Source organism: Neolamprologus multifasciatus, chromosome 8 (assembly GCF_963576455.1).
Source record: "Neolamprologus multifasciatus chromosome 8, fNeoMul1.2, whole genome shotgun sequence".
Taxonomy (NCBI): domain Eukaryota; kingdom Metazoa; phylum Chordata; class Actinopteri; order Cichliformes; family Cichlidae; genus Neolamprologus; species Neolamprologus multifasciatus.
The window spans coordinates 9874231-10125561 of NC_140446.1; the positions used below are offsets into that span (position 1 = coordinate 9874231).

The 251331-nt window shown below is 40.6% G+C and overlaps 13 protein-coding genes, 1 long non-coding RNA gene and 2 pseudogenes across 21 annotated transcripts; 7 read left to right on the top strand and 9 right to left on the bottom strand.

Annotated features, from left to right (window-relative positions):
- Positions 1-2972: 2972 nt before the first annotated feature.
- On the bottom strand, positions 2973-6863 carry pigf (phosphatidylinositol glycan anchor biosynthesis, class F). Of its 2 annotated transcripts, none has more exons than XM_085170932.1 (5): positions 6477-6860; positions 5744-5835; positions 5326-5442; positions 5111-5219; positions 2973-3320 (listed from the first exon to the last, which is right to left on the bottom strand). In XM_085170932.1, the coding sequence occupies exons 1-5, from the start codon at positions 6702-6704 to the stop codon at positions 3207-3209; spliced, it is 660 nt and encodes a 219-aa protein (XP_085027058.1). In that variant the 5' UTR covers positions 6705-6860; the 3' UTR covers positions 2973-3206. The 2 variants fall into 2 exon arrangements, with proteins under 2 accessions (XP_085027058.1, XP_085027059.1); XM_085170933.1 differs by lacking the exon at positions 2973-3320 and adding an exon at positions 3328-5023 and having other exon boundaries at positions 5067-5219; positions 6477-6863.
- A 1533-nt stretch (positions 6864-8396) lies between these two features.
- cript (cysteine-rich PDZ-binding protein) lies at positions 8397-79946 on the top strand. The gene is made up of 6 exons (XM_085170936.1): positions 8397-8546; positions 8795-8860; positions 15676-15730; positions 15884-15987; positions 17405-20542; positions 79158-79946. The coding sequence occupies exons 1-5, from the start codon at positions 8531-8533 to the stop codon at positions 17467-17469; spliced, it is 306 nt and encodes a 101-aa protein (XP_085027062.1). The 5' UTR covers positions 8397-8530; the 3' UTR covers positions 17470-20542; positions 79158-79946.
- Positions 20549-25403, top strand: LOC146512504 (uncharacterized; annotated as a pseudogene). The gene is made up of 5 exons (XR_014875791.1): positions 20549-22133; positions 22260-22383; positions 22501-22760; positions 22852-23034; positions 23194-25403. The product of XR_014875791.1 is annotated as an uncharacterized LOC146512504 (transcript).
- Positions 40090-41687, top strand: LOC146512505 (uncharacterized). Its single transcript, XR_014875819.1, has 2 exons — positions 40090-40894; positions 41455-41687. It is a non-coding gene; the product is annotated as an uncharacterized LOC146512505 (long non-coding RNA).
- Positions 42172-45092, bottom strand: LOC146512506 (uncharacterized). Its single transcript, XM_085171106.1, has 4 exons — positions 43859-45092; positions 43466-43717; positions 42800-42889; positions 42172-42629 (listed from the first exon to the last, which is right to left on the bottom strand). The coding sequence occupies exons 1-4, from the start codon at positions 43986-43988 to the stop codon at positions 42370-42372; spliced, it is 732 nt and encodes a 243-aa protein (XP_085027232.1). The 5' UTR covers positions 43989-45092; the 3' UTR covers positions 42172-42369.
- Positions 49081-53622, top strand: LOC146512507 (uncharacterized). The gene is made up of 2 exons (XM_085170671.1): positions 49081-50148; positions 51801-53622. The coding sequence occupies exons 1-2, from the start codon at positions 49312-49314 to the stop codon at positions 52125-52127; spliced, it is 1164 nt and encodes a 387-aa protein (XP_085026797.1). The 5' UTR covers positions 49081-49311; the 3' UTR covers positions 52128-53622.
- On the bottom strand, positions 53701-60002 carry LOC146512508 (uncharacterized). The gene is made up of 4 exons (XM_085170672.1): positions 59842-60002; positions 57062-57790; positions 56294-56686; positions 53701-55473 (listed from the first exon to the last, which is right to left on the bottom strand). Exons 1-4 carry the CDS (start codon positions 59917-59919, stop codon positions 54397-54399), a joined length of 2277 nt encoding a protein of 758 aa, XP_085026798.1. The 5' UTR covers positions 59920-60002; the 3' UTR covers positions 53701-54396.
- On the bottom strand, positions 63585-66484 carry LOC146512509 (uncharacterized). Its single transcript, XM_085170670.1, has 2 exons — positions 64181-66484; positions 63585-63700 (listed from the first exon to the last, which is right to left on the bottom strand). The coding sequence occupies exon 1, from the start codon at positions 65823-65825 to the stop codon at positions 64563-64565; it is 1263 nt and encodes a 420-aa protein (XP_085026796.1). The 5' UTR covers positions 65826-66484; the 3' UTR covers positions 63585-63700; positions 64181-64562.
- LOC146512510 (paraneoplastic antigen Ma3 homolog) lies at positions 69066-72057 on the bottom strand. The gene is made up of 2 exons (XM_085170673.1): positions 72031-72057; positions 69066-71551 (listed from the first exon to the last, which is right to left on the bottom strand). Exon 2 carries the CDS (start codon positions 70660-70662, stop codon positions 69271-69273), a length of 1392 nt encoding a protein of 463 aa, XP_085026799.1. The 5' UTR covers positions 70663-71551; positions 72031-72057; the 3' UTR covers positions 69066-69270.
- On the top strand, positions 72260-75117 carry LOC146512511 (uncharacterized; annotated as a pseudogene).
- Positions 76821-79419, bottom strand: gch2 (GTP cyclohydrolase 2). Its single transcript, XM_085170931.1, has 6 exons — positions 79167-79419; positions 78752-78861; positions 78517-78572; positions 77953-77984; positions 77769-77853; positions 76821-77581 (listed from the first exon to the last, which is right to left on the bottom strand). Exons 1-6 carry the CDS (start codon positions 79417-79419, stop codon positions 77452-77454), a joined length of 666 nt encoding a protein of 221 aa, XP_085027057.1. The 3' UTR covers positions 76821-77451.
- Positions 79947-81325: 1379 nt separating the features above from the next.
- On the top strand, positions 81326-101069 carry msh2 (mutS homolog 2 (E. coli)). The gene is made up of 16 exons (XM_085170938.1): positions 81326-81581; positions 82609-82757; positions 82846-83130; positions 83321-83467; positions 83709-83858; positions 87556-87689; positions 88170-88369; positions 92046-92155; positions 92239-92362; positions 92774-92924; positions 93032-93129; positions 93466-93717; positions 93900-94104; positions 94195-94442; positions 94567-94742; positions 97551-101069. The coding sequence occupies exons 1-16, from the start codon at positions 81374-81376 to the stop codon at positions 97725-97727; spliced, it is 2814 nt and encodes a 937-aa protein (XP_085027064.1). The 5' UTR covers positions 81326-81373; the 3' UTR covers positions 97728-101069.
- Positions 100954-116508, bottom strand: fbxo11b (F-box protein 11b). Of its 4 annotated transcripts, none has more exons than XM_085170942.1 (22): positions 116148-116508; positions 114742-114902; positions 114494-114554; positions 114141-114282; positions 113922-114051; positions 112689-112772; positions 112432-112564; positions 109375-109481; positions 108467-108578; positions 107488-107594; positions 107248-107385; positions 106946-107163; positions 106675-106855; positions 106457-106579; positions 105322-105407; positions 104517-104593; positions 104287-104430; positions 104011-104121; positions 103829-103936; positions 103640-103748; positions 102135-102233; positions 100954-101977 (listed from the first exon to the last, which is right to left on the bottom strand). In XM_085170942.1, exons 1-22 carry the CDS (start codon positions 116233-116235, stop codon positions 101848-101850), a joined length of 2649 nt encoding a protein of 882 aa, XP_085027068.1. In that variant the 5' UTR covers positions 116236-116508; the 3' UTR covers positions 100954-101847. The 4 variants fall into 4 exon arrangements, with proteins under 4 accessions (XP_085027068.1, XP_085027067.1, XP_085027066.1 ...); XM_085170941.1 differs by having other exon boundaries at positions 114141-114285; XM_085170940.1 differs by having other exon boundaries at positions 114473-114554.
- A 4213-nt stretch (positions 116509-120721) lies between these two features.
- fshr (follicle stimulating hormone receptor) lies at positions 120722-137473 on the bottom strand. Of its 3 annotated transcripts, none has more exons than XM_085170944.1 (14): positions 136696-137473; positions 134296-134367; positions 133399-133473; positions 133084-133158; positions 132910-132984; positions 130349-130420; positions 130078-130158; positions 126652-126720; positions 126486-126560; positions 123901-124086; positions 123082-123302; positions 121959-122140; positions 121680-121871; positions 120722-121531 (listed from the first exon to the last, which is right to left on the bottom strand). In XM_085170944.1, exons 1-14 carry the CDS (start codon positions 136884-136886, stop codon positions 120995-120997), a joined length of 2103 nt encoding a protein of 700 aa, XP_085027070.1. In that variant the 5' UTR covers positions 136887-137473; the 3' UTR covers positions 120722-120994. The 3 variants fall into 3 exon arrangements, with proteins under 3 accessions (XP_085027070.1, XP_085027069.1, XP_085027071.1); XM_085170945.1 differs by lacking the exon at positions 136696-137473 and having other exon boundaries at positions 121007-121146; positions 121242-121531; positions 134296-136692; XM_085170943.1 differs by lacking the exon at positions 136696-137473 and having other exon boundaries at positions 134296-136692.
- Positions 137474-144433: 6960 nt separating this feature from the next.
- On the bottom strand, positions 144434-214193 carry nrxn1a (neurexin 1a). The gene is given in 26 exon segments (XM_085170937.1): positions 144434-147154; positions 147968-148046; positions 155137-155447; positions 156495-156584; positions 157510-157681; positions 160060-160187; positions 160190-160240; positions 161097-161216; positions 162437-162610; positions 163603-163793; positions 164161-164542; positions 164866-164988; positions 167913-167939; positions 169408-169611; positions 172990-173242; positions 175234-175364; positions 177612-177759; positions 180432-180656; positions 180935-181006; positions 182717-182878; positions 184756-184779; positions 185987-186288; positions 201759-201788; positions 202538-202555; positions 211229-212680; positions 213774-214193. Coding segments are annotated over 25 exon segments (4452 nt in total). The 5' UTR covers positions 211962-212680; positions 213774-214193; the 3' UTR covers positions 144434-146852.
- A 30055-nt stretch (positions 214194-244248) lies between these two features.
- chac2 (ChaC, cation transport regulator homolog 2 (E. coli)) lies at positions 244249-248619 on the top strand. Its single transcript, XM_085170955.1, has 3 exons — positions 244249-244618; positions 245931-245966; positions 248139-248619. The coding sequence occupies exons 1-3, from the start codon at positions 244484-244486 to the stop codon at positions 248535-248537; spliced, it is 570 nt and encodes a 189-aa protein (XP_085027081.1). The 5' UTR covers positions 244249-244483; the 3' UTR covers positions 248538-248619.
- The last annotated feature ends 2712 nt before the right edge of the window (positions 248620-251331 follow it).

Here is a 251331-nt window from a genome sequence, read left to right on the forward strand (position 1 = left end):
CTTTGAAGGAGCTGTTTACATGTGGAACTTGACTATCATGTCATGCTATCTTTTTATTTTATCAGGAGTTAAGTAGGCATAAAATTCTCTGTGATTATTAAGCCTTTTTTTTTTCTTCTGACGGGATATATTTCAAATCAACAATCCGCCAGCCTACTTTAAACCAAGCCATCAATCACAGCAGAGCATCCCTGCGGCTGATCCAGTCTAGAACTGATCCATTATTACCTCTCAAGAGCTGCATAGCCAGGATGGATAAAATCAATTTTCTTTTAAATAAAGGTAAATAATTTCTACTGCATGAGAAAGAAAACACTAGCCTTTTTATTATTTACTTGCATTACTTGTCTTACTACCGTGTTTGTAAATTCCCGGCACATCAGGCAGCAACACTCAGCTGGTACACTTTGCCAGTACTGGGTTTGTACCCCCTTTGCCTTCAGATCTACCTTAACTCTTTGTGGCACTGATTCAACAAGGTGCTGAAAACATTCCTTGGATGTTTTGGTCCATATTGGGATGATACTATCAAACAGACCAGGCAACATTTTTTGGTGAGCCAGCGTGAATTATTGCGTCAGTTTCCTGTTCTTAGCTAACAGAAGTGGCACCTGCCGTGGTTTCCTGCTTCTAGTTTCAATGTGTTATGCATTCAGAGATGCTTTTCTGTGTACCTTGTTTGTAACAAGTGGTTGTTATGTGAGTTACTGTGGCCTTCCTGTCAGGTTGAAGTAGTCTGGGCATTCTCCTCTGATCTCTCAATATGGCATTTTTACCCAGATACCTGTCACTCGCTGGATATTTGCTCTTTTTGGAATATTTGTGTAAAATCGTGAGGTGGGTGTGTGGGAAAATCCCAGTAAACAGCCACTAACATGGCAGTAACAACCATACCACATTCAAACGCTTAAATCACGTCTTGTCTAGATGCCTAAATGCAGTGAGTTTCTGCCATGCGACTAGTTTATTAAATATTTATAATAATGAGAAGTTAATACACATTCATAAATTTGGTATAATTCATGAATCCAATATTCATATGAGAAAAATCTCCCTGTCATTAATAAGGTGTTTGACTTTCTTGCTGAAGCAGGTGAAAAAGAGACAAATTGAGGGGCACTTTAAGAGCAATCTCCTCTTTAAAGGCCAGTGGCTTACTTCACAATTTTAAACACGGTGATCCAGATCAGCACCCAAATTTAATGTATTCTTCCTTAGCCTGTGCAAGAGTCATCTCAGCTCCTACCTTGGCAGAGAGTTATGAGGCACAGCCTTACATTTAATGTTCAGGCTGTCAAACCAAGATGATCTAAAAAAAAAATGTTCAAAGGCTGCACAGAACGGCATGTAGAGATGTGTTTTAATTCAGTGTGCTGTCAGCAGCATGAGGAATCTTAAAAATACTACCCTTAAAAATACTCATTCTGGCAGGCTGGATTTGGGGTAACACCAGAGAGAGAGAGCAGAGGACCCGGCTGGTTTCAGTCTGCTACTCTCTTTAAACAAAGCAGAAACATAACAGTTCTGCAAATACATGCATACCACAGCCGCCCTGCAGAAAAAGGCTGAGGAGAGAGGACGGGCAGGGAGTGACAAATTACCTCTCCTCACAATGCCCCGCTACAATAGAGCTGCCGGAGAACAAATAATGAATAAATAAAGTTCTCTGAGATTGAATGTGGGGAACAATTTGTGAAGCAGCAGCTTTTGTGTGTGTGTGGGTGAATGAAGGGCTTTGTGCTTGTCTCACAGATTGAAAAGGCCACAGGTGACTGAGCACACAAACAAAGCAACTTCAACCAGATTTTAGTCCTCAGAGTAAATAGACTACACCTGCAAAAGAACCCTCGAAGGACTCAAAAACATATCTAATCTTAGCTTTTTTAAAAGACTTACCTCTTTAATACAATGCACAAGGTCAGCGTGATACCTGTTTGATCATACCTTATGCTCTTCCAAAGCCCTCCTCTCCAACTCCCCTGCTCTCCACATGTAATGATGCATCAGAAGTGAAGTGTAAAATTTAAAAAGAAGAAAAGAATAGAAAAGCATGGAGCACAAAGGGTAATAGAGTTAACAGCATGAGGTCGGATTGAGTTTTATCAAAGAAAGCATATGTAGACTTTCAAAGACTTTCCTCTGCTCCATCTTTCATCTGTTTCCTTCAGGCTGTTTTTTCCCTGGCAACAAGGAAGGAGTTCAAGCACAAGGCGATTGGGCAGCTTTACTTCTGATTTTGTACTGAAACTTTCCACCACAAAATGCTCAAACAGCAAAGATAACCAACAATTTCTTCCTCTTTTTTTAAAATTTTAAATCTTGGCCATAATTACTTGTGTATACCAATCGTTCAGACGATCTGCAAGGAACATCACTCATTTACCTTTCAATTTCACATTCCGGTCTGGAAAATGTACATTTCATTGCGGTGACTGGGTGCAAGGGAGGACTAAGAAATGTGGTGCGGCGTGAAAGGAGGAAAATTAATGTCCTCGAAATGAAAGTGAATCAATATGGTTGCCCAAGGATGTGAAAAGGGTGGAATGGGAGCTGGGGAGGCGGAGAGGGTGTTGAAATAGAGTTGGAGCGAGATTAATGGTCATTTAAAAAGGAACAGTATTCATCAGCAGTTGGCTTCAGGTGCAGAATAGCGTCTGTGTGTGTGTGTGTGTGTGTGTGTGTGTGTGTGTGAGAGAGAGAAGCCAACTCTGCAGCAGGTTTACATTTTCTCTTTAATTTTCTAACTTCCTCTCATGACTCTCTCAACAAATGGCCATTCTACCATAATACTGATTACTTTGCATTTCACTGCAAATGAGCCTCAGTCTGTTGCTTTCATTAAAACTCTCCTCAACTTCACATAAACACACGCACACAGGTGGCGAACCAACAGCACCACCTGCAGGTTTTTCAGAAACACACATACTGACGTGAAGGAGCTTTAATCGCCCAATTTCACAAGTAAATACACATTGTTAACGAAGAAAATATTTTATTACGTTTAAAAATGTTCCGTTTCAGCCATCACATGTACAAAATAATACCTCTGAGCTTTTACAAAACTGCCTCACAACCCCACAGGCTGCAAAGGGGGTGAATGCTCCCAAATAAATAATAAAAAGTGAGAGAAATTCAGCAGAATCAGGAGTCACGCCATCGTGGATACATTCGCACAAGCACAGGCATAATACACGTGTGTCAGACTATCACTTGCACTTGTATGTGAGCTGTTTGCGGTGATAATGGATCCACGCTGGAGCTGCAACCAGCCCGGTCAGGTAGCCGAACAAAGAGCCAAAACTGCAGGAAACAGGCCAGACCTACAAAAAAAAAGAAGTAGTAGAGAAGTGAGCATGATTGTTGACTAAAAGCTTGACACTGGTCCGATACATCAAAGAGAAGCTGAACTATTAGTCTGTCAATTTGAGTTACACCCCAATTACCTCTGCATTTTCCTTCAGTCATTTTACACAGAATTCCCTGTGCAATTATAACTTTAATGTGTTCCATTTTCCATTAAACAAAACAAAACAATCTAATTCATTATTCATTGGCTGATTACTCTGTCCAGTGCTTTAAAAAAATCATCGTGATGGAGAATTTGGAAGTTAAGAACTTAAATTAGCTACAAAAAAAATGTGTAATTTACACCAGTTTTTTTCACTCTGACAGCTACCACACCAGCTTCATGCAGGTTAGTGCCCAGTATCATCCTCTGGCACACTTGTGTTGTATATCACCATAGCAACCTATCACTTCATTCGTGCTTTTGAAAGACAATCTTTACTTCTGTCACTACAGAGCATCAGCCTGATGTTGCTGCTATTAATACATGTGTATTCCATTTTTTTCCTGTTGTTTTCTCTTCCTTGTTTCCCTTCTACAACACTTTTGCTACTCACCAACTAACAAAGCAGAAAAGTACCCATTTAAGGTCATTTTAAAGGTATTTTTAATGGAATAATGAAATCACAAGGACATCCACCTCCTCCATTCATCAAAATGAAACCAGTAATTTACAAGTCTGTGCAGTTAAGAGGCCTTTGTGAATCCAGTAGTAATTTGAGAAAACCTCAAAAAAAATCTAAGAGAGGCTTCGTGGGTAATATGCTTTAAATGGTCGTGTTAGTTCCCTGGTCTTAAGAGCAAAAACTGCACTGTGGATAGAGAACATTTCCACATACAGTAGATTAGAGGTTTAGTCAGACTCTCTCTTCCAAAGCAAGAAATATTCATGTTATTTGCAAAAAAAAATTAAATTGACATTTGATTCTCCGTGCTGTAGTGGTTAACAAATTAAACCAGGGATGGAAAAGATCCCTGGTTTCAGACCAGAAGACACAAACCCAACCTCAGGGTCACAAGCTCAGATAAATGTGAAGGTTGTGTCAAAATCTGTGCCAAATTAAACACGTAGATCCATCTGCTGTGTCGACACTTGGGGAAAGAAAAAGTACTGAATGTACCTTCATTGCCAGCCAATTTGCTTACGAAGTGCCACAGCCAGACTACTGACTCAGCCACTTCTTGTGTTATTTTGATCTAAATGTGTGTAGAGGAAATATCAGGAACCCTTTTATTAAACTGTAGCATGTAATTTAATGAAAAACAAGCCTAAACATAAAAAAGTCACATGCTACAGGTCATATTTAATTGATATGGGTGCTGACTGAGGCTCCCAAGCAATGTCTGATTATGGCAAAATGCCTTGCCTCCTTTCTCTTAGTGCCTCTTCTTTGTTTCCTACACTGATATCTCTGGTTGGAGAGACAAGAACATACAAACTGACAAAGGACCAGTGAGATATAAAATACTCTTCGGAGTAAGGGTAACCAATTAAAGTCTCTCTTTTGGTATCTTTCATAAAAGTTATAAAAGCACACAAACGTGCATTTGCTATAAAATCGAAGCAGTGTTCAAGCAATGTCAGAAGGCAATGTCAGCACAACTTCTAATTGTTCAAGAATTTTTGAACCAGGTTTAAACGTGGACTATAAGCCAACCGATTACTCAAAGTCAAAATGTTTGCTAGGTTAAGTCACAGACTGTATAAGACCTAATGTAAGGATACAAATCCATGAGTATACGCTTTGTCCATGCATAGAATTACCTGCCAGGGCCTATCCCAGTCCAGAGGTATGGGGAATGCTCCAACCCAGGCTCCAACAAGTGTGCAGGCCACAGTGATCTGCAGACAGGTGTCCCACACAGACATAGCTCTGGAGCCGGAGACAAAGAAAAAGCAAGAACAGTTACTGTCTTCGACACAGAGACATGTGAAAAGCCAGGAGGAAAGAAAAGGAAGGAAAATGATTTCAGCCTTACCCGTGGCGACTGAAGACTCGTATCCAGGCCTGGACGTTGGGGCCGAGGACACAGAGACACCTCAGCGTGGTTAACGAAGTCAGCAACACAGCAAGGGAGAATGTTTCTAAGGCAGATCTGTAAGAAATGATAGGTTCAAGGTATCAACGGCAACTACAATAAGAGAGTTATTGACAGTTTTGTAGAAAAATAATTTTAAAAAAGCACATAAAAAGCAAGCAGAGACAAAGTAAAACACTTGACTTTGTATAAGTGACAGAATCCTTTCAGGGTTTGAAGATTTCTGCAGTTGCCAGCTGTTTTCATTCATTTATGTGTGATCCTTCCATGGATCCTCAGTTTATTGTGTATTACTGTCGTGATCTCTACTCTCTGCGTCTCTCTTTATCAACCTCTGTTTCACAAAACAATAACTCACTCGATCAGTGGAGCTCCGTATAAAACGACAACAGTGTGGAAGAACAGGCACGACAGGAAGAAGTACAGGCAGGAGCGAAGCAACCTCGACAGCTGCAGAAAAAAAAAAAACAGCGAGAAAACAGTCAAACCTTTAAGATCCAAATATAAAAAGATCACTTCCTGGAGAAAAAAATATCTTGGTTTGATGAACATGCAAGAGTCAAGTATTCACATTAATTTATATACAAATAAGTCAAGATGTTTTTCTTTGTTTTGGAAAGGCAACTTCAATTTTACTTGCCATACCCTGTCCTGATTACTGCCAGACCTGTTGAATTAAAATATCACTTGAACAGAGCCTGTCTGACAAAGTGAAGTAGTCTAAGAGCAACACATTACACCATAATCCACAAACCACACACAAAGACTGGGCAAAAATGGCATCCATGGAAGAGATCCGAGGACAAAACCACTGCTAACCAATTTTATAACAAAGGCTGGTCTCATATTTGCCAAACAGCATCTTATTCATCCCCTAAGAATTTTGGGGAAATATTATGTGGACTAGCAAGACAAAATTTGAATGGGGCAATTAGTGTTTCACACAGTGCCAGGTCGGTTTGGAAAGCTTTTCCCCCTTAACAAATGAAACCCTCATTTAAAAACTGCACTTATTATACTTTTTTAAAAAATAAAACAGCCCATGTGGCACTGCGCGCATTAATCCATCGTTATTAAAGCGTTATCAGCACCTTGTATCCCAGCGTGTGCTTCTTGGCGGGCGGTGTGATCCCGAGCAGCCAGAACACGGCCACGCTGACCGCGGTGACCGCAGCGGACACCGAGTAGAGCCACAGCAGGTGTGTGCCGTACACCGAGAAGCCCGGTAGGAGCACAGCAGGTAGCACCGTCGCCATGAACACCGAAGCGGCGATGATAGCGTGAGTGGACGCCATGGCTCTGATTTCATGGTCCCACATTGTGAAGGCTGTACCGAACTACAACAGGACACCGACAAATTGAACACAAAACACTTTAAACCTCAACGTCACGCTGGAATTGTAGCACAGGTAACATCCATAGATGAATCGCTTGACCTTGTTTCCGTAAACATGGAACCAAGCACACTTCCGCTTTCATTTCAAAATAAAAGTGCAATACTTCTTCCTTGTAGATGAGGCAAGACAAAGTTCAATAAATGTAAATTATAGTTTTAATAACTTTAAATATATTACAGACAGTCATGCATTTAGTATACATTTGTTGCTGCCACAGTGAAACGAGAAAGCTTCCATCCAATACCATGGTACTACATATAACAGTAAATCAACACAGGACTAATTAAAGTGCAAGTGTGCAAAAATGGCAAAAAACAGTGGAACACTAGATAGAGCAGAACCATACAGAAACAAGATGGTGCAATAATGACATTGTGTTGTGCAAAAAGACTTTAGCATTGTGCAACAAGTACTTGAGGTAATGGAATGTATAAAGGTGTGTGTGTGTGTGCCAGTCTAGTCTCTGAGTTTTCAGGAGTCTGACAGCTTGGAGGAAGAAACTGTTTCGCAGTCTGGCAGTGAGGGCGTGAATGCTCCGGTGTCTCTTGCCAGAAAGTAGGATGGTGAAGAGTGTGTGTGAGAGGTGTGTGGAGTCCTCTACAATGCTGGTGGGTTTGTGGATGTAGTAGGTTCAATAAGTGTCTGTGATGGAGGGAAGAGAGGCTCCAATGAGCTTTTCTCACTTTGTGCTGTATAGTCTTGCGATCTAACACGGTGCAGTTTCCATACCAGACAGTGATGCAGCTGCTCAGGATGCTCTCGATACTTCCTCTGTAGTAGGTGGTGAGAATGGCTGGTGGGAGATGGGCTTTTCTCATCTTTCACATGTGAGACCTGTGCCAATGCAATCGGTCCAGTGTAATTCAATTCAAAGTGACAAAGTAGTCATTGAGACTTGTATTTTTATATTTGTGTAGAACATTTTCTTATCCATTTTCAGATCTCTCAGCTGCTCCCTTTATGGGTCTGTGGATCATCTGCCTCCATCTCATCCTACCACTACCCTGCTCATCTGTCACACCAACCCTCTCCATATCCTCCTTTACTACATCCATAAATCACCGTTCATTTTATTATTATTGTGGATTTTGTTTTAAGCCCCTTTTACCTCAGATTTATTTTGGTTGAAAACAAATTGTATGTTTGTGGTATACTTGTTTGAACACAATCCTTTATTTAATCAGTTTCCCCATTTAATCAGAACATGTGAACACTGTCACATGTAGCTAGATGTGAACCATTATTTATCAGTGAGGGCCATTCTTTTTCTACTTTCACTGCTATAACGTTATTCTGACAGCAAATAGGAAAACGAGATTCTTCAGTGTTCTTTAAACTGTCTCTGCCTGACTGCTACAGTCGCCTACTCTTTGTAAGCTTTAAAAGGTTTTTTATTATTATTATTTATTGGATTTAATTATTTCATACGTTATATATCACACGTTATATTCACACGTGTGAAATAACGCAGCAGCAAACTTTTCATTTTTAAAAAAAACTTAGAGGTTTTCGTCCACTTTACAGATGAACAAGGGAAACTGCAACCAATTACAGAACGGGTTACTTGGACCCTCGCCGAAGGGCAGTACAACTAACCAATGGCATCTGAGATTTGAAATCTAGGCTTTGACCAATCAATCGCTTGCGAGCTGCAAGGAAACGGAAGTACCGACCGGAAGTTTACATTAACAGAGAAAGCTAAACGCAGCTAACGCTTCTGCTTCTATTTTAACAAACAAAAAAGGACAATGGTTTGTGAAAAGTGTAGGTATCTCGTCATTCTTCTATCACTTAATTTATTTTAGATCTTCAATTCTAATGTCTTTTTTCCCGTTAAGAGAAGCTCGATGATCCTTAGAAAGCTGGCTAACGCTATGTGATGCTAACTGTTGTTATTACTGACCTCACTGTTGTTTTGGTTGAGGAAAACATACCTTCACCTTCTAGGCTTATTTCCTTTAAATCCACTGCGCTGTTTTTGTTACATACGCTGGGTTGCTTTTTATCTCCAGGTGAGAAGAAGCTCGGTAAGGTCATCACTCCTGACACCTGGAAGGATGGAGCCCGGAATACAACAGGTGAACAGAGTAAAATCTGGATTTGTTTCAGTTCAATGGCATAATGTCACCAGTGTGCAAGGGCTGCTGGAAATTTTTGAAGATTAAATAGAAAGATCACAATTAAAAACAACAGAAAATATATAGATAATACAACGGGGAGGTGATAATTAAGCTTTTAAACCAAAATCTGAAATAGCGTTCAGTTAGTGTGTGATTTCTCTTGGTTTTTTTGTACATTCTTAGGAGCAATGTTCCCTCTAATTTTTCATGTGTCTGAGCGAACACACAAACTCCCTGAGCGGTCCCTTGGACCACTGTGAGCAACAGTAGACGTGTACACTGTGGTCACGCCAGCATCGAATCCATCCAAGTTACTTGGTTTATTAAAATAATCAAATTGTAGCATTTACATTTATGTTAGACTACTTTTAATTAACTGCTTTACCCCACTTAGAATGAAATTTTAAAAAAATCTTGTTCATGACCTGTGTAGTATGTTAACACTATTGGAAGTATATATATATATACATATATATAACTGCACGAGATTTGCGCTAAACGTCGCAAATCTCTCACATCTCAAAACACCGCCGTCACTCCTAAAACTTCCCTCCTTCCTAAACAACTGGTCATGACCATATTGCCATATCATTTTTTGATTGGTCGACATGGTACATTTTTCCACCAATAGGAAAGGCTGGGTGTTTTTGGTTTTGTTTTTGCTCACAGGCGGAGAGCGCTTTCGAGCGTTTTCCTTATAAAACGCCGTTTTTACCGTTTCTTCCCGCAGTAAATATAAACAACGATAGAATTCAGGAAGAAAACCAAACATTAACACATAAGGACGCTGTCATAGCCTGTCAATGACGTTGATTAGCTGCGTATATACGAATGTGAATCGCATTATTGGCTGGACTATGGGATAAGGTGGCATCGTTCTAATCCCATACGGGAGCAGCCAGTCACTTACTGACTAACACTGCAAAACAAAATTGTTAAAGTATTCATTTTAATTTCAATTCAGGTTAGATTTTTTTTGTGCGCAACGCAGATTTTCTGTGCGCAGAGGCCGTGCCAGCAGTGCGCAATTGCGCACGTGCGCAGCTTAGAGGGAACATTGCTTAGGAGCATTGACTTAAAATATTAAAAATAAATCATTATATACTAAGTGACTCAAGGAAAGTAGTTTAAATACGTTCATGAACATGAATTTGGGGCTTTTAATGATTTCTTTAACCTTGTTGCTTTTATAGGGTGGAATAATTGTACAGCACAAATCTTGAATGACTTAAAACAAACAAAAGAAAAACAACAATATGGTTTGTGGCATAATTCTGGCTGCTTATTTGATTCCATCCACTTTATGCAATCTACCAGTATCACTGGCAGCATGATGCTACCACCAGTCATTTGCACTATAAAAGTCACTTCACCGTGGAAATGAACAATGGTTTTCGAAAAGTTTCTAGTTCATGACTAATCTTGTGCCTTGGTGATTCCTCGTTTCCATCCTCATTCAAACCTTGGCAAAATGCTAGCACATGTAAGTAGTTTGTATTTACATAGAGTTGTTTGAACTGACAATTTTGGAGTCCACAGTTGTTTAAAATTGCTCCAAGAAAAGTACCTAATTTGTGTAAATCTACAGTTCTGCTTTTTAGATCTTCACAAAGTTCCTTTGACTTTCCCATTGTTCTGAGTATTGATGACTCCAATGAGTGCTGTAAAACAAATTATTTTTGTGTTAGCAAAGCGATACTACCAGTTGTAGTCAATCATGATCACTAAGGAGAAGTTAAGAGGTTTTGGCCTTGTCAGGTTAAAATACACCATAGAACATTCAGCACCATTTATTGAAAAACTTATGTTAGTGTGTATATTTTTGATCCTGTATGTATACTTTTGACCCCGTGTGGATTAGAGAAAATCCAAACCTGTGCACCCAATTGTTTTTTTGTTTTTGTTTTTTAAAGTCATTCAAGATGTGTTCTGTACAATTATACCCTTGGAAAAGCAACAGTTGAAAGAAATAATTTGAAGTCCAAACTTACTATTACTATTATTCAGAATGTACATACATTTACTTTGGGGATGATCTGATATCCTCTTTTCTTTTCTTTTCTTTTCTTTTCTTTTCTTTTCTTTTCTTTTCTTTTCTTTTCTTTTCTTTTAAACCAGTGATAGTAACTCAAGATTATAAACCTACAATCATCTCTGACTTGCATATCTACAGGGCTTTTATCTGCAGTTTATGGACGACATGGAGTGTAACATAACATACCAGCAGACCAAATCACAAACGTCCATACAAGATTGCCGAACAACCAAGGCATTTATTTACAATCAATTTACAATAATAAAGTAAACAGAAAAACCCCCCACTTATTTTTATTGCTAAAAAAAAGAAAAGAAGCACTAAGTTACATGTCAAAGCCTACGCAAAGACAAAGCCTACACTCCCTGTCTGGCCACAAAAGCTTCTGCTAACATACAGACGAATTTAACCAAACGCAACAGAACAGAGCAGGTCCCACAGGTTTGCCACAGTTCAACTCCCAAGATCACTATAAGTAATCCTGAATCAACATGCATCTCTTAGCTCGGTGACTAAATGGAAAGGGGCACTTGCTGCTGGAGCTAATTACATGGAATTTTGCAAACAAGCATAATCCCGTTCAGCTCTGGCGTGAGGTGTGAGAGAACTGCAACAAAGACAGGCAAGAGCAGCTGTCTTTCATGAAGTGGCCAAACGAGCGGAGGGCGTAGCAGACACATAGAGAACTCCACTGATGTATCATGAGATTAGAAAGTAAATTTCTTTTAAATGGTTGAATATGTTTTAAACATTTATACACGTTATAATGTGACTTTGAACTTTAAAGGTTCTCATTTTAGTCCAATTTTTAGAATTTTACTTTTAAAGTTAACCTTTACTAAATTCTTACCACTAGATGACACTCTTTAACCATTAATTGTTTATGTAAGTGCTGCTGAAGTGAGAAACAAGGAAATACCAGGTTTGCCCTGAGATTAGTGTGGTACAATGGTTAGCAGTGTCACCGTAGTACAAGAAGGTTCTGGGTTCAAACTTCTTCTGGGAGCTGATGTGTCTTCCACAGTATGATAACATGCTTGTTAGGTTGACTATAAATCAGTTGTAGATGTGGAATTGAGAGTGAAAAACTGTCTCTCTCTGGTGGCTGTGTCTGCTGTACCGTGTCTGTCATGCTATGACAGTTGGATAAGTGGTTAAGAAAACACTGATAGATGGCCTGAGATCTGCCAGTTATGACGTGCTAATCACACAGAGCAAATGTGTTGTTATTGTAAGGTGAACTGAGCCTAAGCACTGAGGACTCGATGAAGGCTATAACTTTTGTTTGGGGTTTTTTTGCAAATATTTTTATTGAAAAAATGAAAACAACACAGTACTTGCAGTTACTGAAATACAATTAACCTTTCTTCATTTTCCTAAGTATATTTACTTAGGAAAATGAAGAAAGGTTAATAAATATATATATATATATATATATATATATATATATATAAAAAATATATAAGGGATTGGATTTATATAGCGCTTTTCAAGGCACCCAAAGCGCTTTACAATGCCACTATTCATTCACTCTTGCATTCACACACTGGTGGAGGCAAGCTACGGTTGTAGCCACAGCTGCCCTGGGGCAGACTGACAGAAGCGAGGCTGCCATATCGCGCCATGGGCCCCTCTGGCCAACACCAGTAGGCGGTAGGGTAAAGTGTATTGACCAAGGACACAACGACCAGGACAGAGACCGGGGATCGAACCGGCAACCTTCCGGTTACAGATACACTTCCCAACCCCCCTGAGGCACGGTCGCCCATATATATATATATATATATATATATATATATATATATATATATATATATATATATATATATAAACAAAAACACACTCTAAAACAAAGACCCCCCCCCTTCCCCCAAAGTCCCACATGGATCAACACAACTATCAAACATATTACAGGAATATAACAGTATAATAAAGGGTTGCCACTTGTGGAAAAATTTGGCTGTGCAACCTCTCAACGTATATTTAATTTTTTCAAGTTTAAAAAAAAACATGACATCTTTAAGCCACCGGGAAATAGTAGGATACTTAACAGACTTCCAATGCAACAGTATAAGGGCGTCTCGCTAATAGGGATGTGAAGGCTATAATATCCTTTTGTGTAGAATCAAGTGTAAGTGAGCAATCAGGAATCCCGAATACAGCAATCAGAGGACAAGGATGAAGAGTTACCCCAAGAACAGTTGACATAATAGCAAAGTACCCTGTTCAGAAACCTTCCAGCTCAGGACCCAGAAAAAAACATGCGGCTAAGGTGACAAGGAGAGCCATGGCATTTATCACATTTATTTTCCACTTCTGGATACAATTCAGAAAGTCTAGACTTAGAGAAATGCACCCTGTGTATGACCTTAAATTGAATAAGTCCAAGACGAGCACAGGAGGTGGAAGACCGTACCCTCGCTATAGCCTGTTCACAAGACTCCTCATGTATTTGAATTCCTAGTTCTCCTTCCCATGTACATTTAAGCTTAACATTAGAGTGGTTACTAAAAGACAGGATAGTATCATAGAGTTTCGAAATGGTTCCTCTGTGATGAGGAATAAATGATAACGTATTTTCTCACTGCTGTTCTGGAGGTAAAGAGGGGAAATTTGGGAAACACTTGGCAACAAAATTTCGAATTTGAAAATAACAAAACAAATGGGTAATAGGGAGATTGTAACGAGAAGACAAATTGGGAAAACTATCGAAAACACCATCCACATATAAATGTATAAATGTTTGAACTGTTTTATACCCTTGTCACACCACACTGAGAATGTCGAGTCCAAGAGTGAAGGGGGAATAAATGGTTGTCGCTTAGAGGACCCGAGGAAGATGGCATTACAAAATTAAAGTGCCGTCTAAACTGAAACCAGATTTTGAGTGTGTTAAGAACCACCTGATTATCAGTATACAGAGAGGGTTTTACGGGTAAAGAGGAATAGAGCAAAAGCTGGTATAGAAGAGCCCTTACATGATGATAGTTCCAATTTACACCACGAGGAACCAGAAGATTTTAGCCAGTAGCAAAGTTTATGGATGTAAGCAGCCCAGTAGTAGTTTAGAAAATTAGGTAATGCAAGTCCTCCACTAAATCTGCATCGCTGCAGTAAAGTTTTAGAAACCCTAGGTAGCTTCCCTCCCCAAATGAAAGAACCAATAATCTTGTCCAGTGAAACAAAGGCTATAACTTTAAATGTAAAGCTACTCTCAAGAACACATCTTATTAGCATCTGTTACTGGTGATTACAGAAAAAACATGAAAGGAGAGAATAAAGATTTTTACCACTTGGCTGATATCAATCATTGCTCTATGAGAACGGTTAACTGAGATCCAGTGCTTCCTGGTTTGTATAACCTTTCTCTTCATATTTGAAGTGGGCAATAAACTCCCCAAACAGCTACCTAAACAGTATCTGGCACAGAGCATCAGAGACTGGATCACAGTACATTAATCAATCACTGTCCCTGTTGCACGGGCTAGACATTTTTTTTTTTTTGGCCAGACACCATGCACTATAAGTAACATTAGGCAGTTAGCACATGGCAGACATTACCAATGACCTAGCTCATCTTTCCAGTGCAAAAGCACAGAAGCACAAAGAAAAATGTCACTTCAGCATAATTTATTCCTTTACTATAATCCTGCTGTCCTGTAAAAAACTAACACCCTTACTGTAGGAATTAAGAGGGTAGGTAGCATTCAGGGACTGATAATCAAATCCATTTAGTTTTGGTTTGATCATCAGCAAGTGTGAGCATCTCTATAAAAGCATAGGTTTGAGCAGTTTGCTAGTCTGGAGCATTCAGGTGTATTTTAACATGATGCCAAGGAAGAAAGATGTCAGCAATGATCTTAGAGAAGCATTTGTTGCTGTTCATCAGTCTGTTTATAGTTTGATCATTCTACAGTGATTAAAAATTATTATAAAGTGGAAAACTTTCAATCTTCCCAGGAATGAATGTGCCTGCAAATTCACACAAGACCAGAAGAAAGCCTCTTTTCTCTAACACAAACATGGCAGCACCGCTTAGGTTTTCCAAGTTGCATCTGAACAAACCAAAGACTTTTGGAGCAAGGTTCTTTGCACAGAAGAGATCAGAATAGCCATAATGCGTAACACTGTGCATGGAGAAAACCAAACGCAACATGTCAGCACAAACACGATGGGGAAGGAGTCATGATCTGGGGTTGTTTTGCAGCCACAGAACCTGGTCACCTCGCAGTCACTGAGTTGATCATAAACTTATCTGTGAGGCCCTCTGTCCAACAGTTAAAATCTCGCTGATGCAACAGGACAATGATTCCAAGAGCAGCAGCGAATCTACAGCTGAATGTCTGAAAAGTAAAACAATCAAGGTTTTGCAATGGCCCAGTCAAAGTCCAGACCTCTACCTAATGGAAATGTCACTATGCATAAACACATGCCTGAATCATGTTGTTCACTTAGGTTTTTATACACAATTTATCCATTTCTGTTTAGTTTTTGTTCAAGGAAACAATCGCACGGTGTAAGATGTGTTGTTGTTCATCTGATGTTGTTTTTGAAGTTTTTATTTATGTCCTGATCTGCAAAAGCTTAGAACTGATAGAAGGGGCACTTTCTTTTCACAAGTGTAGGCTGAGCGGTGATACAGGACTACCGGCCTGCACAGAAGCTTTTTTTGTGGTTTTAATGTGATGTTACTTTAATGATGCTGCTTGATTGGATCCTTTCTGCTTTTTCCAATCAGAGAGTGGTGGGCGCAAACTAAATGAGAATAAGATGTTGACTTCTAAGAAAGCCAGGTGAGCGCCATCAGGGTCTCTATTTTCACATACAAGACGTACATACTTTCTCGCGTAAAAATCACCATTTTAACTTGCTAATTCATTACAGCCATGGCGCTAACTTTACTGCATCTGTAGTTATGTGTCTATAATTCTTTTTATAATTCGCAGGTTCGACCCTTACAGCAAGTCCGGCTTTGCTATCTGCAGGATCTGCAAGAGCTCAGTTCATCAGGCTGGATCACACTACTGCCAGGGCTGTGCATACAAGAAAGGTACAAAGTCGCACTGCTTACCATGCAGGAATGCTACTGTGGGTCCAAAACTGGAATGTATTTATCGCTTTCAGCAGATTCTAACAAAACTGCCTCTCTGCATGATACACAGATCAATACACAGATGTTCTTTGTAAACATTATACTTGTAGTCCTGCTTTTCTTCACAGCTTTAAGCTCTGAAAACCGTTAAGCAACTGCTTCTGACACATCTACTTATTTTTCTTTTTTTGTCTTTAAATTGAGGCAAAAATGCTCAGATTAGGATGTGGCAATAGCTGGGAATGTGAGAGGACTCTGACCTGCCGGTGGGCTTTTCCCCCTCTTTAATCTATTTTATGTCTACTAAAGGTCTTAGACTAGATCTTTGTTGCTGAGTCAGTCAGATCAATGAACAGTCCCTCTTCCGTAGTGCTGAAGTCAGCATTTGCCCGAGTGGTCTAAGATTTAATCTTTCAAGAAGATTAGTTAAACAGGTCAAAGGTAGCATGGCTGACAGTGCTAGCTGTTTACATTAGATAATAGAAATGACACAACATCTCAAAAGGTATAGATATGTTGATCTTCATGTTACTTACATATTCCTGTATGACTACAGGTTATCAGGCCAGATAAAGAAGAAAGGAGCAAATATAATAACAAATACAAAGGATGAGTAGCGCAAAGTACAGTGCATGACAGCCTTATTCCCCCGTGATTCGGCAAATACGAATTCAACAACAGGGTTACAAAAGAACAGCCTGCTTGAGGCTTGGTTTTGGAAACTTTAACATGAAAGTGAGGTCAAATCAGTTATGTATTCTTATATAACTAACTATTCAACTAAGAAGTTAGTTGGGCCACATTTTCAAACCTGGCCCAACTAACTTCTTGGGCCAGGAATTTATCTGGGCCAGATACTTTTTTGCAGCCAGTAAGCAGCAGATCATGATCAATTTCAAACCCACACAGACTTCTCACAAATGCACACCAAAAGTTCCATTTAAAAAAAAAGGGAGCAATTTTAGGTCTCTACTGTCATTTCTTATTTTCCTGCCCTTTGTGCTTTTTCTGTCATTGAACAGGGAAAATTAGAGAAAAACATGCTTTCGACAGGACAGTAAGAACTCGCTGGAGAAACAATAATGTTCCCAGATTTTCCACCAGATGCCTTTTGGAGTCTGGAACCCTGAGCTGGGGCTTATTGCAGATAAAAGGACCTCTGGTCTTCCTCAGGAATTGATGTGATCAAAAAGCATAGTTACAGGAGAGTTAATATTTAACTTAAACTCATCAGTTTGATAGACAGAGCTGATGCTGCTGTTTTCTGTTCACAGTTCAGTTCTGCTGCCCCAAAGAGGCCAAAAAACTCTGATAAAATAATGATGCTTGCTTAAACCATTTTTGCATTGTTCTTTTCTCTCTCTGTTGTGTCCAGGAATCTGTGCAATGTGTGGAAAGAAGGTTTTGGACACCAAGAACTACAAACAGACGTCTGTGTAACTGCATGCTGATCAGGGAGAAGCTCCACGCGTGAATAACGGACTGAAAGAGAGGTGGCTTTGTTTGCTGGAGCTGTTACAGTGGCCATACGCAGGCCATCTCTAAATACACCACCTGTTATCGCCTGTTTCTGCAGTCAACATTCCCAGACTTTTCCTGTATTTTAAATTCAGTGCTTTCCTTTTCAAAATGTTAATTTCTGTATGTAATATATGCCGTGTTGCTTTTGTTATGTGAAATAAAGCTTCCACTATGAGGACATCTGACCGGGTCGTTTTGTCTCCTTGCCTTCAGACATAAAGAGTTTAAATTTAGCCCGTGACGCACATTTGTCTCATATGCCTGAAATAATCAGTTTATTCTGACATAATCATATTTGGAAACGGTCAGGTGTGACCCCTCTGCCACCCCCCCCCCCCCCCATCCCCTCAACTGCTTTCAGAAAAAGAGGTTAGAGTTCACAAGCTCATCAGTTGATATTTAAAGGGCTCGCTCTCCCCCAGGCCTTTAGCAACATGTGCACATTTTTTTTAACGTGTCCTTATTGATTTATACTGCCGGTCAACAAGATACAAACGGCCTTAGTTTCTGGGTAATCTACAGCAGGTAACTCTCAGATATGACTGATGTAAATGAGTCAGCTGTTCATGGCTATGTTTAGCAGAGCTTTAAAATACAAAAAACATTATCAAGAGACAGTTATATAATTCTGGACAGGGGAAATGTTCTAACAAATCCATGTTATTCGTTTAACTAAACCCAGGCTAAATGTATATATTCATAAGATTAAGTTAAATAAGACATTAATATTAGTAAATCATGCCCATGACAAAAGAAATATTTAAAAATAGAAAACTGAACCTAATAACTAAACCTAAATATTGAAAACTGAAATAAAATGACCCTAAACTAAATTGAACTGAAAAAAAAATCAGTCATGAAATAAAATACAAACTAATTAAAACTATATTATCTCTGTGTCCATTATTCCCACTAACAGGAAATCTGAGTCACATATTTGTACCTGGGTGATTTGGTGTGCCACTTTGTGTCTCCATACTGAGACATAAAGTGGCTCTAGCTTTAAAAAGTCTGGATGCATTCATATTTTAACCCAGAGGTGATTACCAGACAAAACAACCGCTAAAAAGGAGAATATGTGAATGAGCAAGACTGCTGTTCCTCCTGGCACAACGTTCCCATTTATCTGGGCTTGTGATGCCCTGAGGGTGGATTTGTATCCGATCCTACTCTCAAACCAGGGAGCTTTCATGTGTAAGATGAAACCGTTAACCACTACACAAAGCACCCACATACAGTACATGCTATTTACTACTGCAAAATGAAAAAACAGTGTCCTGTCCATGCACATATTTTTTAAATATATGAACAAACTGGAACTGCCAATTACACTTTAAAAAGAGAAGATTTCCCTTGTTTTATTGTGTTCGAGGCCTTGCTGGATGTGGCTCATTATCATTTATCATATGTTGACATTCAAAGAGGAAACAAGAGAGAATATGGAAACATACCAACTGTTAGGGACTTTAGCAGCATGGCTGTAGTGGCAGAGCATCAGTCATTGGGTCACCGTCAGAGCAGAACCGAGGACTTCTGGTTCACCTCACTTTACTGTCTCAGGGAGAGTAGCACAATCACAAAGTCACTTATGTGCACCGATTTGCTTACACTAGTACACACGGTGTCCACAAAACTGAGATTATGAACTAGGATACGCAATCAGAAACCTGTTAAACTCCTATTTAAAACTATACTTTAATATCAGCCATACACCTATAAACAGGCCCAAGTTTAGAGTCTATACAATACAATCAAAGCCAAAAAGCCTGCTTTAAACTACATCAGGAACCGCCCTGGGGAATGACAATGATCACAGACAAGCCTATGAACTATGAGTTTGAGGCAGACTGTAAGACCATGGGTAATGAACTCTCTTCCACAGATGCTACTGTGTATTTAAGAAAGGGAAAAAGCTTCATAACACAGTAATAATTGAAGAGCATTTATAAGTCCAAATCAGCTGAGTTGCTCACAAATATCTCTCATTCATATATTAATAAGAAAATATGTTTATACTAGACGAGAATTTATTTAACTTTGGCAACTTATAGCACAACTAAAAATATTTTCAGTGTTTCTAGGCTACTTGTTGCCATTTCTTTACTTGGGAACATGCAAATAAATATGGTATATGCTGCAAATACTGCATTTGGACGCCTTAACGCCCACTCACATCCTGGGCCATCTGACCTCAAGAATTCGCATGATAAGGTGGGGCCAGGTTTCACAATGAACTCACTAGAAACTCTGGCTGATTGGGACCCACACCCAGTTTCACACCTTGGCTCAGGCGATTAGAGGATCATCAGGGGGTCCTTTTGTCCCTCTGTGGGGGGACACTCCCACTAGGTTTATATCTGGGACTCTCCACCATTTGACCTTAGAACTGAAGAAGCTTCTCGGATGAGAGGTGAAACGTCTTCAAGTAACTTAAAGAAGTCCAGACGCTTTCCTTTGCAAGCTCCTTTGACTGCATTTAATATATACCAACCTTAAGGCCGCCTATGTTATCCTGGCATTATTCTTTCATGCTAATAAAAAACTGACTTTAACTACAAATGATGACATATAGGCCATGATAATTAACATCCATCTACAATAATACTGATAAAAAAAATACAATAAATGTGCCGACTTTATATTCAGCTTTAGCTTAGCTTTAGCTTAGCAACAGGGTCAAATTCTGACAAGCCACCTATCTAAGGTTAAAAAAAAACCTAAATAAGCCCTGATCAATCCTCTCTACATATTAATGAAGCAGCCAATGGTCTACCTTGTGCATAATTATGGGTGGATGACTGGATATGTAAAGCACTTTGGGGTCCTTAGGGACTAGAAAAAGCGCTATATAAATACAGGCCATTTACCATAATTACGCACCCCTTTCCTGTTGGTGACGCAGGAACTATCGATCCTGAAGCTGCCTATTTAACATGGGCGAGCAGCTGGAAGCATCGGACACGACCTGGGCTCCTGAAGGTTGAAGTCACCGGTGAGTCTTGCTTACTTAAGATAAGATAAAATACCATAAGATAAGATAAGATTACTCTTTATTGTCATTGCACAGTCATACATAGTACCATAGCTGGACTGGCCATCGGGCATTTGCATAGTAAAAAAAAACAAACATAGTATTTTTAGCCTCGGGGTTGTCGCACAGTGAGTGCCATCCCGATCTAGTACACAACAATACACACAAAGTGGACAACACAGGGAGTGAACAAAGTAAATGAGTTTTGTTTCAGCAACTGTTTGAGCTGTTGACTCAGTGACATTTAACCACACAGTAAATTTCCCAGTGTTAAATCAGCAGTGTTAAAGTGTATTTACTCTAATAGAGTCATAATGACAGCTGGAGCAAAACGCCTCCCAGTGTGGGTGATAATTCGCGGAGTTAAAACACGCAGTGTCAATGTTACTCTAGAAAGCTCCTCCCACCACAGACTGCTTTTCAAACCGAGAAGATTTTTCAGGGCGCCATTTTCTTAACATCAGTTACACGTTAAGTTGTTCATATTCACTTATTAAACCAACAATTTGACATTTTAAACACAAGTAGCATGTTAAAATCAGGTTACATTCCTTTTGTCCATGGTTATTATATATTTCATTTTGTACCTGAAGCAAATGTGACACTGTCTGTATGCTAACGTAAGGTTGTTAATTAGTGTTGGCTAAGACTGTAAGGATTGTTAATTTATTTCAGTGTGTAGTGGTGATTGTGTTGTGTTCTAGCATGTTTGAAATTCCATTAAATTAAACCCTCCATGTGTTGGGAGCTACATATTAACATTAGCTAGCTAACTAGATTTTGGCCAACCTTGGGGCAATTCGCTTATTATTGTTACATTTTAAATTGTGTAAGGCAAGCATTAACTAATTAAAATCTTACACTAATGTTACATCTTTCACTTCTTTTTGGATACCTAGCTATAGAGGTCGTTTTCAGTAAGGTTATTGTCTTATTTCAATTCTGCTGTCTTTAGCGATTTTACAGTTACAGTGATTACAACCAGCAGGCAGTATAAACTTGATAAAATATCCAAAATATCCAGGATTCAGTTTGTAATGTTTTCTTTTAGTAGTTTGAACTTAAGATGGTAGTGTTTGTATTTGTAGTGAGTTAACTTGATGTTAACTAATGATAGTATTGACACAAGTTACCTTTTTCCATTTTGGTTAGCAGACTATTCAGTATGTTAAACTAAAGATGAACAAAATACTGACTCCCTAGTGCTAAGTTAGATCAGACAAACGGTAAAAGTACTAGTAATTATTTTAGTTTTGTATTGAGGAATATATTTCATGTAGGTGAAATACTCATTTAGTACAGGGCTTAAAAACTACAGCCAAAGGGCTGAAACACCTTGTTACACTGAAATAAAGTAACATACAGTGTAAGAAATAACAATGCAAGGCTGTTTTACTGGTATTTATGGGACTGTTTTAATATTCGCATTTTCTGTTTACAGTAGTTCGATGAAGAGCACTGACTATAAGAAATTACTGTCTACAGGAAGCATGCCAGAGGAATTGTAACCTTTTTCCCTTACCTCAGTGGCCTGTACTCCAAAAATGGCTATGTAAGTAGCTCATAGTAATAACTGATACAACCCAAATCGCGTTTAAACATTTTAAATCCTGCTAAAATGTATGTCCTTATCAACTGTTCATTGTTACATAACTTATTTTGTTTATTCATTTATCAGTGTCTGTACATGTCACTCTCCAAGGAACATTATTATGATGGCGAGGGTGGCACTGGGTCCTTGGCCTGGAAGATTAAAGCCATACAGAGACGCACTGCTAAAGGGAGGCGATTATCATCTGGAGGTAACATTTATAATTCAGTGGAAATACATAATACAGTTCCACATTGTGGTTCTTTATTAATAATGGTTATTAAATGTTGTTATTAGTTTTGATAAAGCTGTATTTCATATTGTCTAGCACCAGGAGATGGATCATCGAGTGAAGACCAGTGTGGCGGACCAACTGTCAGATGAGAGTTGCATTTTGTTACAGAGAAGGTGCTGAGTGAGGATGAGTGCAAGGATACAATCTCTCTGATGAAACATTCAGCTGATGAAGACACAGTCAAGAAGAAGATGAAGTTGATATTTGTTTATCGACACAGTATGGTCCTTGACTTCCTGCTGTCAAGCAACATACTGTCTGTTTCTCCACGTTTCAAAGATATCAAAGGCTTGGTGAATATTTGCAATTACTTTGACAATGTAAACACACTTTAATATTTTGTAGATAGCAGAAATAATTCTCTATTCTCTATCCCTGTTACAGATCGAACAGGATTTTGTACTGATGTAAGGATGATGATCACTTGGTGAGGATGTATCAGGCAGGTTGCTGGAGAGGTGGCCAACAACATTCAAAAGAAAGATTATCCAACAAGGCAGAAAGCTTCCTTCTACCAGTGACCTGAAAGAACTCTTGCTGGCAGCTGACTCACCTGGTGAGATATTGGTGAGCTGTTGTTTCTTTGATTAGCACATTCATAGCATATATAATGTTTGTCACAGAACAGTTATCCCTTTTGTCTTTTGGGTCTACTCAAACATTTTATCAATGCATTGAAATATATTGTTGATGATGATTCAACTTTATTAAAAACAATTTTTTCAGGCTGGGACAGTGACCTCTCAGCGATTCTATTGCTATTACATCTGATTCCACCATCTGGTCTATGGAACGCCAGGACTGCCATAATGAATTAATTAAATACACCATTAAATAATTAATTAAATGTCGCAATAATTAATTAAAATCGGAAATAATTAATTAGATAAATATTTATGACACATGTAATTAATTAATTATTGACACATTTAATTAATTATTGACACATTTAATTAATTATTTCTTTATTTCACATTTTAATTAATTATTGACACATTTAATTAATTATTTCTTTATTTCACATTTTAATTAATTATTGCACAGTTGACTCCTTCAGGTCTCACCATGAAATAATTTTATCTGTCAACCTCACCCATCAAACTCAGGGGGCAGGGCTAACGCTGATCGAGTCAAAACCATTGCTTTTGCCTGGTGGCCATTGTTTTTAGCACACAACAACCAGCATGTGGAAACTAACAGAACTGAACTTTGAAAAACCCTGTTTGTGTGTCACCAAATACCGTTTTAATGTTTTTTTAGCCGAGAATGTAGTGGTTTAATCTTCAGATGTCTGGTCGGTTTGTCAAGATAGAGCCTCTTTGCAAAAGTGCTTCGAGGATTTCGGAGATGTTTGCCCAGTCTCACGGCAAAGCGTGGGATAGACCCGTTCGCCTTGCAAGCAATCGAGCTGTTATTACCACCGACAAAGCGCAGGCCCCGGTACACAGCTGTAATAACCCCCGCTTCTTTTCCTGAGGTTATATTTATCTGGGTTTTATTTCCTGATGTTCTTATGTGTCCTACGTGTTTCAGTCGCCAATTCTGAATTATAACTAAAATTAAAAACATGTTTAAGGAGGAGAGAGAACAAATAAATTCGATTAACAGCTCATCTTTCGGTTTTTTTTCAGTAATCAGCGTGACCTGCGTATAAACGCATAAAAGAAATAACGTTGGTGTTTCCGTCATGTAGTAACTGCTGGCTTTAACTGTGCAAAGGTTGTTCGACACTATGAAACACATACAGACTTCATGATGTTTGGCTAATATTTTTATTGTGAATATTAATCATGAGGGTAAACAGACCTGTACACCACAGAGCGAGGTCAGCATATCCACGATATCTTCAGCTCTATGAGTTAACACAGAGTTTCCCAGCTGACTAATCTAACGGTCATCTACGAATATGTCACGGGTCATATCAATATGATTTTACAGAAAATCATCCTTATTACTGCCAACTATTCCAGAGACGTGAAAATCTACAGCATAAAGAACAAAACATCCAGAAGTCTGCACGATGTGTTTCATAGTTTGTAACAAGCCTTTGACAGTTAAACATAACATGACCAAAAAAGAAAAAAAAAGAGAAAAAGATCTTAAGAAAAAAAATGTTAACCTCATTTATTTTTATTTAAGTAAACTAGAAAAATTCTAACAGACAGCTGGTGCTTAGAATACAGTTGATTAACTATTAAAAAACAGATGATATAATATTTCTGTCCAGGTTGCAGTCTTCATGATGAGCACGCTGTTGCAAACTCTGCTCCTCTTGGTGGAAATGCGCCTACTCTTCTCTTTCTTTAAAACATTTTATAAGTCAGTTTACTCTCAAGCTTCACTGTTAAATCCAAAACACACCAGATAAAGAAAAGCAAATGGTTCAGTCGAACACATGTGCCAGTGAACCATTAAACGTCTGTAAAACTGTGCAGTTATGAAACGTTACTTTAACCTCAGCCAAACCGATTTGCTCAGTTGTAAATAAAACAGCGAAGTAAACGTAACCCGACAGACAAAACCTGAGTGAATTAAGTCCAGTGTTTAACACTGAGAGCTAAAACTCAGGTGAGGTTTCAAAGCTATGTGCCGGTGATTGGACATCAGCCGCTGATAAAGTAGGTTCACCTATAAAGTGCTCTGTTGGGAAACAAGCTCCAGCAGCTCTGCGCTCGGGAAAAACTATATTTACTTATCTTGTGCAGAAAAATGTGCTGACATTGCGTTATATTGTGCACCGGCTGCCCAGTTAAACTGTGACTATCACCAGGTAACGTGGATGTGTTTCTTGAAAAAGCAGCAGGTGTTACACAACCGCTGACAGGTGAGGAGGAGGATGCATGCAGGTAAACTGAGGGCCTGTTGAGCTGATCGCTGGTGTCGTGAGAAACACGTCAGCTCGTTCTTTATGTTACAGAAGCACAGAGACACAAGAACAGGCGGAAAGAGACGATCGTTCGGTGAAAATGAGAATCTGCAAATGCAACATGTGGAACACAGAGAGTGGAATATCTAAACAAACTGGTTAACGTAGCCCCCACCCCTCCAAAACAAACAAATACACACAAAATAAACAGTTAAGCTGGAACACCGGGGCTGTGAGCTCGGTGCACTCTGTCAGCTGACTGTTAGCAGAGCTAGTGAAATGTCTGAAAACATCTGAGCACTTTTGCAAACATGTTCTATGTTGACAACCTGACCAGACATTCGCAGCTAAAACACTATTATTAAAACTACACCATTGCTGCCTGTGACTTGAAACGCATTCTGGGATACCAAGTCGACACAAGCAATCGATTATCTAGGATTGACCTGTCTTGCCTTACTTTGCACGGCAACCAATCAAATGTTAGAGAAGCTGCATGGCAGCGTTAACCCCGCCCCCTGAGTTTGATGGGTGAGGCTGACAGAAAAAATAATTTCATGGTGAGACCTGAAGGAGTCAACTGTGCAATAATTAATTAAAATGTGAAATAAAGAAATAATTAATTAAATGTGTCAATAATTAATTAAAATGTGAAATAAAGAAATAATTAATTAAATGTGTCAATAATTAATTAAAATGTGAAATAAAGAAATAATTAATTAATTACATGTGTTATAAATATTTATGTAATTAATTATTTCTGATTTTAATTAATTATTGCCACATTTAATTAATTATTTAATGGTGTATTTAATTAATTCATTATGGCAGTCCTGGCGTTCCATACTGGTCAGGGTCGGAAGAGACCAGGAAAGGTGTCAGCTTCTCAAGCAGAAAGGGGTCTTGTGGTCTTCAAGAAGGTTTGTGTTTTTCTATTTTTATGGTATGAATTACCAGTTTAAGAAAATTTGATTCTTATTGCCTGTCTGTATTTGTCTTTTCAGACTGGAACAAATATCCAAGAGCACGTTAATGCCATCACTGCCATCACTACCAGCACTCAACCGTGTGACCGTGGCTCAGGGGGTTGGGAAGCGAATCTGTAACCGGTTCGATCCCCGGGCTCTCTGTCCTGGTCATTGTGTCCTTGACCTGCGTATAAACGCATAAAAGAAATAACGTTGGTGTTTCCGTCATGTAGTAACTGCTGGCTTTAACTGTGCAAAGGTTGTTCGACACTATGAAACACATACAGACTTCATGATGTTTGGCTAATATTTTTATTGTGAATATTAATCATGAGGGTAAACAGACCTGTACACCACAGAGCGAGGTCAGCATATCCACGATATCTTCAGCTCTATGAGTTAACACAGAGTTTCCCAGCTGACTAATCTAACGGTCATCTACGAATATGTCACGGGTCATATCAATATGATTTTACAGAAAATCATCCTTATTACTGCCAACTATTCCAGAGACGTGAAAATCTACAGCATAAAGAACAAAACATCCAGAAGTCTGCACGATGTGTTTCATAGTTTGTAACAAGCCTTTGACAGTTAAACATAACATGACCGAAAAAGAAAAAAAAAGAGAAAAAAATCTTAAGAAAAAAATGTTAACCTCATTTATTTTTATTTAAGTAAACTAGAAAAATTCTAACAGACAGCTGGTGCTTAGAATACAGTTGATTAACTATTAAAAAACAGATGATATAATATTTCTGTCCAGGTTGCAGTCTTCATGATGAGCACGCTGTTGCAAACTCTGCTCCTCTTGGTGGAAATGCGCCTACTCTTCTCTTTCTTTAAAACATTTTATAAGTCAGTTTACTCTCAAGCTTCACTGTTAAATCCAAAACACACCAGATAAAGAAAAGCGAATGGTTCAGTCGAACACATGTGCCAGTGAACCATTAAACGTCTGTAAAACTGTGCAGTTATGAAACGTTACTTTAACCTCAGCCAAACCGATTTGCTCAGTTGTAAATAAAACAGCGAAGTAAACGTGACCCGACAGACAAAACCTGAGTGAATTAAGTCCAGCGTTTAACACTGAGAGCTAAAACTCAGGTGAGGTTTCAAAGCTATGTGCCGGTGATTGGACATCAGCCGCTGATAAAGTAGGTTCACCTATAAAGTGCTCTGTTGGGAAACAAGCTCCAGCAGCTCTGCGCTCGGGAAAAACTATATTTACTTATCTTGTGCAGAAAAATGTGCTGACATTGCGTTATATTGTGCACCGGCTGCCCAGTTAAACTGTGACTATCACCAGGTAACGTGGATGTGTTTCTTGAAAAAGCAGCAGGTGTTACACAACCGCTGACAGGTGAGGAGGAGGATGCATGCAGGTAAACTGAGGGCCTGTTGAGCTGATCGCTGGTGTCGTGAGAAACACGTCAGCTCGTTCTTTATGTTACAGAAGCACAGAGACACAAGAACAGGCGGAAAGAGACGATCGTTCGGTGAAAATGAGAATCTGCAAATGCAACATGTGGAACACAGAGAGTGGAATATCTAAACAAACTGGTTAACGTAGCCCCCACCCCTCCAAAACAAACAAATACACACAAAATAAACAGTTAAGCTGGAACACCGGGGCTGTGAGCTCGGTGCACTCTGTCAGCTGACTGTTAGCAGAGCTAGTGAAATGTCTGAAAACATCTGAGCACTTTTGCAAACATGTTCTATGTTGACAACCTGACCAGACATTCGCAGCTAAAACACTATTATTAAAACTACACCATTGCTGCCTGTGACTTGAAACGCATTCTGGGATACCAAGTCGACACAAGCAATCGATTATCTAGGATTGACCTGTCTTGCCTTACTTTGCATGGCAACCAATCAAATGTTAGAGAAGCTGCATGGCAGCGTTAACCCCGCCCCCTGAGTTTGATGGGTGAGGCTGACAGAAAAAATTATTTCATGGTGAGACCTGAAGGAGTCAACTGTGCAATAATTAATTAAAATGTGAAATAAAGAAATAATTAATTAAATGTGTCAATAATTAATTAAAATGTGAAATAAAGAAATAATTAATTAATTACATGTGTTATAAATATTTATGTAATTAATTATTTCTGATTTTAATTAATTATTGCCACATTTAATTAATTATTTAATGGTGTATTTAATTAATTCATTATGGCAGTCCTGGCGTTCCATACTGGTCAGGGTCGGAAGAGACCAGGAAAGGTGTCAGCTTCTCAAGCAGAAAGGGGTCTTGTGGTCTTCAAGAAGGTTTGTGTTTTTCTATTTTTATGGTATGAATTACCAGTTTAAGAAAATTTGATTCTTATTGCCTGTCTGTATTTGTCTTTTCAGACTGGAACAAATATCCAAGAGCACCTTGATGCCATCACTGCCATCACTACCAGCACTCAACCGTGCGACCGTGGCTCAGGGGGTTGGGAAGCGAATCTGTAACCGGTTCGATCCCCGGGCTCTCTGTCCTGGTCATTGTGTCCTTGACCTGCGTATAAACGCATAAAAGAAATAACGTTGGTGTTTCCGTCATGTAGTAACTGCTGGCTTTAACTGTGCAAAGGTTGTTCGACACTATGAAACACATACAGACTTCATGATGTTTGGCTAATATTTTTATTGTGAATATTAATCATGAGGGTAAACAGACCTGTACACCACAGAGCGAGGTCAGCATATCCACGATATCTTCAGCTCTATGAGTTAACACAGAGTTTCCCAGCTGACTAATCTAACGGTCATCTACGAATATGTCACGGGTCATATCAATATGATTTTACAGAAAATCATCCTTATTACTGCCAACTATTCCAGAGACGTGAAAATCTACAGCATAAAGAACAAAACATCCAGAAGTCTGCACGATGTGTTTCATAGTTTGTAACAAGCCTTTGACAGTTAAACATAACATGACCGAAAAAGAAAAAAAAAAGAGAAAAAAATCTTAAGAAAAAAAATGTTAACCTCATTTATTTTTATTTAAGTAAACTAGAAAAATTCTAACAGACAGCTGGTGCTTAGAATACAGTTGATTAACTATTAAAAAACAGATGATATAATATTTCTGTCCAGGTTGCAGTCTTCATGATGAGCACGCTGTTGCAAACTCTGCTCCTCTTGGTGGAAATGCGCCTACTCTTCTCTTTCTTTAAAACATTTTATAAGTCAGTTTACTCTCAAGCTTCACTGTTAAATCCAAAACACACCAGATAAAGAAAAGCGAATGGTTCAGTCGAACACATGTGCCAGTGAACCATTAAACGTCTGTAAAACTGTGCAGTTATGAAACGTTACTTTAACCTCAGCCAAACCGATTTGCTCAGTTGTAAATAAAACAGCGAAGTAAACGTGACCCGACAGACAAAACCTGAGTGAATTAAGTCCAGCGTTTAACACTGAGAGCTAAAACTCAGGTGAGGTTTCAAAGCTATGTGCCGGTGATTGGACATCAGCCGCTGATAAAGTAGGTTCACCTATAAAGTGCTCTGTTGGGAAACAAGCTCCAGCAGCTCTGCGCTCGGGAAAAACTATATTTACTTATCTTGTGCAGAAAAATGTGCTGACATTGCGTTATATTGTGCACCGGCTGCCCAGTTAAACTGTGACTATCACCAGGTAACGTGGATGTGTTTCTTGAAAAAGCAGCAGGTGTTACACAACCGCTGACAGGTGAGGAGGAGGATGCATGCAGGTAAACTGAGGGCCTGTTGAGCTGATCGCTGGTGTCGTGAGAAACACGTCAGCTCGTTCTTTATGTTACAGAAGCACAGAGACACAAGAACAGGCGGAAAGAGACGATCGTTCGGTGAAAATGAGAATCTGCAAATGCAACATGTGGAACACAGAGAGTGGAATATCTAAACAAACTGGTTAACGTAGCCCCACCCCTCCAAAACAAACAAATACACACAAAATAAACAGTTAAGCTGGAACACCGGGGCTGTGAGCTCGGTGCACTCTGTCAGCTGACTGTTAGCAGAGCTAGTGAAATGTCTGAAAACATCTGAGCACTTTTGCAAACATGTTCTATGTTGACAACCTGACCAGACATTCGCAGCTAAAACACTATTATTAAAACTACACCATTGCTGCCTGTGACTTGAAACGCATTCTGGGATACCAAGTCGACACAAGCAATCGATTATCTAGGATTGACCTGTCTTGCCTTACTTTGCACGGCAACCAATCAAATGTTAGAGAAGCTGCATGGCAGCGTTAACCCCGCCCCCTGAGTTTGATGGGTGAGGCTGACAGAAAAAATAATTTCATGGTGAGACCTGAAGGAGTCAACTGTGCAATAATTAATTAAAATGTGAAATAAAGAAATAATTAATTAAATGTGTCAATAATTAATTAAAATGTGAAATAAAGAAATAATTAATTAAATGTGTCAATAATTAATTAAAATGTGAAATAAAGAAATAATTAATTAATTACATGTGTTATAAATATTTATGTAATTAATTATTTCTGATTTTAATTAATTATTGCCACATTTAATTAATTATTTAATGGTGTATTTAATTAATTCATTGTGGCAGTCCTGGCGTTCCATACTGGTCAGGGTCGGAAGAGACCAGGAAAGGTGTCAGCTTCTCAAGCAGAAAGGGGTCTTGTGGTCTTCAAGAAGGTTTGTGTTTTTCTATTTTTATGGTATGAATTACCAGTTTAAGAAAATTTGATTCTTATTGCCTGTCTGTATTTGTCTTTTCAGACTGGAACAAATATCCAAGAGCACCTTGATGCCATCACTGCCATCACTACCAGCACTCAACCGTGCGACCGTGGCTCAGGGGGTTGGGAAGCGAATCTGTAACCGGTTCGATCCCCGGGCTCTCTGTCCTGGTCATTGTGTCCTTGGGCAAGACACTTTACCCTACCGCCTACTGGTGTTGGCCAGAGGGGACAATGGCGCGATATGGCAGCCTCGCTTCTGCCAGGGCAGCTGTGGCTACAACCGTAGCTTGCCTCCACCAGTGTGTGAATGTGAGAGTGAATGAATAATGGCATTGTAAAGCACTTTGGGTGCCTTGAAAAGCGCTATATAAATCCAATCCATTATTATTATTATTATTATTAACCGTACCTCCTGGCTGTTGGGGTGAAAAAGAATGACATCCACCGGTTCTTCATTATTCTTGACAAGAATGCCATACCATGCAAGTCTACCTCTTCACTTGGTTCTTTTGATGAACTGTTTAAAGCACATTTTGTGTTTGGCACATCTTACAACACTATGCTTCACAATATGTACACGTTCATTCAAACCACAGGTTTTAGAAAACATTTAAATACCAAACACCTTAACTATTTTGACCAACAGGCTGACACTGATGTTAATCTACAGCCTGATGTGGCAGTTAAAGAAGTTAGAACTACACGGGAGGTGATGTCAACTAATGTAGAAGAAACACCTACAACATCTGAAAAGGTCAAATAAGAGCACTTTCGATATGTGTGCCTCTGCTGTTGCACAGCTCAGGGCAGCTGGATTAAGCCAATCTACTGTGAACAGTTTTGTCTCCTCAATGGAGGAAGTGTTTTTTGAGATTCATACTCAGGCTAAAGATGCAGCCTTACAGAGCGTACCTTTACAGGACACCACAAGTAAAAATAAATATAATGGTAATAAAATAAAGCATTGGGAGTACTTTAGGCTTGAAAGATTAGCTTTAGGACCAGGAAAGATGGTGACACTTGGAGAGCTGGAAGAAGGTCCAGAAATTGCTTGGAGCTGTGTTGTCTACCAGTTTGTTTTCAGCTAAGTGGATAATAACACATGGTACAGAGTACCGCCCTGACTTTATTTATTATTTGTAAGATCAAAAGTATTGTTGTGAAAGATGGCATTGTATTGCTCTGCGGAAAACTGATGGAAACCCTGTGCTTTGATGACCATCATCATGCATTTAGGAACAGACTGCATCCCAATATGGTGCTGAAGGTGTTGAACATCAATGAGCTGTGTTGCTTCTTCAAATGAAGTATGGCATTTCAGATTCCTCCCTGTATGTCGTTCCATATTGCCGTTTTATGCCAAACTAAATCCATTGTTTTAATGTGTTTTATACACTACATGAGATGTTTTTATATTTTGAGCCTGACATAAAAATAAAGCTGTTAAATGTATTATCTAGTTGTGGTTTTTGCTTACTTGTTTTATATGTAAGAGCATTATTAAAAAACAGGTTTTCATTCTGCAAAACGGGTAACACTACAGGAAGAGTTTTAGTAACACTACTTGGTGTAAAATTAATTACAAATTTTACTCTATGAGAGCTAATTTTTCACTAGAGATTAGTGTATGAATAACACAGTATAGAGTAACATAAACTCCCATCAGAGTTCTTTGAACCCGCAGTGTTAATTTCAAATGACTCAATTCAGTGTTAAAAATCAGTGGGATTTTACTCAAATAGAGTTAATTTATCACTATGATAGAGTAAATAATGTGACACTACTAGTAGTGTTAAGTTGATTTAACACTATGCGGTGTTACTCGGTGTTAAATATTTACTCTATTTAGAGTTAAATTTACTCTAAAATTTTAACACTATAGAAAGAGTTGATTTAACACCAATTCCGAATGGGACCAAATAGACTCGGAAACGGTGTTAAATTTAACTCTTTAAGTGTTAGTTTGACACTGCAAATTTTACTGTGCAGAAATGGACAAATAGGATATTGAAAAGACCATAAAACAAACCAACCCACACATTTGTGTATGTCCATGTATAGTCCATAGTATTTTTTTTTTAGGGTCCCATCATAATTTCTTCAGAAGTAGTTAAGTACTGTATATGATGCCAGCATTTTCCCACATTTTCTAGATACTGTATCAGTACTGTGTGTAAAATGCCATCAAAAAGTCAATTAAGTTTTATTCTTTTTCACCTGTCTTTCTATCTCCTTTCACTTATTAAAAGTTGCCATGTTAGAAAAAATATTTTGCCCTGCCATGCTGTTTATTGATGTGGCAAATGAGTGGTTTATGAAAATATATCTAAATCTGTCATCAGTAATCAGTAATGATCATGTCTCACCTCTAGTCTTCTCTGTCTTAATTTCAGGTTTTCACCATGTGTTGTAGATAGTTCAGGAGGTTAACTCGACCAAGCAGTCTACTTTCGGGTACTGTTTAGAATACCAGAATAGGGAGGATGGTGTAGGTTTAAGTGTATTAGACTGATACATATATACCAACAAGACAGTGTACATCACTGTGGCAACAGCGTTTGTTTTCATTCAAAGGATTTATGGTTTTTCCTATAATACCTGGTGGGCCAGTCTCTAGTCAAAATGCCCGGGCCAATTTTTTGTCCCAGTCCAGCCCTGCATAGTACAGTAGTACAATGAAATTGGAAAACTGTCCTACGTCGGCACTACATATAACACAACACGACACGACACATCACAATGCAACACAAACAACACAACACAGTATATTAACTTAGTAATAAAAAAAGAAGAAGTGTATGTGTATTGCACACTGTTATTATTGCACATTAATTATTATTGCACCTTGTTATAAATATAGATATTATTATTGTTATTGTTTTAAACATTGTTACCCCCCCCCCACCACCACCACCACTACCACCAAAAAAAAAAAAAAAAAGTCCAGGGAGGTAGCCAGTCAGGTCAGCTATTTGCATTGATCAGGGCTATTGCCCTGTTGTAAAAGCTGCCCTTGAGTCTATTTGTTCGGGACCTCAGCAGCCTGAACCTCCTGCCAGACGGCAGCAGCTTAAACACCCGGTGTCCTGGGTGTGTGCAGTCCTGTAGGATGCTGCGTGCCCTCCTGAGACAGCGAGTGCTGTACAGGTCCTTCAGGGAGGGAAGAGGATGTCCAATGATTTTTTGGGCCATATTGATGACTAGGGCTGGGTATCGTCACAGATTTCTAGAATCGATTCAATTCCGATTCACAAGGTCTCGAATCGATTTGATCCACGATTCGATTTAATTCGATTCGATTCAATTCGATTTGAATCTGGGAAATTTTGACAGTCAGAAATATTATAATTCAGATCAGTACATTTACATATTTTTGTATCTATAAAAAGGAAGCTGACACTCGCAAGACTTTATCAAAGGTGTGAGCATCACAGCAGATGCCTTTGTGTCAAAGTAGCTAAAACAGAAAAACATGAAGGTGATTTTCCTCACCTGGGATTTTATAAAAATATTCTGCAGTACATCAAAAACGAAAGAAAACAATTAATCCAACACATGAACATTACCTCTGAAGTTACAGCGGTTTTATCAGAGACACGGCTAAGCGTTTTGCATTTTGCATAATTTTAAAAAGTTTAAATTTGTTCAGTATTGAACGGCAGAAATTAGGTTTTCTTTTCGGAAGTATATATAAAACGGAAAAAAAAACGTCGGACAACAGCGCTGTAAACAACGGTAGACTTGTGCGTAACAAGCAAGCGAATAATGAAGAAAACAGATTTTTAGACGAGAAACTGTTTTTGAAGTACAGAGAGAGGGGGAGGGAGAGAGAGAGAGAGCTGTGCATCGTGGTCGAAGCAAAACAGTAAAAGTCAGAGTGAATACATGACGATGTTTATGTGAAGCGTAGTTTGGATCTTCTTTTGCTGCTGATCCGGTCAATATTGTTTGGAGAGACATCAAACTAACAGCTTTAGAATCAGCGCATAAAGGGTGTGATCACAAAGCGCAGACCGCCGACAGATCAGAATCAGCGAGCTGTCGGCTTTCAGCCCCGACTGTGAGAAAGGCGACATCTAACTGATTCTGATCCACGGGTTGCGCTGTGTGTTTAAGTCTTTGTGCAGAATCCGTGTTCCTGCTCTCATTTACTGTCTTAGCTGTTTGGTGGTTGTTGACATTTTGTGAGATTTCACCAGAGATTCTGGCATTTCGGGCAAAATTAATTTATATTAAAAAATCGATTCAGTATTTTAATGAATCGATTTTACGTTATCCAAGCCAGAATCGATTTTAATCGATAAATCGATTATACAAACCCACCCCTATTGATGACCCTCTGGAGTGCCTTTCTGTGTGCTGTGGTGCAGCTGGAGAACCATACACCGATGCAATATGTCAGCACACTTTCTTTTACTTCTTCTTATAGACAGATTTCTGGGCACTAAAAACTTTATTTTTCTTTCTCTAGTGTTTAGACCTGTGTTGGTGCAGAAACAGGGTCAAGGCTATTGCTAAGACTAAATAAGTACTGGCTTCTATTTTGTCCCTGAGATTTATTTCCCCAGCATAAAGTAGTGTTGGTGTTAGCAGTGGTAGCTTAGAGATGGCAAAGCTAAAATAAAAAGTAACGTGGATTAACAACTCTGTGCACTGGGATGGTGTAGATTGTGAGCACAGAATCTCCTCACCAGGTTTCGTTTTGTTTCTGTAGTTTTCCGAGTGAGAGCCTGTGCTAAAGGTAGCTGTGCACCACTTCTTAGTTACTTCTTTTAGTTCTACAGAATATATTTTCTTTGTCCTGCTCCATCTGCTCCAAGTAGCCCCGTTAGAGGTGCCTTTGCCCCCTGTGGGTCCGAGTCTTCCCCGGTCAGCCGTTAGACTCTGTTCCTGCTACTGTTAGCAAACCTTTAGCTTCTACTTGGTTGCTACTGCAAAGACTTACTGCTGATGTAGAAATTTAAATCTTTCATTACTAAATCACTTGACTTAATTTTACTTCTAACTGTAAAAGAATGTGAGGAGAATCCAGCTAAAGTGGCACAGTGACCATTACAGATGTGTCTGAAGCCACAAGGCCCACCCATAATGCCAAACTCAGTCCTATAAGTTATCACTGTGTTTAACTACCATAATAATTCTTAGGGTACTGAGTGCATGCTTAATTAGATTTTTTTTAAAAAAACATACTGCTCCATTAATATGTTTGACAGGCTGAGGTTGTCGGGTCACCTAAATCGACCATCTTTTACAGGTGTTTTGTGCCAGAAATTGAGTGTCCACTGAAGACTGAAGATACTGAATCTCTGCGCCTTGCCATTGATCTAGACAAGAGACATTAACTTAACCACTCTCATATGCTCTGTACCTACATCACCTTCCCTGACAGTCGTAGCTTGGCTCATCTGAGGGTGAAATTATAAGAATGTGTTATTTTGCAAAGTGCTCTCTAGGGTTCCTTAATAAAATATGGCATTGAGGCATTGATTTCTTTTGAATTAATCCCTTCTTCTGAAATATAAGAACCTCTCCTGGTTTTAATGGCACTTTGGATTTCCTTACTTTCTGTTCCACTTCCAAACCCAAATAGATGCTGACAAGCTGACACAGTAACATGGAAGAGGGAAAGAAGTTGGAAAGGACTACTACAAATAAACCTAATGCCTAACAATGAAAAGTGTAAAATAAGAACAATAATAATAATAAAGATAAAAGATGAAGTAACAAGTTTTTAGTTTTTAGTTTATTCCAAATGATTCATCCAGTTGTCTGTGACATGTGATGACACACACCATAATGGAAGGCCTTAGTCATCACATGCTTAAACTTATCATATATTTTTGCATATGCTGAACAGGCAGTCAGACATGCTGTAACTGTGGGGTAGAAAACAGCATGAACACCATACGGCAGGGGTCTCAAGGGGTCTCAAACTCCAGTCCTCGAGGGCATGGAAAAGTTGCATGACACTGGCCCTTGAGGACTGGAGTTTGAGACCCCTGTCATATGGAATATGACAGGTGTGGTTGAACTGCATGAAGACTCTGAAGTTTCTCTTCTCTTCTGGCAGGACAGGAATGTGGCCTTGTCCTGTGAGCCACTGTAAGGATGTACTTAGAGTAGAACTGGACCGTCACCGGCCTCAGGCTCTTCACCTTTTCAAAGACAAAGCAGTCATTTAGATAAAATATTAGATATTGTTTACCTGTAAATGCACAAAGTAAATTTAGAAATGTTATTATTGTCAAGAGTGAACAAGCACTGATAGTGTAATCTACAGCTGTGGCCAAACATTTAGAGAATGAGAAGTGTTGTTTGCTTATTTACAAAGTTTGCTGTTTCAGTGATAGTTGTATATCACATTATATCACTTCAAACAGAGGTGATCCAGTAATGCTGCACTAATGAATTAGACTAATTATTCACTTTAGCTAAAGTTATTAAGTTAGCTAAAGAGTTGGGATGCTTTGTAAGACATAAATAAAGCTAAAATACAAAGGTTTGGACACCGTTTTTGCATGTTTCCCTACAGTAGGGGTCTCTGCAAGCACACAGAGGGGGTACTCTGAGAGGGTACAAGATGACAACTTTGGAATTCTACTAGAAACAGTCGATCATATTTGTTTGTCAAAGCTGAATCCAGGGCAAACTACGCTAAATTAGCGTTTTTAGCTAGCAGGTACAATAAGCATAAAAGTTACTGTACGGCTATCATTTGTTAACATGACGCTTGTTCTTATACATGTAATACATTTATTATTACTTTTCATTGGAGCGCGGCTAAAAAACTTAGTACTTTTTCTGGGTCACAAAATAAACTTTTAAGATATTTTCAGGCGAGAATATAGCTGTGTAAAGTTCAAATATCTGTTCGATTTATCAAGACATCACATATTTGCAAAAATGCTCAGATGTTTTTGGAGACGTCCATTTTTTTTCATGCTTTGTGGCAGCTTTTGAACATCTGTGGCATCTATTAATGTCAAATCTAGACTTTATTTAACAACATAAGCAAACTCTATGTTACAATGATTACACAGCCATTAAGGATCAAATCGGTTTCTGAAAAATGTTCTGCTTTTTCTCCCTCTGCTTGCTTCTTACTGTCTTTGAGGTTCGGGACGAGCACTCCTGTTGTTGGACAGAAATACATCAACTCAGTGGTAAGTATTTTGGTTTTCCAATATATTAACAATTAGTCAGTTATATTTATATTAATCAGGCTGAACTTTAATCATACTTTAGATCAGCCTGTTTTACTTATTGTTTTATTTGTGCTTTGGTTTGGGGAAGTTGTTTCTGTACTGATCTTTTCCTGTCTTCTGTTATTAGACTTGAGATATGACTGCACTATGCTGTTGCTGGTGACTCCAGTTAATTCTACAAGACATGCTGTGTAAGTAAACAAACAACAACAGTTTGTCTGCATTTCTTGAAAGATCACATCCCCCAAACTTAGTTTAGAGGGTCTACACTGTATATAGTGAAGTCTGCACGTTTTCTAACAGCAAAATTTGTTTTGTTCCCAAATCATTTTGCACATCATTAGAATGAAAGTTATTGGCCATGTTTGCATAGCCCTTTTTAAAATGATGCTTTCATGACATTATTGTGTGTTGGGTGGTGGTCAGGGCTATCCAGACTGACAATTGGGACATTGAATGTCACCTCTCCGGTGGGGAGGGAGCCTGAGATTGTGTAAATTGGAGTCTGTTTTATACCAAATGCAGAAAAAAATGTTTTAAGAAAGCAATTAAGTTCATGTTCCAAAAAAATATGATTGTTTGCTTGCAGGACACCAGGAGAGATGAGTCATCTGTCACAGATGGTGTGGTCAGTGAAGATGGTTGCCTGCAGGTTCAAGCTCATTGCATCTCCAACCCACATCCACTGCCACTGTAGTTAAGGGAAGTTAAAGACTTTCTTCTGCACCTACATTTGGATCACCTCGATCCATGACAGTCATTCAGGCAGTAATGCCTGGACTGGAAACAAGCCATCCTTAAAATATTACAACATTCCAGCTCATGTGTTGGAATGCAAAACAAATGTGTTGTTTAAATCAGAGACTGCACTTGTGACAGAACAACAGATATTTTATTTTGATTATATAAGTAATGTAAGTACAAAACAAACTTGTGGTAGGCCTAAACTTATTTTCAGAATAATAAATCTGAGACTTTGTTTCATTGTAAGATTATAACAGTGATGGCAATATAATTGTATGTTGTTCAGCAGAACAGTGTCCAGTATGTTGGCTGTTATACTTTGTTGTGTTTGAAAATAAAAGTTGGGCTGATTTTAACATCATTACAAAAAGTGTTGTTAATTATTTTTAATCATATTCAGGTTACCACAAATTGGTTTTTCATTTAGTTGAACTTGAAATGTTTGTCAGTAAGTAAACAATTAGTATTGTACAGTCAGAAATATCAAGTTATTCTTAATACTGCAGACTTGCAATGTATAAGTTGTCCTAACAGTCACCTTAAGTAAGCTTTACTTCGTTTTTTTGAGGCAACGAGTTTCCTTAATTTTTTTGGGTTCTGGGAACTAACAAGGCTGTACAGTGTACTCAAAATGAGTAAGTTGCCCTAACTTGGTCATCTTAAGTAAACTTGATCCAATTTTTTTGAGTTCTGGGAACAAATGTATGGAGGACCACAAGAGCCACGCGCATCGAAATAAAAAATCCTGTGCTTAATTAATGAATTGTAGAATAAAATCTGCATTTGTAAATTCATTTTTGAATTCCAATTTAATAAACTGATTTTTAAAATGCTTTTTAAGCCTTCATTTCAAAAACCTTTTTCGAATTGCACTTTAATAAACTTCATTTCAAAAACCTTTTTCGAATTGCACTTTAATAAACTGCATTTCAAAAACCTTTTTCGAATTGCACTTTAATAAACTGCATTTCAAAATCCATTTCCCTTTCCTGTTCGCTCAGGGATTAACATGTGGATTAGCATTTGGATTAGCAGTTGGATTAACAACTTCATTTTAAAAATCCTGCTGCTATTCAAATTAGCCACACCGTGGGATGTAAGGAGCTCTCTGATTGGTTGGTCAGACACAGGCTGTCTGATATGTGCTTGTACAAAGGCCGTTCAGCCTCGGGATTTACACTCGGCTCGACACGGATATGTGAAGAATAAAGGGACCCTGCAGCGAAACGGAGAGCCCAACCTCTGACTGAGTGCCTGTTTACAAAGTCTGACCACCTGTGAAGGTAACGTGCTAACGTGGCTAACGCTAGCATCACCGCATGTAGCCCCGTTATTTTAAGGTCATATTAGCTTGTGAAAGTTTTACGTCGCAGCTGTACCAGCTAGCTACGTGTTTTGTAAACTGCTGTGCTCTTCACAAATAAAGCTGGAAGCAGCTCAAACTGTTACGGTGTGTTCACACCGAACGCGATGGACGCGAACAAAAACGCCCCAAACGCCCCTATTTTGACACGTGCACATTCGCGCCTCAACGCGTGTCCAAGAAAAATCCATCGCGCGTCAAGACGCGCGTGAACCGGAAATGTGGGAGGGATGTGGGAGGAAGTTGTGCCAGACCGGTATCTTTGCAAGATGGCAGCTGTCGAGTTAGCGCTTGAAGAGAGAGTCTCCCTTCTCTATGTACTGTGGAGAGCAGAGCAGCGGCGTAAAAGACGCCCTCGCCCTACCTGGGTCCATCAGGTCCTCCAGAGGCATGAGCAGTTTGGTGAGTTTCACCATTTGCTCCAGGAACTGCGCCTGGATGACGGCCGATTCCAGCGACATCACCGTCTTTCACTCGGCCAGTTTGAGGACCTGCTTCCCCGGGTCGGTCCCAGAATCGCCCGCCTAGACACCAATTACAGGCGCTCAATCCCACCTGCAGAGCGCCTGTCCATCTGCCTGAGGTTAGTAAAAGTATTTAATACGGTAGTCCTTTATTGATACCTGTGCTAATACATGCTAAACCATCCATTTATACACTGCTAACATGGATGTGCTATGCTAACAGTGAATGCTCTCGGTTTTTACTGATAGCAAACTGTGGTACGGAGACGACTGTTTATAATATTTCTAGTGATACTCAGAAGGTCTCATCAAGTCCCGATTTAATTCGATTTATGCTGTTATCAGTGTTTGAATGATAGCATGGCTGTGGTGTCATATCAATGTATGAGCTCGGTGTTTGCTGATATCAAACTGTAGCATTAGGACCACTGAGTTAACCTTTGTAGTGATACTCACTCCTTTTTATTTAGACCTGGTTTAATTCTGGGATAGTTGAATATTTGTATATAATCACCGCAGACTGTTTTAGATTATATCTAATATATATCATGTAATTATCCTTATAATTACAAAAGGTTTTATGTCAGATTTATGTTTTGCAATTTGTAATTTTGGAATTTCAATAATGTATTTTGTAACTGCAGTACACATAATACTCATTTTAAACAATTTTGTCCAGGTTCCTTGCCAGCAAACAACTCCTCCAGAGAGGCTGTCCTGGTGAGGGAGAAATTCATGGCTCACTTCTCGGTGGAGGGAGCTGTGTCTTGGCAACCAAAGGAGTAGCCTGTTTGAAGTCCGAGTGACTTCCCCACAACGGCTCTTTTAAGAGCCACCCACAAACCTCTAAAGAGTGTTCCTGTCTTTTTAAATTTTTCTTAATAAATGGAGCTCTACTCCAAAATAAACTAACCTCTTTTTACTCTCTTAAATAACTTGTCTTCACTATGTTCCTATATACAGTGTGGTGCAAAAGTTTGGGCAACCTTATTGATAGTCATTATTTTCCTGTATGAATCACTGTTACAATGAAAAATGTCAGTTAAATATATCATATAGGAGACACACACATTGATATACACTAAATATTTATTTCATTTCTCTTTTTTTGTGTTGCCAATTTATGCACCTGCTTGATTTAAACAGTTATTGCACACTTTCTGTAAACTACATTTCACTTCTCAAATATCACTGTGTGTGTCTCCTATATGATATATTTGACTATTTTTTATTGTGACAACCAATGATTTGTACAAGAAAATAATTACTTTTCACAATGTTGCCCAAACTTTTGCATCCCACTGTATTAGTATGTTTTGTCATTAGTATAATATGAAATTAATTCTACTTGTGTCAAGTCGGGTGCCAATATTTGCTGTGTAGTAGAACAGAGACATTTTGTCATTATAAATGTTTATTTGAAAAAATATAAATTCATTAACAAAAACATTTATCATAAATATATGAAATTTAACTATTTACAGAGAGACAGGAATAAAAAGGACCCAGCTTGGAGTGGAAGAGCCTCAGGGAGAAGGAGGAGAAAAATAAGAACATTGTTTCTGCCCTGGAGAGCTGCTGCCTCATCAGAAAACTACTGATCATTAGGGTCCAATGTTTCCAAATTTAACACAGCTGTGCTGTTTTCAAAAGCTAATTTATAAATTTGAAATTTCACGAATTCTCGTGTCTGAGGCGGCATGCTCTCCAGAACAGGAACAAGGCCGAGGAGGAAATGTTCAGTTGGAGACGGGCGTGGCCTCTTTAGGGACTCCAGGATGGCCAGCTCCACCGCCGATGGACCGTCCTGGGACCCGTCCCTCGCCCGCCTTCGAGCTGTCCTCCTCTGTGGGCCTGTAAAACACAGCACAAAACAACACAAAGTAATGAGAAGGCTGCTACTAGATTTTCATTTTCAAAATTGAAAAAAACATGATATAAACAGATTGGTTGTAGATATTTAGTAAAGGTGATCACAAGGGAATCCAAGCAAGTAAAAAGCTATCAGTGCTTGATGTTCATACCTGTGGGTGCAGCAGCAGGAGCTGAGGGACCAGGGACTGGGGAGCCAGGAGAAGAGACAGGGGAGGACTCTGCTGCGTGATTACTTGACTCTATCAAGACAATATTAAATGTTAACAGGTTGAAGACAATAGTCATAGAGAATATTATATTATTATATACTTATATACTTATTATTATATACAGTGGTCTCTCATTTATTGCAGCACATGAACAGTAGTCACAGTTCTCACAAGTTGATTCTCAAAGTGAAAACCTTTGTCGATTTTAAAACGTAAAAGTATTATGCCGCGCTTTTTCTCCGTCTGCGGCGCCACTTTTGTGCGCCTTTTTTGCTCCCGGTGCAGGTGTGTATTTCCGAATGAGGGTCATAGTTATGAGTGTTTTTGTGCTGTTTCTTTCTATTGGACGTGATGGTTATCAAAACCAAACATGATAAGTTTGGCAAGCGCAGGAGACACGACACGGAGGAGATTTGTCATTTGGGCTGCAGAATGCAATGCGCATTGTTGAAAGCTGTACGGTGCAATAAAAAAAATCAGCGAAAAGGCGAGGCAGTGACGGATGAACAGCGGGACTACTGTATACTGTTTATTAATAAACAAAATATGTTCCTGTATGACAACACGCATAAATTAACTGCCTACATTAACTCAATGTAAACATACCTTCTGACTGACACTCCCCTGCTGCCTCTCCGGGCTGTCCCTGGTCCTCGGGGGAGAAGTTCTCCACGGTCAGCACCATATTACCGCTAGTCTCCCGCGGGGTGAGGAAGGGGTCCAGAAACCCCATGACCGCGAAGAACTTCCATTTTCTCCCCGATCCTGCTGCAGACCCACTCCTGTTCTCCTTCTCTGTCTTCTTCTCCTTATTATAAGTGTCCCTGAGGCTCTTCCACTTTCTCCTGCAGATGTCCTCTGAATAAACGCATTATCTTGTTAGCGGAAAGGTATTTGTACATCAGTGGGAAAATAGCGGGACAGTAGGCGGGCTTGCTAGCTTTTGCGCGGGTTCATCGGGTCAGTCTGAAAATTAAAAAGAAGAAGGAATGAACTTACCAGGTTGCCCGATCTCCTCACTTATGTGTCTCCAAGCTAGGTCCTTTTTATTCCTGTCTCGGTAGAAGTAGTAGCTAGCATCATATAGCTCCGGGTGATTAGCCACGGCACTGATAAGCTTTTCCTCCATACTGAATGAAGAATCAAGGGCTTTGGCTGGATCTGCCCCTTTGACCTAGGTCAGAGCCACGTCACCAGGCTCCTGATTGGTTGTCGCGGCGCGATTTGACGCTGGAGTTCAGATTTTTCCAACTCCAGCGGTAGACGCGAAACGCGCGTATGCACAAAATGCAACACAAAAACTCATGCGCGTGGTTTTATTCGCGAGTCAAACGCGCCAGACGCGCTACACTGACGCGCGTTTCACGCGTTTTGGCGTTTTCGCGACGCAAATCTGCTTCCGAATTTTCGCGGGACCCACAATCGCGCGTCATCGCGCTTTTCCATTGACTTTACATGTAAACCTGACGCTCTATTCGCGTCCATCGCGTTCGGTGTGAACACACCGTTAGAACCAGCAATGAGGCCCGTTACATTTATACAGTGTTAGAGCAACGGCTGCAGCCTACAGCCTTTAAACTAGCGATTAAAATGCTGACAGTAAACTCGTCAGTCCAGATGTTACCACATTACTTTGTGATACTTGTGAGTTAAAACAACTGAGACAGGCTGATTAAAATAACAGCTTTCAGTTCTCTCATTCAGCATATAAAGACTGGAGATCACACTACTGATTTCAGTTCATTTAATATGTGAGTGCAGATTCATTCTCAACTGGACATAAACGATGATCAAAGGTTGTATATATGATGAATTCATCAAATCCCAGCCTCTAACACAGTGCGCTGAATCTTAGCTTTGAATGTCCAGTATATTCTAATCAGTGCAATCTAAGCATTCACTGAACCTACAGTATCTACACCTGTGTGGCAAATGTGTGGTAAAGCTACAGATAATGAAATTTAATTATTAATACAATATACATCATGAGAAACGAAAGCTGAAATTGATTCAGTTTAGTACTTTTCTCTGTATGCTCTGTGATTATAAAGGCCTTAAATTCTGTGATATATACTGTAAATGATTTTCACAGAGGTCTTAAAGTACTTAAATCACTGCTGATAGTCTGGTTGTTTATATTTTCACATTTTTGTGTCTGTAGGGCTGTTTGATGACAATTTGGACTCCTCTGGGAGATGAGGACACACCCACACCTCTTCCATACTGCAGCCATTGATGGTGTTATGGCTCTGAGTCAGCGTTGGGCCATCAGACGCACACACTGGAAAACCAGCACCTGGACTTCATGCAGAAGAGACTGCCTAGAAAAATCCAGGCTGGCAGACAGCCTGTGTCTGACCAACCAATCAGAGAGCTCCTTACATCCCACGGTGTGGCTAATTTGAATAGCAGCAGGATTTTTAAAATGAAGTTGTTAATCCAACTGCTAATCCAAATGCTAATCCACATGTTAATCCCTGAGCGAACAGGAAAGGGAAATGGATTTTGAAATGCAGTTTATTAAAGTGCAATTCGAAAAAATTTTTGAAATGAAGACTTAAAAAGCATTTTAAAAATCAGTTTATTAAATTGGAATTCAAAAATGAATTTACAAATGCAGATTTTATTCTCCAATTCATTAATTAAGCACAGGATTTTTTATTTCGATGCGCGTGGCTCTGCTGGTCCTCCATACAAATGATCTTGTACAGAGTACTCAAAATAAATAAGTTGTCCTAATTTAGTCATTTTTTAGCTAAGCTTTACTCAATTTTTTTGAGGCAACGAGTTTCCTCAATTTTTTTGAGTTCTGGGAACTAATTAGATTTTATAGTGTAACAACAGTGCTCTGTTCACACAACTGTAAACTCATGTAAAACTCAGACCATTGTTTGACACTGATTGAACAAATAACTTTATTTTGATTTAGTCTTGCTTTTTTAAGTGCAGAGCAGGTTTTTTGTTTCAATTTAGTTTTTATTGTTTGAAAATGTTAACTTTTAGTTTGGAGGGTGCATGTCAGAAATAGGATTTATTAAAATATTGCTTTTTTTAAAAAATAAAAACATGCCTTTTTGAAACACTGTAAAATCTAATTAGTTCCCAGAAGTTTAGGCCTACCTCAAGTTTGGTTTGTACTTACATTACTTATATAATCAAAATAAAATATCTGTTGTTCTGTCACAAGTGCAGTCTCTGATTTAAACAACACATTTGTTTTGCATTCCAACACATGAGCTGGAATGTTGTATTATTTTAAGGATGGCTTGTTTCCAGTCCAGGCATTACTGCCTGAATGACTGTCATGGATCGAGGTGATCCAAATGTAGGTGCAGAAGAAAGTCTTTAACTTCCCTTAACTACAGTGGCAGTGGATGTGGGTTGGAGATGCAATGAGCTTGAACCTGCGGGCAACCATCTTCACTGACCACACCATCTGTGACAGATGACTCATCTCTCCTGGTGTCCTGCAAGCAAACAATCATATTTTTTTGGAACATGAACTTAATTGCTTTCTTAAAACATTTTTTTCTGCATTTGGTATAAAACAGACTCCAATTTACACAATCTCAGGCTCCCTCCCCACCGGACAGGTGACATTCAATGTCCCAATTGTCAGTCTGGATAGCCCTGACCACCACCCAACACACAATAATGTCATGAAAGCATCATTTTAAAAAGGGCTATGCAAACATGGCCAATAACTTTCATTCTAATGATGTGCAAAATGATGTCATGGTCCCCGCACCTCGCCAGCTGACAGCAGTCAGGCGCTATGTTTTGTGTTCTTTATTCTCCTCTCTTGCCTCTGCTCTCTTTCTCTCTCGTCCTCTCCCTCCCTCTTTCTCCTGCCGGGGCGGAGCTCAGTATGGGCTCCCGCCCCTGGCCCACGCACCTGGGGATGATCAGCACACCTGCCGCGGATTACGAGAATTAGAGTACTACTTACTTACGTGCAGACTTCACTATTTACAGTGTAGACCCTCTAAACTAAGTTTGGGGGATGTGATCTTTCAAGAAATGCAGACAAACTGTTGTTGTTTGTTTACTTACACAGCATGTCTTGTAGAATTAACTGGAGTCACCAGCAACAGCATAGTGCAGTCATATCTCAAGTCTAATAACAGAAGACAGGAAAAGATCAGTACAGAAACAACTTCCCCAAACCAAAGCACAAATAAAACAATAAGTAAAACAGGCTGATCTAAAGTATGATTAAAGTTCAGCCTGATTAATATAAATATATCTGACTAATTGTTAATATATTGGAAAACCAAAATACTTACCACTGAGTTGATGTATTTCTGTCCAACAACAGGAGTGCTCGTCCTCAAAGACAGTAAGAAGCAAGCAGAGGGAGAAAAAGCAGAACATTTTTCAGAAACCGATTTGATCCTTAATGGCTGTGTAATCATTGTAACATAGAGTTTGCTTATGTTGTTAAATAAAGTCTAGATTTGACATTAATAGATGCCATAGATGTTCAAAAGCTGCCACAAAGCATGAAAAAAAATGGACGTCTCCAAAAACATCTGAGCATTTTTGCAAATATGTGATGTCTTGATAAATCGAACAGATGAACTTTACACAGCTATATTCTCGCCTGAAAATATCTTAAAAGTTTATTTTGTGACCCAGAAAAAGTACTACGTTTTTTAGCCGCGCTCCTCCGCCATTGCCGCGCTTACAAGTACACAGGCTCCGACAAATGTGGCCGACAAATGCGATCCTCCTTTTCCCCAGACTACCCTTTCTGGGTCACAAAATAACCTTTTAAGATATTTTCAGCCGAGAATGTAGCTATATAATGCTGAAATATCTACTTAATTTATCAAAATATCACATATTTGCAAAAATGCTTCCACGTTTTCAGAGAGCTCTGTTATCCACCAGCGCAATAGCTGACCGGGAGGTCAAGGCTCGATAGAGATAGAGTCCCCGAGCACAGCTAACTCCTGGCTAACTCCTACCCCCCCAGTCTTTTGCTACTCAGGTTAAAAATGATATATATAATTAGTTAGTTAGTTAGTTATGGCTATGGCAGGGGCGATTTTAGCCCAGTTTTGGAGGTGCTTCAGCACCCCCAATATGAATCAAAGCACCCCCAAAGATGTCTTACTTTTTTTGAAAATATTTGCTGTTTGTGGGACACACTACTAAAAGTATAAAAAGCATACAGTACTTAATTGAGATGGAACATTTTAACAACAAAAGTATAGATAACCCCTCCCCCCTCCCAAAATGGTTTGTTCCAGCTCGGCTCTCTCCTACTCGCTCTAGAGCTGTTGCTGCCAGAGCGATGGTGGCTGAGACCACCTTTTTTTAGTATTTTATTTGCTCCTGAGTAAATCGGTTAGGCTGAGATTAAAGTTATAGTTTTTACACAGCTGAATAAACGTCAAGCAGACAACTGATTATCAGAAGTGTGAGATGCTCGAGCATATACTCCGGTGTCCCGTTATATTTTAGATAACAATGAGTTTATTAAACTTCACCGAAACAATCTGCAAATTTCATTCAAATTTAATAAACTATCATCTTGTCTTTAGTTTTAGTTAGCACATACCTTAAACACTTAGAGCTGTAAGCTAATGATAGTTATATGAGAGCAGATGCATGCTGGTGCAATAAGCTGTACGCTGTACATCCAATGGATGCATGATCTGATTAGTCGACTAATTGCAAAAATAATCGGTGACTAGTCGACTATCAAAATAATTGTTTGTGGCAGCCCTAGTTGAAAACGTGTTTTCCGACGATGTTTGCTCTGTAGTAAAATTAGCGATATTTGACTGCCCTGTTGATCTCATTGAAATGTATACAGCCTATTTAAAATCTAAAACTTAACATTGTCCGTAGCCTGCTGTTGTTACCACTGTCCTGTTTGAAATGTAATGAGAGAAACTGGTTATTTTGCCATATGTGCATGTGCCGATATTAGGGTTGCCAACTCCCTGAGAAATAAATAAGGGACACCTCGTGGCCAGGGCCGGGCGACCCAGTTGTCTTCACCCTTCCCAGTGTGGTGAATTTTTTTAGCTCTTTTTTTGTGTGTGAAATTATTTATTTAACCATTTGACTTGAATTTGATTTAAGTAGATGCGTATTCTTTGTGATATGAACACATGGTAAACAAAAATCATTTAGCCATTTATTTTTAGCTCAAAATGATTATGGAGCCCCGCAGGGGACATGGGAGAAAAAAAATTAAGACGGACTTTTGCGAGATCTCACAAAACTTTTGCGAGATCTCGCAAAACAAACTCGGGATCTCGCAAAACTTTTGCGAGATCTCGCAAAACTAACTCGGGATCTCGCAAAACTTTTGCGAGATCTCGCAAAACTAACTCGGGAAAAAAAAAAAAAAAAAAAAAAAAAAAACTCGGGATCTCGCAAAAGTCCATACCATACACCTCCAAATCAGCACTGAAACTTTAGAAACAACCACAGCGATGGAGGACACACACCCATTTGAGCGATTCATAGATTTTTACTTTGAGCTTGGACTAAACTATAAAGACATTAAAACTGTGCTTTGCAGTAGACACAGTTTTCATATAAGCGAAAGACATCTGAAGAGAGTTCTTAGCACAAGGGGACACACTCGCCACAAAGCGTACTCTGACCTGGCCGTCTTGGTTGAATTTATAGACAACCAATTGCAGTACTCTGGGCAGCTTCACGGATACCGATGGATGTACGCTAAATGCAGGGAACATGGACTACGCGTGAGGAAAGAGGATGTGCGCTTGGTTTTGAAGGAGCTGGATCCCCGAGGCGTCGCACTGAGGCAAGCAAGACGTTTCAGGCGAAGGAACTATTTTTCAAAAGGGCCGAATTTCATCTGGCACATGGACTCCTACGACAAACTGAAGCCATATGGCATCTGTATCAATGGTAGTATTGACGGTTTCTCTAGAAAAATAATCTGGCTTAATGCATACACAACAAATAGTAATCCGAAAGTGATCGGGGGGTATTACATAGAAGCGGTGCAGCGTTTAAAGGGCTGCCCTAGAGTTGTGAGGGGCGATCTTGGAACTGAAAATGGCCATGTTAGAGGCTTTCAGCGTTTCCTTGTGCCCGTGGCTCCTAACGACACCCTTGAGAGTTACTTGGAGGGAGCAAGTACCGCCAATCAAAGGATTGAATACTGGTGGCGTTTTCTTCGCAGCCAGTGTCTGGAGTTCTGGTTATCCTTATTTGCAGACATCAGAGACAACGGGTACTTTGATGGTGGGTTTCTGGACAAAAACCTCCTTCAGTTTTGTTGCATGGGACTCATCCAGGTGAGTTAATAAAATATGTTTTGTTGCGTGTATGGATGCATGCGTGTGTGAGTGAGAGATAAAAGAAACTGAGGAAGTGATAGAGAGGTAATACACGAAGTACTGTGAGAGATGAGACCTGTGCCAGGTTTAGGAAATGGAGAGACTTGCAGGAAGAAAGAGACAAGACAGGGAGAAGCGGTTGAGAGGAGCAGGGAGTAAATGAAATAAAAAATTGTGTAAATACTATAATTTAGGCTTAAGCAATCGGCCGCCTTAAGGAAGAGCTCAACAACCAAGACTACAGTAACATCCAGTGTTGAAGAGTAACGGAATACATGTACCGCCGTTACGTATTTAAAATACAAAATATGAGTAACTGTATTCCGTTACAGTTACCGTTTAAAAAGGTGGTATTTAGAATACAGTTACTTTGTTGAAATAAATGGATTACACCGTGGTACTTTCCTGTTTCATATTGTCGCGGGTCAGGACTGTTTGGGTTTTGTTTGACAGCTACGTTCTGTTGCTCCAGGCGGCAGCGTTACGGTTGCCATGGTTACAGGGTGACGCTCTCTCTCTGCGTGTTTCCTGGGTGAGAGAGGCCTTTTTGTTGTTGTTGTGCTAAGCTAATAGGCAGAATGCTACAGGCATAGCTCTAAAGAATGTAGCATCATAGGCAGTGTAGTCCGTGCTGCAGGGAAAATGGACTGCCATACCCCTGATGTGTCTGTGAGCGAGGGAGGGAGAAAAAAAAGTACGAGCTGTCATCGAGCAGAAACGGGAGCTGGAAGCATGTAAATATAATAATAACCACTGCAGCCAAGAAGAGTGCCTGACGTAAGTAAGCTATTAAGACTAGACTGTACACCGTGTTCGTGTTTTCCTCCAAAAACAATAAGTTCCGTTGGAGCAGCCTTTCAACGCCTCTCTCTCGCAAGCAAAGTTGACCCAGACAACAAAGTAAAGCTATTCTTTGGCTACCACCCGACACAGAACCCACCGTATTAGCCAGAGGTCCCTTTATTATGGTTCGGAGCCACGGACCTTCAGTAACAGTAATAAATCACAGCAATAGTACATTCACGTAGTTGTAAACAGCATGATAATATATTAAGTAATCCAAAGTATTCAGAATATGTTACTCTCATTGAGTAACGTAGCGGAATACGTTACAGAATACATTTCGGGTCATGTATTCTGTAATGGAATACATTTTAAAAGTAACCTTCCCAACACTGGTAACATCTATGTTGAAGATGTTGACATGGCATATGAAAATTTATCTATAATATTAACTATTTACAATTTGGAATTATTTAGATTGGAATATCCAAATAACTTACAAATACAAAATACAATGATCAGTGACATAAAACAAATTGATTATTATGAGGGGAGTAGATGAGACAAGCAGGTAGTAATAAGACTAATAGTACTAATGTAAGATATCACAGCATAACAGTAACCGTAGTTAGTGTGTGAAACACTTGTACAGATGACATTAGGTAAAGTACATGATTACAAAAATTCGCATGATTGTTTAAAAATAATAAATTGCATAAATATAAGAAACCTTCCTCTCAGTGAGTGAGTTGTCTCATCGCGATTTGCGTATATATATATACGTACATGCGATCACATTTCTTAAATTTCTGTATTCTTTTTAACAGGATGAGCTGGATGACACTGCACAGGTTTGGAATACACACTCCATCAGGCCATCAACAAACATCAATATCCCCAGTGGTCGACCTAATGTAATGTATACATTACCTGAGCTCTACAGGACAAGAGACTTCCTTTGCCCCACTGAAGAAGAAGATGTTGAAATGTGTAAAACTGAGTGTGTTTTTCGACTGACCAAACCATGTGACCCCGATGTATATGAACTGTGCAATATCATCATGACTGAGTCCCATCTGACTCCACCAACAGACCCATATCAGGCTGTGAACTTGTACATGCATTTAAGAGAGAACATCATGGCAGTAGTGTAAATTGCATACACTGCAGCAGAGAACATTTCTCAAAATTGACCTGTGCTATATGTGAGAAAGCTAACTTCTGGATATTAAACAGACTGTAAACTGTAAGCTTTCTAGTACACAGTCATTTATGAGAATATCTTATATAGAAATATTTATTGTTGTGTTCCAGGAGGGTCAGTGAACTAAAGTATAAAGGGGAGTCTCTGCCTGTTAATGATATTCTGAGTGTTCTTTAGCACAAAAACATTGTAATGTTCTGTCAAATGTTATCAAGTTCTATGTCTATGTGTATTACTTCGAATTACTTTAACTGTCTATTTGGCTTGATACATGGATCAAAACATAAGACACGTCTTAATTTAATGTGTTAGGAGTTTTAATGTACAGTGTTTACTCAGATAATGGTGGTTTATGTTGAGTATTTTGTAATAACTTTTAAATGGTGAGTTGGTATTTATTTACACCATCTCTATTTGTTAATGATGGGAATGTTTAGTTGTTTATGTTGGCTAGAATACAGTTTAAAATCGAAGAGATATTCTATTATGCCTTGTTGCTTTATATATAATATAACACCAACTGTCACACTGGCAAGCTACATGAAATGGTACTAAGGGGCATCATAATCTGAGGGGGGGCACCTTGGCATTTTTCTAAACTCAAGTTTCTCTGTCTAAAAATATAATTATTTCATGTCATTTTTGCTATTTTTTTTAACTATTTATTCTGATTCCAGACGAGCTTTAGTTTTTTAATGTTGGTTAAACAAAACTGAAAAAATAAAGAACTAAATCGAGACCTTTTGAACTCTTAGAATTTCTAATAGATATAAACATTCTTTTTTGGTCACTGAATTTATCTGAAGCTTATTTTATCAGCTGAATAACAAATTCTTTGCACCCACCTGTTCTGTTGATGAACAGCAATTTCATTCGAATGCTATTTTTGCAAAACTCACCACTTCTGAAAGGATGATATGTGTTGTTGAACTACCGGATAAATAAACTGAAATCTAATCAATTTCTAATTTTTTTTTTTTGGACTATGTAGTACAGACAACTAAAAAATTGCAAATGACAAAAGCATATCGACAACATCTGTGTATTGACTGCCTGTGTTCCCAGGCACTTTAATTTCAGAGAAGGGTAGACAGAAGTGCATAATCTGTCAAAAATATAGCAATATTTTATAATTAACCATATATACTATTTGATCTAATTAGAAATCCTGGCCTACAATCTTGTTTATCCAAGAAACTGTTAAATCTGATAATCATTGCTTGGTAATTTGTAATTATATAAGACAGTATAAAGAATTGTGAATCATCTGTATGTCACATTATGGCAAAGTCCTTTCAAAAAAGATAACTTGTGATGGCAATATGCTTTTTAACAAAACAACTAGTAAACATTTCAGAAGCTAATCAAGGGAAAATAGGACTTATTGTTACAAGATGATGTTTATAGGCCACATCAGCTTTAAGAATTTGGAAACAGGATCTTATCATTAACTTTCAATAACTTTTTTCGCAACCATAGTGACATTCTTTACTAATATTAATGGACCTTTCACCCTAAAATCAAATTTACAAATTTTTCTGTTCGCTAGCTGTAGTATTCGTTAATCCACATTGTTTTAGTGTGAGTTGCCCAATTTTAGAGATATTGACTGTACAAGCCTACCCTTCTCGTTTCACATGGTACTTAATGCTTAGTAGCAATGTCTTTATGTAGACCTTATGTAGCTTCATGTAGTTTTTCAACAAGGAAGAGATCTCTACAGCTAATATCTCCCAAAACTAGGCAACTCACGACAAAACATTCTAGATGGATAAACAGCAAGCCAATGTGTGTCACTGCGGGGTATGCAGGTGTGTTGAGAGAATGTACCCAAAAGCAGACAAGGAGAAAGAGAGGACACTGAACTTAAAACAAAAGCGAGCCTTTATTCTGGCTGATGGCAGGAGTAAAAGGAAACAATGACAATGTGTACAGCAGATTTTGATGTGATCTGTCACTCTAACGCTAAACACAAACCTTGTTTTCAACATAAGTTAAAGATGCGGTCATTTTCAAAGAATTTTAAACAATAAAGAGTCCTTGTGAAATCTGAGCTAACATACAACTAAACCATCAGAAAATTAAATTTGTGACTGCTTATTATACAGCTGAATATATCAAATGCTTCAATGACAAATGAAACAAGACAGAATTTATGAACTCAAGGATAATCATACATATAACAATTACAGCTGTAACCATTAGTACACTCATCAAGTTCAAATGATGTCCATTTCAAAGTAATTGCTGGAAAGGACATTGTCGAACTCTGTGCGAAATTCAGGATAAGAACTGTAAGTGCATGGCACTTCAAGGGTAGCTCCACAGGTGTGAGCAACAGGCCTTCTGTTGAGCCCAGTTTCAGCATTAAAGCACACCAAAATTTTGTCAACACATATCACAGAAGATCCTGTGCAGAAGCGCAGGATTTTTTCAGCTTTGGTTTCATCAGCGTTTTTAACATAACGCTGAAGATGGTTAAAGGTTGTCTGTTCTCCGTGAGACAGCATCAATTTTGTTGTTTCAAATAGCTGCACTAGTCTTTTGCCTGTGGCCTTCTTTGTCTCATACAGAGATAACACACTTTCCTTGTCTGCCAGTTTCAGCTGCAGATGTGCCATGGGTGTGGAGAAGCAATCCATTATATACTTTGGCTCTTGGAGAATGGCCTTATGAGCCATTGTTTCAATGGCAGGCTGCATGTTGTTCTTAGGTGGCAGGAAGTGGGAACCCATCCTTGTAAAAAGGTCAAGCAGGTCCTCTTCATCATTTTCATCCATTGTGCCTTGGAGAGCCTTCTCAACAGCTGATCTCTCAACAGGAGGGAGATAGTTGAGAAACGATGCAATCAGAATGTCTACATCAACTGAGTCCATTCCGTGGATGCAAGCTAAAATGAAAGCCTTTGACAGCCTCACTGGAAAGACACCATGGTCTAGTAAGCCTTTCACCCATATCTGCCCAACTGCTTGCCATTCAGCCTCACTAAAGTCTGGTCTCAGCCTTGGAACTCGTTCATTTTCACCTTCACACTGTTCCAAAAATTGCTCCCAAAATGCAGTGTAAACCTCCCTTGACACCCCAGCATCATCAACAGCATTTTCATTTACAAAGTTCATCTTTAAAGTCTCATTCAGAATGCTACTGTCCATAAATACAGCCAAAAGATCATCAACAACTTTTATCCTGCGAATTGATACATGTAGGGGGCTCTGTGGGTCTCCTGAATTTGATGGGGAAAGTTGGTTGCTTGAATCTAAAGGCAAACCTTGTGCGATGAAATTCAGTCCATGGTCCTGAGTAAAAGACAAAACATGCACATTCCATAAGAAATGCAAATGAATTTTACAGATTACACAATATCAATGTTCTGAAAAAGTTTGAAATTTATTTGTCTAATTTTAGTGGGCTGTACATTCCCAAACCATGGTTGCACTGACAATTTATGTATAACATTCACATTTTGGCCTGATGGATGTCCTCGTATGCCTCACAGAAAATTATACAAGTGTTCTTTACATGTATGAGAAGACTCACTTCTGTGCAAAAAAGGTAGAGAACACAATAGTGACACCAAAACAATGTCTCACTGCTGTGTTATGTAAATAATTTTAAAGACTCTTCTTCAATCTTCTACCATGGCCTATTCTAAATCATGAATGTTCTTAAAAAGTCTGCAAAATATGTCAATAGGTCTTAAGAAATAGAAAAAAGATACACCTCTTTATTATCAGCCTACATGTCTCACTTACAAGAGTAAAAAGACATAATACAGTGGAATTCCACAGGTTTTTATCAGATCTTGATGTACTTCTTACTACTTAAAATGTTGTATTATTGCTGCAACAAAATCAAGTTTTAAACAAACAAGAGATGAATTCTGATTAATAGAAATTGAGCAAGTGTTTCACAGTACTGTAGGTTATTTCTTTTAAGATCCAAAAGAATAATATTACAGAAAATAACATACATGCTTAAATTTTGTCCAAGCAGGAATGCATGATCAGCTTTTTTAAAATCAGAACTATGCAAGTTATTGAATTTGATTATTAATAAATTTCCATATTTTGTAACACTTACATAAACCATATCAACCACAACTGTCCATGGTCTTACCTGTCTGAGATCCTCACTGTTGACATAATTCAGGGTTATCACGACTGTGTCATCACCATCTGCTCTGACAAGATCCTCTTCAGGATTCCATAGAACCGTATCCACTTCGTCTGTGTCTGGAAAACGAAATTCCAAATCTTCTGGAAGTTTCTCCCGGGACTCTAGTTTGAAGGATTTGTTAGGAACTATACTGGTCAGATCAATAATTTCAGAGCAGTGGTCAGGGAAATCATGATCACTTGAGTCAGTCTGCTGCTGCTGTCCCACAACAGTGTTTTTAATGTCTGTTGGGGTTGAATGCCTATGATGTGATTTTCCTGGACTTTGTGTTGTCACTGCCTCGCAGAGTGATTTCAGTTTTTTTGGATTGTGTCCCATCTGGAAATTGTGAATCTGTGAACCAGAAAACAAACACAAGAAACAAACGAAAATAACTCAATTATTTTTTCAGCAGCCAGTCATTTAGTACATGTTAATGAATACAAAGCTGTAAGTCTTTCACAGATGTATTAAATGTACCTTACCACACAAGTCAACAACAAATTCCTTGAATAATTTCATCCTACAGAAGTGCAAATATTCGTAGATGTACATAAAGCACTTGAATAAGACAACTCTTTATTGCCGTTGCACAGTCATACCTAGTACAATAGTACAACAAAATTAGAACATGTCACATGTTACCACCAAGCACTAATAAACACAACAAAATACAGTAACTTTAAAGTGATCATTATTTGTAATAATAACTTTCTTATTTTAACAAACCTGTTTGCCAGTGTCACTGTCAGATGAATCCCCATGGTCAAGTAGATCTGGGACAAAATCATCTGTCTCACTGTCAAATCCAAGTAATGTCACCGGTGAATCTTCTTCAGTTATGCTGACAGAAAAATCCTCTTCAGATGAGGACTGAACTGTTGATGGTGTTTCATCTTTTGTGCAAATGTAAAATCTCATGAGCTTCAATTTGGTTTGTTCATAAAGTTTGCCAACAGTGTCATCTAAAGCAATCGGATTTCTTTTAAAATCACAGACATCAATGACAAAGTCTTCAACTCTCCCTTTTGGCGAGTACCCATCTGGAAAAAACAGGTCCTTTCCCATTTCCAAAATCTTAGTTGTAGTTTTTTCCACAGTTGCATGTCTTGTTCCTCCACCATTTCTGGTTCTCACTTGACGGTATTCATTACTGCTTAAATGAAGCCATCCGATTTCTATTTTTCTGCAGGTCTTCTCTCCTGCAGTATTTCTCTGTCTTGCCATCCCTTCACCTTGCTTGTGGAACACACCTGATGAACCACACAGCACTCCTTTGGTTTTTGATCTTACTTTCCGTGCCGCAATTTTATCTCTTAGGTTCTGCAGAAGAGTCTCTTTATCTGTGCTGTACTTAGTTTGTTGACAGAAGGACTGGACAGCTACTCTGTCACCATATGTCCTTATGTATTTTGCCATTTGTACATCAGTCATGACGGACAGCACTGCCTTATCCACCTGCAGACATAAAACATTAGAGAAATGCTATTAATATACTTTTATTCTAGGAAGCCACACTAGCACACATGGAATACTAACTGTATTAGAAATAGAGTTCTTAATCACTGTTCATGATCATTATCAAAAGTTACTCTGACAACTTGTGTCTTATTACCTTACTGTTGCTCTGTTAGTATTAGTATAGTAATAGTAGTAGATATTTATATACTACGTTACTAAAAAATATTTTGCTAGTAAGGTATAAGTAAGGTAAGTTCCACCAAGTGTTTTGTGCTATGGTGTCCATGTTACCATGGTAATGGCACAGCCAGATAACAACATCCAAATTCATGGGCTGCAACCTCTTTTTCTTTTAACTTTATTTATTACATTGTCCAAATTCATGGGCTGCATCCTCCTGAGGACGCTTTTGTAGACCGATTACGTCACAGCGATGCGCCGAAGGCTATCCAAAATCCTTACTAGTTTTTTTTTTATTTGCACAGAAATGTACAACAATTATGGCAATCTCTACAAAGATTCTATTTTAAATTCGTAGACTCCTCCGAATGCAGCGGACAAATGCGTCCTCCTTTTCACCGAATTTTTTTTTTTAATTATTAAACTTTATTAAGAAACAGTATACAGAACATGTATACAACCAGAACAAAATTAACATATACCAGGGGGTGTAATACAAAGAATTACATACATTCACTTTTCACCGAATTTGAAGGATGGGTCGGGGGTGTGCTTCGTGGCCCACCATATCCCAGAATTCAAAGTGCGGCCCAGCCAAACTCAGTTTCCGGTAATGGCAGCCGCTAATAAGTTTTAAAATGACTGTTATTAATCTTTCTGGGTCACAAAATGAACTTTTAACATATTTCAGGCGAGAACGTGGGTGTGTAAACTTGGTTTATCAAGATATATACATATTTGCAAGTGCTTCGACGTTTTCGTTGATGTCTGTTACCCACCAGCTCGATAGCCAGCCTAGAGCTCAACGGTCACTAAAGCCGCCGAGAACGGCACAACTCCCGGCACATCATTTTCAGCTCACCTCGGACTTTTGCTACTCAGGCTAAACGTAATATATAAAACACTTAGACAACCTAAAAATGTTAATGTTTGGCTTTTTTCAGTGTTTTATTTGTTCGTGAGTAAACCGGTTTGGCTGAGATTAAAGTTATTAGATTAAATTAGATAAAATAAAACTTTATTAATCCCCTGGGTGGGTTCCTCCTTGGTTTTTACACCGCTTATGCTGGGCTCACACTGTGCGATTTTTGGCCCATTTTGAGCCGATTTTTGAGTCGTGCGACTGTTTTTGCGATGGCCCGATTTTGGCCTTCGTCGTGCATCGTATAGTATACCTGGGGTAACAAGAAGCGATTAACACCTCACGACCAGCTCCCGATCATCAATCACTTGGTCGTGAGGATTTCAAACCTGTTTGTAGCAATTTAGCAAAGTTGATGGCGGTGGTGTGCGTGTCTGTGTGAGTGAAAGACAGAGAGGGAGAGCAAGCGACAGAATTTCTGTTATAACCTTCATTTTATGGACGCACAGTGTGAGCACTCGGGTCGCATCAGAGCATCGGGTCGTATAGTGTGAGACCCTGCATCGTGACCTACGAACTTCTAACCCCTGCGAGTCAATGTACAGTTTGAGCAGGAGCTGAATCGCGCGACTGTAAAAATCGCACAGTGTGAGCCCAGCATTAGATAGAAAGGAGCAGACGGACGAGTTTAATAAACTCCACCAACGCAGTGGTGACGCTAATCAGAAGGCTAGACCGTCCAATTTCCCCAGCTGTTTACTTCCGGCCTACTTCTGAGGACCCGCCCCACGTAGACCACGAAGCCCGAGTCCTCGGGAGGATGCAGCCCATGAATTTGGACACGATTTGAAATTTCAAAACATATGTGCACTTAACAGTTATGTTTAATAAACCTGAACATATTTACAAGAATTAACATTAAAGGCCTGCATATACGACCTAGGTTTTTCAACAAGTTTCTCGCCTTTTGAACCGCGGTGTTTAATGCTTTGTTGTTTATACGTACTTTGTCTTGTTGCATGTGCATGATGTCGTCGTGTGGGACCTCTCTTGACCGCAAGAAATGTTCTAAATCCTCCTCCATGTCTGCACCTACGGGGGCTCCGTACGCACCCTTCAACTGAAACGCTATCAAAAGGAGCGGGATCTTTTGCGAGATCCCGAGTTTTTTTTTTCCCCCCCCCCCCCGAGTTTGTTTTGCGAGATCTCGCAAAAGTTTTGCGAGATCCCGAGTTTGTTTTGCGAGATCTCGCAAAAGTTTTGCGAGATCTCGCAAAAGTCCGTCTTAATTTTTTTTTCTCCCATGTCCCCTGCGGGGCTCCGTATTAACACAATAAAACAGGTCTCTTTCTTAAACAGAAGCCTGTCATGCTTAACTTTTGAGAATAAAAGTAAATCTTTCTTTAAAAGAACTCTGTCCTGCTTAACTTAAAATTATATAAATTAATAGAAAACAATAGAAAGAAAAATATTCTGGTAACAGTGCACATTTAGTGCAGTTGGCTTCAGTAGAGGCATTATTTCAGCTTTTGCTCCCGTTTGTAAACCCACTTGTTCCCATGATTACGCATCATAACTCATCATCATTATTCATCTATGTATTACTTTTATGTATTACTCATCTATTTGTTGTAATCATCTATCCTTGCAGTTGTTTATTACACAAAATAAATTATATTATCACACTTCTGGCCACATAGCGCTGATATTCACTGCACATGCCCATTTTAACCTTAACCAGAGGGTTTAAAAACAAACAAACCAGTGTTTACATACATATCTGCTTCTGCCGTGGCCTGGTGGACAAAAATTGGTTAAGGGTTTCCCGAGCTTTCACGCCCCTCATGTTCTTCATGTGCCCACCATTAGAAGCATGCCTATGGAAAAAGTGCGCCGGCACACAGTGCAGTGCGCTTTATAGGTGTTATCGTGCACTTTTCCAGCCAGGTGTTTTCCTTTTCCCATTCTTCCCTGTACTTTTGCAGCCTTTATTCTTTCTCTGAGAGGAACAAACATTGCTGGTGTAACCAGTATGTAACAAAATATATAAACAATGGGCAAATCAGAAGACTTCAGGAACGACAGGACAGGTATCACGATGGAGTTCGTAAAGTAGATCTAGTGTGTTAGTACCTATCAAAACTAGTGGGTGGGGAACTGTACAAAAATCTGGAACCACCAATGCTAGTGTGGGGACTTCAACCTCAGCACCCAAAAACTCCTTGGGGAATACAACATTAATCTCAATGTAGCCTAGATAAGGCACAGATTGGCCATTGGCTCCTTCAACCTCCAAAAGCTCAAAGAGTGGCCGGATCTCATGTTGTGACAGGTTCTGATTGTAAAACGACTGGGGAACAGTGGTGACTTGAGAGCCTGTATCCATTAAGCAGCTAACACAATTGCCCTCTATTTGAACCTGTGCTGTAGTCTTTGCCCCTATTAAACCTTTGGGTAATTTGAAATTACCACGCTCAGCATTCAATGTTAACATTGCACCCTTCTTTGTGGTCACTTTAGGCTTCTTATCAGCGGGACGTGTTTGACCCGTTGCAGTCCCCATCTGTCCCACGACAGGGACTGAATTCAGTTTAACGAGGGTGTGTTTCGGTGTTGGTTTTCCCATAACTGCTGACGGATTCTCAGTTCCTTTCTTTTAGCAGCTACCAGGGCAGGATTTGGATCTGACTCACAGGTGGCCGCAATATGACCATCCTCCCCACAACGGAAACAGTACCACGGTTTTGGCTTTACAGTTAACCCGCTGTGTGGAGGGGGCCCTGGCTCAGTCTTTGCATGGTTAGGTTTTTTAGTTTCATCTTTCTGCAAGTGTTCTTTCTTAGAAGCAGTGGTTTTTCTTTGTTTCATGAGTGCTGTCAATTGACTCTTCAAGTCAGCAACTTGCTTCTTTAACTTACTTAGGTCACTTGATTCAGATTCAGCTTGTGTTTCGCTTGTTTCCTGAACACTCTGTCTATGGGAGACAACCTTAGGTTTTGTAGTACCAAGGTGCCGTTTCATTCTACTAGTTTTTGTTTCTTGCCTATTTTCTGCAGTACGCAGCAGCAACAAAAGCTCAGCGAGTGATGGGGGTTGCCGATCCTTAAGTTCTAGCTGCAAGACAGCAAGCAAGTCATGATTCCAACAACCCCTGTAAAATTGTTTCAGGAGGTGTTTGTCGACCTCTTGTGGCTGTACACCTCCCCTGCGTACAGTACGGTTCAAGGCCACCTGCAGGCGATGCAGGTAAGCTGAGGGTTTTTCTCCAGGATCTTGCAACGTGTTCATGAACCTCACCAACAATTCCTCCCCATCCTCAACTGTGCCAAAGGCAGATTCCAATAATTGCAGGTAGGTAGATGGTGGCGCTTCGGGTCCAAGATGTCGAACTACATCTGAAGCAGGAATGAGGAGGCTCTCGAGAATTTTATGAGTCTTCTCCAAGTCAGAAACAGAAGTGTCCTCCATCATTAAATCAACATGAGAGCGCCAAGTATCATAATCAGCTTCATTATATGGCCGGGGAATCTTCCCAGAAAAAGCTCTCAGCCTCAAGGTGGAATGGGTACGTGACATCTTATCATCACTCTTTACAATGTGTTCAACCACAATTCTCTGTACTTCTGGTGGGTTAAGCTCACCAGGATTTAGAGTCAGGGATCTCTTGGTTCCAGAGCTTAAAGTCGGTGTGCGATATTCATCATCAGCATGGCCAAGCCTAGGACAGACTGAAATACCAGCTGATTCATTAAAAGTAGCAGGGGTCTGGCTGGGCCTGGCAGTATGATCAGCTTCCTCTATTTCAACCTCAGTACTGAGTGCAACACTTTCTTCGGCGACACCCACAGACTTTTCGATTTTTGTCATCACCTCTCTCAGTACCTCTTCAAATCTTTCCCACTTAGCTTGGCTATTCCTCGCAGTTCACTCAGGTAAGTATCTGTGACACTCCCCCCAACTCTCTGGGAATAAACATCTGTCAAAGCATGTACAGAAAATACTACATCAGGATTGGCAGCTGAGGGGTGGACATAAGGCAACAAGGGTCCTAAGGTTTGCACTGCTACTCCCGAGTTATACTCCACTATCTGATCCTTGTTGAATTCAGATACTTGATCATCAATGGTGAGGACCCTACTAATAGAGCCGTACTGCTTTAAGAACTCAAAAATCTCTTCATCCTTTTCTGATCCTGTTACCCCACGCACTATGACAGCATTTGGGACCTTAATACCTAATTTTTCAACAAACTCCATCTTTTGGTGAGACAGACGGTTTTACCAAAAGCTCACTCACACAAAATATGCTTCACTATCGTCACCCATTAATTCAAGGCTCCTGGCTGGCTCGACACTTTTACACTGTAACCAGTATGTAACAAAATATATAAACAATGGGCAAATCAGAAGACTTCAGGAACGACAGGAGCCCAGAGGATGGGTAACCACAATGAAAACACAACTGCAAATGATGAAGCAATGGTTCAACTGTATTTGAAAGTTGTGCACTGTATTGCATTTACAATAACAACCAAAATTGTGTGTGCACGCACAGATACCCAAAATAAAAAAAAGAAAAGAATGTTAGACCCAGGTCTTTTAAAAATGTCAATAGGATCCAGATCAGGCCTGTTTGGTGATCTGGTGAGTTATTGGTGTGAGTTCAGTCCACGATCGATGTATGGTTTGCACTGTTTTGTCCTACCACAGTTCAGGCAACCAGACTTCAAGATTCAATTCCAAATGGGCTGTGGCTCGCCATCCATTGCAATGGAAAATTATTCCTCTTCTGTGGATTTCCACAAAGTCTGTAATCCAAAGTTCTCCGGGAGTCTCGGCTCCTTTCTCCAACTCAAAAAACCTGACCTAAGAGTGAGGTCAGAATTACTTCAAATGAACATTGTTCACACTTAACTAACAACACTTCTGTTTAAAGTATAAAGCATGAACAAAATGTGTTTCAATTTCTAATGTTGTACAACTAATCAAATTCTAAGCGTTTTCATTACATGGCAATGTAGCTATCACCAATCATTAAAGCAATTCACACTGCTCATTAAAAGTAGCAAACTCAATATACTCTGCTCACTGTCAAGTAACAACAGTGATGAATAAAAGTAACACAATAAAACATTTCAATACAACAGATAGACATACTGTTTTTTTTTCCTTAACCTAACAACAGCTAATAAGTTCTCAACTAACACTTAACAACGGGAGTGTGCGTTTAGCTAATACCCGCTAGCTACTTGCAAAGTACCGTCACCATTAGCGTTTGTTTTTTAAAGCAAACAACGTTAACATTTCAGGATGCCGATCAGTGGCTATAACAGTTTGGTTACTCACCAGTGCAAAGCACTTCGTACTCATAAAATTAGCTTCGGCTATCCAAATCTGGCGGCTAATCAAGCAGATACCAACAGCTTCGCTGTTTCAACAGCTACCACGTTTTCCCCACAGGTACAGCTATGGCCCGTGTGGTCTAAGCAGCCTTAGCAGCGCAACCAAACATGAAAACACAAGGCGGGACAAACAATCCCATTGGTTGGACTGCATTTGTATCCAGGTCAAAGAATAACCTTTGAGAAACAAAAATAAATAAATAACACAAATAATGCAATTCCATACAAAATAATTTGGATTTTTTCTTTAGAGTCTCTCTCCAATCATAAGTGTTTTTAACTGAACAGAATAAAACACCTTTAATAATAATTACAATAAACAGTCTCTAATTGCATCTGTTTGCCACTGGGCTACACTCTCCCCTCCTAAAGTCATGCAAGTCCCTTTGCATGGGAGATGGCTGTGACCTCACCACTTGAGAGAGTGGCTCCTGGTAAGTTCCAACCTCCTTACTCTCTTGCAAAGCATCAGTAAAAGCTAAGCTCAAGCCTTGGAATAAGGATTGCACAATAGATATCAGTGGATTTCCCAACTGGGTGTACTGCAGTCTTTCTGGCGGACCTCTATTCCTCACTGAACGTCGAAGAGTGTCCGTTTTATCACCTTCCACGCTTTGTTGTGAATCTTCTTTGTTAAGGGCCTCAGGCTCACTGTCAGAGTCTTCTCTGCTTAGAAGAACATCTCCCTGAAAGGTGGATGTGTCTGCTAAGTCATTTTCACTTCCAGGTACATCAGCAGCCGAGCATTTTTCACTCACGGCATCCAAGGCAGTATCCTCCAGAATGATTTCTGCATTTCCATGAGACAAGTCTTCTCTGACTACCGTATCATTAACATCTAAGCAGTCTTCAGTTAAATTTATCTGTGCTGCCTCACTATCATCGGTGTCAGGGCATGATTTTGGAACCTCGTACACTGCGGTGAATCGAATGGTTTCTCTGGGACGCCTCTCACGAAACCAAACGGTATCCTCCTCTGTCTCAGAAGGTTCAGTCTCATACTGTTTAGCTGATTGCCGTGTTACTGGCTTGCGTGTGGAGTTTGTCATAACAGGCTTCTCCTTAGTGGGTGTGACAAAACCACAAGGGAGTAGAAGATCTCGATGAACAGTTCGCCAAGGAGCGTCCCTGTTCTCAGGTTTTATTGTGTAAACTGGGAGATCTCCCGCCTGCTTTAGCACCACATAAACATCTGACTCCCACTTATCAGCAAGCTTATGTTTTCCTCTTAGGCGTACAGCACGCACTAAAACTCTGTCTCCTTCTTCCAATTTAGAAGCGGTTACACACAAGTCAAATCTGGTCTTATTCTTGTCAGCAATCTTTACTGCGTTTTGTGCCGCGATTTTGTAACTCTCTTCCAGACGTGACTTCAAACTTTGCACATATTGCGAATGTGACTTGTAGCCGTCGTCTCTGAAGGGAAGACCAAAAGCCAGATCAATGGGCAATCTGGGTTTACGGCCATACATTAATTCATAAGGTGAGTACCCTGTAACGTCGTTCTTTGTACAATTGTACGCATGAACCAATGGTTTCACAAAGCTATGCCACTGTGATTTGTCCTTGTTTTCCAATGTGCCAAGCATGCTCAACAGCGTCCTATTAAAACGCTCTACAGGGTTTCCCTAGGATGGTAGGGCGTAGTACGAATCTTGTGAACACCCAGGATGTTGCATAGTTCTTTGATGATGTGTGACTCAAAGTCAGGCCCTTGGTCACTATGCAAACGTTCAGGAATGCCATAATGGACAATGAAATTATCCCACAGGCACTTGGCAACTGTTTGAGCTTTCTGATTGGGTGTTGGGACGGCAATGGCATACTTAGTAAAGTGGTCTGTAAGTACGAGAACGTCCTTAATATTGCTCCTATCAGGCTCAATGGACAAAAAGTCCATACAAACAAGCTCAAGAGGTCTGGTGGACTTTATTGTGACCAAAGGAGCAGCTTTTTCAGGAAGGGATTTTCTCAGAACACAGCGATCACAGGTTTTAACCTTTTTCTCAACATCTGCAGCCATCCTTGGCCAGTAAAACCTTGTTCTCACCAGGTCGAGAGTGCGTTCAATCCCTAAGTGGCCCATATCATCATGAAGGCTACGGAGGACTGTGTCTCGAAACTGCTCTGGAAGAACAAGTTGCCAGGTTACACAACCTCCATCTTGTCGTGTTCGGTATAGTATTTGATTGTGTAGCTCAAGGCGACTGAATTCCCTGATTAGTAAGGGAATATCGGGCAGTTGCTTTCTAACAGTGGGTGGAACCTTGTCCCCAGTCTCGAGTTGAGCTATAATTTCCCTCAAACACGGGTCAGCTTGTTGTTCTGCCCTTAGCTTCTCTACTGGCATATGGGGAATAACTGGTAACCCACCACACTGATCTTCATTCACAAACTCATCTGGCATAGCAGATACAGACATGGCCAAAGAGCCTACCAGGGTGAAAGCACAATCCATCTCTTTGTTTTCACTTGGGCTACAGCCAATGAGGTGCCTCTCACAGATAGCTGGGACCACGTCTGGGCCAAGAGTGACTCCTTGACCAGACAGATGTGTTTCAGTGAACCGCTGTATACGTTCCTGCTCTTTTTGTGAAACTGTGTCATTGAGCAGTTCTCCATGTGGTCGTCTTGAAAGACCGTCCGCATCAGAATTTAACTTTCCAGCTCTGTACTGAAGCTGGAAGTTAAACGTTGAGAGTGCTGCTAGCCAACGATAGCTCATTGCATCCAACTTGGCTGTAGACAGAACATATGTTAAGGGATTGCTGTCAGTTACAACCATGAATTGGCTACCATAGAGGTAATCAGAAAATTTTTCTGTAACTGCCCACTTTAGAGCTAAAAACTCTAGTTTGTGGGCAGGGTAGCGAGACTCACTCTTGGACAAACCTCGGCTAGCATATGATATTACTCTCATCTGCCCCTCCTGCTCCTGATACAAAGCAGCACCCAACCCCATAGTGCTGGCATCCGTATGGAGAGTGTAGGGCAACTTGGGGTCAGCAAAACCCAAGATTGGAGCAGTAGTTAGCTTTTCAATGATCGCTCGGAAAGCTTGTTCACACTCTGGAGTCCATCGCTCACCAAAGGGTTTTCTCGGGTCATGATACTGAGGAGTGTTAGCTTTGGGCTTGATACCTTTGCGGAGGGGTGGGTAACCTGAGGTCAGATTGGTGAGGGGCTTCACTAGGTTAGAATAGCTTTTAATGAAGCGTCTGTAATACCCTGCAAAACCAAGAAAGGACCTCAGTTCTTTCAGATCAGTAGGCACTGGCCAAGTTTGCAGAGCCTTCACTTTTTCAGGGTCAGTCTCCACCCCATTTCGAGACACAACATGTCCCAAGTACCTCACTGATGTCTGGAAAAATTTACATTTCTCAGGGGATAATTTCAACCCGTACTCTTTCAGACGGTTCAGAACTTTGATCAGTCGGGTCTCATGTTCTTCCAGCGTTTTAGAGAAAACGATGATGTCATCAAGGAAGACAAGAACCTCCTTCAGGTTCATATCCCCCATGCATTTCTCCATAAGACGCTGAAATGTGCTTGGAGCGTTCGTAATGCCCTGCGGCATACGGTTAAACTCCCAAAATCCAATGGGACAAACGAAAGCGGTCTTCGGTTTGTCAGCCTCATCGACCTCAATCTGGTAGTAACCAGATTTTAAGTCGAGGACAGAAAACCACTGGGAACCAGTCAGCGTGGAGAAAGTCTCCTCCAAGTTTGGAAGTGCATAAGCATCCTTCACTGTTTGTAGATTGAGCTTCCTGTAATCAACACAGAGACGCACATCCCCATTCTTCTTCCTCACCACCACTATGGGAGAAGAGAAGGGTGATGTGGACTCCCTGATCACACCTGCCTGTTGAAGTTCTAGCAAGTGCTTTCGGACAGCTTCCAGATCATTTGGGTGTATGGGGTGTGCCCTGTGCTTAAATGGAGTCTCATCAGATAGCTTGATTTGGTGTTTTACCCGATTAGTTCTCCCAAAGTCAATGTCATTTTGCGCGAAGACCTCTGGCATATTGGCAAGTTTTTGTGTTACTCTCTCTCTCCACTGAGCACTTATGGGTGAGTCCTCGAAGTTGAAGTTGAGGCCTAGCTTCTGCTTGGTGCTAGAATCTGGTGTCACCACACAATGCTCATGTGAGAGAACACGCTGAAATGCACTGATTTCCCCAATCACTCACTTCTGGGGAATAACAACATCATGATCCAGCTCATTAGTCAGTACGACCGGCACTTTATATGGTGCTTTCTGGGGCAAGTCAATGAGGCAAGGTTTAACTAACACCCCACCTGGCAGTGCTGACAAGGAGGGATGTTCTAAGAGGACAGATTTCTCAGTAGTAGGACTGTTTACATCGATTAACCCCTCTAACACTACGGTTTGTCCTGCTGGAACTAGCTGGGGGTCTTTTCCGAGCGAGGTGACCAGACCAAGGCGGTTATCCTTGCACTGCCTGTGTCGCAGCCCCAAAATCTTTAGCACTGCTTTGTAACCATATTGTGATGGTTCATACTCTTCAGGACAGGTATCACGATGGAGTTCGTAAAGTAGATCTAGTGTGTTAGTACCTATCAAAACTAGTGGGTGGGGAACTGTACGAAAATCTGGAACCACCAATGCTAGTGTGGGGACTTCAACCTCAGCACCCAAAAACTCCTTGGGGAATACAACATTAATCTCAATGTAGCCTAGATAAGGCACAGATTGGCCATTGGCTCCTTCAACCTCCAAAAGCTCAAAGAGTGGCCGGATCTCATGTTGTGACAGGTTCTGATTGTAAAACGACTGGGGAACAGTGGTGACTTGAGAACCTGTATCCATTAAGCAGCTAACACAATTGCCCTCTATTTGAACCTGTGCTGTAGTCTTTGCCCCTATTAAACCTTTGGGTAATTTGAAATTACCACGCTCAGCATTCAATGTTAACATTGCACCCTTCTTTGTGGTCACTTTAGGCTTCTTATCAGCGGGACGTGTTTGACCCGTTGCAGTCCCCATCTGTCCCACGACAGGGACTGAATTCAGTTTAACGAGGGTGTGTTTCGGTGTTGGTTTTCCCATAACTGCTGACGGATTCTCAGTTCCTTTCTTTTAGCAGCTACCAGGGCAGGATTTGGATCTGACTCACAGGTGGCCGCAATATGACCATCCTCCCCACAACGGAAACAGTACCACGGTTTTGGCTTTACAGTTAACCCGCTGTGTGGAGGGGGCCCTGGCTCAGTCTTTGCATGGTTAGGTTTTTTAGTTTCATCTTTCTGCAAGTGTTCTTTCTTAGAAGCAGTGGTTTTTCTTTGTTTCATGAGTGCTGTCAATTGACTCTTCAAGTCAGCAACTTGCTTCTTTAACTTACTTAGGTCACTTGATTCAGATTCAGCTTGTGTTTCGCTTGTTTCCTGAACACTCTGTCTATGGGAGACAACCTTAGGTTTTGTAGTACCAAGGTGCCGTTTCATTCTACTAGTTTTTGTTTCTTGCCTATTTTCTGCAGTACGCAGCAGCAACAAAAGCTCAGCGAGTGATGGGGGTTGCCGATCCTTAAGTTCTAGCTGCAAGACAGCAAGCAAGTCATGATTCCAACAACCCCTGTAAAATTGTTTCAGGAGGTGTTTGTCGACCTCTTGTGGCTGTACACCTCCCCTGCGTACAGTACAGTTCAAGGCCACCTGCAGGCGATGCAGGTAAGCTGAGGGTTTTTCTCCAGGATCTTGCAACGTGTTCATGAACCTCACCAACAATTCCTCCCCATCCTCAACTGTGCCAAAGGCAGATTCCAATAATTGCAGGTAGGTAGATGGTGGCGCTTCGGGTCCAAGATGTCGAACTACATCTGAAGCAGGAATGAGGAGGCTCTCGAGAATTTTATGAGTCTTCTCCAAGTCAGAAACAGAAGTGTCCTCCATCATTAAATCAACATGAGAGCGCCAAGTATCATAATCAGCTTCATTATATGGCCGGGGAATCTTCCCAGAAAAAGCTCTCAGCCTCAAGGTGGAATGGGTACGTGACATCTTATCATCACTCTTTACAATGTGTTCAACCACAATTCTCTGTACTTCTGGTGGGTTAAGCTCACCAGGATTTAGAGTCAGGGATCTCTTGGTTCCAGAGCTTAAAGTCGGTGTGCGATATTCATCATCAGCATGGCCAAGCCTAGGACAGACTGAAATACCAGCTGATTCATTAAAAGTAGCAGGGGTCTGGCTGGGCCTGGCAGTATGATCAGCTTCCTCTATTTCAACCTCAGTACTGAGTGCAACACTTTCTTCGGCGACACCCACAGACTTTTCGATTTTTGTCATCACCTCTCTCAGTACCTCTTCAAAATCTTTCCCACTTAGCTTGGCTATTCCTCGCAGTTCACTCAGGTAAGTATCTGTGACACTCCCCCCCAACTCTCTGGGAATAAACATCTGTCAAAGCATGTACAGAAAATACTACATCAGGATTGGCAGCTGAGGGGTGGACATAAGGCAACAAGGGTCCTAAGGTTTGCACTGCTACTCCCGAGTTATACTCCACTATCTGATCCTTGTTGAATTCAGATACTTGATCATCAATGGTGAGGACCCTACTAATAGAGCCGTACTGCTTTAAGAACTCAAAAATCTCTTCATCCTTTTCTGATCCTGTTACCCCACGCACTATGACAGCATTTGGGACCTTAATACCTAATTTTTCAACAAACTCCATCTTTTGGTGAGACAGACGGTTTTACCAAAAGCTCACTCACACAAAATGTGCTTCACTATCGTCACCCATTAATTCAAGGCTCCTGGCTGGCTCGCCACTTTTACACTGTAACCAGTATGTAACAAAATATATAAACAATGGGCAAATCAGAAGACTTCAGGAACGACAGGAGCCCAGAGGATGGGTAACCACAATGAAAACACAACTGCAAATGATGAAGCAATGGTTCAACTGTATTTGAAAGTTGTGCACTGTATTGCATTTACAATAACAACCAAAATTGTGTGTGCGCGCACAGATACCCAAAATAAAAAAAAGAAAAGAATGTTAGACCCAGGTCTTTTAAAAATGTCAATAGGATCCAGATCAGGCCTGTTTGGTGATCTGGTGAGTTATTGGTGTGAGTTCAGTCCACGATCGATGTATGGTTTGCACTGTTTTGTCCTACCACAGTTCAGGCAACCAGACTTCAAGATTCAATTCCAAATGGGCTGTGGCTCGCCATCCATTGCAATGGAAAATTATTCCTCTTCTGTGGATTTCCACAAAGTCTGTAATCCAAAGTTCTCCGGGAGTCTCGGCTCCTTTCTCCAACTCAAAAAACCTGACCTAAGAGTGAGGTCAGAATTACTTCAAATGAACATTGTTCACACTTAACTAACAACACTTCTGTTTAAAGTATAAAGCATGAACAAAATGTGTTTCAATTTCTAATGTTGTACAACTAATCAAATTCTAAGCGTTTTCATTACATGGCAATGTAGCTATCACCAATCATTAAAGCAATTCACACTGCTCATTAAAAGTAGCAAACTCAATATACTCTGCTCACTGTCAAGTAACAACAGTGATGAATAAAAGTAACACAATAAAACATTTCAATACAACAGATAGACATACTGTTTTTTTTCCTTAACCTAACAACAGCTAATAAGTTCTCAACTAACACTTAACAACGGGAGTGTGCGTTTAGCTAATACCCGCTAGCTACTTGCAAAGTACCGTCACCATTAGCGTTTGTTTTTTAAAGCAAACAACGTTAACATTTCAGGATGCCGATCAGTGGCTATAACAGTTTGGTTACTCACCAGTGCAAAGCACTTCGTACTCATAAAATTAGCTTTGGCTATCCAAATCTGGCGGCTAATCAAGCGGATACCAACAGCTTCGCTGTTTCAACAGCTACCACGTTTTCCCCACAGGTACAGCTATGGCGCGTGTGGTCTAAGCAGCCTTAGCAGCGCAATCAAACATGAAAACACAAGGCGGGACAAACAATCCCATTGGTTGGACTGCATTTGTATCCAGGTCAAAGAATAGGGCTTTGGAGCGTGATGTCACGGGGGTGGGCGTGGAAAGGATTTTGGCCTGATCCGCCATTTTCGGGGTCTAAGAGCAAGCGACGAAGGAGCGAAAGCACAGCCATGGTTCGTACTTGCTGTGTGGTCGGCTGCAATGTTCGATCTTACGATCGGCACGGGAATAAGCTTGGGTTGTCTTTTTATGCTTTCCCAACCTGGAAGCAATATCAAGGAGCTCATGTATCGGATGTTACCAAATGAAGGCGTCGAGCCTGGATAGCAGCCGTGAGACGAGCTGATATCAAGTTCTGTTCCATCTCCCCATATCACTTGGTGTGCTCCAGACATTTTCATTCCGGTAAGTGCTAGATATGTTCATATCACACTTTATAGCTGAATAATATTATCGTTGGTGGTCTCGGAAGTTATAGAAATTGCGATCAAACATGAATGGAGTGACTTTGCAGACATATGTGCTATGTAAAGATTCGCTAATTCTTTTGCACAACTGTAGGGAAGCCTGCCTATGAAATGGATCAAACAAATCCAGACTGGGTACCAATGCTACACATGGGGCACTCCGAAATCCGAACATCACATTCAGACCGTCACAGGAGGCGAACACAACGCCAACAAAAAAAAGCACTAGTAGGAGGTAAACAACAACCGCACCCCCAACCACAATTTCTTATTTTAAAAGTTGATCTTAGTCAATTAACACAAACATTTGAGTATTCATACTGCCTTAATGTATAAACCACTTTAAAATTCCCTTGTGTATTTGCACTCTTTTTATTGGACAGGCTTTCACAATGGAGCTGCAGAATGTGAAGGTGAAGCCCCAGCAGAAGTTACCACAGAAGAGCAGCCAGAGATGGACACCGCAGGAGAGCAACTCCATAACAACCTTGTTATTTTGGCTGAGGGCCAAATTTGTCTTGGACAAGTAGAAGCAGAGGTAACGGGTGCAGATGCAGAAAACAGTGATATCAGAGAGAAACAGACAGAAGATCAAAGACTGACAAATGATTGTGTGCGCTGTGTACAGAGCAGAGCAGAAATAAACCGGCTGCTGGAGAACAGAAAGCTTAAATCAAAGTTGGACAAGACAGAGCTGAATGAAAACTTTTTAAAGGATGATACGGAAAAAGTGAAATATTACACTGGTTTTACTTGTTTTGCTATTTTTATGTCCGTGTTCGAGAATGTGAGGATGAAGACGTTACCTTCATTGATAAAATTGTGAGGGTGTGTTGTGTTTTGGTTAACATGTGCCCTAGTGTGGTAGTGAAACCAGGCACACATGAGACTTGTACTTGTTAATTAATAATTGTGAAAACTCTCAGTATGTCTCTGAAGACATAGTACTAGTAAAACCTTTTTTTTTATGTGTTATTGTATGAACACACTGACATTACGTTATGTAACCATTTCTGTACCTGTTTCACCAAAATGACGTTATAATAAAAGCAAGATAACAAATAACTGTATTTCACTCTTTATTTTACAGTTTGACAATTGTTACATGGTAAGTGCTGCAGGTTTGAAATCAAGTTATACATATTTCAATGCTCTCTTGTGTTGCAGTCTTGTGCGTACCTCGATAGCTTCTGCCTGTTCTTCAGTAACTTTTGCTGCATTTATGTACTTTACACAGTGTAGTTGCAGCTCGGTAAGACCAAGGGACTGTGCACCTGTGTTGTGCAAACAAGCCAGAGACATTGGTAATGTGGATGATTGTACAGTGTGTGATGTGTAGTATTTCTCCAATCCAGACAAACACACTGCTTTATTGTGTTTATGAAGTGTGTCTAACACTGGTGACAACTCCTCAAACGTAGCAGAAGGAATCTTTCGTTTTGAAGGACGGCTTCTTCTGCCTTTCACCACAGACGGTCTGTTTATATTTTCATCAAGAGTCTTTTTTTGTGCTGCTGAAGATGGAAAGTCAATGTTATGGCCAACCTCTGGCTGTATCTTGGTTGTGTTCCCCGGCAAAACCCAGTAGGCTGGTTCATCTGTGACAGTCTTTGTGCCACGGATCCTCACTGTTGCCTCCACTTTAAATAGAAGTGCAGCGACATGGGTGCAGGTCTCAGCAACTCCGGCCATACAGGTGCAGTGTGCAGCTTCGACCTTCCCCGTGGTGCTTACAATTACCCATGGTCGTAATGCAGGTTCATTCAATCTTTGGGAGTGCAGTACCTGTAACATACAAGGACAAGGTTGATGTAAAGACAATAAATGAAATGAGACAGGGAGGACACGAATTGGCGTTAATAATTTGCCCGATTATCAACGTGTTAGTTTGCATCTACTTTACAATTATGGGCACATAATATGATAACGATATTTTAGCAGTTCGATGATAAATGTATAACATTAATTATGGTGGGGGGTGGAAAATGGCTATTACACTTGATGCGCTTCAGCTGACTTACCTTGGTATGAATGACAACGTACTCAGAGTTTGGCGGCTTGAAAATACCCAAATCTTGCACCCAGCCGTTGGTAAATTGGATGTGCGCCTCCAGTGACTTGTAATTTCGGAACTGGTTCGCTGTGTAGGCGCTTACTCCACAAACAAGATAGGCGGAGACATCGGGGTAGGACAGTGGCGGTAGGTCGTCTGGGTCTTTACTCCACTGCCGTATTTCGTACGGGTCCAGATTTGCGATGCACTCTATTTTTTTCAAGTAACGCTGCTTCGCCTCTGGACGCAATCGGTCTCTATACCGTCCGTTTTCTTTTGAGCTGCTTTTAAGCATGATTCTTGTTGTCGTCGTTCCAGCAAAGTGAATAGGGCTTTGGATTCGTAGACCCCGAAAATGGCGCTGCGCTCCCATAATGCATTGCGGCGTGACGTCAACTCCAAAGCCCTTATAGGGCTTTGGAGTTGACGTCACGACCTTTGAGAAACAAAAATAAATAAATAACACAAATAATGCAATTCCATACAAAATAATTTGGATTTTTTCTTTAGAGTCTCTCTCCAATCATAAGTGTTTTTAACTGAACAGAATAAAACACCTTTAATAATAATTACAATAAACAGTCTCTAATTGCATCTGTTTGCCACTGGGCTACACTGGTCTAATGCTGGGCTCACACTGTGCGATTTGTGGCCCATTTTGAGCCGATTTTTGAGTCATGCGACCAATTTGGTGATCGGCCCGATTTTGGCCTTCATTGTGCATCGTGTAGTATACGTGGGGTAACGAGAAGCGATTAACACCTCACGACCAGCTCCCGATCATCAATCGCTCGTGAGGGTCTCACCGCAGCCGCTCACACTGCTCACGCGCAAACACGTAAACGTCGGTGAAAAAGACGGAGCAGCATGGCTGTGCAGCGTGTGATCTGGACACAAGCGATGGAGGCACAACTTGTAGAACTTTGGAAAGCTCATCCGAGCCTTTTCGATGTGGCCTCACCAAATTATCACGACCACAACAACCGTGAAAATAGTTGCATTTACATTGCTGCTCAATCACAGCTGCCTGATCAGTGTTCTTCATTAGCAATTTAGCAAAGTTGATGGTGGTGTGTGTCTGTGTGAGTGAAAGACACACAGCAAATTCAAAAGTGTTAAATGCTTTGCAGACATAGTGTTATGTAAGGTTTTTAAGGCTGTGGTGTTAATTTTTAAGTAACATGAGCCCAGCGGCAGCAGCAACGCTAAGCTAACACTAACTAGACTAAATAAACTGAGTTTATCAGCATTTTTACATAAAAAGTACTTGTAACTTATTTAAATTGAGTTCTAATAACAAATTGATAAAAACCGAGTTTAGCCTATTTAATATTTTTAATTAAATACAATATTACATTTTACAGTGTAGTTTGGTAAAATTTTACCACAATTTCCCTGATGAAGTTTTGAGGGATATGTTTATTGACAATCTGGATATCTATAAAACTGTGAGACAACTGCTTAAAAAAAAGGCGTGTTTTTATTTAAAAAAAGAAAAAAAAAGAAAAAAAGCAATATTTTAATAAATCCTATTTCTGACATGCACCCTCCAAACTAAAAGTTAACATTTTCAAATAATAAAAACTCAATTGAAACAAAAAACCTGCTCTGCACTTAAAAAAAGCAAGACTAAATCAAAATAAAGTTATTAGTTCAATCAGTGTCAAACAATGGTCTGAGTTTTACACGAGTTTACAGTTGTGTGAACAGAGCACAGAGAAAAGGGCTCAACAGGGAGCTTTGGAGGACTTGAGTACTTAGAGTGAGGGTGGAGGATGTGTGCTTGCCTGGCCTGACAGGCTGTTGTTAGGCGGTTGTTAACAAAATCTAATATCCAGTGACATATGTAGTTTGACCACCACCTTATTTGGAATGATAGCGTTGTTGCTGAGCTGTAGTCAACAAAGAGCAGAGAGATATAACTCATTTAGCTTCATTTTTCCCATTTGTCTAGTGTGTTGGGTGTTTGCTTCTGAAGATTCTTGAAAGGTCTTGTGAATTGTGGGTCTTATTTCATATCATATCTTATTTGTTCCACAGTATGGACGCTCTACATACTTACAATCTTATATAATGTATATAGAATAGTTCAAACACACAACAGTAGTTGCCCTTGAGGTTTTATTTCTTTTCAACATGAACAAAATTGGACTGAAAACTTTCAGAATGCTGCTTTTGACTTGTCACAGTGGCCACTGATCAAACAAACATCTACTCAGTACTTCTATCAGCTCTACTCATTTGAATCATTTTACAGCCAAAACAGTTGAATATGCATCCTAAAATACCACATAATGCATAAAAGACTTTATAAATGTATTTATAAAGGACACGCGTTTTGTTAAATTAGCAAAAAGAGTAATTAACAATTTCAATAACCTTGCAAGAGCACCTGTGAATGTCCCATCAGAAATTTTTTTTAATCTTAAGTATTGTCACATTACAATATTGCACTGAAGTTGTATACTTGGCAATAATAATATACTATACTGCCAATGAAGACTGTACAATATCTTTTAAAGGCACCATCAAAGTAAGTATGTTGTGTTCACAGTGATTCCAACAATAGATGATCAGCAGTAAGACTGAAATCTTCACGGCTTCAGTGTATTGAGGTTAGATTGAGAGGTGAAGGTCTTGGATCTGCAGCAGTCAGATGCAGATCCCCTGGAACTCTAGAGCTTTCCACGTGCAACTGTAGACAGAGGCTTGGAGTGGATGGCACATGATGTCTGTTAAGTGCGCCGTGAAAGATACAGGAACTCCTCCCGGGTTTTGGGGTCCTCGAGGTAGACTCCCAGCATGGTGCTTGTCACTGTGCGGCTGTTCATCTTCTGGACACCACGCATCACCATACACATGTGCCTGCAAAACACACAAGTGCGCTTATCAAACCTCTGCAGCTCCTAAGCTTACTGGCTTCTAAGCTCTGCTTAAGGCCAGCATTTTGTGTCATATAATGCTATATGAATATCTGTGCAATATAACAGCAGCTTTAAGCTGTACAGATAATAATGTTGAAGGTAGTTTGTGTGTGTATGTTTGTACTTACGCCGCTTCAATAACCACAGCTACACCTTTTGGATTCAGAGCCTCAGATATCCCAATGGCGATCTGCTTAGTCAGTCGCTCTTGAACTGAAACCAAAACAAAACAAAGAAATTCAGCTTATACGGTACACTAGATGATGCCAGTTTCGTGCTGTTACTGCGTGCACACATTTGCCGGATGCTTACCTTGAAGCCTACGGCTGAAGATCTCCACAATCCTGCAGAAATCAGAACACAAGGAAAGCCAAGGAGATTAATAATGATTCAGTTTTTAATAAACACAGTCTGGCATCAGTCCCTGACTACCGGCCTCTTCTCAGCAGACTGTATAACTTGTCATCTGTGAATCAGTCACATTCTGTAAATTTGTCATTCATAGTTCAACGTTAGTGAGACTGTCTCAAGTTCATCTGCAGCTACTGTAACTCTGCATCACTATATTCAAATTTAAAGAGATATTTTAGGACAGGAGGAGAAGGAGACAGGCAGATAGGCTGTGATAATAATCTGGGATTCCCACAGGTCCAAAAGGATTTTCTCATGGCTCGAGAGCGAGCAGAGTTTAGACTTGTGTCTGATGAGAGGCCTAGATGATGGCCAGTGTGTTTAGGCTCTAAGCCTCCAGGTCAATGCACTGGAATAACAGAAGAACACAGTCAGCTGACACTAACACGAGAAACATACAGACACAGTGGCAGCTGGAGGGTACAGTGCATGTGTGTGTGGGTGCGTGCGTGCGTACTCTGTTACCTTGCCAGCTTGCTCAGTCCCACCACTTTTTTGTTGGGAATATACCCGATGTGAACCTGGAGAGGGACAACAGCCAGTGAGAGCACATAATCAGAGAAATACAGGAGGTCAATATTAGCGGTTGAATGCTGAAATTAATTCATTGAACAATGCTTAATGAGTAAGAAAGCTTTCTTTCTTGTCTCACTCTTTCTTTTTTTTAAATGTAACATTTCTTTCAGTCACATAGACCTACCTTGCCAAAAAAGGGCACCATGTGGTGTTCACATAGTGAAAACATGTCTATGTCTTTCACAATCACCATCTCATCGTGGTCTTCATCAAATATGGCATTGTTTAAGATGTCTGGTGATACAAAAGCAAACGTATGCATTTAAATTATTCCATTATCTTTACTTCAGTTAACAGAAACATTCATCTGAAATCTTTTCAATATCCTGGAATCATAATAATAATGCTTAATACTAATAATACTTGATCTACCCGTTATTTTGTGCCTTGATCTTTTAATTTTAACGTCTGTGAAGATTTGAAATATCATGATTTGACCAACCAAACGTTCATAAGTAAAAAATATGCTGAATCCTGAGTTAAGTCATTTTGCTAACTCACTCTCTCATCCCCTCTCAACTTTTTCCCAGGTGACTCACCATCGATGGTCTCATGGTAGCCCTTGGTGAGGAACTGGATGGCTTTAGCTGCGCGCAACGGGGTGCGCAACAGTCCCTCCCGGTCGGTGTTCTCCCCAAGATGCCTGAGGATGTCGGTGTAGGCGGCCTCCAGCGCCGGTAACCGGGACGCGTCCTCCAACTCTTTGCGGGATGTCTCGTGGTGGTTGTTGACGGTTGACATATTGTTGTCTGTGTGGAACTCCTCCACGATGTCGCCGACTTTTGTACTCATGGTTAAGGCGCGCTTGGACTGAAGTTCAGGATGAAGTTCCGTTGCCCTGCGGGTCTGGCTGGCCTATTCAGTAGTTATCCTGTTTATGGAGCCTGCCTGGGATGCGCATCAGGCTCCTATTGGTCGGAGTCGTGCGTACGTCAAAAAAGGAAGCATCGTCAGAGGGGTTAAACACTGACCAACCCCGCCCACCTGCAAAGAAGAAAGAAAAAAAAGAAGAAGAAAGAAACCGACGCTAGATATCTAACGTCACTTGAGACCTTTTTAATCTCCTTTTTAAATCATCTGAGTTGATTTGTTCCAGTTATGTTGCTCTGATACAAAAAAGGCTTAGTAAGCTCGTGAGGCTCATGACTTCACATGCTCTTTTTTTTTAAGTTTATGGAAATCAAATTGTTGTGTAATCACGTGAACTGTCCTGATAAGCAACAATCAAAAGTACAATGTTTTTTTCTGCTGGGAATACACAGCCCAAAATGTCAGAGGGCTTCAAAGGTACATATCTCCATTAAAGATACGTACAACCAGTCTGTTTAACTCTATGTCTTAATTATGAAAATGTGCATGGTTTGACATTTATTTTGTAATATTATTTTCATAAATAAAATTATTTAATACAAACAAGCCTTGTGGGATCTGATATCTGATAAGTAATAAATGTTGTTTGCATGGTGATATAGTATTTTAATCATAATAAGAATAATAAATAAGCGCTTTATAAATAAAGTTACTAGTAACTTTATTTATAAAGCGCTTTCAACCAAAGCGCTGTACAGCTATTTGAAAAAAACAAAAAACCAAAACATCAGTATAACTTTCTTTACCTTCTAAAATTATTTTATATAAGTTTAAAAATGTTAGTTCCAGTTAAGTTCACGCTAGAAAGGTCAGTAAGTTCAGTCTACACTTCAGGGTCTAAGTATAGAGAGCATGTGCTGTTAGGTCGATAAGGTCTTAATTCAATGGGGTTATTTTTTGTTTTAATTGAATTAACTGTTTCTGGGTAGCAGCTGAAAGAAGCATCAGATACTCTAAATAGGACAAACTATGATAAGTTTAAATGAAAGGACTGCTTCATATTCTTGGAAGAAATCCTTTGCATTAAATGACTGCCTGAAGTATAGAACCCATGGGTGTGGTCATGAAGTGGTTTCTCCCCTGAGAAGCTCAGCTAAGCCTTCACTGCAACCACTTTCAGCTGCTTCTTATTTGTGGGTCCCTCTGAAATTTGTTTCCAGTAACTGAAAAGCATCTACTGATCTATTAACTCCATGTTGAGTTTGTTTGATGAAATTCTGGCAACTCTGATCCATAAGAGGTTAATTATAATTATATGAGTATATATATTATGTTAATTGGTGTTTCTAAATTGCACATAGGTGTGCATGTGTTAGCCCAGTGATAGATTGGCGACCTGTCCAGGATGTGCCTTTCCTCTTGCTCTATGCTAGCTGGGATAGGCCCCAGCACCACCCAGGCGACCCTGGTAAGGATACGCGGAAGAGAATGGATGGATGGAAGTCGAAAATTTGGGTTATCATTTCAAAAATTTCGACGTAATAACTTTTAGTTTTAATATATTTTAAACGATTTCATCAGTTCTGAGTTATTTACTGAGAAATGTGAGTTAGAAAGTCGATATTATTTATGTTCCGGTGATTACTGAAGTTTTAAGTCAGGTTCGAAAATGTTTACATAACATTAGTGTTCCGAGCTACTGAAGAAGTAGAAGAAGAAGCGAGCAGCGTTCTTGTCATTTACATGTTTCCGCGACTTACTCGAGAGTTTAAGATCATTCAACCATCTGTTTATACGTGGTTTAGCTTTGAATTGTCTGCATTTGTGAATAAAAAATGTTCCCAGTAAGCGGCCCCGGTTGCGTTCTTGTTTCTATGGGAACATCTCGTCAACGCAACTTCCTGTTTGGTTCTGCTCGGTGGCGGGAGATTCCAGGATGGCGGTGCAGCCGAAACAGAACCTGTCCATGGACAGCGCAGCCGAGCACGGCTTTCTTAACTTCATTTTCTCCATGCCGGAGAAGCCGGACACCACATTCCGGATATTTGACCGTAACGAATATTATACGGTTCACGGGAAAGACGCCATATTCGCGGCGAAGGAGGTTTTCAAAACGAACGGGGTCATCAAGTATTTGGGTTCAGGTACTAGCTTAGCTGTGCACTAAGCTAACTTCAGTTGGCGCTTTTAAACAAGGGGACGAGGGTTGCCTCGGTGCTTTACTATTACGCTAACCTAGTCTGTGTGAACGTGTAGCCAGAGGAAGAGTTTCACAGGTTGTAGCTAAGGTGGCTACTATTAGCTGCAGCCCTAGCAGGTCCTGTACGTTCAGAAGCATTGCCATGGCTAATTAAATGTTGGACAGTATGTTTTTGTGGGAAATGATGAGGGGTCATCTTACAGTTAAGTGTTTTCATTTATTGTCTCAGGGACTTTCAAGCTGTTAACTGCTTCTTTTCATTTGTTTAAATGGAGATAAGTCATTGAGCTACAAATTTCCTGTGAGGTCACTGACAGAAAAACATGGAGAACAAAAACTGCTTCACTCAGATATTAGATGTTTTAGTCTTTATAGCTAGCTGCAGTTCCTTTCTTCTGTGGTAGTTTTCAGCATACAACACAAAAACCTGCATGACTTGTACCTTTGTGTTGACTCTAAATTTTACACTAGGACAAACGATGGAGTTTAAATACCTTGAGTCAACCATGGAGAGCACTGGATAGTGCACAACATGGTGCAGGTGGAGATGGGTTTCGGGGGTGATTTTTGACAGGAGGGTAGCAGCAAGAGTGAAAGGGAAGGTGAAACCTGTTGTGATGTATGGTTTAGAGACGGTGGCATTGAGAAAAAGACAAGAGGGAGAACTGAAGATGTTAAGATTTTAATTAATTGGGAGTGATTGGGAGGATGGACAGGATTAGAAACGGTTATATTACAGGGGCAGCTCAGGTTGAGCATTTTGGATACAAAGTTGGAGGGGCAAGGATTTGGACATGTACAGAGGAGGGATAGTGGATGTATTAGACAGAAGATCATTAATTAGAACTGCCAGGCAGAAGGGAAAGAGGAAGCCCACACAGGAGGTTTTTGGACATGTACTGAAACCACCAGCACTCTCTGCCATGACGAACGCATTACAAAGAATTTGACATGTTTTTGTTGGTCAACAGGGAGTCGCAAGCTGGAGAGTGTGGTCCTGAGCAAGCTGAACTTTGAGGCCTTTGCGAAAGATTTGCTGTTGGTGAGGCAGTACAGAGTGGAGGTGTACAGGAACCACAGCAAGAGCAGCAAGGAGCATGACTGGAAGATTGAGTACAAGGTACTGTGCTGGCTATTGAGACATAACAGGGTGGTTTCTGCTTGTTTAAAAAACAACTCTGGATCTTACCTACTATGTCTAAATGCAGGCCTCTCCAGGAAACTTGACTCAGCTTGAGGAGATCCTTTTTGGTGGGGAAAGCGGCTCAGAGGGCTGTGCAGGTGTCGTAGCTGTGCGGCTTGCAACCGGAGCTGATGGACAGCGTGTTGTTGGGGTCGGGTATGTGGATGCAGCCCAGAGGACGATGGGAGTGTGCGAGTTTCCAGACAATGAGATATTCTCCAACTTGGAATCCCTGCTTGTCCAAATCAGTCCCAAAGAGTGTCTCCTGGCTCAGGGGGAAGCTAACGCTGATGGGAGTAAACTGCGTGAGGTATGTGGGCACGGTAATTACTTATGCTAAAAAAATCAGTATGAACATCAGTCTTGCAAAATGGGAAATCTTTAAATGAGTGTTCTTTTCTTTAAACCAGGCCTGACTTAAAAAAATTAATATTAATACTCTGGCTGCATAAGCAGAGATTGTGATGGGAGTATATTGTTGTTTTTGTATGTCTGTGTAGGTGGTGCAGCGTGGCGGCATGCTAGTCTCTCATAGGAAGAGAGCTGAGTTCAACAGCAAGGACATGGTCCAGGATCTCAACCGGCTGCTGAGAGCAAAGAGAGGGGAGACCGTGGCGAGCAACACCCTAGCTGAGCTGGACAAACAGGTGAACAACAGGAAAAAACAAACATTTTGACAAAAGGTGGTGGTTTGAAAAAACTTTTGTCTTTATTTTACAACAACATTTAGTACTAAGCATTATTGGGATCATTAACTGTATTGATAAAATCCCAGTCATAACAGCTCCTGCCGACTAAATGACACACTCAGGCTGAAGGCCATGCATACGAACAGGTCACTATGTGGGAAGTTTGACCATAGCGTCCCTTGTGTGATGTCATTCTCAGGTGGCAATGTCATGTTTGGCTGCAGTGGTGCGTTTCCTTGAACTGCTCTCTGATGAGTCCAACTTCAACTCCTTCAACCTGACCACTCTGGACCTGGGTCAGTACATGAGGCTGGACAACGCCGCTGTCAGGGCTCTTAATCTCTTCCAGGTAAGTGACCGGTGTCAACGCCTCAAAGTTTTCATCTTGATAAGAGCAGCAGAATAACAAGTGTTGTTTTCTTGGCTCTTTGTGGTTGGAGGCTCTGTAGGAACTGTGGTTGTTGTTCTGCTAGAAAAACAAAAAGATGTGATTTAGAGAATTCAAAAGCACAAATTTGGAATGATCAGCAAGAAATTTAGAAAACCAGCAACCCTTTCAAATTCTAGTAGCTGTCACATGTTGATTTTATTGACTGAGCCTGTTTTGTTTCTGTTATGTAGCAAATACATATGACTGTGATAAAAATATTCCCAATGTGTCTGTGCATCACTTGTAATTCATCTGTTAAATTCACGATTAACATGCAAATTCCGGCTTGAGTGAACGCTGCCGCGCCAGGCTGCCGCGCCAAGCTGCCGCGCCAGGCTGCCGCGCCAGGCTGCCGCGCCAGGCTGCCGCGCCAGGCTGCCGCTACTCACCAGTACATTTGGGATTATTTGGATTCAGATTTGAATGAACAGGGACATTCACACTCACGACCAGATCGATCTTTGCCAGGGATTGATTTGCAACGCTTGTCCTCAACTTCTGTTATTTCAGCTTAATGTGTTCTCAAGTCTTCTTCTCAGTGAGCTGCACTAGCTTAACTGTTTGAGCTATTTTAGCCTACCTGTTCGTTGCTCCGGCCGGCTTGGCTCCTTTTCCTCCACATAATCAAAAATGTGGACCAAGATGTTCCTGAGCTGGTCGGCACTATTTTGGATTCTCCTGACGCTCGTCTACCATCCTACAGCTGGACTGCTCCGCTATACAGCCGCTAGAGCTCCTGCGCCTTTGCGGGCAGCTATCGCTCCCATCGCCGGCGGAGCTCCACTACCACCCGGGCATCACTTTCCAGCCTCGCCGGATATACATCCATCGCGGGTCCCGCAGGATTTTCCATAACTCCAATGGAACTAAATCGTTCTGGTCTGCTACTCGCCGCCCTCGCAGGAACCCTGATCGGGCTGTCAACTAGGGCTGCTCGACTATGGCAAAAATGATAATCACGATTATATTCACTGAAATTGAGATCTCGATTATTTGACGATATTTATTTAACAATAACAATGTATTGAATAATGGCTTTAAAGATTGTCAAAAAATAATATAAAATAGTGTGCAAATACTGATAACGGTGCAAATGTTTGCAATATAAAAAATAAATGAAAAATGTAAACATCTATGTTTAGTGAACTTTGCAGTGTTGCTCTGTGGTGCAGCTACGACACTGTAGCAAAGTTTACACACTATGTCTACTTGATCCACGTCTGACTCCGTGAACCCATAATGTTTCCACACCACTGAAGTTTTTTTTACCTCTCTTTTCAACCAACGGCAGTCACTCTCCTCTCCAAATAACTTCTGCTTAGCTTTCCGAGCTTCCCTCGGGTCCTCTTAATCAGTGGTCCCCAATCCCTGGGCCTCGGACCGGTACCAGTCCGTGAGTTGTTTGGTACCGGTCCGTGAGTCGTTTGGTCTTTTCACGTGTGTTATGAATAAATTTACTTTTTTTCGGTACCGGTACTAGTTTTATTTTGTTGTATTTATCCGCGACACCTTAAAGGCCGGTCCATGAAAATATTGTCGGGCATAAACCGGTCCGTGGCGCAAAAAAGGTTGGGGACCGCTGCTCTTAATTGTTGTGACACGTGTTCGAAATGCAGAGTGGTGCGCTTGATTTGCCACATGGAGCAGCGCGAGAGTAAAGCACGAGGGAGGGGCTAATAATCGGCTCAGTCATTTTTAATGATCGTTGAAAGCCCAGATCGTAATCGTGATTAAAATTCGATTAATTGAGCAGCCCTACTGTCAACCATCAATCTCTAGCCCACCTGCCCAGGGCGCCCACCGCGATTAGCAAAAAAGAAGATACTCCACTCAACTTCGGTCTTCTAAACATTCGTTAATTGACTAGTAAGGGATCTCTCATCCAAGATCTCCTATCTGACCGTAAGTTTGACTTTTTCTGGTTAACTGAAACCTGGCAACAACCTGATGACTTTTCTCAGCTAAACGAATCTGCTCCTCTGGGGTTTGTTTACTTTTCTAAACCCCGCTGCTCAGGTTGTGGGCGTGGTCTCGCGATCCTTTTTCGCCAGCACTTGAAATTCTTGCCAGTTAATGTTGATACCTTTAGTTCTCTAGAGGTCCTTGCATGTGAGCTGACTGGACCCACTCCCACCATCATAGCTACTGTATACCGCCCCCCCCCCCCCCCCCCCCCCCAAAAAAAAAAAACCTAACCCTGTCTTCCTCAGTGACTTTGCTAATCTACTAACCCATCTTTCATCTTTCTCCCCAAATGTGATCTTGGTGGGAGATTTCAACATTCACATGGACAATAATGACCTTCTGCTCACCAGAGACTTTTCCTTCTGTCTCGAAGGCTCTGAATTTAAACAATTTATCGACTTTCCCACTCACTCTAAAGGACATACCCCGGACTTGGTCTGCTGTTCTGGTCTTACTCCCTCAAATCTTTCTGCTACTGAAATCCCCATAACTGACCACTTCCTCCTTTCGTTTAATCTCAGTCTCTGCTGCTCTTCTACCAAGCCAACCCGTCTCATCTCGTTCCGCAACATCAAGAACATTGATATGGACATTCTCACTACCAGTTTGGACAATGTTCAGATTCCGGACTTCTATTCTACTCCTGATGATTTGTTGTTATATTATAATAATTGTCTACGCACTGTCCTTGATTCTCTGGCTCCTGTAAAAACCCACTCTGTTTCCTTCGTTCGCTCTGCTCCCTGGTTTACCTCTGACCTCCGAGCTCTGAAGGCCAAAGCTCGGCAGCTAGAGCGTAAATATAAGAAATCTGGTTTAACTGTTGATTCAGAAATCTATAATAATACCATGTACTTCAGTATAAAGACTCCATCAACAAGGCCAAACAAAGCTTCTACTCTGGTATTATCAGTTCTTATGAGGGTAATGCAAGGACTCTGTTTTCAGTTCTCAACAAACTAATTCAACCCCCCAACGCTTTACCACCGCACTTCTATTCCTCTGAAACCTGCAACTCCTTGATGCTGTTCTGGACTACGAAAATCAATAACATCCACCAGCAACTCAGATCAAATGTTGTGTCTACGCCCTCTCCAGAACCTTTTCTCCTTCTCGCATTATTACCAGAACCCCCTCCTACCAACACATCACCCCTGTTCTTCAGGAACTTCACTGGCTCCCTGTGAAATTCCAGATAATATTCAAACTTCTTCTGCTCACCTTCAAGGCCATTCATAACCTCGCTCCTCCTTACCTTTCTGACCTGTTAACCACCACCCGTTCTTCCCGTTCACTTCGTTCTTCTTCTATCCAGCTTGCTGTACCTTCCTTCCGGCTCACCACCATGGGAAGCAGAGCTTTCAGCTGCTCTGCTCCCAGGCTGTGGAACTCGCTGCCCCCAGAAATAAGAAACACTGGTTCTCTCCCACAGTTTAAATCCCAACTCAAAACTCATCTGTTCAAATCTGCATATTCACTGTAAATCCACTGTTTGTTAATTTTATCTTGTGCTTTTGTTTTATTGTTCTTATTCTGCCATTGTTTTACTAAGTGTTTTATCCTATTGTAAAGTGTCCTTGGGTGACTTGAAAGGCGCTCATAAATAAAATTTATTATTATTATATTATTATTATTAAATTGTATATTTCAGGGTTCACCTGACGACACCACCGGAGCTCACTCGTTGGCCGGTTTGTTGAACAAGTGCCGTACGCCGCAGGGTCAGCGGTTGGTCAACCAGTGGATCAAACAGCCCCTCATGGACAAAACTAAAATAGAGGAGAGGTAATACAGTGATGAGGGATGGGGGGGTTTCTGTATCTTCAACAAATCCAACTTAGCAATATGCCAGGTCTGTAGGCGATAAGACCTTCTAGTCAAACATCTTTAGCTTAACAAACATTATACATTTAAAGGAGGCATTTAAGGGAATAGAAGTATGGTATTATGAATCAGCCCCCATGTTTTTGTCATTTGACAGGAAAAATTGAAATGGATGCAGAAATTTACCGATATGTCCACATACATGGAAATTCGGAACTGAACTTTTTTTAGGCAATTTTTTCTTGTGATTCCTTTGAGTAGTCTTTAGGAGTATTTCTCCAGGCTTCCTTGAGGACATTCAGAGGTCTTCTTTGGATGTTGGTTGCATTTTGTTTTGTTCTCAGTCAAAGATGATTTCATACTGCTTCGATAACGCTGAGGTCCGGGCCTGGGCGAGGCCAGTCTACAGGACTTAAAATTACTGAGGACATTTTTGTGCAGGCTTGACCTGGTGGAAAGCTTTGTGTGCGACTCTGTGCTGAGGCAGACCTGTCAGGACGATTTGCTGAGGCGGTTTCCCGATCTTCATCGACTGGCCAAGAAGTTTCACCGTCACACGGCAACGCTGCAGGATTGTTATCGTGTCTACCAGGCTGTGAGCCAAATACCAACTCTTATCACTGTTCTGGAGAAATACTCGGGTAAGCTGCAGCTTATACACTGTTTACCTCACTCTACAATCTGTTTTGCAGGCTGCAGGGATATGGAACGCCAGGACTGCCATAATGAATTAATTAAATACACCATTAAATAATTAATTAAATGTGGCAATAATTAATTGAAATCGGAAATAATTAATTACATAAATATCTACGACACATGTAATTAATTAATTAATGACACATTTAATTAATTATTGACACATTTAATTATTTATTTATTTATTTATTTAACATTTTAATTAATTATTGCCACATTTAAATAATTATTTAATGGTGTATTTAATTAATTAATTTTGGCACAGTTGACTCCTTCAGGTCTCACCATGAAATAATTTTATCTGTCAACCTCACCCATCAAACTCAGGGGGCGGGGTTAACGCTGATCGAGTCAAAACCATTGCTTTTGCCTGGTGGCCATTGTTTTTAGCACACAACAACCGGCATGTGGAAACTAACAGAACTGAACTTTGAAAAACCCTGTTTGTGTGTCACCAAATACCGTTTTAATGTTTTTTTAGCCGAGAATGTAGTGGTTTAATCTTCAGATGTCTGGTCGGTTTGTCAAGATAGAGCCTCTTTGCAAAAGTGACTCGATGATTTCGGAGATGTTTGCCCAGTCTCACGGCAAAGCGTGGGATAGACCCGTTTGCCTCGCAAGCAATCGAGCTGTTATTACCACCGACAAAGCGCAGGCCCCGGTACACAGCTGTAATAACCCCCGCTGACACTGACTTCTTTTACTGAGGTTATATTTATCAGGGTTGTATTTCCTGATGTTCTTATGTGTCCTACGTGTTTCAGTCGCCAATTCTGAATGATAAAAAAAACATTAAAAACATGTTTAAGGAGGAGAGAGAATAAATAAATTTGATTAACAGCTCATCTTTCGGTTTTTGTTCAGTAATCAGCGTGACCTGCGTATAAATGCATAAAAGAAATAACGTTGGTGTTTCCGTCATGTAGTAACTGCTGGCTTTAACTGTACAAAGGTTGTTCAACACTATGAAACACATACAGACTTCATGATGTTCGGCTAATATTTTTATTGTGAATAATAATCATGAGGGTAAACGCCCCTGTACACCACGGAGCGAGGTCAGCATATCCACGATATCTTCAGCTCTATGAGTTAACCCAGTTTCCCCAGCTGACTGATCTAACTGTCATCTACGAATGTCACGGGTCATATCAATATGATTTTACAGAAAATCATCCTTATTACTGCCAACTATTCCAGAGACGTGAAAATCTACAGCATAAAGAACACAAAAATATAGCAGTCTAACGCAACACTGTAACAGAGATGAACCGTCAGTTTGTCGCAGATCAAAGTGGAATGAAAGTGATTGGTTGAACAGGTGTCCGTGATCTGTGTTACCTGCGTTTTCATCAACGTAAGAGACTCAGCAGCAGATTAGAATAACAGTTATACATTTAATAAATCACCAAATGAATACACGCAAGAAACGAGCAAACCTGTTCCGACAGTTTGAGTTTGTATTCCCTCAGCTGCAGACTCGCTGCTGTTTAAATGTTTGAGAGGAAGATTAGATATAAAGCAAACGTCAAACACAGACTCAGTCTGCGTTCACATTTGATATGAGGCCAGGACGGATAATGGCTATGTCCTGGTTTAAGATCATATATGTAAAATTGTTGTCTGACCTCCGTCGATCCAGCCGCTCAAAGTCCGTGGTTACCATGGTTACTGCATAAGCAGCTATAATGTAAACAGCTGGTACAGCGGAAACCTACCGGCAGCATGGGTGTTTATGCTTTTCATTGCAAAAGGACTGTCTGAATGGTTAACTGACGTTAACTTGGATAAATTGTAGTTAAGGAGTATCACAGATAACGCCCACGGAGCTGTGTGCCTGTTCACCACTACACTGAAATAAGTAGGCTATTACTGAAATACACGTGCTATATCCTTAACTATGATATAATAGGGAGGTCCTATTAACATGTTTAGTTTTAAAGGACACCTTCCTGCCTTTAGTCTCATTCATGAGCAGTATTAGTTTTCTTCTAACATCCAGAAGTCTGCACAATGTGTTTCATAGTTTGTAACAAGCCTTTGACAGTTAAACATAACATGACCAAAAAAGCAAAAAAAAAAAAAAAAAAAAGAAAAAAAGGAGAGAAAAAAAAATCACACAAATTATATGTTAACCTCATTTATCTTTAGTTAAGTAAACTCTAAAAATTTTAGCAGATCGCTGGTGCTTAGAATACAGTTGAATAACTATTAAAAAACAGATGATATAATATTTCTGTGCAGGTTGCAGTCTTCATGATGAGCACGCTGTTGCAAACTCTGCTCCTCTCAGTGGAAATGCGCCTACTCTTCTCTTTCTTTAAAACATTTTATAAGTCAGTTTACTCTCAAAATTCACTGTTAAATCCAAAACACACCAGATAAAGAAAAGCAAATGGTTCAGTCTAACACATGTGCCAGTGAACCATTAAACATCCGTAAATCAGTTCAGTTTTAGTTGTAAATAAAACAGCGTTTAACCACTGAGAGCTAAAACTCAGCTGAGGTTTCAAAGCTGTGTGCCGGTGATTGGACATCAGCTGCTGATAAAGTGGGTTCGCCTATAAAGTGCTCTGTTGGGAAACAAGCTCCAGCAGCTCTGCGCTCTGGGAAAAAAAACTATATTTACTTATCTTGTGCAGAAAAGTGTGCTGACATTGTGTTATATCGACCACCGGCTGCCCAGTTAAACCGTGACTATCACCAGGTAACGTGGGCATGTTTCTTGAATGAGCAGCAGGTGTTGAACAACCGCTGACAGGTGAGGAGGAGGATGCATGCAGGTAAACTGAGGGCCTGTTGAGCTGATCGCAGGTGTCCTGAGAAAAATGTCAGCTCGTTCTTTATGTTACAGAAGCACAGAGACACAAGACCAGGCGGAAAGAGACGATCGTTCGGTGAAAATGAGAATCTTTAAATGAAAACTAAACAAAGTGTAGTTGGTGACAGAAAAACGGGTATTTTAAAACTACACTACCACCATTGCTGCCTGTGATTTGAAATGCATTCTGGGATACCTGGCTGCCCCAAGTCTACACAAGCAATCAATTATCTAGGATCGACCTGTCTTGACTTACTTTGCACGGCAACCAATCAAATGTTAGAGAAGCTGCATGGCAGCGTTAACCCTGCCCACTTAGTTTGATGGGTGAGGCTGACAGATAAAATTATTTCAAGGAGAGAGATGAAGGAGACAAAAGTGCCAAAATGAAATAAATAAATAAATCATTAAATAATGAATTAAAACTGTCAATAATTATTTAAATGTGTTATTAATTAATTAAATGTGTCAATAATTAATTAATTACATGTGTCGTAAATATTTATGTTATTATTAGTTCTGATTTTAATTAATTATTGCCACATTTAATTAATTATTTAATGGTGTATTTAATGAATTCATTATGGCAGTCCTGGCGTTCCATACAGGGATGCTGTCTTGTCTGCTTCATACAGCTGATTTGACAGTTTCTTAATTGTTGTTATTTGGAGTTCAAAGATTGTTGTTGCTTCATCGTGCTGACTGTGTGTAAACAAAGGATGCTGTTTTTCATGAAACTATCAGATGAATTATTATTTTTAGCTAAAATTTAGGCTAATACTTTGTTTGTGTTGCAGGTAGCAACAAGGTTCTGCTAAATGCAGTATTCCTCTCGCCTCTCAGAGACCTGCAGACTGACTTCACCAAGTACCAAGAGATGATTGAAACCACACTGGACATGAACCAGGTCTTTTCATTTGCTTCAAAGTATTTTGCCCCCCGTTTGCACACAGCCTGTTGTGCATTTGACTTATTTCTTGTTTCGTGTAGATTGACCACCACGAGTACCTGGTGAAGGCATCATTTGATCCGGTGCTGAGTGAGCTGAGAGAAAAGATGGATGTGCTGGAAAAACGCATGCAGACCGTGCTGAACAGTGCAGCCAGAGAACTAGGTGATTACAGTATATACATAATATAAAACAATAACCTTGACATTATTAATTGGTATATACAAAGAATCTGTTCTTAGAGGAATAACTTGTAAAGTATGACATGAATATAGTGATAAATAACCTAATACTAATTCTTTTCTTTTAATTGAAATTTAAACGTGTGTGTGTGTGTGTGTGCGCGCGCGCGCGCCTACATGAAAACAAAAAGGGGTAGTTTCCTAAATAGGTTCTCTGGATATTTATGTTAATGAGCTGTTGAACAGGTGTACCTAATATAGTGGCTAATGACTGTGTGTCCTAACTAACCTGGTGCCGCAGCAATCCTTGTGCAAGGCAGGTGACGGCCGTCTAAAGGAAGGTTTCCACTTTGGCTTTCATGCTTAAACAGATTGGTGTAACTTTGTGTTTCAGGTCTGGAGGCGGGTAAAACAGTGAAGCTGGAGTCAAACGCCGTGCTGGGATTTTACCTGAGAGTCACATGCAAGGAGGAAAAGAGTCTGAGGAACAACAAGAAATTTACCACTCTGGATGTGCAGAAGAACGGTGTGCGCTTTACCAACAGGTGTGCCTCACCGCGCCTCTAATGTCAGCATCGTATAACGCTGCTCGTTTTTTTTCGGGGGGGGTTTTGCCATATGATGATTCACGCCGATGTATGTTCGCTTGCAGTAAGCTGAGCTCTCTGAACGAGGAGTACACCAAAAGCAGGGAGGAGTATGAGGAAGCCCAGAACGCCATCGTCAAAGAGATCATCAACATTGCCTCAGGTGAGGAATCTCATCACATGCTGCTCACTGTCTTCTCAGCAAGGCATCGATTTGAACAGCACAGGAAACGATTGTATCCGGATTGCGTGAAAACTGGAAATGCCATAATTGTATGAAAGTTGCTTTGTGAGACCTTCCGTTTAATTGATTTCGTTCACATTTTCTTTAAAGGTCAGTAAGATCTACATCACTTTGAATTTTTTGCATAGACGTCGAAGAACTGGTGATGTTACGGTCTTTCTTTTATCAAATACAAAATCATTTTGGAGCCTGCACATGATGCGGTCTCCCGCCTGCGATGGTTCATTTAAGGCTCTAAATGTTTTAAACCGTCAGGTTACGTGGATCCCCTCCAGACGCTCAGCGACGTGATAGCGCAGCTGGATGCCGTGGCGAGTTTTGCCGTCACATCGGTGTCTGCTCCTGTGCCGTTCGTTCGGCCTCAATTCCGGCTCTTTGACCATGGCTGCAGGCGCGTGGACCTGCTGCAGGCCAGACATCCCTGCATGGAGATGGATGCAGACACTGCATTCATACCTAATGACATCAGCTTTGTCCAGGGAGACAAGAGCTTCTATATCATAACAGGTGAAAAATAAGCACAGATTAAGTCAAGGGTGGATTTAAAGGCAAATTCTCCCATGTGGGCTGTCTGGCTGTCATTGATGAGGCCCATCACTGTAAAAATCAGCCTTATGTCGTAATAAACGCAGCTTTCATTAAGTCTTGGAAGTACCTCGATAATCATTATGTTTTCCAAACCTTTGCAGGACCAAATATGGGTGGCAAGTCCACCTTTATCCGGCAGGTGGGTGTGATCGCATTGATGGCTCAGATTGGTTGCTTTGTGCCATGCGAGAAGGCGGAGCTTAGCGTGATTGACAGCATCCTGGCAAGGGTGGGTGCAGGAGACAGCCAGGTGAAAGGAGTTTCCACCTTTATGTCCGAGATGCTAGAGACGGCCGCCATTCTGCGGTAAGAACAGACGAGCTTTATTAATAGTTGTACAAATAACTGATGAGCAGATATGTGAAGGTTTTCTCATCGTCTGTGTTGTTGTTACAGTTCGGCCACAGAGAAGTCGCTCATCATAATCGACGAGCTCGGCAGAGGCACGTCCACCTACGACGGCTTCGGTCTGGCCTGGGCCATCAGCGAGCACATCGCCTCCAAAATCGGCTGCTTCTGCCTGTTCGCCACCCACTTCCACGAGCTGACGGCGCTGGCAGCTCAGCAGCCCATCGTCCACAACCTGCACGTCACAGCCCTGACGTCGCACAACATGCTCACAATGCTGTACAGAGTCAAGCCAGGTCAGCACGCAGCACGTGGTTTCGCTCGGGGTTAACGCAGCTTTGTGCTTTTAAAAATGTTAATCTCAACAAACGATTATGATCAGCCCAGAGCGCCTTTAGAGTGATCCGTCTCTGTCTTCAGGCGTGTGTGACCAGAGTTTTGGAATCCACGTGGCCGAGTTGGCTTGCTTCCCGCCGTCAGTGCTGGCCGCTGCGAAGGAGAAAGCGGAGGAGCTGGAGGAATTCCAAGAACCTGCAGGAGATGAGTTGGAACAGGAGGAGGAGCCCAAGGCTAAGAGGCGAAAGACAGACAAGCAGGTAAGGCTCAGATTTCCACTATTATACCAACACCATAATCTAGACACCGCGGTGTCCATAGTGACATTTATTTATCATTTAATAAACACTACATTGTTGGTACAAGTGATGTATTTGTCTACAAATCATCTTCTTTCAGAAGCAGGCATCCGTGATTTAGATGCGGTGCTAGGCGATATAGGGACGCTTTTCTCTTTTTTGGTGTAAATTTCCCGCTGAACCATAAATGGCGATTTTGAATTTTGCTCCCCCCAGATCAGACGCTTAAAAAAAGTACCTGGTAACAGGGTCTGCCGCCTAATGGGACAACCATAAAAACACATTTGAGCTGAGCAAAGTTGGTACTAGTGGAAAAGAGGCATAAATGTGCGTTTGTGCTGCAAACGGAGACTACTAGTCTTCCTAATAATAGCAGATTTTGTATTAAAAGAAGTGTAGAGACCAAAAGTCAGGGCAGGGGGCAAGAATAAGAATACACTTGAAGCTGTCAAAGGAACGGGAGCCTGTTAGAGGGCTAATACAGAGAGTCAGACAACCATTCGCACTCACACCACTAACTGCATGTCTTTGGACTGTGGGAGGAAGCCGGAGACCCCAGAGAGAACCCCTGAGGACAAGGGGAGAACGTGTAAACTCCACAATGAAAGGCCCTGGCCAGATGGTGGAGTTGAACCCATGACCTTCTTGCTGTGCGACTAATCACCGTACCACCATTTTGCCCCATTTCTGTTGAGCTTATTCTCTGGATATCTACTGGCTCTGAGAGTCTGAAATACTGGCCTTCGCCCCCAGAGGACAAGTCATCAGACTTCAGCCTATTGATTCCTACATAGGTTAACATTATCTTTTGCACTAGTTTGGCTGACTGCAAGCAAAATGATTGCTCGGTGGCACTGAAACAATGGTAATTTCTGACAATTTAGTTACTCACAAGACTTCATGTGCAGTTCCGTTTTATCTCAGCTGTTTCACTGCAGAGCCAGATGTGATAAGAAATTTTCCTAAGCAAGATCCAGTAGCACAAACTTGAATTCCCCCGTAACAGGGGAAATATTAGTCGGATTTTAGAGTAGCAGAAGGTCTGGATCTTTTAAAAAGCTGAAGACGAAAACAGGATGGTGTCCACAGCAGGATAATGAACAACACAAGTCAAGATCCACATCGGACTTCCTCAGAAGGTGCAAGCTCAGGTGCTCAGTCCTTGCCCTGGCAAAGGTCGACAGCCTTAACCCAACAAATTTTCCACACGTGGGGCTAATAAAGGTTGTCTTATCATAGTAAATAAAACCTCTATTGAAAATCTGCGATTAGACATAAAAGTTAACTTGAGGCAAGAATCTCAGAACTAGCAACCCCTTTCTAGGAAAGTCACCACCCCAAAAGACTCCTCGCTGCTACAAACAGCTGATAGCGTTACTAATTACTGACAGTGAAGGATAACAGAACTGTCGCTTTGAGCCCTTTTCCTCCTTTGATATTTTCACACTGTAAAAAGACAGATATTTTATTCTCCATGGTGAAGGAATGTAACAAGCATAGCAGTATAAAGAAGGGGAAAAAAAATACACTTGTTGCTGTGTTCTTATAGATAGAGGCAGCCAGTCAGAAGAAAGTAGGGGTGGGTTTGTATAATCGATTTATCGATTAAAATCTATTCTGGCTTGGATAACGTAAAATTGATTCATTAAAATACTGAATCGATTTTTTAATATAAATTAATTTTGCCCGAAATGCCAGAATCTCTGGTGAAATCTCACAAAATGTCAACAACCACCAAACAGCTAAGACAGTAAATGAGAGCAGGAACACGGATTCTGCACAAAGACTTAAACACACAGCGCGACCCGCGGATCAGAATCAGTTAGATGTCGCCTTTCTCACGGTCGGGGCTGAAAGCCGACAGCCCGCTGATTCTGATCTGTCGGCGGGTCCGCGCTTTGTGTTCACGCCCTTTATGCGCTGATTCTAAAGCTGTTATTTTGATCTCTCTCCAAACAATATTGACCGAACCAGCAGCAAAAGAAGATCCAAACTACGCCTCACATAAACATCGTCATGTATTCACTCTGACTTTTACTGTTTTGCTTCCACCACGATGCACAGCTCTCTCTCTCTCTGTTCGCTTGCTTGTTACGCACAAGTCTACCGTTGTTTACAGCACTGTCGGCCGACGTTTGTTTTTCCGTTTTATATACTTCCGAAAAGAAAACAGAATTTCTGCCGTTCAATACTGAACAAATTTAAACTTTTTAAAATTATGCAAAATGCAAAACGCTTAGCCGTGTCTCTAATAAAACCGCTGTAACTTCAGAGGTAATGTTCATATGTTGATTAATGGTTTTCTTTCGTTTTTGAAGTACTGCAGAATATTTTTATAAAATCCCAGGTGAGGAAAATCACCTTCATGTTTTTCTGTGTTTTATCTTCAGCTACTTTGACACAAAGGCATCTGCTGTGATGCTCACACCTTTGATAAAGTCTTGCGAGTGTCAGCTTCCTTTTTATAGATACAAAAATATGTAAATGTACTGATCTGAATTATAATATTTCTGACTGTCAAAATTTCCCAGATTCAAATCGAAGTGAATCGAATCGAATTGAATCGAATCGTGGATCGAATTGATTCGGGACCTTGTGAATCGGAATTGAATCGATTCTAGAAATCAGTGACGATACCCAGCCCTAGAAGAAAGTTGACTTAAAAGCAGCAAAAGCGCCTCGTTTCAGAGAGTAGAGCTGAGGTCCATTCAGAAACCAGAAGAGAGAGTTTGAATTTCTTGTAACACCAATGCCCTGCTTATTTTTCAGGTGGGGGAAAACCTGATCCACTACTTTCTGCAGAAGGTGAAGTCACTTCCACTTGCCACCATGACTGAGGAGGAAGTGAAGGCAAAGCTCAGGAAAATGAAGCAGAAGCTGGTTGCCCAAAATAACACGTACATCAGCGAGGTCCTCGCACGCTGCGTTCCTGTTAAAACTGCTTGATTTTTAAACCCCTACCCGCTGTCTGCTCTGCAAAGTTAAAGTTCATCACTGTAGCGAAGAACACTAGAGTGCTTATACTGTAGTTTTCCAATAAAGGATTTATTGCCAATCTGCAGACACGTTTGTTTTGTTTTTTTCGTCAGTTATTTTGTGAGATTGCTCTGTCGCTTAACGTCCTAGGACCTGGCGTCCACATATGTGGACATCACATTTTGGGTTATTTAGACCAAAATATTCAATTTTACTCTACAAGCGCCTGATATCCACTTACGAGGACATTATACTGCTACTGTTCTATCGAAATTTTAAACAAATATTCTCATGTGTGGCTCTCATTTTTCTAAGAAACAAAAATTAGGTAAAAAAAAAACAACTGGTAATTATTTGTTTTTACATTCATCGGGTCCCAATATGCCCAAATATCAAAGAGGAAAAAATAAAAATGCATGCCGTGGAAGAGTTCGGGTCTTAGGAGGTTAATGCAGATTGGTGACACCAGTAACTTGTGTGTCTACTGTTGGTCAGGAGGTTAGATAGCTCAGTTCCGGTAATACTGTGTGTGTAATTGAGACTAATTGCTTAAAGAGATGTGATGAATCGATGCAGTATGGATAATGAAGTTAGTTCTGGTGGTAAATCACGTTGAGAACCCGTCTCATTGCAGAAATGTTCACGTTCACATCTAAATACATACCATATGATAGCTGACTAACAGTACTCGTCAATTTCCTTATCTGCTTATCCAGGTTAGAGTTGTAGGATTGATACTGATGAGTCTTGGCACATCATTGTAAAACTTGTTCAGTATCACATCTGCTTTATTTTGGATCTTTCTTTTTTTTAAACTCAAATTACAATGCCTTTCTTTTTTCTTGTTGGAATAATTTAAAACTGCTGAATTTGGCTGGACGCGCAACTTTGGGAGTCCTAGTGGTGCCAACATCTTTTTCAATTTTCAGGGCACTGAAAAAAAAAAGGATTTCATTTACTATTAACTTAGCAAGTGAAAGGTCACTGGTCAGGAAGGGCGTCTGGCATAAAATTGCCAAATGTAGCACTAATGCTGTGGCAAGGAAGTAGCTGAAAAGTAACAACAACCTTATTGTGAACAGCGGACTCCTTTGCACTTCATAACTTATCTCGACTGACAGTGTACACTCTTCCATTTGTGGGACAGTCCCTTAAGTTCAGGTACACAGGTCTTACACACCTCTGTTCCTTCAAAATAATCCTGGTGTAATTCCAGATCCAGCTTTACAGTGGTGCAAAAAGTACTCATTACTGTGGCTCAGTCACACTAGAAGGAGGCAACCTCCTTGCGACTAGGAAAAATCTGTCTACATTACCTAACTGATTGCAAGTAGCTGCAGTGACTGGGCAACCAAAGGTGGTCACCATCCACCTCTGGGTGACCAGTTTCAGGTCACCTGGTGGGAGGCGATCTGCTTCCAAATAAACTGTCTAACTTGGACTGAATGCAGTCGGTCTCAAATAGACCGCTACAGGTTTGGAAATAATTGCTCTTCGCCAAATACTGCAAACAGTGCGAGTCAGGCTGCCAAAGAGTACTACTCACCTATGACACATCTCTGTGCCGAAGAGAATTGGTCTCAGCTGGTAGCAAACTGGCTATGGTCTTGTTATATTCCTACATAAAAGCATTGTTACCAAGTAGCTCATATATCTTGGTTAAATTGTCTGTTCTGCAGCAAATACATCACTATTTGTGGAGTTTCAGATCTGAGGCTATGACTGGACTCTAATTGTAAGTAAATATGTATTTGTATGTAAGCAGCACCAGCAGTTTTCACTGATTTATCACATTGAATAAGCATATTGCAAACAGATATCATGCAGTTGACTACTTAACCCCATTCAGTCCCAACTGATTGCAGACTTTCTCAGTCTAGTGGTTTGCACGTTTTCCAAACAAGTGACAGCTCCCTGGTTTGATCCCAGGAGGATCCCTTTGGGGTTGTGACAGGAAGTGAATCTGGTGCAAAAAAAATCTAACAAATTAAACATGTGGAAGTTTGTTGTTGGAGGCTTGTAAGCTAAAGTAAGTAATCCTTCTCTGCCCCAATTACATTTATAGTAAAGGCTGAAAATGCTGTTAAATTGTCAGAAACCCCAAATTCTTTAAATATCTTAATCTCGTAACGTGAATACCAATGCGCCCACGATGCAAAAGCATCATAGAACAAGTACCACCTCAGCCCAGAGGGAACTCACAACTTTTGTTGAGCGTTTTGTACACCAAATGATTAATGTAGCTATAATTTCGATAGCAAAATTGTTAGTTGCAAGCCTACCTGAAACAGTGAAACGGACTATATCACACTTTTGAACTGCAATCCTCAATCTTTGAACGCACGCAGCTTTTAGAGAAAACCTGATTCAGGTGTTCAGCAAAGCTCGTCTCTTTCTTCCTTCTGGCTTTCAGGCTTTGATCTGCGTACAGCTGCAATATTAAGTCCATCAGTCATTGTAGGCAAGTTCAACACGTCTCCAAACGGCCACTGGAAACAATCCAGCCATAAATCTTCCATTTACATAAATTACACATAGCAAACAGCAATCTGAAATATCAGTAGCCTGTTCTGATGATTGACGCCGTTGTTCCATGACAATCCAAAACCCCTGACGGGCGACAGAAGACTCGGAGCGGCTGCGAGCAGTCAAATTATATCTCGGGTTCTCAAGTTGCATTTTGTTTTTATAAAAACGGACACTTATTGTAAGTGAATTTAAAGACAGACACCTCTGATCTAATAAAGTTTTATTTTCTTAGAAATGGCCAGTTTCCTGTTTTCTTTTTTTGTCTTTCTAAGAAAGTATACCCTTTTTGGATTCCAACTAGCATCTACATAATGGTTATTGAATACTTCACAATATATTAAGTCTAGATGTTATGGTACATGCATACGATTCAGGCTGCATGAGGAGCCACAGTCACCACGATACACAGGGCTGGGGGTGAGACAGGGGAGGATATTTTTTGGGGTGGGGGTGGGTGACTGCAGATTGTCTCTTTAGTTCCAGTTTTAGAGGAGTCTTGACACCTCTTATTGAAACCCTCTCCACAAAAAAACACCGACTGCATCAATTTATAAACATATAATCACTCACACACAACTTTCACTGTACACGACACCCATTTACACTCATACTTTTTGTACAACTGTGGAGCTGCTCCACATGCCATTGAGTCTAATATACTAGAGGGTTTTCTTTTTTTCCTTTTTTTAGTGTTTAAACGAGTTTCTCTTTCACAGAAAGAACTTCACAACTGGAACGTCTGAGTTTCTGCAGCCTGACAGGCTGTTTGGGCAGGAGAAGGGACGCTAACCAAAGAAAAATAATAATTATAATAATATATAATAAAATAAAAGACATTCAAATACAGTCAGCTTTTTGCTCAAAAATACAAAACTACATGAGAAAGCATTGAAATAAAATCCACTGATCTGAACATATATTTAAAAAAAAAAAAAAAAAACAGAAAAAAAAAGAAAAGCTTAAGTGCTCCATCACACGCGCGCACACACCATCTTGCTTTTACCCACACACACGCACACACAACAGAGCAACATCCACCCATCCGTTGCCTAGGTACAACTGCCTGGGCAGCCAATAGAGATGGCAGCTACGAGGAAGCAGGAAGTCTTTGACAGCAGTTCTTATGATGACGACGATGGTGATGATGATGGTGTTGGTGAAGAGGGGTAGGAGCTGAGGTTTAAGAACTGTGAGATCGTCAATACTCGAACCTCTCTGCATAACTTTTCTCTTACTCCCGCGTTCGTTTATAGACTGCAATAAGAAACGCTCCAATAAGGAATCTCTTGTGGCCTTTCCGAGTCTTCCCTCAGCTCCACGGCTCCCTCTAGTGAAGTCTGCCTCCACTGCAGCTCGTATGCCTGCAGGCAGCAGGAAGCCGCTTCCTCTGCAGCCTCTTTTACCTCGATCCCGTCCGAGAGCGCCGCAATCAGAGTCTCTCTGGGTCCTTATGGCTGCGAGTGGATGCGTGTGTGTAACTGTGTGCGTTTATGTGTGTATGGCCGTGTGTAATGTCATGTGTCTGTACGCTTATGGGAGAAAATAACTCGACCAGAGGCTTTCAGTTATGTTGCAGCGTGTTGGACTCGATGGGCGGCGCCGAGTCATACAGAGTGTCCGTGTCGTGTGTGGGCTCTCCCGCCAGCGTGCACGGGTTGGACAACGTCCCCGCTCCACAGTCACAGAAAAACCTGAAGACAACAGACAACCAGGGATTTAAGCATAAACCTCAGAGACATTCGGGTACAAGAACTACTCGCTTTGCTTGAAACGGAGATGCATTTTTGTCAATATTTAATAAGTTATTAAATATTAAAACAGTGAAAAAAGAAAAAACTAAATCCTCACCGATCGTGCCGTATAAACTCTACATCATGTCCTTGGTGGCATTTTTTGATACAGTTAACACAGATGGCATTCCTATCTGTTGTATTACAGGTGTGACATCTGGAGAGACAAAGGGGAAAATCTCAAATCAGATTCATTTTCATAACAGTAAGGTCAAATAAAGTAATCTAAAGCCCCTGCACTAATTATTATTATTGTTGTTTAGTGACCTGCTTACTATAAATTTCTAGCTCAACCATTTGATCTTTAAATTCAAGACAATCCTCACAGCTGGAGGATCTGCTGCCTCAGTTTCACTGTACAATTCAATCTTTGCACCAGGCATAAAAATAAGTCAGTAACAAAATCAGCAAACATCAGTCAAATACAGGAGCATGCTTTAAAGAGAAATCTGGGGACCAGAACAGCAGCTCAGGAGGAAGCCGTCTATAGTCAAACTAATCAGCTTTTAATCAACTGCCCAATCATTTCAGCTCTAAATAAAGAGGGCCTATTATACTCATTTATTCTTTGCATGATTTACATGCTCAAAGTAATCCCTCTCTCTGCTTAAAACAAGGCATTTTAGCTCCTCTCCTTTTAAGCCAACTTTCTTCTAATTGGCTGTCCCTACCACAGAGTTAGTCTGCTCACAGCTAAATCTCTATGCCTCATATTAATGACACTTTATTTGCATCATAAAGATCCAAGAGTAGAAATAAAATGGAGTAGTTCTATCTAAAGCCTAAGCTTTTGGCTTAGTAGATTACTCGCAAATGTGCCGAGTTAAATTTTGTGCATTTCAGTAACTACAGAAAATGACAAGGGGGGTAGTGAGAGGGTCAATGAAAGGTCTGAGGAGGAATTAAAGGTATCCACACAGGCAAAGACCATCAGCGACCAGAGAGCATGAAATTACAAAGTGCCTTCAAATGGGCATGACAGGATGCCAAACACAGTGCTGTCCAAAAGCCTTGAGCCACTCCTTATTTCTTTCCACTGTTAGGAAAATGGGTGCAGTGATTTATTAAAGCATTGACAGAGCTAGGAAAGGTGGACAAATGTATTTTTGTGACTAAAATATGATTTAAGAGGTTCTTTGCCAACTTATCTGTTACATTTAGAGAACACTGGCTCATCCCTTTAGCTAAGTGCCCTTTTATGATTGAATGAGTCATAAGTCAGTGTTAAGTGTCTTAGCAAAAAAGACTGTAGATGGACAAGTACACATAAGGTAAACATTAACAGAAAGCTTGGCTACTTGGAAGAAAAATAAATGAGAAGCAGCTCAAAACCTCTGCAGAGTACTACACATTAGAGGGTTGCCCAAGTAACCAGGGTCTGGAATGTCAACTAGCATTCAGCCATCAGCTACAAACCTATTTTCTTGGAGTCAGTTCTTTTGTGTGTGGATGGTTCTTAAGCCTTAAGTTAAGGATGCATAAGTTGTTGGGTCCCATTATATAGTATGGGTTTGTGTATATACATGACAGAAAACATACTGGCGTTTCTCCGACGTGTTTTACCTGTAGAAGTCGTGCATGGGGTAACTGGTGTAGCTGGAAATCTTATAGAGACACTGTCCTCTGCTTACCGCCTTCTCAATAGCATCCTGATTATTCAGAATTTTATTATCTGGAGGAGGAAAAGGAGGTTACTGACCAGGTCATGACCCGACTGAGCTACTCTTTAATGCACATATAGCAGCACGTTACCTTTCATGGTGACGTTGACCCCTGAGGCCAGAAAGAGGCCTCCAAAGCGATTGTTGAAAATCTGGTTGCCCTCCAGTGTCGCGGTGGCATGGTTGGTGATTTCAATACCTGGAAATGAGAAATTGTCCATTAGCTAAAGGAAGGGTACAAATAAAGATGATATCTGTGCCCATAAATCTAACCTGCTGCGAAGCCATCAAAAATGCGGTTCTTGCGTAGTACTGGATGACTGTTTGTGCTGATCAACACACCGGCCTGAGCGTTCCTGAAGATGTCGTTCTCTTCCAGCAGACCTAAAGAAGGTTAGATTTCACAATAAGCCAAATTATACACAGGAGCAAAAAAATAAATAAATCAGAGGCGATGGTTTGCTCATCAAACATAAATAGCAGCTACATAAGAAAACAGGAAAAACATGTCAGAAGCTCCCCATGGCCACCCGCATCATGCTGTGTTACCTCTGCCTCCGTTAAAGATGCAGATGCCTCCATCTCTGCCATCGTGGATCTTATTTCTTCTCAGTGTGGGGTTGCTGTCTGTCTTGATCCACACTCCTGCCATGGCATTATCAAAGATCTCGTTGTCCTCAATGAAGCCCAGACCTGTTGAATTTTACAGCACGATTAGAGTAAAAAGTATTTGCACATTATTTGGCAGACCCAGTGTAATGAATGAATGACATACAGACCTGAGTTGTAGACTAAAATCCCTCCATTCTGGCCTCCCCAGATTTTGTTGCGCCTGATCTTTGGGTTGCTCCCCGTCCTTTAAAGATGTAATAATGATTGTAATTCATTTACCATATCAACAAAGCTGTAAATATCAAACTATTAATATAAACAAAATGTCTCATATTCAGTCTTTGGTGAACACACGAAATGTTCCTGGCAACTGATTAAACATTTAAGTTTTTAACCATCATTTTTTTTTTTAAAGTAATTCTTTACTTCCTCCAATTAGAAAAATGTGTAGCCTGCACAGCTTTTTCCTTTTCTTCTGCCACATCATCTACTTAGTTTTGCAGTGGAGTGTACGGATATAAACATTAATGCCTAGTTATCTCTCCCTAGTATGAACTATGTAACTTCCGTTTTAAGTAACAAATTTAACAGTGAGACAGATTTGTTCCCTTTCACCAACACCATCGTCGTAACCTGCCAAAATTACACTGGAACCTCAATCTACAATTTCAGAAATGTAACAAAAATGTGGTGTTACTGTATATTTGAATGCAAAAGTACTTAGTACTAAGAATACTATGCAACACCCACTGCAGTGAAATTGAATCTTAATGCCTCAAATACATTTTGCGGCTTCATATATATATGTTTGGTCAAACATTGCTCCTTTATTGGGAAATGTTGTTATAATGTTGGTCAAAGATAAGTATTAATGAGTATTTCTGCTCCTGATTAGAAAACGTTTCACTCTCAAAGTCAAATTAAATTTTTTTTTTTTTTTTTTTTTTTTTTAAATAAGGGAATATGCTTTACCGTATTTGGACACCAGAGTACATGTGATTGTAGATGTCATTATCTTCCAACACACCGTGCCCGTTGTCGTAGAAATATACACCAACCTGAAGTAAAAGGATGAAATAAATAAATAAAAATCATTACAGGTAAAAATGACCTAGATTATAGATTGGAAACAGGAGCAGAACACACCAAAAAGTGTAGTTTCGGATTACTGGCAACAACACTGCAGTCATTTGAAAACAAAGGTGAAACACAAACACCCTAGAAACTAAGGAGCAGTGGCCTTATCCCGGTAACTTTAATTTTCTGTAATACAAGGTAGTTCCCTTCCTAGCAGAGGTCATGTTTGAGATTAGGACTGAAAGAATAAAAACTAAAACTATGCACATCAATTATATTCCATCAAATCCTCCCATGTCATAATGACCGCACTTTGATACTGATAAAGCTACAGCTTCGTCAGATTTTTCCTCACTTGTACCTTTATGGTTTGTTCTTTTATAAAATTATCTGCTCTGCTGCCTGTACACCTTTTCATGCGTGATTGCTGATGTTGGGGTAAGAGAAGGCAATTAAAGAAAAGATATCCTGGGTAAGCTGAACTTGATTCATAGTACAAGGCCTAGAAGTTAATAATAATCACCATCTAGTCTCAGTTTCCATAAATAAGCCCCTTAACAAGAATATTCGTGTTCACACAAAACTCCTTAAAAGAATTTCTTCAAAATATCATCCATCAAATCATTGATAATAAAACAAAGAACAAAAAAAACGTTGTTTTATCTTCTCCGTTGTGATGCCTTTCTTTGTTTTACATGTTTACAAACAAATTTTTATATTCTCAATTGAGAAGGATAAGGCATCTTTGCTTTGGACGTATACAGATTGGTAGGAAAGCAGGAAATGTCAACAACTTTTCCCTGAACAGTTTAATACAAAAATTAAATGTACAGACTGACAAATACTCAGATGCTGCAAGCTTAAATAAGATCCACTTTAGTTGAGCTTTTACAATGCAGGGTTTTAATATTAAATGTACTGCTAACATTTAAATTAACACGTTTGTTGTTTTACATGCTGATGCTTGGCTAATATTAAAACAAATAAGCTGAGAGAGAATCAGATTATTAATGCCAGCTCTTGTTTTTACCTGTTTGCCACTGTGAATGCGGTTCTTGCGGAGGACGGGAGTGCTGCCTGTCGTCACCCACACTCCTGCAAGCGTGTTGCTATAGACCTCGTTCTCCTCAATCACCCCTTGGCCTTTCTCATGCTAAAACAAAAACAGGTTGTTACAAACTTGTGGGTGTGGATTTTAAACACTGGGGAAATTATCTCAATCAACCAGACATCAGATATCACATCTACCACGTAAATGCCTCCATGCTGTCCATCATGGATCTTGTTATGCCGTACAATGGGGCAGCTGTTGGTTCGAATCTGGATCCCTGCTAAGGCGTTACCGTAGATGTCGTTACTTTCTATCAAACCCCGCCCATCTCCAAATATGTACACCCCTCCTTGGTTACCATTGAATATAGCATTTCCCCTGAAATGAATAAATCAAATTCTATTAAACAATCTTGAATTGAACAGATTCAGTATCTTCCACTGCCTTTTTTCAAGTTTATTATCTTACCGTATCGTTGGGTCACTGTTGGACGTGATCCACACACCGGCAAAGTTATTCGCATAGATTTTGTTCTCTATAAACTGGCCCCGCCCCTTCTCGTGGACATAGATGCCTCCTGTTTGGCCGTGGTGGATCTCACAACGGACCACTGTGGGGTTGGCGTAAGCTTTCACCTCAAAGCCTGCTATGCGATTTCTATGGATGTTACAGTTCTCAAAGTAGCCCTGAAAGCCAGAAAAGACAACAAGTGAGTTCATCTGTGATGTTTACATAGAAAAATGTAAGAAAACACAATTTACAGTAGTTACCATGCCATGGTCAAAAGTGAACACCCCAACATCTCTTCCGTGATGGATGTGGTTACGTCTAATGATGGGATTACCGTGGTTTTTCACCCAAATTCCTGCTAGCGCATTATTACTGATTTCATTGTCTTCATAAATGCCCTGTAACAAAAAACAGTACGTGTAAGTCAGAAGCATAATCTTGCCAAACATTTGTACGTGTGTGTATTTTTGTGTATTCGTGGGGATTTATTTTCGTTTTACCTGTGCATGGTCTGTAATGTACAGTCCTACATTCTCACAGTCACTGATGTTGCAGTGTTTGATGGTTGGACACGCTCCCTGTCCACTCACACACACAGCTGAACCCACTAAACACAAAAAGAGGGAAAGAGAATTGTGACATGCCCGTTAATCTTTAAAGACGGATCAGTTTTATAATCGACTGACAGTAATCAATTCAATTTTATTCATAAGAAATGCAGGAAAAGACTTGATCTTTGGAACTACACAAGTGTTTACAGCACACCAGTGCCTTGATCAGCAATAACACATGCAACTAAAATACAACTGTGCAGAACCATTTCATATGGAGTTCATATGCACAACTAGTGTCCATGAACCAGTAAATAGAACAAATGCAATTTAACCAGGATTTAAATGCTGTAGTATTACTGTTAAATTCATGACTCCTTGCAGTTTGTGCAAGAAAAAAGTCTTTGCATTCAATCAACACAGACTGAAGTATCACCTCGTGTTACTCTCACAAATACCGTAGCTATAGTGCCTTTGGAAACCCACAAATATTTGCCCCCAATAGTCAACTAGAGAAATAAAAGTACAATAGAAACTGGAACCAAGTAAGAAACATTTTCAGAGATTTCTGAGAAGCCTGATAATTTTACTCTTATATCTCCAAGCCCTCCAATGCTAAATCTAGGCTAACCTGGAGACTGATCAGTTAAGTGAAATATATATTTATAAAAAAAAAATAAAAAAATGAATTAATAGGGACACAGCTGTGATTTCAAATCAAAGAAAATCTTGGCTTAGACCAGAACATACACAAAAACAAAAGGTTCCACAACATCATGTAAAAATAGTTCAGTCCTGCAGCAAACACTACATTTGTGAAGCTGAATATTCACATGCCAACAAGGCCGAGTCCTGCTTCACAAGGTTGTCCAGGGTCAGGAGTACGTCCCTATAACCTGTAACAAGGAGGTATAATTGTGTGAAATACCTGTACACGTGGAGCGGATAACGCAGTGGTCGATGTTGGGGCTGCAGTTCACCGTGATCTCCAGACAGTGGTGGGCGTTATGGTGCTGCGCTGACTTGTCATCAGGATTAAACTGAGGAGAGAAAAGCAGCAGAATTTAGAACGAGCCACGATTACTGACAACACATTGAGCTTCTGTCCTCCCACAACATCCACACTGGACTCCTCCTACTGGAGGCATTAGTGCAAGTAATACTTGAAGCTCATAACAGGATATTTCAAGGCACCTTAAAACATCCTGTTATGATACAATACTTGCGTTTTTTTAACGCAGAAAGGACAAAATACGTCTGCCATATTTTTCCTCAAGATTTACAATTTCTTGTAGCCAATTTAACCTTTAATACTAAATCACCAAATACACAAAGATGCTGTGCCTCAAATGACACTTCCACTATCTCAGGTGCATAAGTAAGGGTTATAGAAACTAGAGAAGTAGAGAGGGCCTCAGGAAATCACATTGCTCTCCCACCTTTAATTAGCAGCTAATCAATGAAAAGACATCAGTCACACACAAGGCCATAACTTTCCACATTGTAAAGCATTTCTCATGATCTCTTTCCACATTCACCAAGCTGTAGATGACTGAGGCGCTCATAATTATCATTACAGGGTCCATGTTGTTTGTTATTAAACTAATGTGATTTTTGCTCAAGTACATGTTCTATTTGAGCCACAGAGACTCCCAGGAGTTTCAATTAAGGACGTAATTTTGTCCTTAAGTATGAATGAACAGATCAGAGACTAAGCTGGACTCTCAAACACAGAGACTACATAACCTAACAACAACAGAGCATTGTGATGGCACTAAAGGACAATCTTGGATACCCAATCACTCTTTAAGTGTAAAAGCTGAGACATACAGTTACCTTGATGGTCATGTATCCCACATACGCATCCTCTGAGCCCTCCATGAAGACGAACGTTGAGTCTCTTGTGTTCTCTATTATCACCTTGTCTGCTACTTTATTAGGAGCTGAGGGGAAAGCATAGCACAATGATTAACACCCTCATTCAGCCAGGTCCAGTTCATGCACAGCAATGAAGTCTTTTACAGTTGCAGCATAGATTTTGAAGTTCATTTAAGCAATTACATTTGGTTTTTCTCCCCACAGCCTCAAAAGCAGCCCTAACTACTACAAATAGATGCATTATTTTTAATACTTGGAAGTGAAATCGATGGCTGCCTAAAGTCTGTAAACCAAACGTCACCAAATGTTGAAATATTTTGCCACTCCTTTCCTGCAGCCACCTTAAATGACAGCTCTGTCATTAACAGGTGAACAGGAAAGAAATTAATTAATTAACAGGAAAGAAAGAAAGATCCCCATGGGGAAATTCCTCTGCATTTAACCCATTCACTCTGTGATTGGGTGCCATTGGGCGCCTGGGGAGCAGTGTGTAGGGATGGTGCCTTGTTCAGGGGTAGCAGTTCAGTGGATTCAAACCACCGACCTTCCGATCATGGGGCCACCACTCTACCTACTGAGCTATCCCTGCCCCCTGAAAAGCATGCTCAGTTGAGCTGAGGTCATGTGACTGACTGACATTTAAAAACATTACATTTCTTTGCTTTACGCTGATCACGGATCCCTTTCACAGTATTGTTGGCTCACCTTATCAGTTCTACAGCACTGAGTGAACAGAAAATACTACTCTGCACACATCAGCATGCATTCTGCTATTTCTGTCAGCAGTAACATAATAAACACCAGTGAGCTGGTTCTATAGGAAGTCACACAGATCAATGCTGTAACATTGCCTTCTTAATGTTTAAAAGATTAAATGACATTTGCTTTGGATCCTTAGCATTTCCTTTCCTTCTCCATACTTTCTCAAAATTTTGGCAAGTAAATTTTGGTTCAAAGAATGATTTGATTCAACGACTCTTCCATAGAAATGGAACAAATAAAAAGAAAACAAAGAGATCGGTTAGGGAAGATTGAGTGAAAACATAGCATTGTTTTGCTCGAGTTAACGGCTGTATTCCTCTGACTAGAGGAGTACAGCTCTAGACAGAGGACTAACACTCCAAGCAGCCGTATTCACACAGGTAACAAGGCAAAACTTTGCTCTGGAATTTTAGTAGAGAAAACTCCCTTTTACCAAGAAGAAACCTCGAGCAGAACCAGCTTCAGAGAAGGGCAACCATCTGCTACACTCAGTTGGAGGTTTGAGGATAAGAGAAGAGAAATAAGATGGGACAAAACAGACTGATGTGTGTCTTCTGGCTTTATGGATAGACAAGGCTGTGTGTTGTTTGCACAGCAATGAAAATGTATGCTTTGCCTTCTAATATTACTGCATAAGGGTTCTGAGAACCACGAACTCCATATTTAACTGTAATGTGTGAGAAACACTACCCAAAAAAGAAACAAAAACCAAAACTCAGATGGATGCAATTCAAATCACTCTATTTCTTTAATAACAATATAGTGTTTGAGTATTTGCAGCAAAATATACTGGTCAGTGGTATCTGAGGTCTAACAAGACATGCACGGAGACGCATCCGCTGTCAGAGACCACAACATCATACTTAGCTTTCACTAGCACAGTTTCTTTACTATAATGAATTCTGAAACCTGACTGAGACAATTCTGTTTCATGTTTCTACCATCCACTTAAGTGGTTGTTTTGGCCCCTGTTGTATTGCTGAGTTCAGCAGTGCAATTCTTATTTGTATGGAGGTAATTAAAAAAACAAATCAAAACAAAAAAACCCAACAAGTCAGCAGTTACCAGATAATCAAATGAGTTATTAGCCATCTATATCTTTGCAATTGGACTAATGTACTTTCGTCTTTATGTGAGAGCTTTCTAATCTTTGTTTAATGTCACATGGTTTCTTTGTGTTATCACTCAGATGCATCTGGCTATGATGAGTGCACAGATGCATGCGTTTTTTGTTTTTTTTTAATTCAGTCTATAGAAATGAAACTGCTAGGAATTGCAGGTTTAAAAACAAAAACAAAAATAGAAAAAAACAACAAAAAAAACAAACAAAAAAACACCTATAAGGCAAAGTCTAGCACATTTCACATGGTACATCTGAGTGCTAATGTTAATTGATGTACATCTTCTTCTTTTTAATTAAAAACCACCCCTTCTCGTGTTGTACAAACAGTGATGTCACCAGAGCCTGTCGCCATTTATACTGAGCCCTCAGACAAAACCTCCCCATCAGTGCTGGGATACAAGTAGAAGAAGTCCAAATAAAAACCAAAGTGATTGGGGAAGGGTTTTTCTTCAGAAAGTCTCATCCTTTCAAGCTGTTGCAACATCTCTCCCTGTATAATCTGAAAATCGGAGTTTCTGTGTTGATATTGAAATGGCGGTAAAAACTGACATGATGGTACATTCGTGTCTTCGACTGGCCAGCTAAGCCCGGTTACAAAAATAGAAAGATAACCCGACCAGCCGAAACAACACCACAAAGAGTGGCTCACACCAGTGGATGTAATGTCACTTTTGGTGTGAGATGCTGTTTCAGAGGGTGACAGCAGTGGGTATAATGAGCTCTGTAGTCTTCTTTCTCCCCCTCACAGCAGCCTAATGATGGCTTTCTTTACTTTTACTGACACCACTTTGAAATGCATACTGCTACAAAAATGCATCAAGCAACATAATAAAAAAAAAGGAAACAGGCTAAATCTTCCCACAAAAGTATCACTCAAATCAGTCCATTGTCTATTTTTTTTTCAGCAAGCAAAAAAAAATAATTAGGTACTGTGTAAAAAAGAAAAATGTTGTAAATCCTAAGTGCTTCTTTCACCCTTTGACTCCTCTTGCAAATGCAAAATTACACAAGCAATGTAGACAATGTACACAACTGAAGTGTATCCTCTTCTTCAGAGAGATGCTGAGTGCATGCAGCAGAGGCATCAAGATAATGTTTTAACTATCTTTCAGTGAAGGCAACTTGCTCACCTGCACCAATCATGGTGATCGGGGATTCGATGTAAATCCACTCATCGGTATAGATTCCAGAGTGAACAAAGATGAGACCATCGAAATGGGCCTCTTGTACCCCACCCAGTGCATCCTCAATGGTGTCATAATACTGCAGGAGAAAGACAAAGAATTCATTCATTCCAGGTCAGTTCGGAAACACATGCAGATGTTTAAATTAGCTGTGCAACCCAGAAATATTTGTGCTGTGCACTCCATCTACAGTTTTAACTTACCAGCATATTCTCTCTGCCTTTGTATCTGCCAGGGTTACTGTAGAAATGTTCAGCAAAGCCTGGTTTTACATGTGCGCCTTTGTACTGTAGCACAGAATAAGAACAAGGTCAGTACATATTGCTCTTGATTCTTGGACCTCAACATCAAACGGCAGAGCAAAAGATCATAAATTTTCTAGGTGTCAAACAATAATGGCGCTACTCCGTGTTTTCCTGACCTTTTTGGTTAGCAATCCTTGTTTAATTGTAAGAGGCATAATCATTTTATTAATAACGAGGAAAAGTGAGAGGGGATTTTTTTTTTCTTGATCCCTGTTCTGTAAATCATCATGTAGTAAAATTAACCTGAACACCCCATGCAACCAAAAGACCAACCACAAGAGAATGACAACATAGGCAGTGTCAAAACAAAGAGTTACTTGCAATAGATGCAACAACAAGATACTGCAGTGGTTAATGTTATAACAAGCAGCTCACTGCAAGGACTAAGACATCTGCAAAAACCTTAGCAAAGCAAAATAAATAAATTCAATGTGACTTGAAAACCAAATCATACATTTGACAGGCATTTCTTTCTACAGGTAAACTACAGGTAAGAATTCACTGCACAGAAGTTCTGACAGGCCGTGTATAAGCAGCGAAAAAGCTATCTGTCATTGAGTTTGACCAGTTTCCTGTTGTTAAAAGGCACTAGAGGCAACCACTTCTCTGAAATTCTGACCCTCCAGCTTGTTTGCAGAAAGTAATGACACCAGATTAAAACCGTTAACTACTTAATTTTACTTGACTTTAAAAGTAAAGACACCGCACAAAAGGGATTCAGTGGTCACAGGGCAGACGTACATATGACAAAAATCTGATTAATTACCTTCGACCCATTTCTGTGCTTGCAAGGAACATTCGTCACAGGCTCATTATTGTTATGAGTCAAATGATATTTACGCTTCTAAAGCTCCATATACAATTTATAAAACTTCTAAAATTCAGAGATTTTGATTCGATTCTTAAATGTGTTTTGCTGTGTGTGCAACATGAAGCTGCACTATTCTCACAGAGTGACACTTTTTTTTTTTTTTTTAAACTACCCCAAGTAGCAAAACTTTTACTGCAAACCCATACACAATGTTCAAAACTCTACAGTGTTTACTTTGATGTGTAGAAAGAAAAACAAAGAAGGACAACATTCACTACTAATACTACTACTGATCACAGTGATGATGATGAATAACTCACCAGCTGCTGGAAGCTCTCCTTCCAGGGGTTTGGGTGTTCATGCTCTTCTGGGCTAACTTGATAGAACCTGCCTGGCTCAGGATGCATCATTGGACGCGTGTACTCAAACACCTCCATGTACAGGCGCTTCCTAGATAATTAAACACCACACTCAAAACATACTTTGGATGTCTGTTTGTTTAATGACTACAATATGCAAAATGGGAACAATGCACTGACCATAAGATTGGATCGTTTGCTAGCTGGCTGAATCGTTTGCAGACACAAGCTGCCTGACAAAGGTCCTGTTCCAGTAAGTAGGAGAAAATCTTCAAAACGACCTCATCTGGAAGCTTCTGCTGCAGATATTGCTCTGCTGGTGCTGCTAAAAATATACAGAACACACACACACACACACACACACACACACACACACACACACACACACAAAATCAAAAGGTAAGATTTATGAGAATCACTTCACTACAAGAACATTAAGTCATGCTATTTAATAGATTGGGGGAAAAAAATGAATCACTGTCCTTGCCCAGCTGCAGACATTTAACACACACCTGGCAGGTCGTGGCTCTTACCGGACACACGTGCCCGCTTGGCTCGATGGCCAAAGGCCTCTGTTGATGAAGTTGAAGCTCCCTGTAAAAGGTGATGAGTAGGATATAAACTTCAATGCCAAGAAAGTACTGAGCAATCAACGGGAAATTTACTGCTGTGTCACAAGATTATTGCTCCTTTAGTGGAGGACAACTAATCAGCCATTCTCTCCCACTCACAGTCATACACAACATTGCAGTAAATTACTCAAAAAGTGCTTCTGTCTAACCTCCATTGGGCCCTTGCTAGGGCAGGCTGAGGCGGTGGCGGCAGCGGCGGTTCTCTTGGGAAGCAGGGTCTTGCGTCGAAGCTGGTAGGGACTGTTCTGGGCACCTGGACCGGACTCCTCAATAGCCATTTCAGCTGCAGCTGCTGCAGGCGCCTCCTCATCTAAGTAGAAAAGCAGAAACATATTCTACATATACACACCACTTTCAAGAAAAGCACCTCGGTAAACAAAGCTGGTTTATAATGCAGGGTGAGTCATGCATTTAAAAAAAAAAAATACATAAAAAAAGATAAAAATCACCATTTTCTTAAGAAGTCTCATCTCTTTTAACCAATTTTACACACCTATAATGTTTCCAGAAATGGCAACACTTTTATTATCCAGATTATTATCGACACAGTGGTGCACATTTAAATCCCATACTGTATGCCAACTGCGCAGGCTAACAGCCTGGGTAATAGCTGGCAAGGCAGACAAAGGTTGGTGATTGATAATGACAGATGCACCCGCTGCAGCCACATTACCAGTCTTATATGTTTAGTTATTCCCAACAGATATCAGTCGGCGTGCATTTGTCTGTAAGGCGGTCCTATGTGTGCAGAATCAGACACATCTTTTATGGTGCTGTCAAATTAAGGGCCGCCTATGATGTCGATCAGACGTGCGGCTAATGGCTAAAAACTGAACTGCGTAGCTGGTAAATCCGCCGTGTAAACAAATCATACCACGGCTAGCAGTCACCGAGAGTAAGGAAGGGGGATAGTGCTAAAATCTGCTGCCTGCATTAGCTTCAAACTGCAGCGCAAAGAGCACAAAATGGACTCGGTGAATTTATCCAATTTCCACCGTATCATCTATCACAGCTGATCTGTGTGGCCTCTTCAAGCTGCAGGGGAGGGGAGGGGGGCAGCTAGTTAGCTTTGCCCTCATTCGCTGCTAATGTTTTTGTTAACGTTACACCCCAAAAATGGCAGTCCAAAGACGCCGCAGATTTACACCCTCAGAAACGGTAGTGACAGCTGGGAATGCACCGCTCGAGTAGACGCGGAGATTGTGGTGTGAGCGACTCGAGTCGATCCCTTTGCCTCCCGCTGAGGTTACCTGAATCTGAGCTATTAATGTTGTAGCTACATACGCATTACGTTAAGCGAAGACACCCCCCCCCCCCCAACCACCACCTAACCTGGTGAGCTAGCTAGCGGCGTTAGCTAGCCCCAATCACTCAAGCCAAACAAAGCGAGGCCTGGCCTGAGCCATAGAGCGAGAAGCCTCGGTGTTTCCTGCCGAATCCGACGCCTGTATGAGCGCTAAACGTACCATTAGCTAAAAGGGAGGGGTTATGTAAAGGCTGTTACGCCTGACATTACTTCGTGTGAAACCTTTAGCTTGACCGTGAAGTAGCGTACCTCTGTCCCCGTTGTTCCGCTCGGGTTGCACCGGGCGCGGCCTCGACACTCGCCTGGGTCTCCTGTTGGTGGCTCTGACGGAGTTCATCTGGGGAGTTGGTTGTTGGAAAAAATACACTGCTATCCTCGACCTCCCGCTACCAAATTTAGCCCGCAACCCAAACAGCCACCCGGACAGCAGTTATTCCCGGTTACACCCAAACAATTGCGATCAAAAACCCGCTACTATTTGGGGTGTAATCGCGTTTTTTTTCTTCCTCCGTCGGTGTCACAGCTCCCCCCCGTTTCACCGCTCGGTGCCAGCTCCGTCTCAGTCTGTAGCAGGAGGAGCCATTAACCCACACGGGAAACAATCGCGAGAAAAAAAAAAGAACACAAGGTCCGATGGACCAATAATATTTACCATATCATAATCTCACCCTGCAGCGACCAATCAGAAGCGCCATATCAAACGACTTGCCAAAACCTTTCTGTTGGGGTTCGGAGTCGGTCAAGCGGCGATTTGATCATTGCGGGACACATCAAGGGGTTGTACAAGCGTCACGTAAGTGTATTTTACCGGTTAATTGTAAACAAAACACACAAAACTGGACTTAACTGCAAAAAGAAAAGCTATTAAAAATGAATTTGTGTAAAAATAACTGATATGGGCTGATGTTCTGGTGGAAAATATGAGTCAGTTGAGAGATGTGTTTGTATTTAAATGGAAATTATGTTCAATTAGGAATTTTTCTAAATAAAAGTCGAACTTTAGGAATTCAATATTTTTTTGATTTCACTACACACACAAAAAACATTTGTAAATTAGTTTTTTGGAAAAATTGGTTATTAATTAAAAGTTTTAAACCAATGCGCAGTTAGTTTTATTTATTTGTTTATTTATTTAATTATTGTTGCATTTTTATGGTGTAAATTTAAAGGCAGACTGATTGACTACACTTTTTTCTTTTGCATCCATAAATTCAAGTACAATTACAGTCACTTCACATTGCAGCCACATTTCTAAGCGCACTGGAATTGAGTGAATGGACACTGACCAAATTACAGATTTTAAGTGGAATACAACTTTAACGCTTTAACTTGTATATTTATTATGCACGACGACCACCAGAGGGCATTGTTTATCTGCCAACGATTAGTCTTGAACTTGAAGGCTTTATACTGAGGGTGTTTTGTTATACCGTCTCCAGTGCTGTCTAGAGAAGATGTCAGAGAGCATAACGGCATGTCTTTCGGTATTGCAACACTCACTTTTTTTAGTGCACATAAATTTGAGTGCAAAAGCATTAAAATGATTTATCTTTTACTTGAAAAACTATATGATATGATATAAAAATGAAGAAGACATACAGTGTATGTAGGGGACAAGTAACTGCCGGATGAGCATTAATCTTCACGCAGGACTTGATATAATCTTTTATGGAAATTATGTAGAAAAAAAAGCTATTTTAAAAAAAAGCAAATTAGGGAAAAATGATTTATTTATTTATTTTTGTCGTAAGACAACATCAAGCAAAATTTGTAGGATCTATTGAGACTGGTGATTTTATTTGGACTTTTGTGCACACAGATGGAGGTAAACTCACCAGAAATCTAACCCCAGTAGCATCACCTGGTGGTGAAAGTGTATAATTGCACCCTAACTTTGAATGTTGGCATGTAGGAGGCAGTGTATCCATATCAATGAGATGGTCTTGGATTCCTTCTTGCAGCTGCAGCCTTGAGAATGTGGGTTGTGGGTTGCTACTGTGTGTGTGTGCGTGTGTGCGTGTGTGCGTGCGCGCACAGCTTATCTAGCTGCTATATCCATCCCCCTGTAATAAGCAGAAAGAGCAGCTGCGTACCTCTCCTCCTACGCCCACCCACCCACTTTGCTGCACAGAGCAGAGGTTGGGAGGGTCACTTTGTCCTTGAAAGCTTTGGATGCGCTGAAGGACAGCATTGCTAGATAAAGACAGCTCAATTATTGCACGCATATGTGTGTGTGTCTGAGAGAGAGCTTTTCTGTTTGTCACGCCTCTTCGAACGCTCACATTCATCATACAAAATCTATTCAAGCAGAGAGGATATAATAAAACACTTTATAAAATAGTGTAAAAAAACAGCACATTGAAATATTCTTCAGAAAAACAGATTCAAAAGTGACACTTAATAGGATGTTTGTTTGAAAACGTAAACATAATTACATTTCAAAGATAATTACAGGGTGTGGCTTACAAAATAGACGGAGTTGGTGGCAAATTGTAGACATCGAGAGGTTCAGTAGACTGGGTGTATGTGGAGATTGTTAATCAGCAGGTCCCTGCAGTGTTCTTCTTAATGAATATCATTCAATCACCGCACTGAATGTTGAATGAATATGTTTTTTTGCAGTGTGCATATGCTGAAATCCCAAGCATTCAACCTGCTTAAAAAACATTCTGGAGCATTTTAGTTTGTTAGATTATCTCGGGATGCCAGACGGATGGTGTTTGTTACATAGTAGATGAAGTCATTAGTTTTCTCCCCCTCCATTCTTTTCTTCTTTTACTGCCACTGCCACCCATCTGGCACATCACTTGAGTTAAAAGGAACCCATGGGTATCTAGAAGAGCTGTTTGACCCAGATTTAGTCCAACTACACTCACTAGCTACTTTATTAGGTACATTTTGCTAGGTTGAACACCCCTTTGTCTTCACACTGTCTTAATTTTTAAAAGAAATTCAACTGGAATTGAGTGGAGGAAACATTCCTCAGAGATTGTGGTCCATATTGATGTGATAGAATCACACAGGTGCTGCAAGTTTATCAGCTGCACATCTGTGATGATGATCTCCCATTTGACTACATCCCAAAGGTGCTCTGCTGGAGTGAAATGTGGTGACTGTGGTGAACTCCTTTTCATTTTCAAGAAATCAGTTTTAGATGATCTGAGCTTTGTGACTCAGTTTGCTCACTTACATCAAACTCTGAAGTACTATAAGACTATAGACTATAAGACTACTATAAGAATGTCAGAATAGAAATCAAGAGTTATCAGACTAAGCAATGCCCAGTTTTCTTACATAACTTGCACACCTTGATTGTACAGAAGTTATTTAAGTTACTGTTGCTTTCCTATCAGTTTGCAGTCCGGCCAGCAGATTGTGGCGACATGTGGGACCATCTGGCACCATAAACAATGACACTATCAAAGTCACTTCAATCACATTTTTCCCCATTCTGATGCTCATTTTGAACTTTAGCAGGTTGTCTTGATTATGTTTACTTAGAGGCATGTTTAGAGGGGGAGGAGCTTGGAGTGGCACCCCCCCCCCCCCCTTTAGTAATCGTGCTATGGTCAACACCATTGGATGAAAGCTTGGTATCAACAATTAGAAATGTAAGTGAGTATATTTACTCCAGTAATTTACTGAAGCAGAGATTTATTGTACTTGTACTTTATTTAAATGCTTCCTTGTTATGTTACTTTCCGCTTTTGATTCCATTTTATTTTGGATACAATTGTTATAATTTCATATTAAATAATACTTATTTTAAAGCTTTAGCTTCTTTTTATTTTGTACATTAATTGTATTTTTTATAAATGAACCTATTGAACAATATATCAGGAATCAAACTCATCAACAGCTGCCTCGTTAAAGAGTCGAGAAAAAAATAGCCATTCTATATAAAGAGTGTGTTTACTTCAGGCACTTTGAATACATTTTGATTATATAACTTGTGAACTATTAAGCTGTTTAAGTGCAATTACAACTTTTACTTAGGTTAAGTCTAAATACTTTTCCCCACCACTTTTCACACAATAAACTTGTAATAAAACACAAGGTTGCACACCAAAAATCATACTCAATAATTTCTGTCAGTTTTCTGATCTTTTTGCAAATCAAATATTTAAATTTCCCCCTCTACTGTATTCTTGGTCTCTGCCGTGCCACCACATTTAAAAAATCTTGAAAATGCCCCAGTTTACGTGTCTGAATGCACTGAGCTGCTGCCATGCGATTGGCTCATTAAGTATTTGCATTACCAAGCAGCCAAACAAGTATACCTAATAAAGTGGCCAGTGAGTGTATAATTAGTTCTTTTGTGGTCATGTTTGCATGGATTGCTGCAGTGCATAGCTCAGGTAACCAAGTTTAGACACGCCACTGAACACCGTGTCTACTTTGTGCTGAATAGTCAGCTGATACTATTATGATTGAAACATGGTGATTTATGTGTAACCTTAAAAGAGAGGTGGGAACATGGTATGCATGCTTTCTCTTGGGTCTGAACTGCTCAGATTGTGGCGATATATAAACATAATTTTATAAAAAGCTTTTTGTGACTTGTACACCTCTGGTCTCATGGCCTGGAAGTCCAATCTTGACCACTTGTACATGTACATCCCTAACAGAGATCTCAGACTTGCACAGAGACAAGCATCAACTTCTTTGTTGAACTGACCCACATCTTTATATGGAAGATCATCACTTCTGTTGAGAGCTGGGTCTCTGGATGCTATTTATTAACCGAAGAGCAGTCTTCAGTGGAAGCTTTCACTGGCTCAAGCCCAATAAACACAGAATCAGATTAGGAGCACAAACATAAGCAAGAGCAAGAGCATTGTTTATTTTAACGATCACTGCGTTACAGACTCCTGGGTCAAATTGTCTAAAATGAGTTCTCAGCTCTTTTGCCTTTCACTTGGTTGCCTTTTGTGTTTTTTCGTAGATCTTTCTGGTCTAAGTAGACAGAAAAAATTTCCCAGGTAGTGATCAAAATTCATGATCTGAGGCATCATTTTAAGGAATTAGCAGCCTGTTTGTATCGATATAATATGCAATCAAGGCGAAAAGTCCATACCTGTAAATGTGGGTAAAAGTCAGCACTCTTGTTTTCCATCTAGACTTAGCGTATTGGCCAAGGAATACAAGATAACACGGCTATTCTTTGGAGAGGTCAACGCTGGCTGCTGACACGAGGAACTCTCTGTCCGGTAAATCTGCGCTCGAGTCTTAAACAGCCCGAAGCGAGCTGCGAGGAGAAAGAAATCCCTTCTGAAGTTACGGGTGAAAAAGGCATATAAGAAGGGGTTACAGCATGAGTTGATGGGGTAGAATAGCACCAACAGTAGCTTGGAGTCTGAGACGGTGATGAGAGGCAGCTTGAGGGCAGCTGAGATGGCGAAGAAGGAGATCGGAGCCATGCAGATGAAGTCTGTGAAGATGAGGACGGCCATGCGTTGAGCCACACGGGTGTCGGCGTGGGCTGGCGCTGATGAAGGCTTGCGAAAGGTGAGGTAGATGCTGAGGTAGCAGCCGCACACACAGACGAACGCCAAGATGTTGAGGAGGAGAAGACAGACCACGTAGAACTGGGAGACCAGGGACTCAACATCCATGGGGAGGCAGATGCTCACCTGCATGAAGAAATAAAAAAAAAAAAACAGTATTCGGGGGTCTTGAGACATAATTCAACAATATAAACTATGGACTATTTCTAACAACAAGTGAAGTACCCCCTTGTAGTAATTGTATCAGCATGTAGTGGCTAAATTTAACACTCACTTTGCCATAGCTGCTGATCCCAACTGTGGGCAGCAGTGCAGCCAGCAAGGAGAAGATCCAGCCTATTGTCATGATGATGCAAGCGTGTCTCAGGCGAAGTTTGCGGTCAAGTCGCAGAGCATGCGTGATGGTGTGCCAGCGCTCCACGGTGATTGCTGTTAAGGTAAACACTGACAGCTCACTGGCGAACACCTGTAAATGACACACAGACATGCTACTTTACAATTCAAACACATGCTTGAATGAGCGTTGTCACTATGTGATGTGATGAATACACACCGTGAAGAAGCCTGCAGCATTGCAGCCCAAGCCCATCTGCCAGTCTATAGCATAGTTGTAGTACCGTCCACGTGTGAGCATATCCACGGTTGCAATGACTACCAGGTAGATGCCCATGCAGAGGTCAGCAAAGGCCAGGTGGCACATGAGGAATCGAGGAACAGTCAGCTTATAGCGGCTGCCTGATCACAGATAAAGAAGACAAATAAATAAATGTCAGCAATAAAATCCACTTAGCAGATCCAAAGTACCAATGAGCCATAACATTAAATATTAAATGGGTGAATAACATGGTAGCAATGGCATTAGCACCTTTAATGGGGTTGTAGGATATGTTAAGCAGCAAATGGGCAGTCACTTCTTTATTTCGCTGCTTTGGAAACGTGAAATGTGGGCAAGTGAAAGGAAGTTTCCAGACAATTTGGAGTAAACTGTGATGGCTAAACAGCTGGGTTAGAGCATTTCTGAAACTGCATGTCTTGTGAGGTGCGCCTGAGGCTTTTCGAGGCCCATGGCAAAGGATGGCTAGTCCATGTGTCTAATCCCTCAGAATGGCTACAGTTTCCCCAAAACCTGTGCTGCACATGAAAGGAAAGGTTTCAGAACCCACAGGGCATCCGAGCATATTTCACACAGATATGTGTAACTGCAGACTGATCAGAGCAGCAGAGCCACAGCTTGGGTTCCTCCTGCCTTCTCTGCTAACAGCACCCAACTTCAAAATATCTCAAATTTTAAGGCTATTGTCTCAAATATTTAAATTACGCATCTCAAGGTTTTGACTTACTAACTAAAACTTCTGAGTAAGTCAAACGTTTGAGATACCTAACTCAGAAAAGGGAGTTAATAACCAAAAATGTTAAATTATAGCCAAATAAAGTGGCAGAAACACGCTTTCATACATTTTGGTTAAGTTTAGGGGTCCTTGGTCATGTTTCAGGAAATGGTCTCTGATAATGTAGATTAACTGAGAACGTAAACAATGTATTAAAAAGTTTTCCTGGGTTTACTTTAAACCAGAAAGGCCTGAAGATCTGTCAGTTCCAGTGATGGAGCTGGAGAAATATTTATTTAGGTGTTCCAGATATAAATATCCAAATACTTTTTAAATTACATAACATACCTAACAATACAAGGAGAACTACTGCGTTGCCCAGCAGGGCGAGGACAGAGATGATCCAGATGAGAATGCGTAAGGGGGCAGCAGACATTATATCTTCACAGGGGTTGAAGTCATCAGGGGCTGGGCTGCAGGTGATGGAGGTGGAGTTGGAGCAGTGTTCCCTGAAGAAGTGCAGGTTATTTTTAGCCTCGGGGTTGTCGCACAGTGAGTGCCATCCCGATCTAGTACACAACAATACACACAAAGCGGACAAAACAGGGAGTGAACAAAGTAAATGAGTTTTGTTTCAGCAACTGCTTGAGCTGTTGACTCAGTGGCATTTAACCAGAAATGGACAAATAGGATATTGAAAAGACCATAAAACAAACCAACCCACACATTTGTGTACGTCCATGTAAGGGCTCATCCCAGTGTCTCCCAACATTTTCCTGGCATGCCTCACTTCAAAAGGCAAAAATGCTTCACGCCTAACAGCCCACATTATTATTTAGGATCCAAAACAGCATCAAAAATCTTGTATTTTTAAAATATTTTTCGCTTACAAAAGAAAATCAAATTCAATTTAGTTTCACTTCATAGTTTTTTTCCAGCCTTTTTGTAGAGTCTTTATACCCCACAGTGAGAGAGCCACTGGATTGAAGCGACTGAATATAAGCTTCACAGACAGTTCACACTGTAGTGCCACATTTAATAAATCCAAGGATTTTAATCCTACCAGGTAACTCTTTGCAACAAAGTGAAGAAGCAACTTCCCCCAAATCTCATACAATTTCCAAAAAAACATCTTCAGGTGTCTTTTGACTGGCAGAGCACGTGTACCTGTTTCGGTGCATGTTCAGGAAGGCGCAGCAGTGTGATGGGTATGTCAGCTTTGCCTGGCGCAGTTTGGTAAAGAGCTGAAGAGGAGGAAGTTCTTTCAGGTTGAAGGCTGACTCGGCGATCAGCCTCTTGAGGCCTCCAAGGATCGAGTCTGGCAAAGAGGCGAGGGCTGTTTCGGAGACGTCTCTGCAGAAGCAAGCGGAGAAAAAGTGAGTGAGTTTAAATTTTAATTTCAGAATCAATATCATGCTTAAATGGACAGTTCACCCCCACAAAGCAAACAGACATACTTTTCCTCTGGGCTCTAGTGGTATTTATTGATGTAATTCTTTTGGTGTGAGCTGCTTGGTTTTGAAGACATTTCTGGTCAAAATTTCTGTCATTTCTCGAACGTAATAGAGTCTTTCTTTGAGATAGTTAAATTGTCTACAGACAAAATTAAAAAAACTCAACAAACCTTGTTTTCTTTCTACTCTACTTTACTCAAAGACCATATCTCAAAAACCAGAGCTCAACTGATGAACATAGAAAATAGTGACTGCCTCTAAGAGTTCAAAGATTGGTGGTGGAGGAGATGGATAAAATGCCCTAGATAACCTACGCAAGGTTGACATATATTAACATATCACAAGGACTTTACAGAGTAGGTACTGGCACAGATAACCAAGAATAAATAGGACAGATAACATAAGAGCGTGTACCTCCATTCACGATTGAGCTGTAATGGAAGCAGCAGAAAGCAAACAGTTCCTCCTGCTCACAGGAAGCTTTGTCAATATGTTTTTGTTGTTGAGTAACCTGGCCATGTTTTGGGAAAGAGACATTTTTTCTTGATATTTTTTAAGCCTTTTTTTTTTGGCTTTATTGGACACCAAAGCTAGGAGAGAGAGTAGGAGAAAACATGCGGCAAAGGGCCTTGAGTTGGATTTTAACTCGTGCCACTGCATTTACGATTTCATCTCCTGATGCCCTGTCTTAAAATTTTTAAAGAGTGGTCTTCAGCAATAAGTTTCCAGGCTTTCAGAAGGACTTTCAAAGTCTTTCTTTGGACATTGGCTGCTTTTTCACTCAGTTTCAGTCCGATCCTCAAAACTTACCGTTGTCACAAGGAAAGTTGTTTTTTCTTTTTGTTCAACTACTGAACACTCAGCTATGAATCATTCAAGCATAAAAATGGCACCTAACTCAAGTGATGAACCAGTGCCGTGTCTATACATAACAAAAATCTCAGCAAAGAACCAATTCTAAATTATATCTTTAGGCACTTTGTTACAAGCAGCCTGTCACAGAAACACATCATTTGTTCCAATTTCTTCAACTGAATATACCAGAAATACTAAAATAATACGGCAGTTTGACAGGCATAAAATACATTTTTTTTTTTAGCCAAGGTGATTCCCTAAGAGCTGTTAGCCAAAAGCTTGGCAAATCATGTTATTGTGTTCAATGTGTTGAAAAATGAGGGAAAGTGGACAAGTGGAGGAGAAAAGAAGAAGTAGCAGCCCTAAAAACTATCTACTGCAGATGAACAACAACATTTGAACTTCCTGTCCATAAGAAATGAGAGGGAAAAAAATTCAGCAAAGAAGTGACACAGGGCCTCAGAGATGCTTCAGGCCCTTCAGCTTATCCATCTGCTGTTCACTGAAGGCTCATGAGAAATACTCTCAGTGAAAGGATGGCTGTCAAGAAGCCCTTCTTAAGGAAGCGAAACAGGAAGAAAAGGCTGAGGCATGCCAGATTACACAAGAACTGGACTGAAAATCAGTGTGGATGGGTCTTATGGAGTGATGAATCTAAAGGTGAAATTTCTGGCGCAAATCGTTATCACAGTGCGTGGGTTAGGTCGGGACAAACTCTCTCTCACTTGCGTTCTACACTGTTTTAAAGAATCGCTGCATCCATTTACAATTTTCACTCTAAAATATAAGATTTCTGCACAGTACTATAATATTTTTTATGGTTTAAGCACCGCAAGGCAAGTGTGTTTCATTTCTGTCACATGGAAGTGAAGGCAAACAGTTCTACAGCTAATATCTCCAAAGCTGGGAAACCCACACCAAAACAATCTAGATGGATAAATGTCACCACAGCCCAGAGGAAAAATGCATTAATTTAATTTAGGGGTGAACTGCCTTTTTAACAGATTCTTTTCTTTCCCTTAGTGTGCTGTCTGTAATAGAGATTTGATCAGTTCATAAAATATAAATTTTCCAGCTGAATAAAAAAAAGGAAAGAAGCTGAAGAGAAGCTACTGTTTGATTGCCAAGTGACTGCCAGGGAGTGAAGGAAAAAAAACATCACAGTGATGACAGTCCAAAAGAATAACAAATAATTTGTCTGATTCTTACTTCAGTAGACATGTCTCTTTGTTAGGGGAATAAACAGAAATTTCTATTTCCAGGTAGAGTCCATCGGGTTCACTTGACCCTAAACTATTTTTAACCTTAGATCTGTAAAGATTTTCCAAGTCCGTGCAGATATCATCCCCCACCCCCTGCTTTCTCCAACATTCTGACTTTAATAAGGGATGATGAGCAGGGTGAATCATTTAGGCATGAGTTACTGTTGAATGTCATGCTTACAGTACCACCAACTCACTGGAACCCACAAAGGCACTGGGACTGATGTGAGTAAGCTGTCGGTTGCCTCTTAGGAACCTGAGAGCAAGGGAGAAAGAGAGAGTGGAGTTAAATGTGTATTTTTTTTTTAAATCTTCTGTTTGTAATTGTGTCTCTGCCTGTGACTCACAATCTGTGCATCTTTGTTCCGTTGAAGGCGTCACTTGCCACCTCCTTGATGCCATTTCTGGTGAGCCGTCTGTCATTAGAAAGGGAAGCCAAATTACAGTCATGTGGCTCCAACACAGAACATTTCCAACGGTAAACTTACTTAGCTATCAATGCCAATTTTAGTGTTTGCACTTCTTTTGTTCTCAGTGAGTAAAGCTGTACAAATACAAAGGGTTTTAGTGCAACACTGAGTAAAGCGTTGATATGATTGTGTCGCCTTCAACTGCCTCTTCTGCTTCCTACTTTTCTTCTGTATTTAACAGTATAGATCTCAGAGGCTGCCATCAAAATGTTTTGTTGGAAGGATCCTGCATTTATGGGAAAAAAATCCAGCTTCTTCTTGCTGAGTGTTGATTGCATCCTTTTATCCATCTCTATTAATTTACAGCCAGCAGCCTTCTGGATTACTATAGCACAAAGTCTGGTAGGAAAAAAAAGATAATAATAACAACTAGCCCGGCACTGCTGACTGAATTGGAGAACATTGAGTTCTGTAGATAAAAGCTGCACAAACAAAGATGGTTTTGTTCGATTTTTTACCGCGCAGTCACAGAATAATAAACTCGCTTTGAAGTCTGGGTGCAGAGAGTCACAGCCTACCAATGATGACCCTGAAGCTTTGAATTTGAATGAATATTTATTTATCAGACACAGAATTTAAAGTAGACTTTTTGCTCTTCATAAGCTGAAGACTATCCAGTTTGATTCCCAGTTATCAGAGTTCATAAGAGGTAATTGGGACTGCAGAGTGCATTTATTGCATTAGGAATGATGAGTGAGTGGCATTTAGTGATACATATTTACATATTTTACATGTAAAAGCAAATTTGACATTTATTTCCTTCAACTGATACCACCCCTTCTGAATTAGCTTAGTACAAAGCCTGGAAGGAAATAATAATAATAATGATAACTAGCCTGGCACAATTCAATGGTTTAAAAAATCCACCTACTCCCTCCTGTAAGACTCATTAGTTAACACATTATATTGTTTTTTTGAAAGTGTAAAAACAAAAACCCCCAAATCAAAACAGTTTTACACGAGGTTATGTGCCAGACTATTTGTTGGATAGGTAGAGTAACTTCCTGACTGCCTGATAAGCTACTTAAAGCCAAGAAATAGTCATCCCTGTAAAACCACAAGAGCTGAACAAATACAATTTTTATTAGTAGATAAATTATAAATGAAGTTATACAGTAAATTATACAGAAATGTGGCTCTACTGCTGTCTCCTATGTTAAGCTAACTTTTAAGCTAACCTATTGCTGGCTAAAGCTCCTGGTGATCTAGGCACATTAAACAAACAGCTAAACTACTGCTACAAGTAAAAGTAGTGCTGTCAACAAAAGTTTTTAAAATCAAAAAGGTCACACTGGCTTCAGTAATACGGGATTGATATCAATAATTCATTAGCAATAAGCTGCATCTTCACTACTGGAACCTGTCATGGTTGAACTAATGCTAACTCAAATTTTCGATCTGTACCTACCAAATGACTGCTAACAAAATTTTTGTAGGACTCTCTGAAGGCCTGTTAAAAACTAAACACTAAAACTAAACTCCCCAGAATTTGGTGGCTTGTAGAATCACCTTGAGTAGCATAACTTTGGTAAGTTGTTTCTGTATGACTTTATCGGTCTCTTACATCATTGTGGAGAACCTTTGGCTCACTCTTCTGTACAACATTGCTCTATTTCCTTGAGGTTTGTGGGCATTCTGTTATGCACAGCTCTCGTAAGGCTCCACCACTGCATTTCAATCAGGATGAGGTCTGTGAATTTGACTGGGCTGTTGCAGTACATTGATTCTTTTCCTTTTTCATCCAATCGGTTGCAGATTTGCTGCTCTGCCAAGCATTAGCTGCAGGACAAATGGCCTCACATTTGACTTTAGAATACTTTGGTATATAGTGGAATTCATGGTTGTCTCTGACTACAAGGTGCTCAGGTTCTAACAAGCTCAAATCATCACCTGTCCACCAAACTGTCTGATAGCTACAGTGAAGTTTTTGTGCTGATATGCTGTGTTTGTTTTTACCAAGCTTATGGCTAAAAATCCTGAACACCTAGGACCACTTTGATTTTGTGTGTCCAAACCACAGTGTTCCAGAGGTCCTGTCGTTTGTTCAGATGCATTGTTGCTATGTTCTTTTTTTTAAGAAAAGAAGCTTTTAAGCCATACCTGTTCAGTCTGTTTAACATTTGTAGTGTTTTAACACTGAACACGATGAAACCTATAGCCTGTAGTGCTTGGTTCTTTGCAGTTTTTCTGAGCCTTGCAGGGTCTGAGTCTTTTTTTTGCATGACTACATATACTGCAGTGCAGCATTTGCAGGCTCATGACATATTTTTCATTCATTGTAGTCAGTGGAAACAGAGGAACAGATATCATACAGGAGACGTTTAGTGGTGATGTGAAGAAGTGCATGTAGGTTTTCTGATCTACTATTGTAAGCTCTACCTTACCTTGTGATTTTGCATTGTATAAATAGAATTGAACTGAATTGATGGTAAATGTCAAAACAGCTAGCATGTAGCTATACACTGTAAAAGAATGTGTTTTAACTGAGATTTACAAAAACATTACTGATATCTAATTTTTGCTCACACCTTGTTGTCTCAATAACACACTGTTAAAACACACAAAAGTTGAGGTAAGTCTTACTTAGCTAAAACATAGGAGGACCCCTGTGATTGTTATATAAATAAATTATTACATTGTTTTACTGAAGTGGAGTTTGAACTCTTCTAATGTATTTTACTTAGTCTAGTGTTTCCCAACATAAGGATTGATTCCCTGTAAAGTGTCATAAAATAACTCTGAGTGGTCAAGCATTGATAGTGGAGAGATAAGACAAAAAAATGTTTTGGTACCTATTTATATTAATCAGACAAAGCTTTCATTGTAAGTGTTCAGAGGCCAAACTAAACTGCATGTTTAGTTGGTAATAAGACATTATGTTATTACATCTAGTAGGGAAGTATGTGGGTTGATTTAAAATCTTAATTTTTAAACTAGCGGCAGTTTTTTACAGATGAAAATGATTGGGTGAAAGCATCAAGAAGCCTTAAATAGAGGTAATTAATTACCGCTACCTCAAAATTACACTTATGCTTTCATTTTTTTTTTCAAAGAAAACAATCTGTGACATATGCAAAAAGCAAAAAAATGTAATTTTATGTTAGATTAATGATCTGCAGCTGAAAAGGAAAGCACAAAAATTTATAAAAGGCAATAAAAGCATGACTATGAAACATAGAAAAAAGGAGAAACTCAGTGAAGAGGGCAAAGAGCATTTCGTGGAACATTCATCACTGTGCATGTAATGCCCACTCGGATCTGTGAGGGTGATGTGTTTCTAAAAAAGAAAGATGAATCGCTTACATCTCTGCGATGGTTTGAGTGCAGAGGCCTCTGAAGGCATTGGCAGGGACTCTCTTTATGTGGCTGTTGTCCTGAAGATCCCTAAGCAGTACAAAGACCAAAAACTTTAAGATAAATGATCACTATTGCTAAGTAAGTGGTAGAAATACATTTTTTAGTGGAACCCCCCCCCCCCCCCCCCCCCTGTATTCTGTATGCATATAATAGCCTATAAATTCACATGTGGAGGCGTGTATATGAGATCGTTTTTTGTAATTGTACTGAGACCTACAGCAGAAAGCAGGCGGTGGAATGGATCCTGGAGAAGTCTGGAAAAATCCTGAGCCCGGTGTTGGAGATAGTCCTGTGATGTAAAAGTAAAGGTTTAACCAGAACATGTTACTAAATTGTAACCTCTGAAAAGCAGACACTAAGCAGGGAGTAGCAGTGATAAAATCGCATACACTGTCTCATCCATTGTAATAAATTACATTAAAAAATAACAAAGACCTACTAATGTCTGATATGTCTGCCACCCTAACATAACTTAAAGACGATTCTTGGGAATCACATTGTTGGTGCATTTTAAAAAAAATTCAGTAATAAAAATGGGGACAAATTATGTGTTTTTGTGGCAGCTAGTAACAAATTGCCTAAAAATACAACTCTAGTTTCTCCCCCAAGTTAGGTGAATTTTTCATGCTTATGATTCATATTTTAGCATTACATGACTTACAAAACAAGCAAACAAAAAAACAAAACAAAAACCCATTCCTCTGAAAATGGTCAGGTGGAATAAAAATGACTATAAAAAGCAAACAGTGTCTAAAGAAAAACTTCAGATTTCTGGAGAACTTTTGCTCAAGACAACTTTAAAGAATTACAATAAAGTCTTGCTCCTTGAAAGCGACATGCATACTAATGGAGAAACTTTCTACTAACAACAAAAGTGTAACGTATCCATTGCGTCCTCCCACATTTTCACTCAGTCTGCAGAAACTCTGATATAATTGCGACACTTCACATCAGTCTGTCATGAAAACATTTGCTCCTTTCAGGGTGCGCTGAGCTACAACTGCTGAGTAGCCTGGCTTATTAGCCAGCCAGGTAGCTAATTATACTAAATACATCTCTGAGTCACTCCATGTTGATAAGTGATTTTAAGTCTGAACCAGCTAATTGGATGTCAACATTATGAAGACCCTTTAAAGTTGGAGAACTCCTGGATTAAAGGTTAGGGTTCGGGCTACGATGAATCACAGATTTGTGCATGAAATATTCATATTCATGGTTTATGCACAGATTGGTGCATAGGCACCGTTTACCAATGAGGTCCAACGTGTTTTTGTAATGTAGGCCATTTGTTGTGTTTCGGTCCCTGCTATATTTGTGGGTTTTATTATGTTTCTTTGTGCGTGTAGTTTCTCCTGCTTTCTGTGTTCTCCTGTTGCTGTTATCACGTTTAGTCGTAGCCTTCATGTCTAATTGTCTCTTGTTTACATCCTGTTTTATGTTTGGTTTTACTTCCTACTACCTACTTTTTGTGATTGTTTGCCATCCCTAGTCATCAGACTGATTGTTTTCATCTGTTTCATAGCCAACTGGAAACCAGCTGTTACCCCTATCTGTGTCTGTGTATGTATATGTAGTGTTTCCTTGGTCTTTGTCTTTGATTGTCAGTCAGTGACTTCTGATTTGATTTCTCGTGTTTCCTTTAGTGGATCAGGAAACAGGATCAGCCATTTAAAATATTCTAAATCAGTTGTAGGCGCCAATACAGCCAATTTAAAATCTTTTAAAATCGCCCATTAACCGGTGTACAATTTCAATCCCAGGACCTTTCATATAGTCAAATAATACCTGTGAGCCAAAAGCTCAGGCCTCAGGCTGCTCATACAGTTTTTTTCTACTTTTGGCTCTGTGTGATGTTAAAGAGGGCCGGAATTCCTATTATGATCTTCTTACACAGGTCTGGCTCTAAGTCTAAAGCAGGGGTCCCCAATCCCAGTCCATGAGGGCTGGTGTCCCTGCAGGTTTTAGATCTCACCGTGGGTCAACACACCTGAATCACATGATTAGTTCATTGCCAGGCCTCTGAAGAACTTCAAGACATGTTGAGGAGGTAATCTATCCATTTAAATCAGCTGTGATGGATCAAGGACACATCTAAAACCTGCAGGGACACCGGCCCTCGTGGACTGGGATTGGGGACCCCCGGTCTAGAGCCTCACCCACCTGCTCATAGAAGATGAAATGGATTATTTCCATGGGCTGCATAAAGGCCCAGCATAAGATGAATAAGGAGTATTTTGAACTACAAATTTTGCGAAGCTGGAATAACAATAATAAACAAGCATAATAACATCCCCACGACCCCCAAGTAAACTATTTGAAAACAAACTAAACATGCGCTAAGGTGGCCCTCTTTAAAAAAGCAATCGCTTTATGTTTTTTCCGTCGCAGATTGCTGTTTATGTGTCCCAGTTTTCACAAATTGGGACAAACAGTAACAGTTAAGAATGTCTGTAAGGGATTTGAGCGCTGCAGTGTTCTTTATAAACTGCTACTTTGAGATTGTTTCAAAAGACATAAAATAATACTTTTTTTTGTTTGCAACAAATTAAAGTAGCAGTCATGAAATGGCCTTTAAGTCATTTTGTGGAAAAAAAAGACTTTTTTTTTTCCATGTTGGGGATGAAGGGTGACACCGGGGAGCCAAGCTCATTAAAAAATAATGTCTTTGATCATGCGGGCCATCAGAAGTAGGGCTGTCACCCGTGACCTATTTTGGACTCACAATCAGTTTTGAGAGACAAACTGTGGTAGAAATCTGAACTCTCACTGAGTACTCACAAGAACCGCAGTCTTGCCATGTTCCTGAATGCATCGGGGTGGATGGAACTCAGGTGTTTTGACTTTGTTATGATTCTGAAAGAAACGCATTTCAGTCAGATTATCATTAATATAAATGACTGGTTTGCAATTACGGGGTTTCACAGGTGCCATTATCCTGCCAGTTATACTTACATCTCACTGAGTTCAGGGAGGTCGGAGAACGCAAAAGCCCCGATATTCCTCAGAGCAGCATTTTTAGATATTAAACTGAGGGAAATGATATGAAATATATTTAAAAAAAATCATGTGGTCTATTATTCATTCACACTCATTCTTTGGAGTCTTTTTTTGTCTCCGCCACCCCTCGGATGCTTAACTTCTCAACTATTTGGGTGATCTTTCTCAGAGGCCGGAGCTCTTCATGTTCCATTACAAAGACTAAACACAAACATGTAGGATAAAATCTGCTTTATGCGGTCAGCGGCTTTTAGTAATCAGTATACTCACATTTTGGTGAGCTGAGGGAGGCCAGAAAAGGCAAAAGCACCGATACTCTCCAGCATGTCGTTCTCGGATATGGTCCTGTAGTTGGCAGTAATGACGAGTAAAAGAAAAAGTAAAGAATATAAAAGTTATTATAGGAGGGTTTTTTTGTAATCGATGTCTCAAATCAGACAGAATCCTCGGATTTTCCCTGTAGTTATTAAAAAATAAAAACAAACTTTGAGTGTAGGACACACCCTGGTTAAATATATGTGCAAAACACAGTTTCTATTTGCAATTCCTATGGTTTTAAAATCAATAAGTCTCTTAAATAAACACTGCAGATGAATCATGAAAATCACAACAGAGGCAACTAAAAAGTTCAATCTATTATCAAACATTTGCCTATTTTTTAGCCTGTGATTGCTTCCTTTTACACTTTAACATGTAAGAGTCAGCACCTGCAACTATTTTCACTTTAACAGCTGAACAACTGATCCTTGCTTGATCAATATTTTAATCACTACTAATTAAAATGATTCATAGCAGCAGAAAAAAAGAACAATTTAATTTGAAATCACTGTTTGCTAATTATAAAAGTTTATTGTAGAAATATATTTATGTAGAAAGCAAGGCGATAACCTAATTGGCACCATGTACAAATTGTCACATGAGTACAAAATCAATATCTATAACTCCAGCTCTTGTTAAATATGAATGTGGACCAAGATGATTGATCCCCCAATGTGGGGATCAACTGTTTTATTGAATGAACACAGTGGCATTCCTGGCTGTGTTACCAGGAATGCCACTGAATTATTCCCCGTCTGTTTGGATGATCCATATCTCGTGTGTTTTGACCTCCTCAGCACATTATGCTCCGCATCGAAGAACAAACATAATCGACAGGCGCACACTTACAGTTCCATTAGGTGCTGGAGGCTGGAGAGGGCGCCCTGCTGAATCTCTCTGATCTGCGTCTGCTTAACTTCCCTGTTGATGCAGAAACAGCCACTCACATCAGGTTTCAGCACTTCACACTGATCACAAGGCTCGCAGGGGCTTTGTGTGCACACTGACCCCTGAAGAAGGTCAGGTACTCGGTCACGATGAGATTTTTTTTTCTTTTCATGCGTGAAACAAAATATACGTGAAGAAAGTCTACATGAGTTCCCAAGCTCTGTGCATGTGGTCTTGCGTACTTGCAGCATACTTACTGCATACTTGTAAATATCCCCACTGTTCCCGAGCCTTGACCTTCGAGCAAAATATAGAGCAGAAGAGAACACACGCATCGCCACCTGGGAGATCGCAGCGCATCTCTAGGGATGTTTGCTTCTTCTGCCACAAGTGTGTCCTTGTCTTGAGTGTTTGTCAGCTGTATTTACTCATAGGCTATGTTTTTTTTGTTCTGTTTCTTTGGTAAGATAGATTGTGTAAGGCGAAACTGCTCGTGTGTACTTTTCGATAGAAGTTTGCATAAATGCTTAGGGTGATTCTAATCTTCACCTCACCCTGTCTCTTTCTCTGGAAGGCCTTGAGATTCTTTGCAAATGTTTAGGCAGCCAAATCAAAAGGTCACTGTTTACTATGAGTGGCGATCACCCTCAGATCTGCACGAGACACCTAAATCAATCATGTTACCTTTAAACAAGCACTACAGGTTAAAGTGACACTATGAAAGTAGAAATAACTTTACCTGAGGCTTGGATTTCTCTACACTAAAGATTGGAACTTTGCTCATTTTCCTGGTACCAAAATCATGAATGAATGTCTTGATTGCTTAATCTGTATTAAAAAAATGAAACAAACAGGACTTTATCATAACTGGGCAGCAGCTAAGGCAATCATCGTGTTACGGTGCAGACAACACAATGAGCAGTCCTTCGACCAGTTTCATGCTGTATTCTGCTGATTGATAACAGTAACACACAAAGTAGCATAAGAAAAAGAAAAAGACTGCAAGCTCATAACCCAGACTGTTCTGGTGGGAAACTCTGACTTTTAACCCCTTAATTTTGTTTGTTTACAAGAAAACTCCACGGGGGGTCTTTAACCTGTGGCTACCTGCTCAGTGGCCAACAATACTAAGTAGCTGCTGCTGCGCTGCAAGGTGCCGAGGATGAGCAGAAAAACTTTGCATGCGTTTCCCCGAATCAGTAAATGTTTAATGAAACCAACCGAGTCAAGTTGAGAGCAAAACTGAACCACTCGTCCAGGCAGATGAGCGAGGATTATACAGGAACGTCCGGATGATTATGCACGTTCACGGATGGGATTCAAATTTGTAAACATTTCGTGGCTACTGTATAGCTTTAATATGGTGAATGAGTGGTGGGATTTATAGACACATTTGCTGCTCCACTCGCATGTCAGTTTGAGGGATGTCGCCAAATTAAAGTTGCTCCACATAAGGAAATCTGCTCAGACTACAAAACAGCAGAAGCTATAATTTATGTACTTTGTGGTTGTTCAGGTTTAAAGTTTCAGGCTTTCTTGAAAGCAAACTTTCAAGCTACAGAAAGGAAAAAAAAACTCGAATTACATCACTGGGTCTATTTTAAACTTAATGTGTGGAGCGTGAGAGATGCGGGTACTCAAAAAGAAATGAAAAACTTTTAAGCTGCATTATTGAATATCTGGGATCATGTATTTAGTAAAGCTTGGTCCATGATAAAGGCAAAAAGGTATCTTTTTGGCTCTGCTGCTTTGAACTTGACTATTCCTTAGTTTTTCTAGCTCTTGTGAGTCTCAAAGAAAGAAAAGTGTAAGCGTGCTATCAAATACTGCCTGCAAACAATTACCAGAAAAGAATGGTGATCAGGTGACAGGTAGACTTCATTTAGAGGGGAAGGGGAATAATGTAATCCGAGGAAAACTGGTACATGCATCTCCTTAAAAACTTTTCTTGCAGACAATAAACAGAATGGGGAATAAAAATCTATTAACATGTGTGACACTGCATTGAAGGCTTTCTATGGGCTTTTCTATTTTTCAGGGGATTTATATGAATTGTTCACCACTATAGCAGTGTTACACTTTAAATATTACATCACATTATTTGAATTAATTTAAATGAATAGTCTGCTTCTTGAAAATGAGGATGAAACACAAAGAAAAATAAGAAACAGCTGACAGTATCATACAGTAAAGTTTCATTCCCCACAGCGCTGTGTTATAATGTTACATTGATGATGATTAGGCATGGTAGTTTAATATGATCTAACAATGATGGCAAAAAAAGGTAAACATCTGGATCCACAAGCAGTGCATCCTTTTGTGTGTGAGTCTCTGTGTGCTTGTGTGTTTGTGTGTACTCACAGGCACTGGGCGCTGGAGATGTTGGAGGGAAACGCCGTGACTCCAAACATGACCTGGCAAGACGGGCACGAGGTTTGTTTGGCCAAACTGGGATGAAATCCAGGTCTAATGTCCATTTCAGAGCCGCGTGCCGAGGCTGCTGCCGTCTTTATTGTAGCGATCAGCAGCATCATTAGTGTCATTACCAACATCACTTCAGTCTGCCTGGGTCCACAGAGTGGTTTCACTTTTCTAGTTTGTCTTCTTTTTGTGTCTTTTACTCTGATATTGTCTCTGGTCCACGCTCCACATTTGATATGAACGCGTTTGCCTGTCTGTCCGCTCGGCTCAGCGCCAGGTCAGTTAGAGAGAAATGTGAGGTGGTTTTGGTGTTTTCTGTCATGCAGTAGTGAATGGTGGGGGCGTGTGAAAAGCTCATGGGAGTATGAGGATGTAGGAGGTCTCAGCTGGGTGGAGTTATGTGTGTTTTTCTACTGTGTAACAACTTCCAGAACAGAGCATACATCTTGATAAGATATAAATGACTGGTGTTTTATGAGCTGAGACTTTAATGCAAGAGAAGAATAAGTGTAGTGATGCGCTGTGAAAAACTGTGCAGTCCTCTTCCTTCTGTGAATGTGTATTTTCTTTTTCCTATCCTATTATGTCAAATGTAGGTAAAGAACCCTTTAATAAGATCGAAAAAATTATATTTAACCTCATTGTTGGCTGTCGTGCATCTGCCAGCCTCTGTGCAACCCAACTCCACACCACTTCATTGTATATTTTCTCCATCTGACTTATAGTGACTTATTATATAGTGCAGTAAAGAGGAGACAGTAAAGTAGGGAGAAATAGAAAGAGTGGTGAAAGACATGTAGCAAAGAGCCTTCGGTCGGAGTCTAATCTCAGGTTACTCGATTTTGCCTTTCGGCATTTGGTCATAAGTGGCCACTTTATTATGTATACCTGCTTGAGAGTTTGTGTAAAGCAGATATGTAATCATGCAATCACATAGAAGTTACTCCAGTGCCTTGATGAATCTATGCAACAAAGACTTGAGGCAGTACCAGCCAGTTGTATCTAATAAAGTGTCTGTTAGTGTATAGATGAATATCATTACATCATTATTGGTTACAAGAAGGTTTACAAAAAGCTTCTTTAGTTTAGTTTCAGCTGCACAGTCCTCTTGGTCGTTCTTCTTCTTCTTATTTCCGCTGCTCCCTTTAGGGGTTGCCACAGCAGGTCATCTGCCTCCATCTGATCCTATTCCTAGCATCCTCCTCTGTCACACCAACTCTCTGCATTTCTTCCTTCACTACATAAATCAATCTTCTCCATGGTCTCCTTCATCTCCTCCGTACTGGCAGGTGCCAACACCAAAAGATAGATACACATAAAAATCAAAAACAAAGCAGGACAGTCAGCTGATATGAAAGGCAAATCTTGTAGCTGATGCTTGGAGTTTAAGCTAAAACCAGAATATTCAGTTAACTAGTTTAACGACTCTGTTATGTTAGAATGTTCCAGGTCTCTGTGGTATCTAGATATCTACATATGCCTTTATATTTTGTTTTTGCCTTTAGTTTCACATCCAAGTAAGGAACTGTTTCAGACCTACATGTACTTATCTTTTGTTTTTTTTGTTTTTTAAAGCATTTAAGCATTAAGTCGTGCCAGAAAACTAACAGTAAAAATTAGAACAGGCACCAGGTGTGAATCTGTTTTGTCTCTTGTCTCATATTTGTTGTAAATGATGAGCACACTTCGATAATAGTGGACATAATATTCTTTTCTACCACACTCTCCTCGCACGTCAGCAGGACATGCAGCCAGCTTGCAAGGACATTCAGGATTCAGGTACACACACACACACACACACACACACACAGTAATTAAAAAAAAAAAAATACAGTTTTTATTTCCCTTTGACATTTTCTTCTTTTTAATGTTCGGCTTTTGCTTTCCATTCATGTTGTCATCTTTTGTATTTATACATTTTTTTTTTGTGTGTGTGCGCGCCTGTATGCACACACACAGGCACACACACACATTCATGCAGACTGTGGGAATTTGATGTGGTCGAGGAAAAGAGCTCCTTGTAATTTATTCCAAAGCAGGAAGAAAAATGCAGCCTTGAGCTCCTGACACGACCACGCACACTCTCTCACACACAAGGATACACTCTCCCACAGTGGCTTGCTTATACACAAGGCAAAAAAAAAGAAAGAGAAGGAAAAAGAACGGATAGGCAGAGTCTAACAAGCACAGCTGGAGGGAGTAGAGATGAAGGACTAAGCAGGGAGAAGCTGTACAGCACCTGTGTGCATGTGTGCGCTCCAGCTGATATGAATTTATGGATCAATCTGTTGCTGATTGCTCGACACCTTTGTAAGGGAGATGGAAAATATTAGGGAGTTCGTGCTCTTTTTCTTGTGTGTGTTTTCAATTAAAAATTATTTTTTTGAGACATATTTTGCACTCCATTTAGGCAATCTCATTTCTGTGGTCTGCTACAGATTCGGTGGGACAGCAAGCCACTGTAATTGTGTCTATGTCCTCTTTTGATTGTGACTGTGAGAAGCCAAAATGAAAAGGTAGACTAATGATGATGCTGAACAAACAGCTTTAGAAAAGAACCTTTCTTAACAGTGTATGTGTCTGAAAAATCAATCAGTGCCTCCCACCAGACGCCTTCAGAATCAGATGGTTTTCTTTGTACAACGACTGTAACTGTGAAAGGTTTTTTTTTTTAAAATATATCTTTTTCTTTTTTTTCCTTCTTTTTACATTTTCATACCAGGCTAATCTTCTAACTGGGATTCTTTCTCTGTCAAAATCATTTTGTAATATAGTCATATTGATGAAACACTTTTATATCCTGAAGATTTTTTTCAACATCCTTGCAATGAACGTGACGTGGTTGTTGGTGCCAAACAAGCTGGTCTGAGTATTTCTGATCTACTTGGATTTTCCCCACATAACCTCTGTAGAGTTTACAGAGAATGGTTCAAAAGAGAAAATATCCAGTGAGCAGCAGTTTTCTGAGTAAAAAGGCCTCAGGAAAATGGTCTTAGCTGATAGGAGGACAGCAGTATCTCAAACAACCACTTGTTAAAACCAAGGTATGCAGAAGAGCACCTCTGAATGCACAGAATGTCAAAACTAGAACTAAAAACTGAGGCTAAAATTTTTACAGGGTCATCAAAATTCAACTATTTAAGGCTGAAAAACTGATTAATCTCAATCTCTGCAGCAATATTCAGACACTAGGGTCAGAATTTGGTGTAAACAACATAAAAGTCTAGATTTATGCTCCGTCGATGGCGGTGATGTAATGCTGTGGGGGTTTTCTTTGCACTTTGGAGCCCTTAGTATCAACTGAGCATCATTTAAGTGCCACAGTCTGTCTAAGTATTGTTGCTATCATATCTACGCTACAGTGAACTTTCTGATGACTTCTTCCAGGAGGATTAAAGACCAAGTCACAAAGTTTAAATCATCTTAAGCCAGTTTCTTGGACATGACAATGGCCTCCACAGTAACCAATCTCAATTCGGAAGAGCATCTTTAGGATGTCATGGATATCATGGATGTGCAGCCGACAAATGTGCAGTCATCATGTCAATCTTTCCAACACTTTTTTAGAAGAATGAAGTTCCTGAAGGGGTCCAACACAGTACTAGTGTGTACAAGTTCAAGTGAATACTAATGAAAAGTGTCCAGATTGCTGCAGCTTTGTTATTAAAACTGTGATCATATTACATCATACTGATGCTCAAAGATTGTTACTCAAAAAAATAATGTGCTTAACAAAAACAGGATTCTGGGTTTTTGGCAGTTGGAGTGTGTAAAATTGATTTGGTTGCAGCTAAAATGAATTCGGCTCTAAAAATTTCATGCGTCCATCTCTTGTAGATATGAGAGCTCAAATGTGCCTTGAAATGATAAATTAAAAAGCACACCTTAGGTACTTTGATTGCCTGTAACTTGTATAATTCCACAGAATGAGTGCAAAAGTCATACTAAGGATGACTCTGAAGGTATCCGAATTGGATTATCTTCGGGTTTTGTTAATCTAATAGAGAATGCATATATCGATGTGTTGCAGCAAATATAATCCCCTGTTGTCCCACAAAGAATTTTCCCCATAGACCACAATCATAAACTGGACAGCTCTGATGTTGTCAACAGGATACCTCTGTCTGCAAACAATGCCTTACCACTGTTTTTGTTATGACATGTGTCATGGTCTGGCTCCAAGGCCACAACAAAAATAGAAGGGACACATCAGTGGGCGGTGAATTTGAACAGTTATTATGATGAAGCAAACAAGAAGAGAATTTTAAATCTGCAATATGTTTATCAGATAAGTCAGTCAGATAAATGTGGGTGTATGAGGATGGTGAGGTGGAGGATGTTGTGGAGCACGAGCTGAACGATACCAACACAGGTGTGTGCAGACATTGATGAGGATGAGCTAGGATGAAAGCAAGAGAAGAAAACTAAGCTGGAATTGCATTTTCCCTTCTGATTCCACAGACTACATGTGACGTTGCCTAGCATTATCCTGTTATATTCAGGGGCATCTAGGAAAACAGAGATATTAGCTACATTTCATCACAAACTCTATGCTTTAAGTACTGTGCAAAAAGTCTGTGACCACCTTTGCTCTTCAACAGAGTCCGAAATCTCTTAGGTATTTCTTTAAGTAAAATAAAGTGTTGGTGTGTCTGTTTTCCTTCCTTCATGTCAGGTTTTCAGGTATCTTATGTTCATGTCTCATAGTTTTGTTTTTCCCAGTTTAGGTTATAGTTTTCGCTCCGGTTCACTGTGCCTTTTTTCGTATTCTTGTTCTTGTTTCTTGTTCAGCCAAATAAATGGCTCGCCTTAGTTTTAGTCTCTTCTATATCAGCTTTTGGGTCGGCACCACAAACACACCAGCCCTTTTCGGCACTCATAATTCTATCAATTTTAACAAGACCTCCAACCCCACTGGGTGAAACGCAGCCCCAAACAGTGGCAGAGCCTTCACAATGTTTTACAGGTGACTGTAGACATTAAATGCTGTATGTCTCTCCTGACCTCCTCCGTACATACTGATAACAAGTTGATCCATCACTCCATGATCCCTGTTACCACTGGTTTTTAGTCCCATTTCTTGTGTAGTTAAGCAACCACCTTTCCACTGAGACCATTTTTGATGAGGTTTTGATGCCATAGATCAGGGGTGTCAAACTCAAATACACAGTGGGCCAAATTTCAAAACTGGAACAAAGTCGTGGGCTAACATTAATATTTATTGGAAAAAAAATCTTCCTCCAGATATAAGAATGAATCTTTTCTTATGGACTCAAACACGTTTTGCTGAAAAACTGAATATGGAACAAGCAAAGCTTAATACTAAACAATATATATATTAGCTGTATAATACCAGTAGGCCAGCTCTAATAGTAATTTGGTATGGCTTTGCGGGCCAAATGTAATTAGGCTGCGGGCCAAATTTGGCCCGCGGGCCAGAGTTTGACACCTATGCCATAGATGGATCAGCTGAAGCGCCAGATGCATCTCTCTGAGGTCTGTCATATTTCTTAATGACATGAATGTTCGTCTGCTGTAGATAGTTTTATAGGCCTGCAACTACTTCTTTAGTCCTCCACTTGTCCAGCTTCTTCACATTTTTAAGGACCCACTTGCACAACTGAGATATATTGAAACAAACTGCTGAGATAAAAGTTTTCAAGTTTTCATCCAGTAGATTTTTGGGAATCACTTTCTTGGTGCAAAATCCTGTTTTATGCCTGTCAAACTGTACGCTATCTTTGGCATTTTTCACAGATTCAGCTAAAAACTGGGAACATGTGTTTGTGACAGGTTGCTAGTAGCAAAGTGCTTAAAATTGATTTTTTTGCTAAGTTGTCTGTTATGTGTAGACACAACACTGGTTCATACCTTGAATCAAGTGTCCTTTTCTATGCTTGAATGATTCATAGGTCAGTGTGAAGTGGCTTAACAAACACAAAACATTCCTCTGAAAATAGCCAGGTGCAAGGACTGGACTGAAAATGAATGAAAACACTGTCAATGTCCCCCCAAAAATTATTTGAAATACCCACGGAAAACCAGAAGAACTTGAGCAGACCACTTCAAAATACAAGAAAGTCTGGCTCTTGGAAAAAAAATATAAAGCAATGAGAGGTGAAAAGACTTTTGCACAATACTGTAAAGGTACAAGTTACTTCAAACATACAAACACAAACATTTTATTAAAAAAATGTGTTAAGGAAGCAAACTTCTGATCCTTTTTTGCAAATAAGACTTAAATGGCACATAATTATATACTCGAGTATATACAATCATATACTCATTTTTCACGTTTTTATTTTTTTCCATATAAGTCCCTAGATTCGCACATTTAGAAAAATATTCAGCAAAAACAATAAACATCAAAAATATTTAGCTGGAGTCACATAAATTAAATTTAACCTTAAATAAATAAATAAATAAATAAATAAATGCATCTTTTTCCTAGTGAAGTAGTGAGTATTTTTTTTACACTGTATTGTTTGTACTTTTACTTACAGGGTTGCACTACTGCAAGATTGCCTGTTTTTTTTTGTTTTGTTTTGCTTAAATGTAATACTTGTCATTAACTGTGCTTCTTATTCACACTGAAGCTGAAAAAAATGGATTCTAACATTGTCATAATAATAAGCTACAAACAATGCAAAGCTGGATTTTCCTGTTTCACTGCAACATTTGTTAAAAGGTTATATTTATGAATCTCCAGTCACTCTTGCACATGCTTTTTTGCATTTCTGAACATGTACAATCTATCTGTGTGTCATCTTACTTGAAAAACAGATCTCAATCTCAGTGACACAACCTGTTTAAAGAATTCAGATTATCTGCTGCTAATACTAATAATCTGATTGTGTGTTGTACAATCAGATTATTGTACACTGTCGAGAAACAGAGTTATTTTGTATTCACTCCATAAATATAGCAGGGCTCTGTCTTTATCTTTGTCCTAGCTGTCTGTGGCCAAGGACAGCAAAGCAGCAGATGGCTACAACCTAACACAAGCCTTTTGTTGAGCACAGACTGTTCTGCAAAGACAAAAAGAAAGCAAGAGAAACAGCGAGAGAACAAGATAATGCAACTAGGGAGGTGTTTATTGAAATAGCAGCTCTTTGTATGTTTCACCTGAGGATGCAAGCTCAGCTCTGCAGTCTCAGGGATCTTTCATCCGGCAAACAGCAACTCTGCAGAGACTTTGCATTTACAGCACAGAGTTGTACTTCAAAGCCCTGTTTAGTATGTGCAGTGGGGTATTTTTGTGCGTTTGCCGTCCCAGTAAAATGGCGTGGGACCTGGAATGGAAGAGCTGCTTTCTTTTCTTAATTTGATGAAACAAAAGTTGAAAGGATAAAACAGAATGTGGATAGATGTGCAACTTATGGTCTCTGAATTTACAGAAATGCCCTTCATTTCTGTACTTGTTACACGAGAAGACTGATGACAGTCTCTTATGTCCATTAAATAAGGTTTGCTGGAACTAAAAGACATGCCTGACATCAATCTTCTTTTTATTGGGAACTATTCCTCTAAGATCTGCCCTCTGATTCCCTGCTACCTTTTGACTTGTGTTAATTAGACAGTCATCCGATATCATCATAGCTGAGGGGGGGATGCGATAATAAGCGCTTTAATGATGTCCGCAGGCAGATGGGAAGTGAAAAACAAACACGCAAAAAGCTCACTTGGGTAATATTTTATTTACTCATTAATCTTCAAAACTATTTTTCATAATAAATTTCCACTTTATGTTCATCAAAGAACCGTAACAATAAAAATAAAAGTAAATACTGTAGAAAAATTGTACATATAGAAAATAAACATGGTTAATGAACACCTAGATGTAGAATAATCCCACTGGTTGAGACGCCTCCTATGTTTTCAGATGGCAACACAACAGAGATAGAGGTAAAGGAAAGCAACAGACATGGAGGAGAGGGAGACGTAGTAAACGAGAGGGAAACACGAAAGAGGCAGGTCAAAAAGGCCAGTTAAGGATGGCGAGAATAAGGGGAGATGTTAAGTTAATTTTGACATTTATACTTTGAAATCTCACACACAGTCTGTTTCATGTCCTTCCTTGCCCTGGTCTGTTTTGCATGCATCCGACTGGTTAGTTACATTGCTTGGAAGAACTGTAGGGGCTTGTTCATGTCATGGCACTGTTTGTATCTCGTGGGGCTACACTTATTGAGCTGCAGAGGGCTCAGACACTGCAAAAAGTCCATAAACAGATAATTCGCCATTGCCCATGGGAAACCCATCCGTCTGTCCCATATTGGGACATGTCACGAGTATTGATTCATCTGTCAACCAACAGCAATGAATACATGAGGACGCAAAGAGAAAGAGAGAAAAGGGAGAGCCAATGAAATCAAAGCAACTCAAGTTGTCGTATAGCCAATGGCATCAAGAACTGGACTTTTCTATCTATTAGCAACACATGGTAACATTTACTTTGTTATGTTTTTCTTTTCCTCAGCTGGTTTTTGCTATAAAAGGTGGTTGGTTAGCGCAGGTATAGTGGCCGTGACCTGTAATACATCAGGCTAGGAAACAGGACGTGGCCTGTCGTGGGGCGCACGTGTCCGACGGCAACCCACGACATCCCCCTCCTCCTTTCCCACCTGCAGACAAACCTACCACCTTTGGACTTAGTGGGACACGCCACCACTCCACAGCACAGCTCGGGCATGCAGCACACTCGAGATGGTCACGCTTTGCCGATGAAGATTTGATCTGAGAGTCGATTTGGCGACTGAAATCATTGTTGTATCCCACAGACTGAAAAACCATTTGAAGTGCGTACTCAGAAATACTTCAAGCCGAGGTGGTGAGTTTATGATGGTGGTGCGTCACGATGTAACCTCTGGAGTTTCAACGCGGTATAAATCACACGGAGTAAGATAATTCACGTGCAATAAGATCCCCCCCCTCCCTTCCCCAGAGTCTATACTGCCCAAATGTTCCTCATATTCATCATTATCGTTGCCATAACAGTTATCATTATGAGCGTTGTCTTTTTCACCAATGTCTTCTTGTATAGTCTTCAGTGTCAGTTATGAAGATATGCTGCGCTTTTAGCATTGCAGGTAAGTGTATGTCTGCATGTGTAGATCCTTTTTAATTTTACCATGTGTGTGTTTGTATATAGTCTATGTACGTATGTGTGTGTGTGTGCAAGACACCACAGTCACGCATGACTGGTGTCTGTAGGTAGCATCTGAAGTCTCCTGTCCAGGAAAACATCTTTCAGTTTTTCACTGATTACACTGTTTTGTGATTTTCAGGGTGCCATAAAACAGCAGCGCTGCAGCGTAACAACCACAGCCCATCCGTTATATTAATGGTGCACCAGCCCTGCCGCTGCCTATCCACTCGCAACTCACTGTCTCTCTTTGGCTACACCCTGAATTCCTGCCGTGCTGTCTGGGGGTAGACTTGGACCATTGGTGTGCTTGTTTCCTCAGCATCCTCATTGCTTCTTCTAGCCCCGTCTGCTAACAGGGAGGAAGGCCAAGAAGCTTGGAAGAGAGACACTTGGTGCTTGTCTTGGTGCTTTTACATCTTTGTTCTGGTGCTCTGCCTCTCACGCAAACACACTGTCTGCCATGTGCTTCACTTAAAGTCTTCCTTGACCTCTCTTAGTCCAACTGAAGAGGTCCAACTGTGGCAGGGGAGTCTCTTTTTTTTTTTCTTATCAGGCTGACCCAAAATGGTTCTTAACTGGGAGTTGAACTGGTGCTTTCTAAATCATTTGGAATGGTGTTAATGTTCATAAAAGAAGCCTCTCGCAGAGGCTCTGCTCATTGGTAAATACTGTACAGTAAGGGCTCATGCCCTCAGGCCAGTCTGTGTGTGTATGTTTGTGCTTGAGTGTGTGTGTGTGTGTGTGCCTGGGCTCGTTTGTGTGCATGTTTGTGCTTGCCAGCATGTGTGCAGGTGTGATTATTGGGGAGTAAACATTAAGATCAGCATGTCTATGTCATGTGTGTTTGTGTGTATTTTTTTCTTTTTGAGAATATATCTATTTATGTACATATACCGTTATATATATAAAGGTGTATGCGTATATGTCTGTGTTTAAGAAGTCATCCGCCTCAGACATAGTACTCCTTGTCTTTGTTCTTCTTGTTTTTAGAGATCTTGGCGATGCCCAGCGGCTTGTCCTTAGCGCTGCCGTTGGGCTGTGTGGCTGAGTTGCTGATGTAGTTGCGGCTCTCATCCACGTGGTAGGAGCCTTCGTCGCGGTTGCGATACTTGTACATGGCGTAGAGAAGGATGAGGATGCAGAGGGCAGCGGCTGCTACAATGCCCACCACCATGCCCGTAGTGCTGCTGCTCTCCCGCACCACCTCAGACGGACCCGGGAACATCTTCACCTCTGGCAGGGGAGGGCGGGCTGTGAGGGGAGAGAGGAGGAAATTGATGTTATATGATGGTTTAGTTTATACATTATTAATTTGGATTGCCTGCGATGATGGTGGGAGGAGAACTGGAAGACACAGTGCATCGTGGTGATGAATTATTTGACAAGCGTTTTGCATAATGCTACACGCTGGTAAGGGAAAGCTACAGCTTAGAGCCAAAGCTGTTTACATATCATCACATAATGCGTAAACAGATTACAGTACACATCGCTTAGAGGAGGATCCAGAGCACAGGTGCACGTTATATCAGGTTTTATTACATACTTCTGACACTTTACAACAGCCAGAGAGGGCTGCAGTACGGTGAGATTTCACACCGTATTAAATGATTTATAATGAAGAATTTAAATATCAAATTTTATGGCTGTCCAGAGATAAGGGGATGGAAAAGAAAAAGGTGAAGGAGGGAGGAGGTAAATAAAATGGGATATATAAAAATGAAATTTTAATGACAAAGAACAGGATACAGATGGGAAGATAGGAAGAGATGGAGAGTGTTAGGTAATGCCCGAGGGTGGAAACCTGAGCACAAATAAAAATTTAACTGGAGAGCATAAAAATGGGTAGCAGTGCGAGGTGAGGACGTAAAACAGGTAGGAAGCATTGTTTTTCTCTCTCCAAGGGCCACACACTGAGCATGTATATTGATAACTAATCTTTTTTTTTTTTAACTTATTGGATGTTGGCGGCCAGACTTAGAGGGCCTGGGGGATGTATTTTGCCCATGAGTGACATAAAAGCTGCATAAAGGCAGTTTCACATGTATATTAGTTAATGTTTCTCACCTGAACTGGGGTCACAGGGGTCAATGTCTTCATCATCACTTGGGCACTCAGCTGATGCCACCAGCAGGTCGTCTGTCGACTGAGAAGAAAAGATGGAGAAAAATTGGCAAACGTGTCCACACACACACACACACATTCATATACATACAAACTCATGATCGTCATCATTTCTAAGACAGAAACCGTCAGTTCCCCACACCCCTTCTGTTTATTTCCTGTATGTGTGAGCACACAGCACCAATCTTTCGCCCACCCGTTTTCAGTTGACCATAAACACCTCTGCCTGTTACAGCCCCCAGCAATAGCAGGCGGCCAAAACCTGAGTGCCAAGGAGAGAAGAAGAAAGAAGAGGGAGAAGAGAAACTCTGAATCCCTTTAAAACCACAAGGAGACTGCTTAGTTATTATCTAGTACTGTCTCAACCCTCCCCATCCTTTGTTCTCTTCTGGCCTTTCTATCTGCATTCTGCCATCTCCATCTGATACTGGCAAATGCTCATACGTGAGGACAAAAATAAAACCAGCCTTCATTAGATATCTGCTAAGCGTTTGATAGTTCATTTAAATCTCTTTTATTCAAAACCTCTCCACGAGCACCATGTTGATTTTCTACTTATAGCCCACCTCTAACCTACACCAATCCACTAATACACTCAATGACCGATCCTTTTCCATGCCTTGCTACCTCTCAATGGAAAAGGCGCCCTTTTTCCTCTCAGTCCCTGCTCCTCTTGTTGCCATGGCAACTCTAAGTTCAGGCTGTTAGAAATGATGGGGAATAAAAAAAGAGGAAAAAAAAGGGAGTGTGCACCCTCAGTGGGGACCTGTGCGTTGATTTGCAGTTCCAGCCAGAGTGTGAGGAGAAAGGAGAGAAAAGAGGGAGGGAGTTAAAGATAGATGGATGGATAAAAGGAATTTCAGGTTGAGGCTATTGGGGAGAAAGAAAGAGAAAAGAAGACAGGAGAGGAGGAGGAGCACTTCAAAGTGCTGCGGTCTTTACTTAACACGGTGCTAATGTGCTCCGCATATTCATGAACTACTGTTAAACATCGCCCGCCTTGACGCTTCGGCATGAGAGATATTAAATGTGTGAGCGTGTGTGTGCATACGTGTGTGTGCTTTAACCACACTGGGTGCTCAGTGCCAGCATTAAATTAAAATTGGATTGTGATGCATTGCAGTGGATGTTAGTAACCCACGGAATAAAAGAGAGGCGAGAGAGCAGCGGAGCTAAAAAAGAGAGAAGAGCAACAGAGGTGGAAACTAAAGTGGAGGAGAAATCTAAACCAAATCAAAGCGCTGAGATGTCTAAGTTAGGACAAGAATAGCAAACGGAAACTCATTAAACTGCCATTAAACCTTGCAGTCTCTTCTTCTTGTAGGAGCACAGTTGGTGTGAGTAGCGGAGATGTGAGCCCTCTGAAAAAGCCTGCACTGGCCTTGTATGTTGTTAGTCCTTACAAGTCTGCTGTAGTCCAGTTTGGCCTAAAAGTTACATTAGGTTACTGATGCTTGACTCGTACGCTTTCCTCAGCTGCCTTTCCAATCAGTTCTGCCCACTGGACTGTCAAATGCTGCTAGGGTGAGCTTAGCCTCTGGAATTCAGCCAGTCAATAAACCCTCTGTGCCTTTGCCAGGATTCAAATAGCACATGAACCAATCAGGCCGCAGGAAACACACCACCCCTGACACCTGTCGCCGATCAATTTTGAGCCACGGTGCTTGATGATTGATTCAAAGACACCTATGTGCCCTCCGCAGACACCTGATTTGAATCTTGACTTCAGCTAAAACAAAAGCCGAGGAGCACATTTTTACAATGTCCCTCCTCTGATCTGTGACATCACCTTGTCAGCTGACCACCCCATTCAAAGGGAGGGTGTCAATTGGAGTATTGATCCACTTATCGCAAGGGAGGCAGTGAACACGAGAGAAAAATGGGGACATGCCAAACACAACTTAAATCGCATTGATTACCCACAGAAGTTCATAGAAAATCTGCCAAAGCAAGTGTATGCCCGAGGATCCTCCGCCCCTCTGCCTCACCCTCCTTCTTTGTTCCCATCTTTTCACGGTCTATCAATAGAGCATGCTGACATAATAATGGACACAGATGAACACTGATAGGGAGGAAAAATAGATACAGGTGGACAAAGCGAGCGTGACAAGAAGAATATCTGCATGCTTAAAGAGTAAAATCTCTACCTGAGCCGCCGAACAGTGCCAACGACCATCCATGCCTCCCTGACTGCCTAGTTCACACATAGTAGCTGCACTCAGTCCTCACACTCTCTTGCAGAAGATTCAACAGCTTGTCTGCTACTTTCACAACTGGAAATCACACACACATGTACTCACACAAACTCTATGACAGCCAAACATGCTCCATTGGTCTAGTTCTATTTAAACACATCTACACAGACACGCGAGCATACACCAGATCAGGCTGAAGTTGGCAGGCTGATGAAGAGATCCTGACGAGAGAGGAGAGGAGCTAGCTCCACTACTGCAGATGGTGAGATAGACTCATACACCGCCTGCATTAACAGCCTATCACTGGAGCTCAACCACAGACAGGGAGGGAGGGGGGAGGGAGAAGAGGAGGGGGGGGGGGGGTGACGAGTAAATATGGAAAGATATGAAGGGAGAGAAAGAGCAAAAGGAAAGCGAAAATAACCGAGGGAAGAGGGAGAAAGTATCACCAGAAGATCGATAACAAGTAGAAGAAAGGCAAGATGGAGACGAAGATGTGAAAGATGTATAGATAGCGATGCAGGCAGAGAGAAAAAAAAACAGACGGAGAAAGAGGAGAGGAGCGAGCGAGGCATGAGACGTGGAAGTGCCTGGGTCAGCTGATTCCTGTAGCCAATTGGGCAGAGCTCCGAGCCTCGAGTTTCTTCCATCAGTCTTCCCATCAAACACAGGTACACACAAACACATGAATGCGCGCAAACACACATCCACCGACAAACAGGGAACATCAAAACCAAACTCGAGCTCTGTGACTCAGCGCAGCCTCTAGCATAAACACTCACACAAACTCTCCCTCTCTTCTCGCTGGTGCTCAGCTGTCATGCATTATTAATCCCTTCCACTTTTCAACACGCAAAAAAAACCCCACGAAAAAAGCCTCGACACAGTGTGGACGTCAGGAGGAAGCACATAACATATTCTTACTGCACAAAGCACTGACGGCAGGAGCAAACTCATGGGGTAACTTAGGCAGAGCCACTCAGAGACACACGCAAACTTGAGGCGTGTGCGAGAAACCGGCAAATTGCCTGGACCCATTGCACCTTTGTAAGACATCTCTCATTGCCCCTCCTCTGATGCAACGTGCTGCAATACAACTTATTGTTCCCGATCCACCTGAGTGTATGCGCGCGCGTGCGCGCGCGTGTGGATTCAATGTTTTATGTGTGTCTTGGTTAAGGCCAGATTGGTTGCCAGGCAACACTAGGCAGCCTCAATAGGGAAGCTGTAGATTCTTCTTAAACAAGACAAACACACATACGCACAAAAATAGAGTTTGGAGGGCAACTGGAGTGATTTGACTTGCACAGACGAGCAAACGCCCGTGCTGCGGTATATCGAGCATATAGTGGGTCTGACCCACTTCTCATGCTGACTGCACTGCATAGCTCCACATCCCAGATTCAGCACTCACATCAGTAAATCACAGGCGCAGGAACAGTTCGCTTAAATCACATACACATTGAGAAATTGAGCAGTGAAGAGTGTGAAAAGAAAGGCCCTGTGACAGCACTGTCACTCTGCAGCACTATCCCTCCAGCTATCATATCCATTATTGATGCCTGAGGCTTAGCTCACAGCTCTCTGCGTTCTATTATTTATGTCTGAAACAGCTGGCGGTTTATACACAGAGGAGCTAGTCTCTGTGGGAGACTGGCTGGGAGAGAAAGAAAGCAAGCAGCGGGTAGTGGGGCTCACTATCTCCATGGCAACTTGTATCACTTAGAAAAAAAAAATAAAATCTTTTTTTTCAGTGCTGCTGGCGCACAGTTTTATAACACAGGAGAACTGCAGCACACAGACGCCCACTAAGAGCCTGATAACATCTCTGTAGTGATCTGAACAATAGAGGCGTCTGCGGCGTACCTGCTCACAATGTATCCTCTGACATTAGCATCGACTCTTCAGCTGCTGCCGCTATAAAAATGCCACAATAACAATTATGTGTTTCTATTGTACCATTTGCATCAGTTTACATATTATGGGAAAGCTATTACATCCTCCACTGGCACAAACAATTCTCCTGCAGTAATTTAGAAGGGAGGGCCCACTTAGCGGTAAATTTGCCATCTAGTCTATTTCTGTGATTGTGCTGGAGCAAAAAGTGAGCCTTCTGTCCATTAAAGACAAACAAACAGTGCTGCAGGGCAAATAAAAACCTATTAATCAGGAAATTAATTAGGAAAAGTGCCTATGGTATTTCCTGGAGCAAAAGCTATGTTTTTTTTAAAAGATATTGGACTTTTCAGTTTTGTGGCATTATTTCCTCTATTTGCGGATATATAACTCTAAATAAATTTTGTATATATCCCATGAGCCGCAATCATAGACCCCATACAAAGATGGACATAGCCTGCAGGACTGAAAACTACATTCTTTGTAATGAACAGCAGGTGGCGACTAACTTGGTTGCAATGATATAAATAAATTTATGGTCTCAGTGAACATTTAATGAATTTATGTTGTAAACTGCTTGTCAAAAGTTTTATTTAATACATGTTTTTTTTTTAAAATTGGCTCATATTTAGAGTAAAAAGACAATAACACAGACTCATTTAAATAGACAATTTTTCAATTCCCTCCTTTCACTCCTGAGGCAGATGGCTGCCTCTTCCTGAGCCTGTTTCTGCACGAGGTCTCTCCCTGTTGAAAGGGAGTTCTTCCTTCCTGCTATTGCCACGTGCTGCTCATAGGGTTCGACTGGTTTTTGGCATTTTATGTCTAATCTACCTTGCAATTGTTGCTGTTAAATAGCACTACAGAATACCATATCTTGCAATGCCAAGGATAGCCAACATGCTCAAATCAAAGTTTTAAAATGGGAAACTCCAGGGTGACATCACAGTGGCTATGTCCAACTTTTATATACAGTCTGTGGCTGCAGCAGACTTATAGATGATAAGACTTGTTCAGACTTTGATTCCCTTTAAAGTCAGGTGAAAGACTTTGATGCTGGAGTATCCTAATGCACAAGGGGCCTAAGGAGCTGACGCTGTAGTTATAATATTTACCATGTGAGTTTTATCTGGAAACTTTTTTATGCTATACATCCTGTCAGATTACTGCTATGCATGAGAAAAATACCAATTTTTTTCAGTCCTCATCTGCCTTTGAGTAGCCCCTGAGGAGTCATCATTGTCCACCTTGTGCTTCTAATTAATTATAGTTTTAATCTACGATGGGTAATGCACGCCCTAACAGGACAATATATAGCAGGCAGAAGGGAAGTAATGAAGCACAAATATTTTAATATTTTCAGGTATTTATACTTTACTAGTCTATTTTTTTTAAAATAGGCTCATTACTTTATATTTAACACATTTGAAAGAAGATATCACCTCACATCAGAGCACACCTTCAAACACCAAAATGATATGAGTCACAATGGAGGGAATAACCCAAAAAAAGATAACCCTATGGGTGTATCCATCATCAGGGCTTATTGCATACAAATAGATGAAATTTATAGTAATTTATGCATCATTTATAGTCTATACTCAGGGGTTTAAATCTAATCTGGTAAGACTAGTCTGTAAGTTGTGATTGCAGTACTTCTAGCTAGCAATACGGAAACGGAGGATAAAGGAAGTAAATTTATTTTTTGTTTTTTTTAAGAGGCAATTCATTTCAAACGCAACATTTCTATCAGCTCGACAAATATCAGCCAACGCACAAAATGTTTGTGTGCAGTTTGTCACACAGCGTGTCTGCTAGCTAACAGTACAGCTACTGTATTTCACTCAGAGATGGAGAAAGATGTGAGAAAGACAGGATGGGAGAGAAAGAAAAGAGGTTATATTTGAAGGTAAGGACAGTTTAAGAAGTTTAGCTTACTGTAATGTGGTGAATGTAAAGCACTGTGCTGGACTGGAGCACAGTGGCTTGGTGTTCTTGGTCAGTGTTAGCTTACATAAAGGGTAGCAGAGATTAATTTGAATTTTAGCTGATGATGCTTAGAATTATTCACTAAAGTCTCCATCTAACTGTATATTGTCTTGTATAAAGACAGCACAAACAGTATGCTGTCAGTGTAGGGGATGGAAATCAGTCAAGATAGCTTGTTGAATATATCTGCTTACATCATGTTGAATTCATTTGTGAAAACCCACAAAGAGCAGTCAACCTCAGCACAACAGCAGCAGGACAGGTCAGCTGATGACAGCCTGTACATTAAGAAAGACTCCTGGAGCTCCAGTTTAAACCCTGACAGCACACATTTTTCTGTTTGGGTATGGAGGCAAAGTGAAAAAAGTCTGCATTCCCATGTACTAATATTATTTTATTACTATATTAATATAGCACTTAGCTTTGCACAAAAATAGCTTGTAGAAACGTTGTCCAAAGAACTACTTTTCAGAGGCTCTACCTTTTACAGACATTAAAGAACGTCTGTATTTTTGCCATCTCTGATAATAGTATGCTAAATATGGAACTGAAAGGCAGGAGGAAAAGAAGATGACCACAGAGAAGATTAATAGATGTAGTGAGGAGGAGGACATACTGGGTTGGTGTGAAAGGGGATGATGCTAGGGATAGGGTGAAATGAACTGAGCAGTCAAAAGTAGAAGAAATCTGACGTATTATCCAGTGCTTCTTATTATTATGTAAAACACTGCATATGAAACGTGGTTCATGAGTAAACTGAATGGAGCTCTGAGCGGAGTATAAAACAATTCCACTTTTCCTGTTATATCTTTCCATCCTTGATTAGTGGGCTGCGGCATGCTAATCCTCTTACTGAGTGCTAAAAGAAAGTTATCAAAGCAAATTACCACTTTTTAATTACCTATTGCCACACGAAAGGAAGATATCTGAGGAATTACATTGGAACAGCAGATCTTTATGTGACCACACAGATTGGATTTAATAGGTTTTCCTCGCATGAGGTGACAAAGAAAAGCTTGATGGTGCTCTGACCTGCGGTGTTCCACCCTGCTTCCTGTTAGTGGCTGTGGTGGTTGTGATGTCACTGATGGACGGGGCGGAGTCTGAACGGTTGCCTCCGGCCGCAGCGCTGGACTGCGGAGTGATCGAGGAGGATGGCATATCGCCGACAAGACGCGCGCTCCCCTCCACTTTGATGTGGGGGTGCCCCTCAGCGGCCATGTTGAGGATGCGGAGGCCGTTATAGTAGAGCCCAGCCAGCTGTCCCTGGAACATGGCTGCACCTCGCTCGCCTCCACCAACGCGCACTGTTGTCTGGCTGTTGAAGATGGTCAACTGGCGGCCTACGCAGACACACACAAACACCCGCAACCAAACACACATAGAAAAAAGGTGGACAGGCGCACGCAAATACAGCCACACGCACACACACACACATTCCAGTGGTCACATACGTGCGTACATACACACAAAGTAAGTGTTACACAATCCACCACCCCAAAGCCATGGTGAGAGGATGGGATAGATTATGCATGGCAGAGCAAAATCGAAGCCGTGGAGAACCGTGGAGAAGGCTGAGGCTGAGAGAGATAAGAGTGAGAACGGAGAACCAGAGAAGGAGAAGGGGGTGAAGAGACTGAGAAGTTGACGAGGAGGATGAAGAGGCAAAGAACAGGAGGAGGAGGAAGAGTGAGCAGATGAGAGGAGTCAGAGGGCCCCGAGAAGACGGGGCTGACAGATGGTTGCTATGGTGATGGCTGTGCTGCACGACATTGTATTTGAAGGAGCGACAGACAGGCAGACAGAGAGACAGAGATCTAGAGAACTGTTGTCACAGCCCTATGAAGCATGCACAGGTTATAAGCTCTAGCACTGCTCACTGTTAAAGGGACTAGAGTCTAATTTAAGGAGCTCTGCTGAAGTTTAGGAGGAAAACTTTTACATTTTTTCAAAAAGAATTGCTCTATTAGTCATTTCAAATTTACATAATTCTTACATGGCACAATACTTTGCATGTACTTTAATTTGATTACAAATTTTTTTTCAACATATAGTCTTTAGTAAAATGCTTTATCGTTTACAATTTGATAGGAAACAAAATTATTTAATAAAGCATCTTTTATCAGTACTTCTTTTCTATTTTCTGATTTATTCACATTTAAATCTCTCCATCGTCCCTTTAACCTGATATTATCAGATACACACTAACAAGATACGTTCACAGGCACTACAGTTTACACAGTATTACACACTACAGCTGCCCAACTTTTAAATACTTAGTTATGGATTTAGATTTTTAGATGTTAGTTGATGGTGCACAATAAGTCAACTGTCTTCAAATTGTATTTTTTAAGCTGAAAGTTTTAAGGAATTTTAATCAGGGTTTTTACCTTTGTCGAGTAGCCAATCGTCAACTACTCGACCGAGCCGATAGGGGATTCGCTGTCTGGCGATGGCCAGGCGCTCGTTATCAATGTTGCCTTTAATTTAGAGATGAAAACACAGTAGTAATTACGCACATCCAAACTTGGTACAGGAGCTGGATACAAAAAGAACAGCAATGAAAAGAAAGTAATGGTCTGCTCATTGTTGGCATGTCACTGTGTTAAGGTCAGCTTGAAGAGAAGAAGAGCTGAATTCACTAGGTTTCCACTGAGCGGACTCTTACTCTCTGTTCATTGGGTTTAATTTAAAGAGACATTTCAGGGGTTAACATCTGCAAGAGCACAGGGAAATAATGTTACAGCTGTCACATACTGCCTATATGACTGACTGAGTTTAGTGTTACATACTCACACACACCTCACAACAACTAGCATTTAGCATTTTGGCTATGAGCTACCTAAAGCCTCATTGTGTTAAAGACTACTAACTAAGATTACCACTTTAAATATAAAACCCAACAAATATAAAAACAAATACTATACTCAACAAAATACACTTTTTTCTTTTTCTTATTTTTTACTCTAGTTAAACATTTATCTCCAAATATGACATGTTTTTAAATTATTATTTGACCAAAAATGCACCAGCTGTTATTATTTTCTTTTATGGTGAGAAAAAACAACTGTATTGAATATTTTCATAAATTACCTTTAACACTATTTAACAGGCCTAACATAACATAGCTGGCTAGTATACAAGCTATTGTAAAAACTACCTCATTTTATGGTTTAAAAAGTCATGTTTCATGTCAGATCACACATATTTCATTTCAAACACAATAACATAAAACAAAGCTGCAATTATATGTCTCAACCTCAGTGTTTGAATATAAACATTGAAAGAAAACACTGATTAGAAAGTGAGTTGAATTGGACTAAAGTATAGCTGGCACTGCCCCCAGGACAGGCAGTGGTGTGATGAGTCAGAGGGTTGGGCCTATACGTGCGGGGCAGGGCCTACCTGAGGGATAACGCTCTATGACCGGCAGGTCGTCCAGCTGGAGGGTCGCATTGCCACCACTGCGGGTGAACCGAATTACGTGGTACTTCCCGTCGTTGACAAACTTGGAGCTCTCCTCGATGTTGATATCGTCAGTGCCGACATTAAACACTACTCTAATGTTGCCTTTGTCCTGAGGAGGAGGAGAGGTATGACAACATTTTATCAGATGTGTAAAGGTCAGGATATTACCAGTTTCATGTCTTTTGGGTATGCACAGCAGAGTGTGTGTGACCAAGTATTTGTGTATTAAATGGTGTAAAAGGACCTGATAAGTTTGACCAAAAACCAAAAGTTGAAAGCAGACAAACAAAGGGGTGGACAATGAAAACCAACGGTGTCTTAAGTATGGTGAATTTCAATTCAATTCAATTTGCTATTATTTATATAGCGCCAAATCACAACAAAAGTCGCCTCAAGGCGCTTCAAAGATACAGAGAAAAATCCAACAATCATATGACCCCCTATGAGCAAGCACTTTGGCGACAGTGGGAAGGAAAAACTCCCTTTTAACAGGAAGTACTTGGCCCATGCCTGCTTAACCAGCAGCTGCAACTGATTCAAATAACTTCAATTGTTTACTCAGAATGATAAAACTATTCAATCAATGCTGAGATGGAACTGGGCTTTGGGTAGATGACCTTTGAACCTGGATCAAAATCTGCTCAGGTTAGTGACAAGTTATGCTGTTTTCCAACTTCATCTTGGATCAGTAAAGGAATCAGTCTTTCGCATTCCAGTCATAGTCTAGACAGAATTGTCAGACATAATGGCCAAGGAAAAACTCCAATCTGGCCCAGTGGACAGTTTTGGAGGAGGATATACATTTTGGACTTTTAACTGTATTTTCATAAGTTTCACACTTTTTCCTCATGATTAAGACCACGGACATTTATACTATAGTAACAGATTAACAATTAAATGACAGAAAATGTCCTGTTTTTTAAACTATTGACTACAATAATTTATGTTATGTTTTTTTGTTCGTTTTTACAACGAGTCAGGAGTTAAAAAAGATAACATTTTTGTAAGTTAACAAAACCAACTTTTTCTGTAATTCTACACATCCTTCCATTTACTACAGCTGAATTTCTTTATCCTGTAGAAAGACTGAGACATACTGTTGCACTTCTGTTTTTATATTAAGATATCTCAGGGCTTAAATGTGTAATTAAAGTTATTTACACTAACATAAAGCCTAGTTAAAATCGACATGAGCCATATGTGGTCCTCAATGTAAAATGACTTTGAGATCCTTGGTCTCGAGGATGACATCAGTTCCCTGCCAAAATAAAGTTGTTTTATATTCTAAAATATACCAATGATGACATAAAATAACAGCTATAGCAATCATGGATGGCTTATTTTAATGATCGTAACAGTGCTATTTGAGCAAACAAATGCTTCAAACTGAAACTGCTCAGTGATATTTCACAATTTTCTGATATTTTACCGTGCAACAAGTAAAAGCTCGATTGTGAGGATGTGAAATCTTGTGAAGGTGTTATCAACCATCGTAGAGATAAATGTGAGAATTTATTTCAGGAGGTATTGCTCACCACTTGTCAAGTACCCAATGCTGGGATGTTTAATAATGTCCATGTGCCTGTTATGACTGTACAAGTGAAAGTTTATGAGAGCTTGCTGGGACAAGGTTGATCACTGAGGGCACCAAGACCCTCAGTAAAATACACAGCTGAATGCAGTTTTGTTGGCCTTAATTTATACTTAATTATCATTTTAAGAGAACATGTTGTGCTTTTTCTTATTTTCTGTCCTATACATACTGATACAATAGTTCACGGTCATAAACATGGCCCAAGTTTCAAATAATGAAGTCAGGCTATGAACAAGGAATCCTCATGATCCCAAAGCTAAAGCTTCATACTGCTCTTAACACTCAGCTAAAGACAGTTGTTTCTACTTTTATGGGGGATATCCCTGATATAGTCATCTCGGACAGGTGGCTCTCCAAACCTTCTGTTTGTGAGAGAGCCAATCAGAAGAAAGTTGACTTAAAGAGAGAACATTACCAGATTGTTGGTTGAACTGAGGTACTTCATAGAAGCCTTCTATAATATAAATAAGGAGCTGGAAATTAGTATATTAGGTCCATTTTATGCATGATCACTAATTTTTACACTAAAAATCAATTAATGTAATTATGCAGCCCGAAATCAATAAACACATAGATTCTGTTACTGGAAGGGAGGCATAAACGTGTCCAATTCTTTCATAGTGAGATATAATTTCCTTATGAGAATTCATAACAAGTCTTTTTGGTTTAAACAAGGAAAATACACAATCTGTAAAGGTTTTGCCATAATCACATGTGTCATTTGGACTGGTGGACCATCGTATTATGATGAAGAGTGAATACTGTTAATAGATATTGAATGCACACAGATCTAATTACAAGTGTGGTTACTGTAGCAATAGCTGACTAAATGAACAAGAAATATTACATGAGAATGATAAATCACATAACCCTTGACAAATTGTTGTACTTACTATCTGCAGCTGAAGGTAGTCTCCCAGGCCGGATGCGCTGTCCACCCGAAGCAGAATGGCATGTTTCTGTTGAGTGCTGAACCCGAGGGCAAGCCGGTCAGCCCTGGTGCTGGGACGCTCATTAGGGGCCACGTGTAAATCACCAAGCCTCCATCACGGGCAAAGATATAAGTGGTTCCAGCTGGTCGACACAGATAAAAAAAAATGTAATTACAGGTAAATCTGTGTGTTGTGATGGTGTTATCTGCCATCACAGGTCGACCACTCCAGCTGGTAAATCTACGTTTTGCTAAATCTTTTAAACACAAGGAGCATATTGGAAAATAATAACAAAAAACTTAAAATGTCACAGCTGACTGGCCTTTTCTATTCTGACAAGTCCTTCTGCAGGCTGTTTCCCAAATTACTTATCACCATTACTGCAGGAGGCTGACTGTATAAGTGACTCAACCAAATAACAAATCATATAATTGTTTGACTCATAGGGTGACTTAAAAACCTACATATATCTCTCTTCTAAGGTTCTGGAGGATGAATTAATGTTTAAAGCTATGGAGCGTGGAGACATTTTTAATCTAATGTTACACATAGACACGCTATAGAACAGCCAGTTGAGGGATTGGTATTTTTGTACAATATCAAAATCAACAGTTGACAGTGCCCTCCTGTGGAGGCTAAGAAAAAAGGCACAAGATGATGCTGTGATTTGGTGTTTCAAAGCAAATCCTCCGACTGCAGCATTTTTCACATCTGCAGTTCTGCACCACAGTGAAGATTTGATTAGGTTTATTTCTTGCAGTTTAGAGAGTCAGCCGCTGTGATTCACCTAACTCGGTTAAATCAGATAACAAACCTGCTAACAAAAGGCAAATGCATGATTAAACCAGCATGATCCAAATGCTGGTAGATAACGTTTTTCAAGTTGGTATCTACTTTGAATACAGCAGATAACAAACTCTACACTTGAGCTGTCTGCACCACCAAAAAAACTGTAATCCCCCCTGGGCCTGGGAAAGACCATAAAAGCAAAGACTCACCATCGTTGCACAGTGGCCCGGCGTATGAAGTCATGCTGCAGTCACAGGTGAAGCCCTCCCACTGCTGCAAACAAACTCCCTGATTTGAGCAGGAGTCTTCTTGGCAGGTAGTGCTGGGTCCTGCAGTGACAGATGTGGTTGGGTGGAAGGGTGCAAAAGTTAGGGAAATAGAAAAAGACACATGGATTTGGTTTTGTGTGGAGCCCAATGTGTTTACAACATTATTAGAATACAGTGTGGTTATCTTTAAACTGCATTTCCTTGAAAAACTTTGCAGTTTCAAATGGTTGAATTTTTTTTTTTGTGCTGTAATGACGTTATTATTAGTAGTATTAGTCAGACTAGGATGTTGTGGAAAGGCTCCCATTCTTTAGCTTTACACTAACAGGATCCAGTATAAACACGAATGAACCTAAAGTGTGTTATTCAGTAAAAAGAGCCAAATGTGGAGAGCATGCAGGTGGTGAGGTTAAAGGAATGGGGCGATGACAGGAGGGGAAATTAAACATAAGAGAGCAGGGTTATGTTTAAAGGCCTTCATCTCAATACTCTTCCTTGAGCAGTCGGTCACCATTCTCTCCCTGCTTCATGCTAAACGACTCAGGAGGAGGAGAATGTCAAAGTGCTAAACTTAGCTCTCCTTCGTTGCCCTCAACACAAGGCAAGGAGGAAAGAGTGTGAAATGATTCACAAATGGAGCATTGAAGTTCAGGTTAGGAGTCAGTAGGAGGGGTTAGAGAGCATGCTGCAAGGTGGTGGAGCTGTGGTCAACTCAAGTCAAGCAGTGGTAATGTTGCTACTGTGATGAAATCACTACGGTGGCTAGGAGAGGATAGGTCTCCTCTGACCTTTGACTCTGGATCACTGGGATCCACACAACACTGGACACCACTGGGTAGTTTTAAACACACGCACACACACACACGCGCGCACACACACACACACACACACACACACGCACACACATTTCCTCAGCATCACACACACACAAGTGTCTCTTACATGCTCGCACAAAGCGATATACCTTGCAAGTCAGCTTTCATCAATGTAACTTTTGTCAGCCAAACAAAAAAGCAAACAAGCAAATTAAGTTAGATGGTTAGTCAATGCACACAGATGCCTGTGAACTACTGAAAGAGTGGATCAGAGAGAGAAAACACAATGTGCAGAAAGACTGAGGAGGAGATGAAAAGAAAGAGAGTAAAGTTTACATCTAACAGGCCAGGAGCTGGGTTAGTGGGTTATGCTAATAACAGAGAGCATGATTTAAATGAAAACTGAAAGAAAAAGCAGTTGGGACACGGGGCTGGAGCAGATCTGCCGTTTTGTCTGCACCTCACCTTCACAGCCCCTCTCCACTTGTCCCATGGTTGCTAAGGCATCAGCCAAAAGGTCCGGGAGCCGTCCGTTTAGATCGACTGTTGCTAAGCAACCCTGAAATCCCTCACGAGAGTGGACAAGCTTAGGCAGGTCTCGGTACATCTCTTTGGAAACGCCCCCGATGTACAGATCACCTGTCGAGGAGCAATATAGTGAATGGCAGCTTCACAAAGCAAACATGAACTGTCTAGTTTTGCATCAATAATTTAATTGCAATAAATTATAAATTACTTTATCAACTAATTGATCTAATCACATAGCAGTTTTATCACAAGCTCAGTGAACTCAGCCAAATATCTTCAGTTAGTCAGTTAGTTATATATAGTACCAATTTAATTTAGCTTGATAAATTACACTAGGTTAATTGTTTTTGCATGTTTTTACCCTTTAATATTTTTTTTTATAAAAGTGTTTAATTGCTTTCTTAATTAGAGTTAGAATAAAAAAAGACACTACTCTCATATCTGTATGGTAATAAGTAGCTACCTCCAGAAGCTGGTTCGGGCAGACTACTGGATCTGCGCTGCCTCATGTACACGAAACATAACTCTCCTCACATCATATACCAAACACACCCTCCCAATTTGGTAGTCTGTTTAAGCTACAAAATTTCTTACCTTTCCCTCTGACATGTCAGTGCCACTACTGCCCTACATCACTGTCTGCTGTTTGCAATCCCTTCACCATCCCAGCATGCACCTGTAGACTCCGGGGGGATGTTTACTCATCACTTCCCAATTTTATATTTAACATATTCAATGGGAGTGATGAGCTCAGAGAGTGTCTGCCAAGCTGCATGCTGCTGCTGTAACAAATCAGTTTAAACGTGAGCTGTCTGACTGAACTTTGTTTACTACAAAGGCTGGAAACAGGGAGATACGGCTAGCCTGGTTCTGCTCAAGGTAACAACACCTCCAACTTCATTGACTCAGAAGTAGTCTGGCACACAACCTCCACAAAAAAACAGCTAGTTTGTGTTTTGAACAAAAAGAGGTGCGCGTATTACGGTATACGGTCTCATTAATAATGCAAAGAATTTTACCTGATAAAGGTCAGATTAAGATAATTAAGATTTATCTCGTGTCAGCTTCTGTATCTAACTTTGAATGCCTTTATTTTTGCGTACCCTTTAGGTCAAGGTTCTTGGCACCCATGGTGGTCTGTGTGGTGACTTTGGTGTCAATCTTGACTGTGTGGAGATTGTTAGTGTCTCTGGATATGTGCACGTTGTGCCAGTGGTTGTCATTAAGAGGACTGTTAGAGTTGCCCTTAATCAGGTGTGCTCCGTTGCCCAAGTCAGAGATGTAGTGAAGGTAGCTAGAGAAGGAAAAAGAAAAAGAGAGGGGAGGGGATTAAATAACTGAGAAGTGAAAAGGGAAATTAATCGTACGTGTGATGAAGAACAACACAGGGTCATCTGCTCCGGGGCATTATTATCTGCTTAATTACAAGAATAAAAAAAGAGCTGCTTTCATATCGTACACTTAACAGCCCATTTCAACCTTAAAGTCAAGAAATTTTATTTTTTTGTTCATCGAGGACGATCTTAATAGTACATTATAAATTTCTGCAGGACAAACATTAACATGAACAAGTAAAACTGCCTTTTATGAGTAATATTTTATATTTTATTTGACGATGACTGACTTAAGGTAAATCACACACAACTTATTGTCCAGCTCACCCTTTAACCAGCTCTACCACTATGAAGTCATTGCCGTCTCCTCTGTTGAAGAGGATGAGACCGTCTGGGGACGTCGTCTTGAACTGCATGAAGAGATGCATGGAGTAATAGGCCTGCAGCGTGGGCAGGGTGACAAAACTGGAGCGGGATCGGAAGGTGACGGGGTCGGCCACAATGCTCTTATAACCGATAACAGCATTGAGCTCGCAGTAGTCAATGTCGCCGTTCTTGCACAGGTCAATGTAGGGCATGCCGTTCAGCGTCAGGCCCTGAAGGTGGCCGATGAAATTGGAGGGCACGGCAGGCATGAAGCGTTTCTCGGTCACAATGCCCGTCTCCACATTATGGAACTCCAGCTGGGTGTGGTCACCCGCCATCTGACCTGGTGGCGGGGTAAACTTAAGAGGTGAGGGCTTTGGAAAGGTGGGTTTCAGGTGGAACTGTTCAACACTAAAACTAAAAATATTATTTATTCAACATCCTCACTATGAATAAAAGACAGACTAATACTAAAGTAGACACTATCATGACCACAATCACAATTCAGTATGATTGCTTTCAGGTACAGATGCTCTCTAAAAAAGAAATAAACCCCTTAATGTTCAACACAGAATTCAAGTGGATGTCTACACTCCAACTTAAGACCTGGAAAAAGTGTCATTTTATGGGGAGAAAACAAAAAATAAGTCAGGCTGCTGTGGTTACCTTCAGCAGGCTGCAGGTCGTCCACGGTGAGTTTGAGACTCTTGCCACGCCGGACTACCCTCACCGTGTGCCACTCATTATCATTGAGGTTTGACCCAGCAAAGATGGTCTCTGGGCCTTTACCTACACATAGCCCAGAGCACCATTAACATATTGCATAAAAATGAGGAGAGAGACAGAAAGAGAAACAGATACAGAGAAAGAACCAGAAGAAGGAGAAGAAGAGAGCCAGGTAGTTTGAGTAAAAAATTAAGGACAGAAACTGAGAAAATGGAAGCTAATAGTAGCAGGGGAAGGACCCATTCATACCCTGGGGAGACAAACACCTCAGTGTTAACGCACTCTTTCCAGACAAACAGACATATAGACAGACAGGCTTCTTTGCAGATTTACAAGAGAGACAGATGACGTGACACAGACAGACAGAAGGATTAACATAAATGGATGTTGGGGGTGTCTAAGACTGGAGACTGTGAGTCACAACAGGCCCACGCTGAGACAATCCATCTGTGGACAGATCACACCGCCATGACGTTCTCCTACAACCCACACATGCACAGACAGCAAATTCAGACCCCCTTGACCACCCAACAGCCCTCTCGCCTCCACACTTATACTTGTTCAGGTGCCTGAATGTAGGAGATTTGCTTATGCAATGCTGCAGTCAGCCTCATGGTGGCACTAGACACACAGTGGAACATCAGCGTGCTCTCCAAGGTGCTGATGTGCTGCAGAATGAAAGAAGCTGAGCTGTCCTCTCGTGATGTCTCTCTCTCTCTTTGCTCATCTACCAGCTCATATCTTCACATAGTTGACTGCACACATTTGACAGGCTGACTGTTCCCCAATCCTCAGTGTCCCCTTGCTTCTACTCTTTACAAGCACCCCACCAACCTTGAGCGCAGCTCCCACTACCTCCCAACACACACACGCATACACTTACACATACTCCCCTTCCCTCTACTTGCTTTGAGAGTCTGCTTACAGTGACCTATAGGCGGTAATGACGGGGGAGGTGAGAAGTAAACTGACCCGAACGAATTCTGCTGCAGAAAATGTCAAGCATGCCGACATCAATCACGGAGGCACACAGGCACACACATACGGTCCCACACAGTCACACACACATATGAACACAGGTAGAGAGGTAAAGAAATGTGGATGTACAGGCTGCCGACACGCAAACATAATTAAGTCAATCAAAATGGATGTGGTGTGAAATGTGTGTGTGCAATTGTGAAGCTAAAAGAGTGTGTTGGTGCACTCGGAGAGCACAGAGGGTTCCCCTGAGGAGACTCAGCTGTGCTCTGGGCATGAGCATCTCATCCTGTTACCATGGATCATTGCCTTGCACTGAGTGAGGGAAAGAGTATGTGCATGTATGTGCGTCATGTGTGTATGCGTGGAGTTTTTTGAGTAGTAACTGAATACTCAAAAAACGAGCAGACTGATGTGACAGTGAAGCAGTGATCTGTGTTAACCTGGGAGGGAGAGACAAATGCACCCACACACACACCCACACACACACAGAAACACACACGCACCTATTCTGGGTCAGCGTTAAAAAGCCATTCAGTGAGTTACTAGTGAAGGCTGTGGCGGTCAGCAAACAGCCTGTGAGGTTAAAGCAAAAGATGAGAAATGACTCAAACAAAAAAAACATAAGGGAGGCTGATTGTTGCTTGGAAAATATAATTCAAGCCAAATGACATGCGAGACATTATAAAAGCAGGACAATGAAAACAAAAACAAACAAAAAAAGTGTTTCATATTTCATTAGCTCCAAATAACAAATGGCTTTTCTGAAGGATACGCCTCAAATCTCTCCCATGCCGAGGCTTTTATTTGACTGCTGAGTGGACTATTTCACTGGCGCCTGCCTGTTAAATACATTTCCCCCCCCCTTCCCCCTTGAATATCATATGTATAATTTATTGTATGCACACGGTGTGCCAGAAAAGTGGCTGCCTACTAAAATGTTCATTGAGACAACTGGTCTAAAATTGGCCAGCAGACATGCGGAATAGCAACAGTGCTGTGTGGCTAGTAGGGTTTCTATGGCAACAGCAGTCGTCCATTTCACCACCTCTTTGCCGTCACAGAGCATCCGCTTCTTTCGCTCTCTCTCACTCTCCTGCTTTCTCTGTGGTCGTGACAAAGAGAAACTCCACGTGAGGGAATTAAACTTCATCAGGGATTCAGCTCCACTCACAGCAGCATGAACAGGAACACACACTAAAGAAAACACACACACACACACAGACACACAGATGGGCAATGAAAAGACTACAGAATGCAAAGGCACTCACACAAGCACACACGCCAAAACCCACTAAACGAAACACTACCCAAAAATCCCTCATGTACAGTTTAGAGAGAAACAACAAGCAAACAAAGAAAACAACCCAACAGACGTCGGGATGAAGGTGCGACAGAGAGAAACAGAGGGATAACACGTCTTTTGTCTCCGGCATGAAGGAGAAGTAATTACCCTGAAGCTCTAAGTTGTATTCATCCACCAGCTTCCACTCTCTACTTCCGTACCTCTTATTTATCAGCACACCTAATTTTACTTAAACGCCTTAAACAAGGTTTCTTCTTCTCCTCTTTCTTTTATTTTCTCCTTCCTTCAACCCCCACCATCCTCTCTCATTCTCTCTCTCTGCCATCGATCCCTCTTTGCTAAAATGGCCGACCTGGAAAACCCTGGCCCTCAGCAAAAATCGCACCTCTCCTGCAGTGTAGCTGAACATCGCACGCATATGTGCACCTCCCCCGTCAAACACACACACACACACACACACACACACACACACACACACACACACACACACACACACACACACACACACACACACACATATCTGCACATAGACAAATGGTACAAAAATATGTTGAAAGAAGATTAAATGAACTGACATGATACACAGCGTGGAAAAACAGCCACACACATTTATAAAAGCACATACACACAACGGCGCACACACGTTCTGAGGAAGTAGAGGAAAGGGGGGGGGGGGAGTTAGGTGAGATGGAGGATCACTTACTGGCTGTACAGTTTATCCTGATACAGTCTGGAGGGAGAGCAGAGCAGAGGGTTAATGCTGCACACATACACATACTCTCCACGCCCTGGGGATGCACACATCGACACACCCTGCATGCATATACAAACACGCACACAATGCTGAGAAAACACACGCCCCTCGTTTGTCACAGGACCACAAGCTGGACCTGGACAATGTGCAGCAAATGCAGTTTCTTCGATTTTTATTTTGTAGCCAATAAAAGGAAAAATCTGAATAAAGACTGATGGATTTTTACCTTGAGCACAATAAAGAGAGCGGTGTGTCACAGCATGACTGGTGTGCTCATTGGCTGCTCTGGCCTGAGCGACAGCTTCAGTCACCAATAAAAAGCGTGGGTAGACTGTGATGGGTTATGTGTGTCAGTTTTGTCTAACGACTCTGAACACATCCCATAATTTTTGTCGCCTATCCAGAGCGCGAATCTCCGTAAATGGTTGGAAGATTCAGCCCCTGTACCTTTTTTTAAAAAAAACCCCATGATGCCTTGGTGTGTCGAGTGGCGTCAACCACAGAAAAGACGTGGCTGCAGACAACCAGAGACCAACACATGCACCCCTCTGTAAGGATGTGTGTGTTAGCATGTAAATGAATTCACGTGAAAGTGTGTGACTGTGGAAAAAATGAGGCTGAAAAAGTGCTTAGCAGTTATCTCAGGCTGCGAAATGTGCAAAGTATTCATGTGCGTGTGCGTTTGTGTTGTTTGTTGAAGGTGTTGGGGATGCACAGGTCTGCTGGGAGTGAGCAGAGAATGCAGCTTGAGGCTTGACCCTCTGTTCAACACAAAACCAATAACCTTTAGCTGTTTATATTTGCATGTGTGCATGTAATCTGTGCAACATATCTGCTGAAGCAGTGAAATCCATCTCTTGTGCATACTTGCAGCAAAATTAGCTGAAATATTTATTGGAATTACTGAGAATTTTAATTTAAAAGGGACCTCTCATGCTCATTTCCAGCTATATATTTTTAGCCTCGGACTCTGGTGCTCTACTTTTCCATTACTCTAGGTAGTGAATGAGTTCTGCATGATTCACATTTCAAATTTGTGTTCCTTTATCTAATACTCAACTTTTGCACAGTCCCCCGGTTTACCCATTTCCCAAAACAATCCATTTTACCTCTCTTTTCCTTCTCTTCAAAAATACTTTCTTTTGATTGGCTGCCCCTCACAAACAATAGCAGTCAGGTAGGGCTTCTGTGCTCACACTAGAGTGGTGTGCCATAACGGTGAGCACTAAATTTTGGCCATCGCAACAGCATATATGTATATATGACAGAAAATAAGAAAAGCATAATAGGGCTCCTTTGAGTTTACCGGGACAAAAAGTTATTAATCAACAGTTAATGACATTTCTATGCAAGAAATTACCAAGAGGCCAGTATCAGCTGCATTCCCTTGACAGGTAATTAAAGTAATGCTTGAGATTCTATGTGTTTGTGAACATCTGTGTACCTAGGTTGACAGTAAGTCGGACACGGGCCCCATCCAGCTCCAAACGAAGGGTATCTGCGGAATTACGGGAAGTGGTTGCCATGAGAACGCCATAGGCCCGCTGGGAGCGAAAGCGTAGCGAGACGTCCTCCGCCTCGGTGTGCATCACCACAGGCAACTGCACCTTCATAAACTTACTGCCGTCGTACGACAGGATAGTTGCATCTGCACATGATCCACAGAGAGAGAGAGAAAGAGAGATATGGAGAAGGAAGAGAGAGATGGCGACAGAGGAGGGTGAGGTGGGTAGAAAGAGAAAAAAGGAGGATGATTGACAAGGAAAAAACACATGAGGTGGGTGGAGGGAAAGGCAATCTGACGCTGAATGAATCAGATTTAAACATGACAAAGTATGTTACTGCGTGGTTACACTTTTGCTGGTTCCCCCGCCAATACATGTTGAAAACCTTTCTACAAAATGATCCCATCGCTTTCCACTCTTAATTCATCATCACTCCCTCCGCCTTTGAGAGGAGTATGTAAAAATAGCCGCAGCTGGTTGGCTGGCCCTATTATCCGGTTCAATCAGAATGCATGGTGTTGAATGTGTTAGCCATCGTCACTGACATCTCAGACCCTGGAGTCATAATGTAACAAGCTCAGGTGAACCTGCTTTAATGTCTTTTGCATACTCATTTACATATTCATAATCTTCTCTCCCTGCTTCCTGCTGGGGCCAATCCCCGACTGCTAAACTGTTTACCTCTGAGGACCCTATTTTTTATTGGCCAATTACATACACAGCTAAACACACTCTCCATGCCTCTGTGTCTTTATCTCTCCTCCTTCTTCCCTTCTTCTTATATCTCTCCACTCCATTCCTCCTTTGCCTTCTCTCCCCTTTTCACTCTCCCTGTTTCTGTGGGAGACGGTTTGAGCCAAGGCAAAAACAAGAGAACAGGAAGAGAGGAAGGCGTCATGAATACTGATGAGCCGAGAAGGAGGGAAAGAGAGAGACAGTGTGCGTGTGTGTGCGTGCATGTCAGAATAAGTGAGTGAATTTAAGTGTGAACAGAGAGGGGTTTAGTAAAGTGAGAGTGGGGCTGGGGGGGGGGGGGGAGCAAGAAAGAGAGAAAGGAGGATGGGGAAAGGGAGAGAAGCTCCTGGCTAAAATGCAAATGAACCCTCATTAACTTGAGGAAAAAAAGAAGGTGGTTGGCCTGTTATATCACACATAACATAACTAACAGCCACACATACACCCGCCCCTGCGCATGCACACACATGAACACGTTTCTGATAAGGGAGACAGCTGACTAAATTTTCCTCATCACAGCACCTGACTCACTACCAGGCAAACAGAGGATAGAGGGTTGGTGAGAAGAAAAGTATGGAAGCCCGTTCATGCTGGGGAAAGAAAAAGACTGACGATACAATGCACGCTGGCTGTGTCACATACTGTTGCATCATTTGACGCCTGTAGCACACACCAGATGGACCATACAAACAGAATAAGTAAAGGATAAGACCAGCCGCATTCTGCATTTTTTCTTCTCATGTCATCGATCCCCCGAAAATCCCAAAATCAGATCCCGGCATATCTCTCAATGCCTTCTAACTTTCTTACCCTCATTTCCAACTTGATTTGTTCTTGCAAAGTTGTTAAGTAAAAAACATGTGAGGCTACTTTAAGTCACTTTGTCGACACATCCAACACAAGGTATTGGGCTCAGGATATCTACATCACTGGGATTCAAGCACTTGTACTCTAATACTAATATGAACTAAACTATCTGCAACTGAACCCCCCCTCCCCCCCTCCCCAAAACATTTCAATAAATAAAAACCAGGCTAAACATCTGCTAACATTTGCACAATGGTCACAGTGTAACAATAAAAATATAATAGCCACTATTTGACAACGGGTTCACACACACTCACGCACACCGCCCTAGTAGCAGGGTGATGTGAGTATCAACCCCTGTTGACATTTAAAAAAGCACAATTTATCCTAGAAAATCTTGACATGTCATCTTTTTGACTGAAAAGTAATAATTCTTAGCCATAAATTCAAATTCGTCATTTTACTACTCCCATTATACTCGCCATTAAAATGTGTCATTAAAAAATAAAAGTAATCTCGGAGCCAGAGCGTGGCGAGCATCTTCGTTCATTAATGAAGAGAGAGGGGGAACAAAGGAGTGAGAGAGAGAGAGAACGAGGGAGGGGAAAAAAGGGAGGGAGACACCGCAGGTAGAAGGCATAAACATGGCCAATCACTCTCTCCATCTGCTTCTCCATCTGGGCTTCCTTTAATCCACTGAACCACCAGTTAGTGACCCCTCAGTGCACACAGAGTGGGATGAAGTAAGATATACACAGAGCTAAGGAAAAGAGTGCAATAGATGCTGCATTGCTATGATAAACATACACACTGTGGATGTTTGTCCTATGGAATAAAACATTTTCATATCAACTCCTTTCAGAAAGCCTGTGTGTGAGTCTGCATGGGCATATCTCCTGCTAGATGATAGTACAATCATCACTTGAGACGCATCAGCGGTTATGGCACAAACAACATTTCTTCTCTTCTTCTTGTCTGACTCCCATCTCGGTTCTTCAAACAGGCCTGTATCAGTCCCTCTGCCAATCTTTCCTGCTTTCCATTTCTCCCCTGCCCTGGTCTCATACCATTTCTCATAACTCTCTCTCTCTCTGTCAGATTTTCTTCTCCCATCTCCCATTCCTCCTCATCTCCTCACCCGCTGTCATATGGCGGTTCCAGCCCGGTGAGTCCACCTTCCTCTGTCACAAGCTCCTGCTCCCTGCTTTCTGCTCACTTCCTCTCCCATTGATTCCCAGTCACTGCATCCATAGCACTCCTATAGTGCCTCTTCTCCTCGACCTCTGTTCCCTCTCTCCTTTCCCACTACTCTTTCTTTGGTACAGAAAATGTGTATTCTTAAATAAACAAAAAATACAGCCAAAGATAGAAAACCTGCACCGTTATTATTTTTGTTGGTGAGCTAGCAGACAAATTTTTTTCATTTTATATCTTCACCTATCCATACAGTATCTACTCCTCTTTTTATTTTCAGCTTCCTACACTCCATCACCAGGGATTTAGTGCAAAGTAAACACATCGGGACATCTGATTTCAGCATTAAAAAAAATGAAATAATGCTTTAGTCACATTTTTATCTACTGTTTTATTTTACGAGTGCACCTTTTTTAATGCACCTATCACACTAATTTAATCTGCTATGAGTGAAAAAGCATAATTCAAAGTCACAAATGTTTACAACCAAATGATCACAACATATTCTCAGCAGCTGATTTATTTTTGATCTTAAGACTTCTGTACTTCCACCCCACATCATCTGTCACTCATGCCTTTGGCATTACTCAGTGTTCTCAGGCAAAAAAGCAAATGACAAAGCTGTCATGATGACTACAATTTGCATCATGACATGTTATTAAGTTTTCACCCAATGTGGCTGTGCATTGACTTTAATTAACCCTCTTACTCATCTCCATTGTGAAAAGGAGACATTAGCATTTCTCTTGCTCTTCGTCCCCAGCCTCCTACCCTGTTATTCTCACCTCTCTCACAGGAGCGTCCCAGGTAGCCCGTCCCAGAGCAGTCACACACATAGCGATTCCAGCCCTCCCTGCAGATACCGTTGTGCTGGCAGGGGTTGGACAGGCACTGTTTGGGCGGCTCTCTGGAGCATGAGGGCTTCACTCCCACCGCCCTCTGGGCCTCAGCCAGCCGCCGGATGTCTTTGCTCTGCCCGTCCACAAATAGATCTCTGATGCAGCCTACGTACCCGTAGTTCAACAGCGCCGTCCACACCTGAAGAAGAGAATGCCAGTGTTGAGTCATGACTACTGGATATTTGTCAAAACTCTTGCATTGTGTGTTGCAAAACTAAATACAAACAAATAATGTTTTTTTTTTTTTTTTTTTTTTTTTTTTTACAAAGCACTACATCATGTTAAAAGGTATTAATCTAAAAACAAAAAATTAGTTTAAACTTGGTTGTTTCATCTATAATTACTAAAACCTTTTGCTGAAAATCATTCTCTAAACACTGGTTGCATATCTGTGCTCCAAGACTGCAAAATGCATAGGCTGCATTTTTTTAAAAGTTAGTTTAATATTTTTTTATATACCTATTATTATTGTTAACATAAAAGGTTCCCCAAATATAATTTTTTAAAATCAATTTCAATTATAGGCCCGCCAGTTGTTTTCTCAATTAACTGATAAAACATCAGGAAAAACAAATGAAAATTTCATGTCCATGCCAAAAGGAGAAAGAAGTATAAACAACAAAAACAAGAACATAATAATCAAATAATCTGTATATTTGGGAATATGTTTTAAATGGTAATTTTACCAGCCCAATTCACCCATTCATGCAGCTCTTTAGTCTATGCCTTACGTTTTTCTAACTTTCACATACATGCTCATACTCTGGTGGGTGCAATTTGGAGTTCAGTGTCTTTGGTAAATACTCTACGGCATGTGGGCAGGAAGAGCTAGGGACCGCCGACCTTTCGATTAGCAGACACAAGTGCTCAGTAAGTTGTTGCTCAGTAAATTCACTCAGTAAGTTGTGGTCAGTAAATTAAATCACTATTGATTAAGTACTGGAGACTTACGGTCAGTTTTACCCTGGAGTTAAAATACTACCAAATTACTAACAATAAGAGGTGAAAGACAGCAAAAGAAATAAAAAAAGGATATGTTAAGTCACTCTGTGCTTGACAAGGTTAGATGTTGCCAAGAACAGAGAGCACATGCTGCAAGCTAAAGAAATTTCTCCAATTGTGTTAATATATGTGAATGCCAGGAGAAGTGAAGACATGCTGATTGCCATGGCAAATTATTTCGTAATCTGCTGGAGGAAATCAAAAACGACCTGAAACCTTGAACTATAAGAAAGCATTCAATGCAGGTGGAACCAAAATGTTTCTTTCAAACTTTTATTTTTCGCCCTCTGGTTCTTGATTTAAAATTCAAAAGATTAATTTTTCATAAATCCTTTTAAGGCTTTGTGCCACCCAAAATTCAGCTTCATGACATTCAAACTCCCTGCTGTTTTTTCACATTTCAGGACCATGGACAGCACACAGTTTTCTCCCCCAGATCACTGCCAACCATACAAGCACTATAAACAATGACTTCTTTTTAGTGTACCTCTTTAGGTCATAGCATCTATTTTAAACTTCCTCTCTGCATGGCACTTTTTTACTGTGCCCACAATGGTGTTAAAGTTGCTTCTTTGTAAGAAGTGGGACCTTGCTGTTTTGATGTATTTTAATGAACTTGTGAAACACCTCCTCCAACGCCTCCGATTCTACCGCAGAAAACTTCCACTGCTTCTCGTTGGTCTGTGATGTCATGCTGTTTCCTGGGAGAAACACGCGTAAAACCTACACGTTTGTCCGATTACAAGTAACAGGCTGCACACGAGTTGTTAACAGATCTCTCGCACATTCTCATCCAGCTTTGGAATGCTGGACTTTATTGAAATTAACTTTGTCAATGTTACAAAAAAAGAAGAAAAAATCTGCATATTGTAAGTAAATTGCCGGCAGAATCAGACATTCTGTTAATGTAGGTAAAAAAAATTTAATATGGAGGGTTTAGGTTATTCATTATTGTCTGCAACTGCCACACTTTACTAGAGCATCATCTAGACATCATCTGCCAGTCCTAAACACCCACACTGACTATATTAAAACACAGGAAAAAGTGAGGAATCAAAGGTTTGATGTTTGCTGGAAATTTTCTTTTAATTATTTGAGCTAGAATGCTTATCATATAAGCACACAAACCTCTGTTGGGAAGATGAGTCCAGCGCGATCCTCAGGTAAACCTCCGAGGTACAAGGTGTCATCCAGGTCGAGGATTTCACTGTCTCCTGGGGCCGTGTATGCTGTTCTTACGCTGTTCACCGAAATAGTTCCTGAACACGCCGCCAGACATCAAAACAACTTCAGTAATTGTTATGACCTTCAGCGTGAACATCCTCATCACAATCACAACTGTCATCACCAGCACCATCACCACCACCAGCACCACTATTATGAGTGCCATCATTATCATCTTTATCATCATCATCCTTGCGCCTCTCTTTGTACTCCTCCTCCTCATCACCACCACCACCACAACAAATCACAGCTACAATCAGAAGTAATTGAAATTCTACACAGTCCTCAGGTAGTCCCTGTGAGTTAAAAAATGCCACATTTAACATTTTTTTTGCTAATAATATATTTCCTTTCGGAACAGTAACGCACGGTTGGAGCAAACAAATAGGATTCCCACTGAGAGGAAAGGCAGCTTCTACAGACCTCTGTAATTAACACAGAGTTTCAAGCAATAACTATATGCTCATAACAGGCTGACATGTGTAAAACATCCCCATCTGTAATAGAACTGTACAGTACTGTGCAAAAGTATAAAGTCACCCCTCATTTCTTTATATTTTGCTAGGAAAATGGAAAAATAGGAGCACCAATGGAAAAATAGGAGCACCAATTCATTAAAACACCTGCAAACATGCATGGAAATAGAGTATGTGTAAGGCAAAAACCGAGCTTGTACAATTCTAATGAGTTTAACAACACTTCAACACAGCCTTAACTCAATGGCAAGCTTTCTTTTAATTTCTTTAAGCAGTCTTCAGGAATAGTTCTCCGGGCTTCTTAAAGGCCACTTCAAACCTCTTCCTTGGATGTCTGCTGCCTTGTTCTCAGTCAAGATGATCCCGCACTGCTTCAATAAAGTTGAGGTCCAGGCACTGGGGAGTGCAATCAATGACTGATGGTGTTTCATTGTGTGTTTTTTAATCCAGGTATGCTTTCACTGCATTGGTAATTTGTTTTTGTGATCATTGTCATGCTGAAAAATTAAGCCATTGGCAATCAGGTGCTTTCCAGATGGTATTGCATGGTGGATCAAAATCTGATGGTACTTTTCAGTGTTCATAATTCCATCAATTTTAACAAAATTCCCAACATCACTGGATGAAATGCAGTCACTAACCATGACAGAGCCTCCACCAATTACAGACACTCACTACTGTAACTCTCTCTTTTGTCAGATTACAAGTAAGAAGAGTAGGAAAGTAGATGGATCTGGCAGAAAGGCCAGATCTCACAGGTCCTGTATCTGCATTTGTTTCCTTTTCTTTTGACATAACTGTCAGATGCTGTTCAGATGCTGTAGATAGTTTTTTTCCACCTCTTCGTTTGTCCTCACTTGTCCAATTTGTCCCTACACTTTTTACAACACAGTACACACCATACAGAAAGTTTTTGGCTCTTTTGGGAATCACCTTGTTGGTGCAAAAATACTATTTTATGCCTCCCAAATTGTATTATCTTTGGTATTTTGAGTTGATTAAATTTAAAAACATTTGGAACAAATTATGTATTTTTGCAACAGGCAGTTAATAACCCTAAAGATCCCTAAAGATACAATTTAAAATGGGTTCTTTGCTAATTTTTCTGTTATGCATAGACACAACAAATCTAGTGATTCATAGGCCAGTCTTAAATTGCTTAAAAAAAACAATTCCTCTGACAGTGATCAAGTACAAGTACAAGAACTGGACTAACAATAAATTAACAAGCAATGAATGTTCAATGAAAAACTTCGCAAGACCTTCAGAAAGCCTGGGGAAGTGTTGTTCAAGACTTTGCACAGCACTCGATAGACTTACCAGAGAATCTGGGTCCTTAGCAGCAAAGTATAAAGAAATGATGGGCGGCTCAAGACTTTTGCACATAACTGTAACTGTAAAATGATTTTAAGACATTGTGCAAGTATGTTTTACATACCTACTGACAGTAATTGTGACAGAAAGGAAAGGTTTAGAGCAAATGTGATTATGATGTCAAGTAACATTAATGGGTCTACCAGTTGATACGAAACAGGCCACCAAAAGCTTTCATTTTAGTCTGAGTGTAATTATACCAGCACATGAACAATAAACTTGACAGACCTGCTGTATATGAATTGGGTTAAAATAGTCAAAATAAAACCCCCTAAAGTCAGATTAAAATGAAACAGGTGAATTAAATAGATACAGAATGCAGATGGTTGCAAAATTGGTCATGCTAATCTGCTGCTTGCTTCAAAATCTGCACATCTACTGTCAGTTCAACTTTTGCTATTAGCTTCAGAATTAAAAGAGCTGCGATTGTACCTGAGCGTCCGTCTCTCTGGAAGTCAACATGGTACCATTCTCCATCATTGACCTTTCTGTCGATGGCCTTGGTCTTGGTGGTTCCTGAGCCCATGTCCAGCAGTAAGTACAGGTGTCCATCAAGCATCTCAATAGCAAAAAAGTCCACCTGTAGATTAACCAGAGACAGGTGTAAAAAAAACCCAAACAGGAACATTTGTGTAAGCTGTAAAAATGCAAATTATAGTTGCAGGTGTGACATGAGTGCAATTTGTTCAATTTACTTCTTTTTGAATTCTCATTAATAAACTATTCATTTGAATTTGTAGAAGTTGGGACTTTCGTTTGTTTAAAATCATTCTGCAGCAAACGCTCAGAATATCAGTCACGATTATAAAGTCACTGCCCTGTTAGAGAGGATGATTAAAGGTAGCCGTTTTAATGAACTGAATTTTCAGATGCAAAATCTTTGTACACATTAATAAGCGACAGATGCGTTGGAGGAATAAACTTCATTAAAACAGCTCAATTGAACGCCCGCACGCTGTTCCACTTACTGTTCGTATACTTACTAGTGGACTATTCCACCTTCTTCATAAGTAACATCCCTTCATATCTATCTAGATAATCATTCCAACATCCAGCAGACTAAAAAGATTAATGAGATGAATTTAGCCACCTTGCAGTACGTGAGTGGTCAGCCAATAATATTCTACAAAATATATTCTAAATTAATTTCTGTTCTATTTCTGTTTAAATGGATTTTGTAGATGGCTAGATGGATTTTGTACTATTTCATTAGAATTTTGAAAAATGTATACTTTGATAATAACCAGTGTTGGGACTAACGCGTTATTAAGTAACGCGTTACAGTAACTACGTTATTATTGTGGTAACGAGCACGGTAACTAGTTATTATGCCAAAATCAGGAACGCGTTAGTCGTTACTGGGATTTAGATAGGGTCGTTACTCGTTACTTCGTGTGGTGGCTATCGCGGAGCTTCCACAGATTCAGTAACATTAGCAAGTGGTGGAGGCAGCAGGTGGATGAGGGAAAGGGGACGCAGAAGGAAAAGAGACCCGAGGCGGCCGCCGGTCCAAGTGTGAACTGAACTTCAGGTAAGAAGTTATGACCTGCAGGCTATCCGAGTCAAATATAAACCAAGTTTAGGTGGAGTTTATTTTCGTTATTCTGACTTTTTCCGTACTGCGTACTAGCTAGCATGACGGAGTTTCTATACAGCTGGGTGGGTGCTATGAAGTTAATGATGTTGAACTTTATTTTGTTCATAAGTTATTAGAGTTGCCAACCGTCCCGTCTGGTATTCAGAGAAAATATTACGCGTTTCTTATTGAGGTGAAAAAGAACAGTTTGTCCCGTAATTCAGCTACAATGAAAAAGACACAAAGCTGGAGTTATTCTGTCTTTGCTGCACAGCTGCCTCTTCTTCTTTCATTCTCCCCCCTCCCTCTCCTGTTTCTACTTCAATCATGAAAACTGATCAATGATCAGCTGATCGGCTCTCTTGTTTGTTTATCGCCCACTTTGCGCCAGAAAGAGGAAACCAGCCAATGTCACGTTAAACAACAGCAGCACGTTTAAGCTTGATCAGCAGTTGTTAGAATTTATTTAATATTAATTTCTAGTATCAGCTGATGTTTGCTGGAGCCACAGCTGCAAAAAAGCTGCTGGTCATGATGTCGGTTTGGTTATCAGGTGAGAGGGAAACATGAAGATGAAACCAGGAGACGTCCTTACTGAATCATCAGAGCTGAACAGGTGATGGAGAAACAGGTTTACCTTTTAGGTGACATGAATGAGTTGAAGGGAAGTTATGAACTGTTTCTGAGAGACAGATAACCCCAGGGTCCTTTTTTATGAAGCTGACAGCTGGTAACTGTGCAGGTGCGGATCTAGCAAAGTTTTGCCAGGGGGGCCAGGTAGGGCATTAACAGGGAGAGGTGGGCACAAAGAAATACTTTTCTTTCTTATTCTCATTTAAAATGTCTAGCTTTTAAAAAATAATTATCTGAATCTTACAACAAACGATTGATAGATTGATGCATATATACCATCAAGACAGTGTACATCACTGTCACAACAGCGTTTGTTTTCATTCAAAGGCTTTATGAGTTTTCCTATAATGGCGGCCGGTCTCTAGTCAAAACGCCCGGGCCGATTTTTTGTCCCAGTCCAGCCCTGTATGCAGCTCATCTGCAGTCTGGTGTTACCTATATCTTCCTATTCAGAAGGCAGAATTTCCGAGTTCTGAGTACAATCAAAGCACCACGACTGCAGTTTTTGTGTTGGATGTAAAAGGCGCACATGACGCTGTGACGTAGGCTAGAATCATGGCAGCGGTCAATGATGGTCCAGGCGTGGGATTTCTGTCGTGGAAATATGCACATTATCTTTTCCTTTCTATTGGTAGGTGGCACAGTGCACTTGTGGCAAGTAAGCAAGCTAGAAGACTGGCAAAGTTGTGGAAGCAACACATTAACAAGAGAATTCTGAGTAAAACCAAAGTTACTTTCCCTAGTAACTAGTTACTTTGAAAGTAACGAGTAACTTGAAGTAACTGAGTTACTTTTGATAGAAGTAACTAGTAATGTAACTAAGTTACTATTTTAAAGTAACTTACCCAACACTGATAATAACTAATACTTTTTTTGGCTACACCCCTTCAAAACTAAAGTAACTCATATGAACTTCTGCACTTTGTACTATAGTGACCCAAAATATAGCTGCTAAACATCAACACTGTCATTAAAATTTATTTCAACTTTTCTTACAGCCTGACAGGCCAATATACAGTTAACCTAGAATGTTTTTTTTTTACCTTGACGGTTGGAGGTGTGCGCGGATCCTTGCGCTGCTGCTGTCGGGGTTTGCCGTGGCTGAAAAGCATCAGCCCATTGGGCTCTGTCGTCCTGAAGTCAAACGAGATGGATCCCGCCTTCTTCGCTGTCCACTTGCTCAGTGCCACGTAAGACTCTGGGGTGTCAAAGGTCACGGGGTCTAGCGTTGCTACACTCTCACACTTAAAGGACACCACCCCACTTACCTGGTACAGAAAACAGTTGAGTAGTTAAATTGCTGTAGTGACTATCTGGACCAGTATGGTTCCTTTGTAGTCTGAGACCGAAATAAAGCCAGATTCCAGCTGTGAAATGGCTAAAAGATAAAAGCTTGTGGCTACCTCTCAAATATATAATCCCATTTACATCGCTACAGTGTGAGTCTCACAGGGCGAGACATGAGGTTGAGCTACAAAAAGGTGTCTGTGTTTGAGGGGATCCAGCATTGTCTGGCTTGTTGGGGCGTGTTGATTAAAGCGCATACCTTCATCTTGGGGTCTCCCTGTTTAGCCAGTCTAGACAGCTCCAACCGTACATCGTTGTTCTTGTACACCACCTTGAGGGGAGAGGATTGAAAGAAAATAATGATATCTGAATGCTGCTTCACTTTTAACCAACACACGTAACATTTCTGATAGAGAAATTATTAAAGTAATGCTAAATTCTTATTAGTAAGCTGGGGGAATGTATCTCTCTCGCTGCGTCTCAGTCTCACTATCCCTCTATCTGCTTTCTGCTATCCAAACATTATGTACTAGCACACACAATGATGCCAGACTGTTTCCCTGTAAGAGAACACACACATGACAGTTCCCAGGATAACGTTGGGGGAAAATGTATAAAAAGGCTCAGCAACAGTAAGATTGATTAACTTTTGAGCGCACATCGATTAATGTTTAACCTATTCAAACACATTTTCTATTCAAATGTTCTGATGGGTTTTTTATATGAAAGCAAGAACCTAAAGACCAGCATCCACTCCGGCTTCATCTTTTGAAAACTCCCATTTGTCCCTGCCACCTGCATGATTGCTTTTACATCTTCTATTTTCTTTGCTTTACTGTTTCTCTCTTTGCTTTCCCTGACACAGTCCGCTCTCTGACTCAGTGTATAGAGTGTGCTTGTGCTGAGCATTCTGATGTTGAGAGATGAGCACACAGGCTCCGCTTTATTAATCCAGACCTCCTTCTATGACCTGTGAGCAACCAAATACTCCTCTGCATTGGCTCTGCGTTTTAATTTTCTGCATGTCAGGTGCTATTGTGTGTGTGTGTGTTTAAGGCAAGGGGGTGGCTCTTGAACACAATAAGTGCTTCAAACGGTCTTACGGTGTGGGTGTTTATGGGGAGGATTGTGCCTGTGCTGCATCCAATGCACAAAACTGTTACAGCCGTGATTGCTCATGCATATGATGATTCGCAGCATACATCTTAATTTGCTCACATGGATTATCATATCATCGTATTAAATATGTAAATGTGCCAGTGGAGGGTTCACTTTGACAGCGGCAGCCTCATTTAAACATCATCACTCTTAATGAAGCAACACAGAGTGCATTCACTACTGATACAGATAGCTCTCTGTTTGGCACATCATCTGTTGGCTTGTTTGGTTGTTTGTTTATGCCTCTGTGTGAATCTGCGTGAATGAAAGGGAGACTCAGGCAGGGTGTGTATCCGATGGGCATGAGGATGTCTTTGGGAGTTTCGTTGTATCAAGCTCTGGGTATCCATACGTATGTTTATTTGCGTGCAGCAACTGTTTCAGCGGAAATATTTGGGCATATAATATTACACTACGACTGTGTTTTCTGTGCATGCATGCATGTGTGCAGTGTGAGTTTTTGTTTCTGTGGTGCTGTGGCCCATTTCAAGCACAGTGGATGGATGGAGCATCTCTGTGGCGTACCTAATTAGCATGTTAGTGCTTAGTTCTGTATCTACTCTCTCAGCTACACTCATCACTGATTCTCTCTGATGCTGGGGAGGGTGTGTGCGTGTGTGTCTGGGACTACTTGTGTGAGTCTGCCAAATGGAAGCATGTCGGTGTATGTGTGCTTTATAAGATATTGTGTGTAAAAATGTTTGTGTGATGCGTGGCAGAAGAAAGAAAAGAAGATTTATTTTAGTTTAAATGAATATTTCTTCAATCTTAGGTCAAAGCGGACAGCATTAAGCACTTAGAAAGACGTTTTACACATGCAAAGTTTTATCCTATGCAAATAATTAGGTTGTTCTTTTTTTAACCTATCAAGCATGCGCCCCACCTCTTTCAGACATCCCATGAAGTTATTGCTGACTGGAGAACCAGGCAGGTCAGCGGTGCTGGGGCTTCCTCCCACGTAGAAGAAGTCATCAGAGCCCAGCATGGTGTAGTCCTCCTGTGTGTAGCCCGTGGTGGTCAGGATGCCGTCCACAGAGATGGTCACCTACACAACAAAGCACAGGGAAAGGACACGCTATATACTCACACCAAAGGCAGCGCTAAGCGCTAGCTAGGCGCTGACCAGCCAAATTAGCCCCCGTTGCTCTGGTAACCAATCTATATGCATTCTGGCAGGGAGAAGGCCTGATTGGTTTTGGGAATTGGCCACTTTGATTCGCAGCAGTTGGATCAGTGCTGGCTGTGTGGTGTAACTGAGTAGTGTCGCCTCTTGGCTTTGCTGATATAACCGGCTTCACAAGTATGTAACTATGCACTGCTAAATACTCCTGCAGGTAGTGGTAAACTTTCATTTTCTTTTGTGCGCTCTGAGAATTAAAACGGTATAATCTTCTATCTTCAGCCTATCAAGAGCAAAAAAGTCTATTGTAAATTCTCTATGCGATTAATAAAGTTTTGCTGAAACCCAAAGCTTCAGGGCCACAATTCTCTTGGTACCCAGACTTCAAAGGCAGTTTATTATTCTGTGACTGCATGGTAAAAAATAGACTAAACCATAGTGATTTTGCTAAAAGGTTAGCCTTGTTTATTAAAGGAAAAGCCAACTTAACCCATATCAGTGAAATTTTCCAACTTATGTTTATGGTTCATACTCTTAAGCTGCTTTACGGTCTAGGCAGAAGACGCAATTTGATTTATTTCCTAATATGCTAACAAGATTTTTCCTAAATGCTTTGCCTAAAGTGACACTGGTGCTCTTATAATTTAATCAGCTCATTTTGGTGTGTAATAGCCTGTACAGAGGCTTTTAGGTGTCACTGATATCCAATCTTGTCACACTCAAGTCACCGTTAGTGGTACATTATCACTCTCTGATATTCTACAGTACATTACTGACCATGTCTGGCTGCCCATAAAGGTTGTGAGCTCTTTATTTCCCCACTACAATAAGTTCCCTCTGACTGCTGGTGCTCATCATTGCCAGGCAAACGTGCCCAGCCAGTCAGGTGTTAGTAAGTCTCCACAGGCATCTTCGTGCTATGCAGTAAGGTGTTAGTACTATTTACTTGTTAGTAGTTGTTAGTTGTTGCACTGCTGGCAGCCACAGAAGTGTTACTTGTGTCAGGCCAAGCTGTGTTGGGTTACTGAGGTCAGGGTTCATGATTTCAATGCTGTTAGTCATTGTGATGATGTTATGTTATTGTGTTGTTAGGGTGAATTGTGATGATGGTGTTAGTTGGTTAGTTAGTGGTCTGGGGGGGGTTTGTTAGATCAGCGAATCAGGATGACAAACACACAGATTTAATGCACACACGCACAGGTGTTAGATGGGTTACGCCTCATTCCACACACATAAATATACAAACATGCAGTCTGTTCCTCTCTCTGCATGCAAGCACTGGCAAAGAGGACACAATAGATAATAAAATACAAAAAAACTCCAACAACATACAACAGGATGAGTTAGAGGCACCATGGAGAACATGCAGTGGAGGATTGGTGAAAAATAAAAGAAAAAAGAATTTTAAAAAAAGAAGGGAAGGAACCTCTCTATCCACTTTACGGACCAATTAGAGAGGGGAAGGGTTTTTGAGTCACGCCATGCAGGATGGGGGAAGGGGAGGGCTCGTCATTTGCGTGCAGGTGAGGGATGAGCCAATCAGCGTGGGCCTACATGTCAGTCACAAAGTGATGGGGTGAAAATAAAAACAGTAGAAGTAAGGGGGGAAAGGATTTATAGAAAAAAAAGTGGTTGGCAAGGAAGGTGGATGTGGGCTTTTTAAGCGTAAAAGATTACCAACCGCATTTATCCTGTTATTGGTTTAGTTTTGATGTCTATGGTTCAAAAGGAAATAGACACGGGGCAAACCCAAACTAAGAAACAATTAGAATGATATCTACCGAACAATGGAGTTTGTTTACCATAGCGTGTCCAATGCCTGAGTGCTTTGTAGGAGAGGGGGAGAAAGGAAAGCAAAAAACTGTGAACAGAACAACCTCGGGAACAAAAAAAGGAAAGCTAGAAGGCCTCTGGTGAGGTTAGTAGGTTGGTTGGAGTGGTTTCGCTAGGAGAAGGGCACAGGTTAGGTTAGTAGAATGAATCATTCCATGGATGGTGGTTAGTTTCACTAGCAGGTTAGTAAAGTTAGTAGTCAAGTTAGTAGTACAGACAGGCAAACGGTAGAGGCAGGGCACAGGTAGGTTACAAGCACCTGGGTGCTAGTGACCCTGTATGTTCTCTAGTCCACTCCCTCGCTCTTTCACTCTCTCAGTCATTCACTCACTCAAACACACAATTGAAAAAGCACTCACCTAGAGCTGAGAGCAGTGCAGGTCTGCTGGTAAAGCCACTGTAAACTAAGACCAAAACCTCAGGTATTTTCTTACTACCATAGCATCACTGCAATTGGACAACAGACCACTGACCATGGTTTCTACACTGTTTAGCTTCCTTCTGCTGACTACAGTCTTTTCAGCCCCGTGTGGCCCTGGAACACCTGCACTGTGGTTCATCAAAGTCAAATACAGAGCGAACCTATTTAACAAGGAGTCAGAATTAATTCTGCAACTAATAAACATCTTCATTTGGTTAATGAGTCAATTATTTCTCAGCCAAACTAAATTATTGTTTTGGCATAGCCTTCTAGTATACACGTTTTGGTTTTTTTTTTAATCATTGCTTCTTCTGGCTTCTCTGCATCTCGTCAGAGAATCAGTGCCACGAGATATGAGGAGTGCTGGGTTGCCTGCACCTATAGCCTGAATACAATGCTGTACAATAAGAGACATTAAATGCAAAGTTTCTGAAAACCCCAGCTGAGGTGTTTCTATTACATGATTGGTCAGTCTAAACTTCACAAACAAGCTAATGAAATAAAAAAACAAAACAAAATCACAATGTTGTCACATTTGAGAAGCTGGAACAAGTATTTTTTTTATCTTGACATCTTAAAATATTTTCAAATTGTGCTTTACTTCCATCTGCCATTTGCCAAGCATTTTATCACTAAAACTTCCATTCATCCTTGTTATCTTTATGTCCCTCTCTACATGACTTTAAATGTTTCTTCCCAAAAGCCTTATCAGTAACATAAATTGTCTCCTCTCCTCTCTGTTTTGTCGCTCACTCCTCCATCTCCTGTTGTTTGGTTACCTGTCTCAGGTTGCGGGTGACCTTGACGTCATGCCAAGCGTTGTCGTTGAACTTTCCGTTGACGGGCTCCACCAAAGCCTCAAAGGCCCCAGAGCCGAGGTTGATGACAAGTGACACTGCCCCATTCTTGAGCGCCAGGTTGACGTAGTCAGCTGACTTGCCGGTGTGCAGCATGAGGCCATTGCGCTGTAGTGTCTTGAAGGAGAGCGTTATTTCATCACTGCTAGACTGGATGGGGTTGGGCGACAAGTCGTAGCAAAAGTACTCTGAGCCCTTGAAGGTGGCGACGTACTCCTCGCGAGCTGGGAGGCAAAGGGAGAGGAGGAAGAGGGAGAAGAGGAGGAAACAGAAGCATGGAACCATTACGTTGTTGCCAAAGCATTATCATAATGAGTGGTACATTTTCCAAGCTATGTTGCTTCTTCCCACACTGCTCTTCACAAAATGCTCAAAGATGATAAAATGGTGGGTGTTCATCAGAGCCAGCTGAGTAAAACAAAGCTCAGCTGGTTAAATTTGATTCGGATATGCAGTACAAAACATATTGTTTAAGATGCTGAAAATGCTGTTATTGTCAAGCAAAGCCTCACTGATGCCAGCACTTGGAAGAAACACTTCCTTCCATACCTCTAATTGTACCACAGAGTGGTGTGTAAACAAGCTTTGATCATTCATGTGGGTTAGAGATTAAACAGTGTGGATGTGAGGGAGACAGTCGTGAGTCTGTAGAATTCCAAACTCGTTATGAAACCTGCCTCTCTTTTGAGAGAACAGCTGTGCTGGCAGTCTAAAGTGAGGTGCTCTTGTTTGACAACATGGCTCCTTTCATGATGTTTGTTAAATGCCAGAAATGTGTATGTGTCTGCGTATGTGTGTGTGGCAGCAGCAAAGGTTAGGGAAGTTTTAAAAGTGAATGGCAAAAACCGACGATGAAAATGGAGAAGAGCAGCCTGCAAGCATAATGGCAGCCAAAGCAGGCAGGAGTGGCCAATTAGAATTCAGTAACAGGCAGACAGCCAGTAGCAACTTACCTTGCACACCCTTAGTGACCCACAAGGACACTAGACCAAGGTTTTACAATCCATCATACTTAAGCTCGCATTCACTTATCTGCTCTCACACCTACACACACTACTCTATACGCAAGCCAGCAGCAGAACAAATATGCACACCTACGCACACATCCGCAAAAATGATCATACTATCGTGCTGCCATAGACAAGTAGGGGCGACATTATCTGTCTCTTCACCTCCCCCCACCGTCAAAAACATCACCCTTCCTCTGCATCTGCTCCAGCGTTCTCCTCACCACCATCCCTATAGCTCTCACACCTCCCTCCTGGCCTCATGCCACCATTCCTCTCCTCACATCTCACTGGCCTCTTTTTCTCTGCTCTGTGGAGCCTCTGGCATAACCACCATCTTGTAGTTCACAATGACGAGGGGAACAGAGGAGGATTTAGCACGCGCTAGGTGAAGCTGGAGCAGGAGAGACACTTGGTGAGGAACCGCTGGAGAGGAGAAGAGGGGGGGAAAGATGCCATATAATGAATAGACTGAAGTGTAATAGGTTATTAAGGTAGTGAGAGGCAGAGTGAGGGATGTTGAAATGGAATCGGCCGCACTTGAGTGAATATAACACAGAGAGAATAATGAGAAGGAAAAACTGAGAATATATCACAATTCAAAGGCCAATTGTGGCAAATTGTCTTTCTTTGCTTTTGTTGCATGAAAAAAAAAATCCAAAGTGTGAATGCCAATATATGAGTGAGAAACAACACATTGTGTTGTGTGATTCCTTCCCTCCCAGCATGTTAATTAAGAGTATGTGTCTGCATGCCTCAAAGAGAAAAAGAAAAACTGCGTGCGAGTTCGCGTTCAAGCGTTTGAAAGTGTAGACAACTATATGCTTTTTATGTGTGCATGAAATGTGCGGGGGTGTGGGTGGGTGCTGGTCTCTGTAAATATTGGTGTATTGCTGTCAGAAAAGCTATTACCAACTCAGGGCCTCGGGCTAGTCTTTACTGAGAGGAGCGAAGAAAAAGGAGACCCCCACACACAAACGTACACAGAAAGACCAGCCACAAATGTTAACACAATCACACATACTCACTCACTCTCTCACACACACGCAAACGGAGCCGAATGTAGATGAGGTGGCAGAGCGAGAAGGGGTGGGTGTGTGTTGTTCACAATGGGAACACACGCAGCCGTCCAGCAGCATTGTAGCGGTAATTTACAGAGGTGCCATTAGGTTTCAGTGTAGTGCTCCACTATTCTGTTGCTAATTTACAGACACATCATTAGAGCAGACAGGAGCACATAAAGCATCTCTGCATCGATCTGGAAGCTCTGGCCCGCAAACGCTCACTCCTCGTTCTATTACATCACATGCACAACAGACGTGCGCGCACACATTCAGACAGGAAAATGCATATTGGGTGACACAAACACAAGGAAGACGTGCGTGCATGTGTTCACTGTGAAGACACACCTAAAACACACAGAGACGCACACGCTCTCAAGTGGGCAGGTTGGAGTGGATCTTCTGTAGCTCAGATTAATGGAGTGAGTCAGTATTAGCTCAGAGTAAACAGTGAGACAGACACTGACATACACACCACATGTCACACTTCATCCTGTGGAAAGCACTGTCGATCAAAACAAGCGAGTCGGAGAACGGAGGAATACAGTGAACGAGGGAGAAACCGTCAAATGAAGGGGAAAGAAAAGGAGAGCCTAAGAATGAGAATTATAATATAAATGTTCCTGTAGAGAATTTTTAGTACTTTATATTTATTAATGTACTGTAGAAGTTTGGTATAGGGCTGGGCCATATACCCTAAATCTTTTATTATATCTGAAAATACTATCATTATTGTGATATCATTGCTATAGCAACATAACACAAACTAGCCCAGGCACATCAGAGCACAACAGCACCATGTCATAATTTAGCATCTAAAAGAGTAGCTGTTTTAATAACCTTCGATCATGAGCAGTGCTTTGCAGAATATGCAAGAAAATGTTTCCCCCCAAAAGGTGAAAACTACTCGTTTCACCCCTGGATGCAAAAACAAACTGTTGAGTATAACCAGGCTACAAGTAGGAGATACCAGCATTTGGTGACTGGACGTCAACCCAGATATAGGCGCATGACTCCACATGTGTTGTTGGTGTGCTGACTAGTTGTGCAGGGTATTTGCACTTGCTAGTTCATAGCTAGCTGCACTCCACATGACAGGAAGGTCACATAGAGTGGATGGAAATTTTAAGCAGCTGGTTTAAAAAGCTTGACCCAAGACACAACCCATCCCAGGTAGAAAATATTTTCCAGTTTTATTATCTGATAATATTTGTGGGGCTTTTGAAAAGTTACAAGGTCAAGTTACTTTAGTTACCATTCAATAAAAGTGTTAAGATACTTGCTTAACATAAAATTACTTAAATTTCCAGTGAAAACACAAGCAAAGCAGCTTGATTTATGTGGTGTCACTTAATGTACTGCTGGGTCACCACTGTTGCACTATGGCTGCTGCTATTGCTGGCTCTTTGGTTCAGTAGACTCAATTGAAAAGAGGATGGAAAAATACTTGTCATTAACTTGCACTTAAATGCAGGCTGCTAGCATCAATAAAATGTTCAGGAGTTTTTTCTATTTTGTCAAAAATACTAGAAGTTTTCTTCAAATATTGTGATATCATTTTGTGTCTATATCACCCACCCCTACTGTGGGAATTGTTTCTCGTGGGCTGCGTGTTTGGACAGCTAAGCTAAGCTTAACTTTAGCTCTGAGGTCACTTTTTGCAATAACGGTCCTAAATTGTCTGATTAAAGCGAGTGAATAGAAGAAGGGAAAAGAAAACTCTTTAAAGTTAATTGGCTTTGGGTAACTTTAAAGCTAATTAAAGGATATTTCTGAAACTGTAAAAATTGTTTTTATATCCATTCTTCTTGTTTTTTTTTAGTCGAAAAAAATTAATTGGCCGTTCATTGTTACGAAATACCAAACATCTGCTGGCCTAAACTTCTAAAATGTTCTATTCTTTGGGTCATATAAATACGTTGGGATTTTACACCACTGAATTTACAAAGTTATTAATCAGGAGATTTCTTTTCTTGGATACTGGGAAGCTGTTAAATGTATTTATTTACTATTTTATTTACCACTTTATAAAATAAGTGGTTGTATCAACAATTTTTTTCAGCTAAAAACAAAGCAGGCTCTCTTTTGAATTCCTCCAGCTGTGAGCAATGGAGAGACACAGAGCTGTGAAACTTCTTGTATGTAAGTAATTCACACAAGCCGACTGTTGGTAGACAGGTCCAACAATTATTTTTAATTTCATCTTTTAACCCTCAGTGATCAATAAAATAAAAAAACACCAAGGATGCAGCACTGCTGGGGTTTGTAATGTGTTGCAATATGCAGCAACTGAACAGCAAACTACTGAAAAAATATGCTCTAATGAAGGTCAATAGGCTAAAACACTTTTCCTGAAGTGTCTTTTTACCAGGAAAAATACAACTGAATCAAAAACAGCTTCCTCCATTGCACCTCAGTGACTAATCAAATCTTCTCTTGGCTGCTCCCTTTAGGGGTCACTATAGCAAATGATCTATTTCCCTTCCTTCAAACCTGTTACATTGTCTCCTGTCACACTAAAGCTCCAGATATTGTAGTACCTACATTTAAAGTCCTTAGTCTCACCTCTACACTCCCAGTTTTCCTTCTGTCTCCAAACATACCTTCGCAAAGTTTTCACTGGTAACCTAGTAACTAGTGGTTGTTGTTAGCCTGGCCCTCGTCTGCTCTGGTTTGGAAATCTTATTGTTCATTCACTTGTTTAATTTGAACAAAGATTATACATTGGGTGCCCTTCCTGATGCAATCCTCCCTGTTAATCCAGACTTGGACAGGACGCTAGGAATAATCTGGTTTATGGGCCCTGTGGTTGGCTCAAATAGAACAAAGAAAATTTTCTGCAGCTTACCAAAATATGCTTTTCTCAAATCAAATCTTGTTCTAACTAATGGTGTAATGAGACCACTGCAATTACATTAAGACTCTATGCACCTTAAAACAAATTTACACAAGGCGACAAGCATAAAACTTCACTAAAAAAAAAACATACACTTGCCACTGTTATGCAAAAGCCTATCAGCTGAGATTCTCCCATCATCTGTCAGTACTGACAATTAGAAGAGGAAGACAGACTTTTTTATTGCATTTTCAATTACTTCACTTTCATACAGAGAGAAAGAAAACAAAAAACGAGTGACGGTTTGGAAAAAAACTGAGCAACTTCCTGGTAAGCTGTGAAAATATGTCACTATTAATTGATTCCAGCTATCAGTTGAACGTTTAAAGTAAGTCTTTCTACAGCTGGCTGTCAGGGGTGAATATATGTGGGTTGCAAAATGGTCCAAAACACACTCCAGCGACTGCATTTGCAGAAGGAGAGGTCTGTCTAGAAACAGGATAATATTAAAGGAACTTGTACAAAATTAATGAAGCGAACTTTGAAGGCTATGCAAGGATTGAGAATAAGCATAAATGTAAAGATGGAAGGTGACTGGCATTAGTTCTTGAGGACTATCGTTAAGCTACTGCTCTAATGAATAAAGCAGTCCGTGGGGAGGCGAGGGGGGAGAGAGGGAGCGAGAATAACTGATCTGATGGTTGCTGCTTCAGAGACCAGCTGCAGCTGTACCACCCTTCCAATGATCAAACACACATCAGTTGGATGTTTCTGTCTGTTTGCGCTCTCATGGCGAGTGTGTGTTGCATTTTTCTGCTCATGTGTGTCCCCGGCGTTTCGCACACTAATTTGTCATTTCCATGGCAACCCACTGTTACAGGGGCTACACCAAATATGAATGTGTTTGTGCATGCATGTGTTTCAGAGAAAGAAACAGAGAGAGGGGGGAGAGACGGGAAGAGAGATGGAGAAGGAGGTCGAGAGAGAGAAAGAGTGATTGAGTGAACAGTACATTATCATGGACAGCTGTACTGAATCAAAATGGCGGATGGAGGCTGGGAGCACGTCGGGGGAGCCTACATTATACAGCACCTGATAGAGGGAGCAGGATGGAAAGAAGCAGGGAAAGAGGAAGATGCATTGGAGAATTTGAAAGGAGAAGGAATAAAAAAAGAGGGAGCAGGAGACTCTTTGAGATGGGCAATGCAGAATGGAAGAGAAGAGAGAATAAGGTAGAAGGAAAGAAAGACGAGACAAGGAAAGGGAGTGGCAGAGAAGAAGGGATGGATGGCTAGAGAGAGGTAAAGACAGAAAAATGCTGGTGTATCTAAATCCTAGTGTAGCAAGCCTCAATCATGGCAGCCCTGTCATTCTGAAGATAGCACGCTGCAGTTCCCTTGCACCTCGTTTTTAGCCCACCATGCAGTTCTGCTATCAGCTCCTCTCAGACTGTCCACACATGCAAATACACATGCACACACACACGCAGCATAAACTCAAGCATCCTGCACGAAGGCATCCCGTCTTAATAACAGACAGGTGGATTAACTATAGACTTGTACACTATACAGATAGATGACCAGCATTGGAAATGTATGTAAATGTATGCTAACATATGCATAGTTTCCATATTAAGTTAAAGTGTGAGAATTCATACAGTCGAGTTCACTAAAGGCTGCAAATGCCGTTTCCATCTCTATTCGGTGATATACAGCATCTGGCTTTGAAAGTGATTGGGCTATCACATCACAGCCAAGGGAGCAATACTGTAGAGGAGGATATTACTGTCAGGACACAAGTGACAGATTGCTCGTCTGCAATGTTGATGTCTTATTTCTTTTTTGTTGTTGTTGTTAAATTGAAAGCATTTATTCCCAGTATGAAATATGCACTTTAAAAAATGCTACACCAGCACAGAAAAATACCATACTGACCTAAAAGTGAAGAATAGTGTAGAAACTGTGATTGAGTTGAAAAATCACCAACAATATAGACACCTGTCTGAATGGTTTCTTCTAAATGTTTGTCATTTTTTGCAAATCTTTGATGATAGGAAGGTTTTATATAATTTCTGCAATAGCAGGAATGTAAGATATGCAGGGTGGTTTCAAGTGCTTATTAGCAATAGACCACCATAGCAGAGACTCCCAGTCAATGTGATGTCAGTAAAACAAGTCTTCCTGGAAACATTGTGGTATATGGTACACAAAACTGAAACTTGCCGCTTAACAAATAATGGTCATATATTTTCGTGCAAGTGCTCTGGGTGCGTGATATAACTAAAGATTAAAAAGATCTCCTTTACCTTTGTACACTATATTAAGTTGGAAGTGGCTCCATAGTGTAGTGGTTTACACTTTTGCCTAACAAGCAAAAGATCACCCAGTTCATTTCTGGCCGGAGAAAGAAGTGAAGGGCATCCAGCATCAATGTAAAGATGGAAAGTGATTGGCATTAGACCATATCATTAAGATCCTGCTCCAATGAATAAAACAGGCTGTGGCCTGTTGTGAATAAGGGAGTTAATACTGCATTAAGTTGGCTTTTTTTTTTAAACCTTACAAGATGGCACAATTCACTTGTTTCAGGTTGAATTTTCACACTACTTTAAGTAAAGCCAACTTTTTTTTGCAGTGATTCATTGACTTGAAAGAATCAGATGCAACTGAAACCAGGTGTTATCTACATAATCATGATCATCAGTCATAAGAATTTTTAGATACTAACAGTGAACAGCAGCATTTTACTTTTGAGAAGAAAGAAACTTTTGCATTCTTTCGTGGCTGGCGTGGATTGAAGACACAAATGTGTGATAATGTTGGTGCTGCAATTTCAACGACAGGTCAATGCAGAAGCCTGGAGATTTATAGATTATACGGATGTGGATGTTGCAAAAACTTAAAAAGACTTTTTGGAGAACGCTTTGAAAGAAATGCCACAATTCCTTTACTGAGATTTTTGACTTCTTGTCCTATACCAGCACTGATCAGTGGTTTTGTCTGAGTGGCGGCACCAATCTTTCAGAATACTCCAGCAAGTCTGGCACACCTTTACTGTTAAAGATAAGTCCAAGAGTTATTGGATTTATTATAATGCATTTTCAAAACCATAATTTATTTTATGAAGACATTTTGACTTTTTATTAGCTTTGCACTAGTATCCAATGACTGACTAACAGGATTGGCTAAACCTTAAGTTTTGACCTGTGACCTCAATAGTTGTGTTGTGAGCTAACTAGTAAAGTAAAGTAAAAATGTATTTATATAGCACCTTTCAAGATAAAATCACAAAGTGCTTCACAGAAACTAGAACATAAAACAACATCAACCAAAGGCAAGTTCGTCCCTACAGCCCTGTCACTGATTATGATTAAGCTACCAAAGCCTGCTTAACTATGATTGGTTAAGAAAACCCAAGCTTAATCTGGACCTTAATCTAACAAATACCAAAATCTTCCCCACCATCAGTTTATGTAAATTCGCATTCAGGTGTATGTCTATAGAGATTATCGTTTACGATACTGGATTATTCAGTAATTGTTTCCCTGGATGAATGATGGCTTTCTGTTGATGAAGCACTCCATTAATTAGCTCTGATTGAATAATTGAAAAGAAGAGCAGCACATTAAACAGCACTGAAAAGAATCATTATGAGCAGTCCTTTTGTCAACAAAGAATTAAATCTGTAAGAAGATATGAGTCTCCTTGAGTCCCATGTAGTGTATTTAAAACTTATTTAGAATATTAAAAACAAAGGACTGCTTGATTGCCTTTGCTTAATAAACAGCAAATGATCCACACACCATCCATTAGCGATGAATGGGGGATGGATGGTTTGCTGTTTATCAAACAGAACTGTTATACTAGCGTTTTCATCAGTCAACGTGGTGGAGTGAGCCTATTAAAAGGTCTGAACCCACGGCTGGCGCCACTGTGGAGCCAGACATTTTTTATAGCGGTGGCCAGTGTCAAACCAAACGCCGGGGTGGCACAGAAATGGATGACTCGGTTTTATTGCTATGTGTTAAATTAATGTAGCCTAAATAGTCTCTTTTTTTCTTTTTCAGGCATTACTTCAATGAAGAAGTGCACTTTAGGAGCTTGTGTAAGATATTTATCTTTAATTGTTGATAAAGATAAGGCTCATGAGATAATTGCCATTTAAATGTGTCAGAGAAACACTTAGATGGTCAGTAGGTATTAAATGTATTAACAGTTCTACATGTAGCCCCCCCCCCCCCCCCCCCCCCCCGCCACCCCATCAGGCTTTGTCATTAGTTGTGCAAGGTGGTCCGAGGGTTCGCCATGCCTTCCCCAGACAACCTCTTGGACAAACAACAACAAGGTCCATCTCAGGACTATCGCAAATCATATTAAATTTAACAATGTTTTTGAGAAGATACAATCATTTAAGTGAATTTCTTTGAGATAGAAATAGAAGAAGTAAAGCATAACAAAAATAATGCTGTACATCAAAAATCCTTTTCAATTTCCATGTTAAGAAAAAAATTATGAACAGCACACTTTTTGCCATTGTGTTCAATCCTTTATATCGTGTCCCTTTTTGTTCCTTTTATCTGTGTTCATATCTCTCTCTCTCTCTGTCTTGCTCAAATTTGGCCTTCTCTCTGGTACCCAGGGAAACTGGCTTGTTTCCATGACAATGTCTTCAGGCAGAACAGTGTATTTGTCTTAAGCTGGATAAGATCAGAGTCAGTTTCATCCCTTTTAGACACACTCACACCGGCATGCAGACAAACACATACAGTACATACAACATGGCACATATGCACAGTAAAGTAGAAGAGCACCAGAATTAGAAAAATGTGTAAAAAGCAGACAATTGGCAGCATTTAGATCCACACACATGCTTTAACATCCCTCACACACACGCACACCTAATGAAACCCTCTTGTGGCATGTTGTTAACAAATAACAAGCACATAAAGAGCTCTTTTCATAAATGTAATGTGATGGGTTTTTAATGAACACTGTGGCTATTTTAATTGTCATAGTTACACCAGACAAGTGCCACAAGTAAATGAGTGTTTGCATGCACGATTCCTTTGAGTGTGCGTATGCTCGTTCATGTGTCGTTTTGGCAAAAAGCGAAGAAATGAACTTCAAATGCCAGATGGGGTAGTGAAGTGAATCGCCAATTGGGCCGCTACTCTCGGTTCCCACCCAGGCACAATGGAAATTGCTAAGACAAGTAAGAAACAATTGGAGCACCAAGTACCCTGTTTCTTTCTCTTTCTTTCTAAAAATGGAGTGTGTGTGTCTGAGTGTGCGTGTTCGATGAGGTACGTGCATCACTGATGAATACCATGCCGGCTGATGCGAGGCTCTGTCAAGTCGGGGAGCCCAAGGAGAGATGCAGCACTCCTGCTGAGAAACGCTGCAGTCTTATCTCCCTTCCTGTCTCCCCGTGCGTCGACCTTCTCTTTCCACCTCTCTTTTCCCACTTTCTGAATTCGCTCCTATCTTTCGTCACCATCACTTTTCTGCACTCTTTTACCCTATCCCATCCACCCGTCCTCCCACCCTCCCTTACATACTCATTGCCAGCCTCCGCTCTATCTTTCCCCTTCATCCTCTGCAAATGGAGAGTCCGTTTGATGTCTTTATTTTTAGGCCATTATAGGGTGCTTCGGCTTCGCGTGTTCCCTATTAGCGTTGCGGTGAATGCTAAAAAATGTAAATGTGTACGCTTGCTAATGAGCTGGTAATTGCATATAATTACCAGTAAAAGTATACATTTAGTAGTGGGATTGCAGCACATTTCCCATGTTGAATTCAGTAACCGCATCTCCCTGATAATGTGGGGGCTGAGCTCTGTATGTGGTGCTGTGACTTTCATTACAAGAACTGCATGGGTGTTAAGCATTAATGAGTGTTGTAGTACAGTAGTGTAATGGGTGTTAGTAGTGGAGAGTAGAGGCAGAATTAGTCCCATTAGTGGAGAGTTTATATCTGGGATAATTGTCAATTTTCCAATAAAAACTTTGCTGCAATTGCTTTACCATTGCTGATTGCTAGAGGGCGCACAGTTTCTTTTTTCACAGCTCAAGATGAGGCCATCAGGAAACAAAATCATGCCAGTCAGTAAGGCAGGCAGCCAATCATCAGATTCTTGCCTTCTAACACTAAGCATCTCTCTCTCTCACCTCGAGTTGGAAGCTGCTCACTTGCCCGTCTTGTTAATTATGTAAGCCTTACAACATCAGCGGCTAATGTGCGTCTGATGAGTATCTTTCATTCATTGTACTTTGCTAGGATTAGCCGCAGGAACAGAAATCAGGCCAACGTAAACAATAACTGAGTGAATTTACATTTTTGAGTTGATACTTGTTCACTGTACCTACAAGCATAAACGCAGGGCCTGTTCTTTCACTGCTTCCTGACAGCGCTGACACTAACTAATATTTTTGCAGATGATTAATTTGCTGATTAATCATTTTAAAATGTCATAATATGGTGGAAAATACTCACCATGGGAGTAAAACATCAACAATGGATCAACCAGCTAAACCAAAACATATTGGGTTTAACTAGGCTAATTAATCTGAAATTAATGTCCAATCTTGGTAATGTTTTTGTTTAATTATACTACTAGTAATGCCATGGGGTTTGTATCTACTTCGCTTTGTCATACATGCGAGTAAACTTAATATTTTGAGGTTTTTGACTGTTGGTCAGACAAATCCAAGACATCAACTTGGGCTGTAAAGCATTTCTATTTATTTCATTAAATGTAACGGGTAAAAAAAGAAAATATATAAAAATAGAAGCCCCACCAATTGGTCGAGGTTAATGGCTACACTACACATTCTTTCTATAATATTGCCCTTAGATGGCTTTTGCTGAGATTTGGCATGATATAAATAAAAGTGCACTGCACCAGAATCTGTTGATCAAAAAACTAACTAACTTGCCAATTAATCAATAAGTAATCATTATCTGTAGACCTAAATTATTTAAAACTAAAAAGGAAGGCATTTTGCTAAGAGCAACACATCATTTATCAATAATTTAAACTGCTGCTGATTAATCTTCTGATGAGGGGCGAAGCATTTCAACAGTACCACCTAAAATAACAGAGTAAGACGAGAGTGTGCTGGGAAATTATACAAGTGTAATTAGACTAACAAAAATATGTATTTAAATTTTGTTTTAGCAGGCCTGTAGTTTATTAAAAAATAATCCGCTCTTGTATGATTTATTATTAGGGCTGTTGGTGGTGATGAGTAAGAGGTAGGAGACATGCTGTACTTTGCTGGTACTGACTGGTTCCTCTTGGCGTCTGCTACCACTCCCAACCCCACATATGGTGGAGTCAGCACGGAGCTCGTCCACTGCGTTTGTGTATGTGTGTGTACATGTGTGCTTTTTTCGTTCTTCCGAAAAAGCGCATTTATCCATGAAAGAACAAAAGGGGGTGGAGAGGTGGGGGTGGGGGGGGGGGGGGGGGACGCACAAAAGAGACAATTTAAAAAGAAATCCAAAGACTGTGATATTGGGCATGTGTGTGCACAGCCAGGAGTGTGCGTCCATCTGCGTGTTTTTACCATAAGACAATGTGTTAAAATGAGCCGCTTTGATTGCCGACGCTTTATGAGTCACAAGTGATGACTCACAATCCACCTCCCCTGAACATGCACCCATGCACTCACACAAGACACACACTAACATACAGACAAACACACCTCGCTCTCCACTGCCTTCATCCACTGACCGTGAAGAATATGTGCAGGCAGCCTTACTCATGCATATTTACACTGAACACATACTCACTCACCTACTCAGCGGGCACTTTCTAAAGGTTATTGTGTGTGAGTTTGCGTCTATTTGTCCGTCCGTTCACGTACACGCATTTTTAAAGGTCACTTCAAGCGAGGCTGACCACTTGTCTGTGTAGCGTATAGATTGTTGGATTGATATCGAGAACACTTGGACATGCAGACAAACAACCATTATTAACTAGGCAGCCCGCTTCAGAGCTCGAAGAACATACAAATATCATAAACAAGCATAGCTGCCAATTATGACCAAGAGCCACTCGTCAATCCTATTCAGAATCTACAATCATTCATTCACCCAGAACCCTTCACGGTCTATTCTTGGAGAGACAGAGAAAAAAGAAAAGGGCAAAATCTGCTACTTGGCTTTAAGCACATTTTCCATCCAGATTATTGCTGCTCAATACTTTTCATGAAAAAATCCATTTCCCCCCTCTTCCTTTGGCTGCTCGATACTTATGAAAATCCAATTTGGCTCCCTCCTTTCTTTCTTCCCTCCACAATTCATGCATTTTCACCCACTCAAAGTGATTAGTGATCTGTGGGTATCATTTCCAGGGAGAATGATAACTGTGTTTTATGGAGGAGGGGAAAGGTCCAGCGCTCCCCATCAGGGCTGATCTCCCTTGGTGAATGACTGGGCTGGGAGGGCAGACAGGAGCACCGCTGTCCCTTTGCAGATACAGGCAGTTGCTCTACATCACAGGAGAAAAGACGACTCACTTTATCTCTCCCTCGCTTCCTATTTCCCTCTCTGCTCCCTCTATCATTCATTCCTTTAGCTGTTCTCTCACAGGCACGGTCTCTTTTTCTCAATTTCTCCTGCCCACACACACAAACGCACACGCACACACACACACACACACACATATGCTATATATCTTTCTAAGACACCCCTCCCCACACCAATCCACCCCCTCAAAGAAACTCATTTCAGCTTTGCAGGCTCCTCAAAAAGCCTCTTTACGCTGAGCTAACCTAAGCTAGGCTTCGTCTGCACCATTTGACAGCCTTTACATCTCAGTATGCAGAGCAAAAACACACTCGCGCAAACACACACGCAGCCTTTTCATGTGTACAGAGTCTGAAAGAGGCTTCAAAGGTTTAAAAAATAAATAAGAGAAACAGTTTTACTTTTTAGCCTATCACAATCCAAACATCCGTAATAGCGAGGGCATCCACTATACACAAATACACTGAATACATTGTGTAATAATGCTGGAAACATATGTTAATACATGTCTGTCCTTAAGTAGGTGATTTAAAATGCTGAGCATAAGCCAGATGAAGCCATTAAATTTTCACTGCCACCTGGATGATTCACGGCAGACATTTTAAGGCAGAAACTTCAGCAATGTGAGTTTACTTAGCAATCAAAACACAGAAAACAAGCCCAGATAGAAATATACTTGTCATAATAGAGATGTCTTACATGATAGATGTTTAGAGACACCATTTGTTCTCTTCAAGATATTTCTATCTGCTAGCTAGGATGAACATTTCATTAAATGGCACATTTCAGCGAATGCACAGCAGCCCTGTCACAATGGGAGACAGCCGTCATCACATCGTCTCTCTCATCCAATCAAAGAGCACAATAGACGCAGATCAGCCTGTCACGATCAGGCCTGTCTTCATGTGGGCCAATCAGTGTATTCATCAGCGTCATGCAGAGCCGACTGATCGAGCAGCACCTACCTTCCCGATTTTCAAAAGCACGGTAGGCTCGAGCTTCTATTCAGTCGCACGCATGCAGGCAAAAGTAACAGCACGCTCACGCACGCATATGCGCACACACTCATATGTCAACACCTTACCTTACCAAAAATGAAACATTCCAATTTAACAGCAACTGCACATAAGAATTTGAAGCTGAACAGCTCTAAAAGTTTGAAATTACCATACATTCAAGAGCCTGTCAATACATTCAACTTCAAAACCATCCAGAATAGCTCATTAGCCATAGATACATAAAAAAGTATGGGAGGTACCTCTGAGCTTTCCTAAAATCACAAAGGGTGGTGTCCCACACAGAGTGTAAGAGGGCAGGAACAAAGAAGGAGAAGGAGAAGGGGGGTGGGGCAAGAAGAAAAAAGGTGGCAGTGTGAGATTTTTGGTCATCAGTGAACAGTTTTCAAGCAGACCAGTGGCACTTGTTTTTGGGGATGTCTTCAAAAACACTGGGCAACTTGGGTTTTGAGGTGTAGCAGCAATGCTTTCATATGCTGCAGGAACATCTGTTCAGAATCACATGCGCTCGCCAACGTATTAACGGGAGCCCATGTGAGCACCGGCAACGGCAGAGCGAGACATGCTGGAAGCAGATGAAAAGCCATGGAGGAGTGCGGATGTGCGTTTCTCTGAAAGCTTCCAGTCACTGATTCAAACCCTGTTGTAAGAGCACACATGCACATGTATGACTACATCGTACACACACACACACTCAGCACTCACATCCCTCTCAGTCAAACTCTTACACACAGATGAGAGAAAATGAAATGAGGTGAATAGTAAAGACCAAATCAAACCATCCATGTTGTCAGTCGGTCAGTCGGCCCATAGATCCATCTCCATGACCTGGAGCCCTGCCAAGTCTAATCCAACCAAGCGCTGAAGCAGCAGCCATCTACACCCTCCCGTTACTCCAGCCATGACTACTGAATATATATCTTAGAAGAAGTTTCTCTCAGATTCATCACTTAACACCTAAAATAATCTTCAAAGGCATAGTTCAGGTCTAACTGTTTCAGCAAATTGCATTCGTTTCAGCTTAAATTAAAACTCTGGACTGTTTAACGTCTTAATCACGGAGAAAAAACTGACCTTCGTTCAGTGCCTAGAGAGACAACTTTCTTCGGCTCCAGGTGGCGATGAGGTGGGGGAGGGATACAAGGAGTGTTGGAGGAGTGTAGGGGGAGTTAAGAGGTAAGGGGGAGGGAAGGGTGATGGTATAGCAGAGGACAACAGGAAGTGAGGTAAGAGGAGGCCATACCTTGGTCGCCAATCATCAGGTGTGCCAGACCTTAAAGGAAGACAAGAGCACAGTCAGCACAGTAAAGGATCATGGGGTGTGTGTGTGCGCATGTTTGTGATTTTGTGATACAGGAGTTTGTCAATGGCATGCTGATGATGGCTAAATTTCTCTGTGCCGGTGTGTGTATCTGTGAGTGCATGAGTCATCTAGGTTATACAAAATGTCTAAAAAACAAAACAAAACAACCCTCGCTTTGAAGACACTTACTTATCCTAGGCACCGATCCTACGCACAAACAGGTATGAACACAGACGTTTGCACATAGCCATAAACTAGGTCGTACACTTTACAGTATTTGCGCGTCTACATAACCTCAAGGCAAGAGCCACTTCAGATGATTGCGCATGAGATGTAGTACTTACCAGATATCAGCATCCAACCCCTACATACCCACACAGACCAACATACATCTAGGCTGGTTACCTTTTTTTAACCTGGCTACCTATTACTAATGTATTTCCATAACAGACAATGTGCTGAGTGAGAGATGAAGGTAATACTGACATGGAAAAGATGTGAAAGCGAGAAGAGGAATGATGAAAAAGAAAAGATGGTCATGATTACGAGTTGACTGAAGAGCAAGAAAGGTGTCGATTAGAAAAAGAAGCGAGAAGAATGAGGAAAAGTTTGAACTAAGAGCAGGATATTGAAATAGATAGATAGATAGATAGATAGATAGATAGATAGATAGATAGATAGATAGATAGATAGATAGATAGATAGATAGTACAACCTACCTGGAGTGTAGCTGTGCTCTGGAAAGGTGTTGCGGCCGGCCGAGGAGAGAGAGAGACAGACATTCATTAACATGCATGCTCAGCCCTTGGGTTACCATGGCTACTTACTGTACATGCACACCTGTCCGGGGTTACCGCGGCAACACACATGCAAAAGTCCACGCACGGACACAATGGATACCATGCTGCACTGGTAGCCAAAACTGAGATTTATCTATACATACAGATGAACAGTCTCTCTACGACTCCACGCGGGTACAAATACACATATCTAAGTGCGTAAACAAACACACGCCCACCCACACTTGTAGGGTACACAGGGGTGGAGGTAGGGGTATTCAGGTAGAGGGGTGGGGAGGGGGTGTTGGTGTAAATATACAGTCCTACCTGTAGGTTTGGATTCAAGAGCCATTTACCCCATAACTTACCTTGTAGCCGCTTCCTCTCCCCGGAGCCCCCCGACATATAGCATGCAACACACACTTTCAATCTCGCAATCTCTCCCACATCCTCTTTACCTCTCTCCCCTCCTTCTCTCTCTCTCGCTTTCTCTCTCTCTCACACACACACACACACACACGCACACACACACTCACACTAACGTCGACTATGGCAGTAATAATGATGTGAAATAGCAGGGTAAACATGTAGGGATGGATTAGCAGTGCAGGAAGACAAGGGGCATGCATGGTCCAATACTGGGACAGAGTGTGTGTCTGTGTGTCTGTGTGCTTGTGTGTACATTAAACTTTGGGCGCCTGTGTGTAGATGTGTGAGTCTTGAGCTTTGTGTTCATGTGAGTGTTTCCTTGCCTCTGCCCTTGTGCCGGTGGCATGGCAGAAACAGGTGGAACCATTAGCATGCTAACAGCGATTTGCCCTCAAGGACAATGCAAGCCAGGCCAGGCCTAACAAGCCAGGTTCACTCTGCCTTCACTGGAGGGCAAAATAACTTAGACAGTAATTACATTTATGCACGGGCTCTGCTCAAACTGTCTTCACTTACTACATCTATATTCTGAGTATCTCAAATCATTTTATTTCTCCAAAGTGACATATTGATGTGCTCCGGAACAAAACCCTCATAAATAGTTCCTTCATTGCACTGGTATTAAATATGTAATATACTGCATTTTTTTTTCAGGGCTGAGAATGTCTACAGTAAATAACAACATTACGCTTTGCAAATACTTCTAGGCTTGACACAAATCTGCAAAAATATGAGCAGGAATAAAAGTGGATCATTTGGGAGCCTTGAAGATACTGTGTAATTGTAAACGTGTACGGAAACTAAGACTGCCACAGCTAAATTGCTTATTTCTAGCTTCAAACGTAGTCCTAAGGATTCATATTTTCCTCTAGCAGAGCATGTTCATTCTGTATTAAAGATTCATAACTGAATTTTTTTCTAATTTTTAGAGGGTTATAATTTTATCTCAAAGCTTTATTGTGCAGCTACACCGAGGCTGCTGGGTTCAAAATAACACAGTAACTTCAAGGTACCATATAAAAGATAAACCTTTTTGCCCGGCTTTGCCTGACTCTACACAAAACAACTACACAGTCTCGGCTCATATACTCGCAAATAATGATCATCCCAGTTTTGAAAGCGACAACTCTTTCACAACCTACAATCAACATATTTGCAGCCTTAGATGCTATTAACATGTTTTTGCTTCAGTCAAAAAGACCTGGGCCTCTAGTCCCCTTCTTTTTTAGCCATCCACTTAATTTTAAACACAAACTGAGAATTATCTCCTTTTAAGTGTGTCAGTGCATCTAGAATGAGAATTTCCTTTGAAAAACTATAAATCCGTAAGAGTAACTCACTGCTAGTGTTGCTGATGCATATATATTGGTTCAGCCTGCGGTTCCTGGGATTTGAGATATCCCACAGTGCCGGTATCTTGTCACGCCAAAATGAACAACAGCGCATGAGGCCAGCTTTTTTAAAAAAAATAAAAAATTATAGATCCACAACACACAAAACAGCCCTCCAGAAAATGTGGGCTATCCAAAGAAAACACATCATCTGCTCAGTTTTTCCTCTCCAACTTCTTTATATCTCTGAACTATCTACCAAGAATGATTCTGAGAATTTAAAGATGGTGTTGCATTCTTCTGTCCAAGGTCTGTGTGTTGGTTAGCTGACTAAGAAAAACTGCACTTATAGTAGAAAAGCTCAGTCCATTAAATCTGTTTCCAGAACTAATGTCTGTGAGTTTTTTAATACTACTACCAGTAAGTAACTAAAAAAGATCATAATTAACCTTCAAGAGCTGACTGTTAAACTTCTTTAGGCTTTTTTTTTTTTTTTACATTATTGTGCCTAATGTACACTGATGAAATTGACAGATGAAAAAACTGCTGCTGATATGCTTGACACAGCTGAACCCACCTTCTCATTTTTCTTTAATTGCTGAGTTGCCCTTTTGGTTAACTGCAGTTTCCTCCACATAACAAACTGATGCATTTTCCTCCCTCACAGATTTTGTTATTGTCCTTCCTATCAATCAAGGCATTTGATTTACCCCCTTCTAGCAACTGCACAAATCAACTAGTTTTCCTTTGACTGATTGCTTTAGAATTTAGGGTATAGAATTTGCCTCTTCTTTTCTTTTTTTTTTTGCCCACAAAGAATTTAATATATTAAATCCAAAAGCAATTAATAATTGTCATACTATACGTGAAAAGCTGACCAAATATAGAAACCAAAAATGCAGCTGCACACAAAAACAGCCATGCTATTTCCAGTGTTTGTTATCTGAACTTCACTGTCTGCAAATGCCTCTCAAAACTATGTCCCCAAAATGTTGCATATCAACCCATTTCCGATGCATAAACTGCAAATAAAAGGCATGCTATTTTGCACTATATCCTTATCTGCCAAACCTCATGGCTATAAGGGGAAAGCCTGGCTTAACTCAGCTACAAATGCCTTGGGGTGCAACCTGGTCAGACAGCCAGTGAAATTTTTAACTCTTTTTGGGGGGGCCATTTTAACCCAGAAGTAATAATAAAATAATGAAAACATTGAAAAATGTTGTGTTACAATTAGGGATGGGTATCGCAACCCGGTTCTTGTTGAGAACCGGTTCCCACTGTTTCAATTCCTTGGAATTGTTAGCCATTTTTGCAAACGATTCCCTTATCGATTCCAGTCGCCCCGAATGACGTCACCACGCTGCGATGTGTCATTTACCTGGCAGGAAACATGACGCCTAAGCTCAAAAGTTTGGTTAGACTTTACGAGAACGGATGACAACAGGGCAACTTGTGATACTTGCAAAGTAGATATTTCATTTAAGGGAGGAAACACTACGAATATGCAAAAGCATTTGCTCACAAAACACGCGATAACCTTAAATGAATGTCGTGTTTTTTAATTCCGCTCCGGACTCGTGAATCTCAACCCAGCAGCAGCGGTAACGTTTGCACGTCCTCTCCCGTTAATGCAGCAGGTAAATAATCAACTAACAGTGCATATTATGTTAGCGGATCTGCCTTATTTCAAAACCTGCCATTACTGTGCATTTAGGTGATCATGATGAGACAGACAGACAGAGTCTGGCTCAGATGCTGGCAGTTCTTGCTGCAGTCTACCGGTAGCGTCTCCTTTCAGGCCAGGATAGACGAATGTCACCGAGCAGTGACTAAGTTTGTGGTAAAAGGCTTGCACCCATTTGCCACAGCAGATGCCCCCGATTATCGGTAAGTGAATGTGTTTAATTGTAGGCAGGGACATTACTGGATATTCTTGTGTAATTGCTACAGAATAATTTATGTTAAACTTTGTTATTGCTACAGAAGAATATTTATTTTATTATTTTACATTTACAATTTTTTTCCTGGGGACCCTGTGACACCCCATTGAAGAGCTGTAGGCTGCGGATCTCTTAAGATCTCACTGTTGTGTTTATAAGGCCATGTTACTCCTAAATTTCTATCTTGTTCAAAGAGAAGATATAAAACAAAGTTCTAAGCTAATCGACCTTAGTGTTCTTTTTTAAAAAGAATCGATAAGAGAATCGATAAAGAATCGAATCGTTAAACAGAATCGAAAATGGAATCGGAATCGTGAAAATCTTATCAATACCCATCCCTAGTTACAATTGCACATCATTTTCATTCAACATTTATGCCTAAACTCTGAAATCTTAATCTGCAAAAATAAAAAGAGAAGAGTCTGAACTGATTTGCTTACACCAAAACTTAATGCTACGCTACAATACCAAGTCTCAGAGCAAATTTCAGCTCTAAAGTAAAACACCATAATATGTTTTCTCTGAAGCTGCAATTTAGTTTGAAAAGAGAATTTCCACATTATTTTAACCATGTAATGCTACGAAGCTTCTTACTTAAGACACAGAAGCACATCCATCTAAGCAGACCTCCAAACTCGAGACTACAATTTATGTGACTACAATTACTAACAGCAGCCACTGGTGCCAAGAGAAAAAACACGACTCTGGCACATGTTTTCCAAAACAATTGGCTTCACTCACAGATGAAATGTGAGTCCAACACTAGGAATATAAAACACCCCCTTAAAAGGAATAAGTGGCCTCTTGTTGAGCGACGAGTGCCGGAGAAAAGTAGATATTGTATCTGGTGTGAGCTTTTACATAAAATGTCTTCACCTCTTATTTAGCCTGTAAAGCTACACCGCTGTTAGGAACCTCAGTGGTGTTGTGACTAATGCTGGTGCTGGAGCCAGTGCACTGTGTGAATGTGTTTCTCTGTGTGATTGTATGTTTTGTTTGCACGTGTTTGTGCAGGTATGCGTGTGCCACTGCTGTCTGTCTCCCACTGTGCCCTAAGCAGCAGCAGCAGAACAGCAGACTGGATTAGACTGGCTTGGATCATACCTAATTCTCAGTGCAGCACTGAGTTTCTGCACAGAGCTGATCATAGCTTCACCTGTCACTTCCTGAACACACGTGCAGCGCAAAAGCCCAACAACTGCTATTTATTTTAGCACTAATGATTTAGTCTGCAAAATGCCAAAACTACTAAATAATACTAAAAATTGTCTGGCATTAAGTACCGGGGCATAAAATGATTCTTTTAAACTCTTATTTTTTCTGACCAGCAGCCCAAAACATAAATATATTAAATGTAAAATGATACAAATGACAAAAAAGACAGCATTTCTCACTTTTTAGAAACTAGATCAAGGGAATATTTGGCATTTCTACTTTAGAAGTGGCTTAAATGCATTTTCATGATTACTTAATCAGCATATGACTCACCCAATTAATTGCTTTTTGCTCATAAAATATTGGAAAATAGTTAAATAATAGTCAAGGTAAGATACTCGTACAATACTTGTTTTATTAGTCGGTACAAAACCCAATAAATATTCAGTTTACTTTCATATATGACAAAGAAAAACATCAAATGCTCACATTCGGGGACATTCTTTGTATTTTCTTCCTAATTAATTAATTTTTAATCATCAAAACAGCTGCTAATTAATTTTCTTCTTATTTCTCTCTCATATAGACTAATTATTTCCTCACAAATGAACATAAACGTACCTGCTTTAATACCGTTTTTATCTCCGTGGCATGTTAGGAGTGGTGGTCAAGACTTTCATTATTGCCTTTGACGACCCACTCCGCGCTGCGTCTGATTTTTAATTGCACTAACTTTTGCTTCCTCACATCCCCTTTCCTCCGATGACCCGGAAAACTCCACATGTAGCAGTTTATTTAAACAGTGCTTGCTTTGTAGTGTCATTTACAAGATTGACAGAAAGCACATACTGAGGCGCAATGCACTGTTGTGCTTTGGCGTCAAGCAAAGCCCCAATTTGTTTTTTCATTTACAATCGAAAACATTTTTATGAAGCCGCATGGTGCATTTTAATGCAAATAATAATGTAACAATTCAGCACTGTTCTATACATGAATTAGAGGATTTAAAATGTTCATTTAATTACTATTATAGCTGCAGATAATTCAATGTATTTAACAATTTTCATATTTCATAAATTTATAAACAAGAGATTTTCATATCCATCTGTCTTTAAAAGGTAAAGTTTTAAATTGTTCCTTATAGAAGATTCTAGGAAATCTTTATGAATCAGTTAGACAGGGCGTCCAACTGTGAAGCCTGTTATAAGTAACCAGTAGCTCTTAAGGCTGGCACTATGGATCCATGGATTTGTATAATGGAAGCTTCGGCACCGCTGTCCTTGCATCTCGTCCTTGCATCTTCACCTTATATCCTTACTGGGAGGAGCTAAGATGCGAGAAAGAGATGCGAGAAGAGGAAGCAAAAAAGTATATTGAAAAGAAGCCCATATGTTGCCTTTTGTAGTGGTTAATAAGGTCATTTCAAAGTCATTAAATTCTAAATAAATAAATAGACTATGTCACTGATTCTTGTCTTAAAACATTTATATATCATCTTGTTTTTACCAGTGGCTGGTAGGAGGTAACACAGCCTTTCTGTGTGGAGTCTGCATATTCTGCCTGTGCTGATACTGTGCAAAAATATGCATGTTAAGGTATTAACTGATTCTAATTTGGACATTGGTGTGACTGTAAGTGTGAATGGTTATCTGTCTCCCTGTTGTTAGCCTAGTGATGAACTGGTGCCTGTCCAGTGTGACCTATGATAGCTGGGATAGTCTCCAGCCCTCCAACATGACTCTCATTTGAATAAGCAATTAAGAAAATAGATGGACAGATGTTAATGACCATCGCCAGACCACTACACCATGTGAGACATGGGGAAATCAAATGTTTCTGTGAGTCCACAAAATGCAACAGCTGTTAAAGTTCTAAAGAAAAACAACTGAAAACAAGGTCCAATGCAAAATCTGTAAAGACACCATTGAAACTGGTAAGTACTGAATAATATTATATATATAACCTGCTATGGAATGTGTGTGGCTATTTTCTTTCCAGGTACTAGAGGTGGACAACACAGGCAACCCTGGCAACACCTGAACCCAGTGCGTTGACTTTACAACTAAATCTGTCATTGTTAGTTTAGGTTCACTTCTTATGCTTCCTATTTTTTTTAAATTAACTGTTTGTTAATTGCCTCGTTTGTGTGCATCTCCCTTGTTTGTTGTAGGACAGGTGGCCCGATTTGTGAACATGCCTCCTAGATTAAACACGCAGTAATCTCCACTCACTGCCACATGCGTGTAAACAGAGTGGAAAGAGTGCGTGGCAGATATGATGCCTGAAGTCATTTGGAGCTGCAGGTACAAACGAGTGCAGAAGGGGGTAGGCCGGAGCTGAGGCGTGGAAGCAGGAGGGTTAGGAACGCATCTTTCATCGTGTCTTCTTATTAGTCCTGTTTCCATGGTAACCTAAGCCAGCCTACTGTCCACTAAATGCTAGGGTGCGATATGACGCGTGGCTAAAGGGGATGTGTGATGTTGAAATTGGTGCTGGGTGGGGTGTAAGGTTAGGCTGGTGACAAACAGTAGCCATGGTGGAAGGCCACTCGGCTGTTTTTTGGCTGATGCATTTGTGTCATTTAAAAAAAAGAAGAGGAAAAAGAAGAAAAATCAATTGCTAGAGGGGTGGGGGTGGGGGGGCGCTGATTGGTATCGCTGGTGCTGAAAACAAAAAAGCACAGACTCGTTTTAGAGAGCTATCGATTAAGAATGCAAATTATCTCTGAATGAACTGAAGCAAATCTGAAGACACACACAACTTAGAAGGGGGAAATTAACGAATTTGCAATGATAACCATAACCTGGTAGCTGAGTTCATTAAGCAGCTGTTTCATTTTTGTAACAGCCATCAGTACGCTGCCCAATGTATTGCCACTTGTAGTGACCAAAGGCACTACTGGAAGTATTAAGAGAAGGTCTTCTAGCAGTTATTAAACCATCTGCGGCATACTTACAAGTGTTTATAGTCTGACTTTTTCATCTTTATAAACACAACACTGTCTCCTTTTTTATTATGCATAAAAGCACTGACACAAAATCATTACACACAATCACACAGACGCAAACAGAGCATCTTAACAGGCTGCAAGCTGTTCAAATTAATGGCAGGCGATAGATTGTACACACATCATTCAGCACCCTATGTATGGTACCTCTGAAGGCCATTTAGAATCAATGCAAATCCATTAACACAGGCAGGCAGGTGTCGGCCATATAACAACCACTGATTTCCAGCATCTAAGCCCTGCTCCAATTAGAGTTTCTCAACATGAGCCAACAGCCATGTCCACAACTGATCTATATAGTTATTGTGTTTTGCCAAATGCACCTACTGAGCTCCTCAAAACCTGCAGCCAGGCATTTCAGTGACTTTCAGGAATTTGTTTCAAATTGTTTTCAAGCTCTCTTCTCCAGCTTCACTACACTGACTTCTCTTCCTAGGAGTGGGCTTAATTTTGGGTTCTGGAGGAGCTCACTTAAACTGGGAGCCACCGGCAGGCGTAAGAAATCAATCTCAAACATAATCAGTATGCATGTCTTGCACTGTTTGTGAAGGCTGCTGGTCCATACACACAAATTGAAGGTAAATGTGAAGGTGTGAATGAGAAATAGATATCTTTGTTGAGGGACTTGGTGTTTGTAAAGAGAGGTATAAATTTTGAGATGTTAATCCACATGTGTAAGTGTATGTACATGTGTCTTTTGAGGTGTACATGTGTATGTGTAAAGGATGGGATGTAAAGGATGGGTCAGCATGATTTTGGGCCTTACCTTCGCTGCAGTCATTGCCTTGGTATCCGGTGTCGGAGCAGTCGCAGACAGCCTGGTCGTTGACCACATTGCACACCCCTCCGTTCTGGCACTGATGGTCTGGGCCACAGCCAGCTGTTACTGTGACGCCCTCTGAGCTGTCCAGCGTCACCAGTGAGCCGTTGATGCTCACTGCCGTGATCCAGCCACGGAAGGCAGGGTGTTCCCGCACTGAAGGAGAGGTGAGGCGGAGGGGCGAAGAATGTAGCTCTGGGCTCACCCCGCCCATGTAGGTATGACTGAATACTGTCATGTCTCTTCTCTTACTCTTCACTTCCGCCCATCCTTCCAATCGCCCATCCACCTCCAACGAGGTGTTCCTCCAATCCCGCTTGACACGCACTGCGTGCCACCGCCCATCACTCACCGCCACACCTGACTGCAGCTCAGCCGGCTCAGCACAGAAGATGGAGAAACGCAGCCGAAGGTGACCGTGGAGAAGCAGCAGCTCCAGAAAGTCGCAGAATCCCTCGTCATCCAGGTAGAGCAGCAGGCCCTCCTGGCTGTGAGTCCGCAGGCTGAAGCTCAGCACACTCTCGCAGCAAGCGTTCCATACTGGGAACCGCCCCCACTGGCTGGAAACGCCTCCAAACTCCAGGACCTCGCCTTGGGCCTGGCCCCCCACGCTGCACAGGCAGAGCCCCAGGAAGAGCAGTGGGGCTGCCGCCCAAACACAAACCGCCATTACACTCATACACACACTCACGCTCACACTCACACACACACACACGGAATGAGATAGTGGCTAGAGCTGGGGTGTTCCCTCTAGCCTACAGCTCATGGTGACAACTGTAGGGGCCTTCGAAGAACTCTTTATGGGTTTCTCAGGTGACCCTTCTATCTTGCAAGTGCTCTTTTCAAAGGTTGGCTCCTATAGGATTCAGCTCCAGGAAAGGGAGGGGGTCAAACAGCGGCTCCCGCCATCCTTTCAGTATGCTTTGGACATCTTTTTTTCCCTTGGCCTCTTGTTTGTGTCGTCTCTGAGATGTTCAGTGTCTCCTCTCCATTCAGTCTTTATTCTTATCTTCTGACATATGAGATTCCAGGTGCGTGTGTTTGTGTGAACGTCTGTGTGAGTGTTAGATATGTGACAAATCGTATGTGAACTCCATCTTTGTGCCCTAGATAGGGCCTTATCCCCCATGCAGGCAATTCCCCACAGAGTACAAGTGCAAGTGTGTGTGTGTGTGTGTGTGTGTGTGTGTGTGTGTGTGTGTGGCTCACACACTGGTAATGGAGAGAAATGACACCGTCATAGCAGTATTTTCTCCCCCTCCTCCCTTTCTTAGTAGGGCAAGACTTAAAGTGTGTGTGGGCAAAAAAAAAATATGTGTGTGTGTGTTCGAATGTATGTGTGTGTGCAAGTGAGGTATGTGTGTCTCTCACTGCCGCGTCATCACTCTCTCCAGCGACCTACAGAGAGAACAGAGACGGCACAATCAACCAGGGTCACACACACACACTCACACACGCATACATATATACAATACACAAACTCTCACGCACACATACACAACCTGATCCCGCTGTTGTTCTCAGATTACTCTTTCTCGTGCATTTCTGCGCGCATACACACAAAGACATCATATTGTCACACTACACAAGGAGCAGGCCCACATAACTCTTTATAAACATACAGAATAACACGTAGATTTTTTACTTCCACGCAGCCCACACGGCAGTGGTTTAAGCCAAGCACATACAGTATATAGGCACGCGCATACATACATACATACATACACAAACAGCACCTCCTTCAGCAGAGCTCCCATCATGCCGCAGGAGATTTTTATAAGGTGGCATACCTGCGGCGGCCTTAATGTCCAAAAAGAACAGCTGGACCCACTCTGACACTGGCGGTATTCTTACAGATTTTAATCAACAGCTTTCGCGTTTCAGTTTATTTTGTAAATGGGTTTAACGAGGCTACCTCGCGGCACCGTCAAACACTGTGTTAGGTTCATCACAAAGAGCGGGAGCAGCACCGCGCGCTGCGGCGGATGACTCAAACCGCCTCGCTTTTATCGAATTAACGGCTTCAGAGCCCATTTCAAACAGTTGAACACATTCACACGCGCACACACGGCAGAACCCCACAGTGGCAGAAAATGTACACGCACAGTGGACTACACGTAGCGTCTTCTCGGAGTCTTTGAGAGGCGAAAAGCGGCGACATCACAGTTATTGATAGACGGGGTGAATGAATGCGGTTGAAATATCGATTCTCGATTTGCGGCTATATTTTCTCTCCATTTTTTTCTCCCTCTCGACTACACCGGGGGTTCGGTCTCATCACCTGAGCCCTTAGCGCTTGACGTTAACTACAGCTTAGCTCGCCGGTTACATGTTAATTACTTCTTTTTTTTCTTTATACAGTTAACCTGCTGTTTTAATTGGAATTACACCTGTAATAGTGCCGTGGCAGCCTCGCCCCGGTAAATAAAAGGCAAACCGACCGCGGTGTTCCCTCAGCTCAGGCACATATTACACTAGAAAACCGACCTACCTCACGCGCATCCTGTGGTTCCGTGGCAACAGTGCCGCGCGCGGCTCATCGATTTCCCTTCCATTTGAGGAGAATCTCCCCCGAATTCGCGAGAGAGGAGAGAGCAGGCGCGCGCCTGGTGGCAGACTGAGTCGGTCTACCGGACAGGGACGAAACTATCATAGGATCGCCTCCAGGCGACAAGGTGCTATTGCTCTCTCTCTCTCATACACACTCTCTCTAGCTTCCCCTTCCTCTCTCTCGCTCAGTCTCTCTCTCTCTCGCTCTCTCTCTCTCTGACTCAATGCCGCTCTCCCCCTCTCCTTCTCTCCGTTCTCCTGAGGAGGAAAAGGTGCAGTCTGATGCTCTCCGCGAGACTCGACAGAGGGAACGTCACGTGGTCGCAGGAGAACGATGGAGTGTGAATGTGTATTTGTGTGTATGTGTGTGTGTGTACGAGAGAGAGAGTGAGAGGAGAGGATGGGCGGGGCCGCGCGCCGCTGCAGCACCTTGGACAGCGCGCACTCACCGCCCGTACGAAGCTGAAACGCTATTACCGGAGGCAGAAAATGAGGCGAGAGCCTGGGTAGATCCGAATGATTAAATCCGTGAGTGACAGTGAGGATGGCCTTTACTTCACTGGCGCCACAGGAGCGAGAGTAAAGACAGCGATTCAGTGAACTGTGGGGGGAAGGACGGATTGAAGAGGCCGTGTCAGTTTACAGATCTCTCTCAATCTGTTTCTCTTCTCACACAGAGAAAACATAATCCATCTGAAAATAGATTACATACGGTGTTCAGACACCACACGGACACATTACTGTTCACACCCTCCTTAGTTCCAGTTAAGAGAAACCTTCAGGGTGGATAAGGCCCTTGAACACTCTGACCTCAGCCCCTTCCAACACCTTTGGGATGAGCTAGTGCCATTTCTGTGTCAGGCCTTAAAGCCCACCAGTGTCTTACTAACTGTGCCAGGAGTGTTAATCTCACGCTCTAGTGACTGAACTGGAACAAATCCACAACCATATAGTGTCAGCACATTAGACTGAGATGTTCAACAATAATTTATGGCTGCCATTTATTAGATAAGAATTAGAGCATTATTATTATTATTATTTTATTTTCAGTTTCTGATTTTAATTGATTTTAGTTATTGTTCCCACGGTGGAATTTATTGTTTCACTTTCCTTTTAAGTGTTTTAAAACACTTTGTTTTTGCTGTCTTTTCATTAGTTTCAGTTTTAGTTTTAGTCTTTTTATTTGTCATAATGAGGGTATTTGTCAGGGTCAAGATTTAAGAACCTTACAAAAGGTATTCCAAACAAAACACTTTGTGAAGACAGTTGAATCACACTCATCTTGAATCCTGGGTCTAGGTAAAGAGATGCACCCACACCTCAATGGGCAGGTTGTTGTCAAATGCAACAAGCTGAAAAAAATAATACATTTCCTTTCCAGTTTTATGCGCACAATGTTTTGTTTTAGTGGATTTTAGTATTTCTTTCTTAGTTTTTGCATATTTGTCTGACTTGCATGTTTCAGATCATCAGACAAATTTTAATATTAGACAAAGATAACCCTAGCAAACACAAAATGCAGTTTTAAAAAGATTATTGAATTTATTAAGAGAATAAAGCTCTCCAGACCTACTTGGCCCTATATGTGACAGATTAACTGCCTCCCGGTTTTAAATGATTAATTAACTTAATTGTTAATTATCCAAATTTTGGGCGAAAGTTGAGTTCAATTTCACTAGCCTCACCGAGGCCTGATTGCCGCCAGATCCGTTGACTCAAGAAATCGCTTAAATAGAAACTGTCTGACGAAGTGAAGATCTCAAAAGCAACACATCATGCCACAATCTAAAGGAACAAGAACAGATGAGATACAAAGTCATTTATCAATCTGGAAAGGGTTGCAAAGCCACTTTTAGCTTTGGGACTCCAGTAAATCACTGTAAGAACCATTATCCACAAATGGAGTAAATTTGGAACAGCGGTGAACTTTCCCCGAAGCGGCCAGGCTATTAAAATATCTCAAAGAGCACATCAACGACCCATCCAGGAGGTCACAAAATAAACTTGAACAACATTGAAAGAACTGCAGGCCTCACTTGCTAAAATCAATGTTTATGAGTCAACAATAAGAAAGAAATGGAACAAAAATGGTATCCATGTGAGAGTTCCAAGTAGAAAACCACTGGTGACCAAAGGGAACACAAAGGCTTGTCTCACATTTGCCAAATAACATCTTGATGATCCTCAGGAATTTTGGGAAAACATTCTGTGGCCTAACGAGACAAAGGCATAATCTTTTCAGGGAAGTTTTGAGTCCTGCTACATCTAGCATAAAATTAACATTTCATAAGAAGAACATCATGCCAACAGTCAAACATGGTGGTGGTTGTGTGATGGTCTGGGGTTACTTTACTACTTCAGCACCTGGAGAATTTGTTGTAATTGATGAAAACATAGATTCTGCTCTATGTAAGAAAGAGAATTTCCAGCCTGAAGCTCAAGTTCACTTAGTTTATGTGGCAGGACAATGGTCCAAAACACACCAGCAAGTTCACTTCTGAATGTTAAAAAACAAGTGAAAGAAGAAAAAAAAAAAAGGTTTTGGAGTGGCCTATTTAAACTTCTGACTTAAATCAGGTTGAAATGCTTTGGCATTACCTTAAACAGTTTGTTCATGCTAGACAAAAAAAATAAATCCTCATTTAAAAGCTGCACCATGTATTTCCTCAGGTCTAATATTAAAATTAGTTTGATGCTCTGAAACAAGGGTGACAAATATGCAAAAACTGAATAAATCAGGAGGGAGGCAAATACGTTTTCACAGCACTCTGTGTAACTTTTTTTTTTCCCACAACTAGTTTTAGTTTCAACTTTTGTTTCAGTTAGCAACCTTGGTGTGCATATATTTCAGAACAGTGTTTGAAATCCCCCTGACTCATGATTTGTGTGTGTGTTATGCAGTGGGTCTCAAATGGTATGCCCATGCACGCCAGTGTGCCGCGAGGTAAGTTCAGGTGCGCCAACCATACATTATTAAAGCGCTAAAGTTATGACGGAATTGGTAATTTACTGTGCCAGGACTTTATGCATTCATTTCTTATACAGAGGAAAATTCCTACAAATTACTTTTGCTAAAGTCCATTCGCACCATTGTCAGATTGTGGGGAATATTGCAGCCAGACACAGAGAAGCTTGAAGTGTTAAGCCTCTGATCTGTTGGGTAAAGTTGGACAATGCTAATACAATTTCAAGTATTCATAGATAGTATAAAAGATGGATTAGCTTCCTGCACTGAAGAGTGAAGTTTGAACCTGCATTCTTTCTAACAGCCATAATGGAGGTCTTCTTAGGTTGCAAAAAGGCTACAAGGTTTTAAAACAAAGGCGATGGGAAAGATTCCTCAGCACCCTTTCTCTATGACCTGGGTAAAGGAGGAAGATCCAGGGGATGTCTCCAAAAGTTGATTCTGTTCATCTGGACGTAGCGTATTCTGGGAGAAACGTTTCGTCACTCATCCAAGTGACTTCTTCAGTCTCAGCTGACTGCAGGATTCCCCAATCTTATAAACAGTACATTTGCATAATGACTGAAACCAGCCCACTGAAGGAACAATGGGCTGTGAGGTCAGTTCCTTAATCATAATTATGCAAATTCTCATGACCATTGATCAACAACCACTGACCAAAACCCACTGATCAAAGACCACTGATCAATGGCCATGAGTACCATTCATAGAGAGTTGGGGAATGGCTGCAATCACAGCATTGTAAGATGGCGAAAGATGTACCCTTATCCCCCCTTCTTGATTCAGAGATGGTCTTTCCCTTTTCACGTAAATGGCCTCCTTGACTCCACGCTCAAACCAGCGTTCTTCCCTGTCCAGGATGTGTACATCCTCATCCTTGAAAGAGTGTCCACTAGCCTGTAGGTGTAAATAGACTGCAGAGTCCTGGCCTGACGAGGTAGCTCTTCTGTGTTGTGCCATCCGCTTCGCCAGAGGTTTTTTGGTTTCCCCGATGTATAAATCCTGGCAATCCTCCCTGCACTTAACAGCGTACATTATGTTACTCTGTTTGTGTCGGGGGACCCGATCCTTGGGGTGGACCAATTTTTGGCGCAGCGTGTTTTGGGCATAATTATGATTAAGGAACTGACCTCGCAGCCCATTGTTCCTTCAGTGGGCTGGTTTCAGTCATTATCCAAATGTACTGTTTATAAGATTGGGGAATCCTGCAGTCAGCTGAGACTGAAGAAGTCACTTGGATGAGTGACGAAACGTTTCTCCCAGAATACGCTACGTCCAGATGAACAGAATCAACTTTTGGAGATTTATTTTCCTGGATGATTGAGAATGCATCAAGACATCCAGGGGATGTGGCATGCACTGTCCTTGTTTTTTTTATAGTCAGAACCATTTCTCTGGTGTCATTTCAGGTTTAAAAAAACACCAATATGTAGATGATCAAAAAGCTCAGCACAAGGCTTTCTAACGGGACTTCTCTAAACATTGTGTGAGCTCACAGGGGCTATGTCCATACGCTTCATGCAAGGAAGGTAAAATGGATCTAATCCAGTGTCAGCAAGGCTGTTCACTGGTCTGAGTAAAAGCACTGAATCACAGAAACCTTAGACGAAAGTGGCAATACTCACAAAAGTTGCACGTCCAGATGCCAAAACAGGCAACAAAAAGTGCTTTTGCTTTACATTTCCACTAAAAAATGGAAATGCTTTTATGTTTGTAAGATAACTGAGGATTAAAAAAACTGAAATATAAAAATGAGCGTAATTTGTAGTTTTAGTTCATCATTATGTATAACTGTGTAATGCACAGACATGCACTAGCATCCACTTTTGAAATTTGCAAAAGTTGAGGCTTCCACATTCTTGGGGCATGTGGTGTAAACTAGATGTACAGATTGGGATCCCATCCAAGCTCCTCAGCAAACACACATGCAGAGCAAACACTTTTTTCCAGTCCGTCCCCGGGAGGGAGGGGACTCCAGCTGTGTTGAGCCCAGCTCAAAGGTGCTCTCTCTGGGCTCCCTGGGCCAGCTGCTGCTGCTGCTCTTCTTCTCTCTCTTCTACTGGATCTATATACAAGCCCAGCTCAAGAACAAAATGACTAAAATTAAAACATCTGAAATTGACTTCCATACACTTATACGTGATTATTGTCATTCACAATGTGCAAATAGTTCAAACTTCATGTATGTCAAGAACAAATGCATGTCTTTGTATGAAGTGTTAGTGTTTATTGTAAGCAAAAAATCAAAGCCAAAGATGATTTTCTTTGTTCTAATCAGGCATGATGGTGATGTGAATGCTGTTTGTTTTTGAGGTTCATATCTCATATCTATGTTATGACTATTTGAAAACCACACTTCTGTTAACATGGAACAAAGAATCCTCAATAGAAATTTATGGTACAGTTCTGGATGGCGGTTGTCCTCGCTCTGTCCCCAAGGAGCCAATCAACAGCTGAACTGGAAAACATATGAGCCAATCATCTAGTTGTGCACTATTAAGGGATTAGAGCCCTTTCAACTGTGCAGTAGCACGCACATCTTCTTGTTATATACTAAATATGAAGTCCAGTGTATGTAAAAAAAATAATCTTGGCCTACTGTATCTGCCTGCTGTTAATATGGGTATAGTATAATTTTGATAGAAGCCTCAAAATAAAGGGAGTTAATGAGATGACTGCTGTGTCACTAAATGTCCTCAAGAAGGACTTTGGTTACATATAAATTGACATAGGCATTATTAAATTTCAACTGAGAGTACAAGCCATACTTTGGCCATACTACTACTTTGTCATACCGACACCTTCATCAGGTGCTGGAAGGAGAATGAGTTATAGAACTGGGAAACTGGCAGCTGAAGGTTGGCGCCTCCTGTAAAAAGAACAGCCCTGACCTTACTGGAGGAGCTGATTCAAGATGCACTTTAAAGAAACACTGAATGGAGTCCTTACACTGATGTTCAGCTGTTAAATGCACTCCATCTTTAATCCTGTCTTTGTACGCTAGCTACCATCTTTAGCTGTGTTTGTTTGGAGAGGATTGCACAGTCTCACTGCTGTTTGAGATATTTGCTTATGTACACATTTGCTCCACCAAGGCAGACGACTGTTAAGAAGGCAGCTTTATGGTAAATAAATATGACCACACAAAGGCTCAAATTGATTTGAGCAACAGATATCAAAGCAAAACCGCAGAAACCCCGCGATGAGGTAAAGATGGGAGGTCTGAGCGAGCAGTTGTGCACTTGTTTCAGTGGGTGTTCTTATGTGTGACGGGAGTGTTGGCGAGAGAAGAGGAGCGAACCAGACAGGGAGGAGGAGGAGGAGTTACTATGGAAACTATCCCAACATCAGCACCTGGTTTCCCATTGGACTGACCACCAACACCACTCCACCATAACTGCCTCATACTACTCGTTTTTCCTCCTCCTTCTTCTCGGTCTCTCCTCCCATCCTCGTGACCTTTTGGACCAAATGGCATTATCAAATAATAACGTTCCTCCCTGTGTTCCCCTGTGAAATAAAGAAACACCACAGAAGATGTGGTAAGCGTTTCTAGCGCAGAGTGTGACATGCATAAACAAATTCATTCACATGCAGTCACTGAATGAAGTATTGATGAAGCAGTTTCTGTTTACAGTGTGTTCCTGACTGCTTTTTTTTCTCACTAGAATTGATAAAAATTGTTCCTGATTCTAGAAGATGCTTGAAATTAGAAACACTTTTTTCCGGATGGATATATGGATATTTTTTCCAGGAAAGATTTCTGATTCAAAGTTTAATGATGGGTACCCTCATATAATTACATGCAATAATTCTAAAAGGCTGGGCAGCAAACTTCACGCGACTTCTGTTTTATTTAGTGGATGAACCCGGGATGAAACTCCTCAGCTGATTAAGATAGAAATGAGCAAAATGGACAGGCACAGAGGAGGCTCAATTCAGCATGCTGCAGAGCAGGTTATCTGTTTCTACAAGAGCCATCAAGACGTGATGTGATGCATCATCAGTCTGTAAGAGGCACAGGGAAATGCATTATACCGTGAGCATTTTAAATTGCTGCGACTCTATCAGCCGGCATTAAGCGTGACAGATATGGGCCGCCTCTGATTGCATTAGTCTTTATTGAATGATGAGGTTCTGTACATACCTCCATCCACATCCCTTCTTCCTCTCTTTCCTCCTTCTAACTTCCCCTCTCTCTTCCTCCCTCTGACAGGCTGACAGCAGGCAGTGACCCCTGACTCTTTGCCTACTCAGCAAAGAGAAGGTCACTGTATATGTGCGTGGGTGTGTATACATATTTCCTTTATGTATGTGTGCGTGTGTGCAGCAGCGCTTGTGCGCGGGTAATATGTGTCTGGGCTGCCAGCGGAGAAAATATACAGCCAAAAATAAAAACTCATCTGTCAGCATCCAGCGTGAGTGCGTGTGTTTGTGTGCCCATATTTTTGTGCTTGCATTTATGTCAGTTTGCGCCGCTGTGTTTGGAGCTCTGAGCTTCAGATGACGAGGTTTACCTAGCTGATGCCATGAATGGTGACAAACAGCGTGTTGAAATCGCAGGTTTTTAGCGGTGATGCGATATAAAAGTGGGATTATACGCATGCAGAGGAGTTTTTCCCGTCATTTAAAACACTTAATTCCACAGTGGTGTGAGAATATGATTATTATGGTAACATTTTCTGAGTCAGGCCCACTGCTGTCATGGAGAGAGGGTGATCTTTGTGTATGTGAAAGTGTGTATCTGTGCGTGCGCATAAGTGAGTTAGTGTGTGTATGCGTGAGTGTGTTTGACAGGCAACCACCCTTTTCTAAATGAGATTAAATGGGAGGTTTGTCTGTAATCGTGTTGTAATGAGTTTCTGTGTAGCTCATACATTTACTAATTCCACTTGCCAATAGTGCAAACAGCCACGTGTGTGCATGGGCGTATATGTGTGTGTATGGGTGTGTCTCTGCGTGGGAGGTAGCAGAGGTCACCTCCCTGCAATCTTACTCTCATTTATAACAATAGCGCTGACCTGTCCTCATCAAAGGATTGCAATTTCGAAACACAAATAACATTAGCTCGTGTGCACAAACATGCACACATGGATGCCCCTGGTGCACACGCACACAAACACACACACACACTCACACTCACACACATCGAGCACAAGTCCATCTGTGTATGGATCTGTGTGTCATTAGAACTCTCAGCAGGCATTAGCATTGATCATCTGACCAGCAGATGGAGAGTGACCGACAAGAACCAAACAAAGCCTGTCTGATTGTGTGTCTGTGTGTCTGTGTGTGCGCTTGCAGAGAAGTGGGTGAAGAGGTTGAAAGACAGGAGAGAGTGAGTGTCTGTGAGGCGATGTATTGCATGGCCAAAAAAAAAAAAAAGGAGAAAAGAAGAAAAATCAAGATCCACTGTAAATTTGCTTTGCATCACCGATTTCACATTTGTAAATGTGGATATGTGCAGAGTTTTTTGTGTGTCTGCAAAAATCAAAATGACCATAACTCTTGACCTCAGAGCAGCGACTGGTTGTCATGCAGCTCAGCACAGCCTGCGGCACTCCATGGCCTACAGTTAGAGGTCAAGGTTCAGAGCAGTTCTGAGCAGTGGACTGGATTTTCAGAGTTAATAATAAAAGAGAAAACCAGTAATGAGGAACACACCGCCACCTTGTACATCTGAACTTTTACCTTTTGCTCTGTGGCCTCCGAAATACCACGCACGGAGAACACTGCAGCACCCAAGTACCTGAACATGCATGCACTTTACATGTAAATTACACCTTCAGTACACACACACACACACACACACACACACACACACACACACACACACACACACACCACAATGGGATCTCATACACTGTATAAGCAGTTGCCGAGCTTTTTCATCTTACACACCCCCGCAACCTAGTCAACTCAAGAACCTCTTCATCAGCAACACCGCTCATGTTCAAATATGTTAATTTCAACCCATTTCAAACTGAATGTGGAATCATTTCAGTTTAGCATCTACTGTTAATGACTGCATCAGCTTAATCACCGGTTGGGCAGCTTTCATAATGTTTAGCAGCCAGTTTTAACTGTTTATCCATTAAGTTTATCTTATTGTTTCTGCAGTCTTACCTGACGTTATTTGTTAGCATTTCTTTCAGATTGTTTAAACTAATATTTCCATGGACCCCTAGTTATCATGAGATACAGAAATCACTGCACTAAATGACAAATAAACTATACAGACACCCCCAAACTATTTCTCTCATTTAAAAAGACCAGTAGGACTAGGGCACATTTTAAAAATAATAACTGCTTTAGTTTGTGGATTCAAGTTTCTTTCTTTCTTTCTTTCTTTCTTTCTTTCTTTCTTTCTTTCTTTCTTTCTTTCTTTCTTTCTTTCTTTCTTTCTTTCTTCTTTTTTACTGTGACACTTTCTTGAGTTAGGTAGGCTACTGGGACACTTAATGAGGAAGAAGCATCATTAATAGGACCAGAAAAAGGTGTGTAGCATGGGTGATTCCTGAAGATTTTATTACAAAGCCAAATGTATCTTGATTTAGGTTATAGTAGTGGCTTTGTACAAAAAAAAATACAAAAATCTAGAGTCTTTCTTCCAAAGAGCCAGACGTTCTTGTAAACCTTTGAGCAATATTGCTTTAGCCTTAGGTCTTTCAAACTTTTTCTTTGGACACTTTTTCTTCAGAGTCCTTGTACCTGACAATTTTCAGAAAAATATTTTATTCTTGTTAGTTTGTCGAACTACTTAACACTCACCTATGAATCAATCAAGCATACGAAGGCCCTCAACTCAAAAGAGGACCAGTGTTGTGTCTGCACATAATAGTAACTCATCAGGTTCAAATTGTTTCTTTAGATACTTCGTAACTGTTGCATAAACATAAAATAAGTTCCCATTACTTTAGTTGAATCTACAATGTCAACGATGCCACAGTTTGACAAGTTTTGTGTTTTAAGTGCTCAATAAACTAGAATCCTAAAGAGCCCTTAGTCAAAAAATTTCATATCTTGTGTCTTTAAAATATTTGAAGAAACTGGACAAATGGAGGAAAAAAGAAAAAGTGGCAAGCCTAAAAAACTATCTACAGCAAAGGAACAGTAGCAGAGAATAATATTTGTTAAGAAATGTCAATATGTACAGGGGAGAAGTAGAATAATTAATGTCTACCGGCATCTGTACAGCATGGTGGAGTGGTCATGGTTTGTGGTTGCATTTAAGCCAATGCTGTTGGAGGTCTCCCCAAAATGATGAAATTATGAACTCATAAAAATACAGTCAGATTTTCATCTATCATGCAATTCTGTATTGAAGGATCTGACTAGACCCAGCTTCATTTTCCAGCAAGGCAGTGATCCCCAAATCCCAGCCAATGCAGTAAAAACATACCTAGATAGAAAAACACAAAATTGAACACTCTCAGTCATGCACTGACATCCCCAGAGCCCAGAACTCAGGAGTACTGAAGCAGTGTGAGATCGTCTTGACATAGAATGAAACAAAAGGCAGCCAACATCCAAGGAAGAGCTTTGAATGTCCTCCAAGAATCCTGGAGAACTGGTCCTGAAGTCTATTTAAAGAAATGGCATGAAAACTTGCCTAAGAGAATTTGGGCTGTGCTGAAGAATAAAGGCGGGCTTAACAGATATTGACTTTTAAGTTAGTTAGAATTAAAGAAACTCACATATGTGTTTTTTGCACATTTCAATAAAATGCTGTGCCTGTTTCCCCCTTTTTCTTGCAAATATAAATGTGAATGGTGGCTCAAGACTTTTGAATAGTACTGTAAGAAGAATTTGCGCATGATTTTAAGAACTGGTTGACGCGATTTGCCCTGATTCAGCCAAAGGAGGGGAATCAGGGTAGAGTATGGATGTTGGTTGACGTGGTTTGACTCACTGTTTGTTGCAAAGGTTACGGATGGGGTTGAGGTGAAGGCTTTGTGCAGGCCAGTCACGTTGACCAGACCGTGCTTTGTATATGATTGCTTGAAAGGGACTTTGCAATTGTCTCATCATTCAAGATCATTGTGTGGTGTAGCATTAACATTTCCTGTAATGAAAAACCACCCCAGACCAGAAGCACACAAAATGTAGTTTGTATTGATTACACACATGAAGTGCCCCATTTATGTGCTCTGTATGTGTGTGTGTCTGTATATGTGTGTGTGTGTGTGTGTGTGTGTGTGTGTGTGTGTGTGTGCGCGCAAGCATGCAGGTGCAAGTGTGAACACTCAGGCCATGTTTGAGAGGGGCATGAATTAGGAAGTGTGAGCAGAAAGAGGAGGGTTACTATGACAACAGGGGAGAAGTTCCAGGTGACACGGAGATCGTTGAGATGCTAATTGTCCATTTTCAATCCTCCATAAACTTTAACAGCCACTCTGCCTCCACATGTTATTCTAACTCATTCACAGAGTATACCTCTGGGATGTACAGCTATTCCACTCTCCCTCTCTCTTTTCATTTATAATGACACCCCCATCCTCCCTTCACACTCTTTCATCTCCTTCCTGCTTTCTTCTGCCATCACAGGCAGAGAGAGGGAGACTATGTAAATATCACAGAGGATCTGGAGCATATGTGTGCATCTCTCATGAGGCCAACCAACACCTGATCATCAGACTCTCGTTTCATTCGCCTCGTCCTTGCTCTCGTCCCCCCTCTCCTCAATTTCCCCCTGTCCAAATTCATCTCCCTCCAAGTTCCCCACTCCATTTTTTCCTCCCTCCTCCCTCCTCCCTCTCACCCCTCCTGCTGTTTATCTCCACCACCGCTCCCTCCCCATGCACTGCGTTTAACCACTTTGTTCCCCTTTAAGATAAAGATAATTAAATCAGCAACTAAATGAGAGAGACTGCGCTGCTGGCGTCACCACTTTGATGTTCTATTTCAGCACTATATTATCAACATCAACTCATCAGTCCCAAACTACTGTTGCTCACACACAGTCACACACATATGCACAATTCTTGCATCCACACAACACATTCCACTAACTCCATCCCACCTCCTCCTCCTTCTACTCTTACTGTACACACAAAGAAGGATTTGACACGCTAAGCGCTACTGTCTTAGGTTTTAATTCTTGTCATCCAACCACAGTGTTCTTTACTGTTGATCTCACCCACTTCTCTTCCTTCTTTCTCTCCAGACTGCTCCATCTCCCTCATTTCTAATCTTATGCTGCTCTCACTTCTCTCTCTTTCTCTCTCTCCCTCTCTCGCTCCCCTCCGCCTCCTTCCTCCCGATCAGCAGGTTGCTAGGCAACTGTGCTCCATTGATCTAGGGGAGCGCGATGACAAGCTCCCATAACTGCCATGAAAACACACACTCAGGCACACACATAAATGCACACATAGTTATTAGAGATGGCTAGTAGCACCTTTAGAAGGAAGGCGTCCGCTTATCTGATAAGGACAAGGATCGGGATGAAAAAGGAGGAGGGACATGCTGATACAAATGACAGAAGAAGAGGAAGGGGAGGAGGGAATGGCTCTTTATGTTGCTTACCTACTCATACTCTCCCTTTACTGTTCCCATTCTCATTCCACATTTCCTCCTTTTCCTTTTCCCATGTAACCCTTGCCATCCATGGAAAACAATTACCTTCCCTGGCGGCCAGGCCAAATTTCCAATCTGACCCATAACACAGTCATGGGCACCTCATCATCGCAAGGTAGAAACTGGCTCTGTTCCATTTGTGCCTCCACTTATTACTTGCGCTCACACAATGAAATGAAACAAAGGAGAAGATGGTGGTCTGAGAGACAGAGGCAGCAAATATTATAAATACCAAAAGGTCTGAGATTGTGGCGTAATGTGGAAGTGAATTTTTATTAACACATACAAATGCCATCATGTAGCTGAATACTTTTGATGTTGCCATATCAAAGATTTGCTTGAAACTTCTAGTTGGAATATTTTGAGCGTGATCATAATAAGCTAAGCAAAAAGGATTTCCTGGCATTTGCATGATTACACTGATTTTTCTGTTATTCACTGAAACAAACAGGACAACAAACAAGGAATATGATCAAACATCTGGATGTGTGTTTTCTTCATGAGCAATGCTATTCCTGTGAAGCAATTTACATTTTGTTATGCTTTCATATTTGTAGAGATTAAACAAACAAGATCTAATATAGTAATTTCTGAGCTGTAGAGGTGGTACAGCAGACTTTCTGTCAAACATACAGACTGTGGAAGAGAATCAACCTCTTAAAGGGTCCAAATCTGGTTGAAAGGAAAAGTGAAAATTACAGAAAGTCCGCTTGAGATTCAAGTATGTACTGCTTTTAATACCTGTGTTTCTCCTTTAATTTTTATATAATTCTATAAATTCCATCCATCCCTCCATCCATCCGTCTGTCCATCCGTCCGTCCGTCCATTTTCTGCTTTCTGCAAACCTCACCTAGTAGGTGTGCAGGAGGGAGGTATCCTGGTCAAGTGTTCATATGGACTCAGCTGGTTCCTTTTGATGTAGAGGAAGCAGATGAAGCAGCTCTACTCTGAGATCTTCTTGAATGACTGACTTCCTCTCCATTGCTACCTTGTCACTGTGGAGGGGCTTTGTGTCCCAGTAATTCAAGGAACTATGTTAATGTTCTGGTCTGGTAGGGTCATCCAAGGAAAACTGTTCTTTGGTGAGGTGCCAGAGTAAGTGTGATTCAAGAGAGCCTTGTGAAGATGACAACTAGGATTCCAGAAACCTCCAGTATTCCTGGACCAGGAAGCTGTCCAGGAAGCTGTAGGGATCTGTTGCTTTGGGGAGTGGTCCTTTAAATTTCACATTCTTTTTATTCTTGTGTCTTTTCTTTAATTGTGCACAGACAGGGCGAAGTGTTTTGCCAGTAGTACACATTTGCACTTCAGTTTTTATTCAGATTTTGCAAATGATATAATGACAATCATTAGCATTGCATAAGTATTTTTTATGGGAAATAAATCAAAATTTCATTTTGGGCAGCAGTGCCCCCACAAAAACCTTTGGCCACAACTTACTTTCCTTTAATTCTAGTATTATCTGCTGTGTACTGGATTTTTCTTGTGATTTTGTCTTCTGCTCTGTGAAAAAGGACTTCATAAATAAATGCTGCTTTTTTACTTAAGAATATATCCCACCTTGAAAGCTGTAAATGTCATCTGAGCCCGAGGTGTGAATCATCATTAGCTTTAAAGCCTTTTCTGCTGGCAAAGTCATTAACCATGACCCACCATACCACACTGAAGGACGGTGGTTAAGCCAAGGAACTGCACATGTCTAACATTTCGATTTATTTACAAAAGACTGATGACATAGAGAAGATAAGTGAAATTACACTCATTTTTCTTGAAACAGCGTTCATTAATTGATGAAAGATCAATAAAATACCAAACATTTGATACACAGAATCTACTTCTTTAGAATAAAAGACAGGCAATAATTTGAAGGTATTTTTTTGCAATAGATTATTATGCAGTAGTTTGGCTTTTTGACCCACTTCAGATCACGCTGGGCTCTGTTTGGTCCCTGAACTAAAATGAGTTTGACCCCCTCTGTGCTACAGGCTGATTTTTTAAGGTGCAAGAACAGTGTTGACCTTCTCATTTACAGTATCTTCCAGTAAGAAAACGTATTACCCAAAACGTTGAACTCTTTAGAACATTCAATCAGCAGGAATGATGATGATGTCCTAGAATGACATTCAAGGAAATAGATAATGCTTTTAATTAAAGGAGTTTGTTTAGCTCTTTTAGGAAATCATAATGAAATAATTAAGGATATTTCTCAAAGTTTTTTGCTGTCCAGATGTGAGAAGAAACTTTTAAATTTACCTGGGTGCAGAACTTGAATCTTCACATGTAAACAGTGGTCTGACTTGTAAGGCATCACAACATGTAACAACAGCGGGCAGGAAAATCACCCGATCTATGCCCTGCCAGGACTAACATCATTGCCAAATTAATGTCATGCACTGTAATGCTGGCACACATATATTTTAAATGGCCTGTGCTTGCTTCTTTCTGGCACCCTTGAAGCATGGCCACAGTACAAAATATATCAAGGATAGCATTAGTTCACGAAGACCATTAGGTCAAGCTCAGCCTCCAGTCCTGGCACAACAGGAGCCCACATCAGCTGATGGTTTAGCCTTCCTTGCTCCCAATTTGAAATCTTTTAAAAGCCACACATCTGCAAGCTGCTTTGCAACCCGCCTCTGCCCCAGCTTCTCCTCTCGTGTCAAAGCTAAGTAAGTATCATATTTACTGTCATTGCAACATGAGATGCCATCGCAACATGTAATGACAGCAAATATGAGACAGAACAGAAGCTTGTTCTGACATGTGCTGCGGACATGCTGTTGTTGCTCTTTCAACCTTAAGCTTTCCTCATAATGCGTGTGAAAGGAATAAGAGGTCCCCGAACAAAGCCAAACTGCCACATATTAAAAAGACAATAATCTTTTTTTGATTATAGTGGTGCTGACTGAAATGGAGGAACAAGCAGAACTGTTTTTAATTTGCTTTGCTTGGCTCTTAAGACCCCGGCAAAACCTGTGTGTTGCCATGGCTATGCATCAGTGTTGAGCTGAAATTACATTAGATTCAGGTGGATACGATTGTTAGTGAAAAAATGAACCATGCTCTCCATGGAAAGTGGTTGAAGATGAAAATGAAGTTTCAAGTGGGCATTTCTGTCTGGTCTCAGGCTAATTTTAAGTAGCTAATGGAAAGCATTTATATAGCATACACAGTCACGTTCACCCATTCGCATTCACATCCCTGTTGTATACTAGAAATTGCTTTTCGTATCATACACTGATTACCATTTCTGCATTTTTCCCAAGGACACTTTGATGAAGGAGTAAAGGAGCGATGATCAAATTACTGATTTTCTATTTTGTGGGCCCCGTCTACCTTCTGAGCAAGAGTCAGCAATGCAGCTCAGAAGGCACTGAAGTACAGGTTTCATTTTAATGACAGCTATGAATTACAAATATTACATTATAGTAAAGCACTGCTACCAAAGGAGGTTGTCATAATGCATTTTCAGAAGGTCTTGTAACTGTATGATACCTATACAGAGCACACTGTACCGAGCTCTTTCATGCTTTGCACTGATCAGTCAGTCCTACAGAGTGAACACCGAAAGAAACAGTCTTGAATGCAGCTGCTTGGAATGAGGCAGGGAGAAAAGAATGGTTTATTGAGATAGAGACCTTGAGATGCATCAGTAAAAATTCTAAAAGCAGATTCTGAGATGAAAATGACTTCATTGCTATGAAATAAAATAAAGTAAGAAATAAATATGTTTAAAAGACTATCAGTAAAGCGCTTTAGACATTCACCTCAGCAAGGCCACCAAGGTGAAAAATGAAGATGGTGTAAGATGTGAATGGAAATTGTATAGTTTGATGCACATGGCTTGAAAAGAAGTAGTTGTGGATCACTGAAATCATTAGGATTTATCCTCTGTAATGTCTGTACAAAACTCCAATCTTTTCGACAGACTATAGGGCAGCGCGGTGATTTATTCCTTAGCAGTTTTGCCTCAGCAATAATTTTCTGGGAATTTTCTAACCTTTTGTTGGCCAACTGGGGCCTTTCTGTATGGTGTTTGAATGTTGTCCCCGTGCCTGCAGATGATCTGGTTTCCTCTCACAGTGTAAAAGCCTGCCTGTTAGCTTAATTGGTGATTCTAAATTGGCAGTAGGTGTGGATCAGTTGTTATCTGTCTCTGTGTGTTAGCCCTGTGATGGACTGATGAACTGTCCAGAGTGTATCCCGCCTTTCACCCAGTGTCAGCTGAGATAGGCTCCAGTTCTGTGTAATTAAAGAGTGAGTTAAACAGGACACAAACCATATGCCTGCAGGTTTATAATCCTGATTTATATCACCGCCACACCTCTTGCCAACTTGGGTATTCCAACCATCCTCTGCTGCTTATCCAGGTCCAGGTCGCAGGGGGAGCAGTCCGTACAGAGATACCCAGACATCCCCCTCCTGAGCCACCTCAGTTCCTCTGGGAGTACACTGAGACATTCCCAAGCCAGATGAGTAAATAATCCTTCCCATGTGTCCTGGATCTGCCCTGGGTTCTCCTCCCAGTTGGATATGCCCAGTAAAGGGGGAGACGTCTAGGCGGCTGATACCGCTTCAGCTTGCTCCTTATGAGCGCTTTAAAACAAATTTCAGTTATTTAACTTTAATAATTATCATTTTATGGTTTGTTAAAGGGAACTAACTATTGGTTTAATTAATTATCAACCTACAAACTGTTTTATCTGCATATCATTTCTTTGCTGCAATTCATTTTTTAATTTAGAGAAGGCAGCATAGACTATCTTGCGAACAGAGAAGTTCAAAAAGAGGCCTGTTATGATTTCGTGCTTTGAAATGGTTGCTTCATTTATGGTCAGCGTAACAACTGTAGATGACAATATTTATAGCAAACGTTCTTTTCTGTGGCCACCAGCCGTCGGTCTGTCAAGCGTCCAGAGCAAAATGTTCCGAGTCCAGCCAGAGTGACAGACTCTCTTTCATCATATCAAGTTAGTCCTCTTTATCTGCCAAGCTCAAGGAATTCATTGACAGAGCGATTTTTCTGCATCAGCTTCACACTGTCGTGTGCTTCTAAAATAAACACAGTTAAGGATCGGAAAGGAATAAAATAGTGAGGGAAAAAAAGCCTTTATGAATCCCCAGTCTCTAACACCTCTTCATCTCGCTTCTCCTCCCCCACTCCAGCTCTTTCTCTGACTTCACTACAGACTCCAGTAGCTTTATGCTGGCTCGTCTCCAGCAATTATCTGGTTGGTTCCACTCTGACGCAATTCAGACTCCTCTCATCCTCTTCTTCGTCATCAACTCCTGCTTCCTCAGTAAAAGCGAGACTCCCTCACTGACATAAACTCCCACTCATCACCAGAATGGGCATCAGCTCTATCTCTGCTCAAATTTTTCTCTGGCACTGACTAAATCTCATCTCCATCTCCTCTGTGGATCCTCAACCAGATTGACAGCACTGTGCTGCGGCTGTGCTCAAATATGGCCATAACTCCACTTTGGCCCTGACTCCATGCCAGCTGTCCACCAGCTTTGACTCATCTCTGCTCTTAAACCTCAAGCACAAACGTTTCCGCTTTCCAATCAAAAAGTTGACAGTACAGTATTAAGGCTCTCTTCTCCCACCCAAAGTTTTGCCTGAATAATTAACAATGGGATGGGTGAAAATCTTGGATTGTTATTTGTCCAGTCCACCACTTTAATACAGACTCAAATAACTAAATTAACAGTAGGACACCCATGAACCATTTTATAATCAGAAAGTTTCATATAATGAATCCTACCACGAAAAGGCCAAAGTTTTACAAATAAGCTAAGAAAGAAAATATTTAATGTTAAAGCTACAAGTTGAAAGTAGTACTGTAAAGTCACTCGTTGATTAAAAACTTTGATTTCTGGCCATTAAAATGCTTTTTGTTTTTTATTTGGAGCAAGATGTGGCCATATTTACCTAGAGGAAGGTATGCTAATTTACCATCTGTAAGATGTATCCAATTGTATGGATGCCTTGCACAGGCACAAATACATGCTAATTAATGCTAAATGACAAATATTTTTTTTTATAATTTATTATTGTTATTTGTTAGATTAATTAATAGTTCCAAAACCCAAAAGGCACCAAAGACACAAAAACAAATCAAGAGGTTGAGTTCAGTGGTTAAATTAGACGAGGAGAAACCTAAGCATGAAGCTAGTTGCTACAATTAGCATTTACCTTTAATGTCTGTGTGTCAACAAATTTTCGTAACCGTGGAGATGTGTCTGCATCTACAAAAAAAGTATACTTAACTTGGACATTATATTCTATTGTAAGCACAGACACAGCTGGACACGCCACGGCAGAATAGTCATTCCTGTTAGACCTTGATTATTCTCTGTTGTGAGAAAATGGACACAGACAGCTGGAGACTGGACAGCCATGTACTCCTGTTATTTATTTTATTTTTTTTGAAGTCGGCTTGAAGTCTGCCACCTGGGGCACATGAATTGGATCAAGCAGAGATGCCCGTAAAAACACAGAATGGAATCCTTTCAGTCATGGATTGGCCTCCCAAGAGCCCGACATCAACGCTATCAAAGCAATGTGGGATCATCTTGACAAAGAATTGAACAATTCAAGAACTGAGCTCTGAATGTCCTTCCAGAAGCCTGAAGAAATATTCCTGATGAGTACTTAAAGAAATAACAAGAAATGCTGCAATATTGATAATAACAATAGTAATATTAATAATAACTTTATATCATAAGGTGAAATAAAGAAGACTGGATGAGCTTTGAGATGTTAAAATCAAAATTCCATTGTTGATGAAAATGTTACCAAGGTTTTTAGCAGATGATTTGATGGAACTATAGAATAACAATAAAGATGTTAATATAAAATATTCCCCTTTAAAGCTAGTTAGAATTGTACAAATTCCATTTTACCTTAAGTAATACTCTGTTTCCATTTATGTTTGAACATTTTCTATTTCCCTAGCAAATTATAAAGAAAGACTCAACACTTTTGCACAGTAATGTACACACAATGGCACAGAGCTCCTGGCATGGAGGTATTTGTTCTACTCAGAGTTCAGTGTGAATAGTCAACAGCAAGGCTGACCCTTGGGTCAAATTTTTTCTGCATTTATCCAGCGCTTTACTAGAATACCACTAATTCTGTGTGAGAGAATACTTTTCATTTTTGCTTGAGGATCACTCCAAAAACACAAACTTGAGTGTCAGTGGTTTGGAAACAAGGGCTTTGGTGCTTAATCTTATTTTTAGAGTAGGGAAAAAAGAAAACAAAAAAAAAAATGTTGAATGGTGTCTCTAACTCCATCACGATGAGGTCACAAAAACATTTTTTAACAGCTTGTAAAGCTATCATATCCATCTATCTTTTAATATTCTCATTCAATCTAGTGGCTCTTCATCTATTTTAAAATGTTGGCAATGTATAGTGAGTGCTTTTTAAATTTTGGAATACTTTAAAAACGTGCTCTGAATGGTTGCATTTTTTTTTTTCAATTTAAATCACAATATCTGAGTACTTCACACCATTTTAGATTCTGTATGTGTTACTTTTTTAGAGTTATGTGCATACTTTTTTAGACAAAGCCATATTTCTTGTAGTTTCACCTCTGTGCACCTCCACAGTGGCTCTTAAAACAGTCATTATGTGATCAAAGCGCAGACTTTTAGCTTTAATTCAAGAGGTTTAATAAAAGAAAAAGTTAGAAAATGCTGAGAATTATAACCATTTACATACACAGTCATCCGCTTTTATAGGCTCAAAACTTATTGGACAAAACAATATAATATTAAATATAATGGCAGTTTTTAATACTTGTATAAAAGGCTGATGTCTACAACCCAGGGTCATCAAATGCTCTCTTTCCTCGGCTCCTGCTTATTTGTGGGTCTCTCTGCATTCAGTTTTCTATTTAATAACTGGAAAGCATGCTCTGTTCGGTTGAGATCAGGTGACTGACTTTGCCACTGAAGAACATCCCATTTCTTTACCTTGAGTCCTTTACCTTGAACCTCATTGAGATTGTTCTCGACTTGGCTGTCAGTGCGCCCCAGGGCGGCTGTGGCTACAATGTAGCTTGCCATCACCAGTGTGTGAATGGGTGGATGTGTAAATCGCTTTGGGGTCCTTAGGGACTAGTAAAGCGCTATATAAATACAGGCTATAGTGTTAATGTAGCCACACCTAAAGCTTTTGTTACCTCCTTGATATGTTTAATTTTCAGTCTAATGATGGATTCCCTTACTTGCCCCTCTCTATTGGCCTCATATTATAATGTACAGTGAAACGCTGTAAAACGCAAATTCAACACTTTGAAACAACTTCAGATCTTATGTCTGCTTCATTTATCATGAAATAACAAGTGAACAGGCCTCAGCTGGCCATGAAACCACTTGTCAGACAGTTCTCCAATTAACTGTGAGCCTCTGACAAAAGGGGACTGTGTATAAAATCAACTGTAAAAGCTTGCACAGTTAATGCAATTTAAAAATAAATAAATAATTTTATCCAGCCCCAAACCATCCAAGTGACTTCTTCAGTCTTCAGTCACTTGGATGAGTGGCGAAACGTTTCTCCCACAAAACGCTACGTCCAGATGAACAGAATCAACTTTTGGAGATTTACTTTCCTGGATGATTGAGAATGCATCAAGATGACTGGACTGAAGTTTTATTTACATCACCTTTGGCAGAAAACATCTTGGATCTGTTCAGCAACGTCATTTACATGTATCGGATATGCTTCTTTGTAGTGTGAAGGAAATTCCTCGTTAATAAAGAGAGAAACGAATCAGCTCAAAATAGCTCAGTTCATCCGTATCTTACTCCTTCACATAATTTGCTTTAGAACACTTTGCTCCCTTTCCCATCATCCTAGCCCAGACATGTAAATAGATTTCCGAGCCAGCTGTTTCTGACTGGAACATCCTGTTTTCCACGAAACCACTGGCCATGCAACATTAACAGATTGTTTAATATCACGTCACCTGCCAAGAGATCTAATGCCTGCCAAGACTTTGCAACATCGGCGCAGAACATTTCTTACAGATGTCCCCTATCAAAAAATATCTTTAGACAATAAACACAATCTAATAAAAAGTCAACTCAAGCATGATGAACACCAAGATGTTGTTAAAACAAACAATTTGTGTATGACAGTAGTCCATCACCATATGCAGGGAGTATAAAAACACAAATGGGATGAGTGCAGAGCTGTTTTTTTGTTGCTACTTGTTACAAATGTGCACAGTTTAAAATGTAAATGAAGAAAATGTTTAACTGTGCTGCTGTATTATGTGTTACCATCAGTCAAGGAGAAAAAGTAGGCTGTATATTATCATTTTAAAATGCTCTTAGAATCAATGTTAACCCTTAACCCAGAAGGGCTTTCAGTGTCATGGTAAATGCTTGGAAGTTATAGCAAAATCCGTAATATTTTATATTTTATAAAATCAAAAGTAGACTCAACGGCCACTTCTTTAGGTACATCTATTGTGAGCTCATTATATTATCTTATGCCATGTTAGACCCCTAATTAAAGATTGTGAAATCATTATGTAGTTTTAGTTTGCATTATTCTCTTGAATTAGAAGAAGGTGATAACTATTACATTTGTTAAATTGATTTGTATTAAATTAGACTGCTGATTTATGGTGAATGAATGATATTGTTTTATGATGCATTATACTGCTGAGGTATAAGAAATACTGTTTTCAGAGAAAAACAGAAAAGAACAGAACATACTGCACAGGAAGCCAAGGTCATAACTTAGGCTCACTGAGAGAGAGAAAGAATGTGGATGTTTGGGTTTTTACGACTAGGTGCGGGCCAACAGAGGCTATAAGAGGTTGAGTAGATTTGCTGTGACCTTCTTCATGCATGTCTCCCCATCCGGATGGTTTATGCTCATAAAGTGTTGAATTGTATGGAATAAAAGATTGTTGATTGAGCATTTATACACCGAGTATTGTCCTTCCTTCAGCCCAAAGATTAAGAGAATTGGGAGGATTTAACACTATTCAACCACTTGTTAAGGCAAATATTTAATCAGCCAAACTGCAAGATGACACCAACTGGTACGATGCTCCAGAATGGAGAAGAACTTTGATTTGAATGACTGAAGGTGACATGGTTGTCAGTGCTAGATGAGCTGGTCTATTTCATAAACTGAAGACTTGCTGGGAATTTCCCCACACAAAAAGGATAAAATATCCATTGAGGAACCTTTCTCTGGAAGAAAATGTCAGAAGCCAGAGAGGAGAGGGACAAACTGCTTGGAGCAGATAGTGTCATGGCACTAGGTCCGTGAACATGTGAACAAGTGTTTTGTATTTTTGTCCTGAGGTGTTGGGTTTCATGTTTCAGGTTTTCATGTTCCATGGATCTAGTGTTTAGTTTTTCCTAGTTTAATTAGTTTAATCTTAGTCTCCTTTTGCCTTTTGTTTGCACTCTCCTCTTCCCATGGTCTGCTACCACAGACCTGACATACAGAAAGGCAACAGTAACTCAAATAATCTTTATTCACAACCAAAGTATGTAGAAGAGCATCTCTCAACACACACAACACGGATTCTTACAGCAGCCCACTCCTGTCAGTTATGAAGAGCAAACTGAGGCTACAGTTCACATGATTTCACCAAAATTAGACAATACGAGACTGAAGAAAAGTTGCCTGGTCTGGTGAGTCTCGAATTCTGCTGTGATATTTGGACGGTAGGGTCAGAATCTGGTGTAGAAAACATGAAAGTATGGCTCCATGTCAGGGTTCCTGGGTCGTCGACCCAGTGCTTTCAGTTTTGTTCATGTTCAGTTTATTTTGCCACTTCCATGTTCTCACTTCCTGCTTTTCCTGTGTCAGCTCGTCTCGTGCCATTAGCCAGATTATGTTCAGCTGTGTACTCACCGGTCTCTCATTATCATCCTCATCAGTCTGTGTATTTAAGTCTTCTGTTTCTACTCGTTCACTGTCGTGTCATTGATGTTAATGTCGTCTCTCGTACGTATGTTCAGTTCAGTCAGTCAGCCATCCTTCCAGTCTTTCAGTCAGCCAGCCAGCCAGTCAGTCCTTTGTTCCTGCCCTGTTCATCCACGATTCATAATAAACCATCTTCAGTTCGTCACTATCCATGAGTCCTGCGTTTGGGTCACTTCCTCGCCTCCACACACGACACTCCTGACACTCCATCCTGTTTGAATGAACAGTTCAGGCTGATGGTGGTGTAGTAGCGTGTGGGATATTACTCTGACATTGTTTAAATGTTGCAGTCTGATGGAGTATTGTTGCGGACCATGTCCATCCATCCTAGTAATTTTTTTTAACATAATGACACAACCTTTGCTGACACTGATATAGAGGTAAGGTGATATCACCTCTGATTCTCTCTTTTCATGATCAGTATTTAGTTTTTTTTTGTCTTAATAGAACTACTCGGAGTTGGAAAGAACTTTACATTAATTTCTTGAGAACATGTGTTAACAGGCGCCTCTATCATCACATGGACCCCAAATACTTGCCTTTTGTTACTGATAAGACAAAGGAGAAAACAGCACTCATCACCCATAAAACTTTTTCTTTATAGGCCTATCATCGTTTCTATTATTACATCTACAACGTTTGAAGACAGAGGGAGAATATCAGTAATGCCAATGCGAACATGATTCTCTCATTCTGTTACTTTAATTAATCAATGCTTGTGCTGGTCCAACACTTTCATAAATTAGGTCTTTGCAGTCTCAGTGCAAAAAGTGAGTCAAAATAGATAATATTGACTCGGTAATTTATGACTTCCTTATCTAACAGTCCTTCATATCATCATTATTAGCTGTTATACCCAGAATAGATTCACATTCTCAGGCAAGAACAACAGTTGTGATAGATGTGGCTGCATTCATTTCAGCGTGAGCGTGTGAGAGAACTCTGACGAGTCATATGAGCAGTTCAGGATCAAACTGTCTCGAGATCTCAGAGCCCAAAACGGCCCATTCAACTCTGCTCTCTACATATAGTAGACTTTTCATGGCTCAGCAAGCCAATTCTTCACTTTGGCTGCTGAGATGGAGTCAGGGGTTCAAGAGCTTTTTTTGTGTGTGGAAAACCACTGATGCCAGAGTGAGTCAATATGGAGGAGACCTTTTGGATGCGTTTTGTAGACCTCAATTGCTGCAGGAGAGCAACTAAATATTGCAGGTTAGTTAGATGATCCTGCAGGTGGATGGTAGGAAGAAAAGGTTCAACTATCTGAAGAAATCTCTTTTCAAATCTCAACAAGCGAGAAAACGACACTTTAAAAAAAGCAACAGTGGTAGTGCATGTCTGCTCATTATGAGCAATAAAAGCAATAGTCTCTGTAGATATGAAATTAAGAAGGGATCTTTTCTGGCTGATTGTTTGAGTTGGAAACAGCAATTTAAGCAGAGCTGCTCAATTATTCTGTCTTCTCCAGGATTTGAGGGAAAAATGGGTCTAAAACAGTGAAACAGCTAGCAGACACATTGCTTTTATGTTTATCATATACCTGTGTATAACACAGATGTTTGCACTAAATACTCGCATGACAAAATTATACTTTAGTGTCCAGAGGTTGTCATCAATATTGTCCCCGTAAGTTCCTTTAAATGTGTGCTTGGAATATATCCAAAGGGTTTTATATAAACGTGGAAACTTAAGACTGGGCAAATATTGTTAAGAGCTAACAGAAAGACTCTTTTTAGATCTGGGAATGATATTTGACTAGCATGAAAGATGTAAATTTTGGCTTTCCTTGAAAGAAGCTTGTAAACACAGTAAGGATATAACTTACTTGATTTGCCTTCTATCTGACAGCCAATGAAGGCAGTAGAACATTTTTGTAGTACAGTTTCTCTTTGCTTTTATTTTATTCCTTTTCTTTGTCAGGGCCCATTCACAGAAACATTGATCTCCTCAGAGAAAAGAAGCCTTTTTTACCAGATTTACCCACTAGCTAATTTCCATCTGCAGTCAACAGACAGGTACACAGCTCCATACAGCTACGCATGCAGTATAACACGTTTTATCAGCCACCCCTTAAAGCTGTAATTTTCTTAGAGGTTTTATCAATAAGTGAAAAAAGAGTAGCTTTAGTAGTTCTGTTCATTTTTTCTTAGACAACTTGGGGTTGCATTAAAAGCAATTTTGCATACTTACTTTACACTTCACCTTGCTATTAACTAGATTTGTCCCCTCGTGTCTTAAGAAGTGTCTTAATTCCACCTTTGGCATAGATTCAACAAGGTGCTAGGAGGGTGTTGGTGACTGTGAAGGCAATTTGAATCCAGTGAACTCATTGTTATGTTCAAAAAAATATATAAAGTGGGTAGTAAAATCGCATTACCTCTACACACTATAGTAAGAAAATGATAAGAACAAATGACCAATGAAATTCTCATGTTGGATTTCTTCAGTTTGACACCAAAGAATGATTAAAAATGTTTGTTTTTTTTCTAGAAGAAAGATTAGACAGTTGGCAGGCATCTTAAAAACGCCTCTCGGCACTTATTTGGGCAGTAGTTTTGAAGGATTTATTTCATTTCAGAGCACCTGTAGAAAAAACAGACAAATGTGAGTGAATGCCACATAAAAACTTTGCCCTGAAGTAAAGTTTAAAGAGCTTTGTATCCCATGGAAGATACAGTCCTACCACAACGTGCTGTTTTGGAATTTGCTCTCAAATTCCAGTTCAGGAATCTTCATCTCTCTCTTACAACATTGCTTATGTAAGTAATTCTCTCTCCCTAGTTAGAAAAAAATTGTTGGTAACTGGATGGTATATTTATTGTAAAAAATAAAAACTCTTGAGTGCAAATTGATAAAGCTGGCCAGAATCTCTCACACAGTATTAAAATCTCTTTGCTAGAACACACAAAATCAAAAGAAGTCCTGAATGCTGAGAGCTCCATTTAACAAAGAACAGCAGTGAAAGAGGCCTCTTAAATAGAAAGAGGCCTTGGCACAAAATACAAAGGACTAAGATGGCAACAGACACATTTTCCTGGATTTTTCGTCTGAACAAGAAAACCCACTCAGAGCTGGAAAGACAGTACAAGTAAATAGACCATGCGGAGTGTAACTCGTCTTAAAGGAGCACTCCTGTAATTTGGTGATGTGCCCCCCTAAAGCTGAGGCACTCACAAGTCACAGATTTTTTTAAAAAGTAAGTAAAACAGAGCCTCATATACAATATTCTAAATTTCAGTCCCTAATTCACCATGAGAAATGAATACAAATGCCCCAAAATTTCAACTGCCATGCTTTTATGATTTCTAACACAGGCTTTCTATTCAACAAGTCCTTTGAATTAAATGTCAAACGACATCATCAGTTCATAACCTACAGCAAAGAAAAGCTCTTTGTTCTGATATTTCCATGGAAAGGATAACATCAGTAAATTAGGATTCACAGTGCATTGAACCTCTTTTATCACGGCTACAACATCAAATGTAAGGTCAAGGAACAACTGGTGGTTATGAGGTTAAAGGAAACCAGTGCTCTCTGTCAGTTGTCAAGCGTGATACAGTCTGATCCATCCACATAGATTTGACCTGATGTGGCATTATCTGATTTACTCCTTGGTGTGTTTGCTACATGTTTTTCAGTAGGGCTCATCATGTCAAGGAAACTGACCCAGGCAGGTTGAATCTTTGCGAGCGAGCGCAATTTTGAGGGCAAAAAAACGATCAAATAACACAATTCTGATTCAAATGCAGTCTTCCAACGTGAAAGTGGGCTTGCAAAAATGAGCAAAATTCAGAGGGAAATGATCGAGCAAAGAACTATCTTGGCCACCTCCCTGTCGAATAAACAGAATACTCTGCAGGAGGAGAACAGGAAGGTTTAGGAGCAGCTCTGCATTTGGAGAGGGAACACAAAGAGAGGAGGAGCACGGGGAGAAGGAGGCTGAGAGGAAATGCTTGTCAGAGAAGAAGAAAGCCTAAGAGAATCAAATTGATGTAACGTGTATGGAGAAACTGGGAGAAGAAATAACAGAGTGAAGCTGTGCATGCAAAGCCACCTACATACCAGCACAGAATGATGACATATTTGCTTTGATTATCTTGTTGACATAATGAGTCTTTTGATTAAATCTGGAATAAAGGGTGGATTACTGTAGATTTAATTTATAAGATATGTAATGTTTATGCTCTGTACTAGGATGTGTTAAAGGGGAAAATGGGTTTCAGATTGGTACTGATTAGATAGACGAACAGAACGTTTACACTAAATGCTATTTCCAGTCATTTCTCATGCGTTATCTTCACATTCGCTACAACATCTTTGTTTACCATCTTCCAAACAGGACACAACAAATTCACCTAGAGAGGAAATACATAGTGTTTTCTTTAGTCAAGTAAATAAAACATGTTCTTCATTATGAGAAAAAAAATAGCTTCTTTTCTTAGAAAACAAACACGATGTAGAACAAACTGTTTAGACTTGCCTACATGTCTGTGTTGTTTGTCACTGGAATACAAAGGTAGCAAACATCAAGAACTAACACAAGTTAATATTTTCTAATTGTGATGTAAAGGACCTACGGCATGTAGCTTTGCAGGTAATTGAATGTTTACTTATAATTTTTCCAGTGACTCCGGTTAGGCATCTTTACAGCTGTCTATCTCCAGTGCAGCACACGCAGCTCTCTTGTCAGGTCCTGGCATCTAACTCTAATAGGGAAGGCGTGATTATACAATGGAAATCAGCTGTGTTGGTCTTCCGCTGACACCAAACCCTGACCCCACTGCTCCACCCCTCCCCTGCTGCTGTGCCACAAACCACACCTCGCCACACTAATAAAAGTGTCAAAGATAGATACAGCACAGAGATGCAGTTTGCAAGTTATTTGTGGCATTGATTCACAGTCGCCTTGTTGATGTCAAATATTAGAGGAGATTAGCTAGACTACTTTGAACTAAGAACTAAGAAGAAGGCAACAGTATCTTAAATAGCCACTTGTTTTAACTGAGGAAAGCAGAAGAGCACCTCTGAACCTCGAAGCAAGTGGACTACAGCAGCAGCAGAAAACCACACGAGTGCTCACCAAAACTGGATAAAAGAACACTGGACATTTGTTTGCTGTTGTGATGAATCTCCATTTCGCTGCAACATTTGGATAGTAGGGTCTGAACTTTCTGTAAGTAACATGAAAGCATGGATCAATCCGGTGGTGTAACGGTGTGGAGCATATTTTCTTCACACAATTTGGACCCCTTAGTACCAATCAAGCATTGTTTAAACCCCACAGCCTGCCTAAGTATTGTTGCTAACCATACCCATCTCTTTATATTCACAGTGTACCCATCGTCCGATAGCCGCTTCCATCATGATAACACACCATGTGACAATCCAGTCCAGTCATCTCAAACTGATTTCTTGACCATGTCAGGGATATGAGCTAACAAATCTGCAGCAGCTGTGTGAAGCTATCATGTCATTATGGACTCGCTGAAAGATATTTCCAGCACCTTGCTGAATATGTGCCACGAAGAATTAGAGGCATTTTTGAAGTCAAAGAGGAGTCCACTCAATGCTTCCAAGGAGTGCTTATAAATTGCAGATGTAAATTCACACTGGTGCATTTACAAAACAACATACTTTAATTATAAAAGTAAAAGATAACATGCGGGGGGCTAAAAAGCAAAAAGAATATGTTTTTGAGTAGATGGCAGCAGGTTTCACGACCAACACAGTTACTGTTTCCATTTTTTATTTCCCGTTTAGAGCTGACTTCTGATCTTCTGTCACTCAGCAATCAGCTCAGCTACCCCAAGTTTGGCTTTGGTTTCTTGAATAGGGTATCTAAATGGTGGATATTTACCACATACCACATTTATACCACAGCTGGGGATTTCAGCTATTGAGCTGCATCTCCAAACTAGAGTCTCAGATAAAAGATTTGCTGACTAGCTGTTCTCAGAGGCAGGGGAATGAGCATGACATTAGAGACCATATTGCTGCTGTCCACTTAATTTGGTTCTGAATCAGTGCTCTCACGGCATACATGAAAGAAGCGTGCCATGACACACTGTGGGAAATAGAAACTCAGCACCCCCTGGTGTCAGGATGAAAGCCCTGTGTTATCTGTCCCAGCTCATGTTTGAAAAAAGGCCACACATAAGTAGAAATGAGCTGAAAAGAAATCATGAGAGCCATAGCCTAAAATAAAATAATCTTGTAGGGGTTTAGGGTACATCAGGTAATAGGTGAACCCAATATTCGAGAAACGACGAGATTTAAAAAAAAAAAAAAAAAAAAAAAAAAATGGAAATAAAAGTTTTGTATGTTATTAAGATTTAATTGTGACTTTTTTTTGACAAGAAAAGGTCACATTAACACATCCATTAATCGTTAATGTCCACGATTAATATCATGCACTGTTGTTAACTAATACAATAGTAGACTAATCTAATAATATTTCTTATTTGTTTCTTATTTGTTTTATTTTTTTAATTAAAAAAAAAAGTTTGTTGAAATAAATTGATGTGAACCTAAACTAAATTTATCCCACTGTACTGAACGGTAACAAGGAAGTCATGGACACATTCAAACTACTTATTACAAAATTTTAATCTCTTGCTATTTAGACATACGTCACGATGACAACGTTTCTTGCTTATCTGTACCGTTTGACCTAACTAAAACCAGCACAGAAATAGCTACAAACATCCGGAATTGTGGCTTCACCTTCAAATTAAAAGCAGGTGGCCCGAAAGCATTTGCAAGAAAGTGATACAGCATATGCTGTAAGCACAACACGGTGCGAAAAGAATGGGTATCATTTGATTCAACAACCGAAAAGTCATAATTTAGCTTTCTTAGCCAAAAATTTGCAGATTCTCCAGAATTGTCATTTAAACTGAAAGGTATTTAGTGGAAGTGAAGGAACTTACGTAATCCGTATGACTTGACAGTTTGTCTGCTGAACACGGAACCGGTGCTTCAAGCACGTTTTCCTGTTTTTAAATATCACCTTTACTCATACAGGTGAACACGTCAGCTTTTATAATGCTGTAGCTCTTGTTATAAGTCGTAGTCGTCGCGATTACAGGTGACTATTTCGTCCAGCTGAACCGTCCTTTTCTGTTAGCCTAACCTCTCATCATGTGGGTGTTCGGTTACGGCTCACTGATATGGAAAGTAGATTTTCCTTACGAGGAAAAGAGAATTGGGTACATAAAAGGCTTCAGTCGCCGGTTTTGGCAAGGCAGTACCGACCATCGAGGAGTACCGGGTAAGGTGAGTATACCTTACTGGCTTTGGGAACTGATTCATAGCGGCCAGAATGAAAAAAGTACTACCTGATGCAATGTTGCTACAGTGTGTTTTAGTGCACGGCAGACATCACTGAAGACACTTCACTTCGGCTTATATTATTACAAAGTTAACGCCTTTATGTCCTAACCGTTATTCCTTATACATGGGCTAGATGTTACCCTTTAATATTTATATCCATGTTAGCAATATTCCCCCTAATATGGTGATTTATAGACTCCTGTAATCTTATAACGGATTAAAACCACAACTTTTCTTTGTTTGCCCAGCTTTAGAAAATGTATTCATTTTATATCATTCTAATTTTATCCACTTTTTTTCCCCTGGTCTGCCGAACACTGTGCCCAATCAATACGTGTCCACCTCACAGTCTGGCAACCACTGCATTATAAAGTGTACAGGTGATATTATACAGTGGAGGAAATAATTGTTTTCCTGCTGAATTTGCAAGTTTGCTCACACACAACGGAATAAACAGTCTCGAACTGTTTACGGTGAGCTGCAGAATATCAACCAGAAATTCAGAAGTAAAAGCTATAAATTCATTTGCATGTCATTGATTGAAAGAAGTATTTCATCGCCAAGCAAAACATGCCTTTGTACTTGGCAACTTGAAACTTCAGTTCCCCCCACAGATTTTCTATAGGGTGATTGATAATCTTTTTATTTCCTTCATTTCCAAATAATGTCACCAAAAGTTGTCACCTTCTCACCAAACCTACTGTTGATTGACTTGCAGTCCATTACAGCTTTGTGGAGGTTTACATTCTTATCCAGCTCTTAGGTTTTGCCTATGGAGGTAGAGAGGTTGGGATGGAAAAAACAGATTTTATGGACAAGCGTGCTTTACAAATATAACTTGAAATCAAGCGCATCTGTAATCGATTGATTGTAATCTGTGTACCACATGAACACACAGCCAACCTCTTGGAGCCAGAATTCTGGCTAGGTTATAGGAGATCAAATACTTATTTAACTCGGTGACATGCAAATCAATTTATAGTGTTTATGTAATATGCTTTTTTTCCTGGACTTTTGGTTGATATTCTGTCTCTCTCCATTAAAATGAAACTACCATAAAAATTAATTAATGAAAATGTAACCAATTTCTCTGTAAGTGAGCAACATTACAAATTCAACAGGGGATCAAATAATTATTTCCCCCACGGTGCCTGTAACCTTTCAGAAAGATCCCATTTCCTGCAATATGTGTGCTAACCAACTTGCAATTTAATGACAAAGCCATTTATTATGTGTGTTTGTGTGTTCTTTGCAGCCTGGCCGGGTTGTGACACTCGTGGAGAATCCTGAGGTGAGTTATACCTCCTTTCTTAACATCAGGGTGCAATAACAATTTGACGTATTCCTTTATTAATCAGTCAGTATTAAAAAGTGTTTATGATGTCAGAAAGAAATAATTTGTGATTCCAACCACAAATTCAATTAATAGCTTGACAGATGAGCAGAACCATTCATTATCAAAAATTAATGGAAATGAAAGAAACGATAATAGAAATGAAGAAATTCTATTTTGAATATGACTCTTTTTTGGGCAGCACGGTGGCACTGTGGTTAGCACTGTTGCCGCACAGCAAGAAGGTCCTGAGTTCAATTCCACCATCAGGCCGGGGTCTTTCTGTGTGGAGTTTGCATGTTCTCCCCGTGTTTGCGTGGGTTCCCTCCGAGTACTCCGGCTTCCTCCCACCGTCCAAAGACATGCAGCTTGTGGGGATAGGTTAATTGGATAATCCAAATTGCCACTAGGTGTGAATGTGCGAGTGAATATGAGTGCGAATGGTTGTCTGTCCCTGTGTGTTGGCCCTGCGACAGACTGGCGACCTGTCCAGGGTGTACCCCGCCTCTCGCCCTATGACAGCTGGGATAGGCTCCAGCACCCCCCACGACCCTGAAAAGGATAAGCGGAAGTGAATGGATGGATGGATGGATATGACTATTTTGGCCATATTCTTGATGTTTTTCAATAAATACGGACTACATACTCAAAATAGCCCCCATTTGTTTGTTCTTTCCTTCATTGACTGGTAACTTCATTACATAATAGGTACAAGACGTATGCCTTTATTGTCATCACTTTGATGTTTGCATTGCAGGAAGCAAACAAAATTACATGTTATTTACACAGTAATGAGAGATTATTACTACCTGAAGGTCATAATCCACCTACCTTGTTATGTAGTCTTGTTTTATTGGCTATAATTAAGACAAGAGTTGGAGTGTGAAGGCGATTAGTGTACAAAGCTGCACAAATTGGATTCCACTTCAGAGAGAACTTTTTGTGTTCACTTACATACATAGAAAGTGTTATACTTTAAATAAAAACAGTTTTGCAGAGTTTCGTGCTTTTACAAGGCAGACAGGAGTGAAAACGGCGCAGGAAAGAAGATAACCTCTTATAGACAGTACTGTACAAAAGTCTTGAGTGACCCCTCATTTTTTATGTTGGTAGGAAAATGGGAAAGAGACTTCTGGAATAGTTCTCCAGACGTCTAAAGATGTTTCAGAAGTCTTTTTTTGGATGTTGGCTGCCTTTTGTTCTGTTCTCTGTCAAGGTGATCCCACTCTGCTTTAATAATCTTGAGGTCTAGGCTCTGGGGAGGCCAATCCATGTCTAATAGTGATCCAGTGGCAGTCTGTTGCCAAATGCTTCCTAGATAGTGTTTTTATGTTTTAAAGTCTGACTGTACTTTTCAATGCTTATTATTACATAATTTTGATAAGATACCCAGTACCACTGGCTGAAATGCAGCCCCAAACCAAAACTAAGCCATGTTTCACAGATGCCAACAGATACTCAATGTTGTACCTCTCTCCTGACCATGTCTGTACTTACTAAAGGCAATTTGAAGAATCCAGTTCCGGTGCGATAACCAAACAAATAAAATAAAGCGACAAAATCTCTGAAAACGATCAACGACTGGAATGAAAATGAGTGAAAAAGCAGCCAATGTCTAGAAGGAAAACGTTTGAAAGACTTCAGAAAGCCTGAAGAACTGTTGCTCAAGATGTCTTTAAAAAAAAGAACTTGAAAGTCTGACTTCTTAAAAGCAAAATGTCTAAAAATGAGGAGTGGCTTGAGAATTTTGCACAGTACTGTAGTATGAGTTGTGATGTAGTAAAGCATGGCAAGAATCTGTTTTTAGAATTGACTGATAAGTGTGATAAGTTTGAAATAAATGCTGAAAAATATCAATTATAGTTTCTTGAAGTCCAAGGTAAAGTCCTTAGATCAGCAGTTTCTGAAATACTCAGACCAGTAAGTCTGGCACCAACAACCAAATCACCATTCTTCCCCATTCTGTTGCTTGGTTTAAACTTCAGTAGGTATTCTTGTCTACCATGTCTACATTCTTAAATGCACTGAGATGCTGCCACCAATCAGATTGGTGTGAAGAAGCAGTTGAACAGGTGTACCTAATAAAATGTCATCAGGTTATGGACCTCTAAGCCATTTTGCTTTCCTCAGGGGTGTGTTTGGGGTGTTGCCTACAAACTGCCGACTGGCCGGGAGGAAGAAGTGAAGCGCTACCTCGACTACCGAGAAAAAGGTGGTTATCAGGTCGTCACGGTGACCTTTCACCCCCGTCCATCACTCACTTGCTCACCAAGCCAGACGCTGATCTACATCGGCTCCAAGGACAATCCCAGCTACCTCGGCCCCGCACCCCTGGAGGAGATCGCCAATCAGATCATCAACTCTACCGGTCCAAGCGGGAAAAATACAGAGTACCTGTTTCAGCTGGCTGATGCCGTGAGGACTTTTCTGCCTGAGGACTCGGACACACATTTGTTTTCTCTTGAAACTTTAGTAAGAGAGAGGCTAGAAAACGGACAGAAAAATTCAGTAACAGCAGTGGATTTTTAAAAAATGTCTATATTGGGCTGGGTTCGTCACATGATCTCAGGGTTTAAGGTAAACTTGTCCAATAAAGATGTTTGTTACATGTATGATGGGACATGTTGACCTCATTAGTTGACTAAATCATGTTATTTTGTTCAGGATTTCAGTGCAAATAAATATCCACTGAAAGCTGCTTCAAAGTAATAACACATAAACTGGTATAGAAAACATAAATTACCAAAAATGTACAGATCGCAAGTTAAGTTTCAATATAAATCCCTACAGAACAGTTTCAATATATATGGTTTAAATATAGGTATTTAATATCTGGCATTGACTAGTCAAGATGAGACAAAGAATTGCTAATGTTATTGCATATTAGTTATTAAACATTCAACACTCAAACCTGAGCTGCTTCATGTCTGGTTTAACGTTTATTAAATATAGAGCTAAAAGTCTTGAGCCACCCCTCATTTCTTTATATTTTGTTAAGAAAATGGGGAAATGGGTACAGCGATTTATTGAATATGGAAATATACTATGGGATGTAAAAGCAGAGTATAATTCTAAAAAGCTTGAAAGTCAATATTCAACATGACTGAACTCTTAGGCAAGCTCGTCATTTCTTTAAGCATTCTTCAGGAATAGTTCTCTGAGCTTGTTGAAGGACATTTAAAGCTCTTCTCTGGATGCTGGCTGCCTTTTGTTTTTTTCTATGTCAAGCTGATCTCACACAAGCTATTACCGCATGATGGATATGAGAATATATCAGATTTTTTCCTATATCTTAAGACATGACTTTCAGATACTGTTTATCTGCTGTAGACATTTTGTCTTTTCTCCTCAAGTTGTTCAGTTTCCCTCAAATGATAGGACACACTGGACATTCATGACAAGATATGCCAAGTTTTCAGCTAATAGCGCTTTGGAAATCACCTTGCTGGTGCTCTTTTATTCCTCTAAAAATGGTCAGGTACAAGGACTGGACTTAAATTGAGTGAAAGAGCAGCCCATGTCCAAAGAACAAGACCTTTAGAGAACTACTGCTCAAGCTCACTTTAAAGAATTTGAAGAAAATCTGGCTCCTTGGAAGTAAAATGTAAAGAAATTAGGGTTGGCACATGTTTTTTGCACAGTACTGTATGGCAAAGAGTTATCCAACATAATATTTTTAACTCTAGCTCTAAGTTGGTTTCATAATCAGACACAAAAACAATGACACCCTCATCAGATGCAGCTGCAAATTAAGTGCTAATTAATCTTTGTTAGCATGATAAACACTGTAAACATTTCACTTTAGAACTTTAGAAACATCAGCACCGTTAGTACTGTCACCGTGAGCATGTTAATGTTAGTGTTCAGCTCAATGCACTGCTGTGACAAATGACAGCCTTTCATTGTCAGTATAGGCTTTTCTTATCTGTCTTGCCATGGTTAGTCTAATGTGTTCCTTAAGTCTTCTACTGAACCGTTTATTAAAAAATAAAACCTTATTGCAATTAAAATATAATGACGCCCCAGTTATTTTTCCTTGTTTTTTTTAGTAACTTTAATAAAATAAATCTAAAACTTGACAAATAGGTTGAAACGCTGTAATAAATACAGCTAAAAAAATTGTCCAGTCTGGTAATGCAGCTTTTCTAAATACAGCCTATCTCTCTTCCTGCTATGATCAAGTAGTTGTCATGAAAATCACTTTAAGCAAACACACATTGTTCAGTCTAACCTTTACTTACTCTGTGTCAAGATTAGTAGTTCTAGCACAGGGGAGCCGGCGTTGGCTGCTTCTCATTCTGCCTGCCTCCGTCTCAGCACAGTAAACACATCAAATTCAACACGACTGCATCAGAAAAACATCAACAAGCAGAATAAAAGAGTGACAGCTTGAACTGTGATTCCATCTTTAACACACACACACACTCAGAGGTGGGACACAAGTGGCTATTTCTTCTGCTACATCAACCTACCTTTGCTTACTTTACAGTCATAATGTTACAGTCTTTAGCATACTGTGGACTTAAAATGAGTATCATCAGAAGCAATACTGAGGTAGGCTGCAGGTTTCAAACAATGCTCAGTTGGCACTAAGGGGCCCAAAGTGTGCCATGAAAATATCCCTCAAACCATTGCACCACCACCTGAACCCCTGATATAAGCCAGAATAGATCCAAGCTTTCATGTAGTTTACATTAGACCCTACTATCCAAAAAAGCAGAAAAAGACTCATCAGATCAGGCAATATTTCCAAACTTCTGCTGTCCAATTTTGGAGAGCCCATGCAAATTGTGGCCTCAATTTCTTGTTCTTAGATGACAGGAGTGGCACCTGGTGTGGTCTTCTGGTCCTGTAACCTATGAACTTCAAGGTCTGACGTGTTGTGTGTTCAGAGATGTTCTCCTCCTTACTGTGGTTGTATTGAGTTGTTATTTGAGTTACTATGTCTTCCTACCAGCTCATAGCCATCTCCTCTGACCTCTAGCATCAACAAAGCATTTTCACTGAGAGAACTGCTGCTCACTGGATATTTTGTTTTTGTACCTGTCTCTGTAAACCCTACAGATGGCTGTGTAGGGATTCCCAGTAGATCAGCAGTTTCTGAAATACTAAGACATACAACTATGTTCAGAGTCACTAAAATAACCATTTTCCCCCCATGCTGGTTCTCAGTTTGAGATTCAGCAGTCTTTCTTGACCATGTCTGCATGCTAAACTCAGTTGCTGCCATGTGACTGGCTGATTAGATATTTATGTTAATAAGCTATTGAACAGGCGAACCTAATGAAGTAGTAGTGAAGTGAGTAAATATATCCTGATGGAC

Excerpts from the sequence above, each read along its gene's own strand:
- pigf (XM_085170932.1), bottom strand. The coding sequence starts at position 6,704 with ATGTGGGACCATGAAATCAGAGCCATGGCGTCCACTCACGCTATCATC. Across the intron at positions 5,836-6,476 it reads AGCACACGCTGGGATACAAG|CTGTCGAGGTTGCTTCGCTC; the intron begins GTGCTGATAACG and ends TTTTTTCTGCAG. Across the intron at positions 5,220-5,325 it reads CGAGTCTTCAGTCGCCACGG|AGCTATGTCTGTGTGGGACA; the intron begins GTAAGGCTGAAA and ends CTCCGGCTCCAG.
- cript (XM_085170936.1), top strand. Across the intron at positions 8,861-15,675 it reads TGGAGCCCGGAATACAACAG|AGAGTGGTGGGCGCAAACTA; the intron begins GTGAACAGAGTA and ends TTTTCCAATCAG. Across the intron at positions 15,988-17,404 it reads GGGCTGTGCATACAAGAAAG|GAATCTGTGCAATGTGTGGA; the intron begins GTACAAAGTCGC and ends TGTTGTGTCCAG.
- LOC146512506 (XM_085171106.1), bottom strand. The coding sequence starts at position 43,988 with ATGGAGGAAAAGCTTATCAGTGCCGTGGCTAATCACCCGGAGCTATAT. Across the intron at positions 42,890-43,465 it reads AGGGGAGTGTCAGTCAGAAG|AGTCAAGTAATCACGCAGCA; the intron begins GTATGTTTACAT and ends TTGTCTTGATAG. Across the intron at positions 42,630-42,799 it reads TCCTGCTGCTGCACCCACAG|GCCCACAGAGGAGGACAGCT; the intron begins GTATGAACATCA and ends TGTGTTTTACAG.
- LOC146512507 (XM_085170671.1), top strand. The coding sequence starts at position 49,312 with ATGGAGGACACACACCCATTTGAGCGATTCATAGATTTTTACTTTGAG. Across the intron at positions 50,149-51,800 it reads GTTGCATGGGACTCATCCAG|GATGAGCTGGATGACACTGC; the intron begins GTGAGTTAATAA and ends TCTTTTTAACAG.
- LOC146512508 (XM_085170672.1), bottom strand. The coding sequence starts at position 59,919 with ATGGAGGAGGATTTAGAACATTTCTTGCGGTCAAGAGAGGTCCCACAC. Across the intron at positions 57,791-59,841 it reads TGCACATGCAACAAGACAAA|GTGGATAAGGCAGTGCTGTC; the intron begins GTACGTATAAAC and ends TTATGTCTGCAG. Across the intron at positions 55,474-56,293 it reads ACAGTGAGGATCTCAGACAG|GACCATGGACTGAATTTCAT; the intron begins GTAAGACCATGG and ends TCTTTTACTCAG.
- LOC146512509 (XM_085170670.1), bottom strand. The coding sequence starts at position 65,825 with ATGCTTGGCACATTGGAAAACAAGGACAAATCACAGTGGCATAGCTTT.
- LOC146512510 (XM_085170673.1), bottom strand. The coding sequence starts at position 70,662 with ATGTTTATTCCCAGAGAGTTGGGGGGGAGTGTCACAGATACTTACCTG.
- gch2 (XM_085170931.1), bottom strand. The coding sequence starts at position 79,419 with ATGAGTACAAAAGTCGGCGACATCGTGGAGGAGTTCCACACAGACAAC. Across the intron at positions 78,573-78,751 it reads TGGTGCCCTTTTTTGGCAAG|GTTCACATCGGGTATATTCC; the intron begins GTAGGTCTATGT and ends GTCCCTCTCCAG. Across the intron at positions 77,985-78,516 it reads GGACTGAGCAAGCTGGCAAG|GATTGTGGAGATCTTCAGCC; the intron begins GTAACAGAGTAC and ends TGATTTCTGCAG.
- msh2 (XM_085170938.1), top strand. The coding sequence starts at position 81,374 with ATGGCGGTGCAGCCGAAACAGAACCTGTCCATGGACAGCGCAGCCGAG. Across the intron at positions 83,859-87,555 it reads GGGCTCTTAATCTCTTCCAG|GGTTCACCTGACGACACCAC; the intron begins GTAAGTGACCGG and ends TGTATATTTCAG. Across the intron at positions 92,363-92,773 it reads CAGTGCAGCCAGAGAACTAG|GTCTGGAGGCGGGTAAAACA; the intron begins GTGATTACAGTA and ends TTTGTGTTTCAG.
- fbxo11b (XM_085170939.1), bottom strand. The coding sequence starts at position 116,235 with ATGAACTCCGTCAGAGCCACCAACAGGAGACCCAGGCGAGTGTCGAGG. Across the intron at positions 107,386-107,487 it reads ACATTACAGACCATGCACAG|GGCATTTATGAAGACAATGA; the intron begins GTAAAACGAAAA and ends TTTTTGTTACAG. Across the intron at positions 101,978-102,134 it reads GAGTTTATACGGCACGATCG|GTTTTTCTGTGACTGTGGAG; the intron begins GTGAGGATTTAG and ends TGTTGTCTTCAG.
- fshr (XM_085170943.1), bottom strand. The coding sequence starts at position 134,669 with ATGCGTGTGTTCTCTTCTGCTCTATATTTTGCTCGAAGGTCAAGGCTC. Across the intron at positions 123,303-123,900 it reads CTGAACATGCACCGAAACAG|ATCGGGATGGCACTCACTGT; the intron begins GTACACGTGCTC and ends GTTGTGTACTAG. Across the intron at positions 121,872-121,958 it reads ATGCTGCAGGCTTCTTCACG|GTGTTCGCCAGTGAGCTGTC; the intron begins GTGTGTATTCAT and ends TGTCATTTACAG.
- chac2 (XM_085170955.1), top strand. The coding sequence starts at position 244,484 with ATGTGGGTGTTCGGTTACGGCTCACTGATATGGAAAGTAGATTTTCCT. Across the intron at positions 244,619-245,930 it reads ATCGAGGAGTACCGGGTAAG|CCTGGCCGGGTTGTGACACT; the intron begins GTGAGTATACCT and ends TGTTCTTTGCAG. Across the intron at positions 245,967-248,138 it reads CACTCGTGGAGAATCCTGAG|GGGTGTGTTTGGGGTGTTGC; the intron begins GTGAGTTATACC and ends TGCTTTCCTCAG.